This window comes from Primulina tabacum, chromosome 7 (genome assembly GCF_025594145.1).
Source record: "Primulina tabacum isolate GXHZ01 chromosome 7, ASM2559414v2, whole genome shotgun sequence".
NCBI classification, from domain to species: Eukaryota; Viridiplantae; Streptophyta; class Magnoliopsida; order Lamiales; family Gesneriaceae; genus Primulina; species Primulina tabacum.
The window spans coordinates 37,058,653-37,339,387 of record NC_134556.1 but is presented as its reverse complement, the minus strand read 5'-3'; the positions used below and the strand labels follow the sequence as shown (position 1 = coordinate 37,339,387).

Genomic DNA, 280,735 nt, shown 5'->3' with positions numbered 1-280,735 from the left:
CACATTTGAAGTATTCAAATAGCCAAATCAAATATTTGGAACCCCAAAATAAGTATTTTATCGATCAAAATAAGTACTTTTTCTAATTCAACAATGAGTGAGAAACTATGTTTTTTAAAAAATTAGATGACATGAATAATTAATCTTAATGTATTTTCAATGAAAAGACCAACAATTATTGAATTTATTGTGATAGCTCGAAGATCCAGTATTTTCTTACACATTTAGATTATTAAAATAGTCAAATCAAGCATTTGAAACTCCAAAATAGGTATTTTGTAGGTCAAAATAAATACTTAATTTTATTTCAAGATGAGTGATGACATATGTTTTTTCTAAAAAAATAAAATGACATGAATAAGTCATCCTAATGCATTTTTCATGAAAAGACTAACAATGACAGAATTTATGGTAAATGCTCGAAAATATAGTATTTTCTTATTTATTTGGAGTATTCAAAGAGCGAAATCAAGTATCTGAAACCCCATAATAGGTACTTTATATATCAAAATAAATATTTATTTTTATTCCATGATAATTGAGAAACAAATTTTTTATAAAATTATATTTTAAATGAAGAAGATTAATGTAATTTTTGTGACTAAAATAATATATTTATTTAAATAATAAAGGGTAAAAATGTAACTTTTGCTTTGTGAGGAGTTAAAACTAAAAGCATAGATTTGTCAGGTACTGATTTCTAAAAAATTATGACTAGGTACTGAATCTTAATTGAAAGATTGACAGATGTATTTTTTTGGAATTTACCGTTTATTATTTCCCAAATACAAGATCAGATATCGATTGATTCAGTTAAACAATTAAAAAATATCAGACATTATCTATTAATCCTAGATAAATTTGTTGGCAATGCACTACTCCCAATTAATTGAAGATTCATTTCAAATTTAATCGGATGAATAAAATTTAAGCATTAAAAAAAAAAGAATTCTTAAAAAAATGAACGATAACAATTAATATTTGTGAGTTTGGTCATCTATATCGTGAAAATCGAGTCTTATTAATCTTATAATTTTTAAATTTTTCGGCAATTTAATTTCTTTGTTTTGCAATTTTAACTTTTTTCCTCGTGATAGTATTAATTGTTGAATCAATTTTATTTATATGGGCTTATATATGAATAATTATGTATTGTGTATTGTCTATTAAATTAAGCCCAAAATAAATGATCAATTAAGGTCTCAAGTTATTGGACTTTAACTTTTTTCCTCGTGATAGCATATTTTTTTCCTTTTTCAATACTTGCTTATGATAGAGGTGAGTTCATTTAATTTTCAATTTTCCGCAACCAATCAAAAAGCTGGTTTTAAATTTATTTTTATTTTTAGTTTTATCACATGCTGGTTTTTACTATATTGTTTAATAGGGTAACTAATATATCTATTTAATTTTATAATATATACATATATATCACACAAATAAGCAAAGCATGTGCACTACTGGCTTCATTAATCACACATTTAATTGGCAATTTGAAGGGGAAGCTTTATGTTACATTATATTTAAATGAAATAGTTGTGAAAGATTAACTAATTTAGGTGTCATTAATTACGAATTAGTAATTAAACGTGGGAACATGTGAAGCTCCAAGATCATGATTATATAAAATTTTTTGAATTAAGCGTGTCTGAGTAATAATGAGATGAGTGAACTCCTATAAAGTTTTCGTACGTCAAGATATTGACTTTGCGCCGCTTGATCTGGTTGGTTTGGTCTGCCGTAAAAAAAAGACTCTGATCTTAACAGATTATAATGTATCTGCTGGGGACATAATCGACTGTAAGGAAAATGTAAGATTGATCTATAAGCTATATAAGTGACATAAGCATATAAACACGCACTTTCCCGGATTCATGGAAATAATAACCCAACCCATCAGCACCCAAGTAAGTACACTCTGCGTTGCCACAAATATACGAGATTGTTTTTCTATATATTTGTCTATTTGTGATTTTGGTTATATATACTGATAAAATTTCAACCTTAGTATGTCCTCTTTATTTTTTTGAGCAATTTAATCTTTTTTTCCGATTTGACATTGATGTGTCACCGTTGCAACGCTGATGTGGCACTGCGTGTGTAATACCAAACCAGCACTCCTGATAAAAAAATTAAAATTTCATAAATTGAAAGATACATTACTAATATCATATTTCGATAACATAGAATACAAAAATCGTAAAATGACAAAGATGAATAACCAAAAATGTAATTTTCTCTAAATATAATATACTCATATGCCCATATAACAAGATTCAATTCGAAGTTCATAAAACTTGCGAAATAATAAAATTTGCATGAATTTAAACCATGGTATCTTTATAAATCGGAATTTGGATTTTGGCTTAAATTGACTCCCGCAAATTACAACTCGGAGCAAGAACTATAAAACTAGCTGATCTGCCCCCATCAGAGAACATCAATAAATAAACTAAAACTCAAGGGCACAACCAAACATTCGCCAAAAAACAAGTTTATTGGGCAAGCGCAAGTCATGGATATTGTGTGAAAAACAGGACTATATATGCAAAACCGATTAATGGTAAGCATCTGACCCAAGGGTAGAAATTTGGGTTATTAATGAAAGAATTCCATTACGATTCTTAAGTTTTCACGACGAATGTGAGGCGAAAGTATGAGTCAAGTTGAGTTTTAGGAACTCGAGCACTTGAAAACTCACCCCTTAGACGATTCCGACCAGATCATAAGCATGCACATATATGTTTCGACTACTGTGAACCACGGATGTTGATGGCTCTGAAGGATAGTAAAATGAGATACAATATGTAATGACCGGAATCCTTATTTTCAATGAAGTATTAATTAAGAGATGATTAAAAGGTTGCTAATTAAACATTATTAAGGAATTGATAATTCGGGATCAATCTGTTGGGTTCCACCGAATTTAAAATGGACAACCCAACCTACTTCGGATTTCATTATCCCAAGAAGTTCAACTAGACGAATGAGATTCTGACACGTGGCAGATAAGATTGATTTGGATTTTTCTGAAAAAGTTCGGATGCAGCTATAAATGGAAGCTGAACTCTTTTGTTTCCTACACCGCTTCTTTCAGAGAGAGTTATAGCCATATACCTTAGGTTTTCTAGCCAGTTTCTAGGGCACTTTGGTGTCGGGAAGTTTCAGAGCTAGTGTCGACTCGAGGGGAGGTTGGTGAACTGGGATCGAGACATCATCAGCGGGCTGACGACGGACTCAGGTATAATCCTAAAGCCTTTAGGAAGAACTTTGAAGCATGTTTGGTAATTCATGATCTGATTTGATAGTGATTATTGTTGGTATTGTCTAAGTTCAGAGCTTTCTGTTAGATTGTTTCAATGAGGTACGTGATGTACTGACTGAGATATCCAAGCATAGTATACACACTTATATGCTGCATATCTATCTGTTGTATGATACATGTTTTACTGTTTTGGCATATTATGAATGACATATCATTTTGAGCCTGCTATCTTTTGAGATATAACTCATTTGTTGGGGCCGCCAGCCATATTCTGTATTGCGGATGATGGGGCATCGAGAGTTATATTGTCCGACGGGACCCGCGAGCTCTGATTACCTGGACATTGTAGGTCCACGTCTTGATGATGAGTATGGGAACCAAACATGCCTATGGCATATCAGAAACTACACACTCAGGCACCTCTAGACTGAGCATGAAATTTTTGACTTGATCCTTGTTATCGGATCATATTGCATTTGCATTGCATCATATCAGTTTGTATACTCGTACAAACTGTATTGGACGTTTTTCGCTCACGTCTTTGTTTTCATCTTGGACACCCCATTCCAAGGGACATGTCTTAGGTTGGACGGTTCGGACGACCAGGGCAGTGGCTAGAGCAGTTGGGTTTTCGGTGTTGATCCAATTAAGTTTTCATGTTGTTTATCATTTTCTCGTTCAAAATTATGTTTTCGATATGATTGTATTAATGTTAAGACTGTCGTTATTGTTCTGTTTTTATTTGGGTTGTAAGATGATTAAGTTATTTGATTTTCGCTTTTTAATTGTTGTTATTAAGTTTAATGTTGCATTTTTATTAGTCTGTTTAGCAGTGGCTCGGGTAAAAGCGCTACAATATACAGTGAGAGTTATCAAGAAAAGGTCAGCATTTACATACAACTCCTACAAAGACCGAGCACAAACTCTAGTTCAGGAGTCAGTTTCTTCCCTGCAGCTATTTGAACCCATGGTGACTGGTTTTAACTTAGGGCTCAATAAAATGCAGATGAACGGCTTCAGGAAAGATTAGATGGAAAAAAGGTAATGGATAGCATAAAAAACTAAAGCCCTATATCTATTAAATTATATATAAAGTTACAGCCATAAATGGACACAAATCCATTAACAGGGGCGAAAAAAGCGCAAAGATATTCATACGATACATGTTGAAATAAAATGTAGATTCTGACATCTAAACCAAACCAGTGAAAAAACCGAAGCTTGTACCAGGACACGCCTAAGCCAGATTCAAAACAGATAAATAAAAGAAACAGGTGTTTCTAATGCTCGGATTCTAGCAGCCCTTTGCTTGCATAGGTTGATTAACTACTGTCAATGCTCATTTCTTTTCGTTTTAGTTCCAATGCCATATGCTCATTCTCAAGTTTCATCCTCTCAATTTCCATCTTCATCATCTCTAATTCTCGGTCCTTTTTCCAGCAAAACCTCTGCCATTTGAACCTCTCTTTTTCCAGTTCCAACATTTGCGTTTGTATGTGTAGCCTTTGTTCTTCAAGTTGAAGGTTCCGATTATTTATCCACTCTTTCTGCGACATATTTGTTTTTGTGCCTTCAGATGGCACTTGATTCACATCAGTGTCGGTATTTTCTGCCTGAAAATTGAAACTTCTATTACAATCTAAAGAATTCTTGAGTTTAAAATCTCCATGACTCTGACATTGCTTAACCCGCTTAGCCATGTTCCATTGAACATCCTCGCATTCATCCCGATCATCAAATTCCATTTCATGATCCAAATCATCATTATCATGATGTGGATTTCGTTTCATGTCATTCTCATCATGATCATCTCTACTCCTAAGTGCTAACCGCAAAGAATGCTGCAATTCAGGATCAGGGGGAAGATGCAATCGATTCCCGTTACGGTAAGAACACATCTCTTCATAGTGCAAATGCTTTGAACTCAAAATTTTTCGAACTTCCTCTTTTGCCTTCTCAGAAATATGATCCATCACATCTAAAAGTGCTGGATTCTCAACAACCTCGCAAGAAGTTCCTTTCCCTAGAATCTCATTAAGCCTCTTGTATCGTTTGTTGAGGTCATTGAATTTATCCTCACACTGCTGAGGTGAAACAAAATGGCCCCTTTCTGCCATGACTTTTGAAACCGATTTCCACTTCCCCTTTTTTTGTAAGTTAGCACATTTTCTTCTTGAACCGCCCCCAAACTCAGTAGATGCCTCTTCACTAATGTAAGAAACAGCAGTAATTAACAGCCTTACCATAGCATCGGTCCATTTCACACGTTGCCAAGTGGAACACTTCTTTCCTTTGCTCGAATCAGCAGCATCTTCCGTAAAGCTTGGCTCATCTTCATCACTCACAGATTTCCCCCGATCCAGTTTATTAAAATCAGCCAAGGATATGGTCTGGTCACAATCTTGGGTGCTTCGAATTGTGAGAGGGAAATTTTCATGAATTGTGGGTTGAACGATTGATGATCCTTGTCTCGGATTCGAGCTTTGTTGATGATGAAGTGCAAATAAATGTTGCTGCTGAGGATTAACTCTCATGGGTCCGTGCAAATCGAAACCTCCATAGGAACCAGAACCACCTTGCATCGTATTTCCTGATGAAGAATTCCCCTCCATGATCCTTTTAAATAAACTAGAAATCACATCCACCCACCGATCAAATTCACCACAAAGTCCCTAAAATCTCCCAGCTTTGAAGATATTAATCTGCGACATCCTCAAAACCTTGTTGAAAAACCTTGAATCACAGATGTCTTTCCCGTCAACAAGGTTTCAACATCTACACCTCTTAAGAATCTCGTACATTTGTCTATCCTTATCCCTAAAGCAGAATCCAAACTTTTGTAGGGCTAAACTAAAATCTCAAATTACTTTGAACAATCTTTGCTGCAAAAAGCATAAAAATATTTAAAATATATTATTACTACACTCCTTTATTCTGCGAATTTCTACTCATGGAAAGAACCCATCAACACCAGACACCAATAATTCAAAAATAAACAAACCAATAAGTCAAAGAGATCCATTTTCACCAAAACCCATATAAAGTAACAATCTTTAATCCAAAACAAACCGGGAAAAAAATGCTTTTAGTCAAGAACTTACATGAGACAATTGAACCCCAAATCAAGATTGGACCTCGCACCAATTAAAACTGAAAGAGTCGATTCAAATTGGGTAACAGTACATCTCAAACCTCAAGATTCGAGAGAATAAAATAAATAAAACCTGTCTCTTTTTTCTTCCCAAGCGGAGTATACATTTTTTATATGTAAACAAACAGAAAAATTGGTAGAGCCAATGAGTGAGCTATCAAGGGTTGTTGGAGGTGCAATGTATGGGAAGATACTGAGGGTCCACAACGCATATTTTTTCATGTTGCACACACTAAAGACACACGCACCTCCTGCAGATAAGGCTAAAAAGCTTAAATCTTCAGCATCGAAAGTACTGTACAAAGTTTTAGTTTTGCGCAACCATCGTACAGATTTTTTGCAGCTTGGAAGGAATATGATTGGCACCTTAGTTTAAAAAACAATATCTTTTTTTGTGTGTGGAGTTGTATTTATTTTAGTTTTTATTTTTATTAATAAATATGAAAAGATAATACGAGTATAACTACACTACATCTTCATGAGACAAATATCGTAACAAAGTCCACAATCAAGATATCCTATTACAAAGCATCTACAATAGTTATGGCGCTAGAAATACGGCCAAAACTTAAGATCTTAATCTTCTTGATTATTGTTTCTACCTCCGACTTCTTATTATTACATACACAGGAAAAATGAATCGAACTAGGTGCACAAGCTAATCTGAGCGGAGTGTTAGATCAAATAGAGGGTGTGTTTTTAATAAGTTCATATTCGTGTAATTTTGTCAAATTTTTGAGTTTCTCGATCATCCTAGGGAAGAAACTAGCATTTGAATTCATGGTTGTTTTTTCAGCAAGTTGTTTTTTTTTAAGAAAAAAAGTGATATTATCGCAAGAAATATTTGTTTACTCTGAAATCACCCATGTAATTGATTATATTATTTTAATCCTGAAAACGACGGAATGCATTCAAAAAAAAAAGTAGTTTTAGGATTAATCATGAATCGACCTGATATTAATTGGTGTTGATTTATTCACATTTTAATGGATAATAAAAAAATAATGATGCCACTAATAATAATGTGAAATTGTTTAAGTGATTAAATTTAGGTATTTTGTATGTAATCTGAAAATATTGTGAATATTTTTATTTTCTGTGTAGAAAAATATTTATATATAAAAAAAGACTGTAACTTTGGTTTATATGAATGAAGTAACTAAAAATATGTATGGGTATCCATTTAAATTAAAACTACAACTTAATCCTAATATGGGATGTAATAATTATTATTTCGAAATTAATTTTTTTTAAAAAATTCATTTACTCTCACTTATATTAATATAAATTATCGAATTGATACTTATTGATATATGTCCGATATAAATGAGATTGAAAGATTGATTGTACCATTTAGCTAAAGGCAATCATTTGTATGAGACGATATCAAAGGTCGTATTTTGTGATACAGATCTCTTATTTGGGTCATCCATGAAGATTCGTAAGACCGTCTCACAAGAAACCTACTGTTAGCTAAATTATTTGGCATCATTCACCTTTTATTGATTACAAATTGGTATATGTATTTTTTTAATTAATAATTAATAAATACTTTGAAATATTACATGTAAATGAGCAATTACACAATATTTCTGAAAACCATCTACGTATTTTACATGAAAAAGTTTGTGCATTATTTCGCATACAAATTCAATTTTCTTTCTGTGCATGTATCTTTGTATTTTTTTTAAAAAAATAACGTATTTTTGTATCTTAGATATACAACTCAAAGTAAATTTATCATCACTTTCTATTATGGTACAGTTCAATGTCGTACTTGATATTTCGAGAGTCTGAGTCGAAAACAAAAGTTGGACCCCTCAAATAATAAGTCAATGTTTTTTGCTAATAAAAGTTTGTCAAAATATATCAGCATAATTTTTATCTATATAATTTTCCACTAATAAGTCCTCGATATTTTTATGAATTTTATCTCAATTATCTGGATTATCAATTTCGGAGAAAACAAAATTTCTTTATTCATATTTACATGTAATCATTTTCAATAATTTTAACATCATAATTTATCCAGTCTCTTCACATCAGAGGCTTGAGTAATCTTTTATTATTATTATTATTATCGTCCATAAATTAATCAAGTTTTTCAAAATTACTGTTTTTTTTATTTTTACATAACCTTCAAATTAAAAATTGTTTATTTTTAAGTTATTTTATTATTATTGATATCACCATAAAGATCCGGATCCTGAACGACCCAGAATATTAAATGGATAGTCCAAGTTAGAGCCAATATACCGGGTACTATCTTTATCAACCGGGCATTTATTCTCTTCTTGGGCAATCAAGAGCCCTGGCTCTCATGCAAGTTCCTGGGATTTTTCCATCCGAGCTACCTCGAGAATTGCACCACACTCGATTATATGAATATGAGCAATCTTATCTGTCAGAACAACATGAGTTTGACGTGTGAGAAAATTCATCAGAAAGTATGGGCATCCGTCTTACCATACTTAGCAGGTGGCACTGAAAACAAGGTAATGATGAGATTTACTACTATAAATACCTTACGGATTCTGGATTTTTGAACTCTCAAGCTTACACACATATTCTCACATATATTGCTTGTGTTTTTCGTCTTCTATCTGCTGACTTAAGCATCAGAGTGGCCACGCCGGACACCCTTCCGGCGCTCATTCACGAGTTTATTTTCCTTGTTTGCAGGTTTTATTTGAAGCCATTATCCTTACTCATATTTCCTAACACAAATCAACCTCAATATCCGGTGGATCGCCCACTTATATCTAGCCCGATTCACGCGGATCACATCAATGATCATAAAGTATTACTCCATATCTTCAATCTAAATTTTAGTTAATGGTTTTTTTCCCCGATAACTAAACAAACACTTTGTGTCATACCAACTATATCATATCCACAATTTTTTAAAAAATCTATTATAATTATAAGTTATTTAATTTGGAATTTGGAAATCGTTTGGAAATTAATATGTTGATATATATATTTTATTTGTATGATTTTGATATTTATTTAATATAAAAACATATAAATGGAATTAGAAGTAATCAATTCGTATTTCGTTATTTTGTACAATATAAAAAAAATTTATTTCCAAACACAGATACTAATTGTCTTATCAACACAAGCAAAAAGTGAGTAAAAATAATAATTTTTTGGGACATAATTCAGAATAACAAAGACATGCTGAAACTTATATACAAAAAGTTTCTTTAGAAATTCTAAATACAAAAATGTAATAAATGAAAATAAAATATAATTTATAAATTCAATTACTTAAATCATAGGTTATTACAAGATCAAATATAATGAGAAAAAGAAAAAAGAAAAGAAACGAACTTAGCCAGATGTCAAAATAAGATTAAATTTTTTAAAAGTATTTTTTTTATATAAATTGGGATTATATTGTAGAATAAAACTGTGTCTGACATCTGTTTAAAGCTAAAAGAATAAAATATCACACTACTATAATTTTTTTTTAAAATGGGACCCCTTAAGATATGGTGTTTGGTGTACTTTAGTCTCACGAGTCGTATTTTATGAGACATATATTTTATTCGAGTCATCCATGAAAAATTATTATTTTTATGTTAAAAATATTAATTTTTATGGTTAATATCGGTAGAGTTAATCCGTCTAACAAATAAAGATTCGTGAGACCATCTCACAAGATTACTTTTTATAAATACTAATTTGATATTAGTTTTTTTTTTTTAAAAAAAACAAGTTAATATACAATTCGACTGTTTCCGATGTTCCGGAAGATTTATTTGTCATCACTAAAAGCGAATCCATAAGCGTCAAGATTGGACAAAACGTCATCGTTTAGTATTTCATAGTCTACCTGTAAAATTTTCCGTTATTCGTTTCGGTTTTGAAGCCCTATCCCTATTTCCGATTATGTGTGTCAGATTTTAAATATAACTTAATTACTTTGCCATTTGATTAATTTTCCAGAATAATTTTCTGGTGATTGGATCAATTTTGGTGTAGATGTTCGTTCATATACAGTTGTAGTATGATATTGGACTTAAGTTCCTTATCTTGAATTTGAAACCCTAGCTGCACGCTATGGGCTCCATTTTTTAAATTTGATATCGAATAGAAATCTGATTTTCAAGTTGGAGATTGATTTTTGTAATTCGATCTGTATATATGTAAATGGCGGATCAAGAAGAGGAGGATCTGAAGATGGCATTGAGACTGAGCATGCAACAGAATGAGTCACCGGAGCCAAAGAGGAGCAAGCCGATGGAGAATACACCTGTTGGTGGCGAGGCGGCTCCTGCGGAGAAATTACCAGAGGTAAAGAATCGGAGGTTGCAGCGGGAATTGATGGCTGCTGCTGCGGAGAAGCGGATGGGAGCAGCTAAGAATGCTGCGGAGAAGCAGATGGTGGCAGCTAAGAATGCTGTGAAGAATGTGGAGAAGGTGACGGATGCGGAAATTGCGGGTTTAGAAGTGGAGAAAAAAGGAAAGGGTGTGAACTTGGAGAATGCTGAGGCAAAAAGGGGAAGTCTTGGGGTTTCATTATCAGGAGATCAGGCTAATAAGCTCTTCTCGATGATTTTTGGGAACAGCGTTAGTAAAGATGTGCTTGCGCAGTGGAGCAATCAGGGTATTAGGTAAAACCGTTTGAATAAAAGATTTAATCTTTATGTTATTAGATATTGTAGAAACCGTATATTGACTTTGAATGAGGTTTTAGAGGTTGATGGAAAACATTTATGATGCTATTATTCCCTTGCTCGTTTGAATTATTGGAAACATCACTATGGAAATATGAGGAAGTTGTCTCTCAGTGTCCTTTATTGTGTATCTTGATCAGTCAGTTGTCTCTCAGTGACATTTATTGTGTATCTTGGTCACTCAGTTGATTATGATGGGTATTATATGTTTTTTTGGGTTTATCAACAATTGGTGCCATAGTTTATTGGTTAGCATTTTGTATCTCACAACTGTATTTAAGATGGTAATGCTGGAATCCTTCTACGATTTGTCTTGAATTTGAAGGGGTAAGAGCATTTATCCGGTGAGTCATAAATAAAAACGTAGTTGGAAGCTTTTTGATTTTTTTCGATAAATGATGACATAAAAAATTGGCGTTGATGACATCCTTTTTTTTTAATCTTCCACTAGCGTTTTTGGTTTTTGCTATGTTACACAGTAGTTAATATGTTCAAAATAGAACTTTTGTGGGAAGTTCTTCTCGTAAATTTTTTTATTATGTTTTAAACAGGGTATAAGATGAGCGGAGTTGGCTTGATTCAAATTCATCGAGCTAAGGATTTTTAAGCCTCATTAGCCATTATGAAGTCAAGCTTGAATGATATTAACTTGCGAAAATGCTCTAAAAAAATTTGTAAATACAATTTGTATTCATGAGCCAACTTGTGAGCTGAGCTCTAAAGACCTCTAGCTCGAGCTCGACGAGTTCAAGGTCACTTTTTTGTAGTCAATTTCAAGCTTTTTTTTACACCCTAGTCTGAAAGATGGTATGGTAGTTTTATTATTTTGATCTGGAAAATTTTGTGAGAAGTTCTTTTCTTAAATTAATGTGGGAGACATGGTATAAATCAAAATTTTATATACTGGCAATCTAATAAAGCCATTTATTGACAAGTGTGAAATTTGTACTTTCTTAGATATCTTTCCTGTGATGATAGATTAAAATCATATAGAGGTTTGTTTACAGCTGAAGAATTGGAATTTTGAACACCTTATCCAACAATTCACATCTTTCACTTGAAAATAAAATAATGTTGCAAAATTCCTGATTTTCCTCAAGGCCATTCAGATTTTTTATTGATGTTCAGTCTTGAATCAACATTATCTTTGGAGCCATACATGATACACCATACTTAAAGCTCCAAGAAATTTTCAGAATCTAATCTAAATATATAAATATCAGGAACTTGGAAAATGTAAATGTTAGTACTACACATATAGCATATCTTTGATGGCCATGTTAGCATCATTGTCTTTCGGTATCAAATATTTTGCCAATTCAATTTCATGTGCATACCTACATTGCAATGTGTTGTTGATGAATTTTACTTATTTTTAAAGCAGAGAGTTCTCCTTGTGGAATTGACCTTAGTAATTTGATTGCTCACTCGCAAAAAAAATGAGCTTGTCCATATAATGTTTCTTATACTTTGGAGCAAAAACTTCCTCTGCAGGTTTAGTCCTGATCCAGAAACATCTATGGGGTTAGTGCAGCATGAGGGTGGGCCATGTGGCGTGTTAGCAGCTATACAAGTAACAGTGCTATTTCTAATTTGAATTTTGATATTGCTAGTAGGACTTGAACCTAGAAGGTTCTTTATGTAATTAAGTTTTAGAATTTTTTGTCAGCAAGTCTGTCCTGCCTTGTTCTTTCTTGATTTATTTGTAGATAAAAAATATAGAAAGAGGAAAAAAAAACTCTAGTATCTAAACTCTGGGGGATTTATTGTAGCTCGATGTTATATTTATTTACTTTGCTAGCTCCTTTTTTTTTATTTAATTATGTTACGACTAAAGAAGATAGCAAAATTTTATTTTATGTTAACATCTATGTGTTTCAGATGCCCATATGACATTTTAGGATCATCGACTTTACTTAGAAGTTATTCTTTTGGGTAAAACGCTCATAATTCTCTTTTCATTGGCGAGCTTTTAACCAAATTTTATTATTCATAGCTCCTCTTGATGTTATCCCTTATGGTATTTTCCTGATTGAATTTGTATACACATAGATAATTACCAGTCTTGGAAAAGCAGGAACAGAAGTGTGTGGCGGTTGTTCTACCTTAAAAAATTCCTTTTATCTTGTGGATAGCTTGAGTTTAACTTTTTGCTGGTTGATAACATATAGCATAGCAAAGCAACTTAAATTTTCCTTAGAAAAATGAAGTAACTTTCTACTTCAACTATGTTTTGTTAATTCTCAACACCTTACATTGATCAGGCTTGATAACTTGACCGGCTAAAATCCTAAAATATGTTATCGTTTTTCTTAATGAGACTTCATCTTATGAGCTTCTTAGAGTGAAATTATTATCTCTTTCATATATCGGTCAGTTTGGTCCATCTAACTTGATGTGGAAACGTAGTTTGCTCTCTTTTTCTGTACCGATGTTCCGCACCACCATTTCGTATGTCCTCAAGCAGTAACTTAAAAAATTATATATCACCTTTAGTTTAGGTTGTTCACATAACCTTCTCTTTTTTAAGTCTTTGCAATGCCATCTCTTTTGGCGTAATGGACTCATGGAAGGAATTAAGTCTCAGCCTATTAGTCGGTTAAACACATGTGAAAACCTGAAAATGTCATTTAGTATTTACGACGAGTTTTCCGAGAAATTCATAGTTTAATAAAATTTTCTTTTTCCTCTAATTTTCATTTTACCAAATATTCACAAGGAAAAGATATTATTATCCGGAATAACATATACTTGTTCTTTACCCATAGTCACGACCTTAGTTTTAGCATGAAGTCCTCTTGAAATTAAAATGTTAATTCCATTTTCTTATGTAATTTATCACAAGATGTTTCACTAAACATTATGGTGATCTCTTGCCTGGGTTCTCGCGGTTCATAATGGGTGTTAGTTCTTTTTTCACATAATTTCTTTTTTCTTTTAAGCTGTTAGTAAAAAAATTGAGTTATGTGTGAGCTACATTCCTTAGAAGTGAGTAGCAATGCTACTAGTAGTTTAAGTATTGAATATCAATGGAACTTCATTACATGGGTTGTTTATATGGAACAAATGCTGTAGAAAAATTGACTAACTAACTCTATATGGTGTCAAAAGTTAAGGTTATAGGATAGTTTTCCTTTTCTGTGTTTATGTGTGTCTAGGCCTCGGGAGTGGTGCTAAAAGTTTCTCGCAGTAAATTGATCATAAACAAAGAAAAAATGTCCATCTTTGACAAAGTGCAGTGTGTATGGGTGGAAATTGGGAAATCAGATCAAATATAATCCAAGCGTAAAGACATCAAAATCATTAGAGAGATGGATGACTGAATCACCAACATTGGTTTCTACTATCAACTCTTTATTAGTCTTTATCATTAATTGACTCACTAGTTACTGGTTTGGGTTTTAGAGTGCTTCCAATTCTTCTGAGTTTGGGATAGAAAAGTAGTGAAATTCAAATTCGGATTTTTGTTGTTGTTGTATATCAATGGTCATTACATTTGTGCCACACCTGGAAGAAAAATTCCAGTTTTTACCTGATTCAGTGCATGCTCTGCATCTCACAGTGTGATGCTCTCCTCACAATATAATCTATTTTCTCTGCAGGCTTTTGTACTCAAATATCTTCTGTTTTCTCTCGAGGAATCAGGTAATTTTCCGAACATGCATGCGGATATGTCTGTGAGAAGAGTTACACATAACGACTCTGTTGCCGCAGATATTTCCCATCGTCTCACAGAGGAAAACAGATCGAGGTAATGACCTCTAAATTATTTCTTACGGTGTTGCTTGCTGCTGCTTTATTCTCAATTGCTGAAACTATTAGATAGGAGGAAAGAAAAGATAAAGAGTTCATGAATTCATATGTCTATGCATAAAATAACCAAATAAACCGCTGGCTTCGAGAAGGTTACAAGTAGAGAATTAAGTATAGTTTTTTTTTCCCTGAAAATTAGATTATTATACTGTGTTTGGTGCATGGAACCCTGAATTCAATCTTTACATATGATACTAACCGCTAGTTGTAAAATTAAATCACCATACTCTGAAATTTTATGTAACTAATGTTTTCTTGATTGAGAAGAAGTGGGACATCTATTATTTTTATTTGGTCTTTTTTTTTTGGTAGAAACCAATGCTAATTAAATTTTGGATTTTGATTCCTTTAACTGTTTATAAATCATCGTTGTTACTTGTTAGTAAAATAAGTTTTTCTATATTTGGACAGAGCTCTGGTGAGGAGTATGAGTGAGATACTCTTTCTGTGTGGAAGTAATGAAAGAGTGGTGGTAGCATCTCTGGATGTTCTTGATGGTGATTCTATTGATTCCATCGATGTGTCTAAGGATGAGGTAAGTCCAGACTTAATTAATTTTTGTCGCACTTTTTATGCCATTTTATGGCATTAAAACCTTGTTACTGCTCCTTTATGTGAAATTTTTTATTGATTATGAAGTTGCCATTTAAGTTAATAAAGTGGTGCACTTGGTGAGAATGTTGTAGGGTATTTACCATTGAACGTGGTTTCTTTCTCTCAATTTATTTGTAACTTGCTGCACAGGTATTGGCAAAAGCACTTGAAGGTCTTTCGTTTGAATCTGGTTCTGATTTGCAGAAAGTTTTGAGAATATACAACTGCACTTCTCAGTTGAGTGCATTTCAAAAACTTGAAGCAATGCTTCCTATTTTTCGAAGTCGTATGGGAGCATTGCTCTTTTTAATAGCTGCCTTGCTCTCCAGAGGACTGGTATGCTATTCTCTCATTTTAAATCATGCTTTTTCCCAAAATCTGACAGAGGAATAGTGGTATCTCATTGATAAGTGATATATATTTCACATTAAAGATAAATAATGTGCTAGCTGAAACCTCAACTTAAGGAAGTAACTATTATTTTGCCCCTTTCTTTCTTTTTCTTTTTTCTTTTTGGGGACATTGCCCCTTGCTTTTCAATAGCTTTTCAAGTTAGAGGTAACTTTGCTAAATATTAACAACATATTGGTATATTTTGATTTGGAACCTCCATGAAATTGTATTTTTTAATCTTGATATTTCTCAGAAAGTGGGACACCACATTACTCGGTAACGACTATTAATAATAGGACATGTGCTTCTCAACATGAAGAAGACAGGTTTAGTTTACCAAGACACTTTGTACTTTGTCTTTATGTTGAACTCTATTTGGCGGCTCAAAATCATCTCCATCCGTTGGTCGTGGAAGAAATGAAGGCTTCTGATATCTTGTATACTAATCTGAACTAGGTTTCAAAATTAACACTTCACGTGCCTTAATATTTCTATCCAAATCACTGCATGTATGCGTTGTTTGCCTTGTAATTTGTTGATGGTGCAAGTTAATGTATTCAGTACCTGTTTTTTCATCAGGACAATGTTCAAGAAGATAGGGATGACCCCAGTCAACCGTTAGTCACTGCCCCATTTGGGCATGCATCTCAGGTGACCACAGATTGATAATTTCATTTCTGTTGGATGATTGTGATGGTTTGGCATGGTTACTGGAATAGTTCGCATCTAACATGTTCTTTCTCAAATAGGAAATCGTCAACCTTTTACTTTCTGGAAGTGCCGCTGCTAATGTGTTTGATGGGAAGATGGACTTAGGCAGTGGCATGTTTGTGAAAGGTATCTCAACAACTGTGGAAGTCGGGTTCCTCACCCTGCTAGAGTCCCTTAATTTTTGCAAGGTTGGCCAGTATCTGAAATGCCCCAAGTGGCCGATATGGGTCGTTGGAAGTGAATCTCACTACACAGTCTTGTTTGCTCTCGACACGAAAGTCCAGGACGAGAATGAATTCGAGCATAGAGAAACACAGATCCGGAGGGCTTTTGATGCCCAAGATCAAAGTGGAGGTGGTGGATTCATTAGTGTTGAAGGCTTTCATCGTGTCATTGAAGAAACCGGCATTAACCTTCCACCTGATAAGGTTGAGCATCTCTGTAGCACTGGTTTTATCGTATGGAGTGAATTCTGGCAGGCACTTCTAGACTTGGACAAGAGTTTAGGAGGGGTCAAGGATTCAACTGGTTTGATGGGTAAGAAAGTCTTTGATCTCTACCATTTTAATGGGATTGCAAAATCAATTGGTAATGGTTCCCTAGCATCACTTGGAAGTGAGAATCCTATTCAAAGACCAAGACTAACGAAATTGAGCGTCTCAGTTCCTCCAAGGTGGACACCAGAGGAATTCTTGGCGGATGTGCCAGTGTCCTCTGAATCAGTGAAAAATGAACCAGGTGGGGTCGAGATCTCAATTGAAGTATCCAAGCCTCAACATGCTCCCTTGGTGGATTGCATCAGAACACGTTGGAGACGTGCTGTTTGCAACTGGGACGGGGATGCGCCTAGTATTGTCTGAGCTATGTCCATTAGTTTTTATATTATGATCTCATGAATCATTGTTTATTGATCCCCACTGGCGGCTTTACATGTGAGATGCAAACTTGATTGTTTGTTCTGTGGTGTTGTAGCATTTAGGATTTGAGAAAACAGATCATGTTGAATTTATTATTTAAACTTCCAAAATGAGTGTAACATAGAGATCTTTGGTTATCGATGGCCATTAATCAGGAAGTTATTTCAAGAACTGGTGAGGACGTTGATACATATTTTAAAGGTCAGGACTTATAGTTTCCTACTTCTGCTTTTGATATTAAACTGTTTTTTTTTCCTATTCAATTTTTGTTTACTTTTGGAAAAGTTCACTTAAATGTTCTGTATTGCAGGACAATTTTCGTTCTCTTATATCTAAATGCATGTATACTTAATTTCTTATTCCAGAAAGCCCCTATCAAAATTATACGAATAACTAAGAATAGATGATAACTCATGATGCAATGAGTGGTGAATAACAGAGCAACTGCCACATGTCCATTCCCTTCCAATATTAGTATAGCATAGATAACTAAATCTCTACATTAAGAGTTCCGTGCCCGACAAATATAACATGGGCTCTGGTTTACACCAATTTTTACTTTATTTTTTTAAAAGAAAGAATTAATGGAAACATAAAATAAATAAATAGCACGACTGCCGCACGGAACCAGCACAAAGACCTCGCAAATAACTTTCATGGTCATTCTCAAAACTGCAAGCCAACCCACACTATGAACAAACTTTAATCTAATACCATATGTATCTACTGAGAACTGCAGTCCCTGCAATGAAAATAAAACGAACACCACGAATATGTTTAGAGAATGCCATCGTTTTAATTTTCTTCCGCCAAAGACGTGAAGTGATAGATAATATGCTAAAGGCATTAACGAAATGACTCACCAGCTTAAAAACACTTCCTGTGAACAACTGTGTGACCAGATTCATCATACTCCCCCTTTGAGTTCCACTCCTGCACAAAATAAAAAATATTAGCATGCACTATAACTAATATCATATCACCAACAATGCACACACGTGCATCTATACAAACTTGCCACCATCCGTGTTTTCACATTTTTGGATATCTTTGGCTGATTGAAGGCAACGCAAGTTGAAATGCTGATGGAGTACGTGAATAAGATGCGCTTTAAGAAAATAATGAAGAGTCAGCTAGCTGTTGGAATGTACCGAGGGATGCCAGGATTGATCCTCCAATCCAGACACTGTACTTCCTCTCAGGTGGTGCAACCACCTTAATCTTCATGCCTCTTGGAGAAAGTGCCGTTATTTCCTTGCTCATACGATCTGCAATACCAGGGAACATGTCGACCCACCACTGAGCACGATGTTGCCATAGAGATCCTTCTTCATATCCACATCACATTTCATGATGGAACTGTATCTTGTTTCATGAATTCCTACAGCTTCCATTCCTATCAATGATGGCTGGAACAAGACTTCTGGCCTCTGGGCAATGGAACCTCTCAGTGGCAACGGTGATAGCTTGTCCATCGGGCAGCTCATAATTCTTCTCAACAGAAGAGCAGTTTTTTGAAGTCTCCAGTTCTTGTTTGAAATCAAGTGCAACGTATGCAAGCTTCTCTTTAACATCACCAACAATTACCCGTTCGGCATTTGTGGTGAACTTATACCCTTTTTCAGTTAGAATCTTCATGAGATAGTCCGTGAGATCACGACCAGCAAGATCCAACCGCAGAATAGCATGTGGGAGTGCATACCCCTCATAAATAGGAACAGTGGCTCACCCCATCACAAGAATCAAGTATTACGCCTGTTCATGAGAAAGTAACTTTTAATATATGATCAAATTTGGCACCCTTCACGTAGTCACGTTGTTTTAAGGATCCGTTGTTGTACGGCCACTAGCATACAGTGAAAGAACAGCCTGGATTGCGGGGTGCCTCTGTGAGCAGAACAGGGTGCTCTTCAGGAGCAACACGGTAGAACGTGTGGTGACAAATCTTTTCCATGTCCAATTGCTGACTATACCATGCTCAACAGGATTCTTCACCATGCTCAATGGACACTTATGTGGGGACCCGAACCTAATTCATTTTCTTAATCATCATTCAGATCAATTGATTAATCTGGTCTAAATATTTTTTTTTTAAATACATAAGTGCGGAACATATGAAAATCAATCTGATATAAACATCCAAAGTAAAGTACAAGTCTTGCACAAATACATTTATCTCAAACTAGGGTTCAACAACTATTCATCAAGTGTTGAAAGCCAATCTACTTCGAAGTCCGGATCTCCACGTTAATCTTGATCTCTCATCCTCTTCTCGACCCTGATCCTGTCTCACTTGTTGTCATGCACACATACAAACACAACAACAGCCGGATAACTCCGGTGAGAATTATATTCCCAGTATAAACAACGTATACATGCAATCATATAACAGATATAAAAGCATGGAACAGATATCAATAACATGTATCATAATCTGAAAGACATGAATCGATATAAAACTATAACTCAAACTCTTGACTTATAATCTCTGACTCAACTCTTCTCTAATCTAAGGATCCCGGTTCCTGGACATTGGCACACTATATCGAATCTCAACAATAGAAGTCGATCTGCTCCTAAGCAACATCGATATAAATCAAACATCCAGTGTCTTGGCACATCCGCCAAAGACTTGGTACCTCAGCCCATGACTAGGCACATCAGCCCATGACTCAATACATGCTTTGCTATAAATCAATAGACTAAGCATATCAATCTCATGAATTGCAAACATCAATGCAATAAAATAAAGTACGTGGTTTTGGGAAACTCAAGTCAGATCTAACTCGAGTCGTATCTTCCCGGTTCAACATTGATTTATACATTTTTTTCGTAGATCAGTCTGATCAATGAAATCAATATCAATCTGGTTCTGATCGTTCTTCGAAGTCGTCAATACTCAATCTGGTATTGACATTATTGAGAAATACAATATCAATATACAACTCAAATCAATACTTGATATAATCAGAACTCGATCTAATTATGTTTTGACGGCATAACTGCACAATCTCGATATACCCAGTAATACAATATCAACAGATACCAATCTCAACAGTTCATAATCAATCAATAAACATCATCTGATACCAAATCTGTATATCTCAATCAAATCAAATCTGAAAATCATAACAATTTTATACGGTATTCGTTCTTCGATCTGATTTCAATTATACGATTACAACAATCTCAGGAACAGATAATATCAGTCATATCAGGATTTCTTCCATATCATATTTTCAAAGCATAATAAAACATAATAGAACTTACGTCCTTTTGAAGCTTTTGTCGATAGAAACACAATACTGAACTCGGATCGAAAATCTGTTGGACGGATCTTTCGCAAATCAAATTCTAGTATCAAGACAACTTGAAGCTTTCCCTCGGGTTTCTCGATTCTTTCCTTCAACATCTGAATGGAATTGAATAGCTTTGATATATATATCATGCATGGGAAGGCCAAGTGACTTCATGTATGTACTGCACGTCTCGCGCATATGCGCGACCTCCCTCGACGCATATGCGCGAGACCTACTGGTCTCAGCGCCTAACATTTCCTCGGTTTGCGCATATGCGCGCCCTGACCATGCGCATATGCGCGAGACCTACTGTCTCGGCATTTCTTCCTTGCACTAGCTCGCGCATATGTGCGCCTTGTTTCGCGCATATGCGCGAGGTTCTCTGCCTATCTCGCGCATATGCGCGCCTCGTGGTCGCGCATATGCACGAGGGGTTATGTCATCGCACATAAGTCATGTCTTCTTTTGTCTTTTTCGGTCTGTTCCTTTCCGTCTATAATCATACCAATTATCAATCAATCATTTCAGATTACAATAATAAAATCTCGGGCATTACAACTTCACCATGCTCAATGGGATACTTCATGGTGAGAATACCTTTAGATTGAGCTTCATCCCCAACATAAACGTCCTTTTGCCCCATACAACCATGACACCAGTGCGTCGGGGACGACCCACTATGCTAGGGAAAACAGCCCTTGGAGCATCACACCAGCAAATCCAGCCTATAAAGAAAAAATTACCAGGAGATACATCACACAACATCAATACCGTTGCTCATCCCACATAGAAAACCAGATTCTCAATAATCAACAGCTTACCTTGACCATTCCAGTACCATTATCAACAAGAAGGGGTTGAATATATGATGCGATCCGGGTTAAATGGGTGAGCCGGGTCGGATGCTCCACCGGATCAAATCAATAATTTATAGCGTTGTTTAGGAAAATGAGCAAAGTAGATGACTTCGATCGTGACCTGCACACAATAAAAGGAACTCGTGAATGGGTGCCGGAGGGGTGTCTGGCGTGGCCACTCCGATGCTTAAGTCAGCAGGTTGAAGATGAGAGAAAATGACGATATATGTGCGAATATATGTGAGTGCCAATGCTCAGGATTTTTCTCCTCCTTTTAAATGAGAAACATACCTGCTATTTATAGGAGGAAATATCATGATTACTTCGACTTGCATGTACACCTACCACTCATAACCTTTGATGTTGACTTCATGTCAAGCCACCCTACCTCTGATAGCTTCTCTGACACGCCAAACCCCTGTAGTTCTAACAGATAAGACTGCCCATACCGATACACTCGAGTATGGTGCGCTTCTCGAGGTAGCCCGAGTAGAAAGTTCCCGGGAGCTTGCATGAGAGCCCGGGCTATGATGATGGCCCGAGAAGAAATGGAATGCCCGGGAAGCTGGCTATGATCTGGGCTTCCCAATTAATAAACCGGGTTAAAGACGACCCGGATCCTTATGGGGGTATCACCACCCATCCCTAAAATAGTCGGGCTAGAGCTTGACTCGCTGTCCCGATCAGTCATACTTTGTACTTTTGTTGAAACATAATTTAGAGTGTGTAAGAGCATCGGAGGCTTCAAATGTCCCATAGATGAAATGGGGTACCGGGGTCTGATACAACCCGGGTTTTGAATGAGCGCCGAGACCTTATTTTTCATGGGCTTAATAAATGGTGCCGGGGCCTCATATTTCCCGGGCTTTGAATATAGTGTCTTTAGTATTATCGGGTAGTCCAAAGAGTGTCATTATTACTCATGCTTTAGCATTTATGCCGCCGAAAATCGTTTCGTATTCCGAGGATCCGATAAGTCTGACATATTGACATTCGTGCACGTCCTTTCATATGCCCGGTACAATTTACGAGGGACATCTTGATCGTCCACGTGAATCTAGATTAGCGACAGAGATCTCCCCTCGCCCATATATATTAGCCCTCCTCATTTTCAAAAATTAATTTCAAATTCAAATTTGCGGCGAAGCTTTTGCAAATTTTCCTCTCAACTTTCCGGCGTGTAAACTCCTCTATCTCCGGCGACCTGGTACCACTGCAACTAGTCCCTTCAAAAACTCGTAAGTTACTTTTCTCTAATCCATGTCTAATTCTACTTCTTCCACCTCAGGAGCCAATGCGCGAGGCTCATCTGGGTATGAGTCCACCGCGATGCGCTCCGATTCCCCCCCTTCTCCTCCTCGCCATCGTTTTGCTCAAACTTCTAAAAATCCTGCAGCCCACCAAACTAAACCTTCTTCTTCGGGCACTTCACGGGTCTTGAAGAAGGACAAGGGTAAGGGCAAAGCCCGTGCTTCTGATCATCCTTCTATTGAGGCCCCGGGAGTTCCTTGGTTCTCCTCAATGAGCAGCACTTTGCGCTCAGGGGTGGACGAGGAGCTCCGGGTTCTGGGGTCTATCCCTTCTGCTTTTTCCATTCTGATTCCCGGTCCTTCCGCTAGAGCCAATAACCCTCCTCCCGAGTACACCATTTTCTTTCGGGACCAAGTCAGAAGTGGTCTTCGTTTTCCCCTCCCTCCGTTTTATATCGAGGTTGCTGAATTCCTTCCGCATTATGGCCTCGGCCTATATTCTTTTCAAAATGAATAATCTCCTTATCACTCCCCTTATTCTCCACTATTTTTCCGTTTGTAGATTGGGAGATAATGCCTTCTCCCTCACTGCCTGGCTAAATGCCCGGTTCCTTGATGACATCCCTTCTTCCCAGAAGGGGTGGAAAGGAAGATTCTTTTATATTCGACTCCCGGATCCTCTCTCCTGTTTAACAGAGTTTCTTACTTCCCTTCCTCAACAACCCACCCTTCCCCGGGCCTACAAATTTGAGGATTTTTATACCCGAAGCCAAGACTTGGTAGAGGGCAAAAGATACTCCTCCTCTATCCTTATTTCCCAGGAGAATCTGGTTGCCTATGGGTTGAGTGCCAGGGCTGAAGACCCCATAGATCGGACGATTGATGAGGCGGCTGGCTCGGGCTCTCAGCCCAGTAACTCTCTTTTTCTTGTCTTGTCTTTCTTATTCTTTATTTATGTTTCTTAGGTGATACCCTTTGTTTTTTCATAAATGCAGACAAGATGCAAGAAGCTTTCGCAAAAAAGTGGGAGGCTGAGCGGCTAGCCAAGGAGAAGAAAATGGCAGCACGGAAGGCTGCTGCTGAAAAGAGGAAACAAGCAATAGAGGAGGCGGCGGCCCGGGAGAAGGAATTAGCCCGGGCAAATACTGAGCCAGAACGGGAGGTGCCTTGCTCCCCGGAGGATGAAGAAGATCATATCCCCCTTCGGCAGAGGAAACGAAAGGCTACCACAAGCCCAGAGTTGATTCTGGTTGAAGATGATCAGGCAGGAGACCAAGGTTCCTCCCGGGCAAGCCAATCCAACACCCCTTCCCTCCAACAGGCCCTTCAGGAGCCACTCCAAGAGCCCTCCCTATCCGAGCAGCCTACCCGGGCCAGCATCTTCACAGCAGGGGCTACGGCACTCGGGGTGAACCTTATTAGGCAGATGTTGATCCCTGTCGAGGAGGCTTTTCTGAAGAGCCCCGGGTCCTCGGTTCCTCGAGGGCTCAAACAGGCTTCTATCAGTAAGTTTCCTTACCCTTCTTTCCTTTTTTTTTCTTGTTTGTTTCTAACCTCTTTCTTACAAAACAGGGCATGCAAATGCTGATATCAGCCTTCGAGGAGGTAGCTGCCATAGCTACTCGGCAGGCTCCCCAAGTCCGAGCTTCCAGAGAGATCCACGATCGCCTCCAGGGAGAGATTGACCGGCTGAAAGGGCTCCATGAAGAAGAAAAGGCTGCCCTTCACGCCTCCCTGGATGTAGCCCGGGATGATTTACAAGAAAGTCTTGTCCGGGAGAAATCCCTTCAAGAACACGTCTTGTTTCTTGAAGGCAAGAATAAATCCCTGGCAGAGGGTATGACTGAGCAGACGTCCCGGGCGGATGCCACGGAGGAGGCTCTGGCTGAGGCTGAGCGAAAGAGGGAGCAACTTCAGACCTCCTTCCTCACCTCCCCCGAATTCGAGGCAGCAGTTGAGGATCGGGCTTATCCTCTTTTCAAGACTGGTTTCAACAAATGTCGCAAACAATTTGAAGAGGACGGGCTCTTGCCTAAGGATAAGTCTAACTTCCCAGACTTTAGGCTAGCCATTGCATCACTTCCAAAGGCCGGGGAGGAGGAGAAAGAAGACTCCAGGGACGAAGAAGATCAGCCAGGGTCCGCGCACCCGGACATAGAATAGGATTTGTACTTGCGTTTCTCTTTTTTTTCCTGCTCTTACTTGTAATTCCTCGGCCTTCGGGCCTTTTTTTTTTTAATGAAATCTTCATTTTCCCTCTATCATTTTTGCAGTCATATCCTGATAAATCTTCAAAGACCCGAGTAATATAATTTCTTGTGTACAAAATAGTTAGGAAATTTTCTAAGTATTGTGATTTAACCGATAACTTCAAATGAGTACCCGGGATCTTGATCCTTATAATGAATAAAATGCCTCATAATCAGTAAGTGACCCAGATGTAAGCAAACTTAAACCCGGATATTGGTGCATATAACCAAAATGGGAAAATCGGGCAAGAAAGCAAATCTCGGGATTTAGATTGGTTGAGGTTTGGTGCTCCGAGCCAGGGTGTAGTGCCCTGGGCTTTTGAATAACCAAGGTGCGGAGCCTTGGGTCAGGGAGCGTGTCCCGGGACTTGGGAGTGGTCGAGGTGCGGAGCCCCGAGCAAGGGTGTAGTGCCCTGGGCTTTTAAGAATAACCAAGGTGCGGAGTCTTGGGCCGGGGAGCATGTCCCGAGACTTGGGAGTGGTCGAGGTGCAGAGCCCCGAGCCAGGGTGTAGTGCCCTGGACTTATGAATAACCAAGGTGCGGAGCCTTGGGCCGGGGAAGATGTCCCGGGACTTGAGAGTGGTCGAGGTGCGGAGCACCGAGCCAGGGTGTAGTGCCCTGGGCTTATGAATAACCAAGGTGCGGAGCCTTGGGCCGGAGAGCATGTCCTGGGACTTGAGAGTGGTCAAGGTGCGGAGCCCCAAGCTAGGGTGTAGTGCCCTGGGCTTATGAATAACCAAGGTGCGGAGCCTTGGGCCGGGGAGCATGTCCCGGGACTTGGGAGTGGTCGAGGTGCGGGGCCCCGAGCCAGGGTGTAGTGCCCTGGGCTTTTAAGAATAACCAAGGTGCGGAGCCTTTGGCCATGGAGCATGTCCCGAGACTTGGGAGTGGTCGAGGTGCGGAGCCCCGAGCCAGGGTGTAGTGCCCTGGGCTTATGAATAACCAAGGTGCGGAGCCTTGAGCCGGGGAGCATGTCCCGGGACTTGAGAGTGGTCGAGGTGCGGAGCCCCGAGCCAGGGTGTAGTGCCCTGGGCTTATGAATAACCAAGGTGCGGAGCCTTGGGCCGGGGAGCATGTCCCGAGACTTGGGAGTGGTCGAGGTGCGGAGCCCCGAGCCAGGGTGTAGTGCCCTGGGCTTATGAATAACCAAGGTGCGGAGCCTTGGGCCGGGGAGCATGTCCCGGGACTTGAGAATGGTCGAGGTGCGGAGCCCCGAGCCAGTGTGTAGTGCCCTGGGCTTATGAATAACCAAGGTGCGGAGCCTTGGGCCGGGGAGCATGTCCCGGGACTTGAGAGTGGTCGAGGTGCGGAGCCCCGAGCCAGGGTGTAGTGCCCTGGGCTTTTGAAGCCTCCGATGCTCTTACACACTCTAAATTATGTTTCAACAAAAGTACAAAGTATGACTGATCGAGACAGCGAGTCAAGCTCTAGCCCGACTATTTTAGGGATGGGTGGTGATACCCCCATAAGGATCCGGGTCGTCTTTAACCCGGTTTATTAATTGGGAAGCCCAGATCATAGCCAGCTTCCCGGGCATTCCATTTCTTCCCGGGCCATCATCATAGCCCGGGCTCTCATGCAAGCTCCCGGGAACTTTCTACTCGGGCTACCTCGAGAAGCGCACCATACTCGAGTGTATCGGTATGGGCAGTCTTATCTGTCAGAACTACAGGGGTTTGGCGTGTCAGAGAAGCTATCAGAGGTAGGGTGGCTTGACATGAAGTCAACATCAAAGGCTATGAGTGGTAGGTGTACACGCAAGTCGAAGTAATCATGATATTTCCTCCTATAAATAGCAGTTATGTTTCTCATTTAAAAAGAGGGAAAAAATCCTGAGCATTGGCATTCACATATATTCGCACATATATCGCCATTTTCTCTCATCTTCAACCTGCTGACTTAAGCATCGGAGTTGCCACGCCGGACACCCCTCCGGTGCCTATTCACGAGTTCTTTTTATTGTGTGCAGGTCACGATCAAAGTTATCTACTTTGCTCATTTTCCTAAACAACACTATAAATTATTGATTTGATCCGGTGGAACATCCGACCCGGCTCACCCATTTAACCTGGATCACATCAATATACTCTCCATCAGCCACACTGTATTATGCTGTATGGAGCCAAGTGGAGTGAGGTGACCGAGCTTAAAAGAGAATGAAAAAAGACGAATCTTTCCTTGAGAAACTAATGCGGCACGGTTAGGAAAATAACGATATCAAAAAATTCAACTCCTCATCAACTCTGTTATGCTAATCATCAACTCTGTTATGCACAACACCATATCCAAATCATAAAAGTTCAAGTATTAAAATCTAATCACATTTTGTGAAAAGAAAAACCATGTTTATAGTATTAAAAAAATGAAAATTGTGTGACTGGATCTTATATTATATCAAAGATTATTCACAGCAGAACTCTTTATTTTTATATATCAAACCTACATGTTCTGATCAAGTACTCGATGTCCAAAAATTATTTTTTGAATTTGTAAAAACATTAATGAATTACAGTCTTATTATTAAATTTTTACATAAACAATATATTTTAATATGCAACTTTTAAAAAAAACGTTTTTATAAATAAACTTTTAATAATAAACCCCAAACTCGAGTTCGAATACGACTACTTAATCGAGTTCGAGTATTAGAATGCGTAAAGATACCATAGTTTTGTCGTAGTAATCAGAGGGTGGTCTAAAATGAGTTCAAATTTTTTATAAACCTTGGCTTATAGAGGTTATTGGCCTCGTTTTTCTTTTGTTCAAGGGAGAGATTAAGAACAACTCCATACATGTTGGTAAATGTTGACAAGCCCTCCAATAAATGATAAACTTACGGGGGTGTATTCAATCTAAACTTTTAATGACTTTTTTTAAAAGGTAGACTTTTGTGGAGTTGATGGATTTTGATTGACTTTTATAGAATCTCATGGAATTGTAAAATATATTTCATAGACTTTTATAGACTTTTTTTCAAGATTTTTATAGATTTTTGTAAACTTTTGTAAACTTTTATAATTGTGATTTATTTTTTTATTAATTTCTTTTAAATAATTATTGGACATGTATAACATATTCAATTTTAAATTTTTTTTTATTTATGAAAATGTAAATGAATTAAATTTATTTAAAGGTTAAATAAATTTAATTTGTGAAAAACGACAAATGAACTATCCAATTTATTGAAATCAAAATTTCAATTCTTTATGTCAATTCAACATATTAATGAACAATATTTTTTTAAGTTCATAATAAAATTTTATTAAAATGAAAAATCAAAATAATAAGTAGACTTTTACATAAAAAAAGCTAATCATTATTGACAATTTGATCAACATCGCTCCACATTCTATTGGCTATGATATCCCTCCATGCATTAGCTCTTGCTCGTTGTTGTTCTTGAGTATCAAATAACTGATCAAAGTTGTCATCTCCATAAACTTGTGCCGATGAAGACAATTGAGCTTCATTATCTGGTTCAATTTGAAATTCATCACACCGACACTCCTTTCGAAGAAAATTGTGTAATCCGGCACAAGCCAATACAAGCTCTGTTTGGGTCGTATATGGAAATGGAGGGGTCATCTTGAATATTTTGAACCGTGATTTAAATATACCAAATGTCTGCTCTATAACTATGCTCCTAACTCTTCTATTCCTAACAGCTGAAAAATGACGTTATCTTCCCACACTCATTGAAGCAAACAAAGAAACACTGTATAATATGTGGTAACAGGATGTAAAATAGCTTACAGTACTCCTAAATATGCCAGGAAAAGTCACTTGAAATGCATGTGAAGTACACATAATGACTATTGGGTTTTCTATATTACTTTTACGAGTAAGACATTAATAAATATTAAATACAGACTTAACATGGCATAAAAAACTGTTGGAGACAACTATGAGAAATAAGAAAAAAATTGAGACAATAAATAAATAATTCAATTATACTATTCATATTAAAGAAATCACATAAAATAATTCATCTAAATTGTATTGAAACACATATTTAATCATGTTAAAAAATAAGGTAAAGTATTTGAACGTATAAATTAAGTATATCTTGATTAAGTGTGGGTAAATTTCTTATCACATACTATCAGTTTGTACAAGAAGCCTAAAAAATATATTCATTAACTGTATCCATGTCTTCAAAATTTTATCTTATTCCAAGCCAAGTCTTATTATCCTATTATACCATTCAATTCTTTTCTAACTTAAACTTTAGCATTAGCCAACACCACTTCCTAATGTTTACGAAATCAATTTTTCACTTTCTAGCCACATCACAAAAATAATTAAAAACACTTAGCTGTTTACAACTTTCACATTTACCATGTACATAATTGCACTTATATCATTTCACTTTTCATCATTTAATTTTCTTCTTTTCCTCTCTATATCGAAAAAAATTCTAAGATTCAATTTTATTTAGAGAAGTTCAATTAAAGGACCATCTTAATTAATTTGGGAATGACAATCAAGAAAATAGAACTCTAAAATTAGATCTTACACTGAGAAAAAACTATGGCTCTTAAATCATTTACTGTATAGCATAAGAAAGAATAATATGAATGCTGAAGTACTCCTAAGTTTTTTCAATAATCATAATGATTCAAGAAAAAACACATCACATGTCGGATCATTCATCGTTTTGATGAGATGAAAGAAAATTTATGAAATACAATAATCATAATGATTCAAGAAAAAAACAACAATTCATCTATTTTTACACATAAATATTGGCAATATAATAAATTCAAGAATGACCAATCATACCTTTGAATAGAAGAAATTTTTTTGAGAGAGTGAAGAACCCTAGAGATTGCTTGAGATAGAAGAGAGATAGCGTATTTTTCAAAAAAGAAAGTCCATCAAAATCTTTGGTATAGGTGGAAGAATATTTTAGATTTTCTGCAATTGTACATAAGGCTTTAAGATTTGTACATGAATAATAAAATAAGAATCCTTGAAAATCTATGGATTTTTTGGATACCTCTTGACTTTTGGAGAGTTTTAAAAAGTCAAGTTTGAATACCACATGACTTTTTAAAACTCTACCAAAATCCATGTTGAATACCACTAAACATATATATAGTCATTAAAATTTAGATTGAATACCTCTAGATTTTAAAATTCCATAAAAGTCATTAAAAGTTTAGATTGAATACACCCCCCTTTACTTTCTGGTCATAGAATATTAATAAAGACTTATTTGAAATAATTATCACAGAAACTACTTAAACCAGAAAAACTAAGTTGGATTTGGATTTGGATTGATAGATTTTATACTGATAAAAGAATTTAATTTGGTAAAAAATTTGAATTTTTTTGAATATATTTAAAATTCACTACAATTACAATTAAACTTACAAAATGTAGATTGGAAATCCATTTGATTTATGTTCATTAAAACAAATCTAGAAATTTAAAATTTATATTCTCAAATTCATGTATCCAAACAAAACATCAATTCAAACACAAACTAAGATTGCACTTAAGATGGAATAATTTAATTGAGACAGATTCAAAATAAATTTGAAATAACATCAACCTTGTAAGTATTTTAAACTTATCATAATAACCTTTGCATTTACATAAATTATAAAATTGTGGATTTGAAATGTACACAACATGTATTCACTTAAGCAATCAAATTGATTTGAAACTGGTGACTTCAAATCCCTCCACCAAAAACACACACCCAAAATATACATATAATTAATATATTAAGTATATCGGAAGAGTTAGGCACTTAATCGAATGATTTCGGAATTTAGTTGTAGCGAACAATAGTGTCATACAAAACAAAAAGAGTTCTCCCAGAAGAAAAATAGAAAATAATCTAGAAGACCTAGAAAGCATATTATTTGTGAAGAACGCAGGAACAGCTCTCGCTCCCTATATCCGCCGCAAGACACGGGGGCTGAACTTTCTCGTCACTGTACCAAAGCGATCGACCTTGAATTAATTCATCCAAAAAGTAATCCAGCTTCTCAAGAGTGACATTGGGCATAACAATAGCGTGGGCCATATTTCCCTCGCAGGCAAGTTGCCAACGACGGACAAACTCCTCGTCTCGAGGTCGTTCAAACACGACAGTGCTGCTCAGTTCATTGAGCATTGCGCTAATGCCAGCTCCAATGAGACGGTCTTTCAAATAATGAGCGTTTCTCAGGCATTTTTGTACTTCTTTTTGGAACCCTTTGTAGCCTTTTCTGTTCAGGGAGTACCAGAGAAAGATTGGCGCATGGCCGTTTCGGCTTCCCATGATTGTTGCATCTCTTGAGGCGAGATATTCTACATTCCTTGAAAGAGCGTTTATGTGCCGAAGCCTTGTGAGCTGCACACCACAAGGCATGGGGCATCCCACAAACTTGTGGCCAGATACACTGACACTGCCAATGGGCTTCTTGAATGTAACCTTGGGTGCCTGCAATAAGACCCGAAGAACTGAGAGAAAGAAGAGTGGTAAACCAAATTCCTAAACAAACTTGAATGAAATGAACAAAATAAAGTAAAATGCTGGAGCACCCTAAAAAATTGCACCCCCATGGTACTCAGATGTGACAAGAAGTCGGCACTTAGGTTATCTCCACTCTTCTTTTACTAAAATTCGAAATTTTCAGCCGGTGATGTGCCATTTTCAGCTCCAACTCCTAGAGTTTCTTAAATTAAACACTATGTTTTAATTCTCCAATAACTATATTACAGGGCTAAATTCAATGGCAAAAATTGGTCTCAAAACACTCCTCAGAGTAGATATTTGATCCTACAGCTGCATGCTTTTGGAGGATCAATGTAGGAAATGATGAGTAACATAAACAGATAACAATGAAGCTCAGCAAGAACAGTTAGAAAACCTTTTTGACAAATGGCATCATGAGCCCAAAAAGAGCGCCATCACAATGGATATAGAATCTATCATGTGAAAACCCACAGTCTTCAAGAGTCTGTATAACCAGATCAAGGTCGTCAACAGCCCCCTTAACAGTAGTTCCTGCAATGCAGATATTGTTACCAATATAGGGATATAACTCAACAATGTACAGCCATATTTGCAGTTTAAGGAAACTCAATCTCACTCCACACAGCGGACAAACAGTAGCTAGTATCAGACTTGGAGGCAGAAAAGAGAGAGAAGAAATCACCTATGTTGACATTAATGATTGCTGGTTTGTCCTTGTTTGGAAGTAGCTTAGTTTTAAAATCATTACAGTCTATCTCCCCCGTTAACAGAGTCCCGACTTTCACAGATTCCATTCTGTACATTCTTGCTGCTTTGAACACAGAATAGTGGGACTCTTTTGATGCATAGAGAATTCCATCAGGAAACACTTCCCTCCTGTACAATGGAATAAAGAATCATTTACTTATTATGAAGTATGAACCTTAAAGGTTTCCACGCAAACACCACTTGGACACAATTGGGAAAGACCACCATGTTCAAGTTATTGCCAACATAGAAAGTCACGCTAATTTACACTAAAACAAACACTGTTGATAATGTTTTGTTCAAAACTCAAAATGAGACCAGATTCTTGAGAATAGTTGTGTAGAATTATAATCTGAATCAAACAAACTTCTATTTTAACAATTTTTTTTGTAAATTACAAAAAAAATTAATATTTACAATTAAGATTGAACCTATTGAAAGAAATGGAAAATTATTTACCTCGGATGTGAAACTAATAGCAGGGAAAAACAAACATTTTTCGTAAGCATATATTAGTTTAGCTTTTTGACCAAATTTTTTTTCTCAAAAACTTTTTCAGAATAGTGATGAAACTATTAATTAACGCAAGCATTAACATGTTGATTTAATAATATCATCCCTCATAGTGAGAACTATGGTAAAACTAGTTTCTTGATGTCTTGAACCAAGTGAATAACCAGAATGATAATTGAACCAAATCCATAGACGAACCTCTGTATTTGTAGTTAGAACCTCATAGACACAGACCAAAAGATACCTACCCTAGAAGGATGCCATGAAGATTGCCCTCAGTTCCACAATTTGTGATATATCCCCAATAATCATCCTTTTCTATCTCCCATAGACGGGCAAACCAATCCAAAACACCAATTTCGAACTGTCTTGAGTGCACACCATAGTTGCTTTCAATGAATGGATCTCCGAGGTTGTTAATAGAGAAGTGCTGCAACTGACTAAGTGCACCATAATCGAAGTCCAAATTATAAGGATACCCTGTGCGAAACAAGAAAAAAAAATTACGAAGCGATGAGAACCATGGATTATGATAATGTCTAACATATTACCAGCAGTTAAGACAAATTAAGCAGCAGGAAAAAAACATAAAACAAAAAATGTGAAAACTGTTCCATAACTCCAAGAAAAACCAAGAACCAACGTGCAATAAATCTCTCTGGTGTTTCGGTACAGTCGTCCCAAATTAGACAAGAGTCCATGCTAAATTCATTCGGTTTAATATAAGCGTCAAAACTCTCTGTCAACCACTAGTTGCAGAGGTAATTGCTTCGGCTTCTGCAATTTCAATCAAAATCTCTCCGTAGGTAACTCATGTAAAGATCCCCAAGATAGTTGCGAAAATTTCCAAAGATATGCAGGCTTCTCAAATACCTAAATGGTGCTTGGTCCTTTCGACGAGCGTTCTGCGGTATCTAGCCAATATGCTGGCCATATATGCCTCCTTATCCCCCGTCGATTCATCGTCAGCGTCTGGCTCCGTCACCTCCAAGCTCGTGGTATGCACGTTCTTCCCCAAAACTATCTCTCTCTTCTCCCAATCATCTTCGGTACTCGAATCCACCACCGGCGGCACTTGCTCTGCCACCACCGCCGATGGATCAAACGATTCCACGCCCGACAACTCCGTCAAGAGATCCGCAGATTTTTCGTGCCTGAAAGCTCCGTTAGACGCCATTGGTTCTTCAATCTCTACGCCAGTCCCAACCATGCTGCTCTAGATCAGTAAAAAATGGGGGAATACACCAAATACAGCAATTTTTCCCCTAAAAAACAAGAATAAACACACGAATGGCTATAAAAATGTATGACCTGGTAAAGACAGTTGTGGATAATTAATTACAGGAGAAACTGAAGAATCGGGCGAAATTGAAGCTGGTGAATAGGAGGAAATGTATAATTTTAATTAATATGTCTATAAAAATCTATCCAAAATATAAATATATATTTCTAAGACATTCACGAATAAAATTTAATTTTGGAATGATTTCCTAAAAAATAAAAAATTTGCTCAAAAAATATTATTAATTTTACTATTATTATTGTTAATATAACAAAAATAATAATTATTAATTCTCTGTTGATAGTCATGATAGTCATTCAATAAAATATTAATAAATTTTATTTTTTATATTAATTATATAAATATGACATAGATATTAATGAAACAACAGTTATTTTGTCATGTAATAAAATCCGGGTTCGTCGAGTCAGGAAAATACTCTTTAAATGAATAAATATCATTATCTCTGTTAAAAATAAAAGTTTACGATAAAAAATAAAATATCAAACTCACAAAATATATTAAATTACATACTTTATAAATATTTTTTTTACTCAACTGTGTTTTTCTTCACAAATTGAGAGAACTATTTATAGAATTTCTTTGAAAATAATCTAAAAATAAATATATCATTACATACATCATCACACATTAATTTTCAATATTTACAACTCTTATTTTCAACGCTCAATCTCTTATTTTATACCATCTCAACATTATTAATTCCTAAAAATTTTACTATATTTAGCTCGAATTATACTACATTTAGAATTAAATCAATCGAATATCTCGATTTATTATCTCATTAATTATTATTGTCTCATCCCACGAGTCTGATAAATAATCACACATCAAGAAGTGCATGACAAACTTGAACTGATATTTGCATAAACGTGGATGACTAATGTGTCATTATAATAAAATTAAAACATTAAAGTTTCGTGTTTGTATAATTAATCATTGAGCCAATTTTATGGGATTAGCTGTCGGATCATAAATCATACCAGCCAATTTCCAGTAATTTTATTTTTTATTATATTTTCCCAAAATAAAATAAAGAGGAGAAAAATAGAAGATAAGTTTAAAAACATACTACGTCAGGCTCATTATTACAATCCTACCCCACCACGTGGTGTTGTCCTTAGAATCAAGTGGGCCCAGAGAATCCCCATGCTGACACACGTTTCTGTTTCGGCTGGACCAGCCCATTGTTCGATCTACGTACCCATAGATATGGGCCATGTTATCTCAAGTGGGCTTTTCTAGCCCAAAATGGTGGATGGTGACGTTGTATACACCGGAAGCCCTCTCGTATCTGAACTATTCACTTTACCTTTCGTTTCAATCAAATCTTTCCTCAACAGTAATTGGAAAATATGTGCTTCCGAACAACAAAAACCATACGATTATTCTTAAAATTTTATAAACTATATTTTTTATAAAAAAAATGGTCTTTTATTGAGCTACCATATGATGTGAAGGATAATAAATTAAATTATTAAATATCTTTATTTTATTCAATATTTTGTTCAAATTCTACGAATAATTATATATAGAGTAGGTCTCTTGTTATCCGTGCGATATTCACAATAAAAATAATACTCTTAACATGAAAAGTCATCCATGATATCCGTCTTACAAAATACGACCCGTGAGATCGTATCACACAAATTTTTTTCTTATATGTATCTTAATTCAATTTCGGTTTTGAATTTGGTTGTACTCTTGATTTGATATCATACATGATTAGTTCGATTTCATCGTCACAGATCTAAAACTAATTTAATCTTTTTTCGAATTAGATTTGATAACTCGAAATGAACTTGAAATTTAATATCAAATTTAAACTTTAATATGGTATAGGCTCACACGACCTTTATTGAGGTTATCTACCAAGGACGACCCTACCTTTCGTAATTATTACATGTCCCCGGAAGCCCTATCCATTCGCACCAGTCAACTTTTTCATTATCCTCTCTCACACACAGTCGCAGGAAAACAAACGTGTAACTAAAGTACACGGTCGTGCGGGGGTCTCCAGCAAGACAAAAGACTGACAATTTTGAGGCAAAAATTTCCTCCCTGTACGGTTTTTGTGCTGGAGAAGCTGCGATTGGCACAGTAATGGCGGACCAATTAACCCCTCGGTCGTCGCATAGGGGAAAAATCCAGTGAGAAGAGTTACAGTTCCAGTGAAAGTCAACTAATTCGATCCATATACGTTTTATTTTCAAATTTTGTAATATAACTTATTCGTTGAGAAAATATACGCATTTATTTGTAATAATCTATATGGATTTCGTGGAGGAGGTGGGGGAGAGTTCATCCCCGCCGCGGACCTACAGCATCGTCGGCGGAAGTTGCGGAGGAGGACACGATGTGATCAGGAATGATGTTTTTACCCGTTTGATGGAGAATGGAAATGAGGAGGTGGTTGGAAATCCTCATTTTCGTGAACAGTTGGAAGCTCATTTCAACCGCCTTCCTCAAAGGTGCAATTTTTTTTTAATTTTTTTGTGCGCGAAGTGCGATGAAATAGGAATTCTTTGTGCGTGTTTGCGTTGAATCGTTTGAGTTTGTATGTTTTTTGTTTTGCTTTAGATTTGGAGTGCGCTTTTGCCATTGAATTGCTTGTGATTGTTTTCCTGAATTGCTTGTGTTTGAAAACGTATCGCTCTTTGTGTACGATGCTGGAATATAGTTAGCATGCATGTTATTTGTTTCGAGTCACATTCATTGGGCTTGAGATTCAATGATTCATTATTAGAATTTGATCTTTTAAACCAGAGGATAACCCGAATCTTTCCAGGAGATCTATGATTTCTTTTCGACTTGTTTTACAATATTCTTGTTTTGAATTTTTGTCTATTTGAACTTAGTATGGACCTTCGGTGCTGCCATTTAATCCATCGTGGTGTGTTTTTCAGTTATATGTTGGATATAAATATCGATAGAGTGGAAGATGTGTTGTTGCATCAAAAGCTTCTTTCTAGGGCTAAGGACCCTGCTAATCGACCCGTTTTCCATATTCGTTGTCTAGAGGTATGGATATATATTCATTGGCATTTTAGACACTTTACTGACTAGCTCAATTCAAAATTTCCCATATTTTCTAGGAATTTACCATTACTCAAAACTCTTGAATCTTTTGATTCGTTTATCTACATTTTAGTAACTTTACAGGATCTGAAGATTGTGTGTGAAAGTAGACAAAAATACAAAAGGCAGATTTTTGCTGCCAAAAATTATATGGATTTGATTCTGTTATTAATGGCAGTGTCAAAAGAATAAACTCTGTTGTTAATTTTACAGTCGTTGAGTAATCTTGATACCATTTCGAAGTTCTCTCTCATTTAGGTGATGCTATTACTGTGACTCACTAAACTTGTTTTTTCTTTATTAATCATCATAATGATTTTTTGCGAGCAAAGCATGAAAAGTATGAGAAATCCATCTTACAATCCCCATTTCAGTCGACTCCTGAGGTAAAAGGTTAATAAAGCAGACTGAATTTTGCGATTGCACCACTCTTGCTAGTGCCGTGTACATGTGATCATTCAAAGACAACTAAATATTTTTTTGATGTCCCACCCAACTCCCAAGTATTTGTAAAACCTTTCCTGGAACGGTTTAAATGATTCCCGTGTAGCAGAAAGATCTCGTTGGTCCCCCATGTACCTTCCATGTGAAATACTGGAATCAGAAGATTATTTTGCTTTACCGCTGGCTATTGCTTTTATTGTATCGGCTGTTTGTTGCAGATGGTCGTTCTGCACCCTTTTTTTTTGCGTATTATTTTTGCTGCTTACTTTATTGTACATCTCATTTTTCTTTCTATATGTGACTCATGTTTACTCTCCTGCTGTATAATTTTTCATCTGCCACAGGATATTTGCACTAGAACCAATGGCATTGATGATGAACAAGTTTCAAGTTTTCCTCCCGCCTCGAATCGATGTGGTGCTGTTGATGACAAAGAAGCCAAATCATCAAGTCGTAGGTGCTTGTGATTTTAAATGTTTAGTTGTCTAATTTATTTTTCACCACTCCAGATAACATTCTTATGCCTGCCGGGTGCTTGTTGCTGTCGTATTATGTTTTTATCTAGTTCTTACAATATTCTAGTCTGACTGTGACTTGAAACAGGAACTTTGTGGGTGGCTTCGAGACTTGTTCTAAGCTAGAGGGTCTAAATTTAGATATCAAGAAGAATTCTAATGATAAAGACAAGGAAACTCCAGCAGAATATTCTCCTAGAAGGTAATTTTTGGGCCGTTTTATATGCTTTGTGTTATTATTTATCTTATTAAGGATAACAGTGTGTTATTTAATATTTGAGGGCTAAGAAAAATCCACCTATTCTTTGCTCCCGAGTATTCATTAAAATTTCCGGCCTGTTAGGTGTTAAGATAGTCAGCTAAAAATGTCATGCCTGATAAATTCTCTGATCAAGTCCTCTTCAGTGGACTTCAGTGCCTTTTATGCTTCTCTCGAGCCATTTTACTTCCTCAACCCAGCAATTTCTGACTATCATATGGAGGGATTTTGCGTAACTTAGTAATTCTCTTTCTCATCTAGAAACTGCTGTAGATACTCTGTTCTCTTTGTTGCACCATGTCTATAGATCATCCAAGCTTGAAGCTCACTTGGCCCAAGACTCTCTCTCTCACTTGAATGCACGTGACCTGCGAACTCTTTCAATTTTTCTTCATTAGTGCTTCTTGTATAAAAATAAATTTACTATAAGCATGAATAGTGCAGGCAGGAAGCTTTGCACACACCAATTCATGAAGTAGTATTTTGTACCATTGACAAACCTAAGCTTCTTAGTCAGGTAAATTACAAAGCGTATTTTCTGCATTTTTAAATAGATATCTGGTCTTTACCATGCAAATTTTTTTGTGAACTTCTGTGCCTTGGTCATTGTTATGGAGTTAGGCTGATGATTTGTATACGTTCTCATTCAGCACCAATCAGAATATGTTATGTAAGTCACGTCACGTTTCAAAATGATGGTGCCTCATTCTTGTCCGAGAAAAATGAGAAGCTTCAATATTACCTGTCGGATATGCTCAATTGCATAGTTTCTTAAGTATCTACTAGTCTTTTGGTTTTGATTCTTCCTTTCTTTTCTCTGTTTTCCTTTTTAAATTATTCTTCCTCTCCTCTTCCATCATTTGAGGTTTCATGTTAGTGGTATTTAGATTTGACAATTGAGCATTACCGAGTTTTGTATTATTGAAGTCTTTGACTCTTATTTCTCTTATGCAGCTTTCTGCTTTGCTCTCAGACATAGGACTTAACATACGGGAAGCTCATGTATTTTCAACGATGGATGGCTACTCTTTAGATGTATTTGTTGTTGATGGATGGCTTGTTGAGGTAACTGCGGTGTAGTTTACCAAGTTCAGTATCATTCTCAATCTCAGTATCTAGTGGGGGTGGGGGGCAATCAGAGGTTGTTTTAAGTTAGGTAGAACATGAAATTCCTGCATTTCCAAATTTGAGGCAACTTTCATCACATCCAATTGTAATTTGCCGACTTGTTTCTTATCATGTTGTCCACAAACTTTCAGCTAACCATTAATTCATCCACAGTATCTTAATTGCGAAAAATAACATCATTTTAGTTCACCAGTGGAACCTTTTTATTTTGACACGCCTCTGACAAGGACTACATTTTCTTTTCATGTACATTGACTGAGACTCTCATTGGACTATTGGCGGTTCCTGTATTTCAAGATGTCTGTGCAGTAGTGTGTGAAATTTTATCTGTAGAGCATTGAAATAATTTTTAAGTCTATGATCGAGGATGTTGCTATGTCGAAATGTTGTTGACTTTTATACGTTGTGGCTAGGATAAAGAAGGTTTATATGAAGCGATGACACAAGCAATTGCTAGAAGTGAGGTAATTGACATTGATATACTTCATATTTTTTTGTGTTTATCTTTCACCTTCTTAAATTCCTTCATTTTGTTTTCATAATTCGAGAATTCGGCTAATCCGTTATTATGTATTTGATGTACTTCCAAGGATACGTTCTAATGTAAAGGAGTTTGTTTATCACACTTTATTCTGTTTGGTTAAATCTGAGTCACATCCGATAAAAAAATCTATTATTTGATTGAAAGAGCATGTATTGTTCAAAGACAAGTAAAGAAGCCATACTTCTTCATAGATAATCAAAGTGAAGAATTTACCATGGAACAATAAATCAGAAGCGCAGTCCAGTTCGATCAAGCAAAACTAGCCTTGATGACTAGTAAGGTTAAAACTATGTCATGTGTGTTTGATTCTCAGCAGATAAATAAAATATTAAATGAGCTTTAATGTAGCTCAATACTGGTGAAGTGCAAGTAGCTTGGTGTTCTTTCAGTCATCTCAAGGGCTTTTGAGTTGAGTTAGATTCCATAAGGTTACTAAAGATATCAAAGGTTTTGCATCTCAAACAACTTTATATTTTTGGTGAGGTCATTACTTGACATAATAGCTGAACCAGGCCTAGGGAAGGTCATTGGTTGAAATACTGTAATCCATTAATGAAAAAGAATTCCATGTGCTAAGCTTTTTGAAAATAATACCTCATGAATGTGGGGGACTGTGTTAGAGGCCATCATATTCAACATCTCACATATTGAACGGCTTAAAATTTGTTTAGGGATCGTGGTCTGGTTCTTTGCAGGCACGGCCAATGTTACTGGAGAAAGCTAATGCCATGCAAGCAAAATATGAAGATTGGGAAATAGATTGGAGATTATTGAAGATAGGGGATAAAATTGCTGCTGGATCTTGTGGAGATTTGTTAGTTTATAGCTTGATGATTAGTTTGTTGTTTTACTCTGTCCTGTGTTACCATTGCTAACATTTTGAGTGTTTTTTACCAGGTATCGCGGAATATATTCTGGCCAGAATGTTGCTGTCAAGGTCCTTAGATCTGAGCATTTGAATAATTCTCTGGAAGTGGAGTTTAAACAGGAAATTGCTATTTTAAGGTAACTTTCATTACAGCTTTTAGAATAGATGGTCATGCGTTTTTTTCCCGATTCTCCCTCATGTTTTTTTTTTATTCGTCTCGAAATTTTTGAAATTTTGCATTCAAAAAAGTTTGATCTTGTCACCACCAATTCCAACTCGGTTCATTGAATTTTATAATATTTACTTTGTTCAATGCAGACAGGTACAACATGAAAATGTCGTACATTTCATAGGCGCTTGCACAAAGCTGCCACATGTATGCATAGTAACAGGTATTGTGCTTACTATGAGAGTAATTGTCTTTCAACTTTTGTAATGTGCAATGCTTGGTGTGACTTAGCTACTTCTGATTTGCAACATATTATAAGTACCATGCATGCAACTTAGCTATAGGAGTATGGCTATTGTTGTTTTGAACTGTCAAACTAATTCTGTGTTCTTCCATTCTCAACCTTAAGTAAAATATTTATGTAATAGGAGAAAACTTAAAATTATCTGAAAGTCCCATAGTTGTTTCTTCTTCAGTGTTTGATTGTAACTATGTCTATAGTTTACTAATTTATTCATGTCGCTACTGATTTTGTGTTTAGAGTACATGCCTGGTGGGAGCCTGTATGAATATTTGCATAAGAATCATCTTGTCTTGAAACTCCCACAACTGCTGAAGTTTGCAATTGACATCTGCAAAGGGATGGAGTACCTTCACCAAAAGAACGTCATACACAGGGACTTGAAGACAGCAAATTTGCTTATGGATACTCACAATGTAAGTTCTTAAGAAATGATATTTTCTTGCTTGAATTTCTAGCTGGATTGCATACTTATTCTTAATATTGTATGATGCTACCTCTTGCCACCATATTGTTGGCTATGGTGTCGGCTTTCTTATTCACGAGATTCTTTATCAGTTGCTTGAGCTTGTTTTGCATCGTTTATAACTTATTGGTGCATACGTGTATTGATCAGTTCGATAATTTGTTTCAAGGTTGTTAAGGTAGCAGATTTTGGAATTGCTCGGTTCCAGAACAATGGTGGGGTGATGACGGCAGAGACTGGAACATATAGATGGATGGCACCTGAGGTGGCGTTTTAAGATTTTCTTATATTGTGACAAGTAAATTTTTCATAGAAAAAGAGGGATCCAAATTTCTTAGTTCTGCATTTAAATCTTTGTTCTGTTAGTTTGGAGTGACTTAGGTTGTAAAATGTATCTATAGCCAAAAATTCTTGATTCTGAATATCCCATCCCATGCGCTATCTAACTCGTGGTTTTTACTCATCGTCTAATTTACAGGTGATAAATCATCTACCTTATGACCAAAAGGCAGATGTGTTCAGTTTTGGTATTGTTCTATGGGAGATTATGACAGCCAAGGTGGTTCTGAAGTTTCTAATCTTTATAAATATTAGTTAGTGCTTGCAACCAAGTAATGCCAGAACCATGACATGATTATTTCTACGTTTTTTTACCTTTCAGGTTCCTTATGATACCATGACCCCAGTACAAGCTGCCCTGGGAGTGAGACAGGTTTGTGCACTTTTTGTGACATGTTAAGTTTGTTAGTTTATAGATGAAAGATGGCTGAAATTGCAGAAATGGCTACAAGACATGTTGGTTTTGCCAATTTCTGAAGGCTTATTTCGCCCCTACCAAATCTGGTATGCTATTGGGAGCGAGTGGGCCTTCTGGGATACAGTTAATCCCTATCTTAGATTGCATCTTGCACTAAGAGAACCAAACCACCAGACACACACAGCAGTCGATGAATCATATACTTTATAAATTAGTTTCTGCATCAAGTAATTTCTACGGTTTATGGAGAAGATAAGGAGATTGAGCCGATTAATTTCCTGCAAGCACATTTGGAGTTGCATATGTCCACTGTGAACAGATATGAGTGTCCAGGTGATATAACTCGAAATTTAAAAGTCTAATTCAAAATAGAACAAAAATATCATTTGCCAGGTTAGAGTATTAGTATTATCAATGCAATGTCATTGTAATAATATCTAGAACTCAGTAATCTCTTAAGCATAATAGGCACTAGTTTTTTAATTAGTGCTTCGACATCTACACTCGCACTTAAAGAGATCCTTTATTTTATAGAACTCTTGTTTTGAAAATGCTCCTTCAGTTTTTCTCGCTTGTATGATGAGCTGATATGTAACACGATTACATACTTATTGCGCTGACAATTGCTCTATGTTCCATGCCTTCTAATATTGATGTTTGAGATAATGACGTTTTGAATTAACAAGGTATAATAGCCCTAGTGCGCAAAGACAAGAACAGTATTTTGAAATAAAAACTGTAGTAATAAACGTAACGTGATGCTTGATTGGATTGACCTGTACACATCTGCTTGTCTAAGTTTGAAGGGAACAAAGTTGGAATATCAATTATGAGCATGAATGTCTAGGCTGAGATGTTAACTACTTTTGTCCAAATTCTAGGGACTTCGACCTGAACTCCCCAAAGATGCTCATCCCAAGCTGTTAGACCTAATGCAGGGATGCTGGCAAGCTCTTCCTACTGATCGACCCTCGTTCAGCAGTATTCGAGTTGAACTTGAGCAACTCCTACAAGAAGTGGAGGTAGAGAAATTCACCTTTTCTTGCAAACAACTTTCACCGTCGTTATTTATTGAAGCCACACATTAAAATACACATATTCCCAGGATACTCGAGATGTACCTAATGGCTGTTAAAAGAATAAATCACACAATCTCGGCATGTTTCTATAGCAAGTGGTGATGGGCACTGAGAGTCTTTCCAACTTATTTGGTCTTACTTGGCTCGACTCCTGATTGATATGGACCTATATAACTCAGTTATAGGAATCGTTTTGTTGGTGTATGTAGCGTCACACTATTGACACGAGGGTGTATACTTTTTTTTCGTTCGAGATAAAAACCATCCATCAAGACCTCTGTAAAAAGTCACGATATACAATAGTTGATAACCAAGATGGTAACACTCAATTAAACCACTCTAATCCAGACTCGAATTTGATGACCTTCCGAGCTAGATGGTGTGCAACTTCGTTAGCCGAGGGTCCATGCTTGTACATGGATAGGCATAAAAACCATGAGTCTGATCGTAAAAACAATTAATGCGTCAAAATGGTAATTGGTTGGTCGTCATATATTTTGTTTCATGTTTCCTCTTTTCAGAATAAAAGTGTCAATTGGTAAATTTTAGATTTTTATAAAATTAAAGAAGATATTTGAGATTTTTATTTTTATTTAATGGATAGTATTCTTTTATTTGGGCTCTTTTTGTTCGGATTTCTTGTTCGAAGAGACCAAATATAATAAATATTCAATTTGTTATATGCATGTCTTGTATATATGAAACATGACAAAAACTTGTGTGAGACGGTGTCACATGTCGTATTTTGTGATACAGATCTCTTATTTGGATCATCAATGAAAAAATATTAATTTTTATGTTAATAGTATTATTTTTTATTGTGAATATCGGGAGTATTGACATGTCTTACAGATAAAGATTCGTGAGATCGTTTCACAATAGACATAACATTTATAAATCTACTGTATAAAAAGTTCTATAAACCGGAGCCCGCAATAGGGAACACGGAGAATCTGAAAATATTTTTTTTAAAAAAAATACCTCATTATGCATATATTTTTAGCTTGAGCAAAATCATAATTTTTTTAAAAAAAATTGATTGGAGGTTAAACTTACTTTTCTGCAAATAGGATTTCGTAGCCTATGATAAAGAATATTGAAAATCATTTTGCTCTCTCAGTCATAAAAAAAATATATATGACATTTCCCCCCTCGATATAAAATAATACCTACTAATTGCTTTCACTTCAGTCAATCACACTTTGCATTATTAACAATAATCAAAATATAATTAATATAAAAATATGCTGGAAATACTCCGAGAACAAAGGTTATTTAAGAAAATTTCGAGAAATAATCTTGGTCGAATTTTATTTTTGAAAAATAACTCTCTCTAAATATATTTGAGTTATCATTTAAAAAAATTATTAAACAATATTATTTTACTAACTACTATCTTTTGTTCATGATTCAAGCGATATCATTCACATAACATGGTGGAAAACTCAAACCAGCACTCGGACTCGATCTTATATGTGAATTTATACATTAAACAACACATTTGCATGCATGCAACCACGGTTTCACGTCAATGGATTATTTATTTTATTCGCCCTTACAATATATAAATACACATAAATTTATGTTACATTTATATTATTAATATTAGTAGTCATCAGTTCCACAAATTTTCCATTAGATCAGTGTCCCGAAAAATAAAATAAAGTAAAATATATATGAGTAGGTCTCACGGTCTCACGAATCTTTATTTTTGAGACGGGTCAACCCTGCCGATATTCAAAATAAAAAGTAATATTCTTAGCATATAAAATAATATTTTTTCATGGATGACCCAAATAAGATATATGTATCACAAAATACGACCCGTGAGACCGTCTCACACAAGTTTTTGTCAATATATATTAGTTTCACATATAACTAATCACAAAGTCCTTGGCTAGCTAATCTCACAATATTCTTAGCCAACTTCACTGATTTTCAAGTAGAAGTTATATATAGATTGGAGGTGGTGTTGGAGATTGTAGTAATAGGTTGGAGGTGGCGGCGGGGGCGTAGCCAAGATTTTAAAATCGGGTGGGCTGGGCATTGAAAAATGTAAATATTATTTAATGTATTTTTAAATTTTTTTGTTATATTTTGTATAATATTAATATTAACTAGATAAATTTTAAAAATCATCTTAAAAATTTAATTTATCAAGATACATGATAAATATCATTTATAATAATGAACTTTTTAAATAAATTCATAGTAAAGTAAGTAAAAAAAATTGAATGTACATATCACATTATTCATTCAAATAATTTAGTTATACAATTTTGTACTCTAATAATTATCATTGAATTTGATTATTATTTAGTATTTATATATTTTTAGTTTATTCAATATATTTATGTGAATACATACTTATAATCAGAACAACACAAATATATATATATATATATATATATAAAGTGTAGAATTAGAATGAGTAAATATATAAAATATATATATATATATATATATATATATATAAAGTGTAGAATTAGAATGAGTAAATATATAAATTAAATAACCACATAGAATGTTAGATTATTTAAAACTCATGGAAATCCAGGTATAAAAATTTTATTCAGTGACTAAAATTTCAAAAATACATGACTATATATATATATATTAATCCCGAGATTAGGGTGGGCTTCCTAGTGAAGCTACTACGTCCATGGGTGGCGGAGTATATACTTCTTTGTAATTCGTATTAAATAAAATCAATATTATATATGTACTTTAAAATTTTATTCATACGAAGACTTTTATAGCAAATATTTGACATATAGACACTCAACGAGTATATTCGTGACTAATGTTAGATTCCGATCAGTCATATATTAATTAAATTTAATATGTATTTGTCATTAAACTAAATGTTATAATATTTAATTTTTATGTAATCTCATATGTTGGCCAAATATACAATCAGTTGAACAAGAAAAAGGAAAATATATTACAAAATTGTAGTTGATGCCGGGAAGAAAAATGTGAGGGAAAATATAAATTTTGCCAAGTAACAAGCATGTTTTTCGTTTTTTGTCATGTTATCACGTCATTTACAGTCTCGGTCCATTAATTTACACTTTATTCAATTTTATATCAAATTGCTAACGTAGAGCCGAGAAATGATGATATGTATCATTGAAAATTGACGACAAGAATTGCTAACGTGTTTGATGTCACGTCAGCACTTCGGTGAAAATAGACTAAAATCGAAAAAAATTGCAAGTTAGTGGATTAATACCATTAATTGACCGATAAAATAATTAAAAAATAAAATAAAAATGTGCAATTTACAAGATAAAAAGATATAATTTTCCCAATGACATTCTCAGCTAGCGAATAATTTTTTATTTTTTTCACAAATATTACATATGTTCATGTTTTCTTCACAAGATAGCGTAACTTCAAGTTCAACTTGAAAAATTTATGTATATCTTTAACTTCGAACAATTTTTGAATAAGTAAACACAACTTAAATTGGCTTGATAGACTCAGATTTTTTTGAATCTCAATCAAGCAAGATTTTTTTTTTAATACTTTCTTTATAATTTTTATTATTTGCAGTCGTCTTATTTGTTATTTGAATTCGATTCACACCTAGCAGCCTGAACCGAATTTTAAACATATCCACGAATTAATTTTTTAAAATTCTAAATCTCAGCTAAATGACTAATAGGCCTTTATTTATTTTTTAATCGATCTCACGAATCTTTATCTGTGAGACGGATCAACCCTACCGATATTCAAAAAAAAGTAATACTCTTAGCATAAAAAGTAATATTTTTTATGGATGAACCAAATAAGAGATATTTCTCACAAAATACGACCTATAGTGACCGTCTCACGCAAATATTTTTCTTTTTTATTTTTGAAAGAAAAAAAAAATAGTTAAAAACCAATCTCCGAAGTAGTCCTTCGATGGGCTTATTATCTTGTGATTAGTCTTCAGGATTCGAACATGCAAAGTGATAAATAATTATTGAAGATAATGACATAAAGTAGAGAGACAGTGAGATTATTTCTTGCCAGCCTTGCTAGCTAGCTATTCTATTATTTTTCAAAAAACAAAGAATGAAAATCTTGGAGGATTCGGATTTGGGCATCGATATCATCAAATTATGAGAAAGTGATTTGTGTCCAAATTAACAGGCACGATGCATACCATCTGTCTCAAGCCAAATTTATTGCGAAATCGATTGAAATATATTTAATTTATGTAATATATTTATTTTTCAAATTATAACATATATATATATATATATATATATACTATATTATTAAGTGTGAGACCCTTAGAGTAACTATCCTAGAGAACACCAAAATATTTAATTACATAATTACCCTACTAAAAACTTCCTCAAGTCACTCCATATTTTACGTAGAAAAAAATCTAAACAAAACATCACTTTTAAATCGAACAAATTTTCTAAATTGAAAATAATTTCGTGTTAATTGTTTAGTATTATTTGATCAAATTAAAAATAATAATAACACATGCAACGCATGTACATCTTTTACTAGTATATATTAAATTAGCAGCACATTTGACGATATAAAGTAACAAAAATAATGGATATAATTGTAATCTTTAGGATAATTTAGATTTAAAAAATACAAAAAAAAATTCTTTAAATTAATGGCATGTTACAACATAATTTTAGATATTTTACCTACCAATTTTGATTAATATAGATGTGCACATGATATTGTTTGGGAATATTAGCAAATTATATATTCCCCTCGATAAAATCAAATAAATTTTTTTGCAAAAGGAGACACGTAAGTTATATAAACTAGTGGATTCTATAAAAAAAATACAGAAGTTTTTAAATTTTAAAATAAAAGTTAATGATTTTTGAATTTTAAACGATATAAGATAAAATTAAATATAAAAAATATTATAATATAGTAAAATCATGTAGTTAGTTCGATATGATGAACAATATTTTAGGCAAATTCAAAATTACACACGGACTCCATATATACATATATATATATATATATATATATTTCAATATTTTAGCACCAACCAAACTTGTCGGTAATGTCATATCAAAACCCCTCGACTCTTTCAAATTTAGCTTTTTCTCTCCAAATTTAGTTTTTGTATTGGAAAATAATCCTCTTTGTATTAGTGTGTTGTTTTGCTTTTGTTTCTGCTTTTTTTTCAATCACTTTCCTTTTGGCTTGGTTTTTATTTGACTGATCAGATAAACTACAATCACTACAAAAATAAATGCTTATGGTGACATTCATAAATGTCATCATATTCAATATTTAGTGACATTTAAGTTTTAGTGACATCTCTAATAAATGTCGTCTATTCTAATGTCGTCTTAAACTTCCTGACATTTTTTAATGTCATTATAAGATGTTAATGACAACTTCATACGTGTTACTAATTATTCATATAATGACAATTTTAAATGTCAGGAAAACTAACGTTTTAAAAACATTTATACATGTCTTGTTATTATATTAATAATGACAAATTTATATGTCATTTAAAATCATTTATAATGATAACTAAAAGTGTCGTGTATGTTATTTATAGTGACAATAAAAAATGTCATTAATGATAGGTTATAAGGTTAATTTAAAATATCTCATTATGTAATCTGTAATGACACTTACAAATATCTTCTATACTAGTATATAAGGACATTGAACATTGTCATTAATAGTTATTTATAATGACTTTTTGAAATGTCTCCAAATGAGTTTTACAATGACATTTTTTATGTACATGATTTAATGTTCTATTGTGACATAAAAAATGTCATATTTTATGAAATGCCATCGATTTTTAATATTTTTTTAATATAATATTCAAGGATATAACAAATTAACATAAATACAAATACAAAATTTTAAAATAGAAATTAAATTGCTAATCAATAATTGTCATTAATTTTGCAATCATTACTGTATAAGACTGACAAATTTGTTACCTCGAAAAATATCTATACCCCAACAAATGTACCAAATGTATTTAGTTTAAGAACTAGCAAACAATTAAGTCTTGTAAAGCACAACATAAGCAAACTCGTGATGCATCTTCATTCTTCAACCATCTCATCTTAATCAAAATCCAATATTCTTGTCACCTACAATAAAAATTCATATATTTGTATGAATGAAATATAATTAAAGAAGCACAAAATAAAGAGATTAAAATTTAATTCAAACTAGTGAATATCATACCAAATGATAAACTGAAAAATTATTATTTATCCAAATGCACCTAGTAGAAATCTTTCTTATTAACTGTCAACTGCAAATATAATTGATATTGGTTTAAAAAGATAATAACATGACGGACATAACAATAAATACTAGTTAATTGAAAAGTTGAATATCATACCAAATGACAAGGCCAAACTATCATTCCTCCAAGTGTATCCTCAATCTTTTGTAAAAGATCATATGGCCTAATCAAACACTCTTCCCGTTCTAGGACAACTAGTATTTGTATTTCACACAAATTTGGTCCCAACATTTATCTTCCTACTTCGGTATTTGGATCCATGCTACGAACCACTCTTTATGCCACAATTTTCGTCGAATCAAATAGACTTTTTATCGAGACAGAACATCAATCTACGTGAAAGTGCAAAAGAGAAGGTTTTGATAAAAACAATTATAATGTACAATCATCAATAACTATTATGCTAATGAGTATGTCCAGCTAGCCAGAAAACAAAAAAGCATAAAGAAACATAATTCTAATTAGTTAACTCATGACAGCAAAAAGCAAGAGATTTTACTTAACAGTACAAACATCAGATAGAAAATTTCATTTAGAAAAATTAGTCAACATGTGCAAGTATTTAAAACTGTAAAACACAGCCCAACATCAATCAAGAATGCTTCTATCGAGATAATGGATGAGTTAAACTCATTCAAAATGAGCCAAGATTGAAATGAGCATGATCATTCAGTTTTGATCGGACAAATATTATCACAAGAACAAGTTGCAAGACATGCAAGTAAAGGTCCAAGAAAAAATAATTACAACGGTAGAAAAAGAGGGGGGAAATTAATAGAATAAGACATTCAAATCTCCTTAAAGTGATCAGAAAATAGAATTACTTCAACAATCACATCAAAAGATAAATTTGGAAAGGAATGACAGTCTGGAGGTTAAAAACATAAAGATTGGACTAATCTTCCATCATGTCTAAGCAAACACATTATAACTAGAGAGATGCAAAATATGTATACACAACTTTGAGTTTTTTGTGTAGCATTATAATGTTAAATATTAAATCATTATATCATGTCAAACAATAAATAATAAAACATCGATTATACATGTAATATATATTCTCAACCAAAATATACTATCTAAATCAATAAATGGCTAACTTGAGATAATTATAAGCTCACACAAAACATAACTTACAAAAAAGCAAACTCCAACTCATTATGCCACATCAAATAATAAATAATATCAAAATAAACAAAAGAAAAATCATTTACGCATCTAACGTATATTCTTAAACCAAAAAGCCAATGCTGAATCAATAAAGTACTAACTCAATAAACAAGAAAAAGCTAACCTTTTCCGCTAGCTGTCATGCTACCGAGTTCTCTTGCAAGACCAACTTGAACAAAGTACATAAAATTCAGACAAAATCAAAAGGTCCAATAAGAGTAATACAAAAGAAGCAAATAGATCCTTGATGTATAAAGTTACATGCTACTTCTTTTTGAACTTCGAGCTGCGTGATTGGACAATCATAATTCGAGATAGTGTATTTGCCTTATCTTGATGTTGAAAATGAGTTTTTCCAACAGTTTTACCCCCACCATCCATTCTTATCAAGAGCAAAAGCCACAACTTGCAGATAAAAAAAAAGTTAGTTATATCCTTTGATATGATAAATAAAAGATCCATAGTGAAAAATGAAATTAAAATATATAATGCCATTTAATTTCTTGAACACAAAAAACAAAAAACGAAAGAAGAATACCTATTAATGAAAATGAACAAACTTTGCTAAGTAAACATTTTAATCAAGAAAATTAGTGCATAAAAATAAAAACACTCAGCATAAAAATGAGGATAAAAGAAATGTGACTATTAATGTCATGATTAACACCTGATTTTTTTTTTTTGAAATGGATTAACACTTGATTAAATATGATTCTTTGTGAATTTATTTTAAAATTTTAATCATATTTGATATATAGCTTACATAATCATATGTATCAATACAAACCAGCTTTTACATAGAAAATTACTATTCTTTGCAGGCTAGAGTAATCTTCTATAAACTAAAAGAACCTACTTGAATTTTTGATGAAGAAGTAATGAATAATAGTTGTAAAAAAACTTTGGAATCTATGTCAAATTTTAAAGAACAAGGGCTAAATCTCCTGAAGTTCGTGTGAGTTTAAAAGAGAATCCCAATAAAAGTCATTTGAAATGCATGATGGTGTTTCCCTAAAAAAAAAAACACCCTTTAGGATGCATAATTTAATGTGTTAAAATATTTTCAGAAATTAATTAGTTACCGATAACGAATAATGTTTACCACTGCGAAAATTACGGGGATCGAAAACCACAAAGTCAGAGAGGCAAGCAGGAACACAATTCTAAAACATAGACAGCTATATAATTCCTAAATTCACATCAGAGAGGCAAGATAAGTTATCCAAAGAAGATGAGTTGTCCAATTCAACAAATTGGACAAAGTCTATGTTATAGATATTGGTGCCACAAGATGAGATCATCCAAAGAAGCTGTTTTTATTCTAAAAAGTAAAAAGACCTGAGTATATCGCAAGGATTCAAGCTACAACGTCTTCAGTCAAGTTGCAACACATTACAAGTATTAGAGCATCTGCATTCGTTGGATGTTTAAACACCCACCAACTCATCAAAAAGCATGGGGTCCACTGCCACATAATGATTATAACAACATATCTCTTTTAACCACATTCTTTTAACATTCAAACTCATTATTTATGGGTCCCACTTCCACATACTCATTATAACAATATATCTCTTTTACCCACATTCTTTTAAAGATTCAAATTCATCAATTAAATATTTAAAATAAAAAATAAAATATATACAATGGTTTACAAATAAAAATTTAAAAAATTACAAATTTATTTTTTTTAAAAAAAATCTGAAAGTCAAAATTTAAAAACAAAATTTGAATGAATTTTTTTTTAAAAAAAATCGAAATTCAAAATTTGAAAATAAAATAAAAATAATTCAAAACACGTCCGGTGTGTAAGCAAATCAGCGACGGAAACTACGCTGGAAAAACAGGGAAACTTAAATGGCTTCAAATACTACCTTAACAAATAGCAAAACTACTAAGTAATACAATCACAAGCTCACCTAATTCGGACCAAGAAGCACAAGCAGAGGAAGAAGGGTGACGGGTTCGGGGAAGAAAAGGGGTGACGTTGTCCAGAAGCTCACCTAATTCTATTCCAGCCTCTACAATCGTTGTCCAGAACTCAGCTACCTTCTACGGTGGTTGCTACTCCAATCCCGGTGACTGCACCATCATTTCTGGTGAGGGAAGAAGGGTGACGGGTTTGGGGAAGAAGGTTACCGCCGTGGGATTGAGTTGGGAAATAGGGTTCGCTTCTATCTCTTTTCTTTTTTGGCAAAAGTTAGAAGTATGAGTTTTTAACCTTTTTTTTGTTTTGGTAAAAATTAAATTATGGTTCATTTTTTTACTTCACTAAATATAAATTATAAATTGTTTTATTAATTTATTATTTCATCAAAACTAATCTGTCAAAATAAAATATTACAAAAAATTAGAAGTAAAGCCCATATTTTTTAAATTTTGAAGTAAAAACGGTATTTGGGTTGGATAAATATTAGAGGAAGGAAAATAATTGTTTCCCTCCATATAAAAAAATGACATCAATTAAAAATGTCAGGATAACTAATCTAATATGTTTTTTTATTATACATATTATTAATTTTTTGCTAATGTCATTATAAAATATTTGTAACAACATTTAATTAAAAGTGTCTACAAAAAAGTGTCATAATAACTATTATTTGTTGCCGTGAATATTTCTTTATTCAGAGCTGTTTATGACTTTTCTTAACACAATGTCAACTTGTTATGTTCAGTATTTAGGAAAAAAACCATGTTTATATATATTATATATATATATATATATATATATATATATATATAGAGTTTTGATATGATGTACACATATCGTGCACATTTATGTGAGCACCGATGAGGTGTCACTCACATAAAAAATGTGATGAAACATAAAAAAAATTGTACATTCCAATAAATGAATGACATCTCATCGATGCTCACATAAATTTATACGATTAGTTGTGTAACATATAAAAATTATATGTATAGTGACAGTATATATATATATCTGTGAGACGAGTTGATCTGATCCATACAATGAAAAGTAATATTTTGGCATAAAAAATAATACTTTTCATCGGTTTGGTCAGGTCGGTTTGGACATACAATCGAAACATCTACACACATATATAATGAAATTATATTTTATAATCATAAATCTGATCTCATTTTAATTTTTTCATTGATGATTAAATGGTTAATACTATGTTTTCCATTTATAAAATTTTAGCACTATTTAAACCATATGAATGAAATAACCCTCGTATATAGAAGACAAAGGATCAAAAAAATTGATACAAGTACATAATTATTAATAAATCTAAACAATAACTAATAATGTTTTCTAATAAACCTAATATAATTTTAACTAGGGCAAATGCTAAATGTTCCATCCGGCCCCTTTAACAATTATGACAAATATAGGAATTCTGCTTTCAAAATTAATTATTATTGACGATTGAAGTCCTTTGCCGAAAAGTCTAAATCTGTTATTTTAAAATAAAAACTTTTACAGAATATATATATATTATATATATATATTAATAATAATAATAATAAATAATATTTTTTAATCAATAAGATCGAGCTGGATATCAGTTTCGCAAAATTGATCAGTGAAACCGTCACACTTAAAATTGTGTTTCCAGTAATATTAACATTCAGTTTTTGTGTGAAGCTATTGTCGAGGAGTCCTTTCATGGAGTTGCCCGGAAAGTGATATTTATTTATGAAGCAGAATGATGAGCTTGGCCTGAATTTTTCAATTTGTGGTCTAAGTATTTCTAATAATTTTTTTTTTAAATTTTTTTCGTGTGTGTGTTTACACGTGTCACAAATAATATCGAGTAATGTTAAATTTGTTGAAAATGTTCTACAATCATTGCATGTTATGTTGTTCCAATTGATTGGTTTATTATAAGAATATATTACAAACATAATATATATATTATATTAATTAATTCGTTATGTTACGTACGTGATGTGTGTGGCTCGTCGATTGCTAGGATATGTACATAGAGCTAATAAAATCTACTACTACGCTTGTACATCAACATTATAAGTTGATTGATAATCATTAAATTTCATAAATTATGATAGATAATCAATTAATTTTTATGAACTTCACCTGCATGTATGTATGTATTTGAACAATCACGTGAAATTTTTCCAAATATTACAATAATAGTACTTTTTTAGAGTATAATAATTGTTTTTGTTAGAAAACGATCGAAACATATCGTTTGAACTGTTGTATGATTTAAAATTATGAAATATATCATTATTTATGAGTTGACGTCCATATATTGAATACGATGGCTTATATCGAAACTATATATATATATATATATTCAATAAATATATACTCAAATATTTGTTCACCGAATAAAACTTAAAGTCAAATCAATCTACATATACAAATTTTCATAGGATACTTTGACATGAGCGATGCTGGTAAATGGCTTAGAGGTATATGCGTGGCATTTGTTGAATCTACGTGTTCTCCGTCTTGCCAGATATTTGCTGTCATTGTACTCCACGGTAGCTTCGTGCCCCCAAATCGTTTAGATGGACAATATTCACACATATATGATTTTAAAAAAATTAGTGGACCTCGTGTATGTGTGGCTAAATTTGGACCCTTGATTCTATCATGAGAATAGTACCCCTACATGTAGGATGAAATCAACGGTAGTCCACGGAGGCTAACAATAAGCAAAAACATGTTACCTATTTCTGCTTCTATGTTGTTTATATTTATTGCTTCTAACACCTAATTTAACCTCCATATATCATATTTATCAATTTTATTGAAACAAAGACTATGTTATTTTATAATATTAGTGGTTTCTATTTATCAAATATATTTATATATTGGACACATTTATTTAATTTTAAACAGTAACATATATACAAAAAAATTAATTTCTGACATTTTTTTCCAGTCGTTTCAACAATTTAAAACAAATTATTTATCCAAAAACAGACGATAAAAAAAGTAAAGCAAAATTAACATTTTTTTTAAAAAAACTATCCTTAGAAATGGACAATTGATTGATAATAATAGTAATAAAAAAACATTTATTTTTTAACAACGGCATAAGATTAATAATGCTATTGAGAAAAATATGTAGAAAAAATATTATTATGTTTTAATACACAAATATAATAAATAGTGATTTTTATTCAATATTATAAGAGAAAATATAACAAATAATAACCTTGGAAGACTCATCCAATTAGGCCAATCAAACTTATGATTAATCCACAAATAATTGTCTGAAACTGAACCAGTAAAAAAGGTATTCCTAGACTGTTAGGCTTCTAGACTAGGATTGTTTATTTATTTATTTATCTTCAAAAAATGTTTACATATATTATATATTATATATTTATATAATATATATGTACTAATCCAATTATATATATATATATAAAATATGTACTAATCCAATCATCTTCTTCGAAAGTTTGATTCATGAATTTCAACAAATAAGATTATGCTATCATTATTCACATTGAAAACAAGCATGTGATAAATTTCTCATACTTCGTTCAAGATTAATGGAGCAGTGACTGTTTACTATTTCACGAGTAATAATTCAATCAAATCAGAAGAAAAAGAAAAAAAAAAGAGAGAGAGAGATAATCGAAAACCGAGCAATGTGTTGAGTGGAAGCAAAGGTATGACTCCCCTACATCACTTCACTGCTTGATACTTGTGGGGTTCTCAGGCAAGATTTCGGAATTTCTGCCGCTTCTGCTGATCATGTTTCTCTATTATTTGTCTTCGAATATGATTATGTAGTCCGTCATTTTCGCACACACGAACACCGCCTTGTTTTGTTCTCCAGTTTCCCATATTTTTATAGCTATTTTTTGTACCATCGCCGGAGTCTGTTTGGTCCGGAAACTGGTTCTTCAAGCGCTGGAAGCAGCCTTTTTTCGAAATGGGACACTGTCGATCTCGGTCTTTTTCAAGACGGGGGAGTTTTGTTTAAACATTCTTACTTCTGGGAAAAAGGAGAGAGCTTCCAGACTTGTGTTTTCGGGTTGCGTGTTACAGATCTGTGGGGGGTTAAAGGCGTGATTTTGTTGTTGTATGTGGAGGTTTTGGTGACTTGAGAGGGGAGGGAGCGGAGCTGGGTGTTGCTGTGGATGGTGGCAGTGAGCCGCTGTGATAATGAGTGTGAGAGGGTGGCGGCGGCGGTGGGGCGGAGGTGAGCGTTTCACATGGAATGGAAGATCTTGCCGACCGTGACATCGAGCGGGTATTTTATGTTACTTCAAAGTGTGATTTTTGTGGCTAATTTGTTGTCTTTTAGGAAAACAATCCATTGTTTATGTTGCTAAAATTTACATATTTTTTTCATGCCTTTTGCAAGCTCATAGTATGAGATTTTTCAGAGGTTTTAGTTTCTAGACCCCCTGGGTGATGACTACCTAATGCCATTTTTTCCCTTGCATAATTCTCTTCATTATGTTGATTTGATTAATCTATAATGTGCGAGTGTTTTGATTCGGATGGTAATTTGAGCAATCAATTGCCTTGTTAATTTAGTTTTTTATTTTTTTGCTTTGTTACCTTTAATTTACCAACTATTTTGTCAGACTCGTATGTTCAAATTCCATAAAAGAATGCTCCACTTGGCGTACATATTTCCAGCAGTGACCAATTCGAGCATTGAATGTATGAAAGATATTACAAGCATTCCATCTGCTTGAGCTGACAACAAGCGTCAAGCGTAGTAGAAGATAAGAACTAGTTGCCAGGTCATAGGAAATAACCTGTTGCAACTTTCCAATTTCGAGTGCTCTGAGGAACTTGTCTTGTGTACTGAACCGGGAAAAAAAAAATACATTTTGAATTCCATTACGGTTGCTATCGTGGAAAAGTAAATTCTTATCGATGTGAATTTTGTGATGTGTATATATTATGAAAACTGGTGCTGAGCATGATTTATCAATAACTTGAGAATAATGCGAGATTCAGTAATCATAGATTGGATTCTAACTTTGGCTATAAGCTTTAAACTCATAACATGTTTGTTTTACTTTATGCAGGCGTTGATTGCTCTGAAGAAGGGTGCTCAACTTCTGAAGTATGGCCGTAAGGGCAATCCTAAAATTTATCCATTTAGACTTTCTGATGTAAGTCCGTTAGACTTTACATGACAATGTCAGAAACATACTTCTACTATCATTTTTTGTGTACAGTTACTCATTTTCTTTTGTTTCCTTTTCTTTTCCGACTCCTTTTGTTTCTTTATGTTTTTTGGTTTATTCATATTGTTCATTTGTGACAGAAGTTATGTAATTCATCCTCTCAGAACATTTTCAGTCTCCTTGACAACTTTGTTCTTTGCGATGCTAATGGTTGTTTTAGTTTTAATATTGCAGGATGGAACATCTTTAATCTGGATATCTAGTAGTGGTGAAAAACGTTTGAAGTTAGCTTCAGTTTCAAGAATTATTTCTGGACAAAGAACTGTGAGATTTTTGAATCACTATGTTATGTTAATAATATGCTTTTTTCATGAATTGGCTCAAAATATATGTTCCCTTCAGTTTCATCATCTGCAGCGCATCTAATATCCCGAGTTCTGTTCTACTTCTAATGATTCTTTTGAACTTGTGCCAGGCTGTGTTCCAACGAAATTTGCACATCGACAAGGAAAATTTGGCCTTCTCCATCATATATAACGACGGAAAACAGTCCCTTGACCTGGTTAATGGGACCAAAAGTTTCCTTTTAACAATTTTTCTTTGTAGTTTTTGCTTCTTTATTGTTGATCCGTACCTTTTTCTTGTTTTGGTACCAGATCTGCAAGGACAAAGTTGATGCAGAAATCTGGACAGAAAGTCTTGAGACATTGATTTCATCTCAACAAGCTGGGCGTTCAAAAATTGATGGATGGGGTGATGAAGGTCTCTATTTTGATGTGAGTTTTATAATATTAATAATTATTTTTTTAATGTTGTTTTTGTTTCGGCACAACCACTGTTCTAGTAAAATAACATGCTGATGTGTACTTTAAGTTCCCGAACACTACAAATATTCAGAATGCTCTTAATTGTGAGCTCAGACATCTTTCTTCTAGTTCATCTGTCATAGAAAGGTATTTTAATGTTTTGACCTATCATCTATATTACAGGAAAACAGAGACTTGACATTAAATTGTCCGACTACTAGTTCTCTGACAAGCTATCATCCAGATAATTCATTTCGTTCAGATAGGTCATACGTAGCATTTGATGAAACAAATATGCAAGTGAAAGGATCTGGTTCAGATGTTTTGCGGGTTAGCATATCTAGTATCCCCAGCACTTCCAGTCATGGTTCGGCACCTGATGATTGTGATGCTTCAGGTGATGTATATATATGGGGTGAGGTTTTATGTGATAATGTCGTCAAGGTTGGGCCAGAGAAGAATGCTACCGCCATTAGCACAAGGGCCGATGTTCTTCTCCCGAAACCATTGGAATGTTGCATTGTTCTTGATGTTCATCATATAGCTTGTGGGGTCAGGCACGCTGCTCTGGTCACGAGGCAAGGTGAAGTCTTCAGTTGGGGTGAAGAATCTGGAGGACGGCTTGGTCATGGAGTTGGGAAAAATGTATCTCAACCTCGTCTGATTGAATCCTTATCCTTCTGCAATGTTGACTTAGTTGCATGTGGAGAGTTTCACTCGTGTGCTGTTACAATGTCAGGTGAACTTTACACATGGGGTGATGGTACACACAATGCCGGGCTCTTGGGTCTTGGCACATATATCTGTCACTGGATACCGAAAAGAATTTCAGGCCCGCTGGAGGGACTTCGAGTTGCGAAGGTTACTTGTGGTACATGGCATACAGCGTTGATCACATCTACCGGACAGCTGTTTACATTTGGGGATGGAACTTTTGGAGCTCTAGGCCATGGAAATAGAGAAAACATCTTGTATCCAAGGGAGGTCGAGTCTCTGTCAGGGTTAAGGACAATCGCTGTTGCATGTGGAGTTTGGCATACTGCTGCTGTTGTTGAGGTTATCGTAACCCAGTCTAGTGCAAGTGTTGCATCTGGGAAATTGTTCACGTGGGGTGATGGTGATAAGAATCGCCTTGGACATGGCGACAAGGAACCCAGACTGAGCCCCACTTGTGTGTCCGGGCTAATAGACTACAATCTTCACAAGATAGGCTGTGGGCATAGTCTGACTGTCGCATTGACCACAACTGGTCTTGTTTTCACAATGGGAAGTACAGTCTACGGCCAGCTCGGAAATCCTCAATCTGACGGAAAAATTCCTTGCTTGGTAGAAGACAATATTAATGGTGAATATGTTGAAGAAATCTCTTGTGGCGCTTATCATGTGGCTGTATTGACATCTAAAAATGAGGTCTTCACGTGGGGTAAAGGAGCTAATGGGAGGTTGGGCCATGGCGATGTGGAAGACAGAAAGACACCAACTGTACTCGAAGCTCTAAAAGATCGGCATGTTAAATTTATTGCCTGTGGTGCGAATTACAGTGCTGCTATATGTCTTCACAAGTGGGTTTCAGGTGCCGAGCAGTCCCAATGTTCGGCTTGTAGGCAGGCTTTTGGGTTTACAAGAAAAAGGCATAATTGCTACAATTGTGGATTAGTACACTGCCATTCTTGCAGTTCAAGAAAAGCTATACGAGCTGTATTGGCGCCTAATCCAAGCAAACCTCACCGTGTATGTGATTCTTGTTTTACAAAACTAAGTAAGTTGGAAGAATCGGGACCGAACAGCTTGAAAAATGGCATTTCCCGAGTTTCTGGTGAGAACAAGGACCGGTTGGACAAGGCTGATCTGTGGTTGACAAAGTCTTCGATGCCATCGTTGAACTTTGATTTGATTAAACAGTTGGATACAAAAGCAGCCAAACAAGGGAAGAAATCTGACACATTCTCTTTAGGTGGCTCTTCTCAAGTATCTTTATCGCAGTTGAGAGATGCTGTCATGTCCACGAACTTTGCTGTGCATCGATCAGTTCAAAAATCAATTCTTTCACCTTCCAATGTTAGTTCTAGGTCTGTGTCCCCTTTCTCGAGAAAGGCAAGCCCCCCACGATCTGCAACACCAGTTCCTACAACATCAGGTCTTTCTTTTTCGAAAAGTATCACCGAGAGCTTAAAGAAGACCAATGAACTTCTGAATCAAGAAGTGCATAGATTGCGGGCGCAGGTACATTTCTTGGCTTTACATTTTTAAAAAAATGCTCTTATTTTGTTTTTGTTTTGATCATTTCTTGATCTTGAGCTTTGACTAGGTGGAGAACCTTAGAAACCGATGTGAAAAGCAAGAATTGGAGATTCAGAATTCAGCTAGGAAGGCTCAGGAAGCGATGATATTAGCTGCCGAGGAGTCTGCCAAATGCAAAGCTGCAAAAGAAGTTATCAAGTCACTTGCTGCTCAGGTCAGGTTTAATTTCGCATATTAATGTGTGCATTTGATGTCCATTGGCTCAAGAAAGTGTTCGATCTGGTTATTTCTGTATTCATCTCACCCTCAAAATCGTTATTGTTTGTTTTATAATCGGAAAGAGACGTGATTGTGGACTCGTGATGTTTCGTTTTCCAGCTAAAAGATATGGCAGAGAGATTGCCACCTGGCACATACGACCCCGAAAGTCTCAAGCTGGTTTACCTACCGAATGGTCTACTCTATCGGGGTGCAAATGGGGAGAGAATTTCTCGATCGGGTTCAATCAACGGTTCTCACTCAGTCTCTTACCCCGGGAATGAATCGAATTTACCAAACAGCATTCTGGGATATCCGGAATTTTCGGGGAACGCCATTGAAACGAATGAAAATCATTGCTCGGCCACTCCTGGACTAGGACTCGCCACCTCCAAGGAGACAACTGACCGCTCAGAAGAATCCGGGCATTACAAGTATGGTGAAAATGGCTTGAAATCTACGAACTCAGAGACTCCTGGTAATGTTAGTCATCAAGTTGAAGCTGAATGGATCGAACAATATGAACCTGGTGTTTATACGACACTTGTAACCCTTCGAGATGGAACTAGAGATCTCAAACGTGTGCGATTCAGGTGCGTGGAGTCGTCCTTTCTTGTTTTTAAGGAACCATGTTGATGAACTTGTCTTAAAATAATTTCCTTTCAACTTTTGCTCGTCAGCCGGAGGAGATTTGGGGAACACCAAGCGGAACTGTGGTGGTCGGAGAACCGGGAAAAAGTTTACGAGCGATATAACATTCGCGTGTCATCTGATAAGTCATCGGTTTCCGGCCAGGCTGGCCAAAGAAAAGAAGGTTCTTATTCACCTTCTTCCCAGTTTTAGTGAAAGCATGTGTAGTTGTATACTGAGAAAGTTGTCCACTTTAACTTAGCGTAATTCCCAGTTTTATTTTAGTTTTTGGGGTTTTTATTTTACATCGTCTTTATTTTTAATTAGCTTTTTTTATTCTATTTTATACTGTTTTCAAACGATGTTGTATAGTGTTTACATGTCAATTGGTCATATTGTTTAATCAAATAAGTTTCAAGCCAAGAACCATATAAATTTGATCTTTCCAAATATTTCAATATCACAAAAACTCCTGTAAGCATCAATTTTGTTAAGCAAAGTTTCGATTCGACTCAATTCATGAATTTTTTTTATTTTTTTGTCAAAAATATTATTTTTTATGGCAAATGTTGATCAAATTGATCTGTCTCACAAATATATACCTAATAATACATATATTTTTAATTAAAATTAAATCTCTTCGATAACTCGCTTTTATATATTGATGAAGATATTTTTGTTAGAGTAGGTATCCGGCAAGTCTACGTATTGTATATTCAAGGACTTTATCTATGCACCTTGCATGGGTATACAGATAAAGTATAATATCATAATCAAATTTTAGTTGATTATCTGCGTCGCAACTTAATATCATTGAACTCATTAGGAAGTGTACGATATATTCTAAACATGTTCTTAGTCGAATCAGCCGCCTAAAACAAGGATAAAGGTCACTCGAGCTTGAGACTAGCATCTGTGATGTAAACATCATGTTTCATTAGCAAGGACATGAAGATGTCCATTCACACAGATTGGTGATCATATGATGATGCACTTAACAACCCTCTCTCGGACTATCCAAGTGGTTTCCACTTATCGAATAGAATAGTCCGCAGTTATGGTTGTAAACTATTAGTCGTTTTACCCGGACAACGTAAGGGCTATATGTACTAGCATGTAATTTAATCCGTTTACCGATTCCATCGAAGGTCATCAGGTGACGAGGTTGGGTGTAGTTTCGAAATACGTAGAATCAAATGCATTGTAGTAGGGGATTCGCCGTTTGCCAACGGGTAAAGATATCATATGTGGTCTGATGAGTTAATAGTGCAAGAAATCTCTAATCGGAGTAAGACATGTGCAGTTTGAAAATGTGTTTCCTCAGTTGTGCATACCATGATGCTATTACTCAAAGATAAATCACATCCTTATCGAATTTATATGCTACTCTTGATATACCAATGGTTGCAGATTCGATCGAGATATATGTGTTAAAGGGACCATACTGTATTCTAACCATGACTAAAGGTACTTGTAGACACTATCGGTGATACCTAGGTAATCATGGAGCGATGCTACTAGACGCTCTTACCATGATCCGATGAGTGTAATCAGAAATGAGTTCTGACATTTTTGATCAAGGAGTTGATGAAAAGAATTAGGTTAACTAGGGTAAACCCGAATAAGAATAAATGTTATTTTGAATCACATAGAGATCTGAATCCACGGCTAGCTGTATCCTTGAACCATTAAGGGTCAAACAAGTATCGGATTATGTGTTCCCGTTGAGATAGTCAAATTTCAAGTAGTTGAAATTTGGCGAGTATAGTTTAATAGAGATCAAACTGGATGCTTATTAAGGAGTTTATGAGCTGATTCCATAGGATGAAATAAATAAAAGTTAACATGATTGCTAAATAAGGAAGGAGAATGAAACTGTCTGTTTTGTGAAGGAATTCACTAAAACTGACAGCTGTCCAATATGATAAGTGCAAATTTTGATTTTCAAAATTTTTTATTTTCGTTATATGATTAAGACTTGTATCCTTGATACATCGACGTTCTCGAATCGTCGATCATGGTTATAATGAATTCGAAATCATTTATTTAGTGAATTTGGAATTTACTAATTAAATGTTGGTGATAATAGTGATGACTATTAACATGTACCAATTTCCATAAATGTTTTAGAAGAGTTTAGAATTAAATTAACTAAAGAGTTAATTTATAAATTAAATAATGATTATTTAATTTAATGTACATATACATGTATATATTTTATATGGTGGTATAAAATATGTGTATATGATTTTATTATATCATGTATTATTAAATGTTAATAAATACATTATATATATATTAATTATACGGGAGTTTTAGTATAATAATATATGTAGAGTCCTTGTGAGAGAGAGACTAATAATGAACTTTTGCACACAAAAGAAAATCAAACCCTTTTCTTCCTCCAACCAAACTCACGGCCATTACCCTTTTTTGAACAAGAAAGGATTCGGCAACTTGGTGTTCCATCCATGCCTCACCACCATCGTTGCTCTGTCTCTGTCTTTTGGAAATTCGGAGATTACAATCTCAACGCAAAAATTGTTTGGAATTCCTAATCCAAACAAGGAATTCATTATCTGATCGTGGATCCAATTAGACGATCAAAGGAGAAGAGTCGTTCGTATAGATTTATAAGAAGTAATATATCCACCCAAACATTCGAATAGTTTGGAGTCCAGTGTTAAAAACACAAATGTATAATTCGAAATGTCATATGAATGTTTTTGAACACACGACGTCCAAGAACAAAAATTTTAAACTTTCGCTGTGTCTTGGGTGTGAGAACACGATGTCCCAACAATTTTTATAATTATAATAATACTCTTTAACTATTCAATTTTATATCATATTTTTTTCCTATCTTTGCTTCTCGTCTATGTAAATTTAAAATATTGATAATATTCATGTCAAAATTTGAATTTTTAAGGCTTGTGAAGCATTTGAATAGTTCACCTAGTCCACATTGACACTAGGTTGAGTTTTAATCGGAAAATTAACTTAATTTTATTTCAAATTCATTATATTTATTTTATTTAAAATTAAAATAAAAGATTGGAAATTCTTTGTTTTATTAAGTATATATATTTTTTACTTCAATTGCAAATCAATTATCCTATAAAAAAAATTTAAAACCTAAAAAAATTGACAACAAAAATCACAACTCTCGGTCGTAATTTAGTGTCCAAAATTTTGTTTCGTCGATGATCCCGTCGAAATATACATTTTTTTATTGTTACTACGTGTCTTACATATAATTTCTTAATCAAATCTAACTTCATTGGAAAACTTGGATATTATGACCCAAAAATCAACTTACATATCATATTTTAATCGTAACATGAATCGAGCTTTCTTAGCTTTGTTGGAATATAAATCAAGAATAAAAAAAAGTACTCCAAAAATTAGGACTTTTTAATTAATATTAATTTTCAGGCATACACGTTACATGCTTGTAAAAAGTTTTTTGTTTTTCTTACTTTAAATTATAAAAATTGATCAAGGAAATTTTGTCAATTTTGAAATTGGCCATAAAAAAGAAGTAAAATAAAAAACAAAAAACAAATTCTATACCATCCAACCAAAGTGGACGTCGACCCCTTTCCTTTAATATATAATAGAGATAATACAACAAGTAGTTTTTTTTAAAAAAAATATGCTAAGATTATAATTTTTAGTTGATACTTCTAATTACATGGTAGAGTAAGTCTCATGTGAGTCGGTCTTACAGATCTATATCCATGAAACGAATCGACATGGTTCATACCTAAAGTGAAAAGAAATATTTTTCATATATTAGATCATATAAAAAATGTCTCACAAAATTGATTTGTTATACGATCTCATAAGCGTTTTGGTGAAGATTAAATCAACTTATCATCTGTGATCTTAAAAAAAATTAATCAATTTTGATTACTTTTTTGAAGTCTTAAACTAATCATTGAATTTAATTATTATCGGCGATTGCATGGTACAATATATAAATGTTTTTGAGTTTTTTTAATATAAAATCACTATGTACAATTTTCTAATTGGACTCACTCTTCAAGAGATTTATTTTTGAGCCCTGGGGTCGAAAAGGGCGGGGTGATTGACAATGCCATGAGGTTGCATAGTTAATGAGCGGTTCCTGACAGGCTTTTAAACGAAGGGAACATGAATGAATCGATCTTACACCGAAAAGAGAAGGATTCAAAAACTGTTCAGCTATGAGACTGTACAGTTGAGGAGAGTTTAAAAGATTTGACAGATACAGCTCATATCTAGAAGGTGCATCTTCTTTTCGGTAGCTCATCGCATAAGAACTTCAAAGTTAAGTGTGCTTCACTTGGATTAATTTTGGGATTGGTGACCTCTTGGGAAGTTTCTTAAGCACGCTGGAAAGACCTGTTTTGGTACAGTGAGAACAGTCGTCAAATTTGGGGCGTTACAATTGGTATTAGAGCCGACCTCTCATAGTACGGTGTGGTTCAGGGACGAATCAAGCAGAAGCTGGGGGGCATGTGAGGCCCGGGGCTGAAGAGGGCGATGGATGATTGTCGGTGCCATGAAGTTGCACGGATAATTATCGGCTCCTGACAAGCTTTTAGGCGAAGGGAACATAAATGAATCAATCTTACACCGGAAAGAGAGGGATTAAAAAAAATTGTTTAGGTATGAGACTGTGCAGTTGATGAGAGCTTAAAATATTTGATATGTACTACTCATATCAAGAAGGTGCATCTTTTGTCGGTAGCCCATTGCATAAGAACTCCAAAATTAAACGTGCTTGACTTGGAGTAATTCTGGGATGAGTGACCTTCCTGAGAAGTTTCTTAGGGTGCTTGTGAGTGAAGACATAAGCATGCTGGAAATACCTGTCTTGGTACATTGAGAATAGTCGTAGAATTTGGGGCGTTACATTTTTTTCTGCACTTCCTCACCATCACAATTTATTTCTTTTATCGCTATATCAATGACAATTTGATTATTCTATCTTTACTTTACTTTAAAAATCTTTTATATGCCCATTTCATGCGTTGAACAACTAATTGTTTTCCCTCAACTGGAGCAACAACGATCAAACATCGGACAACACACGTTTTTGGAGTTGTTGCACCAACAACTACAACATCAGAAACACACGCCGACAAAGAGAGTCTAAGCTCACGTTTACAATTCCTTCTGAAAAATTTTAGTTTGGGTTGTTGGTATATAATAATTGTCTCCACTAGATAGAACAATCGTATCATAATCCTCGAGCTGCTATTCGATTTAATAGATTTGAGTTGTATGGTTATCATTAACTATAGTTTATGGTAAAACAACAAGTACTCGGTCCTACAAATGATATAAGAGTCAATATTACATGTTAAATTTTTAATGTAATGAGTGCAATTATTGAGAAAGATATTATTAGAGTACAATAAATGTATATGTCGGTGATACCCCCATAAGGATCCGGGTCGTCTTTAACCCGGTTTATTAAATGGGAAGCCCAGATCATAGCCAGCTTCTCGGGCATTCCATTTCTTCCCGGGCCATCATCATAGCCCGGGCTCTCATGCAAGCTCCCGGGAACTTTCTACTCGGGCTACCTCGAGAAGCGCACCATACTCGAGTGTATCGGTATGGGCATTCTTATCTGTCAGAACTACAGGGGTTTGGCGTGTCAGAGAAGCTATCAGAGGTAGAGTGGCTTGACAGAAAGTCAACATCAAAGGCTATGAGTGGTAGGTGTACACGAAAGTCGAAGTAATCATGATATTTCCTCCTATAAATAGCAGGTATGTTTCTCATTTAAAAGGGGGGAAAATCCTGAGCATTGGCACTCACATATATTCGCACATATATCGCCATTTTCTCTCATCTTCAACCTGCTGACTTAAGCATCGGAGTGGCCACGCCGGACACCTCTCCGACGCCCATTCACGAGTTCCTTTTATTGTGTGCAGGTCACGATCGAAGTCATCTACTTTGCTCATTTTCCTAAACAACACTATAAATTATTGATTTGGTCCGTTGGAGCCCCGTACCCGGCTCACCCATTTTAACGGGATCACATCATTGGCGCCGTCTGTGGGAACTTGAGCTCAAGACGTAGATATGGTTTCCATTCAAAAGTAAGTCCGACCAACTCGACACACAGATCTTATATGTGGATTTCATATGGGCTCAAAGCTCAGCAGCTATCCCTGATTGGCATGAAGATCGTTTACTATGCACTCAGTAGCATACAGCTATATTAGTCACCTAATTTAGCTCAACCAAGAGAAGTTTCACTCTACCGGAAATGAATTCGGAGTCAATATTTCCAGGTTAGTGATTTGATTTTTAATAAAACTAGTATAGCAGGATGAGCAAAAAGGTTGAAAGTCCGGGAGACACGAGGCCCCGGCACATTATCTAAGCCCAGGGCACTACACCCTGGCTCGGGGCTCCGCACCTCGACCACTCCCAAGTCCCGGGACATGCTCCCCGGCCCAAGGCTCCGCACCTTGGTTATTCATAAGGCCAGGGCACTACACCTTGGCTCGGGGCTCCGCACCTCGACCACTCCCAAGTCCCGGGACATGCTCCCCGGCCCAAGGCTCCGCACCTTGGTTATTCATAAGCCCAGGGCACTACACCCTGGCTCGGGGCTCCGCACCTCGACCACTCCGAAGTCCCGGGACATGCTCCCCGGCCCAAGGCTCCGCACCTTGGTTATTCAAAAGCCCAGGGCACTACACCCTGGCTCGGGGCTCCGCACCTCGACCACTCCCAAGTCCCGGGACATGCTCCCCGGCCCAAGGCTCCGCACCTTGGTTATTCATAATCCCATGGCACTACACCCTGGCTCGGGGCTCCGCACCTCGACCACTCCCAAGTCCCGGGACATGCTCCCCGGCCCAAGGCTCCGCACCTTGGTTATTCAAAAGCCCAGGGCATTACACCCTGGCTCGGGGCTCCGCACCTCGACCACTCCCAAGTCCCGGGACATGCTCCCTGGCCCAAGGCTCCGCACCTTGGTTATTCATAAGCCCAGGGCACTACACCCTGGCTCGGGGCTCCGCACCTCGACCACTCCCAAGTCCCGGGACATGCTACCCGACCCAAGGCTCCGCACCTTGGTTATTCAAAAGCCCAGGGCACTACACCATGGCTCGGGGCTCCGCACCTCGACCACTCCCAAGTCCCGGGACATGCTCCCCGGCCCAAGGCTCCGCACCTTGGTTATTCAAAAGCCCAGGGCACTACACCCTGGCTCGGGGCTCCGCACCTCGACCACTCCCAAGTCCCGGGACATGCTCCCCGGCCCAAGGCTCCGCACCTTGGTTATTCATAAGCCCAGGGCATTACACCCTGGCTCGGGGCTCCGCATCTCGACCATTCTCAAGTCCCGGGACATGCTCCCCGGCCCAAGGCTCCGCACCTTGGTTATTCAAAAGCCCAGGGCACTACACCCTGGCTCGGAGCACCACACCTCGACCAATCTAAATCCCGGTATTTGCTTTCTTGCCCGATTTTCCCATTTTGGTTATATGCACCAATATCCGGGTTTAAGTTTGCTTACATCTAGGTCACTTACTGATTATGAGGCATTTTATTCATTATAAGGATCAAGATCCCGGGTACTCATTTGAAGTTATCGGTTAAATCACAACACTTAGAAAATTTCCTAATTATTTTGTACATAAGAAATTATATTACTCGGGTCTTTGAAGATTTATCAGGATATGACTGCAAAAATGATAAAGGGAAAATGAAGATTTCATTAAAAAAAAAGAAGGCCCGAAGGCCGAGGAATTACAAAAAAGAGCAGGCAAAAGAAGAGAAATGCAAGTACAAATCCTATTCTATGTCCGGGTGCGCGGACCCTGACTCATCTTCTTCGTCCTCGGAGTCTTCTTTCTCCTCCTCCCCGGCCTTTGGAAGTGATGCAATGGCTAGCCTAAAGTCTGGGAAGTTAGACTTATCCTTAGGCAAGATCCCGGCCTCTTCAAATTGTTTGCGACATTTGTTGAAACCAGTCTTGAAAAGAGGATAAGCACGATCCTCAACTGCTGCCTTGAATTCTGGGGAGGTGAGGAAGGAGGTCTGAAGTTGCTCCCTCTTTCGCTCAGCCTCAGCCAGAGCCTCCTCCGCGGCATCCGCCCGGGACGTCTGCTCAGTCATACCCTCTGCCAGGGATTTATTCTTGCCTTCAAGAAACGAGACGTGTTCTTGAAGGGATCTCTCCTGGACAAGACTTTCTTGTAAATCATCCCGGGCTACATCCAGGGAGGCGTGAAGGGCAGCCTTTTCTTCTTCATGGAGCCCTTTCAGCCGGGCAATCTCTCCCTGGAGGTGATCGTGGATCTCTCTGGAAGCCCGGACTTGGGGAGCCTGCCGAGTAGCTATGGCAGCTACCTCCTCGAAGGCTGATATCAGCATTTGCATGCCCTGTTTTGTAAGAAAGAGGTTAGAAACAAACAAGAGAAAAAAGAAGAAAGAAGGGTAAGGAAACTTACTGATAGAAGCCTGTTTGAGCCCTCGAGGAACCGAGGACCCGGGGAGGAGCTCTTCAGAAAAGCCTCCTCGGCAGGGATCAACATCTGCCTAATAAGATTCACCCCGAGTGCCGTAGCCCCTGCTGTGAAGATGCTGGCCCGGGTAGGCTGCTCGGATAGGGAGGGCTCTTGGATTGGCTCCTGAAGGGACTGTTGGAGGGAAGGGGTGTTGGATTAGCTTGCCCGAGAAGAACCTTGGTCTCCTGCCTGATCATCTTCAACCAGAATCAACTCTGGGCTTGTGGTAGCCTGTCGTTTCCTCTGCCGAAGGGGGATATGATCTTCTTCATCCTCCGGGGAGCAAGGAACCTCCCGTTCTGGCTCAGTATTTGCCCGGGCTAATTCCTTCTCCCGGGCCGCCGCCTCCTCTGGTGCTTGTTCCCTCTTTTCAGCAGCAGCCTTCCGTGCTGCCAGTTTCTTCTCCTTGGCTAGCCGCTCAGCCTCCCACTTTTTTGCGAAAGCTTCTTGCATCTTGTCTGCATTTATGAAAAACAAAGGGTATCACCTAAGAAACATAAATAAAGAATAGGAAAGACAAGACAAGGAAAAGAGAGTTACCGGGCTGAGAGCCCGAGCCAGCCGCCTCATCAATCGCCCGATCTATGGGGTCTTCAGCCCGGGCACTCAACCCGTAGGCAACAAGATTCTCCTGGGAAATAAGGATAGAGGAGGAGTATCTTTTGCCCTCTACCAAGTCTTGGCTCCGGGTATAAAAATCCTCAAATTTGTAGGCCCGGGGAAGGGTGGGTTGTTGAGGAAGGGAAGTAAGAAACTCTGTTAAACGGGAGAGAGGACCCGGGAGTCGAATATAAAAGAATCTTCCTTTCCACCCCTTCTGGGAAGAAGGAATGTCATCAAGGAACCGGGCATTTAGCCGGGCAGTGAGGGAGAAGGAATTATCTCCCAATCTACAAACGAAAAAATAGTGGAGAATAAGGGGAGTGATAAGGAGATTATTCATTTTGAAAAGAATATAGGCCGAGGCCATAATGCGGAAGGAATTCGGATGAAATTGGTTAATGGGCACGCCAAAGAATTCAGCAACCTCGATATAAAACGGAGGGAGGGGAACACGAAGACCACTTCTGACTTGGTCCCGAAAGAAAGTGGTGTACCCGGGAGGAGGGTTATTGGCTCTATCGGAAGGACCGGGAATCAGAATGGAAAAAGCAGAAGGGATAGACCCCAGAACCCGGAGCTCCTCGTCCGCCCCTGAGCGCAAAGTGCTGCTCATTGAGGAGAACCAAGGAACTCCCGGGGCCTCAATAGAAGGATGGTTAGAAGCACGGGCTTTGCCCTTACCCTTGTCCTTCTTCAGGACCCGTGAAGTGCCCGAAGAAGAAGGTTTAGTTTGGTGGGCTGCAGGCTTTTTAGAAGTTTGAGCAAAACGATGGCGAGGAGGAGAAGGGGGGAAATCGGAGCGCATCGCGATGGACTCATACCCAGATGAGCCTCGCGCATTGGCTCCTGAGGTGGAAGAAGTAGAATTAGACATGGATTATAGAAAAGTAACTTACGAGTTTTTGAAGGGACTAGTTGCAGTGGTACCAGGTCGCCGGAGATAGAGGAGTTTACACGCCGGAAAGCTGAGAGGAAAATTTGCAAGAGCTTCGCCGCAAATTTGAATTTGAAATTAATTTTTGAAAATGAGGAGGGCTAATATATATGGGCGAGGGGAGATCTCTGTCGCTAATCTAGATACACGTGGACGATCAAGATGTCCCTCGTAAATTGTACCGGGCATATGAAAGGACGTGCACGAATGTCAATATGTCAGACTTATCGGATCCTCGGAATATGAAACAATTTTCGGCGGCATAAATGCTAAAGCATGGGTAATAATGACACTCTTTGGACTACCCGATAATACTAAAGACACTATATTCAAAACCCGGGTTGTATCAGACCCCGATACCCCATTTCATCTATGGTACATTTGAAGCCTCCGATGCTCTTACACACTTTAAATTATGTTTCAACAAAAGTACAAAGTATAACTGATCGGGACAGCGAGTCAAGCTCTAGCCCGACTATTTTAGGGATGGGTGGTGATACCCCCATAAAGATCTCGGTCGTCTTTAATCCGGTTTATTAAATGGGAAGCCCAGATCATAGCCAGCTTCCCGGGCATTCCATTTCTTCCCGGGCCATTATCATAGCCCGGGCTCTCATGCAAGCTCCCGGGAACTTTCTACTCGGGCTACCTCGAGAAGCGCACCATACTCGAGTGTATCGGTATGGGCATTCTTATCTGTCAGAACTACAGGGGTTTGGCGTGTCAGAGAAGCTATCAGAGGTAGGATGGCTTGACAGAAAGTCAACATCAAAGGCTATGAGTGGTAGGTGTACACGAAAGTCGAAATAATCATGATATTTCCTCCTATAAATAGCAGGTATGTTTCTCATTTAAAAGGGGGGAAAATCCTGAGCATTGGTACTCACATATATTCGCACATATATCGCCATTTTCTCTCATCTTCAACCTGCTGACTTAAGCATCGGAGTGGCCACGCCGGACACCCCTCCGGCGCCCATTCACGAGTTCCTTTTATTGTGTGCAGGTCACGATCGAAGTCATCTACTTTGCTCATTTTCCTAAACAATACTATAAATTATTGATTTGGTCCGTTGGAGCCCCGTACCCGGCTCACCCATTATAACGGGATCACATCAGTCGGGTAGAAGGATCGAAACATGACTCTTGGGCTGATATACATTTTAAAAGATTTGAGTTGCAATATGACCATCAACTATAACTTTTAATAAAATGATAAGTAGTTGGTCCTACAGGTGTTTTTCTCTGGTAAACATAACTGTTTTTTTTTTATTTATTTTTGGATTTCATGTAAAGTTTTGTTGCGAGTAGAGTAAATTTGATGTGTTTTAGGGTAAATAATATATGAGTGATAGTATTTACACAATTACTCTCACACACACATATATATATATAAGAGTTGAGTTTTAAATAATAGATGAGTGATATCATTTACAAAAAGATGTTAAATGTTGTTTTTGTAGTTTTGACATAAAATCGTTAAATATTATGCGGATTGTGAGGTTGTAGCATAAAATCGAAAATGTGTTAGGAGTTTTCCTTGAGGGTGCTCACGGGATTGGGTTTGGAGCATTGTGCTTATTCTAAATCAAAGTCTTCTAGTGGATCATTTCGAATCCCGACGATGGAAGAAGGGGATGAAATAGGAGTTGTAAATATCCTAACATTCATAAACAAATCGTGGTGTCTTTACCTTAAATTCCGGAATAGTTTTGTAACGCCTCAGATTCGACGACTGTCCTCACTATATCAAGACGAGTCTTTCCAGCGTGCTTATGTCCTCACTCACACGCACCCTAAGAAACTTCCCAGGGGGTCACCCATCTCAAAATTGCCCCAAGTCAAGCACGCTTAACTTTAGAGTTCTTATGTGACGAGCTACCGAAAAGAAGATGCACCTTCTTTTTATGAGTAGTGCCAATCAAATCTTTTAAGCCCTCTTCAACTGTACAGTCTATTACATTGAACAGTCTCGGAATCCCTCTCATTCCGGTGTAGGATCGGTTCATTCATGTTCTCTCCACCTAGAAGCCTGTCAGGAGCCGCTCATTGTCCGTGCAACCTCATGGCACTGGCGATCATCTCCCGCCCTCTTCGGCCCCGGGCCTCATATGCCCACCAGCTTCCGCTTGGTTCGTTCCCGAACCACACCGTACTAAGAGAGGTCTCTATTAAGAATTATAATTAGATAAAGCTCTCAAAGTGCAGGCAGCTTGATTTTAAAAATTATTTAAAACGGATAAGTGAAAAACAAAAAAAAAAACCGGAAAAATTCGAATTTTTCTTCAAGGTTAGCTGAGATTTTATGGATTTCGCCTAAATTACACTCCAAAAGATAAATCGAAGCTTTTATGGAGAATTTTTCACCGGTAATCTTACAAATTTTATAGGTGATTGAGTGCGAAAATTTAAAAATTCCAACTCCTCAATAAGAAAATTTATTCCAAAATCATCTGCAATTAAAGAACTAATGATTTTTTCTATGGAACTTGTAAGATTAGAAAAAAAACTGATTTCTATATGTTACTTTTCTAAATTTAGGGGTCGATCCCTCTGTTTTTTAAGTCCAATTTTCTTATGGTTTGAGCTAGAATTCTGTTCTTTTCAAAATCAGACCACCGAGCTATTTACAAATCGGTCTAAAATTAATAATAAAACTTTTTGAAACTTTTTTGGGCGTGTCTCCGTCCTTGCGCGGTGTCATACAATCAACCAGAGCTGAGGATCGCCCGCTCAACCGGCTGTCCCGAGTGGTGCTGCGGATTAACGTGGATATGCCGACCTGGGTTGCTAGAAGCCACTCGCACAAGTGAAATTTTCTACTGCTACTGTGTACGCGTGTTTCAGGATTAGGCATCTCTGGATGAGGTGAAGTCTTCTTTCCTTGTAGGTTCCGCCGGGACAATTCACAAATTTTCGCACATAGTTTATGTACATATGTTTAGTTGGATTTAAGCTGAAAACTAAATCCACATCAGAATATATGCTGTTGGAATTTTGTCAACGGACATGGAGTGACACTCCATTTCTGGAGATGCTTTGCTTGATCTCACTTTTTTTTTCGTATGTATCGGCGGTTTTGATAGCCCAAGGATGTAAATGAAAATTTGTGAATTGAGCAGTTTAATTGGCTGCCATTTGTTATTGCCCTTTGTACCCCATCGACTATGGGATCGAAATGCAATTTTTCCCTTTCGGATCTACGGTACCACTGTTGCGTTCAGGCAGTAAGAAATTGTCTGGAAATGGTCTATTCTAAGAATTGCTCTGGCAATATCTTATCGCCTTTTATCTATCTATCTATCTATCTATTTATTTATCTGTATATTATCTATTCATGGTGGTGCTGAAGGTGTTCTGGCAAATGTTGTGGCCTTAAAACTTGTTTGATCACAAGTATATGAACTGAGGGCTTTGTTGAATACGTTCTCCTCCTCCTCCTCCGGTATCTTTATTGTTGTTCTTGGTGTTGCGGCTATTGATCGTAAACATTTAATATTCCGGTGGTAGATGATTTGGAACTAGCTTTATGGGAACTGATCGATGATGCCATAACACGCTGTCGTGATCCTGAAGGTCTGAGGGGTGATAGCATGTCGGAACTGAAGTGTGATTTTGTGACATGAAGAGTTGTGCTAAAGGAAGAGTTTGACATACCACAAGGCGAGTTTTACAACGGCCAACCATTTTTCTTACCATGTCATTTACCTATGACTGAAGTTCGCAAGTTTAAAAGCATTTTAGATTTTTGTTTCATGTCACTTACTTGAACCTGAATATTTTGAATCATTATTGAGGAACTTCATGAATGTTGTGGCTTCATTTAATCCATAGGATATGACAAGAGAAATTCTTCCCCTTCTTTTCGTAACTGATTAATTATTACAACCTTCGTTTCCAAATCCTGCGTTAAAAGGACATAAATCTCAACTCCGTGATTAGACTTTTCTGAACAAAGAATTGTACTTTTCTCATACAATAATCGTAACTGATATACAAGTCAGTGTAACCATCCCCGTGGTTTGTTGAATTTGTAGACTTTCTACGATTCTTGGTTTCCTTTGAATACAGAAACAACATTGCCGCCGCGAGCTAACTTACCCAGACTACCTACATCTCTTGACATGGCAAGGGCAAGTTTTCATTTATCAATGCTCGAGTTTTCTTGCTTTGCTTGCTTTTGGTAATTAGAATACCTACAACTCTTGATGTTGGATTAGTGCCACTATTGTTTCATGCTCACCATATTTTCCTAGTAAAACATATATCCTAAATTTTTTAGAATGATCAGATTTCATATGCATGCTGGAGGGCTGATATTTGTGTATCCCTTGCCGCCTTAAAAATTGTGTGGTTTCATTTCAAAGCAAAACATGATATATTAATGATAATTAGTGAATATAGACACAAAAAACATTTTATAAAACAGTACAGGAATAATACATCAGATCAGTATCTGAAATCCTTCCCCTCCAACATATTAGCACAGTGATTTAGTATTTACGTTGTATGTATACACATATATTTAAGAGAGTTCTCCGTCTCTACTTATTTTTCACACATATTAGATATATAATTTTATAGCTATTTCACTTTACAGCAAGAAGTAATACTGCTTTTACCGTTTAACAATATCCAGAACTATCAACTGGTACTAAAAATTGCAAATCTGATAGTTACCTCAGGAAGGCAGTATTCAAGCTCCATTTTATGTCCAGCGCAGGAAATGGATCATTACCACAGCATGGAGGGAAATCTCCGCAAAACACGCGGTGGTTTTTGCCTCTCTACTGTAGGGATCACATTCTCCATAAGCTGAAAGAAAGACAATTATTATAAGCTCAAAAAATGAGTGACTGTTGCATGTGAAGCCCAAGTGAGAGAACAAAATATCAATGTGCAAAAAGCTTACCCTACACCTTAACTTGGATTTTCCTGAGATGGCGGTAAAGCAAGATAAACTATTTAATGTAGTATTATATCACATTTAAAACATATATAACACCCACTCTGAAATTACATGTAAATACAAGAGAGTATATATCTGTTTCACTGTTTGTCGTCTAGAATAAATCCTGTGGACCTCTGTAAAAGAAATTATAAGAAAGCAATTATATCTATCTCTATCTAAGTGCTATATTTCTCTATACTATCTTAAATGGGGAGAATAAAGACAAATATGATAGGTTTGATTTGACCTTCTTTTTAACTGCATAATCACCCCTAATCCCCTATTCATATTTTTATACTTATCATTTGACCCCTTAGCAATTTTAATTGAAAGATAACTTTGTTACAAAAATGGATTGTTGCATGCGCCGAGATACTAGTATCTTATGAAATATTTACCGAAGAAAGTCGGTACCTGCTTGAGCCGCTTCTTTGTCAGCTTTTCCTGGTATAGGGAAATTCATAAACAAAAATTTCTAAATTTTACACAAAGAAATGAAAAATAAATGCCATTGACATTAAACATCCCAAGACACATAGTGCTCCAATGACAGAGCCTTACTACTTTTAAAAAACAGAGAGAGATATAAAAGGACAATCACTAATAACATGGAAATATTCAGCAGTGCGCAAAAGATTAAGGAGATGCAGAAAATAGTATGTTTAATAAGCCTTTTCTAACCAACCGATCTTAAATCCAAGTAACAGTGAACTAAAAAATAGTGAAAGGACACACCATGATTCCCTGAAAGAGCATTAAATAGAAAAGAAAACTAAAAAAAGTCAATTATCTTCAAATATTGGTTGGTAATGAATATTCATACTCCCAGGAACGTTTTGATAAGAAGCAAGTCCTTGGAGCATATTTACGCATATCAGGAAATACATTTGATCAGGAAACTTACTAGCTCTTTTAAAAAAGTCAACCGAGTACTTTAAAGAGCAAGGATGATCTTTGACACAGTACGTGGATACCAAATAAACGTGGATTGTTTTAAAATTTTAAATAAGATGAATCAGTCCACCAAGTCAGAGCCTAATATGGTTGATAGTTTCCTTCAAAATAATATTGTAGTACAACATTGTTCGAGATTGATGGTGAGTCATGCCTTTTCAGTGCCGATAGTATCACCTTTTAAGCAGCATAAATAAGAAATTCTGGCAGATACTCAAGATCCTTAGTGTCGAAGGTTGGTCCTAAAATATGGAGATGTGCAGACTAATGAACTTTGCAGCTTTAGTTTTTCAGCGACCAAATAAAAACTAAGCAAACCACGCTGGACAGTAAATACAGTAGGCAATCATAAATGCGAAGAAAATTAATTTGTTAGCCAAAAAAAAAGAGAAGAGTTACAGACACAAAATAACCATCATGATACTCCTCCAGGGGCTGGAAATTTATGCAAGAAAAGCTCGTTGAGTTACCTTTTCTATAATTAGCCGCTCATTTTCTTCCTCTAGCTTCATTTCCATTAACTCCAATTCAACTTGATACGCCTGAATATACGCAAAACCAACACTTCAAAATAATTAAAAAATAAAAACAACACAGAACCCATATCAATCAAACGAGTAGCAATCGAAAAGAAGGAAATCCCACCTGCTTCCGCTCTCTTGATCTGGCGGCACTCTCCCTATTCTTAATCATCCTTCTTTGCTTTTGCTGTGCCGCCTTTTCCAAGGGCTCCAACAAACTCAGGCTCCGTCTCCCTCTTCCGCTTCCCAACCCCCCAACATCCAATCCTACCCCAATACCTATTCCCACAACTCCAGAATTCTTGTAAGAAAAAATTCCCCCGCTCAACTTCTCCTCCTTAACGGCCACCGTATCCGCCTCCTCCTCCTCCTCCTTTGCCGCAGCTTTCACCAAAAAATCCTCCAAAGTCATCATCTCCTTCTTCGGCTGCTGCCCATTCTTTTTCCCATCCACGATCTCTCTCCAAACTTCCTCAGCTGTTTTCCTCACCAACTTCCGCTGTTCCTCTTCTCCATCGCTACTTCGAGACACAGCTCCAGCAGCATCCAAAAGAGTGATCTCTGCATTCAACAAAGTACCAGTAAAACTCTCTGCCTCACCAACAGAACGGCGACGGTCTTGATCAGAGCTCGGATTCCTTTCCCCATATGCATTTCTAAAAAACTCATCCAATGAAATTAAATTATCATGAGCATTGCTGGTGCTGTCACTTCTAAGTAGATCTATAGCAACAGAAGTAGAGGAGCACGCGGACAGCTTCCGCTTAAGATCAGATTTCCGAGAAGCCATAAGCTTCGACGACGCCATTTCAATAATCGAACAATTGGAAAATTACATATTTGAGCTTGATCCCAATGTGTTTCCCAAAATCCTCGTCAGCTTAAAATGCATGGCACAGTAGTGGATAAAATTTCTAATGATTGTGTAATTTTGCAGACAACCTAGGGCTTCGCGAATATTTGGGGATTATATGCAGTGAAGGACATCGGTTCTTTTAACTGACAGTACGAACAAGATTCTGTTCCTCTAAATTAGAGGAGAGGCTGAGCTGTTTTTTCCCGAGCCCAGCCCAGCTCAACCCATCTTATTGGTGAAGTGGGCTTTAGCTTTGGGCTCACAAATCCGATAGAAATTGAAAAGATATAAATATTGGGAACATCCTAACATTGTAATAAAAAAAATAATGCTAAAGATACAACTAAAATATCGTACAATGATATTCACAATAATTAAATCATCAGATTTTGTTATTATATAATGAGATTTTGAATTGAATTTAACATTAGATGTTGATAAATTAAATTTTTGTACATAATTTTTTCGTTGTAAGAATTATTGTACAAATTTAGGTTGTACATGTAGCATTACTCATAAAAAAAATAGGAACAAATGTCTCTGAAGAGAGTATGCGAGTTAGTAGGATATATGAGTTTTTGACTAATTTTTAAGAGTCCAATTCCTCATACTAATATTTTTTCAAACGAGACCGTCACACAAAGTTTGTCTAATGTCATTTATATGGCTAGCGTGATTTGTAGGTTACTGTGTTAGTCCCGATGATTTATCCAATATACACCGAAAATAGTGGCTGCGAGTTCCATCATAATAAAAAAAGGAAACAAATAGAATGAGTATTTTAAAAATCACATAGCAAATCTTGCTTAATGAAGTGCTTAATTTTTTTAAAAAAAATAATAATAATAGTGGTCATTTGTTGGGAAAGTCATGGCTTGCTTTATCCAACGATCTCGAGTGATTTGTTCACGGCCTCAAAAAAAGTGTGCTGCTGATGCTGCAGGTAAGGCACCGTCCCACTTGTAGCATCGAATTACGGCAAAAATCAAAGTGAAACATATCGTCGTAGTTACTAGTTGTAATTGTTACTTACATAAAATATATGATCGTGCTATGCACGGGTGAAATACTAGTTTATGTAAAAGTTCAGTTTCTTTCTTTTTAAATTTATTATTTATTTATCTTGATATATTTAAAAGCATTCGTTTTGAGTAAATTATTTGTATTTTTTCACGGTACGGTAGATTTGGTAAATTGATGTAGAAATCAATGAACACCTCTCATCTATATGTATATCAGTCTGTGCCCGTGGTTTGATACAGAAATTAAAGTGAAGAATCAAAATCCATAATATTTTTTTTAAAAAAAAAAAGTCTTAAATCTCGATATTTGAGTCACTCCATTTTCTAATTTATTTTCTCGTAATTAACTTGGAAAAAAAAAATGAGTATAACTAATTAGTTCTAAAAGTGGCTTAAAGATTTAAACTAAGCATGCATAATTTGTGAATGAATTAAAGATGAGATATGCATGGATTTTGTAATTGTTAAGCTCATCACCCCCAAAAAGAAGCCTCTACGTTAGGACAACGCTTTCGGTAGCTTGTAATAAGCGGTCGAGGGTTTCTTGAATGAAGTAATATTATATACATGTCTGGATACTAAGACTCCACGTGGAAAATAAACTTATGATAATCAAAATGCATGGCAATTATTTACGTGGGTTGTCACGGGATTTGTTGGAAGACTTTTCATGTGTTTTTGCCAAATTTTCTTAGTGATCAAGATCCTTACCCAATCCAATATCCCAGTTTGCAACTGAAGCTTCTATTGTTGATATCATCCTTTGTTATCGTACAAGGCGATCCGCTAATCGCATATTTTGGCTTATCGTCTGAGGCGTCACTAGATTATGTATATTTTTTGCCATTGTTTTTGAGCTCTTTCGTAAATGGTGACTTTCTGCAATAAACTCTAAAATAGTACAACCACTTAACTAAAGTCATGCATATATTGTGCATGAAGAGACAAGGATAGACATAAGCAGCAGCGATTATCCTAGCTAGCCAAACATCTTCCACAAGATTCTCTCTCTCTTTCAAAACTATACATAAATAGATGAGATGCAGCTTGATTTATCCAAAATAGATGACGTGAAATACAAACTTTAAACTGCCCTTTTATCTGGCTTTAAATGTTGGCTGATTTTACAGGCAACTTAGGATATATATAAATTTTGTTTCCAGATGATTATTGTTGCATGATTACGGTTCTTGGCACATATTTCACTATTTTCTTCGTTGCAATTGAAGCTGCTTCTTCATATTCTGCAACCAAGATTAATCACACAGGATGTGGCAAAGATTCCAAAACTCAGTGATCGGGATGAAAGGTCAGCTTTTCAGAGTTACATAAAGTTGATTTTTCTTCAATGCTACAAGTTAATGGAGTTCAATTTCATGATGGCAATAGTTGTTTGAATCGTCCGGATACCTGTATCTTTTTGTGTGCACCCTTCATTTTTGTCTGCTCAAGTATCTTTCCTTATTAACAAACTTCAAATATAAAAGGGAGATTTTGTGGGCTTTGATGTTTAATAATATCTCTTAAATATATATCTGATTGACAATTTATTATCATTTTTTGAAGAAAAGAAGAAAATGAAAGAATCTGGTAGAACCCTCAATGTCAACGATGAATATCTTTGTGCGGTAAGAACCAAATCCTACGCTGATTTCTTCTTAAAAGTTCAGTTGATCGTAAACAATCCATCTTCATCACCGGCTAGTATCCTCCATGGAGGGCTAACGGAAATCCTTCAACCCGGCCAAGAAACTATTACTCAAGTTCTTGAATCAGCCCTTGTTTCGACCAAATCATCATGTGATCTTAAATCCATTCTGTTAAATTACTTTGATACAAGTGCCCAAGCCTCAAAATTCTGCAGCCAACTTCTCGAAATCTTGAGCGAAATTCGAGCTGATTATAGATTCATCAATCAAGTTATGGATTCAATTATCCACTACTCCTCCGAGCAGTTGAGCTTCATTGTATCCGAGCTGCATTCTTGTGCTATTCTAAAAAACCCCTTCTCCTATATGAGCAAACAAGATTTTAACCTCATTCATGAGAAACATTCTTCTGTTGCACAACATTTGAAGTCTAAGAGGAAAAGGGTAGCAAGAAAAATCAAACTGATTAAATTTTTCAACAAGGCTTCGGGGGTTTGTGCAACAGTAGCCTGTGGCTTAGTCGCTGCAGCATCCATGTTTTTAGTAATACACACTCTCACAGCATTACTAATGGGGCCTGCTCTCTTGAGCTTGCCTATAAAACCGCTGAAGAAAAAGATCGTAAATTTCCGGTTCTTGAAGTATGGATCTTTGAGAAGAACTTTGGGGCTGCTTGACGTAGCAGCAAAGGGTGCATACATCCTGAACCGGGATTTCGACACGATGAGTCGACTCGTCGGTCGACTTCAAGATGAGATCGAACACAAAAAGAGAATGATTCACTTCTGTTTAGAGAAGAGGGGAGACAGGCTTTCTTCAGAAGTGTTGAAGGAGCTTAAAAAAAATGAATTAGGATTCAAGAAACAGGTGGAGGAGCTTGAAGAGCACGTGTACCTCTGCCTTGTTACGATCAATCGGGCTAGAGCATTGGTGATCAAGGAAATTTGTCAAGATCATTCAGAAAGTTGATGCCATAGGCATGTATATTGAAAAGCCTTCCAAAATCAATTCTTTAATTAATTTTTTTTCATATTTGTAAATATATATAGTTTATTCTTTAGTTTCTTTAGGATTATTCTTTAATATTTACAGATGTGAAAAAATGCGATTACTTTTCTACCTTGCTAGGAAATTTATTGTTTGTTACGTTGACTTTGGATGTGTATAATAATTATAATTCAGTAAATAGTATTTTTGATACACAGATTATTAATAAATTGGCAAATTGATACATAAACTATTGTAAATAATTTAATTGATACATGATTCAACTAAAAAAATCAATTTTGCATTTAATTTTAAATTACTTTTAAGTACAATTATTGCTATTAAATTCAATTAGATATACATTTTATTTTTCACTATTATTTTATTGATTAAGATTATAAAAAAATTTAAAATTATATTATGTTAAATAAGGATCATACTCTGTATACAAAATGTTATAATTATTAACTATTCAATTATAATATTTTTCAAAATATTATAAATATATAATAAACTGATATTTTTTTTTCTCAATCTATATTAATATTGTGATTATATATCAATAAAAGTAAAACTCGATAAATAAATCATATATACAACTAAAAACATTTTATTATATTGATAAAATAAAATTAAATACAATAAAATAAGTATATTTTTTTATATTTGAATTAAAGTACAAGTCGAATAACTGAGAAACTTACACAAAATTCTTAAATCAAATATTAACCCTTTTGATAGTTGAAATCACAATATCTCCATTCTCCAACAATATATTTATTTTATTATATTTCATCAGTATACATGGTTTATTATTGGGTTATAATTTTATTAATATATAACTATTATGTTATAATATTGATAAATAAAAAAATAATATTTTATTATATATTTATAAATATGTTATTTATATGTATCGAAATTTTCGATTATCATTATAAAATTTGTTTTTACCGTAATTATCGGTACAATGTACTACTATATATAATCCCTCTGAGTATGTTTCTTGTAAAACGATCTGACGAATCTTTATCTGTGAGACGAATCAATCCCTATCGATATTCACAATAAAAATTAATGTTCTTAGCATAAAAAGTAATATTTTTTCATGGATGACCCAATTAAAATATCCGTCTTGCAACATATTATCCGTGAGATTGTCTAACATAAGCTTTTATCAATCTGTTATATACATCCACCTTTCCATATTTATTGTAATCCACGTGGATATGTGATAGGATGGCTAGTTGAAGTCAGTACTCCTAAATAACACAAGAAAAGAAGAAGAAGAAATAAGAAAAGAGGAGACGGCAATCAAGAGAATTCATTGTATATGGCTTACTTCTGTCTTTTTAGTTTGGGGATGGAGAGCTTTGTTTCATTTAGACAAATATTGTGAGATTTATGAATAATCAAATGAAGCATATAAATTGCAAGTGTTTAGCTTGCATGTTGTGTCTGTAAAATCTTCCTTTTTGTTTATGACCGAAAGAAAAATGACAAGGCAGGAAATTATTAATAACAATATATATAGTGAATGATGAGAGAGTTGTTGTTACTTTTATTCGAATTTCGGTGCGTGGCAGCGCCTATTGGGATCGTGGGGCTTGTCGTCTGCAGAAACCCACACCTCTCCTCCACCGGCACACCCTAAGGCCTCTGTATTTCGAAGTTGTCTTCTGTTAGCGGCACATTTTTGAACCCATGCGTTGGATCACCGCCGCACAGCGTTAAAGAACTCGTGAATAAGATGAGTTACTACCACGTTTCCATAGGAAATTTCATTTTTTTTTATGTAAAAAGTAGAACTTTTGAAGACACTAAATTTTTGTGTAATTTAAATGAATAATGAGAAATGGTCTGTAAAGATATGAAATTTATGTGTGTGAAATATATATACTAGAATATATATATTATAATAGGGCTGGTACAGAGAATTGTTGCAAAGCACCGATATTCTTCCATCGAATCGTCGAATGTATAATGCGTCCGGCACTACTCCGTCAGCTTAGTATCGGCGGGCTGGGCCTCACCGCAATTGCATATGTGGCCATAGATTACCTACGCCACCTATCGCCGCCCTGGCACGAGCGGCTGCAGCCCGTTCTTTGGGCCGCGTTTGCTATTGCCGCCGTTATGCGCGTCGTGGTTTACAAGCACTGGTCTTTGGAGCTACGCGCCGCCATTCCCTTTATCCTCTCGATGATTTTTATGCTCTCAGCTCTTCTCTTTGAAGCCATTTCTGTTCGATCTGTTACAGCTGTTCTTGGGCTCGAATGGCATAAGTATGTATACCAAAAGAAGATTGTAAATTTGAGTTTCTCTGTGGAAAGCCCTAGGGCTTCAGCTATTTTTCTTGCCATTTTCTATGTTTTGGGAAAAGGCTTTTGAATTTTATGGATTATTTGGTTGCTGCATACTGTTGCGACTTTCTTACCATGACTGTGATCTGTGTGATTTTTTTTAAAAAAGTTTAAAATTTTACCTTTAGGCTTTTGATTGAGGTTAGGGATCTTAAAATGTAAGCGACGTGAATGGAACAATTTTAATTGTGTGTCTTCATATTACCTTTTTATTCTAGATGTGGGTGTAGTTATTGTTTTCAAAAGTGGTTTGTTGTATATCGTTAGTGGTTTATGTCTGCACTGAGATCCCACAGTTAGATTTTGAGAGTGCATTAAATGTAAAACTTCCATTTTTCAGCTCGAAGTTTTTAATGTTGCTTGAAAAAAAACCTTCTTTTCTATGGCTTTTTATCTTGGATTTGTGGTTTCATTAGTTTATATTAAGTTCTGGAGAATATTGTTTGACCGTGGGAAGCAATATATCCCCTAATCAAGACTCTACATTTTAGATCACACATAAAATGGGTAAACTATGTCTCCTTAAACTTTATTCAAATATCGCACGAAATGATTATGAAAATTGATTGTATAATTGGCTACCTAATTTTGGATAGTGCTACGGCACCTCTTCCTGATGTCGGCCAGTGGTTGCTTCTTGCATTGAATGACAAACTGCCGCCAATGTTGGTTGATATTTTGAGAGCTCGTATCATTGGATTGCACCATTTCTTGATGTTGTTTATAATGCTTGCATTCTCGGTATTATTTAACTCCATCGAAGCGCCTGGTCTAGGCCTAGGTGCAAGATACATGTTCACCATGGGTATTGGGCGGCTTCTTCGGGCGATAGCTTTTGTGTCTACAATATTGCCTTCACCGCGCCCGTGGTGTGCCTCTGCTAGGTTTAAAGTCCCTCCACAACCTCATCGGTGGGCTGAGAAGTATTATGTTCCATATGCTACAGATTCTAATGCTATACGACACATCATTCAACATGATTTCGCTTATGGTATCTCATCTTTATTATTCTCTTCAGGATCATATGTACTCTACTGTTTCGGAAACTTGTTTATACGTCTTGAATCTTTAGTTCATCCAGTCTACGGTCCACCATCCTAGGTGCCCTACAACTTGGTCTTCTTCTCGTTCTTTTGTGTCGTTTGGAGTGACAGCAAGTATGGTTTCGTTTGCATATTGATCATTTCAGTCCCTAAGTATATTGAATGAACCAAGTTCACCCTCATGAGAGTGAGGTTTAGAATAATTTGTTCTTAATTGGAATGTTTAGTGACAGTTTCGTAGTTTGTATGACATTTTTCTGGTTTGTTAATAAGAAATTTTTTAAGTGTTTTGCATTACATGATTTGGTTTTAAGGATGGAGCATCTACTAGAAAAATAGGTCAGTAGTGTAGGAATGAGAGTCTGCCATTGTAGATAAAATGATATCTAATGGTGTACGTTATTCAAAAATTTCAACACTTGGTGGAAATCTCGATAATTCTATCCATCCTACTTCAAGCTGTTGCAGGAGAGCAGCATGGCCAGGATTTCCAACCTCAGTGGGGGTCGATGAACTTTCTTGCTGATTTTCTACGCCCTACAGTTTCTGAGGCATCTTCGTCATGGCTCAATCTTTTGAAAAAAGCTGGAGGTGGATGCAACGACCTACTATACAGTGGCCATATGCTTGTTGCAGTCTTGACAGCTATGGCCTGGACAGTACGTATACAAACCGATAGTTTTCACTGAAAAACCCCAGAATTTGTGTGAACTTCCAGTATTGATCAATCCCCTTCGCCTCGTTTTTTGAAAAATTATCGCAGGAAGCTTATGGGGGGTTCAGCTCAACACTTATCTGGATCCTCGTGTTACATAGCGCCCAACGAGAAATCTGGGAGCGCCACCATTACAGTGTGGATTGTATTGTAGCCATCTACATGGGCATATTTTTGTGGAAAATGACCAGTTTTTTCTGGCCGACGAAGAACACTGCTAGTGATAGGAAGCTAAACAAACTCGCGAAAATACAGAACAGATTGCTACAAGCGGCCAAAGACTCGGATATGGATGAAGTGAGGGAACTTCTTAAAGAGGTAGAGTTGAGCAGCCAAGTTAGCCGGAAACCGAAAAGCAAGGCTATGTGGCTGTTTTCGGGTGCAACCATTTTCTTCACGCTTCTAATAGTATTTCTTGCCTTCACATTGACAAGTGATGGCTGATTTAGTTTGTCCATTCGATTTTCCAAGAGACGAGAGGTTTCCGGTTTGTATGTCATTTTCTACTATTTCCTTGAAATCCCAATTTTTTTTTTAACTAAAACACAAATTTATTTTTTCAGTTCTCGGATAAAAATTTCATCCTTACCAGCAAATTTCAAGTTTTATCCATTTGCGAATCTGTTTCTTTTCCTGTTTTTTTATCAACACATATTTATTACTTTAATTTAATCTAGGATACAGGTGTAAACTGACAGTGCCTTGCCTTAACGGAGCACTCCAGGTTTGGTTGCTTCACAAGGCTGATTGCTTTCCCGTTTTGAAGTTGAAGCTTTGTTTGTCTACATTTGAAAAATATATATTCTCTCTACTTTTCGAATTAATACTCCATTTTTCCTAAAAAATTGTTTTTGTTGAAAAATATATTTAAAATGTGAGTATTGAATATTTGAATGTTGAATATTTGAATGTTGAAAATAAGAGTTGTAAATATTGAAAATTAGTGTGTGATGATGTAGGTAATGATGTATTTTATTTTTGGATTATTTGTAAAGATTTCCTATAAATAGATCTCTCATTTGTGAAGAAAATCACAATTGAGTAGAGAGAAAAATATTATAAAGTGTGTAGTTTGGTAAATTTTGAGAGTTTGAGATTTTTACTTTTTACCATAAATTTTTACTTTTTCACAACACGTTATCAGCACGAAGCTCTAAAAGTCCTACATACTTTTCCAAGCTCCAAACAGAAGAAAAAGGTAACAAAAATAATTATATTTATTTTACTGTTATTTATTTATTGTGTATTTATTTAATATACAATATAATGTTATTATTAGAAATAATAAAAATAAATTTTTCATAAACTTGTTATAAATCCTGGGAGGATGTTAAGACGACATCCCACACTCCCGGTAAGGGATACGACAAGTATAAAAGCCTATAAGGTTTTTAAACAAAATAAATTATGACACTCATTATAATATTATGATATGATATACATAATTATTTAAACATGTCTAATATTATATATATCATATTATTATCATAAAATTATACAAATACATACCTTTATTTTTTTTTGTACCCCAACGGTCATAAATGGTAAACAACGGCTATTTTTTGCCCTATAAATATGATCTCACAAACACATTCCATCACTCCAACTTTCTCTTCTTCTCTAAAAATTATTCATCATCAAATTTTTCGAAGAAAAAAGAAGATGGCTTTCTCAAGGTTATTTTTAATTATTTTGGTTATCATACTCACGAGTCTTTTATTTATCGGAGAATATCCTCCTCGTGTGTTTTCTTTATTTTTACAAATACTTGTACTTGTTGTTTATCCGTTACTTTGTATTGCAATAATTATTAACTAATAAAATGCATCGTAATTTTTTAGTACCACCATGTCAAATTTAACAAAGCTCGAATTTGTTGCGCTCGACATCACGGGAAAGAATTATATGCCATGGACTCTAGATGTAGAAATGCATCTTGAGTCATTGGGTCTAAGCGAGACCATTAAAGAAAATGGCATATGCACGTCACAAGAAAAGGCAAGAGCCATGATATTTTTGCGTCGACATCTCGACGATGGATTGAAATGTGAATATCTGACTGAAAAAAATCCCATGGCTTTGTGGAAGGGATTAAAAGAAAGATTCGAACATATAAGAGAAGTTATACTTCCGACCGCCCGGGATGAATGGAATACATTGAGATTCCAAGACTTTAAAAAAGTCAGTGATTACAATTCGGCGATGTATAGAATAATCTCGCAATTAAAATTTTGTGGACATGAGGTCACAGAATCTGAGATGCTTGAAAAAACATTTTCCACGTTTCATGCATCAAATATTACTCTACAGCAACAATATAGAGTACGTGGATTCGCGAGATATTCTGAACTCATCGCCTGTTTTCTTGTGGCGGAAAAAAAACAACGAGCTATTAATGAGAAATCATCAGTCCCGACCCACTGGATCAACAGCATTTCCAGAAGTAAATGCTGTAAGTAAAAATGAATTTAAACCTGGAAACCAAAATCAAATTCAAAGACAAGGTTTTGGTCGAGGTCGAGGTCGAGGTCGTGGACGTGGAATTGGCCGTGGTCGTGGTCAAGGCCGTGGTTTTGAAAATAATCGAGATAGTTATTTTTATAACTCATCTCAAAAGAACGTCCCAAATCATCCACAGAAAAGGCATCATGAGAATACAAGTGTTAATGAGAAGCACTCAAAAAGATATGAAAGTTCTTGTTACAGATGTGGTACTCCAGGACATTGGTCCAAAGTTTGTCGAGCCCCTGAGCACCTTTGTAAACTTTATAAAGAATCATTAAAGGGGAAAGAAAAGGAGACCAACTTCACTGAACGCAGTGACCGTTTGAGTGATGCAACTCATTTTGATGCTGGTGATTTTATGAATGATTTCTCTGGAAATGATCAATATGTTGGTGAGATAGAAATGAACAATATTGATGCTGCAGATTTTCTCAACGATTTCTCTGAAAATGAACAATATAATGGTAGAATATAAATGTACAATAATCTATTTTTCATGTATTCATAGAATAATGTTTTATTGTATAATTATGATTTGTGTTATATTTAAATATATATTGCAAGTAATTTATTTCATTGCATATTTTTTTGAAGTTCAAATATGGAAAATGCTATGAGCAAAGCTGAAGTTTGCATACCCGATAGTGGTACAACGCACACTATCCTCCGAGATAAAAGATATTTCTTGGAACTAAAACCAACAAAAACAACGGTGAATACAATATCAGATCCTGTAGACTTGATTAAAGGATGTGGTAAAGCACAATTTTTGTTACCTAATGGTACAAAATTTTTGATCAATGATGCTTTATATTCACCACAATCGAAAAGAAATTTGTTGAGTTTTAATGATATATATTCCCATGGGTATGATACTCAAACAATGAATGAAGGGAATGAGAAATATATGTGTCTTATCACATATAAATCAGGAAAGAAATATGTGATTGAAAAACTACCAATGCTCCCTACTGGATTGCATTATACACATATAAGTCCCATTGAATCAAACATGGTAGTTGATAATTCTTCGATATTAACCAATTGGCATGATCGATTGGGACATCCTGGTTCAACAATGATGCGAAGAATTATAGAAAATACACATGGTCATCCACTGAAAGACCAGAAGATCTTTCAGAATAATAAGTTTCAATGTAAAGCATGTTCTCTTGGAAAACTTATTATAAGACCATCACCAGTCAAAATCCAAACTGAATCACCAATGTTTCTTGAACGTATTCAGGGTGATATTTGTGGACCAATCCATCCACCATGTGGACCATTCAGATACTTTATGGTATTGATTGATGCCTCCAGCAGATGGTCACATGTAGTTTATTATCAACTCGAAATGTTGCATTTGCAAGATTACTTGCTCAAATAATAAAATTGAGGAATCAATTTCCCGATTATACAATCAAGAAAATTAGACTTGATAATGCTGGTGAATTTACTTCCCAAACTTTCAATGATTATTGTATGTCTATGGGAATCATTGTTGAGCATCCTGTTGCTCATGTACATACACAGAATGGATTGGCTGAATCATTGATTAAACGTCTGCAAATGATTGCTAGACCAATGATAATGAAAACAAAGCTCCCTATTTCTATATGGGGACATGCAATTTTACACGCTGCTTCATTAATTCGCATCAGACCAAGTGCATATCATAAATACTCCCCATTGCATCTTGCATTTGGTAAAGAACCAGACATTTCTCATCTGAGAATTTTTGGATGTATGGTGTATGTGCCTATTGCACCACCGCAACGAAAGAAAATGGGACCTCAAAGAAAGGTTGGAATTTATATCGGTTATGATAGTCCATCAATCATTCGATATATTGAACCTCAGACAGGCGACGTGTTCACAGCACGTTTTGCTGATTGTCATTTTAATGAGGAAATCTTCCCAATGTTAGGGGGAGAACAGAAACATACCGAAAAAGAAATTACATGGTATGTATCATCATTGTTACATCTGGATCCAAGAACAAAACAATGTGAAAAAGATGTACAACAAATTGTACACTTGCAAAGAATAGCAAATCAAATACCAGATGCATTTGCAGACACAAAAGGGGTAACTAAATCATATATACATGCTGCAAATGCCCCTGCTCGAATTGAAATTCCAAAGAAACAAATGGAAGATACTCATGATGTCATTAAACGCCTGAAGCGTGGAAGGCCAGTCGGTTCCAAGGATAAAAATCCTCGAAAAAGAAAATTCATAGAGAAACACGATGATCACAAAATAAAGAATGACGTTTCTGAAGAAACACATGATGATCACAAAATAGAGAATGGTGTTCCTGAAGAAACACATGATGATGAAAATGTTCTGTCAGAACCACAAACTGACGAGAATCATGAAATCTCTATCAATTATATTAATACTGGAAAAATATGGAACCGAAAAGATATAGATGAAATTGATGATATATTTTCTTATAATGTGGCAATCGACATCATAAATGATAACGAAGATCATGAACCAAAATCTTTTGGTGAATGTAAAAATCGGCAGGATTGGATAAAATGGAAAGATGCCATCCAGGTTGAATTAAATTCGCTAAATAAACGTAATGTTTTTGGACCTATAGTCCTTACACCTGAAGGTGTAAAACCTGTTGGATACAAATGGGTTTTTATTCGAAAGCGAAATGAGAAAAATGAAATAGTAAGATATAAAGCTCGACTTGTTGCACAAGGTTTTTCTCAAAGGCCTGGAATTGATTATGAAGAAACGTATTCTCCTGTGATGGATGCAATTACGTTTCGGTATTTGATTAGCTTGGCGGTATCTGAAAATTTAGAAATGCGTCTTATGGATGTTGTTACAGCTTACTTATATGGATCACTTGATAGTAATATATATATGAAAATCCCTGAAGGATTTAAGATGCCTGAAGCACAAAGTTCAAAACCCAGGGAATGTTATTCTGTGAAATTACAAAGATCATTATATGGGTTAAAGCAATCAGGTCGAATGTGGTATAATCGACTAAGTGATCACTTGATGAAAAAGGGATATGTAAATAATTCAATATGCCCTTGTGTTTTCATTAAGAAAACAACATCCGGATGCGTAATTATTGCTGTATATGTTGATGATTTAAACATCATTGGAACGAATAAAGAAATTCAAGAAGTTGTGTCATACTTGAAGGAAGAATTTGAAATGAAGGATCTTGGAAAAACCAAGTATTGTCTGGGTTTACAAATTGAACAAAAAGAATGTGGAATGTTTGTTCACCAGACAAATTATACAGAAAAGATCCTTAAACGTTTTAATATGGATAAAGCAAATCCTTTAAGTACTCCAATGGTTGTTAGATCATTAAACATAGAAAAGGATCCATTCCGTCCATGTGAAGATGATGAAGATATTCTTGGTCCAGAAGTACCATATCTAAGTGCCATCGGTGCCCTTATGTACCTTACAAATTGTACAAGGCCTGATATATCTTTTGCCGTGAATCTGTTGGCAAGATTTAGCACATATCCAACAAAGAGACACTGGAACGGAATTAAACATATATTCCGTTATCTACGAGGAACGACAGACTTGGGACTTTTGTATTCAAAAGATGCTAATCCAAGTATAATTGGTTATGCTGATGCTGGATACTTATCTGATCCACACAAGGCACGTTCCCAAACTGGATATGTATTTACTCGTGGAGGCACTGCAATATCTTGGCGTTCTCAGAAACAAACGCTCGTAACAACTTCATCAAATCATGCCGAGATTATTGCACTACATGAAGCAAGTCGTGAATGTGTGTGGTTAAAATCAATGACCCAACATATCCAAATTTCATGCGGATTATCATCTGATGAGAAGCCTGTGATACTATATGAAGATAATGCTGCATGTGTTGCTCAAATGAAAGAAGGATACATAAAAAGCGACAGAACTAAACATATTCCTCCTAAGTTCTTCGCATTCACCAAGGAGCTTGAGAAGAATAGATGTATTGATGTTCGTCACATTCAATCAAGTGAAAATTCATCAGATCTCTTCACAAAGGCACTTCCTACGTCAATATTCAGAAAGCATATATATAATATTGGGATGCGCAATCTACGAAATTTGTGAAGAATTGTTCGTGTCAACATGAGGGGGAGTTTACGTGACTGCACTCTTTTTCCCTTACTATGGTTTTTATCCCAATGGGTTTTTCCTAGTAAGGTTTTTAACGAGGCAGTATAAAAACACGTAATGAAGACAATCATTATGATCATCATCACAAGGGGGAGTGTTGAAAAATATATTTAAAATGTGAGTATTGAATATTTGAATGTTGAATATTTGAATGTTGAAAATAAGAGTTGTAAATATTGAAAATTAGTGTGTGATGATGTAGGTAATGATGTATTTTATTTTTGGATTATTTGTAAAGATTTCCTATAAATAGATCTCTCATTTGTGAAGAAAATCACAATTGAGTAGAGAGAAAAATATTATAAAGTGTGTAGTTTGGTAAATTTTGAGAATTTGAGATTTTTACTTTTTACCATAAATTTTTACTTTTTCACAACAGTTTTTACTTCTTCTCGCGGAATCACCACTTTTATTCGAACTTTTAAGCTTCCCAGAAATATTTAGTAATCATATCTTGAATTAGCTTAATACAATATATCTTTAAAAAATTATAAATATCTAATACAATTTTTTTAAAAGATATATTTAGAAATGTATTCAACTTTTTAGTATATTTATTTTTCGTAATTATTAAAGCACCAAGTTTGTTCCATCCCAGTATCCCAATTCCCACACGCCAAAGTCGTATTCCCCTCTATATATTTCGAATTCACACGCTTTTCATTTTTAAGTCCTCTTTCTCAGTGATACCGAAATCGCAATTTAGCTCTCCCGACTCGACTCTTCATATATATTTCCATAGAGGAGCGCCGGAGATGGCCGTTTCAGTCTCGCCCGCAGTTACCAGAACCGCGGTTAAATCGCCGCAGTATGCTACATCGGCGAATGTGAAGCTACCGCTATTCTCTTCTCTTCAATTTCCAAAGGAGCTCCGTATGTCGAATGCTCGGAGCAAGCCCCTGAAATATGAATCTAGAACCCGAAGCCTCACGCTGGTAAATGTTAAAGAACAAATTTTGGACCTTTTTTTTTTGTTTAATTTGCTTTGGGTTTTGGTTAGAAATTCATTTGAAGGTCTTTTGGAATTTATTTTTATTATGGGCTGATGGCACCTTTCATTTTCTTTCTTTGCTTTTATGTGATGGATTCTTAGTTCGAAAAAAACTTTATGTTGTACGAATGGAATTGCGCTGTGCGTGATGTTAGGTGAAATTCTTTCTTATGTTGTTCGTGTTGTTCCTTGATTTCCCTGAAATTGAGAACGTTGTGATTTTCCTGGAGACGAGAGCCATTTTTATTTCTTGATATTTCTGTTAAAGAGATTCTGAAAATGCAAAATGTTGAGTTCTTTTTTTTAAAAAAAAATTGTATTTCTTATGATGCAGTTGGATTAAATTAGGTTGATTTTTCTCTCAACATCGTTGTAGATAATGTTGAATTATAATGCTAATACTTCATATTCTTTCGAGTCAAGTTAAAAGTAAAGTAGCTGATTGATTCACAAGTCATAAAGGTCGAGAAAAACAATAAAGAGGAACATTACACTTTGTTGTAGTTTACAAGGATAAGGCTTGTACTTCTATTCATAGGAAATTGTGGGCATGAAGCATTTTAAAGCAGTCTTTATTTTTCATCCAAAAGAAAGGAAACCTGAAGATAATCCGGGAAAAATAAAGTTCTGTACACGAATAGTTGACGGTAACTAGGTTGTTTATCTTTGTCATTTCTTTGAGTTATCCGAGCTTCATTTGTCTCCATACTTCGATGTAGAAAAGGTTGGATTTAAAAATCTTGGATGTTTAACAGTTTTGAGTGTTATTGCATCAGGTTGCATCAAAGGAGATATTTGCTTCTTTTGATGAGTTGTTGGAAAAATCTGATAAACCAGTGTTCGTCGATTTCTATGCAACTTGGTATGTCTCTTTCGCTTCTTTCATCTCTTGTAGTTTCTCTATCAGACAGCCATTGTCCCGATTACCTGTTTTGGTTTTTATGGTTGTTCATTATGATAGCAAAACGACCAAGTTTCAACCACAAATCACAATGCTAGAATACTAGGAATACTGTGCTCAACTCGTGTAGTTAGTACGGATGCTGACTGCTGTCAATTTTTTACTTAAATTTGTATCGAGCTTGATTCAGTTTTTGATCTTTCTAGGTGTGGTCCTTGCCAGTTCATGGTTCCTGTTCTGGAAGAAGTGAGCTCTTTAATGAAAGATAAGATCCAAGTGGTGAAAATCGATACCGAAAAGTATCCCACAATTGCAAACGAGTACAAAATTGAGGCTTTACCAACTTTCATTTTGTTTATGGATGGGAAACCATGTGATCGATTTGTAAGTGTTATTTTCATTTCATTGAACTTCTTGAATGCTTGCTTAGCATCTACATAGTTGGTGCTATCTTTGAATATTATCTACTGCGCTTGAGAAAACCTGAGTTGCGAAATAGTGTGAGATGGCTAGAAACAAGAAACATATGCTGTTCACATTAATGATTTAATATCTGATACCTTTTTTAGGAACTGTTTTCAATTAAATCCGTTCTTATAAAATATATTTATATATGTCAAATTTCAGGAGGGTGCGATGGCTGCGCAGAAGCTCATTGAACGCATCGAGACTTCCCTCCAAGTCAAGCAGTAGTGGCAAAGGTGAGATCTAGTGCATATAAATAGTAGTCAAACAAACAAACACACACACAAAAGAAAATGGTATGGTTTCAAGTGAGTTACCTCTACTGCTATGGATATGGTTTTATTTTGCAACTCAATTACAGGAGTATTTTCCTTATTGTTAGATCGGCTGAGGGACGACCACCAAAATTTGTTGCAACAGCATTACAAATTCATTGCTGTGTCAAATTTTTAGTTACTTTCTTTCTTCCTCTCTGGTTATGTAATGGTGTTTGTGTGTGTATTTGTACACAGAAACTTTTTATATCCATAAGAAAACCATCAGAGATTCCAAGTTATTTTCTTCATTCCTTACACATGACTTATCAGAAATCCGGAAAATTGTATTGATGTGATTTCAGCTACAGATTTTATATAATTTATTAAAGTCGGAACGTACAAATAAAACTTATCATTAATCACAATAAATACTGAATTGCTTTTTCCCCTTTAACATTTTTCCCTGATACATTTGTCTGGGCTTTTATTGGGGATTTTGGTTTTTGGTGGCAAAATAGCCTATATGTTTTTTTTTATATAAAAAAATTACACCTAAGCAAATTAAAAAATCTAAATCAACGTGATCTTAAAAATAAAATGAATAAAGATATCTACACTTAGCAAGCAAAGTTTGAAATTTTGCTTCTTCTCGATGGACTTTGATTTTTCCTTTTTAATTTTGTTTGCTTAGTTGGAATTAAAAAAAAAAAAACTACATAGACTAATTTCCCACCAAAACCCACAAATCCATTTCCAATTCAGTCTTTTAGGATGTGTTTGGTTTATGAGATTAGGTGGATTTAATAATATTAAACCTATCTAATCAAGCGTTTGGTACGATTTTTATTTAACCAACTCAATCCCTCCTATAAATGATTAGGTTATATTAGGTAAGTTAAAATAATATCTTCTCACCCCCTATTATTATTTATTCCACTCTTAATCCATCTTATTTTTTCAATTTTACCCTTCTCCTAAATCCAAATTCACCACCACTTCCTTCCACCGACCGCCCACCGCCAACCCCTGCCGCCGGCCGACCGCCGCCGCCTCCTCCATCCGACCGCCGCCACTTCCGGCCAACCGCCGCCGCCTCCTCCGTCCGACCGCCGCCACTTCCGGCCAACCGCCGCCGCCTCCTCCGTCCGACCGCCGTCACTTTCGGTCGATCACCCCCACCTCCGGCCTACCGCCGCCGTCACTTCCGGCCTACCGCCAACGTCGCTTCCGGCCTACCGCCACCCCCTGCCGACACATAAATAGAACGGCAATTTTGTCAATTCATCAAAAAATTATTAATTATCACATTCTTATCTATCATACCAAACATAATATTATTTTATCGTTATATATTAATTTTCTACTTCAATCATTCTTTTTATCATTTCTCTCGTAATCATTTCATTATCCTATCCTCCAAATCAAACGCAGCCTTACAATACATCATAAGTTTTTTAAAAAAACTAACATATTTATCTTATTTGTAAGGATTTTTATACCTAATTTTAAAACATTGTCTTTAAATATCCATTGATTTTAGGGTTTTTTTATTTCACGGGGTTGTGATGTAATTTGCTCTTATTTCAAAAGTTTAAGCTCATGAAAAATGTCAAGATAAATAAATTTTAAACTTTTTTTAGGAAATGCAGTGATCGATTACAAATTGAAATTTAAATATTAAAGCAATGTGTGTTCTTTGTTCCTAAAACGGATTTTTTTTTTCTAATACAAAATCAAATATCATTTACCTCAATAATTTTGCCATGTTTTCCTGAAATACATTTACATCAATTTCTATACTTCATAGCATAATCATTATATTTAATTCGAATTTTCGTTATTTTAAAAGTACTCTATATTTTAATCTAATACGTTATATTTTAGAATATCTAACTTCAATTATCACCGCAAACACTATAAAATTTATTAAACAAAATCCAAAATACTAAAACCATTTCTCTGAGCATTTGTTCAAAATATATCGCCAAATCACAAAATTCATTTCGCAAGTTCTTGGGACTTAGCTTGTGAACTTAAAGATATCAGTTTCCTCATTTATGTTGCTTACAAATATTTGTACAAAACCATAATTTGTAGCATATATAATTTCCTTAAAATATAATTTTATCACAAAAATTATATGAAAAGATTTTACGAGTCAATTTTGCTTTCGTTAAGAAGTGGAGAGGTTACGAGGGAATAGATGCTAAAGGGAAAATTGTGGCTGGTCCACACATCAAGAATGCATTTGTAATCATCAATGCTGATGAGATTGGAAGAGTGAGTTTCTTACATACATATAAGTATCATATTTCCCTTACTTTTTTTGGTTGGTTTGTGCTTAAACGTGCAGATTTTCCAGGTTACAGCCTACAGGCCTTCTTAGTTTGAAACCTTTTGGTTTTCGAGCTTTAATATAATAGGGATTTCTTGTTTGTGCTTTAAGTTGCTGACTTTCTTGATTTGTTTTTTGTTTACTCCCATCATCCTTGTAAACTTTTCAAATTCCAGGGTCTTTCCAACTTCCAAAATCTTCTTTCTTACATTATAGTACCTGCATACCTTAACTATACTTTTGCATCTGTCATGTGATATCAAACTTTATGCCAATTAATTATGATTTAACTGTTTTAATGGCAGGTGACATCCGAGCCGGTGTTTACCGAACAAATTTGTCAATTTGTGGAGATGACATTGAGCTTAGTGTAATTGGGGAGACTTTCGTTGCCTGTAATGAATGTGCATTCCCTGTTTGTAAGCCTTGCTATGAATATGAAAGAAAAAAGGGAAATCATGTCTGTCCACAGTGCAAAACCAGATATAGGCGATCAAAAGGTAATCTATTCTTATGCCTTTCATATCAATGGTGCAACAAGATTTTTCATCTGGAGAAACTCGATCTTGAAAGCTTTAGCTGCTGAAAAATTTATATTTCCGTGCATAAAAAATATATAACCTGTTGAGAAATTCATGAGGGAGTGGATGATGGCATTTGAAGACCCTCCTCTGTCAGAAACTTCCGCTTTTCATTATGGTGTAATTAATAGGCCTGTTGACATTCAGGGAGTAGTAGAGTTGATGGAGATGAAGATGAATTTGATGATTTCGAGAATGAATTTGATTATTACAGCGATGAAAGGAGGCATCATCACAAGGTTTCTGAAGAAGATCTGGCTACTCGAGTGGTATGGGATCACTCTTTTCTTAGTCCGGAAATTCCTCTCCTTGCTTGTGGCCAAGAGGTAGATGTTACCTCAACGTGTCTCAATGTTGTCATTTACGGACATTTGATTACATTTTTTTTTAAAAAATGTGGATCTTGATTAAGAATGAAGCAATTTCGGGGGACAAGAACAGTCTCATAATCCTCTCCTTCATGAGTCATGGAAAGAAATTCCATCCTACACGCTGTATCGATTCCTCCATGGATGGTAAGTGTTTCGGAATTGAGCATTTGAATGTTGGATTATTTTCTTGATTGAAAGTTCAATTTCCTGCAGAAACTGCTGTGCCATCACGGCCGATGGATCCTAAGAAAGACTTAGCTGTATATTGCCATGGTACGATTGCATGGAAGGATAGAATGGACGGAGGAAGAAAAAGCAGAACCACAGACTTCAAGTAGTTAAATGTGAAGGAGATAATAGTGGTGACAAAGACGAAGAGCTGGATGGTCTTGGTTTACCCACGTAGGAATCGACTAAGTTAAAATCTTGTTTTTTTATCATAATTTACAGGATGGATGAAAGTAGACAGCCACTGTCTAGGAAGCTAAATATACCTTCAACCAGGATAAACCCGTATAGAATGGTTATTCTACTTCGAACGGCTATCCTTTGTTTGTTTGTTCATTATAGAATTCTACATTCTGTCAATGATGCATATGAATTGTGGCTAACATCAGTTATACGAGAGATATGGTTTGGTTTCTCATGGATATTTGATCAGCTTCCGAAGTGGTTCCCAGTTGAGCGAGAAACTTACCTAGATAGACTTTCATGAAGGTATAGATTTTCGCATTTTCTCTGTATGTTTGACTTGTTGTCTTGTTCTTTTTGTTTCTTAGCATCTGCATACTGACTTCTTCATCAGGTATGAGAAAGAAGGAAAGCCTTCTGAGCTGCTGCCTGTGGATGTATTTGTTAGTACAGTGGATCCCATGATAGAACCTCCCCTCATTACTGCCAACACAGTTCTTTCTATACTTGCTGTAGATTACCCGACAGATAAGGTTGTGTGCTATGTCTTGGATGATGGAGCTGCAATGCTTACTTTTGAAGCTCTTTCTGAGACGTCCGAGTTTTCCACGAAATGGTTTCCATTCTGCAAGAAATTCAGCATAGAACCTCGAGCGCCTGAGTGGTATTTTGCCAAGAGGGTCGATTATTTGAGAGACAAGGTAGAACCAACATTTGTGAGGGAACGCCGTGCAATGAAGGTGTTGTTTGTATTCCTTTGTCTTCTTTGTTTGTTATTAACTTGCTATATTGTTTCCATTTGAAAGAGGTCAAGAACTCAAATTTGATCCCTGAAACTCGTTATACATTATTAACTGTTTTGACAGAGAGACTACGAAGAGTTCAAAGTTCGAATTAATGGATTGGTTGCCATGGCGCAGAAGGTTCCTGAGGAAGGTTGGACCATGCAGGATGGAACTCCATGGCCAGGGAATAATGCCCGGGATCACCCTGGCATGATCCAGGTAGAGCATTCTGTGATTGTATTCTACGTATTGGCAGAATGGTACCGATTAGAAGGATACGAGAACGAATTTAGTTTTCTTGACAGATATTCCATGGTCAAAATGGGGTTCGAGATGTTAAAGGGGATGAGTTGCCTCGTCTTATATACGTTTCTCGTGAGAATAGGCTAGAAATCTATCATATCATTTACACGAGGATCTTCAAAGGGCCTTAGGATCAGTTAATATTTTTTTCAGCATGCATTGCCCTATTTGGTATGGATATGGATGTGGCCTGAAAATACTCGAAAGATTTTCGTACATAAACTCGATTTTCTATCCCTTGTCGTCACTTTTCTTGATTTATTATTGCACCTTGCCAACAATTTGCCTTCTTACGGGAAAATTCATAGTCTCTGAGGTATAAGACAGCTAATCAACCCAGTACCATTTGCCATTCTTGATATGTTCTCATTGATATTTTAAATTCCCATTCATTTTAAGCGTATTAGGCATTTTTTTGACAGAGTTTTCTTCTACAATCCGCAGATCAGTAACTATGGAAGTATAATCTTCACAGGCCTATTTCTATCGATGGCTGCCACTAATATCTTTGAGATACAGAGTTTTGGGTGCTCGGGTGCGTTTCGTCCCATTTTTTTTGCTCTCATTCAAGGTCTCCTTAAGGTCATGACCGGCGTAAACATGAACTTCACTGTTATATCTGGAAGTGCTGATGTTGGAGAATTTTCTGAACTTTACATCTTCAAATGGACATATTTGTTGATTCTTCCTATGACTTTGTTGATCATCAACATCATTGGAATTATAGTTGGGATTTCAGACACTACCATGAACGGGTAGAAATCGTGGGAACCTTTTTTTGGCAGACTTTTATTTGCATTATGGGTGATTGTTCATTTATATCCATTTCTCAAAGGTTGCATTGCATTGGGAAAAAAGAAAATCTTCCCACCATTATTCTTGTATGGTCGATACTTCTGGCTTCTATTTTAACGTTAATGCGGGTACGTATAAACCCGTTGTTGTCGAGAAACGGGATCCTACTAGATTATTGAGGGTTGAGTTGTGATTAGGTTGGGAGACGACGATTACAAATTTTAGTCGCTTCTAGCTCGACGTGTGTGTGTGTGTGTGTTTATTCTAATTTTAATTTCAGTTTTTAATAATCTTTTTAAAATATAATTATATCAAAGTTAAAAAAATATCACTTCTCACGATTAGATTGTCTTTAAGATCTTAATGTAAAATAACAATTTAATTGTCGTGTGATCAAATAAAATATTTATCTGAATTAAGAACAAGAAAATACGATAATGTTATGTATGTGTGCATATTGTATCTCCTGTGAACTTTAAAGAAAAAGATAGTTAATTTTCATTTCGGCAACAATAAAAAATGAAAAAACATGGATATAAATGTAAATTGATCTAGAAATAAACAAGAGACAACTAGCGCAACAGATACCCAATCATCCAAGTCTGATATCTAATGGGCCAGAAAAAATGCCACCCAAACATTAGATAACCAAAAATAACAATCATCCAAGCCCTAAACAGACTCTAAAAGTTCACGGAGAGTTTAAAAGTGATATGTTCTTAAATATTGGCATGAGGTATGCAAACACAGACAGTATAATATCCACTCGGTTATCCTCATCTTACAGCAGAAAAACACAGAACTAGCACAGCAAAATCACCAAAAGCAAGAATCGAAAGACTAATGCCAAAGAAAACCACTATTTCCATATAACATCCTGCAAGGCCCGTCTTTTCGTTGGTCTAACTGTTGTATAATCACCAATCTGTGATCTTTTAGTATTAGGTGCATTCTCCTTCATGTTGTCTGCCAGGAAAAGCTTATTAGGCGTTCCATGTATCAAAATGGTTCTAGCATTCTTCTTCGCAGCAGAACGGTCATCTTTGATATCGAGCTCCTTCCGTCCTCCCAAAGTCTCATTCGTAGCTGTGTCTAATAGACAAACATTGAAGCTTTTGTAAATCAGCGTGCAATCAAAACAGATTTAGACTGTAATACTAACAAAAAGATGTTTTAATTAATACCTTCGTCGGGTTCCACAAATGGTATTGATTCATCTGGTTCTTCACTTTCTTCACCGATTGATGGTTTATCATTTTTATCATCAAAGCAAGCAACTCTTTCATTAGTAACCCTTTGAGACTCGTCTAAATTATTGTGAAGGTTGGCACCAGAGTCATTGAGAACTGCTACAGAATATTCAGATTCAAGGCACTCTTTTATGCTATTGGCCAGATGACTACACTCATAGGCAGATGAATCTGAGAAAGTTGGGATATCAGTTTTGAGGTCTTCTATCGGATGAAATTCAGACGTGGAAAATTGTTGCGGAACCCCTCCACCATCAACCTCCTGATTGTATTTCATATTGAAATTTGAGGTTTCCACATTGGTTATTTCGGTATTGCTGCATTCACTCTCTTCAACAAATATATGTGTTGCTAAACTCTGAAGCATATCAGGTTTGTCACCCCAGAAAGTGGATACATGTTCTATGACAAAGAAAACTAAAGTCGTTAAGTTATATCTGAGTTGCTGTTAAATGCAGGTTATGATAAATGAGAACAGAATAAAAAGCCTTAAAAATCGTTGGCGGAAACAATACACAAGGAAACTTGTTTAACCTGCAGTGGTAACCGTGTTATGTACACTATGATGGTGCAAGGCTCTCTCCTCGCATGTCTTCTGAATCCCGTCAATGGTTGAAAGCATATTATTATCGAGAGTGTAACCAATATAATGGCTTTTCGATGAGGCCATTTCCATATCTTCTTTTTCTGTAACTTTGTCATTTTCATGGGAGGCCTTCGACAAAATGCAGGGAGGAGAATCTACAAAAAGGGAAAAAAACCATGATTGTCTAAAGAAAGGAAACAAGCTAGGGAATTGCGTTGATTACCATACTAACCATAAATCAATTGAACGTTTACCATCAACCACAAAACCTCATATACTCATTTTATAGACTTGTGAGCCTCCAAGAAAAAAAATTCTAACTGCTTCCTATACTTGGTCGGATTTCTTGTCATCCCTGTTTGATTAATAAGTCACTAAACTATGATATCTGCTTTGTTTTTTTCTTGGAACATATTATTCCCTAAGCCCATGTTAAGTCAATATCATCATGATTTTGTATTTTATTGGTGAACGTATCACATTATACATTTATATAAATACACAAACAAAAAAAAAAGGAAAGGAAGAAGAAGATATCAATATGGTAAGGTGGAAAAATACCACCCCTCGTATGGATAACTTCAAAATTAATTCAGCCATAATGAACAACTCAAATTACCTTTATGTATCTCCAGATCTGTCTCACCGTTGAAGGTGCGCATATTTGCTACTTTGGGGTTCAGATTTTTCTCAAAACTACCCTCCATATCATTACCCTGTTTAACATCATTGTCAGTTATGCCAGGTAAATCTCCACTGCTTGGTGTTATTTCACCTTCATATTTAACATAATCTGTATCCCCATAACGGTGGTTCTCTACCAGATTGAAATCTAATAACAGTTCAGCACTTCCTTTGCCTGCACGTAAATTCTTCAAGCTCAGGCTAATAATATTTTCCTCACTTGATTTACTGTCGTTCTCTGTTGCTTCCTCATCTAAAAGGGATTGTCCCAAAGAAACCATATTTTCTTCCCTATGTTTTTCAGTTGCAGAATTAGATTTTTTTATGCTCTCACACGTGTTTTCTGCACACTGCTCTTCGCAGCCATCAAATTTAGCCTCAGAAAAAACAGCGCTGGAGAAGATATTTTCCACGTCAAAACTCTCAATCTCATTTACATCTTCATTCCTGATATTTTCCTCGATGTCTTCAGTTACAGAGTTAGATTTTTTCATGTGCTCACCTTCGTTATCAATCCAGTGCTTTTCTTTGTAATCCAATGTAGCTTCAGAAAGAACTATACTGGAGAGATTATTTTCCATCTCAGCCTCATTTACTCTTTCAACCCCGATCTCTTCTTCATTTTTTTCAGGTATAGAGTTAGATTCTTTCATGCACTCACTCGTATTTTCAGTCCTCTCCTCTTCATTCCCATCATATTTAGCCTCAGAAAAGATAATACCGGAGTATGTTTTTGCAACCTTAGAGCCCATATCCTCATTTACTTCTTCATTCTCGATATCTATTACATTTTCTTTTGTTAGAGAGTTAGATTCTCTCATTTTCTCACCTGTATTGTCAGTCCAAGACTCTTTATTGGCATCATATATAGTCTTGGAAACAACTGCATATGAGCAGGTATTTTCCACTTCAACATCATTTATCTCTGGAATCTTGATATCTTTTTCATTTGCTAGCATTAAATTTCCAAGGCCTAAGTAGTTCTCCAGTTCATTTCCAGAAACTTCCACCTTTACATCAGAGTTGGTTTTAGTCACCTCATTTTTCTTTGTTGTGCCAAAGCACTCCTCAAACGAAAAATCAGCTCTTTCTGCATTTTTTTCACAAACCGAGATTTCATCAACCTTGCAAGGAGCCGCAAAATTGATTGGTGTTGCAAAGAGAATCTGGAGTTGATATCCTGTATATATGATCAAATGATAAAAATTCCTCAAGAGTGATTAGACATCAAAATGAAATTACAAAACCAATCAATTTACCTTCTTTGCCTGCATAAGAGCCAGTATCATATTCCTGTTTATTGGTAGTTGGACAAGACAAACTTTTATCCGTGGGTATATGATCTCCCCATTCACTTACCTCCTCCATCTCTTGGTTCTTGGATTTAGTCAAAGACGTCATATTTGTTTTGTCAGTTCCATGAGTCAAAGCTTCCTTCGGTCCACTAGGAGTAACCCTATCCACTGGTGACCCCGAGAGACAGTTGAGATCCATTTCTACAAAAAAATTAATCAGAATTAATATCTTAAGAACAAATTACAAAATCTGCATGAGAAAATAGACAATATTATGCCACATCAGTAATCTCATCTAGGTTTGACAATTCATGTGCTAATAGGTTTGAATTTAGATTTTTAATTTCATTTATATATTTGAATTTCCACTCACCCGGGTTTTGAAAATTCACTTGGTTGGTAGCTCCACCAATAGACATTGTTTGTGCATCAGCAAACTCAACTTTTTCTTTTTTGCTCTCAGCACCATTGGCTGCAATAAAAACAAAGTTTTGAGCTTTTCAGGAGGAAATATATAAAAACAGCCAACACAGTGAAAAATGCAAAAGTTCCAACTGAATTACCATTCTCATCAACTAGCTGATTTGAAACTCCAGACTGACTATCAATCTTGAATAAGGGCATTGTGTGTCTTACTGTTTCACTTACACTGCTCAAAGCAGCTTCCTGGGTGTTTGGGGTCGCAATAGGTTCTGCCAGAGGACTATTTAGTTGCTCTGAAGCAAAATAATGGTGAACAAATCAATATTATTCTAGCAAACATCAGTCTTGAGAAGCTGTTGACGGTTTCTCTTAAGAAGCTATAGAGGGTTCTAAAAGTACCTGGATCATATTTGGCTTCACTGAAACTTTCAAAGGCTTGATCAAACATTTTATGTTCTCCCTTGTTAATTTGATCAATCAAGGAGTTTTGATCTCTGTTCATTTCATTTCCAGATCTATTAGCTTCTTTCCCTTCAGTAGTGTTAGAAACACCAGCTTCTGCTTCAATAATTTCACGTTTGGCAAAAATTGTAGCGTGTGAACCTGAAAATTACTTTCTGATAAGATATCACTCCCTAATTATGTGTAGCTACAGAGTGTAAATAATTCATTGAGTATAAACTGAGCCAAATCAACCAGAACACCTAAGTAAAATGCTGCAGTTATATGAGAAATAATTAACCTAGAAATTAGGTTTCACCTTCAGATTTAGAAGTTTCTGATCTTGACCAATTAACTTCCTGTAAACCTGAACTTCCTGTGGTAAATTTACTATGCATACAATTTGATGGCACGACCGTAGAGGCTGCATCTTGGGAGTCGTGAAATGTTCCTTGCCCACCAAATTCCTCGATAGAACATTCACCAGAACAGCTTACACGATCTTGTGACGTGATACAAGTACCTCTTTGACAATCAAACTGTACAGATGCGCTCAATCTATCTTCGCCTGTAACCCTCACGTAAGCCTTTGAGCATCTGCCCTCTTTAGTTTCAGCTAACTTACGAACACTGGTTCTGTATCCCTCACCAACTTGACAAACCTCAGTGCTTCTACCTCTCTCATTTCCAATAGGGTTTGCTGACATGCTGGCAGAGACCTCCACTGGGGGATCGTGAAATATTCCATCCTTATCAGAATCATTAATGAAATATTCAGAACACATTTCACTATCCTGCGAATTGGTCCTAGCACTCCTTTCACCATCAAATGGAATAGATAGTCCAAATTCCATATTTTCGTCACTTGTGAGCTTGAGATCCTTTATGTTCCTAGATTCACCAGCTTCAGATTCAGAATGTGTATCTTTAGTGACAAGAAAATTGGCTCCTTCAGTCATATTATCAGACTCGTGACTGATTCTTAGCTTGCCTGATGAAGGCTTCTTAATTTCCAATGCACTCGTCGAGTCTGTAAAATTAATGAAATATTCATAACACATTTCATTGTCCTGTGAATTGGTCCTGGCATTTCTTTCACCATCACATGGAATAGATACTCCAAATTCCATATTTTCATCACTTGTGAGCTTGAGGTCCTTTATCTTCCTTGATTCACCAGATTCATCTGATTCAGAATGTGTATCATTAATAACAAGAAAGTTGGTTTCATCAGTCATATTAACAGACTCGTGACTGATTCTTAGATTTCCTGATGAAGACATCTTCATTTCCAATGCACTCGTTGAGTCTGTAAAATTAATCAGTCCCTCTGCCAAAGTAAATATGTGAACAGGTATTAAATGGAAAGTAATCTAAACGATTCTCTTACTCAAAGAGTACTTACCACCACAAGGCTCAAAACCACCAGCTTCTCCCATTTTTTGGTCCATATCCGCATTATTGGATACTTCAAGGCAACCAGTCAGCAAATTTGTCTCATTGATGATTTCAAAATTTTCCAGATTCTCTTCAGAAGAAATATCTTTCATTTGACAATGATCGAGAACAGGGGAATTCAGTTGAACTTTATCGTCTGCTTTAGCCTCCTCGGTCACTTCCAGATCAGCTGAAAATTGATCATTAAAATAATAAAGTTGGACAAGTTTAATAATATATCAAAGCTAGGAACACTCCTGAAAATCAGTTGATTACCAAGTTCAAGGCAATCAGAAAAGCTGGTGTCCAGAACCAAATTTCCAGGAATATTAGAGGCTTCTAGGATTTGTAGATTACCTGCGATGATTACATTGTCAAAAGTCTCTGGTTGGCCAAAAACCTGAAGCACAGGCTTGCTGTTATAATCATCTGACATGGTTTCTCGAACAATTTCATGTTCAGAAACTCTCAGCGATAAGGGAACTGCTACTGCATCCATCAACTTGCTGGCAGACATTCCAATTTGACTTTGTGAAAAATCTGTCTGCGAATCTGATATTTCAGATGCTGGATCTTCTGCCATGTAGATTGATTCACTAACATCCATTGATTTCATACTGACCCCAACTGCAGCAGAAGTTTCTTTGTCCTTTCTGTGACGCTTTCTGATAGATGCCAGTCTCTTGTTACAAATCAAATTTTTGGTATTTGTATCATTGGAGCCTTCGGCAGCATCTAGAATGGACAGCTGAGCTTCCACACGTAATGATTCTCCAATTGTTATCCAATCCTTATCTGATGAATCTTCCAATGAATTTGGTTCCGTCAAGTTATTTGATAGCTTAGTTTGGTCAGCGAAGTTGTCTAATACACCTACAGACACAGTTTTCTCATTTCCAACAGTCTTCCTTTTTGACCGTGTTAGAGGTCTTGCGTCATTGTTGGGCTTCACGAAACTTTCCCCTGTAATGTGACCCCTTATTCGCTTTCTTGCTTGATTCTTTTGTTGTATTACATCAGCTTCGCCCAAAACATTGATTACTTCTAGAGATTTATTCTTAAAAGTATTCTCACGTGTTGCCTCAGCAAGAAATTTTCCATTGGTAGAAACTGCTTTCTGATTCAAATTTGCTTCTCTTGACCTTGTCCTTACCCCAGCAGGTTGGATAACCTTCTCAACATTCTCAGAAACTCCACTAGTTTCCGAGTGCAATACTGAAGTTTTCGATGGATACTTATCATTTGCAACTGTAAAATTATGCTTTCCCCACTCATCATTCAACGATATCTCCACCCTTCTCCTGCTACTTCTTCTCAATTCCATTTTCTTAGGCTCATCAACGGGAAAATCTGCTTCAATTTTTCCATGGACGTCAACTTTTGCTCCATTATTTTTCGCTTCAGCTTCCAAACCTTCAACCGCCAATGACTTCGTTATGTTTCTCAAACACATACTTGAATCATTCTCGTGTTTCTCTATATCATGTTTACGGACTTCAGAATAATCAACAATCTTATAATTCTTATTAGGTCGCCTCGATATCAGATTTTCTTCTGCTGTTACCTTTTCCTTCCTTTTCACGTTATTCTTCACCATTACACTGAAATCCCTACACAATTTCCCTTCGTCAGCAACCCCTCTGTTCCTAAGAGACTTTCTTGTTCCCACTGCAACTATGTTATCTTCACCTCTACTCTTCTCCCTCACCAAAATTTCCACCAACTTCTTCCCTCTAGACCTGGTAACCCTCCCAGGGCCATCTAAAATATTCTCTGACATCCTCTCAATGCCCACGCTGTCAACAACTTCTTCATCTCTATCATTGTTGCCGTTGATCTTGTTTCTACCTCTCTTGTTTCCATTTAAAAGATCATTTGCTGATAATTTTTCTCTTAGCCTAGTTACCCTGACAGAACAGTCTGCCTTCCCGTTCTTCCAAGCGGCTTTATCCAGATTTTCGGCAGATAAACTGTTATCACCTAAAGCATAAGCCCTTTTGCTTCTTCTCTTCTTTTCTCTAGATCTAGTGAACTCTATCATTTCATCTTCCGGACTAAACCTCACTTTCTTAGCCTCCCTAGGCAAGACCACATTAGATTCAGTTCCACTCTTATTGTCATTTTGCCACTTTATCCACCCTCGAGAAGAAGGTTTTTCCTTTTCCTAAATCCAAGTACAGGGATTATCACATTCCAGACAACCAAAAATAAATAAAGAATGAAAGCGAAAAAAATAATTCACACACTCAGTTTGGATAAGAAAATTTCCTTTCACCACCTAGAAAAACAACCACGCAAGAGAAATTCGATTAAATTACCTGGAAAAGTTCAGTAAGCTTGCTTGCCATCTCCAGATTTGACAAATTGGCTGGAATCTTATTCTTCTTACAGAGAACCTGCAGTTCTCTGCGCGTCATACTTCGAAAATCCATCTCAAAAAATCTGATGGAGCACAAATCAAGTTAAGATTTGCTACGTTAGGAAAAAAATTAACATAATCTAAAAACTACGCAAAATAAAAACCGTGAAGGACAAACTGCATGGTTTCAGACTTGAATTTGTTTGCTGTTCCTTTTACCTGCTGGTATCTTCTTGGTTATATAATGCTGAATGGTTTTGAATTTTTGAAACAACGGTTTTCCCGCCTTTTACGGGTGTTTTAGATTGCAGTGATGCGTGATCTGTACTCGCGTTCTTTTTCTAGAGACGTGGCTGTAAGATATGGAGAGTGAACAGTATTGGCGCGTAGGTTTCCAAAGGAGCCTAATTGAAAATCTAAAAGCAAAAGAGAAATAAAGGGCGGATATGGAATTGGATAAGTTAATGTCCTCTTCAGAAAACCGTTTGGGTCGGGTTTGGATATATAGGATCCATTATCATTTTTAATTTATATTAGCACTGAGAGGACACGTGTTGCATCTCACACAATTTTATACTTCAAATATCGGGTTTAATTAAAAAAATATAGAAAAAAAACACCGTATCAATTTAAATAAAATTTATTATAAGTTATTATAAAACAAAATCAATGTGAATATTGATAAATATGACAATTCAAATGATACCATAAAATAGTTGAATTGAAAAGAGATTGAGGAGATTGTGAGAGAAATTGTGTTATGTTTGAAATTTATAAAAAAGACTAAAAAATCAAATTACAAAAATTTGTCTGAGTATCATGGTGTTGGACGAGAATTTTGTTTATTTATTTTTAATATAAATTTATTAAAACCGTATAAATTTAAGCAACAAGGACCAAACAAAATAGAGTAGGTTTCTAGTGAGACGGTCTCACGAATCTTTATCTGTGAGATGGCTCAACCATGTCGACATTCACAATGAAAAATAATACTCTTAGCATAAAAAGTAATATTTTTTCATGGATGACCCAAATAAGAAATATGTCTCACAAAATACGATCTGTCAGATCGTCTTGTACAAATTTTCGCCAACAAATATGTCTATGAAAAGAGTATGGCACAAGTTGGAGTATGTGCAAACTCGATCACATGGTTTGGTAAATGTGTGTGTTGCGTCTTCTAAAAGGCGATGGTATTATTTTCTCCCGGGCATTTTCTTGGTTGTGCTTTTATGTCTAAAATGTGGGCTCTAAAGCCTCTAATTCCATTTGTACTTGGGCCGTCTCTCCTTGTACTAATCCTTTGACAATTCATTCCTTAAATTTCTGGCCCATTTAACTTGAATCCATTTCAATGGAGAGATGTTGTTTATCAGACCTTTTGGATTGTCGTTACAGAAAATACTTAAATCCGGCATTTTTTACAAGTAAAATAGCATTTTTTTGGAAAATTTATTTAACTATTTTTTTTAAAAAAAAAGTCTAATATTTTTAAAATTCTATTGTCCTTTTGTTGAAAATCTAAAGTAGTAATTGTTTTTCAAAGGATAAATATCGAAAAAGAATTTATAAATTTATTATTATTGAAATTAGAAATTAGATATTCACGACAAATGCGACTTTTCGTGGTTTTTTTCTGAAACGCATCTTGCCTAGACATGGAATAGTAAACAGTGGAAGATAACTGTCTTAACCACCGCAAATCTTTCTACAACAAGCCAATCACTGCACCGCCGCCTTAAATGGACGCCCTATTGCCGAAACATTGTTCTTCATTCCCTATCGCATCCAAACACGCCTTTAAATTCTCTTCGATTCCCCGAACCAAAGCCCTCCATTTTCCTCTACTGTTCAACCTGGAGAAATCACGTAATTGCTCCAACGCCGTCCGCCGAAACGAACCCACTTTCAACGAGGAGGCGTACGAGGCGGAGAGGCTGAGCCTGGACGCCGCCGCACGGAAGCTAATGGCGGAAAGTTCCGAAAAGGAGGCACAAGATCCAGAAGATCCGAAGGCGTGGAAATGGATCATTAGGAAACGGATATGGGACTTGATGGAGGCACGGAACATTGCCCAGTTCCCCAGGCCAGTTCATAATCGGATTCCCAATTTCGTTGGATCCCACATTGCCGCTGGAAAAGTAACTTATTATTTACTGAAGTTCAAATTATTGAGTTTGAAAATTTTGTACGATTTTGTGATTTTTGTTCAAAGAGGCGTGGCAGTTAAGTGAACTGGAGGTGTTTAAGGAGGCTACATGCGTAAAAGTTAATCCAGATACACCACAAAAGCAAGTGAGATTCCTTGCACTTGATGGTTAGTCCTTGTCACTGATAATTTTTATTCATTTATAGTTTAGCTGGAGTTGAGTTAAAATCGCAACTAATTCATTTGTTGTACCATATGTATCCGGCAATGGCTGATCCAATAGCGGTGGAGGGAGTCCAGCAGAAAAAGAATTAATTTTTATGCAGACCTTTTGTCTAATTTCAAGTTTCGCATTTATAAGTCAATTGAGGAGTCCTTTTTCAGTCTTGCCCCCTCCTCGGGCTCTTTTGACATCTTAGTTCCGATGCTGTTCCACTTGGTTTCGTCGTAATATTTTGTGTGAACATATAGATCATGTTCATTCTATGCGCGTGCTTGAGTGAGATCAAGGGCAGCGAACTGAAGTTGTATCAGCAATTTAGTGTATTTACTAGGGAAAACATACATTTTAAGGAAAAATTACAGATGGGTTTCAAGCTATTCTTCTCCTTGGATCCACTAGATCGTCCCCTGTTGTACACAAATGATATATCAGTAAAGGCATTATTACGCACAAGAATGTACATTTTCAAAGAGATATTATGAAGCAATTGAACCCTGTCGTGGTTGGCTACTGGCCATCGTGCTGAAGTTCTGATGCTTGCAATGTTCAACCAGGTGGGAAGAAGCTGTTAACACCACAGCCACGTCTGCGGACTGGGTTTTTCTCCATTCTTGAACACTCCGTGTTAAGCCCAAGCACCATCAAGGAGGCATGTACATCGGTGGGAGTAGCTAAATATGGAAAACCAATTGGTCTGGAGGAGAAGATAAAAGTAGACTTGATTGTCATTGGTTCTGTTGCTGTTGATCCGAAGACCGGTGCAAGACTTGGGAAGGGTGAGGTTGTAGCATATTCCTTTCTTCTATTGATAAAGTCAACAATCTGGCTTTTAATTCTTCAAGTTGGAAACACTACAGTAGAATGTTCATGGTAAAAAAAATATGGATGCAGGGATTTGCAGAGCTTGAATATGGCATGCTACGATACATGGATGCGATAGATGACTCGACACCGGTGATCACATCTTGTAAGATTTTCTTGAATCTGATAGTTTTTTTTTTTTTTTTTTTTTTACCGAATCTCTGAAAAAATGTTTAAAGCACGTATTATTACATGATGTATGCGTTTACAGTGCATGACGAACAACTAGTTGATGACATACCAATTGACAAACTGTTGGTTCACGACGTCCCTGTCGACATTATATGCACTCCAAGCCAAGTGATTTTTACTAACACATCAATTCCCAAACCTCAAGGTCAGTTTTTGGAACTTGTACTGGTTGTCAACTTTACGGTGTCCTTGTTCTTATCATGGCACTCATCAAAAGCTAATAATTCACAGGAATTTACTGGGACAAATTATCTCCAGAAAAGCTTGGTCAAATAAGAATACTTAGACAACTGAAGAGTAAAATTGAGCGAGAATCAGGGCAAAAGCTTCCATGTGGCCCCTCGGAAACACTACCCCCGACAGCTCGAAGGACAAGTTGAATTGTTTAATTCTATAAATTGTTTCAGCTCATGTAACAACCTTTTTTAATTCACTTGGGTCAATTAAGTTTTCGCTCCAAATAATTATGTATTTGTATCAGTACATCGAGTCAGCAAGAACAAAATAACACAAAACAAGATTGAATTTTTGAACGTCAGCCGTCATGCTAATTCTGTGTAATTATTAACTTTGCTTTTTTTTTTTTTTTGCCGAACTTCTTGATGTAATTATCCCTTAGATATAAGTCCAATATTTAGAATCTCTTTTATATGGGTTGTTTACCACTTCCGTTATATAAACACAAAAATTTTGGTGAGAATGACTGGTCAATTCTGTGAGATGAATCGCTGACTCAGCTCAAATCGTTAAAAAATATTATTTTTTATACCACAATTATTATTTTTTTGATAATATATATGAATCAAATTGGTTTGTTTCGCAAATATAGATACGTGAGACAATATTACTGGACCAACTAAATATAAAATTAATAGACAACTCCAAAAATCAAGTATTATCAAGTAAAATATTCATTCGAACGAGTGTATAACCCGATTAAGCCCCATGCACGTTTTATTCGTATTAGGTAACTCGAAAAGGCCCAACAATCCGAATCGGGCCAATTTTTTTCCTCCAGTCCAGTTGGATTAGAAAAAGTTTATTTATTTTTTGGGTTGGATTACATTTTCATTTGGAGTTCCCGAGTCCAACTCGTTCGATCCGTTAAGTTTAATAATTTACTTCAAAACGAAATTTGACAGACGAGACCTCATTGGTCTAGGTCCTTGGATTGCAGGCCTTGCAAGACAGTCCTATTTCTGGAGTCGAACTATGTCCGTGTGGGCTAATCCACTTATGTTTCTGAAATTAAAGATTTATTACGTTTCTGCCCAGCCCATATTTCAGGACAATACTTGGACAGCATGAAATAGAATTTTTTTATTTATTTATTTGAGATCAAAATGAGGTTTGAATCTGAACCATTTGTAGATGTTGTCCTGATGTTTAAATCAGATTATCAATATTCGGGTTGAATTTATACTTGCATAAGAGTAATACGCTAATATAAAATCCAAAGGTCCAAAATTGATTTGAATATGCGAATCCATACAAATATATAGATCTCGCATAGTCAAATTAAAATTAGACTACTGATTATAATACGAGAGTATTATCCTTATGCTTACATCTCGTCGACTAATACTCGATCAAAACTAACAAATGAAATTTAAAAAACGTGATTTGAGTCATCTAGGTATAACCCACTCCACAAAAGACCTTGCCTCGTACTTTCCCAGTCTATAAAATATATTACAACCTTTTTTATTGAAATCAATTGACATATTCTTGTTACTTTAATGCCTTGTATTTGTACACGTTTTTTTTTGTCCTGAAGTCGGCAGACCTTCCCTTTTGTCACATGAGGCTTTCGGCGGTGCATCTTTCCTTTACGAATCAAACCAACCCCACCCCCCCTCCCCCCCCAACTCGATCAATATAAAGTTTAAAAACAATAATGTGTCAAAATTTGAGGAGTGTCAGAATTGGTAAAGGAAACATTAAAATTTTAGCCATGTATTTCTGTGTTTTTGTAATTCTTATTTTTAAAATCTGTATCCATCAACTTTAGTTTTTTTTTCCTAGGAAGTGACGACGATGCGATATCGCGCACGTGAGTATCACGTCAATATCATATTAACGTTATTTTTTTAAACATAATAAAATTGAAAAATTATAAGAATGCAAAAACAATATGTTAAAATTGAAATATGATAACTAAACTATTAAAATAATATAAAAAAATAAATACAGCGGACAAAAAGATTTATTCCCATTAATTAACGTTGCTATCAGATCCCAAAAACTATGACCAGACAACTTAGTATTATATATATATTTTTATTATTTCTAAAGTACACTGCAAGTGGAATGTTTTTGAGTTAACAATTATGATCTTATGCTAAATTAATCTTTAATCACGCGTGGTTAATTAATAGATTATTGTTCGATGAACCTGGTGCTAACTTTTGAGACCGGACATCACACTTTGTTTTGTCCACATTATTAAAGTCTTATCACAAATTTATAGGTTATTTTATTAATTATTATTTCATTTTTAATTAGATTCAAAAATTTGCTTTACCATTTTAACTTTTAAGTAAAATTACACTTTAAATAGGTATGAAAATTCATGCGAGGGTTAAATTGAATGAAGCCTATACTGTAATTTTTTTCCCCTTGGTAATTGTTTCTTCGTAAAACCTGGAACCCGCCCGCTAAAAAAAACTAGACCCGCGATCCAGTCAACCCGAACCGGCCTTAAACTCGAAGCTCGCCAAACATAAAAAAATCACCTAAATAATTATGCATATACATTATATATATGGGTCAGGTCGGGTCAGTTCAGGTCGAATTTTTGCAAACTCGAGACCTGTACCAAACCCAATTTCCAGACCCGTTGATCCGATCTAAACTCATCGCGTACGGAGTGCGGTTTTACGTGGAGTTGAGTTTAGATATGAACTATTGTCATCTTTGAGTTTATAAATTAATTTTTATTAGTTTTAATACATTCAGTTGCAAATTGGCAATGCTTATGTTTAATAAATTGTAATTGAGATTTGTTTTTATTAATTAATTTGACATATTTCTTTTTATGGAGTAACACCTCAACATTAGGGATACAAACGAATCGAACCAAGCTGAATAATACTTAAAATTAAAGGTCGAGTTCAGATCGAATTAAATATATTCGAGTTTTGCTCGAAATTTGAAATTTTCAAACATTTTGGTCGATCTCAGCTCGAAATATTAGACTATATTACATATATACATGATTATATCATTAAATTTTATAAAATTATTTCTTATATATATAATTGATATTATTTTTTGTGCTAGTTATGATCAAATTATTTCTACATCTTAAAAAAAATACTTTTTAAAAAAAATCATTAAATTTATTTTTAAAAATAATAAAATGGCATACCCTTGATTTAAAGTATATGAAATCAGGTCATTCTTTTGTCCCTATATAGACCTGTCTGAAACCTATGGTTCTTTAATAAAACCCACCTAGCTTTCACCAAATGAATCCACGTGTGATTTAATCTCTACCAATCTCGTCCATATCGTTTCTTAATCCAGACAAAATCCACCGAACTATTATTGTTGAGATGAAAGGTGTCCGAGTTGTATTCGTTTCATCAATGTCAGGGAGTTCAATTTTTTTTTTTATCAGTATTTTTTCGAATAAATTTGTCGTATAAAAATGATTTAATATCATATATCAAACTACGTGATTTTTAAGCTATAGCGTTTTAAAAAAAAAAAAAAGCATTCCTCTTAACTATATTTGGTAAAAATTTGTGTGAAACGATTTCATGGATCGTATTTTGTGAAACAGTTATCTTATTTAGGTCATCCATGAAAAAGTATTACTTTTTATGCTATGATTATTACTTTCTATTGTGAATATCGGTATAGTTGACTCATATCACAGATAAAGATTCGTGAGACCATCAACTCATTATATTTTATGGCAAAACTTGGGTGAGACGGTCTCACGGGTCCTATTTGTGAGACGGATATCTTGTTTGGGTTATCCATGAAAAAATATTATTTTTTATACTAATAGTATTATTTTTTATTTTGAATATCGGCAGGGTTGACCCGTCTCACCGATTAAGATCCGTGAGATGGTCTCACATGAGACCCACTCATATTTTATATAATGATATCAATCTGAGTTAAAGTAATGATAATTAAGTGTGTATAATATTTTGAGTTATTTGTGTTCAAAAAACTCGGGTATATATATATAAATAAATTTATAAATATATATATATATAAATTTGCTCGAGTAGCTTGCAAGGTACTCTAGCGGACTAAATGAAATAGTCGAGCTACTCGAATCATTTTCATCCCTACTCTCGACATGCAACTCATAAAGAAAAATATCATACAAATTTATGTATAGTGGAATGAGGGCGGATTATTTAGTTTGAATTTAATGTTTTTCGAGATATCACATGTTTAATTTGTTGGGTGAGATGACGTAAGATGTATATTATAGATATAATAATCAATATATAAAAATAACATTTTTATAAAATTGGAGACAGACATTGAATGAAAAAAATGTGTAATAAATTAATTTGTGGTATGCACACAAAACCATAAAATACTCAATTTTTGTATAATAAAACATTATTTATTAAAATATAGAATTTAATCCTATATATTTTGTATTTATATGACTTATGAATTATTCAAGCCTCCCATTCAATGCCCTTTAATTTTCCTTGTCTAATTATTAGATTATAAATTATTGTTATCGTCCAAAATTCAAATAGGAAACGTGCTTTGACCAAATCGCAATATTATTTTTTTAAAAAATATATATATGAATTTTGAAAAATAATATTCTATATTTAAGGACATCCTTGTAAAATTTATATAAATCTTTCGTGCAAAAGAGTGGAGAAGCGAAAAGCCATTTATATTTATGCGTCCTCTATTATTATTTATTTATCAATAAAGTATAGAAAAATAAAATTACAAAGCCTGAGATTTGGTCAACCTTATTTGTTTTAAATTTTTGACATATATATTAAAATTTAAATACCATTAAACCCGATTACTCAAATCACAACTTTTTCTTTACGATAATAACAATAAGTTGAATTATTTAAATAGGTTATTTTAGATGTCACTACAAATTTTAAAATCAAATTAAAATATGTCAACTCCAAGTTGTTTAAAAAAACAAAAAAGATTTCAATATTTTACTGCCAATTCTTCCCATTGCTTTCTTACTTAAATTAAATTAAATCAAGTAAAATATATTACCACGGGTTTAGTACTTGCTTTAGAATCACATTGGGTTTTGGTGTAAGATAGATATCCTACTTATAGATATATGAAAAAATATTGTTTTATACTCTAAATATGATAATTTGATCCGTAATATCGTCTTAAAAAAAACTTAATATTCTTGAGAGACTTGTGTCATTCAAAATCATAAAATTTGGTTGAACTTTTTCATGAAATTAGCCCTCTTAGTAACATTGGAGTACCGAACCTGAACCCGAGCCCGAACGATTGAATATCGGAACGACATTATATTCTCTTGTTCATCGATTTTAATTCAGAAAACTCGAATTCAGAATCTTATTTCGAAAAAACTAATTATATAAACCAATTATAATGAGGTTATAACTGTTAAGATTGGAACTTGATTCTAACTCAACCCCAAAATCTAGTTCAAGAGGGGAGGATTGTCAAAGCATATATATATAACTCTCATGTTATTTATTCAACCGATGTGAGACAATTAACACACCCTCTCACGCCCATAAATAAACATCTGGAGCGTGGAGTTTACAGATGACCCAATTATTGACAGAATAGGTGGCCTAATTATAGACAGTACAACACATAACGGTGGAACACGGGCTCTGATACCATGTTAAGATTGAAACATGGAACTAACTCAACCACAAAAACTAGCTCAAGGGGAGGATTGTTCAAGTCCATATATATAACTCCCAAATTATTTATCTAACCGACGTTGGACAATTAACAATAACCTCTTGATCTTGCATGTTTCCGTCTCCAACTTGGTTTGGTATGGGTAAGTGGTGCCGCGAATGACTACACATGCACAATTAAGCTTACTTGCACACCAAGAAGTCCAGCACCGACAAGATTCTCGGGTCTTCGAACAGGCAGCTTAATAAACCGGTCAAATTGATGATGGGAACGCATATAATTTATAGTCGGCTAAAAACACATTAAAAAAACCCAACGAAAAAGCGAATTCGAGACATTATTTCTATTGTGATATGTTGAAAAACATTTAAGCAGAGGGAGAGGTGCACTTTTACTGTTCCATTGAGTGCTTGAAACGATATCCCTTTTTGTTTCTTCTTATATTAATTGATTTTAGTTCTAAGAGAGGGTCGTCTTCGTTGATCAAGTCTCTCAATATATATTTGCATGCGCTTGTTCTTCAAAAGGCGGCTGCGGAAGTTTCGTGGACGGCGCGTAATTAAAGGCATCACCGAAAGTTGATTTTGTGGTTTGGTTTTTCTGTTTTATTGGGGTGAGATTTTGGACATATTGTCAGAAGGGTCTGCTTGATTTTTATCAGAAAATTGTTTGGGTTATCGGGAGATTGTGTTGATTCTTGCTGCTTGGAGTTGAGTTGGGTAGTAAAGGTGGCGAACAGACGAGACATCAGCGAGTTCGACATATTTCAGGCAACAGAAGATGTTGAGAACACAACCACCAGCTCCGCCGCGGTGCCGTACTTCCCCATGCAACAACAGGAGCAGCCAGATTACCTATTGTCTGCAGTGGTGGCACCGTCTACTCTTTCCGGATATAGAATCGTGTCAGGACAGAGGCAAGGTGACGAGATGGGGTTAAAGTCCGAACAAACTAGCAGCATCGTTACTACCACTGCTATTGAAACTTTTTCCCCTGTTTATTCGTCTTCGAGCTCTGGCTCGTGGGTGGCGGGCCAGAAGAGGAGACGTGATCAAGAAGGAAGCGCCGCTCAGATATCGGAGCAAGTTCAGATGATTTATTCAGGGTTTGAAGAGCCGTCTTCCTCGGTTAAACCTCCAGGTGGGTTTTTTTTATTGATATTATATTAGGTTTTTTTTATTTTTCAATATTCTTTGGATTGTGGCATCTCCATCCTCACGCCATGTTTGGTTTGATTGCTTCAAAGTTCTTTTCTTTCTTTCCTTTTTTGTTAAATAATATACAATCAGTCCGAAGATTTTATTATTCTAGTGTTTTGACCTGAATCTTATCCTTTATAATAAGTATTTGAGTTATCCTACAAATTCTGAGTTACTAGTATTTTTTTTCATATTTTTGTTAATGAATTTTTGTGCTTATCCAATTCATTGTCAACCCTTTTACCAAATTTGTCCTATTGTTAATTTTTTTTTTCCTTTCAGATGCAGAGAGAAGCTCAAGTGTGACACCAGCTACTACCGCCACGGCACCACCGCCACCCATTCCCTCCTCGGCTTCAACCGCCACCGCAGCAGAACAAACTACGCAATCCGAATCCTCGACCACGACTTCACAAGAAGAGACGGGAGAAAGAAAAAGGTACAGAGGTGTACGGCAGAGACCCTGGGGGAAATGGGCGGCAGAAATACGTGACCCACACAAAGCGGCCAGAGTTTGGTTAGGCACCTTCGACACGGCGGAAGCCGCGGCCAGAGCATACGACGAGGCCGCCCTGCGTTTCAGAGGCAACAGAGCCAAACTCAACTTTCCTGAAAACGTGAGCCTAATGCCACCTCCTCCATCTACACAACCCACCATGTTAGCTCCTACTCAGGCATCCGCTGCCGTGGCTCCCACTCTACCTCCGGCGTTCTTCCAATCCTCCGCCAGAGACTACTGGGAATATTCGCAGTTACTTCAAAACACCGCCGATTTCCAGCCTCAGCAACCCACGAATATTTTTGAGCAAATGCTGTATAATCCATCATTAGCTGGTTTATACTCAGATGCATCGGATTCTTCATCTTCTTCGCAGCCTTCCTTCATATCTCAATCGGTTTCCACCTCTTCCTCTTCTTCTTCGTATCCCCTGCAGTTCTCTAGTGGCCAAACTGCAAGTTTCCGTCCACCAGGGAGCGATCAACAATATCAAAGGAGCGACCAGAATTTTCCCGCGCCGCCGTGGACCACACAGCAATATCCTCCTCCATCTTCTTCTTGATTTGATTTTCAGCTGATATATTAGTGTTTTTTTTATAATATATTTATTTTGGATTTTCGAAAATTACATTCGCAGTTTTTTATAATTTTTAAAAGTTACTTTCTTCAATATGATATTAAAATTTATATTTTATATTGATAATATAACAATATAATTGCATTAAATTTTAATCTTTAGCAATATATATTAAAAAATTTAAAAGTCTTGCATTTTCTTGTTTAAAATTATATATAGGGTCGACATCATGATAAAAAAAATAAAAAATTATTTTTTGAATATTATATTAAGGGTTATTAAATGTTACCTGGTCAGCATTCATGAAATATTTTGAAATCATAAAACAATAATTTTCAAAAAAAAAATTTAATGATTTGAGTTGATATGCTTTAACATAAATATCAAGTCAATTTTTAATAAATATATCTATTTAAATATAAATATATATATAACATAAATATTTTCATTATTCTCGAATATTTTTTAAAATATATTTTTAAATATAATGAAAACCAATAAAAATTAATCAATATCATCGTCGATATCTTATATTTTATTAGACATCAAGTTTTAAAATTTAACACAAGGTCGTGTCCCATTTGAAAAAAAAAAAAAACCCAATATCACTAATTCAGGTTTATCCAAAATGACAATGAATAGATCTGTCTTATAAAATACGATCGGTAAAACCATTTCATACAATTTTTTTTCAATGGAAAAATGTCGGGGCATAAGTCTATGGTTTGTGTGGTTTATGCATTACGCATATGTACGTTCTGTCATATATTTTTTTTAGTTTTAATTTAAATATTATGAATTATGCATTAATTAGAGAGATGACGTATTTTTGAATTTTTTGGTAAAAAATTATTGAAGTATGATTTTATGTGCTTCATATTCTAAATAATTATGGTAACATAACACTTGAAAAACAATGTTTTTTCTTTTATTTTTAAAATTTTTGCTTAGAAGTACCCGGATAGTCTGCAGAAAAAGGAAACGATAGAGAATTTTACATATCAAATATATTTAATTAATAGCGTGGAAAATATGGATAGATGTAAAACAATTGATCTAATTTTTGTCAAAAAAAAAAAAAAAAACAGTTAATTGCTCTCACACACATATATATGTAACCATCCAACCGTTATGTCATCTCCATTATCCATTGAACTTGTCCTAAATAACCTTCTTTTTGCCACATTATTCTCGATATATATTGTTACACGAACTATTGATAAACGAAAAAAGAAAAAAACGTATGTGAGACGATCTAATGAGTCATATTTTGTGAGACGAATATCTTATTTGTATGCTAAGGCTGCGTTTGGTTGCAGGATAAAATAAACTAATGATTAATATGTAAATGATAAAGAAAATGATTGTCGTAGATATGTAATATATGGTAGCATGTTTGGTAAGATTTTTAAGTGTAGAATAATTTTGAAATTTTTGATGAAAGGACAAAATTGCCCTTCATCTTTTTTTTTCTTCTTCCACTCCGGCGGCGGCGGATCCGGCGGCCGACGTGGCGGCGACGGCGTCGGTCCGACGACGGCGGTCCGATGGCGTTCCGGCGAAGGTCCGACGACGGCTGTCCGGCGGCGGCGGCGGTCCGGCAGCCGAGGTGGTTCAATAGCGGTGAAGGAAGAAGGGTAAAATTGGAAAGAGAGTAGGGATAGAGGAGGGATTAATAATCCTACGGAGGAAGGAGGTATTATTTTATCACACGTATACCACCTAATCACTCATAGGAAGGATTGAGCTGGTTAAATAAAAATCGTACCAAACGCAGAACTAGGTGTGATAAAATAATCTATCACACCTAATCCGTCCAACCAAACGAAGCGTAAGAGTATTATTTTTTATTGTGAATATCGGTAGGGTTGACCTGTCTCACAGATAAATATTCGTGAGATCGTCTCACAATATATTGACACATGAATTTTTATCTGTGATACGGGTCAATCCTACCGATATTCACAATAAAAAGTAATACACTTAGCATAAAAATTAATATTTTTCATAGATGACCCAAATAAGAGATCTGTCTCACAAAATACGACCCGTGAGACCAACTCACACAAGTTTTTGCCAATTCATTTTACCCTTTAACATGAATTACTTTTAAATTCAATTCTTTTTATTAAATTCAATTAGATATACTTTTATATTTTAAAAATTATTTTATTTTTGGATTATTTTTTAAAAACTTTATTATGATAAAAATAATCGTAATATTTGTATTAAAATATTTAACTTATTAATTAATATATCTCAACAAATAAAATATGGTAGCATGTTTAAGAAGATTTTTAAGTGTAGGATAATTTTGAAATTTTTGATGAAAGGACAAAATTGCCCTTCCTCTTTTTTTTTTCTTCTTTCACTCCGGCGGCGGCGGTCCGGCAATCCGGCGGTGGTCCGGCAGCCGACGTGGCGACGACGGCGTCGGTCCGACGGTGGCGATGGCGTTCCGACGAAGGTCCGGCGGCGGCTGTCCGGCGGCGGCGTCGGTGGCGTTCCGGCGAGGGCGGCGACGGCGGTCCGGCAGCCGAGGTGGTTCAATAACGGTGAAGGAAGAAGGATAAAATTGGAAAGAGAGTAGGGATAGAGGAGGGATTAATAATCCTACGGAGGAATGATGTATTATTTTATCACACGTAATATCACCTAATCACTCATAGGAAGGATTGAGCTGGTTAAATAAAAATCGTACCAAACGCAGAATTAGGTGTGATAAAATAATCTATCACACCTAATCCGTCCAACCAAACGCAGCGTAAGAGTATTATTTTTTATTGTGAATATCGGTAGGGTTGACCTGTCTCACAGATAAATATTCGTGAGATCGTCTCACAAGATATTGACTCATGAAAAAATTGGTACGCGAACTATTGTAATAGTGTAATTGATATATGATCCAATTAAAATTCATTTGAGTAGGTATCTTGTAAGACGATCTCATTAATTTTTATCTGTGATACGGGTCAATCCTACCGATATTCACAATAAAAAGTAATACACTTAGCATAAAAATTAATATTTTTCATAGATGACCCAAATAAGAGATCCGTCTCACAAAATACGATCCGTGAGTCCAACTCATACAAGTTTTTGCCAATTCATTTTACCCTTTAACATGAATTACTTTTAAATTCAATTCTTTTTATTAAATTCAATTAGATATACTTTTATATTTTAAAAATTAGTTTATTTTTGGATTATTTTTTAAAAACTTTATTATGATAAAAATAATCGTAATATTTGTATTAAAATATTTAACTTATTAATTAATATATCTCAACAAATAAAATATACTCAGATAATTATGTTTTAAATATTTTGTAAATATATAACAAAATGATATTTTTTATTATATATTAATAAAATTACAATTCAATAAATAAATCAAGTATACAATTAAATATATTTTAAAATACTGATAAAATATAATGCAATAAATATTTGTTCTTGGAATCCGGAGGTACCGTTGTCAGACGATCGAAACAACCTTAATCACCATTTCAGTTTTTGGAAAACTGATATTAATTAATCTTTTAAAAATTCAAATAAAGTATTCAAAATGAAAGTAAAACATGAAAAAACAAATCTCCAAAAAAAAGTCGCGTAGCACTGACACGTGGACATAAAATCTACGGTTGAAATATTATCGTCACCCTAACATCTCATTAATCAGCAGTGGATTGAGATGAGATTAGCATGAATCAACATTTTTTTCTTATATATTTATTACCCATGTACATTTTTCAATATAAAAATTACATAATTTTGTTTGGATTGATGAATTTGATTCGAACAAATATATTTGTTTAGGATTGAGTATTTGTTTTTGTTTATTTAACCAAAAGTTATAGTTGGTGGTAATGATGCAACACAAATATTTTAAAGATTATATCAGCATAAGTACTACGGTTCGATCATTCTTCCAGCAGAGATAATTATTGTACTCCAACAATTTTTCTCAAAATAAATGCACTCATTGCAATGAATGAAGATCGAACATATGACATTGAATCTTATATCAATTGTAGGTTTCAGCACTTGTCACTCTACCAAAAGATATAGTTGATATAGTTGATGATAAATATGCAACTCAAATATTTTAAACTATATAGCAACCCAAATATCATTGTTTGATCGTTCTACCAACATTGATGATAATCATCGCACCCTAATTAACAATTTGATAAATGTATTTCAAATGGAGCTTATGCTTGATATTTTTTAAATTCAACACAATTACTATTAAAATCACTTAACTTTGTATTGAAATTCATTTATTCAAACAAGTCAAAAGATATAAATCATTTCAACACTTGAATTTAATTCATCCAAACAAATCAAAAGACGAAAATTATTTCAAATTAATCAATCTACACACAACCCACGGAGATTTTGTTACGATAAACATGAAAAGAAATTATGATCAAATTTTATATTGATTTATCGACTTCCATCCGTAAATTTTTTTTTGTCATGTAATCATGCCTTTTAATTTTACTTACGTGTCATGGCGTGACGATGCCTCATTTCCGGTAGATGGATCGGAAAGAACGAACAAAAAAGTCCCACTACGTATGAAAACGAGTCTTCGAGATATTTTCTGAAGTGACGTTCCGAAGAATACAACGTTAAATGTTTTCGCTAAGAAACCATTTACAACGATTTCTTCTTCTTTTCTTTTTTCCTGTCATTTATCTACATTTAAAGGTGGCTTCTCTGTGATGCACGTTGACCCATTCTTTGTTACAAAGCGTGAAGGAATTAAATTGAGTTGTCTTCGTTTATTCCATCTCGTGATACAACGTATTCTCTCTCACATGAAAAATCATATTTCATCGATCGTGTAATACATAGTTCGTTTTCTATATTTAAAAGCTTTTTTTTTTTTTTTTTTTACACGACTATGCTCTTACTAACTAACTACTGGAAAATATACGACTATTTTTTGAATGAATGAAATAAAGATAAAATAGAAACGTGTCTTTGTGAACTTTGTTTTTGTAAGTTTTTTCTTAATAAATGTAAATTACAAAAACAAACAAGTCTACGTCTAAAACGAAGTTAACGTTAGGACAATGTAAGACCATTTGTCTAGTCGTCGTCAATCGTAAGATTTTATCCTCGGAATCGTGAAACTGGGAAATTTCTTTCTTCCGTGCACCAAAATTGCACGAAGTTTGTGTTAAAATTGGGTTCTAGGATAAAGAAAGAAAAGGAGTCACTCTATGCTTTAATTAGGAGATGAATAGAAAAAAAAAAGTACGAGTAGGTCTCTTGTGAGACGTGTTGGAATTATTTTGTGGGCTCATATAATTTAATTAATTGTACATTGTCAAGCTATCTAATAAAGGACTCAATAAAGTGATCTAATTAATTATGAGTTTTCAAAGTATTAAATAAATTGATATGGTCCATCTTATGTGTAGAAACCCAGCCCAATTAGGTCTTCTATGATGGGCTGAAGACTTTGGTTATATAAGGTTATGGTTCCCAAGGCACAGAGAATACAACACAGAACATATACGGCGCTCTTATTCTAGATCTCTCTCCTTCTCCCATCAAAGGCAAGAATAAGGTGGTCGAATCAATACAATCCAACTCTCTGGAAGTTTTCTTTCATTTATGTTTCTCCAAATACCCCTACTGATATTTCACAAAATAAATATAAAAGGAAAATACAATTTATGTACTCCAAAATAATTATAAGATTTTTTTATAAAATTATTGTATAAAACTTAAATGAATAGGTAATAGTCCATCTATTCTTTGCTGTAGTATCGAATCTCTGCATTTGAGGATGTATTTACTTTTCCACGTGAATATTTTTTTAGGTTTTATTATTATATTTATGTATTATATTACGCAAAGCCAACGCAAGTACATGATGACTAATATACATGATTTTATATATTCGTGATTTATATAAATATATATATAAAATATGGCATCTGTCAACTGAATCCCAATGGGTAAATAATCCATTTCTTAAACCCAATAATTTATGATTAATTAGAAGTTTATTTAAATCTTTATAAAAGATAATTTTTGATATTTTATTATTAAATATTGTGCTTTCATGTTTGGACTTATTCAATTGTGAAGAAATCATTAAAAATCAATTTAAATTTGAACATATTTACGCTTTGTAGAATTTTTAAAAGTTAAAGTAGAATATCATTTAATTTTTAAAAACTTCAGGAAAGTTTATTTTGAATATCACTAAATTGTTATAAAATGAATAAAAATTTAGATTGAATATCTCATACTAATAATAAAATTTGAAAGAAACAAAAATAAGAAAGTATCAAGAAATCGGTGGGACGATTATTGAAATTCTTTATGCAATTTGTGATTCATCCTTCACCTAGAACTAGAAGAGAGACACTAACCAACAACCTAGTTTATCCATATATATATATACCTACTAACTCTACACACACAACATTTTCTCTGTTTTATATTCTCCGAGGAAGAAGTTTCCGGCTCTTTTTAACATTCTTGTTTGTGTTTTCAGATTTCGAAGGTCCGATCCGAGCTCCCTAAGTGAAGATCCGACCTCCCAGCTACCATCCCAGATTTCAGCAACTTCAAGGACTAAAACCAGATTTGCTGAAATTGTAGCCTCTGCAAACATAGTAACTTCGTATAACAATAAAAACAATATTGACTACAATTACTATCTAACGTCAGGGAAATCCACAATGAAAAATATGAGCATCAATGAAACTGCTCTATATATGAGCGAGTGTAACCTGCAAATAAGGCATGCTAGCAATGCAGCTTCTTCTGGGCTTTTGACATTGTGAATGCACCAATTTGTTATCTGCTCAATGGGATCAATACCTAGAACTCTTCCAGCCGCAACAGCATTAGAGTTGTGCTCAACAACCCTTTCCTTTTGGAATTTGTTCTGGCAATATGTGCAGTACAATTTGGCAAGAGGAATATACTCAACAAGGAGGCACATTCTGCATCACAAGATAAAAATCTCTATGAACATTGCAAATCTCTACATGTACAACACATCAAGAGAATTTCAAACGAAAGCGCAGAATCATTTCAAGAAAAAGTGGCATCAACTAAGTATATAAAAGAACAAGGTTCATAAAGTTTTCCCTCAAAGTGTCGCATAAAGACCTCCGGTTGATGTTCACGCATTAAGTTCACCTATCATCGAGCCACATAGGATTAACATGAACGGACATCGAAGAAGGGTTGTGTTAATTTGACAAACATACAGTTTGAGTCTACAGGATGTACCATGCAACCCCAGAGATACAAGCACATTCAGCAAACAGAGATTAAAAAATTAAATAGAACTAAAAATTTCTACACATTGAAGAGTAGCTTAAAAACTTACTCTTAATATAGAATTAAGAAAACTATCGCATGCCATCCAAAGCTAGCACGTAAATATAAACATATATGTTCGAAAAATATGACCCGCGAAATTTTCAAATCACAGGAAAAGGCGTGATTCTTCAGGTAAATGTGAAGAAAAATCAACATCATATGCACATCATAAATCTTAACTTCACCTTCGTGGATGGCCCTGGGACACCCATCAGAAAGCACAAGTTTCCCACCATCGCAGATAACTTGTGCCCTTTCAACATGGAGACAGAGAATTCATGGAGGGACACCCCGTTAGAAGTGTAGATATACATATAGCTACAGAAAAACTAGGATGCATAAGCAAATTAAATGGAAACAACTAAATGTTCATTCGGAAAGCTGACACTGCATAGAAAAATAATCGGAAACCACATACGGTTTCTGGCGGGAGGCACGACCAGCATGAGCTTCAAACTGAGATGGACTAACCTGCTCAAAGTAGATAAAAAGAAATAGTAAATCTGGTAAAATATGGAGCATTTCAAACACAACATTAACACAATTACCAGAGTCCTGCAGCAGCGACACATTATACCCCATCCCATTTTATAGCCATCACGCAGTTTCTACAAACAGACAGGCAGTGATTCCAATGCTAAAATAAACTAAACAAATATATAAATGCATTCCACACATAACGTGGGTGCCGGTGTAAGCAAATAACAAATAAATAATCTATCTGAATTACCTTGCCATTAGAATAATAAGCAACTTCGGTTCCATTTGGTAATCCACCATCTTCAGAGACCATCCTTTGCATTTTCTGATATCTATGAAGACCCATGAACATTTTCTAATATGGCATGTAGACGAAGTATAAATAAGACAATCAGGTTTCTATAAGATTCAGATAACAACACAGCAAAAAGTACAGGCTTTTTAGTAATTTTTTATTGTGACGAACTCTTTGATTTCACGGATATGTGTGCAGATCCACTTTTTAAGTGCTTGGAGAGTGACGTATTTGAAAACCTATACACCACAATGGAAGAGTTGAATAGATTATTTAGTACTACAAATCAAGACATGCAAAGAATAGTAATAAACACCAACTTCTTTAAGTTCTTTCTCGTATTGATGTTCCTCACGGTTCAACAGTCCAAAAATCATCAGAGTCAGGCAACATGTTATCAGCCAACGGGAAAGAGTTTGAGTAAAGACATAATCGTCGGCGGAGAAAAAATATTCGGCCGAGGAATTGAAATCTTCAATTTGAAATCTCATTATTAAAGTCACATCTAAAAGCTTAACAGTTCTATAAACTTTCACTTCTGGACTCAATACAAGTTCATGTGAGCATTCATGCATCTCAGTCAAATCCAGTTTCCATGAGTTGGACTAGCATGTCAAATGCTCATCAGCTCTTTTCTTCATAAAACCTTGTGAGAAAACAACCATGTAAGAATAATTTTCATCACATTTTTCATAACATTGATGCTGTGCAAGTGAACAGAGCAACAGATGACAAAGACAGAATTCAGGAAGCGACCCACGTCAGAATTCGAGCAGAGTAGCATGCATCGAAGAGGTAAAAGGATTCAAATCAAGATAAAAGATCAAAGGCGTGAGTGAGTGAGAATCATTAAAACCTGCTACATTGCGGGTTCCATTTCCTGCTACGGACTCTTTGGTAACATATAACCCGTCGAACTACGTATAACTTGCATTTAAATTTTAATATTTTATTAATATATATCTATATCTATATAAATATATAAATGTGAATTCTGAATTTACATAAATATCCTTACCTTCATTTAATAATAATCATTAATACATGTTTTCTTTTTCATATATTCTTTTAATAATAATCATTAATACATTTTTATTTTTAAATTTAAAATTTACCTTTTTCATATATTCTTTTAATAATATTCTATATCTATATATCTATTATCTTTACCTTCGTTTAATATTAATCATTAATACATATTTTCTTTTTCATATATTCTTTTTATATAAATATATGAATGTGAATTGTGAATTTACATAGATATCCTTACCTTCATTTAATAATAATCATTAATACATGTTTTCTTTTTCATATATTCTTTTAATAATAATCATTAATACATTTTTATTTTTAAATTTAAAATTTACCTTTTTCATATATTCTTTTAATAATATTCTATATCTATATCTCTATTATCCTTACCTTCATTTAATAATAATCATTAATACATATTTTCTTTTTCATATATTCTTTTAATAATAATCATTAATACATTTTTATTTTTAAATTTAAAATTTACATAAATTAATACATGTTTTCTTTTTGATATATTCTTTTAATAATAATCTATATCTATATAAATATATGAATGTGAATTGTGAATCTAAATATATCTACAATTCACATTCGAGATCAAATTCACAGAAAATCACTATCATAATGTTATAAATTGTTAGTATTACGAACATTAAGGTAATAATGAGAAGACGAATAGATATGAGCGTGATTAAATAAAATTAAATTATTAATAAATATTAAGGTCATATAACACATTTTTTTTCCCATTTAGAATGTAGATATATTTAGATTACTTATGTATCAACAAAAATACGTGATTGATAGAAAATATTTGTATGTAAGTGATTTCATTGCAAACATTTAAGTTATTTAATCAATTTTCAATATATGATGATAAATACATATTACTAAATAATATATTATCTATTAATCTATTAAATATATGACTTTCATTTGTGAGCTTACTATTATATTATTTTTTTTTGTTTTACAATTTGTCATGTTAATGGTGTTATTTAAGTCATTTTTTATCTTAGTTTAATAAGATCATTAATAGTGTATTTAACTCAATCAAACTAATTATTATTTTAATTTACTTTTAAATTTAATTTTAATTACTTAAATTTATACATTGCCGTCAAATAATAATAGAAAGACAAAGGGAGATGAGTCGGATTGAATAAAAATAAATTATTAATAAATATTTAGTCAATTTTTTTATAAATGATGCTAAATAAATATTACTAAATAATATGCTCCATTTGACCATTTTGTATTCTTGCAATGAGAGGAGTTTTTTTACCCTAGCGTTAACATGTTTGATTGTTATATGTCATTTGTATTGATCATGTAATTGTGTTTGGATTGTTTATGTGATTTGTTTGTTTGCACAAAGAAAAGAGAGAACAAAATCAAATATCCAACAAAAATGGTTATTTTTCAATTTTTTATTGTTGAGATATTTTGTTAATTTTTAAACACATAATGCATGTTTTCTGTTTGCTTAGATTACTTGGTTTGAAGTGACTTAGAAAATATTAAAAAATTGAAATATTTCTTCGTTTTTACCTTATGTATCAGAATATCAAGAGATAATATTTTTTATTTATTGGGGCAATTGCAATTAGAGGAGTTTTTTTACCCTAACGTTAACATGTTTGATTGTTATATGTCATTTGTATTGATCATGTAATTGTGTTTGGATTGTTTATGTGATTTGTTTGTTTGCACAGAGAAAAGAGAAAACAAAATCAAATATCCAACAAAAATGGTTATTTTTCAGTTTTTTATTGTTGAGATATTTTGTTAATTTTTAAACACATAATGTATGTTTTCTGTTTGCTTAGATTACCTGGTTTGAAGTGACTTAGAAAATATTAAAAAAATTAAAATATTTCTTCGTTTTTACCTTATGCCTCAGAATATCAAGAGATAATATTTTTTATTTATTGGGGCAAATGTATTTCCAAACTTCTGTCTATAAATCAATATTTAAAATTTTTACGACATTATTATATTCTCTAATCAATTTGTTTTACTTAGATTGATAGAAGGCATTTTAGTTTGAGTTTTTATGTATTTGCTTATATTATTTTTGTAATATTATTTATTATGAAAATAATAGGTGAACTACAAAATTTGGTAGGTCTAAGAGTCCTCTGGTGAACGACAAATATGGATAAATTATTAAAATATATAATATCCATTAGATTTTTGGCATGCGATTTTGTTCTAATTCAATGATTATGCATGATTCTAAATTTTTATTATATCACAAGTTAACACATGCCTAATATTTTTCTATGGTTTAAGAAAAATTGTGTGACTTCCTCCAATATTATCTCGATATATTTCGAGGTGACAACAAGATTGTTTTGTCTCTTTTTTTAGTCAAAGTGTCTAACCAGCTAATTCATAACATATATGATGATAGCATAGAAAACCCCTCGTCAAATAAATTCACTTAGCCAAATATTGAAATTCAAATAAAATTCTACAATATTTCATCAAATTAATTTTGACTATCATAAAATGTTCATGAAATTTAAATGGTTATATTATTAGATGAGAATCATGAGATATTGAATGAGACAAATACTTTGACATATATTTGAATGATATCTCATATGCATATCTTAATTACATTATTCGTATCTCTTCTCAAGATTTTTAAAATACAATAATTAATTTTATATATCGTTCCACAAGATATAAAATATTATAAAACAAAATATAAACTCGATAGAAGAAAATTTGTTTAGTTTCAATGAATAATATAATATTATGTTCTAAACGCAACAAATGAGATTGAAACTATATCATCCTCATGACATGATGCACGCAATCATTATTTCAAAGCTTCCAAAAAATGACGATCAAGATGACTTTCTTCAATTGCGTCAAATTAAATGAGGACACAATTCTAAGATATAGTCATTTGAAGAGATTTCAAGTATTTTTCTCACAGTGATTGAGAAAAAGTTGTTAAAAATTTATTAACCTTATAGCTATATGTTGATAATATTGATACTAAATATATAAAAATGATATCACAAATATCATAATATTTGAAGAAGGTGCAACATCATTCATTGGTTATGTTGTTGAAAAATATATAGGTTATACATATTTTTAGTCACAAGTGAAAACTTATCACGAGAAAAAGCATTTTTTCTTAAGAGTTATAGTTGATGATTGTCAAAAGCGGAAAAATCATTTAACAATAAAAAAATAGTCGGGAAAATAAGATTATCAGATAAAAACAATGTAGAAAACAGAACAAATGGCGTGATAAAGAAGCAAACTACGAACATGTCAGATCCCCGATAAAGATTGTAAATAACATAATAGATGTTAAAGACGATCAGATACTTGCTGAACATACCAAAATAGTTATATGCATATTATAACAAACTACGACAAAGAGTTTTTGAGTTGTCAAAATCAACCAAGAAGCATATTGAAAAGTGTGTCAAGTGGATAAGATAATTTATCTGATTCATATACCGTCTATGGTCATGATTTTTTATTTTTTATGGCTTAGTTTGTTTCAGTTGATAAATGTCATTAACCATGTTTTAATTCATTTAAATATTATCAAAATTTCGTACATATATTTTCAACAGTTTAGATTTTTACGTGCAACGCACGTACATTTTTCTAGTTTATTAAAACGGACAATGACACCAAAATTAGTTATTCTAAATGTCTCAAACTTAATAAAATAGTATAGATAAAATAGCATAGCTATATGATATACAAAGAAAGCGGTTTATAAATATAAATAAATATATATTTTTTATCAAATAAAATTTTTAATAATATAAAATTTTCATTCAAAAAACTTCGATAAAGTTATAAAAAAATTCAAATCGTACATATTGTATGTGAATTAAATATATTGTTTTTTTATAAAATGATATTTTTATTAGTTTTGAAAAAAAAAAATATTTTGTTTTGATAACTCAAATCTCATGAAATCTCATAAAATCATTTCATTTTTGTTAAGATTTCATTTAATTATATCAAATTCCACGAAATCACACCAAATATCAATTTCGTTTTAAAATTATACCAACACTCAAAATGAGATTTTAATTTCAAATCTCAACAGATTTATGAAATCTATATATATAATGTAACCAAACACACCGATTGTATTTGTCTTATAATTTTTTAACAATTTAATATGTAACAATGAATAAATTAGGTATCATTATCTTATTTTCCATTTTTCATATGATTGTTGCAGACCACCTTTTTCCCTATCCAATGTATCAAATCAATTTTCCATTCTAAACAGCACCGAAACATATATTAGATATATATAAATAAACGGTGTATGTAAAATAAGTTTTAGATTTGTAAAAAATCACGACCTAATTGTTTCCATCCTCACTAAAAACCATGTTACTAATGTGACCAAAAATTTAAATCAATCTGTATTTTTAGTAAATATTTTATGGGTCTTTGAATGGAAAATAATAAAGTATTCAATGAAAGGCATTGTCCTGTGTGTTAATATATGTACAAATGAGGATGTCTCTTGTGAGACGGTCACATGAATATTTATCTGTGAGACGGGTCAACCGTACTGATATCCATAATAAAAAGTAATACTCTTAGCATAAAAAATAATATTTTTTCATGGATGACCCAAATAAGAGATCCGTCTCACAAAATATGATCCGTAAGACTGTCTCACACAAGTTTTTGGCAATGCAAATAGTGCACATACATCCCCACAACCAATAATCACTTGAAATGGGCATTCATGATTTCAAGCGTGAGCGGCGAAAAGCACCAAAATGCTACGCAAAAGTGGAATACTTTAGGAAAAAGTTGTCAAACAAGTAACGCAATTTTTGGCTTTTGAACCCCTCTTTATTCGGATATAAACTATGTGAAAATACAAGTCATCCCTTCCCAAGAATCGAATGCAAGACTGGAAGATCATGGAGAAGAGCAGATCCTATCCCCAATACACATCCCAGTTCGAGTTTTCAGGTCGATCCAATTACACGTACACGTTCAATGGGCCGACAGCGAATAACGAAAAATCCTTTGCAACATCAACTGATCCAGACATGAAGAGGAAGAAGAGGATTGCTTCTTACAATACGTTCACCACGCAAGGTAAAGTCAAAACATCTGTTTTAGAAAGTTTCAAGTGGATCAAGTCTAAACTCAATGATATTAGACACAGTTAATTGACAATGTGTAATAATATCTGTGTTTTAATTGTTATCCTTGTCCATAGACTCTCTTATCATTCCTGTTTGATTTCCATGTAAGATTTAATTATCACTGTATAATGTTTAAGGTTGTTGAATAGTATCTTAATGTTTGATCCAAGGTTATTCTGTAGCTAATGGGTCGGTCGTATTTAGGTTTTAAGAATAGAGGATAAATTTACATGTAATATATATTCTAGGCCATTCGGCCGAGGATAAAACTAAACCTAAAAGTCTAAAAGATTAGCTCGTATACTTACTTCTCGAGCTAGTTCGGGACGTGGAATCCCTAACCCTTTGAGAAGCCTCATGCCAGTTTTTTACTCATGCACCTTAATCCGACATATAATATCAACACGAGTCAAATAGTCGACATCGATGCCACGAGAGCTTATTTATGCACCCCTTGCTCTACTTTGAATTTCAACATATATAGCATCAGTATTGTTAGATTTGTTATTAATTACGATTGAATCTTTCAGAGAGGAAAAAAGCGGCAATAGGCCAAATCGCGTGTATACTTACATTGCATACACTTTCAAAGTTATGAGACGAACCGTTTCAAACTCTTAACACTTCCGTGTGTTTGGTGATTAATCCAATTATATATATAACAGAAAGTTACCATTATTAATCATGTCGAAAGCTATATATATAGTATAGATAGTAAAGAATTAGCAACTAGAATAATACAATAACTATAAATTCAAGAAAATGCACCACCCCTCTACCGTTTCCATGCTCCTGGGCATCATTGAGGCCTGTTTTTGTTCTCCAAACTTCGAAAATCCCTAGTAGATGCAGACCTTTGCACCGTGCCCAATCTGTAGGAACTATCATGATCCAAGATATAGTTGACTGTACGTCTATTATCTGTGGGTAACGGGGGCCGGTTCCTGATATTCCTGGTACCATTAGGATGAGCTTCTGTTCTTGGAACGACATGGGAAGGAAATAAAAGAGCAGGGATCTCCCCATTTTCTGGTGGCTTTGTGTTTGTGGAGGAAGAGCTTGATTTGCTGCTTCCAGGCTCTGTGCTAAAGACGGATGTTTCTGTACTTTTCGGCAGTTCCTGCACATAAGGATTGTCAAAATGTTTGATCAGTGGCAGACTTGTAGTGACTGATATTGTGTAAAAAAGGTATAACAGAAAAATGATCTTGATTAAAAGGATGGTCCTTTCAAAAGGTTTGATCAACCTTAGGGGGGTTTAAACCAATGGATCCAGTTCGCGAGCTTTTCGAGTCAACTCGAAAAATATTTGATCGTACTCGAAATTGTCGTATTTTAGCCGAACATAAAGATATTCGAACTTTTTTAAAACCGAACTCGAACCCAAATTACTTTTTTCCATAGTTCGCGAGTCGTTCACGAACTTTAATATTTCATAAATATAATATAATTATAAATTAAATAAATATATTCGAGTAGCCCATAATATTTATTTCGAGTAGCGCACGAATATTTTGAACTAAATTCGAACTTGAACATTGATTTGAACCGAATTCGAGCAAAAATATTAACATTTTCGAGCTTCGAATCGAAATCGAGCTCCACTATATCTACAATTTTTTTCGTATTCAGCTCTATTGAGTTCTTTTACACCACTTATCAGTTGTATTGAGTGAAAAATTGTGAACAAAAAAGTTCAACAAAAGAATGATCTTGAGCCCACATTCAAGACGAGTTTGCCTCTTGTAGTATATGGATTTGTCGGGGTAATAATCATCCATGTTGTTCGGTGCGGTTGCTTATCCGGTGAAGTGGTCGATGCATGATACTAGAGCTATTGTTCAGAGCCCCGTAAGTTGTAAAAAAATTATGGAGAAAGAATTATTGGGAAGATTATCGATATGATATTGCAATCAAAACATGATTGGCTAATGTAAGATTTTAAAATTTTAGTGACACTTCTAGCATCGGGGATAACTTGTATGAAGCCCAAAAACAACCAACTTGTGAAGTCACGAATAACTTACATCTTTAGCTCCTTCAGCAACTTGTTTAGGTTCTTCAGAAGCTAGACCCTTTTTCCTTTGCTCTCTCTGTGATTGAGAACGACGCCTAGCTTTATTGGTCCTGTGTCTGCATACAAGAGAATATATCAACTGTTCACTTAGAACTGGGATATGATGCCAGTTAGTAATGTGGATATAATAAATAACTTACCTTCTCTTCTCATTTATCAAAGCTTCGTCATCATCTTCAACATGTATTATAGGCAAACCAGACACTTCACAAGCTAGAGGACTTGTTACAAAGAACTGCAATTATAATTGATGTCACATTGAATCGTGTATAAATAAAATCTGTCAAGGACCCAAGAATCATGGTAAAATACTCTTTATAGCGTGCTAGCTCATTGCAAGAAAGGATTAGTACTTAATATATTTCTGTCTCACTAACCTCGTTCTGGAGAGCGGAACCTGCAGTTCCCCGATATGCAGGATCCAGAGCAAGAAGAATGCTCAAAAGGCCGACGGAGGAAGATGGGAAGTTCCTAAAATTTTCCCAAAGGCTGGACTTGTACGACTGTGAAGGTTTAAGAGCGGTGGAGAGCTTCAGCCGTTTATAGAACTCGTCTGGAGGCGTGCCACACAGTTTGAAAATCCTATGCAGCTGTTCAACCTGAATATGCGTAATGTAACTCATGGCATTAAAAACCAAAAAGAAATGCATATTTACATAAAATTTACTGCACTACCTCTGTTCTGCCGGGTAAGATGGGCCTGCCAGCAAACATCTCAGCCATGAGGCAACCGGCACTCCACAAATCGATTCCTACCCCATAATCTGTGGAACCTAGAAGCAATTCAGGTGCTCGGTACCAGAGGGTGACAACTCGACTAGTTAGAGGACGCCTTTTTTCTCTGTTGAAGAAACTCGCAAGCCCCAAGTCTGCAATTTTCAGCATCCCATTTCTGTCAATGAGTAAATTAGATCCCTTTATATCTCGGTGCAGTATACCCCGGTCATGGCAATGCTGAAGGCCTGAAAGTAGTTGTTGCATGTAACACTTAATCTGCATAAAATATCAAATTATAACATCAATATCTGAAATAATTCAAGCAAACCGCTCGTAGAAATTAAAGCATCAGCAGCGATAATTAAACCTGTGGTTCTGTGAGCCTCTCCTCTGGCCGTGATAGGATTCTGGATAAGTCAGAATGCATACAATCAAAAACCAAGTACAGGCTATACTGCATTCTTGAGATGGCTAATCCTTCAAGCTTCACAATATTGGGATGGTCCAGTTTCTGTAAAATCATGATCTCCCGCGCCATAAATTTCACACTCTCAGGTTCTGATGTGTCGAACCGAACTTTCTTCAAGGCTACAATCTTTCCAGATTCCTTATCTCTAGCTTTATAAACATTGCTGTAAGTTCCCTGACCTACCTGCATGATAAAACTAAGTTCATTTAATCAATTCTCGTGCAAAAATCAGAATGTACGATATCAATGAGACCTAACAATAATTAAAAAGCTGGAGATTGGATTTGCTAGCATTGAACACCGAAAATAAGTCTAACATCTCAGGAGAAGCATGGTACCCATACATGCACTGAAAACAGCAACCTAGCTTGAACTATTAGGATAATTATTTAACTCAGCCACCCGGATCTTGTTTTACATTTCTTGACACATCTACTGTAAAAATTAGTCTTGTACACAAAATATACACAGGAAATGCATCTGCAACAAGAAAGAGTCATTTTGACTGCACTCCGACACGATTTTCCTTACGTTAAAATTTTCGCAGATGCCTTCTTGAAACTTACTTGATCGAGGAACTATTCTCCATCAATCAATCAATAAGCCACATGTTTTCAAGAATCTCGTTTTCTATAAATTATCATGCTCAGCTACATATTTTGAACTCCAAAATACTAAAAAGTAAGTGAAAGGAGAAAAACCTTGTCAATCTTGACATAAGAATCAGCACTTTTCGGAACAATATTCTTCAAAACTTCTGCTGGAATGTTATAAGCCAGCCACTTAGGCCAACCATCAACCAACTCATCTCCTTCATCTTTCTTATTCAACTCAATTCTCTTAGAAACATTCCCATTACTCCCCCCGTAGCCGTTACTGCCACTACTCTTTTTCCCTTCATCGACACCCCTCGTATTCCCTTCCTTAACGTCCCTTTTGTCCCCAAAATACACCTTCCCGTTCACAGCTCCATTGCCGTTCTCTGGCCTCAAAATTCGGCCGGACTCATGCCTTGAAAACCTCTGCCCGGTCGACCTCCTCGCCGCTACATACCCTCCTTTTACATACCCATTTTCCATCTTCGACTTCTCAAGCTTCGGTGGATGAGACTTCATTGAAGGCCTAGTGCTCTGCGCACTCCCCATTTTCTTAAAAAGTAGACACTTCGAATGCAACAATATTGCTAATGTCCTTTGATCAACCAGTTGTGCTTGGCTTTTGAACCATTACTACTGAATAAAACAAGAATTCTACAAGAACAAGGGAATCGGGGAAATACGACATGTGGGAGAAGGGGAGATAACAAGTGTTTTGTCAATGATTAAAAAAAAAGAAAAAAGCAACGAGAAAGTAAAAAGACAAGATTTTGAATAAGGGAATGATCCGACAAAAACTTGGCCGGCAGCAGGGGGCGGCAGCTTAGAATATTTACGGTTTCAGGATCATATTTTGGGCCTATAACTTAGCTTCTTCCGCTGAATATAATCATCGTAATTACTGAGGGCCGCTACTGGATTTTCAAAATCGACATTAACTGCATTTAAATTAAATTAATTTACCACATAAAACAACGGATATAATCACATTTGAAAATCAATCATGCAACATAAGGCAAGTTTACTGGGATGATCATTTTTAATATTTCTTGTATAGAATTTGAGAGTGGTAGTTAAAATTAGAGTGATGTACATGATACATCTAACTTGTAGACATAAAAAATCAATATAAAAGTTTAATTTATCAAAATATCATCATATATTGTAAATCTCGTAATATAATAGTTATAAATATCTTTGTAACGAATAAGATAGGATAGGATACGAGCGTTCATCTATATAATTTTTACGTCGTCAAAAAAGATTTAATTTTTTTTAATATCTAAGCTGTGAACTTTCTATAAAGCTAATTGAAGCACATAGGGTACCAAAACGCAACCCACTTTAACTTGCTTGAAAAAAGTAGACAAAAATATGGTTTAGCAAAATATTTTCAGAGTAAATTGTTCTAGATGAACTTTAAGCTCTAAAAAATAGCAAGTTATTTTAGAGCTTATAAGTTTTAAATTTTGTTTAAAAATAACTTATAAACTATTAAAAAAATGTTTTTTATAAGTTATTTTATAAAGTTGGATACTCACAAATTATATTTTAAGATTTTATTTGACTCTATTTTAAAAATCAAATTGTCATAATATATTTTGAGTAGGTCTCTTGTAAGACGGATCTCACGAATCTTTATCTGTGAGACAGATCAATCATATCGATATTCACAATAAAAAATAATACTCTTAGCATATAAAGTAATGCTTTTTCATGGATGACCCAAATAAGAGATCGGTCTCACAAAATACGACCTGTGAGACCATCTCACACAAGTTTTTGTCATATATTTTATAATATCTCAAATATACCCTCTTATGATATAATCAGTGTTATAAAAATCCCCGTCTATGACCGCCTAGGCGGCGCCTAGGCGCTGGGCGGTCCAAAACCGCCCCGATTTTAGGCTAGTCGAGACTTCTAGACGCCACCATATTAATCGGCCGTCTAGGCGACGCCTGGACCAGCGGTTCGGGCGCCGCCTGGCGCGAAAACCGTCCAGACAATTTTACAATTAAAAATCCGCATAGGCGGTTTAGACTTAAAAAAAACAAATTATGATATTCCTAATTATAGTATATATGCATATCAACAGAGATGGTAGATTTGGAAGAGCATTGGCTATGGCAGGATGCACAAAAAATGATGAGAAATATGATCCAAGTAAGAACAATTTTTTTAAAAAAAATTATTGTATTTTGTTTGATAATTTTTATTGTTTCATTTGTTTATTTAGTTGGATGTTGTCATCTTTATGGAAATGGTGTACCTAAATTGCAAAAAATGGCAAAAAGAATTCTTTTTTTGACTACAAGTTCTTCCGGTTGTGAGAGAAATTGGAGTACTTTTGAGGGAGTAAGTACTTAATTGATTATTCTATACTTATTATTATATATTTTTATATATGTATTCAATATTAATATTTTTTTAATGTAGATCCATACTAAGAAAAGAAATAGACTAAATACCGGAAGGTTGAACAATTTAGTTTATGTTCAATTCAATGCCAATATCATCAACAAGAAGAGAAGGCAAGAAGAAAAAGGAGTGGATGTTCTACTTGCTAGTGAAGCAACTATGGCACAAGGATGGATGTTGATGATGAAGATGAAGATGTTGAGACAAATGTTGAAGATGTAAGAGAACTTCACGAAGAAGAATTTGTATCGGATGAAGAGGAGGAAGAAAGCATGTATTTTGAGTTTGAATCCGATACAGAAGAAGTATTGAAAAATTATGGAGATGAACTAGAAGAGTTAGATATTTATGTTTAATATCAATATATTATGTTGGAAAAAATGTTGAACAAATTTAATTTTCATTGTACAACGATTGTAATATAGTAGTAAACTTGATGTGGATGATTCATATATAAAAATTTATTAATATATATTTATTATTACAATTTTAAATTTTATAATAATATATATTTTATATACAAACATAATACTCATGAACCACTTAATGAATTTAAGCTTTAAAAAAAATCGCCTAGACAACCGCCTATGCCCCGTCTAGTCGCCCAGTCGCTAGGCGGTAGATAACCACCCGCCTACCGTTTTTTAGAACACTGGATATAATATAAAAATTGATTCGCCGAGTGCTCTTCCCTCTTCAATGAAAGATGAATCGCCCACTCTTCTCAAATCCACGAGCGAGGGTGAAGAAGCATATCGCTGTCCCATAATAATAACAATAATAAAATAATATTTAATGTTATTTTTTTAAAATATAAATTCTATTAAAATTAGTAATAATAAAATTTCTATTTCAACAACACTAATAATTAATGATCGTATGTACATGATAATTAACATTAATATTATATTACAATTATTTTATTTATTATAATAAAAAATTATTATATGTCATGTACTATACTGTATGTACATGTTAAAAATAATTATGTTCATCAATTTTATAAAGTTGTGCGCTTTTGGTAACTTCTTTATCTTATTTTATCCAAATATTTTAATAACATATTTTTAAAATAGATCATACATCTTCATAAACTCATAAATCAGCTTAAAAGAAATAAAAATTTATGAGTTGTTTCAACAAATTTAGTCAGACCACCTCCAAGTATTTTTCATGTACCAATTTGGCCGAGATCAAAGACACAAGTATTCAAGAACAGGAAAATACAAATTACAATATGATTTCAAACAGAAAGCTAATAAATTTCAAGAAAATTAGAATTATAATTCATCCCAGATCAAGAATTCCGAAATTGGAGAGGAGGATTTTGAGTTGATCCACGAAGTCTGAGCCAGGTTGCATACTCTGTTAACATTCCCACAGCAAAACCAAACATTGCCCATCTGTTCAAACAATCCAATATCATTATCATCATCATCATCCAGTAAATCAAGAAACAAGATTATAACAGCTAATCTACATCACAATTTTACACACGACATACTAACATCTGATTCTTAGTCTTGCTTTCGAGTAAACTTAGACCAGATTCGAGCGAAAACTTTTCTTTTTGTTATGTTTATTGAAGTTAAAGAAGAAAGAAAGAAAAGGTAACTACAGTCAACTTGGCACATTAATCACTTTCAGATCAGAGTAAAAAATAATTCCAGCTTGCCCGCGTGGCTAATAATCATTGGATTTTCTGGTAAAAACTAGCTTGTAGTTACAACTCTCTCGTGTTAGATTATGAGCCTAGAAATGAAGTATAGAACCAAAAGATTATTAGGCGAGATAGTTGAAAGGGTGAGTCAATCTTATGAATCACTCCTAATTATTTGTAAAACCCACAGAGCAATCATAGGATTGTCAACCCCCTGAGAGGCTAACACCCGCAGCAGCCACACTTCATATATTTTATTCACCTCGTATCTTAACACAGCCTACAGTGGACCACTGACCCGATTGTGGCCATTTGTCCAGCTCGCTTGTTTCACAGACTCGGTTCTTAACAAAAGTATCAATATTAAGCGGTAAGCACAAAAGAGGGAGGGGGTGCAGCCCAAAATATAGTCTATTGATGGAAAGTCACTTCAAGCTTTGTAGCCACTCAAACTTATTTCTTCATAACACCTAGTGTGCACACACCCCAGTCTGGTAAAATCTCATTTTCAACCACTGCGTAAAATGACTGGCCACATTCATTGAGGAGTTTATGTGATATATAGCCAGATGATTGATTTACCTTCGAACGGTGACATCTTTGCATTGAGAAACAGAGAGTTGTTAAGGGTGAAATTGGTGACAATCCAAGAGGGAAACATAGAAAATGCAGGAGTGAAATTAGCCTTGTATTCTCCTCTTTTTTTATCCATCTACCTTGGAGTATCAATAGTACATATATGATGTGTACATAGTACACGTCCCATGATTCCTTTCATTGTGTTTAGTTGAGCTAGGCTCATTCCAGTATATCTTAATCCTACTGTCCTACATAAGCCGTGCCAACAACTAAGCTGCGTTTAGCTCTGAAACTAATGAAAAGGGGTGGTCCAGATTAGTTTGGTATCCTTATGCTATTATATGCATGAAAGATTGACTTTCCTCTTTCAATCCACGGAATTTGATACACCAAGGAAAAAAATTGACACAAATAGTACCAATCCAATACGAGAAAATTTCAAACACCACCGAAATCTAAAGCAAACGTACGAAAATGGTTTCCCAATAACTCCATCATTACCTGCCATTGGAGATCTCATTCTTGCCAATGAAACCGAAGAAGGGACCTTGATTATCATCCTCAAGCTTCTTCTGCTTGAAATATTCTTGAAGCTCTTTGGCCTTCTGTCTCTGAAACTCCAGGGTAATCACATTCTTGTCTACCCCAGCAGCCGCACCCACCGGCTTGGGAGGAGCACTCGGCGTCGGAGAAGCCGGAGGCACAGGCTTTACAGGTGTAGTAGCCACTGGTCTTCTTATTGGACCCTCAGCTTGAGAGCTTCTAATGGTGAATTTGAGGGTGGGAGACGAAGAAGATGCCGAGTACGAAGTGTAATTGTGTAGTTTGATGCATGGGATCAAAGAAGATGACGCTATTGACATTGTTCTGAATCTTTTCGTTTGGATTTCTTGCTGTACTTGGTGTGGACAGATTTGCGTACATTGCCGATCAGTGGTGGCTTCGACGTGGGGCGTTTGTGGATGAAATGGAGCCAAGTTTACGCATAATACAGTCAAATGGAGTGTGCTTTCCAAATTTGCATTTTCAATCAAATTTTATAAATAAAAATTGTTTTTTTTTTCAAAAAAAATAATTTTTAATGATTATGCGATAAATTTATTTGTATTTAACAAACAAATCCATTCATTTGTTATTACGAATTAAAATCTTTGGCTCAAAATCCATTGATCCAATGAATTATATATATATATATATATATATATATATATTATGTATAACAAGTTACACAGTTATATATTTCTAGACAAAAACTTGTGTGAGACGGTCTCACAGGTCGTATTTTGTGATACGGATCTCTTATTTGGATCATCAATGAAAAATATTACTTTTTATGCTAAGAGTATTACTTTTTATTGTGAATATCGGTAGGGTTGACCCGTCTCACAGATAAAGATTCGTAAGATTGTCTCACAAAAGACCTACTCATATTCTTATAGAAATTATAAAATTACCCCGATATATAATTTTGAAATTAAAATATATTTATGACAATTTTCAAAAGTAATTTATAACCATGTTTGTAACTATCATTGTACATATAACTAAACTTATATAAACTGAAATTGTATCATATTAAATATCAAATTTATGCCAAATAGATCGAGCATTGTATTGTTAATGGTTTAGGAAAGTATGCAATAATGTCCACTAAATGGGCCATGATTTTTCTGGGGCCAATGCTCTGGACCATAATAATATACACTCACCGACGAAAGTCCAATTAAATTTGTATTAGATATGAATATTAGTGGATATACAATTTTTCTAAGATTTAACATAAATTCGTTGAATCGAATGAAATAATATATTGATGATCTTTTTAATTAAAAAATGAATTCAATGTTTTTTCGGTTATTTATTATATTTTCTTCATGCATGATGTTTAATGCATATAATTTTTAATAAATTGTGCAAACGAAGCTTGTTTAAGTAAAATATAACACGGTTTGGAGTAACAAATGTAGCGGAAGATTTCATCACCATACATGTTAGAGTAAATTTGTCCATCTAAAAAATTCCCAAAAAATTAGCATTACTAACACCCTGCTAGCTTATGATAAATATTTCTTTGTTTATGATTGCATAATGTTGATAAATTTTTTTAATATATATTAAAAAAAAACTAATCCCTCTCGGTGTATTTTAAATACATTCGAGGGACAATATTTTTTTTCAAAAACTTATTTTTTCAAAATTTTCATATGAGCACCGAACAAATTGCATCTCATCATTTAATTTTTCAAAGCCTTAATCAAGACCATAGCTACGCAACTGTACGATATATTTGAATTTTCTGCCTTTGTTATTAATTTGAAAGAGAGCCAACTGATAATATATTATTTAAGACGTCCAATTATCTATAATTTATAAATTATAATACATAATTTATCGGTATTATATATTTATTTATAGGGTTGCATAGGTAATAGAGACATGCGATCCATTTAACATGTCAAATGACTTTACATCAGGAGATTCCTCGCAAAAAAGACAAGATTTAGAGCATATTTCCACGGATCGCATCTTCTATAAGAGTACAAGTCTCAATGACATTCATCAGTAACAATTTGATTCAATATAATCTACCAATTTGTACGTTTTCCCGTGATAATGGATGTAGAAATCATCGCCAAAGAGATGATAAAACCATCTTCTCCCACACCAAATCACCTCAGAAACTATAAACTATGCCTTCTAGACCAGTTGATTCCCGCTGCATATGCTCCTATTGTACTCTTCTATCCAAACCAAGATGCTGCAATTCATCTTAAGGTTCTTGAAAGGATAGATTTGCTCAAGAAATCGCTGGCAGAAATCCTGGCCAGTTTTTACCCGCTCGCTGGTGCGATCAGTGACGATATTTCCATTGATTGTGACGATCGAGGGGCTTGTTTCACCACAGTCAAGGTCAACCGCGGCCTTTGCGAATTCCTCGAAAACCCTGATATTAAAGTTATCTCCCACTTTCTCAGCTGTGACGAATCTTACGTGACGAACATCCAGGCCAGTGTGTTTGAATGCGGCGGAATCGCCATTGGATTATGCATTTCACATAGGATTCTTGATGGGACTGCTTTAAGCACGTTCCTGAAAGCTTGGACTGATGTTGCCGCGGCAAGTTCGTCCAAAGAAAGGTCTGTGAATATTTATCCCGATAATTCGGCATCTTCTCTTTTCCCCGCTAATGATTCACGGCTCAAACAAGCATCAATGGCGATGTGGGGTTGTCTATTCAAGAAAGGACACTTTATTACCAAGAGATTTACCTTCGACCGGTTAGCAATAACAGCACTCAAAGAAATGGCAGCCGGTGAAGACGGGAAATGTGCCACCAGCGTCGAGGCAGTTTCAGGTTTCATATGGAAATATGCAATGGCGGCTTCTGAAGAATTAAGATCTGGTACCAAGAAACCTTCTCTCCTAACACATGTAGTGAACCTACGCAAAAGGGCTTCTCCAAATTTGTCCGAAAATTCTTTAGGGAACCTGATCTGGATGGCAATGCATACATGTACATCCGATCATAATGACAAAAAGCTTGGATTCTCTTGCTTGGTGGATGGTGTAAGGAATTCTATATCAATGATCGATAGCGTTTACGTCGATAAAATTCGAGGCAAAGATGGGTTTATCTTAATGCATAAGTATTTAAAAGAGATTGAGGAATTCGGGTCGAAAGATGTTGATTATTATGGGTTTACGAGTTGGCGCAAATTAGGGTTCTATGATGTCGATTTTGGGTGGGGGAAGCCTGTTTGGGTTAGTAGCATTGATTCAAGTGGTTCTTTTTTCATGAATCTTATTATTTTGATGGATACAAGATGTGGCTCTGGGATTGAAGCATGGATGACTTTGGATAAACAAGAAATGGATACATTGGAACGTAATAAAAAGTTCAGAGATTTTTGCTCGGTTGATCAGAGTCCTTTAAAATTTGGGAAGGATCAGCACAAAAATTGATCATTATGGAGATTTTTTTATGCTGTTTTTGCAGAAAAAGTTTCCCGTACAATCGTGTGATCTACATATATTTTTCACCCTTAAATTATATATCACACTTATTTCATTTAGCTACACTATTTTTTTTTGCCCGAGTATTATAGCTTATCTATACTACTAATAAAACAAGCTAAGAGGGTCGAATAGTAACCATGTTTGATGAAATATTTTCACAATTTCAAAAATGCTCTCATCACACATTTAACTCTAGAGCTCTGTGAGTCGAGCCGATTCGGTTTATACATGTAATACAAAACAATATTTTGACATAAAAAATAATATTTTTTCACGCGTCAGATCAAATCGGAATTTCGTCTCACAAAATTGACTTGTAAGGTGGTTTCATATAAGTTTTTGTGTTAACTTTAATACATATTTAATTTTGTAAAATATGCTTAAAATTTCATATTTTATGATTGTAAAAAAAAATCATCTTACTATATCTTGTCTCATATTTAATTTTTAGTTATAGAGACTGATAAATTAAAACTTTCAAATATATATATATATATATATATATATATATATATATATGTGCGCGCGCAAGCGATTTCTACTATATTTGATTTGTTGCTAGTACCCATGCATGTAAACACGAGACAAAATTTATATATAAATTGGAACTGATATCCAAAATGTGTGCGTGCAATTACTTGCAAAAACTAACTCAAGTTATATCATCTAATCAAATAATTAGTCGAAATAATGATTTGTCCATTCCTCAGTATATATATATTTTTTATCATACACCAATCAAATCATTACATATAAAATTACATAATTATCCTTAATACATAATTTTATTTAAATTAATTAATTAAGTATCTTTTTAATTAATTATTAAAAAGATAAATTGTAATTCACCATATTTATGTTAAAATCAGTCAATCAATCAATCAAAAAAATATTATTATTTATATTACTTTTCATATTCAACTTAAACATTTCATAATCATACAAATTTTTTTATCACATCTAATCTCCATCCATCCCAATCATATGAAATTATATATGGAACATTAATTTTTTATTTTTTTTTTACCTAACATTGGAAGAATAATAAATGGAGGCAACGTTGTTTTATGCGAAGGGTCCAAACACGTAATGGAATTAGGTGAACAATGAGTGGAGAAAAGATTTTTTATTTAGCTAAATTTAGAGCATAGTTGGGACTTGTGGGCAAGAATAATGGCATATATTTGAAACAGAGATGGCTGTATATTCAATACATTTGGAATTCAAGGAAACAATTCAATTTTGTTTTTATAAATTACTATTTTTCTTTTTATCAATCTTCGAATTGTGGAATTATAGTATGAACAAAATTTAATTGGATTTCTTGTATAAAAATCTCAAATTCATAGCTGTCTTTAAAATATTATAATGAAAAAGCTAATTGAAGATATTAAAGTTAAATATGTTATTAGTTCGGGCCAACAAAATTATTAAAATTTTATTTTTTTCACTTAGTGGAACAATCAAATAAACACAAAAAATTCTTGTAAAACAGTCTCAAAGTTAATTTCGTAAAAATGATATTCAACCTGTCACAACTAATGGAAAATTTTTATTCTCGTGATATTTATGGATCTTTTTAACTCATCATAAATATAAATTCATGAGAGCGTCTCCTGAGGGAGGCTTATTTTCAAATAACATAAGCAAGACTTGTTTGCTCGAGTTGGTGAAATAGAGTCAATGTTTGATCAATTGTAGGAAGATCGGTTTATTCTATAAACAATTTTTCGGATAAGTCTGTCATATAAAATTTATCTATTTCGATTTATCAGACTGATTAATTAGCAAATTATCTGAGATTTACATGATGCACAACAAGCTATCATCATCAAAAATACAAATATACCGGCCGAACCGATTCGTTACTCATTTTGTTTCAAAATTTCAAATTTAAAATAAAATGTTGAAATCGATTCCAAATAGTAACAAAGTCAACCAAGTTTTTTTTTTAAAAGCAATCAAATCAAACAATAAAGAAAAATTCATTAGTTAATCATCAAGTCTCAACCGTGAGCCGTACGATCCATCACCCGACAGCGGCAGAAAGAAAAAATGGAAAAACGAAAATCCTGAAGAAAACAGGGTACCTTGGTTGAATCAACGACTTCGTCTCATATAATCGCCAACAACTGCCGCACAATCGCAAGTGGAATCTCGAAAAATCTTTAAGCGATGAAATGACAAGGCGGCATAGTTCTTGTGTTCTTCGCTTAAATCGACACATTTAAATGGGATTTTTCGATCCCTTTTCAAATCCTTCGCCTTTTCTGGTTCTCGCGTCATTTGTTTTGTGTGCCAATCATTTCTCGATTGCTGCTTATGGAAGATCGAATAGCACAGAAATCACCCCCATCAATGGAGATCTCTACCATACGAGGTAATTGTGCATATACCCTTTTGCGTGTTCCTAATATATACCTTCGGTTCTAGATTTTTGTAATATGATTCTTGTTGGTTAACGAGACATTTCTTGAGTTAGAATCAATGTTAGAAAGGAATTTGAGTTTTGATAATATCGATTTGACAGTCTATTAGTAGTCTGGATCCAATCTGTTTTTCTCGTCATTTGGTTATTTAATTGCTTGCAAATTGTCTCCTAATTTTCTCTTATTGCATATCATATAAAGCTGCTCGAAGCTACATTATCATGTATATTTTTATATAGGTACTGAGTTTATGTTAACCTCAATCTTTTTGCGGATTAGATAGTTCGTCTACCCTTTATCATCTCCCTTTATTTAGCTCAAGTTCGCCGGTATCACTCGTCGGGGAACATGTTACACTGTATTATTGCTATGTATTGCCATCAATGTTAGCATTGTACTGATGTCTCAAAGTAAAAAAACTTGCGGAATTTCTAATTAAATTCTTTACAGAGGAGCTTTATTGGAGGAAATAGAATCATTGGTCTATCGTCATCCTGACAAGCTTTCAGTGGGTATCATGCTCTTTTTTTGTCCAAATTTATGTTTAGGAAAGGTACAGCTCTCTTTTTAATGATCTTTTATTTTAACAGATTGAGAAAATTTCAAGTAAGAATAAAGGCTATGAGACACAAATGACTATAGTTACTTATTGCCGTAATCAGAAAAGTTGTGATGACAAGGGAAAGCTTAGAATCCTTCTCGTAAGTGTTCAAGCACCAAATTTTTTTAGCTTCGTGTTTATTGGAACATGTATTGAAATCTATTTTTGCTTCTTCTTCTTCTTTTTTGGAATAAGAAAAAATGTCAATAGATATATCTAATCTCTGACCTTTGCTGAAATGCGGTTATGATATGGGTGTTCTCATGAGATGGAATAGTGTTTAAAAATTCTCAGATTGATTATTGCTGGTGTTCTTGACAGATAATTCCTTGTATTCCAGAGTTTTGGACAGCATGCTAGGGAGCTTATTACTACTGAGCTAGGGCTGCGGATCATTTCCATTCTCAGTGAAGAGGAGTTTTTACCCAATGTTGACCGAGTTACATTAAATAAAACTCTTGATAAGCTTGTTATAAAGGTGGTTATCATTATCTATTTGTGTGCATCATATGTAGTTAATTAAGGACATAATTTTGTATTCCAACTTTCAAACTTCAAGCACCTACATAATGATTATTCAAAGTTTTAAAGCTGCATCGGATTGCTCAATGGTGTATCTTTTGTTTCTTTATAGAAGGACAAGAATGTATCTTCTTTTCAAAAACTTTGAGATCTAATGTTCTCTTGCATTGCTTCTGCACACATCTGGCAGGTTGTACCGATGGAAAATGTAAACGGCCGCAAACTTGTTGAAGATGGAGAGCTCTGTGAGAGAAGGAATGGTATAGTTGCTGATTTCACTGTATTTATTGTAAAATGCCGTATCAGTTTCGGTGCATTTGTGAAAATTTGTGATTTGAGCTTTTTCCAGGAAGAGGAGTTGATCTCAACAGGAACTGGAGTGTGGATTGGGGAAAAAAGGAGAAGGTATGTGAATAGTCTCTTCGTCATGAAGAAGATATGCTCATAACAACAGGGTTTATCTCTGTCAAATATGATGTACTTTCTGAGCATATTTTTTGCCTTTCCCCTTTTTCTTAACTCATCAACATATATGTTTGTGGTAAATTTATCATAATAATGTTTTTTATGTTCTTTGTGACTGCAATGTGCTAAGTTCTCTCTCATTCTCAGGATTATGATCCATATGAAGAAAATCCCGGGACTGCTCCATTTAGCGAGCCCGAGACACAAATTTTGCGAAAACTAGCTCTCACATTTGAACCACATGTATGGGTTAATGTGCACTCTGGTATGGAGGTAAGTCCTGGCAGTTCCGATATTACCCATATCTGTTTTCTCTTCCAATTGCTTGAGCCACGTGTATGGGTTAATGGGCACTCAATTGCGTGAAGATAAGCCATTGGTTGTCGCCTTTTTGTCATTCAGATTCTTTTGTAACTTTACCTTTTTAATTTAAACCTAGATCATCGCTAAAATTAATGCATTTCAGCCAGTCGTTGATTTGGCATTTTGTTTGCTAACTAATGTGTGTCTTATATGACCTTAATTTGTTTTTCATTGATATTCGAATGACTAAAGGCTAGTGTGAGAATGTTCTATATCTTCTGTGCCTCATTCGAAATTAGTATATTCTCGGAGTCAACAATTTTGCTTATGGATTTTTTTTCTGTGGTTTAGGCTTTGTTCATGCCTTATGATCACAAAAATACAACTCCAGATGGAATACCGTCGCAGATTATGAAATCATTGCTTAAAGAGTTGAATCATTACCACCTGAAGGACCATTGTTTAATTGGATCTGGTGGAGGCTCTGTCGGGTATTTATAAGATATTAACAATTTTAGCTTTCATTTGTTTCTTAAAGTTATTATTTGCATTTTCAGATGGGGCAAGTTTATTTCTAAGCCTGGAAAAACTTTTTGAAACCATCTTGGCTGCCATGCCTATCTCATATCCAGTGGAATCCTACAGATGACCTGAAAGTCATTCTGCTTCGATTCTGTAAATTGAATATTGATCACATGTTAGAGGGGCAAGATTTTCAGAAGCATCATGCTCGTCTTTTCTTGGTTAGATATAGCTCACCAGATAAATCAAAATCAGTTATTTGGCGTCATTTATATAATCCGCTTCTGTCCTGAACTTTATGACATGTGTTTAATGTCAAGCTATTTTTTAATGCAAAAACTGCTACCCTGTGTCATAACTGAATAACTGAAGCTAGGGCCACGGATTGTATATTCACATTAAAGGTGTCAGACCACCATGACAAAAATTCAGAGTTAAACTCCTAGGTGCTGTAATTTGCTCAACTCTATTCCAAATACGACTTAATGGGAGTCTTGCTTGTCTCGGCCAAATTAGATTTGCCAAATGCATCATGATCAGCAGAATCGCCTACTTCTGGCAATTTAATTGTTCCAGAGCATGCCAATCCAACTCTATTGTCCAGTATAATACCTGAGCAGAACCATCTTGTGAAATATTTTCACTTATACCATCTACTATTTTTACCTCTGCTATTGATATCTTTGTCATGTATGTACAGGTATCTGGCCCATGGTACGGCAACAGATTATATGTATGATATTGCCAGGGTACCAATGGCTTTTACATTCGAGGTGTGTGAATGCCTTATTGTGAACTGTGATATACTCCCACCATGTTTTGCTACCTAATATCCTATGTGCTAACCCCTTTGGCAGATCTATGGAGATCTTAAAGCCCCATCAAAAGACTGTTTTAGAATGTTCAATCCCATTGATCTCACCTCCTTCAATGTACGTAACACATATTTAAATTACCTTTTTTTTCCTTATTTTGAGATATTAATTTCATTGCTATTCCCAAACAAACTTCGAGGGGTGTATTCAATATAGGAGATTTATTGACTTTTAATTACTTTTGTAGATTTTAAAAGTCTAGGTGTATTCAATTAAGACTTTTACATACTCTGTAGAAGTCTAGTGATATTCAAAATAGACTTTCATAAAGTTTTAAAAAATCAAGTGGTATTAAACATTGACTTTTAAAAACTCTTTAAAAGGCTATAGGTATTCAAAATTTTCATAGACTTTTAATAACTTCATGGAATTCATTAACATACAAACATTAAAGCCTAAGGTACAACTATAAATTGTAGAAAATTGTATTTGGTTCAACCCAAAGATTTGGATGGATTTTTAAAACTTCTAACTCATATACAAGCTATTTATTTTTTCTCTCTCGCTTCACATCACATCTCTTCTTATCTTTTCTCCTCTCATCTATTTCTATCACTCTCTCAAATTTTCGAAGTGCATCTCTATATATATTTTCATCTTTTCTTTTCAAATTTTTCATTTTTCGGCTGATTGTTCATTTAATAATTTTTTATTTTAATATCACTTGAAATTTTGAATTCTAGAATTGATTTTGTGATTTTTAATATTCAATAATAATAAAAGATGATCCAAAAAATTTTTGCTTAATTCTTAATAATTGAATAGTCTCGGAACAACTATGATTTTTTAAATTCATTTTAGCATTTCCAATTAATATGTAAGCTATGATATTTTTATACAAAATTATATTCACACAATACTAAATAATATTCTTTTCACATGTATATTATCAATTTAAAAATAAGGTTACATGTTAATCAATTTATGTATTTTAAAAAATTTACAAACATGCATACAATCACACATATATAAACATGTAAAGATTAAATGATTTAACTTTTAAATAAGTAAATTTATTTATTAATATAAATATTAAAAATAATTTCAAACTAAATATGTTATATATGTCAATTAATTATTGGTTCAAAAAAATAATAAAATAATAATATGTTATAATTAAGTATAAAATTTATAAAATTCTATAAAAAAAATTCACAAAAGTCTATAAAAATCTTGCAAAAAAGTCTAAATGAATCCACATAAATCTGTTTATAAATCTGTGAAATTCTGTAAAAGTCAATAAAAATCTATCAAATCCATAAAAGTCTGTCATTTAAAAAAGGCATTAAAAGTCATCAAAACTCTGAATTGAATACACCTCACTTCGTTTAGTCTCCACAATCACTCAACATGTTTCTATTGTTCGACTTCCAGAGAGTTCTCAACGACTGGTCGGCTGCAATCTTCAAGATGTTCATCATAGGCGTACAGCAGATGGATGAACTTCAGTCTAAGGCAGTTGCCTCTAGTTTCGACCAGTGGGTATCTATAGACGACTATCTGAATGGGTATCTAATGCAGAGGAAAAGCAGATATGGGAAAAAGCTCGAGGTGCTTGACCTCGGGATGCAAGAAATCAGAACATATTTCAGGTTGTTCTTATTGTCTTCTGTGCTCCTGATGTTCATGTTTTGTTCAAGAATATCAAAGAGCACCCGTCCTATCGTCTCAGCTATTTCTTTCTGATCATGTAGCTATCGTTAGATTCGAGAGTTATATTTTTCTATTTTCATCTCTTTATATAACTTGCAAGGGAGAGGGTATTTTTTCCACATGTATATTTTGCACTTTGTTGAACCGATGTATTCCTTTTCTGTACATACGATCTTCAAAACAGCTGCTAATAATAGCAGAAACCTGCCTTTGGTAAGCCCAGAAATCATTCATTGGTATGAGATTTGTGTGCTATGTTAATGTGGTACGATGTGTTTGATTGATTTGACAATTGGAGTTTGTGATAGCTGATTCTTGTTTCTGAGCCGAGTTTTGTAAAGTTGCTGCAAGAATGCAAGATCACACTAGTTTCATATTTTGCGATTGGTCAAAGTTTCGGTCAAATCTACGATACAGATAATTTTATGCTTTGTACTCATATTTAAATTTTTTATACATATTTTACGTTTAGCAGAAACACTCCCTTAAATTTGTTATATTTTATGATTGAAATGAGTTATAAGCTTGTGGAATATGGATTGGATAATTGATTCGGACTTGGGTTTGGTCATTTGTGTCCTATTTAAATTTTATTTTTAATTAAATTGAATGTCTAGAAAAACACGAGAAGAAAATCACAGTTTTTTTAAATATAATTCAGGAAGTAATTCTATTAAAAATATATGAAAAATTTAAAATTGGAAGAGATACATCGAAAAGGAAAAAGATATTTTTTAAAATTTGATGTAAAATATTCTGAATATTAGCATTGGCACCCTCGAATTAGAGTATTTTTCTAATTTTGCCACATTATATCCTCAGATATTATGTTTCTGACATCAATTTTACATTGAAATTAAAAAATATCCACATTTTCTTTTCTTTTCTTTTTTCTGTTTGCAAAAATAAAAAATAAAAATAATATCTGCTTGATAAACCGTAAATGGAATGGGCATCAGTGGCGTTTGGACATAATGAACACGCTGTTACTTCCAACGCCACCGCTTTACCTCGGCTCCCGCACTCGCCACTTCCTTCCTCCACCACCCTTCTTCCGCCAGCGCCACCACCTTATCTCCTCCGCTACCTCTCAACAGTTCAATCTACCCATCACCGAAGAACAAGAGCATGACCCGTACGACATCGCTTTGCTCCCCAACCGCTACTACGACTTCACCTCGCTCATCGACTTTCTCTCCTCTAACCAGGACCCGGCTCACCTCTCTCAGCCGGAACCGGAACCGGAACCGCCAACTCAGCTCGACCTTGCGGAGTTCCGCCTTGTGCAGGCATACCGGGCCGTTCCCGCCCCTCTATGGCATTCGCTCATAAAAGACCTTTCTTCCTCACCTTCGTCCATTTACACGGCTTACTCATTGGTCACTTGGCTACAAAGGCACAATCTTTGTTTCTCTTATGAGCTTCTGTACTCTGTCTTGATTCACGCTTTGGGGAAGAATGAAAAACTCTATGAAGCTTTTCTTTTGTCCCAGCGTCAGAGTTTGACTCCATTAACTTATAATGCTCTTATTGGAGCGTGTGCGAGGAATGATGATCTTGAAAAAGCGTTAAATTTGATGGAAAGAATGCGGCGTGACGGCTATCAATCTGATGTTGTTAACTATAGTTTGATTATTCAGTCTTTGATGAGGAATAATAATGTGGACGCTGGGATATTGGAGAAGTTGTGTGTAGAAATGGATACTGATAGAATTGATTTGGATGGACAATTGTTGAATGATATAGTTGTTGGATTTGCTAAAGCTGGGGATATTGATAGAAGCTTGTATTTTTTAGGGGTGATGCAGGGTAACGGGTTGAGTGCAAAAACTAGCTCACTAGTAGCTGTTGTGAATGAGCTGGGTAACACGGGGAGGATCGAGGAAGCAGAGGTAGTTTTCGAGGAACTGAAGGAGGGTAGGCTAAAGCCCAGGACGAGGGCTTATAATGCCCTTTTGAAAGGGTATGTAAAGGCTGGATCTTTGAGGGATGCCGAGTATGTTGTGTCGGAGATGGAGAGGAATGGGGTTTTACCTGATGAACACACTTACAGTTTGTTGATTGATGCATATGGGAATGCCGGTAGGTGGGAAAGTGCGCGAATTGTGCTGAAAGAGATGGAAGAAAATGGTGTGAAGCCAAATTCTTACGTGTTTAGTAGAATATTGGCAAGTTATAGGGATAGGGGAGAGTGGCAAAGATCATTTCAAGTGCTCAAGGAGATGAAAAATTGTGGGGTAAATCCCGATAGACAGTTCTATAATGTGTTGATCGATACTTTTGGGAAGTATAATTGCCTTGAGCATATGAAGGCGGTGTTTGAGAGAATGGAAGTGGAGGGTATTGAACCGGACAACGTGACATGGAACACGCTTATAGATTGTCATTGTAAGCAAGGGCATCATAATAAAGCGGAGCAACTGTTTCAAGAAATGCAGGAAAATGGGTGTTCGCCTTGCACCACAACTTATAACATTATGATCAATTCTTTTGGTGCGCAGGAGAGGTGGGATGATGTGAAGGAATTGTTGGGGAAGATGCAGCGTCAGGGATTATTGCCTAATGTTGTCACATATACTACACTAGTTGATATTTATGGACAGTCTGGTAGATTTAATGATGCAGTTGAGTGCTTAGAGGCTATGAAGTCTGCTGGATTGAAACCATCTTCCACAATGTATAATGCTCTCATCAACGCCTATGCACAGAGGGTATTTTCTGAACTTCCATTTTTATTCTTTACAGCATATGTATTGTCAACCCTTGTACACATGGAGGTAGACTAATCCATGATTCAAAAAAATCCCTAATCTCCTAGGCTGCTTACGGATGGAGTTACTATAGTAATGTTCTGTTTTGTCTCCGATGTATTTGAATGTGTGTTTTTTGGAAATGTGTTTACTGAATGGTTTTATCCTGATGTGTGTAATGGAAGAATGCGTTTGCTTAATAATGTGACATCATATGTATATACTTACAGATCCAGTAATTCCTGTTTCCATCTTTTTCTTGCGTGCTTTTTGCAACACGACGACTCTTATCTTCTCCAAATTACTTCAAGGGGTGCAATCCCCACATTCTCCATCCGCCCTTTGAAAGTTATCTTACTATTTTTCATAAGAATGTAGATTTTCTGATTGAAATCATGTCTATTTTATATATCGACAGGGATTATCTGAGCAAGCTGTAAATGCGTTCAGGGTCATGAGAGGAGATGGTCTGAAACCCAGGCTATTAGCTCTTAATTCATTGATAAATGCTTTTGGGGAAGACAGGCGGGACGCCGAAGCCTTTTCTGTGTTGCAATTCATGAAAGATAATGTGAATGAATATATCTAACTGTTTTATATTATTATTCCTCTTCTGGTGCATTTACGTTCAGCTTAATTTCCATGTGATTCCCTTAAACTGCAGAATTTCAAGCCTGATGTTGTTACTTACACCACACTCATGAAAGCCTTGATTCGTGTGGAGAAATTTGAAAGGGTAAGCCTCACTTTTACTGCTCTTTCTAGTACAGATCATTTAGCAATTTAGAGTGTAAGCTGTACTAGTTTTTTTTCCTCAAGAAAGAAATTGATGGTTGGTTAGCTTTTACTTGAAAAAGGGTTCTGATTTCTGCTCGAACTTCTCTTTTGAAAATAAAAACGTTTTTTTTTACCGATTGTATATTCAAACATAAAGTTTGTTCTTTACTTTTTCCCTCAAGAGCTCTTTAAAAAAAGCCCTCCTTTGTAGATATTTTTCGTGAGCAAGTGCTTATTTTTATATACAGACACGTTTTTGAAGAAGAAAGAACTTTCAGATTTGAGATGATATTAGCTATTGAAAACTAGCGTAAAACTAATGAAATTTTCCTGAAACTATGTTGGAGTTCAGGTACCGGCAGTTTTCGAGGAAATGCTTCTCTCTGGATGTACCCCAGATAGAAAAGCCAGAGCAATGTTAAGATCCGCTCTCAGATACATGAAGTCTACCCTTAACTTATAGCTTATTCATTCATCATCTGGCAAAACTCAGCCATGCAATCAATGATACCCGCCGTTTAACCTTTCATTAAGGTCAGGTTTTACATGCATTTCAAACTCAAACTTTACTTGATCATCCCAACATCATACCTATTCGTTTTTGCTAAATCTGTGCTGGGGTCGTCATTTGCAGGTCGATTCGAACTGGGTCGGAACCTAATGAATGGTATCTTATAACACAAGTTTGTTGATCGGAAGGTCAAAGCAGCAGAGGACCAGTCAGTTCCTTGTACAATTCCTCGCAAATGCTCAAAAGTTTTTTTTTTTTTTTTTGGGAATGTTACAATAGATTATTTTTTAAAAATTCAATGTATACCAAGTGTGAATTTGGGAGAAAAAAGTGATTTTGTTTATTTATTCAGTATTGGTTGGTTGGTGTTACCAGAAAATAAGTTTGAGTGATAATAAAATGAAAGATGTGATAATTAATATGATATATTATTTTAATATAAATTTTTTAATATTTTTTGTATTTTGGACAATTATACCTTTGTGAAATAACAAAAGTTTCTTGTTGTTTTGTTTATAAATACACATCATATACATTTTTCTACGTTGTTGAAAATATGAATGAAAGAAATGAGGATAATATTTAAATCATATTAGTGATTGATGAATTTGAGATCCAATTCACATCAAGTAATGCAATTTCGATATGGCAAAAACTTGTATGAGACAGTCTCACGGGTCGTATTTTGTGAGATATATATTTTATTTGAGTCATCAATGAAAAAGTATTATTTTTTATGCTAAAAGTATTACTTTTTATTGTGAATATTGGTAGGGTTGACTTGTCTTACAAATAAATATTCGTGAGACCATCTTACAAGAGACCTACTCGTTCGATATTAATTATGATGAATTTCAAATAATACATCTATCGAGTCCATTCTGACCTCTATATTTTTTTTTCCAAATCAAATGAATTTATCAAAACACAAATTTATTTATGTTTGTTACATATTTACATGTGGACCTGTGCTTATTTTATATAAAATATTGGGCTAGATTTATTTTGTTGCAAACTTAAAGCCCATATAAAAGAGCATTTAATGATAAAATAAAAAAAATCCAGTCCATTAAAATGAAAATGGACTATCCACTTCTCACTTCTGTGTTGCAATCTACTATTTTGACTTCGTTTACCCTTTCCTCTTGTTCATCGATTATTTCCTCCAACTCTTTCCTCACTCATGTTGTTCGAAGTTTATCTGATATTTCTTAGTTTATGATTTATTTTTTTAAAAAAAGAATTATTAGACGAGGGTGCCGATAGTAGATTCTGGAGGGATTTTTTGTTTGTTCTTTGTTATCCGGAGGCAAGAGGTGATTGTGGAGTAATTTCGTCTTATTTTCTGTATGATTTTCAGATTTATGATATTTTTGAGATCAATAGGTAGTGGAAAAAAGAGGAGGTTGTGGAGGAAACCATAGGCTGGAATGAAATGAAAATGAACGAGCCTGGTGGTTGAGATGTGCCTTGTTGAGCTTGGAAATTATTTTCTTATTTTTTTTTTCCAGACGCTGATTTTATCTTTCATTTTTGTTCCTCTGGTTCGTTTAGCTCGAGGAGTGCCGGAATCGGTGTATTCTGGTTCATCAAGAAACTCAACACCCAGTGAAAGTTCCAATGAACATTGCAAAATGGTGGTCGTATGAGATAATCTAATGCTTTCATTCTACAAGGAGCCCTAGACAATGCAGAGATTCCCGTGAGTAAACTTAAATTCACTTGCAAATAATGTACTTCGCGTTTGTAAGTATGCGTCTTTTCATTTTATTTTGTATTGTTATCAACTTTTTTTCATCAAACAGGTTGAGGGTCCCTTGGAAATCAATAGCAAATTCGTTGTCGGGATTGAGAGCACCTGAAATTGTAGGTGCCTTTATAATTTAACCTTTTGCTTGCGTAGGCTTGAAAATTTTGTTAAACAAGGCGCTGCTACTAGAGGTACTGACTTAATACTGGTTTTGGACGGAAGTTTCTGAGTTGGTATGAGGAACCTAAGTTTGACATTGTCAATCTGTTCAACCCCTTCCAATTCTAAAAATGCAAACTTAAAGTTCTTATCGGTGCCTGTTAATAAAATTGTTGGATTATATGAATCCTTATTAGTTTTTTTGTTTTACGTGGAATTTTTAGAAATTTGTTATCCCAACACTTCGAGTGGAGCATTCGTTGTTGAGTCATGCTTAACTTGCAAAATTTTTTGATAGGGTCGTAAGAATGGAGTTGGCTTTATGGAGACATGGAAATTTTATGGAAGTTCTGAAGGTAAGTGTTCCTTACTCTAAAAATTTTATATATGCATGTATTGCACGTGGTTTTTATTTTTCATCTGTAAGAATCAGTATATGTGCGTGATTATCACTGTGAAAAATGTGCAGCTGATACTATTTGGAAATAAACTAGAATTATATTAATGAGTAGAAACTAACACTATCAGATAACACTGCAAACTCGTAGAAATCTGTAATAATATTTCAGAAGCATCTAACATGACATAAATTTATTGAAGAAAAAGTTCCCATTGTCTAAAAGACTTGTTCAATGAAAATGCTTCTAATTATATAAATACACTACAAATATATTTTCGAAAACTGAATAATATGGAGCTTACTCGAATAACTTGAAGGGAATCTGATTGACGAAGACCTTATGAACAATTTTATGAACGAGTTAGCGTTTCTTGCTGGTTATCGCTTAACTTGATGCAAATAATTATCAAGCGAGGACTAATGTTTCTTCCGTTATTGAAGCATTGTGATCTCTTGGAGCTTCCAATGGTAACTGTCACTTGCACAACAAAAGATGCATGTGCCCCATCTATTCTCCCGTGTGTGCCTGCACTAACATAAAAAACATTTGGCTCTAATTTTGCATAGGGTATATTTTAATTCTCAGTATATAAAAATAATTACAATAATTACTGACGAGGTAATGGTTTTTTAAGGATATCGGAATGCTGAATCAGTTTCGCGACCAATACAGGGGGAAATTGTTGATGCACTATACTCAGGAGATAGAAATAGAGCTTCCCATCTCTTGTCAGAGCTTGGGGGTAGAAGCCATGCATTGCAAGCCCAGGATTTTATTTTAATACTTCAATACTGTGCTAAAAATCCTGACCCATTGGTAGGCTTTCTCCAGATTCCCTTTTTGGTGTATATCTTCCTGAATATTGCATTGTGATGTGCTTTGTCACTTTTCACAATTACATTACTTGATTAAGTACCAAATCCTGATGTCAGAGTAATCGTTGAAATTGTTTTTGTTTTTTAGGCTAGGGGGTTGCTACAGTCATTGGACATATTAATTAATGAAGATTCTTATGCTTTCTACAGTTTGTGATGGAAACTTGGAAACTTATGGAGGAAAAGGATGTTGAATTTAGTGGTAGATGTTATTTTCTCACCATTCGAGCTCTCTGTAAAGGTGGTTATTTAGAAGAGGTAATTAGATACTCTACACTCTGTCTTTAATCTCATGTCGATGCTTGGGTTGCACATTGGCTCATATAATATAACTGTGTTTAGGGGATTGTTTATCTCATTGGTATTGCATGACATATAATTATATTGTTCCCCGCATGTGTGTACCTCTAAGTGTGACAATTGATTAGGTACTTGGAACCTAGAAAAGAACTTATAAAATACCTAAATATGTGATTGTTTTAAATTTCAATCAAGCTTACTAGTTGTAAACCGTATAATTCTTCAAAGTTGTAATGGACAACATTGAAATCCGTGATCTTAATTCACACCTTTAATCCTTAGTACTCCCTCAAATCGAACATTGATTGGACTTATAAACATTGAGCCTAAAGTCAAAAGTTTTCTTCAATAATTTTGGAAACAATCTGTTTACATGTTGCGATTTGCATTCAGACCATAGTAGGGTATGGAGTGGGTATCAAGCTATCATAACATGAACATGGAAGTAAAACATGCTCTATCAACATACTTTGATCACGAAAATTTGGAGTAACTGAATGAATCAAATTAAAGAATACCTTGTTTAAAAATTTTAGTATACTGAAGCAAAATTAAAGAGAAAATGAGAAGATATAGCGTGATGCGGCCATTTTTGTTACATGCATAGGAAATTTGCCCAAAGAGGTATATATATCATCATTAAGTCCAATCATCACTTTTATGAAATGTATGATGGATTGGATCATTCAAATTAAATCATGAAAATAATTTCATAAATGGTGTAAATTGACCATGATTATAATTGATTCTGTCGTCTTATCCTAGTCCAGCGATTTAGTTTTTACATGGCATCTTGTAACTCCTACTATTCAAAATTTCATATTTGCTGCAAAATAATCTCATTACTTTCCTCGTTGAAATGGATCTTCTGGGGGTACTTTCATCAGGCATTAAACGTTGTAAGCTTTCTAGAAGAGAATTCAGATGAAAAAGCAACACTACCAATGTACAACAATTTGTTGAAGGCCTGTATTCAAACGGATAGCTTAAATTATGCTAATGAATGCTTGCATTTGATGGAGCGCCAAGGGTTGGGTAAAAATGAGATAACTTATGCTCTTCTTCTCAAGGTATGCCAGATGTTCCTTTATACACATGATTGTTGTTTGAGATTCCTCAAAAAATGTTACTGTACATGACGAAACGTCCATTGAGGAGTTACTGTTTCAAATTTAATTTGTTTTTTTCCATTTAATTGAAGAGTTATTTGTATTGTGTTTGTTCAGCATACGCTGTTTGATCATAGGTAAACGCTTACATTAACCAGGGAAATCAGTTTTGTCAATAGGTTTTGAACACAAACATGATGTTTTTCCAGAGTTTTCCGGAGTGTCTCAAATGAAGTTATTCACTTGTAATTTTTCTTTTTCTTGGGATGACCTTGTTCTCTTGGTATTTATGAGTCCCAGTGAATTTTCTATGGCATTGTGTTTTTTCCTTCTGTTTTGTGTAATTATCAGCCAGCTACATCCTCTTTTTCCTATATTGCCCATCTTACTTTTTTTGTTCGTCTTCCCTTGTTCTTTGTGTTGTTTCAATCTTGTGTTATACTGCATAGTGTCGTGGACTATTATTTTACTTGTTAATTGACACAAAACTACGATCTGAATAATTTTTCAGCTTGCAGTCTTGCAGGAGGACTTCACCTCTGTTAAATTTTTTTTGAAGGAGTGTGTCAACTTCTATTCTCTGAGCATTTTAACCCTTCGAAGGTTTATATGGACCTTCACAAGGTTGAGAGATTTGGAATCTGCTTGTGCAGCCTTACAGCAAATGGTTGCCGTTGCTTTTCAGGATTATCCCATCATCACTAAAACTGCTGAAGGAAAGTTGTATAATTCAAGATTGGATATTCCTATGCCTTTCTGTGACAAGTTGATTTTGAGTAGACGTAGCCATAATAATAATATTGTTCCGCCTTCTGATGCTGAAAATTGCGAGGAAGAGGACTCCAGTAAGACTGAATGGTGGGCTAAAATTGGCGTGGATGCTGAAGAAGTCAGAGATGGTGGACCAAGTGTTTTGCAGAAGCCTATTTCTAAACAAGTTATGAAGTTGTTGAGGTGGTCCTTCAATAACATTATTGCAACTTGTGCTAGCATGCAAAATCTCATGTTGGCTGAGAAATTGATGTCACAGGTATGGCAAATTTGTCATTTCTAATCTATGGCTCTTTTGTATCCTTGATTCGGTAAAGCGTTTCCTAAGAAAGAAAGTGGGAGGAAAGAAATTATTAACTTCCGCATGCCGATAGCTACTTTAGTGCTGATTTAATTTCCTCGAATGAGTGATTTCTTAAATTTCTTTTCGCTGAAAGTTTTGATGATGCCAGTGGTGAAAGAACTAGCATGTACTCACAAACACATGGAAAAATGAGACAACAGCTTGTGGCTGTTTCAGATCTTGTAATGAGTTTGCCTGAGCCATTTGTTGATCATGGATCTATTCCCTGTGTACTGTGTAGTATGAGGTACTGACTTCTTAAGACAAAAGTTGTTGCAGTGATCAAGATGTGACTATCATAACCCTGATGCTTGGGGAGAAACAAAAATAATAGAAGAGTTCTGTGCGAGGGAACAAAATGAACGACGATATATAAATTACATAAATTCTTGGTGTCCTTTTGACAGATGCAAATTCTTGGCTTGGAACCGTCATGCAATACCTATGATGGCTTCATCAGAGCTTTGGTTTCTGTGAAAGGTTTTCGTGATGGCATGGAAGTGGTAATATATGACCTCCATTTTGTAGATATTTCCAGAGCACTTTTCTTTGAATTTATAATGATAATTCCCTGCATCGCTCATCTGTTTGCAGCTAAAAGTCATGCAACAGAAAAATATGAGGCCTTATGATTCAACTCTTGCAGCCATATCAACAAGCTGTAGTAGGGGTTTAGAACTGGATTTGGCTGAGATGTTTTTGAATCAAATGTCACAATGCCCTTCTACTTATCCTTATAATGCTTTCCTTGAAGCATGTGATACTCTAGTAAGTAAGCAATAACTCTTTATATGAATCAGTTATAAACGATTCATTCACTGTTTAGTTGAAGTTATTCCACATTTTCCCTGCATGTTAGCATTGATAGTCAGTTGGAATGTTTTTGAATATTGAGGAATCTTGGGAGCTGAATTTGACCTTTGAGAGATTATCGGAAATCATTTTTATTATTTTTCTCAAGATGCACATTAATATCTTATATCTATATTTCAGTTGCATCTCATTTACATCTTATGCTTATTCATATTGACATCTCATGCTTATTGTTTGGGTGCATATGCTATGGAATTAACTAAAATGAAATGTGAATGCCTCATACTGCATGTTCTTAATAATGTTGTAGGACCAACCGGAACGTGCTCTTCAAGTAATTGCTAAAATGAGAAGATTGAATATTCTGCCTGATATCAAGACCTATGAACTGCTGTTTTCATTATTTGGCAACGTCAACGCACCTTACGAAGACGGAAATATGTTGTCACAAGTTGCTGTTGCTAAAAGAATATATGCCATTGAAATGGATATGATAAGGCATGGCATCCCGCACAATCTTCTATCAATGCAAAACCTTGTAAGTCTACAGCAGTAGCAGTCAACTCAGATCTATTTCAAACCTGACATCTGAAACAGGGGTGCGAGTTTTGTCCTCGTTGATAGTTTGCATGTGATTTTTAAAATAGACGCATAACCCAATAAACTTACAGATGAATTCCTGTATTTGACCTGACCGCACACTATTCTCCTGCTAGTTCACCTGTTTCTTAAATCTTAAATATTGATGGTCCAGTGATGAATGGCTCTGAACGCTTTTCTTGGTTAACCATGTTCATTTAGTTTTCAATTATGAATTAATAACTCAGAGCAAAAAAACAAACATTTCATCAAGTGAATTATTGCATTGGAATCTAAAGGATAGCTTTTGATCTGAATTGCACAAATTGAATTGCATGCCATTTACTCCTCAGTCCTTCCTGGTTTTTGGCAGCTGAAAGCACTTGGAACTGAGGGAATGATGAAGGAGCTTATTCAATACTTACATGTTGCTGAAAACCAGTTTTCTCATGGAAGCACTTACGTAGGGATACCCATTTATAACACTGTTTTGCATGGACTTGTTGAGGCTAAAGAAGTAAGTAGCTTTTAGTATATGCTGACCTTATTTTAAAACTAGTTATGCATTCTCACATGACCGATAATTGACAATAAATTTGTGTTCTGTTAAGAGTGGTGTTGCAATTGAGATATTCAGGAGTATGATTTCATGTGGATACTCAGTGGATGCAGCCACTTACGATATCATGATCGATTGCTGTAGTAATATAAGATGTTACAAATCGGCTTGTGGCCTGGTTTCTATGATGATCCGTGGTGGGTTCTGTCCAAATGCAGTTACTTATACTGCTCTTATAAAGGTATTCTCTTAGGCTCCCATTCTTTTTGCTAAGTTTAATTCACTTTGTGATTTGGAAAAAAGTTCATTTTGTTGCAAAAGATTAGACTCGTGGATTCTAAGTATGATTTGACGCAACATCGATTAAATACGAAACAATTCTCTGTGCTGTCTCCCACACATTTTGACTTTCATAATAAGTGGTTTCAACATGGTATTTGTACTATAGGTTAGAGGTTCAAGACTACCCTATATATTTTATGAAGTTGGTCTTGAGTTGTGTTTTTTGTGCTGAACTCCCAGCCTACTTATACGTGTATGTTTTCGATATTAGTTTGAGGAATTATATTCCTTGATCTCTGGCTTACTTGGTAAAGTGTAAAACTAGTGACTGATGTCCCCAATGAGCTCGAACATTTGGGAAAACGGTTTTAGTGGAATTCCTGATCATTGTTTTGTTGGAATAATCTGTAGATAGGTAGGTTTCTTCCACTACTGTTTTCTTGTTGTCAAAAGTTGGGTATATTTTAACAATCACACATCCAGGCCTCTCAGAGTGACAGTAACTCTAGTTTCAACTCTTTGTTTTTATTTTGATTTTAACTACATGCTGGCTCACCTTTAAGCAACAGATTCTGTCATGGACACTTGATGACCAATTCGGTTAATTTTGCAGTTATATTCAGTAATCCAACATCTGGCATCCTTCTACTAGACTTTCCTATTGTTCCACCATTACATGTCTCTGAGTAGCAACAGAATTATGTCAGATGACAATTTTTATTAAATTATCATTTTTTTTTCAGAACTTGTTGAAATTTGATCGCTTCGATGAGGTGATTAAATTACTAGAACAGTGCAGCTCAGACGGGATTCAACCTGATCTAGTGTTGTATAACACCATTCTTCATGGAGCAAGTGATAAGGTAATGAAGTGTTTGAGATATTATAGGCATTCACGAGTTGTAAAACTCTAAATATATAGTGTTGGAAGTAGAGCTTTGAGGGGTTCTGTAAGTTGTGAGCTGGAGTTGGATATCTTGTACCTTGCTAGTGAACAAGTCAGACTTCATCATGGATTTCAAACCATGCTAGCTCGAAAATTTTCTTTTTATTTTATATTTTACTGACTGAATGTTCCATGTGTGAATGAAATATTCAGGGACGACTTGATGTCATCGAGTTCATCGTTGAAAGAATGCATCAAGAGAAGATCCAACCTGATCCATCAACCTGTACTCATGTTTTCTCTGCATATGTAGACAAAGGCTTCTGTATCACTGCCATGGAAGCATTACAAGTTTTAAGTTTGAGAATGATATCTTTAGAGGATGATATTCTTGAAGAGAACAGGCTTGAGTATGAGGATCTAATTTTTAGTGAGGACTTGGAGGCCGAGTCACAGATTATTGAGATTTTCAAAGATTCTACAAATCTTGCTGTTGCCTTACTGTACTTGAGATGGTGTGCCATTTCTTCATTTCCAATAGCTTGGCTACCAAGTCAAAGTCCCTGGGCAACAAGGCTTTCGACTGATAATGCTTTTAGATGGAGTGGCTAATGCTACCAATGTGTGTATGTGTATACCTCAAGAAAAACACTGTGACCCGGCTAGAATCTGTATATCCCCTTAAGTTCTAGCCACGCAAATCAACCCACTCCACAGTTCCTCCATCCGCCACGAAAATCTGCAATCCATGGAAGAGACCAGTTGCACCGAGTATTTAGAGCTTGATTCATTCTATCATTTGATCAGATTCAAGAGATCTCCAATGAGAGGAAAAATCCAACGAGGATTTTAAGGCTCATTGATGTTCATACGGACTTGGGTTTCATCAGTTTGTTTGCTAGATGACATTACTAGGGTGAAGTATCCAAGTTTCAAATGAGAAACATCTTCAAATTTTTGTTTTGTGATTTTTGAGACGAAGCTTTACTTTTTAACATGTAGTAAAACTGAACAAGTGTCGAGCAACAGCCATGAGCCACAACATTTGAAATTTATAACTTTGTTATTTGTTTACGTTTAGCTAAATTTTCAAATTCAATAATCATGTAATCTACTACGTGTTTTTTATACACAACACGATATTTAACGACGACAATACGATATAATATAAAACTCCAACTGGTATCTTGAAACTCGATGCAAATCTGTTTGACTCGGGCCGGCATGTGAAATCTTTGTTAAAGATGACGTGACAACTCCGAGGGGATTGTCGCAAATCTCATCTCGTTCAATCGATGTCGTCCGAATATGTAAATAATAATTCGAGATAATAATTACATTATAATAAAAATACAAAATAGTACTATTTCAAAACCTTCCACCCATCATCGGTAATAATTTATCTTCTCTACATATTAATCAAAGCTCCTAAATTAGTCTACAAATATAAAATGGTTACCACCATGCAATTAAATAAGGGATCGGTTGTTGAAGAGTTCGTAGCCCATGTCAGAACGCAGCGTGAATAAAGAAAGGTATAATATAATCCACACATGCATACGTACAGACGTATGGTTAATCATCGAGTGCATGTGTCTTACGTATCTTTTACGTAGGATCCACACATATTTTATATATATATATATATATATATATATATATATAATTGTACTCATTGTTTTATTTATTTTAATACTTTTTTTTTTCTCTCAATTACGTTCATTTTTTTGAACTTATTATTTTTTGAGAGATAATTTATAGATAAAAAAACTAATAATAAACAGTGTTCTAAATTGAGTCGTCTAGATGATGTCTAGGTGTCCCTGATTTTTAGAACTGCTTAGGAGGCCGCTTAATTTAATATATACATTTTTTTTAAATTTTAATTTTTTAAGAAAAAATTGTTTGAGATATTTTTTAATTAATTTGTATCGAATAAAAATGAGTAATATGCAATTGATTTTGAGTTTGAATATGATATATATGAATTATTAAAAAAATACAAAAATTTGTGTGAGACCGTATCACGAGTTGTATTTTGTGAGACGAATATCTTATTTGGGTCATCCGTGAAAAAACATTAATTTTTATGTTAAAAATGTTACTTTTTATTGTGAATATCGGTAGAATTGACCCGTCTCACAGATAAAGATTCGTGAGAGCATCTCACAGTAGACTTACTTTAAAAAAAATATGTAGATGAACAAGAAGAATTAGATATTTAGATTTTAAAAAAAAAACGTTTAAATACCGTCTAAACAGCCGCCTAAGCAATTTACTAAAGATATTATCAGATAAACTTTTCTCCAGATGTTATTGCTTGCTAGGCTACATCGTGTTAAAAACATTTGGTTGGGATTTGAATAGTTTAATCTTCAATGATGCACAAAAAATAAAATTAAATCTTTAATGAATATAAAAACAATGCATGTTTCCTAAAAAAAATAAAATAATGCATGTTTTGCCGACACGAAATAAGATAAGTAACATGAAATTGAATTATTTAATTTTATTTTTTCAAAAAAAAAGTAAAAGTAAAAGATTCCTATAATATCTATAATATATATAATTTATATCCCATCAAAAAAACAAAGTCGAAGTCAAAAAATAAAAAAAGGGGAAAAAACAAGAATATGGTTCATTACTTGATTGATCTTCAAAGTCCTATCCAATCCCAAACAAAGCCCTAACATTCATTTATGCGCAAATCACTCGAATTGAATCTCGTTAAATCCTCAAGATCTTACTGGAGATGCTTCCTGTGAATTCCCAATTGTCGATGTAAATAATGAATTACCATCCCAGCTTCCCCAATCCTCTGTCCTCTTTTGTAAAGTAATTCAAAATTTGAAGTTAAAAAAATCAATTTTGTTCCCTGTGTTCGCCCCCTGAACCACAACATTTCTCTCCTTTTTCTGGGTTGTTATCCGTTCCCTACCGGTCGCCGTCCGCTGTTATACATGGCCATTCCTCGGCGGCGCCACCAGTTCCGCCGCCGCATGATCCCGGCCATCTGTGCCATTTCCGCTGCTTTGCTTATCCTATTTGGTTTCCTCTCTTTTCTCACTCCCTCTCCTACCGGCGATGATCACCTCCGCCGCACGATGGTATCCATTTTTTTCCCAAAAGGATTGTTTTTGTTGATTAGATAATACTGCTGTTGAATTGGTGGTGTCATTTGTTTGCTGTTTTAGATGGATGTTGAGATTGGCGATGGAAATAGAGCAACGCCAGAGTTTGGTGTCCTGGTAAGGGTTTTATTTGCGCTTTAGAATATGGCTGGGATCAAGAGTTTTTATACTGAATGTGATTTGTGTTGGGTAATGAAATCTAGAACAGTGTAGGAGTGCATGATCGTGATATTTGGAGCTCTAAAAATGCGAGGTTTTACCATGGGTGCAGCACTGCCAGCAACAGATTTGCAAGTGTGTAAATTCGTGCAGCATATTCATTTTATGTGACTTCCTTTTGATATGTTTGTATTATTTATTGATTTAGAATTTGTTTCTGATTCCTGCGTTTCATGTTGCTATTTTTGCTGAACATTGCTTAAACATCATGGTTTAATTAACAGAAGCAGCTGCTGTTACAAAACCCAATCGATACTTGGCAATTGCAACAAGTGGTGGTCTAAACCAGCAAAGAACTGGGGTATTAAATGCATGAATTCTCACTTTTTTTTTCTTTTTGTAATGGATCGTGAAGGAATTTTCTTTGTAATTATTGGTCAACCTTTTATGAAGAACGAGTTATTATTTTCACCCTTTACTTGTGTCAATTAATGGAAGAGAAGTATTAAGAATTGTGTTCATATAAAACCCATGCTTCTTTCTAACTGAAATACATGTAATTTTTTGTGACGTAGAGAATATGAATCACATTCTCTCTCTATCTCTCTGAACTTACGGTTTTATAATCTAATAATAATTTGAAAACATAATTTATGTTATGCCAGTTCCCTCTGTCCTAATTTAATGGTTAATCACTTGTAAACATTAAGTTCAATTGAGAAAGATGGTGACATGCATGGTGGTAAAAGCTTAATTAGCTTTGCATGATGGATTTACAACTTGCCTTTAGGATCTGAAGTTTGTCCTTATTGTGAATTCTTTGCAGATAACTGATGCTGTTGTTGCTGCTCGCATCTTGAACGCGACCCTCGTCGTCCCAAAATTGGACAAAAAGTCTTTCTGGAAGGACGATAGGTATTTCTTTTAAAGTGCATTTGAGTAGCTCTTACACTTTTGTTGCTTCCTTCTAGGTTTTCAATGTTACTCTCTTATGCAGCAACTTTTCAGATATCTTCAACGTTGATTGGTTTATATCATATCTAGCAAAAGATGTAAAAATCATAAAAGAGCTCCCCAGAAGAAAGCGTGTTCAGAATCCATATACAATGCGTGTTCCAAGAAAATGCAATGAACGTTGCTATGTTAACCGTTTATTACCAGTACTTGTAAAGAAACATGTGAGTTGTTACTCGTGAAAAGTGTTATCCTTACATTGTAGAACTTTTCTCTATCGTATAGTTCTTTCGACAGATGGAGACAATAAATTTGTTACTCTGTGGAATCATATTATTAGTTGCAATTTGCAGTTTGTCTTGCATATGTTTTTCTTGATTTGGTTAGAGTTCAAGTATCAATTCAGCCAAGCATGCCAAGATGAACACTTACCCTTTTTAAATGTTGTCTGATAGCTTTTAGGATACATGAAATATATGACCTATAGAACTTGATCAATTTCTTCATACTTTGACTGGTCCTAGTTCTGCATGCAATGATTTACTGAAACACTCGAAAACAAATCGTGGCTGCTTGTTGGGTTGTGTTTAGCCTCATGTTTTCTCAAGCCAGTAACGATGATGCCATTCTCCACTTTTTTCTATTTAGCTTGCTGTTACCCAGAAAATTAATTAATGGAATTTTTTTGTTACAGGCTGTCCAGCTGACCAAATTCGACTATAGACTTTCAAATAGGTTGGATGTGGACCTACAAAAGCTTAGGTGCAGAGTCAACTATCATGCTCTGAAGTTCACAGACCCCATTATTGGTATGGGTGCTAAATTGGTGCAGAGAATGAGAGTGAGGAGCAAGCACTACGTAGCTCTTCATCTAAGGTGCCTAAATGATGTTTGGGTGAATGGCTTTTCGATTTTGAACTTATTCCTTTACTTCCCTTTCAGATCTTTCATCAGCATGGTATTTTGATTACCTATAATATAATATATTTCTTTAGATACCTCACTTGATCTTTTTGTAATTACAATTATACCTCTTGATTTTTGGGTTTTCTACTTTTGCATTCAGGTCATGTTTGGTATGGTTGAATGAAATAAGATAGGAATTGAATAAATTTTGGAATGGAATGAAAATAGAAATGGAATAGTATATCTATTTAATGCCTATGATTGACATAAGAAAAAATGGAATGGAATACAATTATTTTTAATAATTAAATCATATTATATAAAAAAATAGTTAAATAATAATTATTCTATATTATTTCATATCACTTATCATCATCATTATTTATTTTTATTAAATAACTATTATTAACATTTTATTTGGTATATCATTATTGTATTTTTATTCTAAATATTAATTATTATTATTAATATTGTATTCTTACTATCATTATCTATGATTATATTAATATATGTTTTTATTATTGTTGAATTAATTATTAATCATATTTAATTTATTATTATCATTGTTTTACCATGCTAGTATTAAATGGTAATTAGTATTATTTTATTTATTTATATATTATTATTTATAATTATTAAATATAATTATTTTATTTATTGTAATTTAAAATTTATATTAATTTAATACTATTTTTATTATTTATTTATAATAAAATTATAAATTTTTATTTATTTTATTAATTATTATTATTAATATTTATATCAAAATATTTCAAAAATAAAATGATATATATATATATATATATATATATATATAAAGTTGAGAAAATGGGAATGTGTAAACCCAACCAACATGGTAAGACCATTGGAATGACATTCCAAAAGCTATACCAAACAAAAAAACGGAATGAAATTGTCCATTCCCACCTCATTCCATCCTACCAAGTATGTCCTTAGTGTTTGTACTTTTCATTTAATCTACTTTTGGCTTTTGAAGAACCAGTCGATTTATTCTGATATGGCAAGTTAGGATTATTTTTTATGCAGGTTTTGCTTTCTTTTACAGGTTTGAACCTGATATGCTTGCATTCTCGGGATGTTATTATGGTGGAGGAGACAAAGAAAGAAAGGAATTGGGTAAAATACGGCGGAGGTGGAAAACTTTACATGTAAGTTTTCATATTTCAGCATTTCGTGTTTAATTTTTTTAAGGACATATTTTTTACCCTCATCCTTCGAAGTATTGAGGGTTTCTTGATTAATTCCTGAACTCAATATGTGCCATTTTACTCTATAAACCTTGAAGTATATGCCAACTTGGAAGTTTCATTTAAATCTGGAAACCAACCACAGAAGGAATTAACAGTTTGTGTAGATCTGGTTTTATGCGTTATAAAATTATAAAAAAAATACGTGAAAATGCGCGGTGATATCTTCATTGGCATTTTAAGTAAGATCTTTCACTACAAAAAAGTCTTAGAATATGCATTTTGCCCCCTCTCCCCCATAACTTTAATCAATTTTGACATTAGGTTGGTTTTAGATTTGAATGAAAAGGTGTGAAATGGGTCCCATTTTCAAATTTTAGAGGGGGAAATTGGACTAGATAGTTATGTGGTTTACTATGCTACCATTTAACATGGGAAAGATTGCTTGCCTTTTTTGTAAATCTTAATGAGGATGGCAAAACAATGAGACACGGTTGAATAACAATAATTGGTTGGTAATTACCTTCCAGAACCAGGTAGTTTTTTTCCTTCTCTTTTGGGGTGGGAAGTTGGTGGTGGTTGGTCTATTAGTTGACTGTTTTGAAATGTCCAACTTATATATATGGAGAGTTTTCATCGAGATATGTTTAGTTAGATTTTAACTTGAAGGATGTATTGTTGATGTTCTAAACCAATTCCAGTGAGTTTTTGATATACTGAGTTTCTGGCTCATTTGCTTCGTGTGTCCTTAGTGCACAAAGGATCAAACTCCTTTTCTACTTTCTGGAAATAGTTTAATAGGCAACATGAATCAAAATTGAGTATCATGGATTAATTTTCAGATTGGTGATCCAGAGAGAGGGAGACGGCAAGGGAAATGCCCCCTTACTCCTGAGGAAGTTGGTCTTGTGCTAAGAGCCCTTGGGTATGACACAGATACTCATATTTATGTAGCGTCTGGAGAAGTATATGGTGGGGAAGAGACATTGGCCCCCTTAAAGGCTCTTTTCCCCAATTTCTATTCGAAAGATACCATAGCAAAGAAGGAAGAGTTGCAGCCTTTTTCTCAGTATTCCTCTCGAATGGCTGCACTTGATTTTATAGTTTGCGATGAAAGTGATGTGTTTGTTACAAATAACAACGGAAACATGGCCAAAATTTTAGCAGGGCGAAGGTTTGCTTTCCTTTCCCTCTGTTTTTTTGTTTCTACTTTTTTCTGTAACTTCTAATTATTCTCATCGCCAAATTCTAATGCATTTATAGCTCTCGCTTTCAGGAGATATTTTGGACACAAACCAACAATTCGTCCAAATGCTAAGAAACTGTACAGACTGTTCTTGAACCGAAATAACATGACCTGGGAAGAGTTTGCCTCAAAAGTTCGTGTGCATCAGAGAGGTTTCATGGGAGAGCCGAAGGTGAGGCCCGGGAGGGGTGTTTTTCATGAAAACCCAGCTTCCTGCATTTGTGAAGACTCTGAAGCCAAAAAGACCATGGATCCGATCCCAAAACATAAGAAAGACACAGATGTAGCAGTTGAAGATCAAAACCCTGATGATGAACCAGAATGGTCTGATCCTGAAGATGAAGATGATCAGATGAATCAGCTGGGCAAGTTTCCCCGCAATGAAACTTCCTCAGACTATGACACAGTACCCGATGAGCCTGAGTTGGAGGAGTTCCTTTCTGATTGAATGCTGAAAGTCGTCGGTGTATATAAGCTTTCCTGTTCAATCAATCTGCTGCTTCAAGTGACTAGTTCGCTCATGGTCTTGAGAGTCGGGAGGGCTGAAAATAACATGCTGCATGGACAGCAGACAATTTTTTCTTAAATCCGGAGTGGGTATACTAAAGTAGAACACGGAAACATTACTTTGCCAATTAACTTGGCAACAAATTTGAGGAAATTTATTTAGATATCGATTCAAAACATGTATATAAATTTGAATTTTTGCTTTCAACATTCTGTAAATAATTGTTGTATCATAAAACTTGAGGGAGGGTAGGGAAATGGATGGCTCTGGGGATTTTGTAAATTTTCTTGTTTATTTCTGTATTAAAAAAAAAAAAACACCTCAAATCTTCCTGAGGTATTCTACTAATTGAAATTTGTTGATGTATCTTTTCTATATAGATGTTGCCTCGTTTTTCATTTCTTAAAATGATCCTTCGAACTCCAAAGATAAATTAAATATTTGTGTGGTCGTTCAGACTTGGTATCCAGTATGTATGGAGATTTGTCTCGGTTCGAGCTTGGAAAGATGATAGATTCGAAGGAGGAACTGACAAGTTTTGGGCCTCTGCCATTTTTCATTCGACTGTGTAATTTGTACACATAAAAACGTAAAATAAATTTGCTAACTCCTGGAACAACACTCAAATAATAATTATATTTTTGGAAACCAAATGACAATACCACTCACCATAAGTACAATGGATGTATGATTAATTTCGATTTAGTTAGTTACTTTGTTGTTTGATATTTGAGTTGTTTATTTCCTGGTGTGCCCATTGTACTTATATAATTACTTTATTATCTTATTAATAAATGTAATTTTCATTTTAAAAAAAACAAAACAAAGCGTCTAATTAAGCTTATCAACATACTCTGAAACTCATATTAGGTGCTATTTTGTTCGGTGACGTGAGTTACTACCACTGGTCTGTTATGACCAAGCCAATGAGTCTAATGGAGGAAATGAAACAAAAAACTTCCATTTACTAAGTGGGAATTTTGAAACTAGAGCGTCGTTATAATTTGTACACGCGGAGGTAGTTTTGGGAAGTTTTGGAGAGATTTTGCTTATTTTAAACTGATTATTCTACGGAGATTATTTTGAAATTGGTGAAAAGCTAAAGTAAAAAGTGTTTGAAAATAGAAATCTAAAGTTAATACAAACTAAAATTTTAATTGAGTGTGTGGATAATAATTGTTTCAAAACTTAATTTTTATTTAAACGAAAACTATACCCTTGAAAAAATATATAAGATTAATAAAAATATATATAAAAAAGGACAAAATCTGTATAAATACAAAAAATATGTAAAAATAATAATTTTGGAAATGCAAATTATATAAATTGATTATTTAAAAATAAATATAATATGAAAAATATTTTAACAATACAAATGTCAACTTGTAATTTTAAATTTTAAACAAAAAAACAAAAGCAAAAAAAAATATAGTACTCTTACAGTCTTACTTCTATTTTTTGGATAAATGTTACCGAAGTTGAAGTTTAACATTCACAAATATTCAAAAGCACTTTCATGTCGCCAGAATCTAAGAAGTGCTTCTCAGAGCTCTATCAAACATTACTTTAACGTCTCTCTTTTTACTTGAACTCTGAAATTTAACGTTGCTTTGGATGGATTGAACTTAATTTGAATGAAGATATTTGATTTGAAGAAGAATATAGAATATGGATTTCAAATGGAATCCATTTTGAGAGTTTTTTTTTAAAGCATCACAATTATTATTGAAATTGTTTTGATTTTATATTAGCCAAATTTGAAAATCACTTAAATTTCTTAAGTTCAAATATGTTGCATTGCGTTTGGACCGGATACTTTGGATTTAAAGAAGTATTTTTTAAAAAATGATTTGAAATAATTTCATATTGAGATAAATTTGAAATCAATTATAATAATTAAAAAAATAACCATCTAAAATGAATTTACCCAAACAAAAGTTAGATTCGGATTCGAGAAAAAAGATTTGACAATGATTTCAAATCTCTGTGTTTCGTGAGAATTTGGGATTCATCGTTACTTAATATAGATTCCAGATCCAGATCCAGATCCAGAATTGGGCCTTATCGAAAATTTTAACAATTGGCCCAATCCAACGTTTCAACTGCAGATGTAGCCCACAGTCCAGCAAAATGTATACGAGGTTCCACACATCGCTCAGGTATATTTTGGCAATTTTTTCCTGAATCGTGGAGTTGCTGTACAATGCAAGGAGGATCAACCGGCGTTGGATATGGACTCAAATACCAGGTCAATTCTAGATCTCCTGAATCTACTAAACATAACTTGGTGAAAAGATTTGAAACCTGGATGGAATTTTAATTTCTTTAGGCGAGGTGCATTTCCGATGTGAAAGCAGATGTAGATCACACCAGTTTCTTAACAGGAACTCTTAGCCTTAAAGAAGAAAACGAAGTATGTGTTGATCTTTACTCGAGCTCAGTTAGCGCCGTTTTAGTTTGGATTTCGGTAGATGTTGACCAAAATAATCTGTGAATTTGCAGGTACATTTGATAAGGCTTTCTTCTGGTGGCACAGAATTGATCTGCGAGGGTTTGTTCTCGCATCCGACTGAAATATGGGATCTCGCATCCTGTCCTTTCGATCAACGCATATTTTCTACTGTTTTCTCTTCTGGTAGTTGTTTACACTCACTTTCAGATTATTACAGAGCTTCATTAACCTAGCTTATGCAATTATTAGATTTTTTCTGTAAAATCTGGTTATGACTGAAAATTAAGCAAGTTTTTGGGATCCCCATCGTTTAAATTTATTGGAGCTTGAATTGTTAATGTAGCCTAGTCTTAACTGCATTTAAGCTCTTAATTTGAAACACTTGCTGGACTCTAGAAGCTAAGAAATTGTAGAATGTTGATATAATTAGCAGGCTACTTGAGTTTGATTAGTTTTTGCCTTTTATCTTGAAATTGGTTTCAGTTAGTAACAAAAATAGGATATTTCCCAATTCCTAATGTTGTGCTGTTCACCTCCACCTGATTCGTTTGCTCTTGTTTATGTGTTGTCATTATTTTTTTATTGTGTGAACTTTTAGTTCATAGGCAGGAGAAAGTCACATTGACTAAATCTATCACATTGTTCACGAACAGTTTCTTAAACGTAGATTCTTTAACAGCTGAATTCACTTTAAAAAAAAGTACAAGACTGTTTCATATGGTTTAATCTTGATTACAGTCTTAGCTGATGTTTGCTTTGTGTTTTTTAAGGGGAAACATATGAGGCAGTGGTGTGGCAAATTCCTGAGTTATACGGCCAGCTGAGTTCCCCTCAATTGGAACACATTGCTTCTCTGGATTCTCATACTTGCAAGATTAGAAGGTAATCTTTCTTTGTGGATCAGCAATAGAATTGAGCTGGTCCAGGATTTGTGACAATTATTAGCCTTTTGCCTAATTTCTCATTTCTTCTCCTCATATAATGTGAATATGACACTCTTGTGATTGAAAGTTTGTGTTGAGTACTTGAAATGCCTGCATATAATGAAGCTACTTATCTAAAGAAAGCTAAAATATTATATTTCCCACGAATTGCTGATATATTTACTTTTCAGATTTTAGAAGCTTCCCGATGGTGACACCTGCGTTTCAATTTCTTCAGGTGGTGTAAAATATCACTTTGGGAAAAAAACTTTAGGTTCGTGGTAGCTGACTTTGGTGAGCTAATGAAAGTAGATATGGGTTTTACACTCTGTATCGATCCACAAATGGTATCATCAATTGATACAATTTAGATTAAGTTTCATGGTTTGGTAGAACATCCTGGTTGGCAGTCTGTTTCTACATGGCCTATTAATTTCGAATCACAGATACTGCAAATGACGACTATGTCCCATGATTGAATGGAAGGACCATAAAGGAGAATGTCTTCCTTTTTAAACATTGAGTACACTTATAGATTGTGAAATCACTAGATTTTGGCTTCTATGAAAGTGAGTTCCTTAGGACTTACTGCATTATTAACCTCAGCTTTTTCCTCTTTGATGCTTTTTGGGCTCACGCTGTAATTTGGACAATACGGATCCTTTATTTTGCTGGAATTCCTCTGATCTAGCAATTCAATTCTACTTTATATACTGAAAGATATTGCTGCTATTTGCAGTGTACTTTGGTGGCCCACTGGAAGGCATGACAAGTTGGTTAGTATTGACGAGGAGAATCTCTTCTTGTGGAGCTTAGATATTTCGAAGAAGACTGCTCAGGTATGCATAACTCATCATTACAATTGACAGAGATGCTTTAGAATTGATTATTATAGACTACATAATATGGAATTAGCACTGTTTTTTTTACTTCACTGCCCCTACTTTTGAAAAATGGTTGACTTTATGTATGGTCCTTCTAGTTTGTTGGAAAATCTTATTTTAGACTATCCCACTTATATTTGGGCCCCTCTCACATCTTCCCTAATGAAAGTTGAAGCTGCTAAGGGAAAAATAGCCTCGTTGAAAGAATTAGTAATGACAAGGGTTGAAATACTGCCTGAAGTGATTTCACTGTTTCTCGAGCAACATGATCTAAATTCTCTGCAGAAGGTTCCGCATTTTGAAAATGCATTGGTGCTATAGGCAAAGATATCAATATAATTATGGTTCCAGACCCAATTGTATGGCCATTTTATGATTTTATGATGACCTATGCAAATTCAATTTGGTTGGTGATTCCTTAGTTTTGCTTTGTGAACAAAATAAAGCGAAGAAATATTTAATTTATTTGAATCATCTCTCCATGCCGCAACTAGCGAAAATGTGCTATGATGATGATGATTTGAATAATCTCCTCTCAATATGTCATGTTTTGTGCTTATTGGTCCACATGAAGATGGTTTAATTTCTTTTTCGTAATTGTCAAAAATGGTTTTTTTTTTCTATTTGTAGTCGTCCTTTGTGTCATCTGTACAATTGATGCCTTCAGGTTATATGCTTCTGGATAAATAATGGCTGTGAATGCTTAGGTGAAATGTGTTTAAAACTTGTTTATGAATATTATCCTTAGGACTTGATTTTATGAGCATAGCTTTGGTCTGAGTTTTTTTGTTTAGTCTACTGTTTTGCAATGCTCTCTCTTTAAGAGTCATTATCTTTTCATAATGAAATGTGAGTTGGAATGGATTTTTGGAGTTTTCTTAATCAACTGTTTTCATGACTCTCACTCTTTCATAGTCATTATCTCTTCATAATAAAATGTGATTTGTACACATTTTAATGTATGGAATATCTATGTGAGATGCAAATGTGAATTTATTGTTGCCGATAATTTTTATTGAATTTTTCATTCTCAATTTTGAAAATTCTAATGTTCATTCAATCTTTATATTGACCTACCTTGGTTTCACTTATCACTATTTTTCTCACTAAAAAGTTAATTTATTTTTTATATGTTCATCTCAGTTTCTGTTTAACTTGGTTTAAGTTCAATTATTGCTACACTTCTTGCAATCAAATAGATTGCGATGCTAGTTTTATTTGATCACTTGTTCTCCATTTTGATTTGTTCAGAAAATTTAGTTACGAGTTACCATAAGTTCTTTATCAACATCGATTTGTTTCCATGTTGCATCATGATGTGTTTCAACGTGCATTTGGTCGCAAAAATAGGAATCTTGAACCACTTAATAACCCCTTTATGTTCTGGATAATTCTCATCCATTGTCTATTGTGTAATCTAGGTACAATCACAAGAATCTGTGGGCATGCTTCATTATCTATCTGGTGGTGCCTGGGATCCTCATGACTTCAATTCTGTTTCATTGACAAGTGAATCATCGGTACAACTGTGGGATTTGAGGACGATGAAGTATGTTAACTTTGATTCAACTTTTTTGCATATTTCTAAGAAATAAATTAATGGGAACCATATTTTAGCTTAATATTCAAGTTATGCAGTGTGTGGATTGTTTGATTATTAATTTGGTTTCATGATTCTTTTATGCGTATAGTTACAGTTTGGTTTTATTCAGTGTTGTAATGCATAGTACAACCCTCTTTTTTCTTGCCTTGTTGCGGTTTTGTCATTTGCAATGAGAATCTACTTTGGTACTTCCTGCTGATTCGAGTTTACCATGAATGATAGAAGTAAAATTTCAGTCCTGCCGCTACCACTTACTAATATTTGATATAGTAAATTTATTAACTGTTTAATTAGTTGACAACTTATTTTGAAAACAAACATTTTGATTGTGACCATTATTTATGATTCTCGTGCAAGCAGGAAGACGGATTCCATTGAGCATTCTCATGTCCGCAATGTAGACTACAACATGAAAAAGAGGTACATGCTTGTAAGTACCATGAAAACTTCACGAGTGCATTTCCATCCCATAGGTTGTCCTTGTCCAAGTCTCAAGTAGGTCCTTCGGCATAGTATACCGATGTCTAATATGTTCACGAGATTACATTAAACTGCCACTGCTCATCTTTTTCCTTAAATCTCATTTGATCATTTCAGCTGCGACAATTTTCTAATAAATTTTACTTGATCTTTTACTTCAGATGATTTTGTATTTCACGGTAAAAAGGGAATAGTTAACTTTTAGACTCATCTAAACTTGAACCTACATTGCAATATTTAAACTCTTCGCTGTTTGACAAATCAGTCTTGTGTGGCATGCTCACGTTTTTCTCTTTCGAAGCACACACTTCCCATCATAGTTTTTTTGATTCTGTCTTTTGAGCCACGCCTAGAAATTATCGTTTGGTTGTAGAAATATCAGGGTTTGGTGATGAATGAAGCAGTCCCATTCTAGACTACTTTTAAGTGTTGCAATATGATAAGTGGAAAAACATACACGTTGTCCATCTCTTACCCCATAAGACCCTTTTAATTTCACAGGTAACTGCAGAAGATGAGTCTGGCATACATATTTGGGACCTCAGGAAGCTGAAATTCCCAGTTTCAGAGCTCCCTGGACATTCGCACTGGTAAATTTTTTGCAGCATCAAATGTTGGTTTAGCTTATATTTTTAACATTTATGTGAGAGTTTCAAACATATATCTTCTTTGGATACCTTTACTTCTGTTTATTTTAGTTATTTTTAGTTGTTTGTTCTTTAAAAATGATATATTTTCTTTCTTTCTTTTGCATTTGTTTACTAATTGTATACCAGTACCTTTGTCATTTGAATAAGATTGTTTAATCATTTGCTATTTTCTCATAATCGATTTTAATGGTGATATTCGAAATTTTTTCACAGGACCTGGACAGTAAAATGTAACCCTGAGTATCAAGGCCTAATTCTGGTACCTTATTGCTCCTTATTTGTCTACAAATCCTTCACACCCACTCTCTTCATGCACGCAGGATGTTATACAGTCTTTGCCCCTGTGAAAATGCTTTTGACGGAGTTTTTATCACCATATCATAAGATTAAGCAAATCCATTTTTCCATATGAAATTGGGTTCCAGATCAGATGTGAGTTTCTCTTTTTATATACTGATGTTTTACTGATGATGCAAAGGCTTTTGTAGAGTGCTGGAACTGACTCGGCTGTCAATCTGTGGTTTGCCTCTCCTCCAAGCAGTGATGAGCTGACATCAGATAGGTCTGTGATCCATTTAATTACCAGGACTTGTTCCCATAACAGCGCTTATTAGTGTTGCTCATAGGTAATGTCATTTTCTGGCAGCTTGGTGGGGCCGCCAAAGCGGAGTACAGATCCATTGCTCAATTCATACAGTGATTATGAAGACAGTGTCTATGGTAACTTTGCAAACTTGATTTGCTTTTGGCTTTAGTTCTGAATCTAATGGGCAGCTCATTTTAATTCAGGTCTTGCTTGGAGTTCTCGAGAACCTTGGATATTTGCGTCTCTGTCTTATGATGGGAGGGTAAGATTGCTGATTTATACGCTCGAAGTTTTTTTCCCTTATTTGACGCATCGCTGTATCTACTTTGACTAATATGTGTGATTTTTTTGCTAATGGTTATACAATTTTCACGAGTTTCTTCTTGAGTGTTGGTTACTGTAATTTTGTTCTCTCTTTGCAGGTGGTCGTGGAATCCATTAAACCTCATCTTCCTAAAATATGAAGTGAACGCTATAGTGGGCGCGACATACGTGATCCAGTTGCTGATTTTCATTTTGTATCGGATATCAGCTATTCATTTGTTAAATCTAATCTTACCGAGGTTTCTGCGAAGTTCTGCTATTATTGACGACCATGAAATGTGTCGCATCGGTCCCATCTGTCATATTGTAAACGTGGTTTGGATAAGTTTTGAATTTTATTATAGTGAGGAGCCATTGATTTTATCCATTGAATTTATGGACTAGCGAAATTTGTTTTGGTTGGATTGGAAAGCTAGGGATATGCAAAAGTTTCCGATCTTTTTTTGTTTCTTTTCCCTTTTATTTCTAGACAAGCATTTTAAATACGTTACTTTAAGGAGCAACTCATGTACTTTTCATGGCTAGGATCAAATTGTGGTGCCAGACCAGTCAAAAAAAACCAGAGGAAAAACCTAGAGAAACCGTTTAGCATCATTGGAAATTTTCTCTCTTTGTTTCTCCAAATGGATCGGGCGATTTGAAAAAATATATAGTGACGTAAAGCTTATCCTAATTCCCCGTAAATGACGAGTCATTGTCGTCTCCTCGGCATGTGTCCTTTCATTTCTAGACAAGCTTTTAAAATACGTTACTTTAAGGAGCAACTCATATAATTTTCATGGTTATGATCAAATTGTGGTGCCAGCATATTCGAAGACCAGAGGTGAAAACAAGATAAACTGTCAGCGTCGTCGGAAATTTTGTTATTTGGATTGGACGACTTGCAAAAATATATAGTGTGCGTAAATCTTATCCAAATTCCCTCTAAATGATGAGTCATTGCCGTGTCATTAGCATGTGTCACTCTTTTCCACCAGGAAACTCATCCTCCGAGCGAGCACGTAAGTAGACACGACTTTTAATCTTATCCATTACCCTTTTCAACATTTTATTTGGTTCTGACACGTGGAATACAAGTAATGATTAAGACGGAAGACAATAGGATCTCCGCTATCATTATCTCAAATAAGTGACTAGAAATCTGGAATCTAATTCTAAAAGCCCGTCTTGTCGGAGGCCCACTTGGCTCCCGGTAGCCCGCCAAGAAATATTTTTGTGGTCGAGGATGACAAAAAAAAATGGATATCATTTTGTTAAGGCTTGCGTGAGGAGGGTGGGTATCTTTCTCGTGCGGAGAATTTAAAGTCAGATTTTGTATTAGATCTTTCGACGGGGATATGATGGGGATTCCGAGAGCACAAAGATTCACGTATTTGGAGGGTGATATATATATATATATATATATATTGAGGTTATTAGTTTATTCTTTTATCTTGGCAAAATGGTTGGAACCGAAAACCCGACACACATAATTAAAAAAGTTGCCACTTAAAAACAAAGCTACGACATACAACTTGAATCCGGTTCAGATCTCCTCCTACAAACTATGCTACACTTGGTGTTAGATATATTAAATTTGTAAAAATGCAAAAAACGAAAAACTTCTTGCCTAATATTAATTTAATTTAAAATCTTATGTTTTTGAAAATCAAGCATAAAATCACTTAAAATGATGTAAATATGTTGATTTTTTTAATACATGAGGTTAAATGTCCTTGCCTTTTGAAAAATGGATAAATTATCAGTCTTTATTTTTATGAAATCTTATTTATTTTAGATTTTTCATAGGATAAGATGCTGTTAGCTCACTCATACACGCATATTCATGTATAAGTAGCATTAGGTTTTCTATGCAACTGTTTCATGGACGTATATATGTGAAATTGTTTTTATCAATCAATACTTAATGTGAAAAATAAATTTTTTAACATAAAAATAATAAATATTTTACGTATCAAATTGATCAAAGATATATATCGTAAAATTGATTCGTAAGACAAATTCACATAATTTTTGTTATTTATTACGATATATCTGTTACTATATATTAAACTTGAGGCAATTATAATAATCGATTTGGTTCGTCAATGTGACATTAACATCAATTACATATTGACAAAAACTTGCGTGAGACAGTATCACGGATCGTATTTTGTGAGAGAGATCACTTATTTGGGTCATCCATGGAAAAGTATTACTTTTTATGCTAAGAGTATTATTTTTTTATTGTGAATATCGGTAGGGCTGACCCGTCTCACAGGTAAAGATTCATGACACCGTCTCATAAGAGACCTACTCTTACATATTTAGTCTAAAAAAAACACATTCATTTTCTTTGTTCAAAGACAAAGCTTTCAAAATCATAATTCTTTAATCTAATTTTTTAAAATCCATTTAAATTTTGTATTTACCAAATTCGTTAATTTCAACTCACTAAAATACTTTAAAAATAAAATTACATAAACTTAACCCATAATGATACCCCCAGATTGAAGATGGGTCCAACCTACTCTCGGTAGCCCAGATAATTAGTGGCCCAGCGTTCAGGTCGACCTCCCAAAACACCCATAATCAAGGCAGAAAAGACAGGGCCGAGCTCCTACGAGTTTCCGAGCCGACCTCTCCTATGGTGTTATCGCACTGATATGACATATTCTGGCCGACCTCTTGAGCCGAGCTCCAACAAGGTCCAGAATATGGACGGGCTCTTGCCTAAAAGAGCTTATATTCAGACATTAACGGGTAGCCCACGGAAATAAGGCCCAAGAGAGTCAAGCCCAATAAGATCTAACCAAATCTGGTACAAGATATACCCAAATCTTTCAAGATTATGAGGATCTAAACCTACAAAATCAGGACTCTATCGCTCTCCTATAAATATCAGGTTTCGTTCATTGTTTATCAATTCATATTCTCTCAGCACACACATTACTCTCTCAGTTTTCTATACTTTGACTTACGTCGGAACAACTTTCCGGCCCCCTTCTAACGTCCTTGTTTGTGCCTCCAGATTCCGAAGTTTCGATCCGAGCTCCCAAATCGAAGATCTGACCTCCCATCTACTTTTCAAAAGTCTGATCCGAGTTCTCCAAGTGAAAATCCGACCTCTCAAATATCATCTCGGATTTCAGCAACATCACATAATATTAATTTAAACACACATAATATGTGTGTAACGGTAGCTAAGTAACGTATAATGAGCAGAGTCGAACTTACCTTTTCCCTAGCCAGGGTAATGGTCCAGCCAGTAGAACTCGAGGTCACAATAACGAGTAAAATTATGACAGGTGGCTTATCAATTGCGGTGCTCAAGGGACCCACTTTCCCCTCGTGGATTCGCAGCCCTCTCTGTTGCCGGATCTAACACCACCAATTCGTTCATTAATTTATCATTTTACTGACCAAATTCAATCCGATTTCCGTACTTAACCCTATGCCAATTCAAATCACTCCCCGCTGCTGTTGGAATATATATAAGTATACCGCAGATCAAGAAAAACGCAGCAGTCCGATTCTATCCGGTTATCTTTGCACCAATGCCTGCGTTTCTCTTCCTTTCCCCGCCTCTCTCTCTCTCCATAAACCCAATTCTCAGGAATTGTGTGTGTTTCTAGGTTAAACAATCTGCATTTGATAAACCCTCTTTTTTTTTTTCGGCAGCGAGGAGGATTGATCCTTCTCTAGCCAGATTTTGTTGCTGCTTAACGGCATTGATGTAAAATTTTGAAAGGCGGGCATGGCGGCTGCAAGGGGGTTTGCGACGCCGTTAAACGTGAGGTTATTGAGTAGAACTGACGTGGCGCTCGTCAATGGTAAGAATGGAGTGGTTCTGGAGGTGCAGGGGAAGAAGAGGAGGTCTCTGGCGGAGGGAATTGTCAAGTGCTGCTGTTCGGAGATTCGGAGGGTTAGTGGGTCGGGTAAGAGCGTGGAGAAGTTCGAGGACCGCCGGTTTGACCCGAATAAGAGCTCAAATTATCGTGGTATGGCCCCAGCCATGCCCTTTGCTTCTTCTCAGTAAGCCTTTTTCACTCGGCCTTTTCTTTTTTCAGTGCATAAATGACAAGAAAAAGGTTCCATCTTTCTTTCTGCATAGAGTTGTGACTCTCATTGTTTTGAATTTTTGGGCGTAAAAAGGCTGCTTAATATTTTCTTTGATTGATTTAATTCTGACAGTTTACAATTTGATTTGATGTGATTTGTTTGTTAGAATATAGCTTGAGGCTTTTAGGAAAATGAGATCAACCTGAGAATTGCCTTTTATGAATTCTACGTAGACTAGCGATGTCTTTGGTAGTCTAAGAAGTCGAAAACTTTTTGATTTGGATCGTTGATTCATTTGGTATGTTCTTTCCGTCAGAGTAACAAGTGGATGTCTAAGAATAAGATAGGCTCTGCATAGACGTGCTTATTTAAAATTTCTGGAAATGTAGGATGCGTGAGAGATGCCCAACCGGTGATTATCTAGTATATGACAATAACTAGAAAATTAAATATCAGCTTTTCTCTTCCGAGCGTTATAATAATTATAGCATAGTTCAGCAAAATCACGCATATTTGATCATGATGATGGTTTTAAATATTAGCATAGATTAGAATAACTATGATAGCATTAGTGTATATCTTTCACAGTTGGGTAAATTAAACATCCTCCTTCTCCAATTACGTGATGAAGGATAGATGTATTTGATTATTTGAAGTAAAAGTTATGTATCTTGGTTTGTTGTAGATCTCGGTTTGTTTCAAAACAAGAGAAGTTCTTCTTCCGATGCACGCCAAGAAATTCAGGTCCTCAGTCCCGAGATTCTCCCCCCAAACGAGGTAAAACATTTGTAATTTCTAACTCTGGTTTCGATAACAACTGTTAAATCGGAAGTGTCAAAGAATCTCGATCAACTGTCAACGCATATTTGATTACAGTGTTCGATTCTTTATGAACTGGCTTCATTTATCGTGAGTAATACTCTTTCTGCTGTAGATACTGGAATCGCAAATGAGAAAGACTGGGGTATAAGTTTGTTAAATGAAAATGTCAATGAATCTGGAACCAATGAAGACGGTAGTACTTGGTTCCGTGAAAGTGGAGAAGATCTTGGAGACAATGGATACAGATGTAGATGGACACGGATGGGAGGTCAAAGCCATGATGGCACCTCAGAATGGAAAGAAACGGTATATTGAATGCTGTAAATGTTATTTTAATGCCTTGAACTATTGAATTTGATTATGTGAATTTTCTGTGTGAATTGAACCATGGAACATTGCTCCACTGTAATTCTTGTTTTTCTCTACAGAATTTTGTTTTTATATTCCAGTCAAATCAAAACAAAGCCGTATTACTCAGAAAATGGGTCTTCTCCGCAGTCTGAAGATTTGTGGCTTTTATTGGTGAACATTTGTACACTTCATCTCATGAAAACTCCTTTGCGGTGTTATAATGCCATTTGACAATCAAATTGAAAATATTATCCAGAATCAAGTTTGTGCTGCTGAAACCATAATATTCTAATCTAAAGTTTTCAGGATTCAGAATGACCAAATTATATTAAGGTTATGCATTATAAGAGTATCTAATTCACAAAAGTAAGGTGAAGAGCACAACTGTAGCTGACTGACTACATATCAATCTATGATTAACCCTGAGCTTGTCAGAACCACAATTTTTCAGCATATCTTCACAATTTGTCGTTCGTATAATGTTTTTGAACAGTATTTGCTATTGGCTATCATGTTAACTGGATTTGGGGAACAGTTAAAACTGTGGTTTCAAATATTTTATCCTGGAAAACAACAGAAGTTTGACTGTATGATAGACTGGTTATAAAGCATATCAACTATTCAATCACCTAACCAGGTAGCACTGTTGTTCCTCAGGGGCGAACATGACAACCACTAAATTATTAAGCATTCTCAAAACTTTTCTTGATGTGAACACTCTATGTTTCAATGTCTCCTGAAATTTTTGAATGAATTCATGTGTTTAACTTCTGAGTTGTATTCTTGAACTTCGAAGTAACTGAAAACTTTGTCAGTTCCTAATATTACCAGGTGCAAGATAGTCACATGCAAATATGCCTCTTTTTTTATGACCTTATTAAGTATCATCCCAGGTGGATGCATTTAATTGGATTTGTTGATCTCCTTGACAGTGGTGGGAGAAAAGTGATTGGACCGGATACAAAGAGCTAGGTATTGGCACTTGGTTCTTTATGAACTTTTTTCAACTGAACACGGATTGTTTTGGTTATTCAATAAAAAGATATTCTTTGTTAGGTTTGTTTCCCTCTGGATCTGATGCATCTTGAAGTGCTTATTTTCAGTTGATCTGATACAGGTGTTGAGAAATCAGGAAGAAATGGAGAAGGAGACTCTTGGTGGGAAACCTGGCGAGAAGTTCTTCACCAAGATGAATGGAGGTTTGACTTTGAATTCACCTATGCAAATTCATATTTTAAAAACTATAAAAGAAGACATTTTTGCGGACTCTATGTACTTTTACCATCCTCACAGATACCAATTTATTTTACTGCAGTAATCTAGCTAGGATAGAACGGAGTGCACAGAAACAAGCGAAATCAGGGACTGAAAATGCTGGATGGTATGAAAATTGGTGAGATAAGTTATATCCAATTCTACTAATATCATTAACTAATTTGCATTTGATAATCAATTCTACATGAAATTTAATTACTGTCCTATGCAGGTGGGAAAAGTATGATGCCAAAGGCTGGACTGAGAAAGGTGCCCAAAAATATGGTAGATTAAATGAACAATCATGGTGGGAGAAGTGGGGGGAGCATTATGATGGAAGGGGATCAGTCCTGAAATGGTATTTCTCCACCCTTTTCTTTTTCCTTCCTTAGGCCTGGCGTCTCTTTGCCTTGGATCATTCAAGGTTTTGATAACTTCCTAGGTGTCTACAGTTGCACAGTTTTATGCGACAATCTCATTGCTGAATTATTTTTCAAGAAAGAAAAGCTCTCTTGTTAGGCTTCATCAGTTTAGTATCTGTTCATCTATTGTCTATTGTTAGTAGGAGTGCATGAAAATTTAAATCGGATTGAAACGGTATACCATGGGATGTGTCATCTCCAGGACTGACAAGTGGGCAGAGACTGAACTCGGAACCAAATGGGGAGACAAGTGGGAAGAAAAATTTTTCGCCAGCATAGGTTCACGTCAAGGAGAGACATGGCACGTATCACCTAGTGCTGAAAGTACGTCATCCACTCTTTTATGTATGGCAAAATAGAGTCTAAACAAACATTTGCTTGGTCATTTGTGTGCTGGAGTGTAGTCCCTTTAATTACCCAAGTTTTTGTCATATTTATATAACGAATGATTATTTAACTCGCTAGTTTCATGGATCACGATGCTACGTAAATGTGGAAAGATGAACACAATTATCTTGTGATTCATTTCGAGTAATCAAATAAAACAGAGTATTAATTATCCGAACCCTGGTTCTGCACATAAGTTCACCATCCTGGAACCAAGAACATGTTTTTGATACCCATATGATTAATTAATTGTACAAATCCTTTCTTAAAGTTCCATTAAATGAATTAATCTAATCATGACTTAGTATGCCAGAAAAATCGATTTACTTTTTGATCAAGTGGACTTGCTCGGTGATGTTCTTTTTCCTTGTTTATTGATTTCTGTCCAAATTATAGGGTGGTCAAGGACATGGGGAGAAGAGCACTTTGGGAACGGGTAAGTGGTACACAACCAATCTTCTCTGCTAGTTAACTTTGCTTCCTTTACGATAATTATCAAGAATCCTTTGTTTGAAGATGTTTCTAATGAAACTTTCTTGCAACAATTCTGCTCGTAGCCAATTACACCTCCATTGTCTCCTTTGTATCATATACTACGAGAGTTTAGAACAATTGGAGCAGCAAAGATGCAATATTACTCCTGAACATAGAAATTAACAATATATAATTTCTTTTGCAGCAAAGTGCACAAGTATGGCAAAAGTACAACCGGAGAAAGCTGGGATATAGTTGTAGATGAAGAAACATACTACGAGTATGTCTTGTTCCCTATCATATTTAACTCTTCCATCTTCTATACTTGATGTCTCTTGTGCTTCCTCGTGCATAAACTGACGTGTTTTTACTTGTAATCGAAGGGCCGAACCACATTATGGATGGGCTGATGTTGTGGGTGATTCAACACAGTTACTGTCCATCCAACCTCGAGAGAGACCTCCAGGAGTCTTTCCAAATATCGACTTTGGTACGGCTCCCCCGCCTGCAGAAGAGCCACCCGAGTCATCTTTTTCACAGTGATGAAATGGCACAAAGTCAAAATGAGTTGTGTGGTTTGGAAGTTCACTAAATCTATGTGTAAGGAGTTGTTTAAAACTTGATGTGTTGCAGAATATTTCTCCATTCATTCTCCATTCTATTCATTCTTTCAAATATTGCTGCCTGCATGTCATCAATGATTAGGATATTTTGGGCATATTTGGTTGAACGAGTTTTGGAGGTATATTGGTTTCAGACTTTATTACATTTGTGGAGTTTTAAAGTCTAGAGATATTTAATCTAGATTTTTATATATTCTATAAAAGTTTAGTGATATACCATGTATGTATATATTAATTAATTCATTATTTTCTTTTCATATTAAAAATTCATATATATTTTTACATAAAATTTTACTTAAAATGAATGAAATTATTATAATTTTGATTATTTATTGATATTGAAAATTATTGTTATGTATTTTTTAAAAAATATCAATTAATTAAATAAACATGTTTAGCTGATTTGAATATATAGTTTAATATGAACAAATTTAGTAATAATTTATTTATTATTTTTTGTCGATAAGTAAAAAATATTTATATTGATAGATAATATTTTAAATAAATGAAAGTTATTCATGTTTAGTTGTTACTTTAAATACATTAAAAAATCGAAATAGTAAGTTGTAAAATTCACAAAGCTTATGAAAAAATTTACGAATATAAATAAAATTTTACAAAATAAATTTACAAGATTTTAAGAAAATTTTATTTTAATCTGAAAAAATATATGAACTCCACAAAAATGGGATGTTTAAAAAATTAATAAATCTCTGTAATAAATACATCTTTTAAGGTATTCTATTAAATTGTCGATATCATCGTTTTCAAATGGATTTTCATGTTTAATTTACATATACGATAAGGCTCTCTTTTCGGATTTGTAGGACAGAAAATGAGGTTGGGCGGCGGGTTTCGATGTAATAGTTAGATGTACGTGTACAAATCTAATTAAAATGGGAGAAAATATATTCAAAATTTGTTACTTTGGTAAATATTTGGTTTCCTTGGGTTGCATTTGGATTATTTTGAACTAAAGATTTTGAATTGATTATCATTGTTAAACAATTTAAATAAAAAAAACCTCAAATCTATCACTTATTGATTTACATTAAAATTATCTTAATGACAACATATTTTAATATTTTAAAGATTTTGGAAATTGTATTTTTGTTATTGATTTACATTATAATTATCCAAATTACAACATATTTTAATATTTTAAAGATTCGAGAAAATTATATTTTTGATCTTGTGTATTTGCCTATTTGTGATTTTGATATTGTATATTGTCAAATTTCAATTTTAATATAAAATTATTGTTTTTTTTTTCAATTTTAGTCTTTTCCAACGTGAAAATGATGTGATATCAATGACACATCGATATGGCACCAACGTGTGTGGTGATATTAGCACTTTTAATGAAAAATTAAAATTACAAAAATTGGAACATACATGAATATGACTGAAATTTGACAATATAAATTGTGACGCAAGGTGCCAATGAGGGTAGGGGGTGATCACCGGCGATAAGATGTTGCACAGACAATGAATTGCTCCCTGACGGACTTATAGACGAAGAGAACATGAATGAATCGATCCCACACTGGAATGACAGAGATTCCAAAATTGTTCAGGCATGAGAATGTGTAGTTGATGATTGCTTAAAAAATTTGATAGGTACTACTCATATCAAGAAGGTGCTTATTCTTTTCGAGAGTTAATCACATAAGAACATCAAAATTAAACGTGCTCGACTTGAAGCAATTTTGGGATGAGTGATACCATGAGCAATTTATTAGGGTGTGTGTGAGTGATGACATAAACACGTTAGAAAGACTCGTCTTGGTATAGTTAGGATATTCATCGAATCTAAGGCGTTACAGTTGGTATCGAATTCAACCTCTTTTAGTACAGTGTGGTTCGAGGACGAATGGTGGGCATGTGGGGCACGGGACCGAAGAGGGGGGTGACTGCCGGTACCAGGAGCTTGTACGGACAATGAGCGGCTCTTGGCAATCTTCTAGGCGAATTAAACATAAATGAACCGATCTCACGCCGAAATGATAGAGATTCCAAAACTGTTCAATCATGAGATTGTGCAGTTGATGAGTGTTTAAAAAGATTTGATAGGTACTACTCATATCAAGAAAGTACGTCTTCTTCTCGAGAGCTTATCAAATAAGAACTTTAAAATTAAGGATGCTTAACTTGGAGAAATTTTAGGATGAGTGACTATCTAAGAAATTCCTAGGATGCATGTGAGTGAGGACATAAGTACGCTGAAAAAACTCGACTTGGTACAATGAGGACAATCATTGAATTTGGACTGTTATATAAGTACTAAACTTGCAAACAGACAAACATATCAGATTAAAAATACAATTTTTATGATAGTATAATTATAATTAAGGATGTCAACGAACTCTACCCCATATTAAACTCCTTTGTTCGAGATGGGTTACACCCAGTAAAACGGGTCAACAAGCAGATCCCAAATTAAGTGAACTCGTCCCATTATATACTTATATGCATTATTAATAATATAATAATATTTTTTCTTAATTGTGGTAATTTATTTTGTTATTAAATATTATTAATATAAAATTGAAAATAAATTTAATTTTTTTAAATTTTTTTCTTTTTTAATTTATATCGAATAACATAGGAAAGTAATATAGTTTTGGTGGATTTAATGGATTCGAACGGTTAAGTTCATGAGACGGTTCTAAAATGAGACGGAGTGGGTCTTGAGTTTGGTCAAACATGTCCCAAATCCACCCTTTGTAATCCCTAATTATAATGTAAATAGGTGGAAACGAACTTGGGTTTTTTTTTTTCTTTCTATAAGTTATTTGAAGATTGAAATGCATTTAAAATATTTGAATTTCAAATAATTCAACCCAAATACATCTTTACGGTATTCTTATATTGATTAAGATATATGTCTCATAAAACTAAATCGTAAGATAATTTTACAAGAATTTTTGTGCTCTTATTTATATCTTGTGAAAGTTAGTTTTTATAAGATAAAAAACTGTGATTATTTGTGATCAAAACATGAATATATTTAATAAAAGATATTATTAGAAACTTGACAGAAAATTAAAATAAATGCACTCGTTCTAGCCAATTTTTTTTAAAACGAAATATAATCTGTTTTAATATTTCAACTTTAACAATAAAAAAAATCCCTTTTCAGATGGAAATCGAAAATTCACACCTTTTCTTGTGGAATCTATATTAAATGATTTTATAAATAGAATCTAATTATGTTATATGTTTAATACAAAATCGAACTATAATTTTGGAAATATATATTCTGTTTAGCTATTTAAATCGAGAAGTGGACATAAATATATTAATTTTATGAATTATTAAAAATAAAATAAAACTTATATAAAAAGAAACAGAAAGTGAACTGGAATGTTGTTTGATCTCCCTATTTTACTAATCGTGTTATTTTTATTTTGTTATTTTTAACTCTTAAAATAATATTAACCTAAACCTTTTTTAAAAAAAATATATTCTTCGACTCTATTTTGACAAAAAATATTTATATGAAAATTCTAAAAATATTCATAGATAGATTGGTCATTCAAAAAATAAATTTGAAATTAACCTGAAAGATTATTATTTGACGTTATTATTCAAATCAAAAGGTTTCAATAACAAAACATTGAGCACAAATTAAAATGAAATTATACTTGATCCATCCTAGCTAGAGGGTAAAAATATATGTGAGACAGTCTTTCAGACAGTATTTTATGACACAGATCTTTTAGTTAGGTCATCCATGAAAAAATATAACTTTTTATGCTAAGAGTATTATTTTTTATTGTGAATATCAATATAATTGACGCATTTTACAGATAAAGATTCGTGAGACCGTCTCACAAAAAACATAATTGTAGTTATACAAGCCACGTTGATGTAGGGCCCAGATTATGCCGCTCCCACATGCGGCGTCTAATGCATTCAACCGCCCATTTCACCACACGGGCCCCATTCCCAAATTTTTCTATTCCAAGATCTCGAGAATCTTCTTGGCCACTAATATCGTGCCACGTGGAGAATCTGAACTTTGAGCCACCGCCCTTCTGCAGTCCTTTTCTTATTTAGCCGACAACTTGTACAACTCACAACGTACAACCCACGCGGCGCTTTGTCACGTGGCCGTATATGATTGGCTGGTGCTTTCTATGGTGGACTTCTTGCCTGTCCTCTCCATATTTCTCCTTTCTTCTTTTCCATAATTGATGTGCTACTGTCTCACTCACAGATGGCCTTTTATGAATGGTGTTCTTTTCTTTTTCTTTTTCTTTTTTAATTTAATGTAATTTTTTTTTTTACTTTTTTTTCTGAATAAACTTCCATTATGCATTGGGCAATTCCATCTGTGCAATATGTTTAAAAAATAATAGTTCCAATCGATATAATTCAACGATATGTCCAATTTCGACAATCGAATCAAATTCAAAATAAAAACATGATTTGGTTCGAATCGTTTTAAATGGTTCTGCACCAAATCGAACATCTCTGAATCCACCTCAACGATAATCGCGATAATTTTTCATTAACCATACATTTTTTTGATTTCCCAAAGGCCAAAAAAAAACATGGTAACCGAAAAATTAAGGTAAGTTTTGGCAAAAAGAAAAAAAAAGAAAGAAAAAGGAGGATTGAATCGAATAACCTTCAAATTATTTTAATACACCTCATGGCTCATATAACATAATTGTCCAATTGACAAGTATACGATGAGTCATCACTTTATTATTTAATTATTTATTTATATTATCTAGCATCTTTCGATAAGCTTAATTTATTTTAATATACGTGCCAGATATACTTAATTATATATATTGATATTATTAAATAACAAAAATTTAAAATAAAATTAGCTTTCCAGATGGAGCAGTTGATTTAGCTGGGGCCCACACTTTAAAACAAAAATTTTATTGCAAAAATTGGTTTGAGACGATCTCACGTGTCTTATTTTATGAGACATGTTTATTATTTGGGTCAACCATGAAAAAATATTATTTTTTATAACAAGAGTATTATTTTTTATTGCGAATATAGATAGGTTAATCTGTCTCACATATGAAGATTCGTTGAGATCTGCTCAGATTTTATATATCAAAATTAAATCTTAATCGTGTCAATTCCGCGTCATAATTCTCCTATATAAACCACGCCAGCTGCTTCTCTTAGTACATGCGAAATCAAAGCTTCCACTTTTACAGAGACTCAATACTGATCTCGATCATCATACATCTGTGATAGATTTAATTTTCTGGGTTTTTTTGTTAAGGAGATTCAAGAATGGCCGATTACCAACATCATGAGCTGAAGAGCGAGGAGCCATACGCCCCCCACCCCGTTAAGATTGAGGAAATTGATCAGCCGGTGGAGGCCTCCGATCGTGGGCTGTTTGATTTTATCGGGAAGAAAAAGGATGAGGAGGAAGAGAAGAAGTGTGATGAGGATAAGATTGCATCTGAATTTGACGACAAAGTTCAGATTTGTGACGAGAAAAAGGAAGAGCCCAAATTTGAGGTTTATGAAGATCCTAAACTTGAGGTTTCTGAAGAGCCAAAGGAGGAGGAAAAGAAGCACGAAAGCCTGCTCGAAAAGCTACACCGAAGCGGCAGCTCCAGCAGTTCTGTAAGTGTTTAATTATGAGATTCGTATATTTTTGAATAAAAAAATGGTTGATTTAATTGTGTTTTTTGAGGCCAACAGTTTTGCATGTCAGGATGAAAGATACTCTAGTTGGTTGAAGTAGCGAACCAATTAGCTAGGCAAGATCAGATCAAACGCCAAAAACATATACGATACCTTGCAAAAATTGATTTTGAAAAATCTAATTGATGTCGGATCGGATCACCGATCACCGATCACGATCAACATGTACCGATTAAATCTCCTCTTGAGCTGGTAATTAATAGTTTTGCATTTTCTTGGTTAAAATGCAGTCTAGCGATGAAGAAGAAGTAGTGGAAGGAGGTGAAAAGAAGAAGAAAAAGAAGGGCTTAAAAGAAAAGGTCAAGGAAAAAATAACCGGTGACAAGAAAGAAGAAGCAGCAGAAACCAAGTGTGAAGAAACATCTGTACCAGTTGAGAAGTACGATGAAATTCATACCCCCGAGCCGGAGGAGAAGAAAGGGTTCTTAGATAAGATCAAGGAGAAGCTACCCGGCGGCAAGAAGACCGAGGAACCGTCGGCACCGAAGGAGGAGGTGTCGGAATACTCCACCGCGCCGGAGGCTGAGGGCAAGGAAAAGAAAGGTTTCTTGGATAAGATCAAGGAGAAGCTTCCAGGCTACCATCCCAAGGGTGAGGAAGAAAAGGAGAGAGAAAAAAGAGAGGAAGGATGCCATTGAGGATCCAATTACCTTTATTTTATTCGTGGCTTTCTTCTTTATATTATAATAATACATATTATCATACAATGTTTATTATTTTGTAATTTGAAGTATTCATGATTGTGTGTTGTTTGGGTGGCCCTTTTGATTTCTTTGCTTTATATTTTTATTTCATTCTGGGGGATGTATTTATCTTGGCTTGAAGTTTCTATGTATTGAATTTTTTAATTAAAGTGCTTTTGTGTATGTGAAATATATATAATTTGGTTTTAACATTGAATTTGCTTTCTTCTTTTACATTTGTTCGAGTAGTAGAGAGAGACCTCATGTTTCATTTACCCATCTTTATTTTTGCCTGATTGCTCTAGTCGATATAACTCATTATGTTCATGCATATCATATATTTTTGTCTGAATTATCATTCGAACCAAAGTTTAACATGAACAATGATGGAATATGATAAGAGTGATGTGCGTCTAAAACATGAGGGAAATCGAACCGTAGGGAGGAGTAAGCTAATCTGAATAATGAAATCATGAGCTACAAGTTCGGTCTAATCTTCTAATGAAATAAGTATAAAAGATAAACAAGTTGTTAGTTCATTAAAATCTACAAATGTCCTAACATTATTCAAGATAACTTCGAGAAATGCTGATGGTGGTGACATTGTTTATGGTACTGATTTTTTGTGAAAACGATAAAGCTACTACTTTGTTATCGAAGATGACGTGGCGCATGTTTTTTTAAAATGATAGATGATGAAACCTCAACCACTCTTGTTTAAATTTTATTTTAAAAAAGTAAACAAGACATAATGCTATAGCACACAAATTTTAATTGATTGGGCGAAGCCCCTATTGCAAGACGGAAATTCTCATACAATTGCATAATTAAAGGTTTCCTTGACCATTAACCAAAGAAAAATGAACCAAGGAAAAATAGGCAATAGCACTACAATTATAATGGGAAATAAAGACTTTTAGGAAAAAAAATTTCTTTATATACACTAGAAATAAAATCAGAGGAGAATGTCAATACTATTGTATGCAATGAAATGAATATACATAATGGGGAATGGGAGTAAAATTTCTAAAAATGGGTCATTTGTGATACGATTTTATGAATTTATATCCGTGTCGGATTGAACACTTGTTGTTTTACCAAAATTTATAACCGATGATAACAGTACAAAGGAAATTTTTTAAATCTTATAGTAGTAGTCTAAGCGTCATGGTTCAAACGCTCTCCTACTATAGACAATTATTACTTCCCAAAAATCTCTCCTCAATAATTTCACTCATTCCAATTAATGAGAATCGAATCGTTACTTTGTCTGTGATACCAATTGTAAGACCAAACGCTTGTTGTTTTACTAAAAACTATAGGCGATGATAACATTGTAACTCAATTCTTTTAAATCATGTAGCGGTCCAAGCGTCACAGTTTTTAACGTTTTCCCAACAAAAACAATTCTTGCACCTCAAAAATCAGTGAGATGGGTCGATCTGATCCATATCTATAATGAAAAGTAATGCTTTGACGTAGTATTTTTCATAGATCGAATAGATATTTACAAGAGCTTTTGTTAAATTTTAAAGTTTCAAATAGTTGCATCAATTTATTATTGAATGTGACATATTGAACTTGATGTATTCTTCATCCTAATCTAGTAGGCCATTCACACTCATCCACGAAGGTCCAAAATATTTCAAGTTTACACTTTAATATGGATAAATATGATACATCCGGTCATATTATATTCACCAGTTTGGTCTGGATGGATGAATTTAAAAAATTCTTTGCTTACACTAGAAATAAAATAAGAGGAGAATATTTTTTCGATTCTCCCAAATATATAATCTAATTTCTATATTTACCTGAATATATAATTTAGCTTTTACATTTAATAACCTTACTTGCTACTTTTATTAGCTAAATTTTGGAAAACGTAAAATTAGAAGTTTGTAAATTTTTTTTTAAAATAAATAAATTTATATATTTGAGCCATATGAATTAATACTTATTTTCAGATGAGAGACTGAGACTTTTCAGGTTCCCGAGTTTATTCTACAAAAATTCACAATATTTTCCCCTCGTCTCGCTGCTATTATTTCATTAATTCATTATCCTTTTTTTTTCCTGAAAAATTAATTCATTATTTCTATTCAACTACAAAAATATATAATTGATAGAAGAAAGAAAAATTCAGCCGGAGGAGCTGCAACTCTGACCACAAGAAGAGACAAAAGTAATCTTCCTTATCGGAGCATCCTAGGCATATTTTCTTGTGCCAACTAAGAATATCACTGATTCCACCTCAAAATCATGACAAGAAACACTAAACCTTTTGTGTGTATATATATATAGTTCTCCATGATTTTACATGGTAAGATGCATGTATAGTTGAAATAGTGGCAAAATGTATGGCCATTCCAGACCTCGATATTCATTCATCTCCATACGCTTGTTCCTAGTTTACTCCTTATTGCTAGTTGCAGCCCATGCAGAGTACTTCATAGGATTGGGGAGTTATGACATGACCGGCCCGGCAGCCGGAGTAAACATGATGGGATATGCTAACATGGAACAGGTGACCGGAGGCATACATTTTCGACTAAGGGCTCGAGCGTTTATCGTTGCCGAAGAAGATACACAGGGAAATAGGATTGCTTTTGTTAATCTTGATGCAGGAATGGCTTCTCAACTTGTCACTATTAAGGTGATGGAGAGACTAAAATCAAGGTACAATAATCGTTATTAATGATGCACTTTGTTCAAATATTTTCAGCTGTCTTACAATCAAAAACCCAACATTGAATGAGTGAGCCTAAGTCCTAACATGCATCAATAATTTCAATTGATGTTCATATACTCAGTTTTAGCTTATATGTAATATTTTGTTGGGTATGTAATGTGAATGTTGTAATTTGAAGGTATGGAAATCTTTACAACGAAAATAACGTTGCAATAAGTGGAACTCACACACATGCTGGTCCAGGGGGATATCTACAGTATATAACATACTCTGTTACTTCTCTTGGATTCGTTCCACAATCTTTCGACGCCATTGTTACTGCTATCGAGCTTAGCATAGTCCAAGCTCATGAAAATCTAAGGCCTGGTTCCATTTTTATTAACACAGGTTAAATAAAGACAACGACCATTTAATTACCATATTTCATATGTACAAAAGATTTTATATTAATGGGTGAGTTATGGCTTGTAGGAGATGTAGAAAATGCTGGAATAAACAGGAGTCCAAGCGCGTATCTGTTAAACCCGCTTGAGGAAAGGGCCAAGTATCCAAGAAACGTGGATACAATAATGACCCTTTTGAAATTTGTTGATAAAAACAGTGGGAAAAGCATTGGTGCTTTCAGTTGGTTTGCAACACATGGAACTTCCATGAGCAGAGACAACAAGCTTGTAAGTGGCGACAACAAAGGAGCTGCTGCCCGGTTTTTCGAAGACTGGTTCACTTCCACGAGTAAAAATTCCTCTGTTTCTTCCTGGAGGAATGGAAGAGTTTCAAGTAAGTTTATTGTTAAAAAATTTGAAATGTCGAATCAGTATGATAGAGTTATTGTATGGTTGGTTTCTAAATGATGATACTGGAAAGGTGCATTGATGAAGGAAGCTTCAAGAATCAATGCGACAGGGGGGCAACCGTGCCAGAAAACGACTAGCCAAAGCTCGAAAGTGAGGAAACAGGATGGATCACGGTTTGTAGGAGCGTTTTGCCAATCAAATGTTGGAGATGTAAGCCCGAATGTGCTGGGAGCATTCTGCTTAGACAGTGGAAAGCCCTGTGATTTCAACCACTCATCATGCCACGGCAACGATCAGCTTTGTGTAGGCCGCGGACCAGGGTAATTATCTTGGTTCAAATTTAGTTAATATGAACATCCAAATTAAGATATTTGATTTATTTATGAACAAATTTTTGTTATAGATATCCTGATGAGATTTTGAGCACTAAAATCATAGGGGAGAGGCAATTTCGAAAGGCTGTAGACTTATTTTCGGCTGCTAAAGAGGAAATCAATGGAAAGATCGATTACAGATTAGTATTTCTGAATTTCACTAATATTGAAGTTGTGTTAGATGGAAACCAGGTGGTGAAAACTTGCCCTGCTGCACTCGGACCTGGCTTTGCCGCAGGGACTACTGATGGACCCGGTGTTTTTGGTTTTCAGCAAGGGGATAGCGAGGCAAGTACATTTTCATAATCGACTATATTTGCGATTTTGTTATCGTTATGTTTCTGTCTGAATTTTTTGAATTCACTAGATTAATGAGTTCTGGAAGATGGTGAGAGATATCATCAAAGAACCAAGCCAATATCAAATTGACTGTCAAAAACCGAAGACTGTTCTGCTCGACACCGGAGAAATGTTTCGGCCTTATGCTTGGGCGGTACCATAGTTTGATTACCTTAAGAAGCATATTGTTTCCAAGAAAACGTGTATACAAAAAAAAAAAGATGGCCTTCAGTTCCTGCCATTTATTTCATTTTGCTTTCATAATCTTGCAGCCAGCAATTCTGCCAATTCAAATGCTGAGGTTGGGGCAACTGATCATTCTATCCGTACCAGGAGGTCTGTAAACTATTCAAATTTTAACAGTAAAACCAAATGAAATCCGGAGCTAAGAAGCAACTTTCTTGTAATGGCGAATCCACAGAATTTACGACAATGGCTGGAAGAAGACTAAGGGAGGCAGTGAAAGAAACACTGATAAGTTCTGGAAATGGAGAATTTAGCAATGATACCTACGTAGTCATAGCAGGCCTAACAAACACGTACTCTCAGTATATAGCCACTTCTGAAGAATATGAGCAGCAAAGGTATGAGGTAAGAAATACCCAAAAAGACCACATGCTTCCTGTAAAGGCATCCCATTTGAAAAGCACCCTTCTACCGAAATGTGATGTGTTATTGTAAAATGATTGTGCAGGGTGCATCGACACTCTACGGCCCATACACGTTAGCAGCGTATATCCAAGAATTTAAGAACCTTGCACAAGCAATGGCGAAAGGAGATAAAAACAATGGAACCGGTTTAATCCCTCCCGATCTCTCATCTGTTCAAATTAGTCTTCTGCAAGATCCATCCGGGGATGCTCCTCCAACGGGGATAAAGTTCGGAGATATAAAACTGGACGTGAATGGGGACTCTTTCGAAAAGGGAGAAAAGATAAACGCGACGTTCTGGAGCGCAAATCCGAGGTATGACTTGCTGACAGAAGGGACATTCGCCGTGGTTGAAATGCTTCAAGGGGGACGATGGGTGCCTGCTTATGATGACGACGATTTCAGCCTATACTTCAAGTGGGACGGCCCGTTTTTGGGTCCCTCTCCCTATGGCCTCGCAACGATTGAGTGGCAAGTGCCACAAGAGGTCAGTCCTGGAGTGTATCGTTTGAGACACTACGGATCGTTTAAGACATCCAAAGAATCATCAATTAACTATTTCACGGGGGCGTCAAGTGGATTCACAGTGTCTTAGAGGGGTTGGTTTAGCCTTAAAATCATCTTCGTTTAGCAGAAACCAAATGGACAACTCAAGCAAATGTAGTGCATCTGTCTGTCATGAATAATGGCAGATCCAAATAAAGTTAATCGACATACCATTTGGGTTTTTATCTGATCATTAGACTCACCAAGTTAGAAGACTTCATTGCTTAAGTTGGTTGTTTTTCTTTAAGCACCGTGATTGTGCTATCTTTGGCCTGTGTTAAAACCCATGCCTCTTATTCGATAGAGATGAAATACCTATCTTGGAGTAGATAAGCCACACAAATGTCGAGTCGATCCAGTACTTGGGGGTGAAAGAAGACTAAAAGTGCAAAAGAAGACAAATTAATGAATTAATTAAGACCTTTTTTTAACCAAATAGAAGGCCAAAATCTAATTTAGGCCAACATAAAATATGGATTTTTTTTTCTTTCCTCTCGAAAATCATTGTATTTTCTCTTAAAAAAATATCTCCTTTGAACATTTTGTTTGCTCACAGACGAACAAAAAGAATCCAAACACGATCCTCCGCGATAATGTGGATTTTCTCCCACTGAGGCGGGAGGGTGTACCGAATATGTGTTCTAATTCTACATGTGCTCCGATCCTTCATTTAGAAGCAGATACTCTCCGGGATCGTAATGGTAAACACAACATTCACATATTTCCCCCCCTAAAAATCCCATCTTTTCTGCGGTTGTTTGGCGAGAATAATAGATATATATAGCTCATAAACTGATATGCCTGTAAAACCATTGTGATGTGCTGCGCTAATTGCAACATCCGCCGCACAATTCTGTGTTCTAATTAGTAATATATTCCAATCCTTCCTATCTGTTACTTGCAAAAAACTTGAAATAAAATTATGTTGATTTCTAAATATATAAGCATATATTCCAAGTGCTACCTTGTCTATCCATTTACGGACAAAATCTGCCATGCCAACCTTATTGGTAATCATAAATTTGAATCTTTGTGTCGTAAATGCCAAAGGAAACCAACCATTCTTGCGTTTATCAATCCTCATAGATTACGAATAGGTGCAAAATCAATATGAAAGAATACTTTATTATTGTACAAATGGGAAAAATACATATATTTTAAGCCCACAAAAAGCTCTTTACGTGAATACATCGATCAAAATACATTTCAATCTTATAAAGATGAATGACATAGCTACGTTTACTGTTTTTTTATTTATTTATCTTATTTTAATTGCTAATTATATTATAGTTCCAACCTTCCCGCTAACTACAATCGACATTATATTATGTATTGCCATTGAACAACCTATGTGAAGAAGCATGTATACATTGTACTGAAGGTAAGATATATTTGAATAATTAATATTAATAAATGCAGTCAGAACATGGTGGAATGAATCCCATTAAAGATCGGGGGGCAAGGAGACAACAAGGAATTATAATATAATCCATGATCAATATTCAATGCATTACACACAAACACATCAATGATTGCAGATTTGATGTTGGAAAATGAGACATTTACATTTAAAAGGTTAAGTGTACCCATATTGCAATCACATGCAATGCAAATCCCACGTAGAGCCATTGTCTCACTATATATATACAATCACCAAACAAACAAGCAATTTCAAGCTGATGATAGGAACAAACCAGAAAAGAAATAATTAAGTCCAAAAATGGAGGTTTCGGTGCAAGTTCCCTTTAGGTCCATTAGCTTGCCTTCGAGGCTACAACCTGTTCATGCCACGAAGTTTGAATCCGAGTCAAGAAAGCTTAAATCTTGTTTTTCAAAAAATGTTCACGTTACCTCAGAATGTCATTCAATCTGGTCTATTGGGCTTAGCAGACTTGTATAATTCTGTTGAGGAACTAACACGTTTCCATGCTGCTCGACATGCACTTATCCGTCTATGGCAACAGGATGAATCAATCATGGGCTCGGTCGAGTTGCTGGATTCTTGCAACACTATAAAAGAGCTCGTTCGAATGATCAAAGAAAACGTTCGATCCCTTCAGTCAGCTCTGCGCCGAAAGGGCATGGAGAACTCCAGCATCCAACAAGATGTAGCCAGATATTTTTGTTGCAGAGAGAAAATGAAGAAAGATATTGCTAGAACCCTAAAAACACTAAAGAATCTGGAGAACAAGAATGGAGAAGGAAGCTTTGTCAGTGCTTTCGAAGAAGTGAATGGGATCGCTATTGACATTTTCAAGTGTCTCCTAATGTTCTTGTCTTGGCCAATGGCTAAGCATGGGGGTTGGAATTTGGTTGCAAAGTTGATGACCACAAAAACAGCGGGCTCTAGCAGAGATTTTAACATGATCAGTGAAGTGGGCAGTGTGGATATCGCACTAAATTCCCTGCAAGGAAGAATTGGAAATGGTGGGGATAGTGTCCTTGATCATTTACAAATAATGCATAGATTAAAAAATCTCGATTCTTGCCTTGAAGGGATTGAGGGAGGATTAGAAAGATTGTTTAGGCAATTGCTTACAAGTAGAGTCACACTTCTAAACATTCTTACCGATCGGTAAAGTAAAAGATCAAACTTTGGTGTTTAAGAACTACCAATTCTTGTAGCATGTGATTTTATTCGAGGAGATATGATCATATCGATCGGTACTATTTCATTGTTTCTCGCGAATATCACTGACAATTTGTATATACAATGATGAATATAACCCCTGGTCGGAGATCACGAATTCAATGCCCGAAAGTAAAACCCCAAGTCACAACACAATTTAATATAACATTCTCGATATAATATAAACTAACCAGATCACTACATAATTTTGTGTTGAATTTTGCGAAGAAACGTAACAGACCACAAAAATAGGAAGAATAACAACTGACTTCTGATAACGGGGAAATACCATAAGAATAGGAAAGAATACAACAACTAATTCACAACAAACTTTTGTTATGTCGCATCCAAAAATATTAAGGACATAACTCTATAAATTCAACATGTACTTATTATACCATGCGGATTTGTTGAGGTTTTTACTACTTGTACGGTCACATAATGGTACTAATATGCCATCATTCTTGAATCCACCTTCATGAGGGAGACAAAACCAACAGACAGTATTTCTTGAGTCGGGGGATAAGACAGACATGATTCATTTGATTGTTTTTAATTGTGATTAAGAGAATATTATAAAATTAATCATTCCAGCTCATGTACTCCACCCTCTGCGTAAAATGACAAATTTAAAAAAGAAAGATATTACAGAATGTGATGACAAAAATTTAATAATCCCCCACCAAACATATACCATTTCATCATAAATTTAATTACAAAATTATATTAACAACTTTGTACCAAACACAAATTTATCTTCAATTATTATGTACTTCAAGTTTTACTACCTATATTAAATTATTAATTTTGATCATCTAAGGTAAAAACTTGTGTGAGACAGTTTCACGAGTCGTATTTTGTGAAGCAGATATCTTATTTGGGTCATTCATGAAAAATTATTACTTTTTATGCTAAGAGTATTACTTTTTATTATGTATATAGGTAGGATTAATCCGTTTCATAGATAAAAATTCGTGAAACTATCTCACAAATCCAAATACGCCGTTTGTTACATGCAGATATTGAAAAGACACTGATCCTCGGGGAAAAGAATAAATAAAAGAAAAGCAACAGGGCTCGATATCAAACCAGTCCAAATTAATTTGGGCTGATTATAAATGTACTTTTACAAATTGATCTTAGTATTGAGGCCCACAATTTTCCCCGTTTCACCCCAATTTCTTACCCAAGTCGACAGAGGAGTGGATTCGTATCAGTTCAGTCATGGCATCGTCGGCGGCCGACAGCGGAGTTGGACCAAACCCTAGCGAGCGCAGGAAGCCCCTAGGGTTTTTCAAGTCCGCCATGGAGAGAAAGCAAAGCTTCATTCAATTCTTCGTGATGACAGGAATACTTCTGCTAAGCGCCAAGTCTCTAACCCAAAAGTATCGCATTCACGAACTCACGGAGCATATCGCCTCTCTAGAAGAAGAACAAAAGGGCCTCAAATCCCGTATGAATCATATCAAGCAAAGCCTCCTCTCTGAAGCCGCTCTCGAGCCCACCGGCGCTTTCGCCGCGAGGCTTCGCCTCCTGTTCGGGGATTAAAGTAACTGATGTAATTTTCATAATGAATTTTTTAGTACTACTGTCTTATTCACTCAAAATGCGTGACTTTCTTGGATGAGAAATTGAGCCCTGAATTACATTTTATTGAGCTGGGGCAGGTCATTGCTGCAGCTGTGGTTTCAGGTTTAATCTTGTTTGTAATTTCACGGTTTATTCGTCAGATTGGTGCTCAATTAACAACTTCGATATAGCAATGAGATTGGATATTTTTTCTTTTGAGAGAAAAAGAGATTGGATTTTTGATAATTTGATTGTGGGATTTCTTCGACGGAGATGGCTTAGAAATGGTGGTCATAAGTTCATTTGAACTATGGCAATTTTGCATTTTGCGCATAGTTTTGGGAAGCTTGAGTGACAAATACTTATTAATCTGCTGATTAAAGTAAATGCTGACGATCTTGTATCTTTTCTTGCATCTACTGTTCATAAACTTAAGGTGCATTTAAGAAATATCTCCAGCTTTTAATGTCATGAAAGTATTGAATTTTATATGTTTAATATACGCCGGTTCTTTATTGAAGCTATTCATTCCATGTCCTTGCTTTCTTTATGGTGTATTGCTTGTGCATTCAGTGTCCTAGGCTATTATGGGCTAAGTCACGGGTTGGGGGACATCCTCGACCATTCCGATCGAATAAAATTTCATGGATCGATCTCGTGTTTCATTTGGCTGTGAGCCATGTTTCTCCTTTGTAGTCAAGAAGTTTGAGTGGGCGACAATGATCCCATCCAAGAACAACTAGGAAAAAGGTTTTCGAATGTGGAATTTGCTTCCCCTTGGACGAGATTAGCAAAACCTTCTTGTTTCTGGAAGCCTTTCTTGATGTTTATCATTATTATGTTTTATTGCAATGCCTGAGCGTTAGTTGGATCGACGCGTTGTGAAGTGTTAATATAAACTTTATTAAAAAATGACAACAATAAAGTGGTACATGGACTGGCAGTTATTGCATCATTCAAGGATCTGTAATCACGGCACATGCACTCCCAAATTTACAAAATTATGATATTGATTGGGGAGTGGTATTGGGAACATTTTTGCCAAAAATTCACGTTTGTACAAATTCAAGTGGATTACGGCGCTTTCTCCCGGTGGATTTGAACCTTTCATTGGGCATGGAGCTCAAACACCCAATGAAAGTTGGATGCTACACCAAGTGAAATCATCAGGTGTAGCATAGATTTTGTCCAACCGGATATGTATGGTAGTGGTTTTGAATAGGATGATTTGATTTCGATGCAGAGATTTGATTTGACAAAAGATTTTTGAGAGTACAAGTTGAACCAATTTCCTCCCCAAACTGGTCGATCCATTGAACTAATTTTATTCCCTCCCTCCATATTAACATTTTTCCTCGGACCCAATAGCCTCCCACTACTTTCTACAAATCACTCTGTAAAAGAAGAGAGGATCCACATAAGTTTTGGGGAATTGAATAAAAATAGATCAGGAGATCGACTAACTTGAGGGAAAAATGGCTTCAAATAGACTAATTAGAATCCATCAATCGTTTGAGATATTTCTATGATACATTAGGAGTGTTGCTCATGATTAGAATGTTGGCTGAGCGTAGACTAGTATGTTAGCCTCTAATGATGTAGTGAAATTTTAACCATTAGATTGTCAACACATGATATCAATTTTTATTAAAATATAAAGGATCTCCATGATCTAAGTTGCGGGGAGAATTAATTACACGGGTGGATGATAGTTAGAGAGTAGGGATTTTTTTTTAAAATATTATAAATTAATAAAATCATTGTAAAAATGTGGCAAATTGTGAAAGTTTGTAAAACTAGTACAATCCGGTACTTACTGTCCCAGATTCATATTTTTTATTTTTATTTTTTAAAAAAAAAAGAAAAAGAAAGTTTAGAATCCGTGCCCAATCCGTGTGTCCAGATTTTAACTTTTTTAATTTTTTTTAAAAAATAAAAATAAAAGGGAGATCGGCGACTGTTTGTGCAAAACCGTCGCTATTGGCGATGGTTTAACCAAAAACCGTCACTAAGGCAAATCCGTGAAAGACTGTCACAAATTCTAAGAATGTCTACTCCGTGTGTTTTCTTCCTTTAATAGAAATGCGGGTATTCTTTCCATCATCGCCGAAAATAATTGTTTCTCATATTCATTCTCGCAACTTATTTCTTTCATCCGATTTATATGCGCAAAATTCATCTTTTCTACTTCGATCATATATTAATATTACTTGTTGATTTTATCGTCCATTTCATTTGAAGAAATACGAAGAGGTAATGTTTAATTTCGTTGATAATATTATAATTATATATTAAGAATTAATTTTTTTGTGTAATTTTTTTTATAATACTTGTCATTTATTTCAGATATTAGCATCGTTCGTTGATATTATTATAAGTTTCGTATAATTACGTCTGTGAAGGTAATTTAATTAATTTTTTTAATATTTTGTTTGTATTATTTATATTATATTAATGTAATTATAATTTGTTCACTAACATTATATGATTAAGTATAATTTAGTTAAATAGTATATTTTTAATATTAATCGCGATATTAAAAAATAGTTTGAATGTTAAAAAAATAATAAATATGATTTTTTTATTTTTGAAAATATTTCAAGGTTAGTATTTTTAATATAAATAATTTAATTTAATATAAGAATGAGTTAATATTAGTGTACTTAATAATAATGAAATTATAAAGTATTTTGTTACGTTTTTAAAGTATATTGAGAATAAGTTTTAAAATTTCACGTAATTTTAACCTCCGTAATTTATAATACAATTAATATTATAATTATACATATATTATACATAAAATTTCATGTAAATATAAAGTCCGTAATTTATATACATATTCTAATTCCAATAAAATAATTAATATTATAATTATTGTAATTAAATTAAATATAGTTATTATTATTATTACTTAAAACTACTAGGATTAAATTAAGTATAGTTTTTATTATTATATCAAGTAAATATATAGTAATTATTCTAATTATTGTAGATATTATATTATATCAAGTAAATATAATTATTGTAATTAAATTAAGTATAGTTATTATTGTAATTATTGTAATTATTGTAATATTATACCAGGTATGACATAATCCCTACCAATAACAAAATTATATCTGTTATCCCACATTTCTAAAAAATCTTTGTGATATGTCGCCCAATCAATGTTGTTCCGGCTTTGTCGCGTTAGTTTATGAAAATTGTCGAAGATAGTAGCAGGTGGCGGAATACCCTGACACATTCCAAACTGTCGGAGACACCGCTCTGATCTATGAATCTCAACTATGTGAAAATTGATCAATGCGAATGCTGACCGACATAGATGAATTCTATTTCCGTCAAGAATTCCACCAACCTCCGGGGACTCCATATCATAAACTGTCCATAGAAACTGAAGCAAATAAAATGAAAAAAAGATTATCAAGTCGATAATATATAATTCAGACTGAATTTGTAAAAAATTTCAAACTCTAAACAACTAATTTATATATCCACATGCCCTTCTACCATCCTGTCAAGTATATATCTCATTATACGGACCGAATGATGGGCCGTGTGTCCAAGAGAATCCGCGTCTCCACTTGCAATTTATAAAAGTACACAATAGTTTCATTAAAACTAAATAACAAAATAATAATAATAATAATAATAAATGTTAATTATTTCTTATTAGTACCGTGCGCCGTATGGTGGGAATGGTAGACCCTGAAGCACATCTGCAGCCTGCTCTTGTCAAATAGATACCTGTTGCGCTCTATCAGGGCAAAGAAGAGTAATTCTAGACCACACCCAAATCTGCAATAACATATAACAGAAATAGTCAAATCATAAGAAAAATTAAGTACAACAAATATAATGACCGTAGAAGTGTAAAAATACCTGCAATATCTGAACAGGGCCACACAAATCGACCTTTAATCTCATTGATGTGTCGCACAACTCTCTATAAAGATATGCCAACACAGCAGAACCCCAGCTATACGTATTCACTAATTCTATGTCCTCAAGAAACTGCAAACACAGAAGTTTCACAGCTGCACCTTCCGAATTCGGAAACATACATCCACCAATGATCATTAATGCAACACAACGGGAATATTGTGACACGTCCTCTTCAGTGCTTTCATCATTAATCATATTATTTAGGCAATGGTTTAGCAACGCGGTCAGATAAAGATGTGCACCTTTAATCTGAGAAGATGTAGGCGTAAAACCCAACCAAGTAGCGCATCGCTGTTGTAAGGTATGTTTGTTGTACGCGGTATCTAAACCAGTGATGAGAATGCCATCAATATTCAACCCCCAAATAAGGGCAACGTCATGCAGGGTGATTGTTGCCTCGCCCATGGTAAGGTGAAATGTGCGTGTCTCACGATGTCATCTCTCATCAATGGCTGTAAGCAAATGATTATCATAATATTTAATAGAACCACACTGAATGACACCATAGAAGCCTATGCGTGCAAGACATAGGCGGACACGGAGGTGAATCCCAACATTAAGCAATCTCCAAAGACATTTGTCAGACCGGCGTGGCGGAATTATTGCATCCATGTTTTCAGCGTTGATATTAGTTGATATGTGTCTATCCCGCAAATACAACACATTCTCCGTATTTTCAGTTATCTTGCAAACAAAAAATCATTAGTTAACAAATATTATATTTTATATCAACAAAATTTAATTACATATTTTATAGTAAACGAAATTTATTTGCAATTTCCGGTTAAAAAAAAACGTATATATTGATGAAAAATTGGTAATAAAACTAATTACTGTAAATTAAAAAAATTCTCTTAAAAATCATTAATACTTCATAAAACGTAACAAGTAATTATAAAAAATATATTAGTAATAGTTATTATTAATTATAGTAATAATTATAAAACGTATACATTAGTAATATTAATTTATTATAACATGTCATTATAATAGTTACAAAATAGTTATTTATTGTAACATGTAATTATTAAGTATAGTAATAGTTATAAAATGTTTACAATAGTAAAAGTTATTTATTAGTAATAGTTATTTATTATAAAAAGTATAATATATAATTACAATAAATACATTAGTAATAGTTATTATAACATATTTATTAGTACGTATATATTTATTGTAATTAAATTAAGTATAGTTATTATTATACAATTAATATTATAATTATTTCAATAATACAATTATTATTATAAATATTAAGTGATGCGTTCATTATTATACAATTAATATTAGAATTAATCCAATAATACAATTATAATTATAAATATTACGTGATGTGTTTATTATTATACAATTAATATTATAATTATGCCTATAATACAATTTATATTACAACTAATTCCCATAATAAACGAACAATATAAAATATACTAAACAAAAAAAATATTGTTACCTCTTAATATTCTGAAAAATGCAGAAGACTTACGCTAATAATTAAATGGAAAAGTGAAGACCGGTGCTGGAAAGAATGTTCGATGATCGGTGATCGAAAGAAATAATTTTGCTCCTAAGTTGCTCGGCTTCGGTGATAAAATGAAGAGCATCACCGCATTTAAATATATTTTTATCGTTTAAAGAAGTAAGAATATAAATTTCAAATTTACTTATTATATTTTTATATAGTATTTCATGTTGAATATGATGGATTTCAAGTTTACCCAGTAATGATGTTATTTGGAATATAAATATACTTTATATAACTAAAGTGTACATAAGTAATGTGCAGATTTATTTGATTTATTGTTTCATTATAAACAATAAAATTATAATCAAAATCCATATATTTAAAATCCATTTTCCCAAAAATACCCTAAAACTTCTGGAGAATGTCTCTTGTGAGACGGGTCAACTCTACCAATATTCACAATAAAAAGTAATACTCTTAGCATAAAAAGCAATATTCTTTCATGATGACACAAATAAAAGATCTGTCTCACAAAATACGACTCGTAAGACCGTCTCACAGAAGTTTTTGTTAAACTTCTGTCATTCTTCCACCAGATTAGCCATATCATTTTGTCCTCTTGGACACATTCTGGAGTAAAATTTTACATAAATAGGAAATCTAATGTTAAGAAAATTGTTAATAAACGGAGGTGCAAATTCGAATTTCATACCAAAAATTAGTCTCGCCAAAGATTTTTTCGTACAGTGACAAAGACGAAATATTACAATCTTAGTTATGTTTAATTAAAGCTTAAGTATAAAATATATATTTAGTTTTTCGTATAATTTTAATTATCTCAGACAAAATAGATGATAAAATAATTATATAGAAACATAATCAATTCAAGAATAATGTAGAATTTTATGATGGGGTGGCGGGATGAATATTCCAAGATTTTTTCAGATGAAGACTTTCAGATTGTTTCAAAACAATCTAAAAGTTTAATATGTCATTTTATTAAAAATTATTAAAACTTTATAATATTAACACTGAAACTAAAAGCTGTCAGTTTTTTGCATATTAATTAAATGCACAGTAAGGTCAATCATAATTTTGAACTTTTTTTTCCATGTTTTGATTAAATTTTCATTGTAATCTGAACTTCTCTCTTGATCTCTTGATTAACTACTGACAAAAACTTGTGTGAGACGGTCTCACGGATCGTATTTTGTGAGACGGATATCTTATTTGGGTCATCCATGAAAAATATTATTTTTTATGCTAAGAGTATTACTTTTTATTGTGAATATCGGTAGGGTTGACCCGTCTCACCGATAAATATTCGTGAGACCGTCTCATAAGAGACCTACTCTTAACTACCGTTTCATTTTGTTTTTAGAGTACTGTCTTAAATTGTACAAGTTCCACACAACTTAAGATCCATGGATTTTAACCATTGATTTCAAACGTATTCAAATATGTTTTTGTATTTTTAGATAAGCAAGATCATAAATTTTAAAATCTAGACGTCGTATGTTTATATAATGTTTCATGTTAATTATGATAAATAACATAGACATTTAAAATTCATTTTACTCTCTGTAACTAATGTAGAATAAGTAAAATATTGATTTAAAATTACATTTTTATTTCATCGTTAACAATAAAATACAATCGAAATCCGTCCAAATACAACCTAAAAAAATTCATATCAGCACACCTACAACCCACTCATCCACAACAAATGACCCAACGATATCACATCCAAATTCGATCGGCATCTGCTCGGCTCCAAACTTGTCAATTCCCACCTTCATTTTTCATGCGAGAATTCTATACTAGCATCGGGATAATGTCACAACACTTGATCAAATGACTGTAAAGAGGCACGCGTATTTTTTCATGTGATGCAATGCATGATCTCACATAAATCTTGAAAGATAACATGTAGTTTTACTGGTTTTTTCATTAAATCCGATTTACCCCCAAGTTTGTAAAAGTTTGGCTAGGACACTCTTAATTTATAAGCCGCTACACATGTATGTGGACCGCACTTTAGTTCAACATGTCATATCCCATCTTCAACTTTCCTCATTTGTATATTAAACACCAATCCAACAAGTAACAAACCACCTACAATACACTCTTCTTTCCATTTGCTTCTTCAACTATCTGCAGCACAAATCTCTGCAGAAACCAAGAAATATAATGCAGCTGAGATTAGCTCTCTTATCTCTTATTTTCGCCACTGTTGCTGCAGAAAACCCCTACAGATTCTTCACATGGAATGTCACTTACGGCACCATTTATCCCCTTGGCGTCCCCCAACAGGTTCGCACTTTATCTTGCTTTATATGCATTGGATTCTTGAAGTGTTTGCATCATGATGTCGATGTGTTCTTCGTGGGATTTCGATTTTTGTGTAGGCTATATTGATCAATGGGAAATTCCCAGGTCCTGAGATTTTCTGCGTCACCAATGATAATATCATTGTCAACGTGTTCAACAGTTTAGACGAGCCTTTTCTCATCCACTGGTATGAACTTTCTTTCCTGTTCTCTAATAATTTCTTTTCCCTTTTTTCTTTAATAATTTTGAAAATTCAACCAGTTGATATTGTAGAGTTTAGAGAACTTCTTGTTTCAAAACCAACTATATCGTCATTGAATGAGACATCAACCTCCCACATATTCAATAAACGAAGATATGATTCAAGTTGTAGTGTAAATTTCACTGATACACGCATAAAAAAAGTGAAAATAATAAACTTTGAAATCTTATATATATATATATAAAATTGTGTAAATCTTCTAATAATATGCCAACGGGCCTTGCTCCATGTTTTTTTTTTCCCCGTTAAAACGCACTTGATGTAACTTTATGCAATAAATAAGTCCAAATGGTGAGTAGCAAAAATTGACGCTCAATAAAACTCCTGAATCTGATGTATGTATGTATATATATATATATATAAATTCTTGTTGTAATAAATTAAAGTATTTTATTGTGCCTGTAACTTATAGGAGATGATAAAGAGAGAAGGACAACCAAATTAAAAACTTGTGGCGGTGGGAAGTGAATTCACGTACTTGAAATAAATAAAGAAGCCACACATGGGTTGTTACATCATAAAGTTTGTCAACTAACTCCACAGCCTTCTCTTCTATTACGTAAACATCACTTGTGCATTGCGAGAAATATGAGTCAAATTTTTTGGATTTATCCTTAAGACATTTTGGTAAAATAATTATTAACCTGAATTTGTCGATCATATTACAGTATATTGAAATGTATAATGTGTATTCCTCGAGAAGGGAAAATATAAAACATTAACGTTGTCGAATTTTGTGCGATGATCAAACAAATCGATGAATCAAAATCGTCCGTAAAGTTAAATCTGAGAACTGGAGTGTTTTGCCGGAATCCTTTTGAATCTTATAGCATAAATTTACATTATCACCTAACAAATCACTTTGCACGTTGTCTAAAAGATTTTTTTTGGTAAAAAATTCAGGAATGGGATCCAAAATAGGAGGAATTCATTCGAAGATGGAGTGTATGGAACAACTTGCCCAATTCCTCCGGGAAAGAACTTCACATACATTCTTCAAATGAAAGACCAAATCGGGAGTTTCTTTTACTTCCCATCTCTAGCATTTCACAAGGCAGCCGGCGGATTCGGAGCCATTCGGATTATAAGCCGGCCTTTGATCCCCGTTCCTTTCGACCCTCCTGCCGATGATTACACTCTACTCATCGGAGATTGGTACAAGGCCAATCACACGGTAACTATAAACTCTATCAACCAAGTTTTTAAAAAATCAGCTACATTTTGGCCATGATTCATAAAAATTGTATGCCTATTTTTTTCAAAAATATTATTACTTTTTGTTTGTTTACATTCAAAGTAGCTCCGATCCATTCCTTTTTTATGTCAAAATTCCTGCTTGTAGTGCATGTGCTCAGCAGTATTAATTGTTTTGATTAATAATTGGTCAGTGGTGGTGTGGGGGGTTGTACTAATTGTGTATTGGCCTATTGGGGTGATGGACTTTTCAGTTAATTGAAGGGATTACTTGCCATAGGAAAGTTTAATGATCGATTGTTTTTGTATCAAAAAATGCCATCATGGTATGCATTTTCATCTTTTACAATTCGTTTGCACAGGCATTGAAGGCAGTTCTTGACAAGGGCAAAAAACTACCTTTTCCGGATGGAATTCTTATCAATGGCCGTGGCCCAAATGAGACCTCTTTTACTGTTCAAGAGGGTACATGAACTTATGACAAACAATACAATGTGAAATTTATTTGTATTTCTTGATCTAACAACGATTATAAACCTCGAACCATCCCAGGGAAGACATACCGTCTTAGGTTATGCAACGTTGGGTTGCAAAACTCGCTCAATTTCCGGATTCAAGGACACAAGATGAAGGTGGTCGAGGTAGAAGGAACACACACAATGCAAATTAGCTACTCCTCCCTTGATATTCATGTGGGACAATGCATGTCTGTTCTCGTCACGGCTGATCAGCCACCTCAGGTATACTACATAGTCGCCTCGTCTCGTTTCACCACTCCTATCCTCGTTACAACCGGATTTCTCCAATACCCAAGCTCGAATCGTCCTGCTTCTGGATCATTACCTGGTGGACCAACCACGGAGATCGATTGGTCCCTCAACCAGGCGCGTACCATCAGGTATGCTAAACTTTTCTTTTATCCCTGGACGTTGTTGTGTATCTCGTTTCTTTTTTTGGGGATGCCTGGAAATATAGTCTACAACACAAGCATCAATCATCATATGATCCTATCAAACATTTATCACAAGCTAGCCAAGATTGTCTGTTGACAGGCAACCTTGCACTTGAGAATTTACGTTGTCATGGAAAGAAGTCGTGGCATTTGGGACATTACATGTCTTTTTTTAAGGATGAAACTCAAATCTTATAATTGTTTATGCAGGACTAATCTTACAGCGAGTGGACCAAGACCGAATCCACAAGGCTCGTATCATTACGGCATGATACCTGTGGTGAGAACCATCAGGCTTGCAAGCTCTGCAGGCCAGGTGAATGGCAAGCAAAGATATGCAATCAACAGTGTGTCCTTCCTGCCGGCTGACACTCCTCTAAAACTGGCCGACTACTACCAAATAAGTGGAGTTTATCGAGTGGGGAGCATATCTGATGCACCCAATGGTGCAGGAATATATCTCGATACGTCTGTGTTGAACACAGACTATCGGTCATTCGTTGAAATCGTTTTTGAAAACTACGAAGATATCTTGCAGAGCTATCACCTCAATGGCTACTCCTTCTTTGTAGTTGGGTGAGCGCCTTAATATTGAGTGGACACGCGCGCATTCTTTTTATGATACTGTCTTAGTATATATATGGTCACACTGATTTGATCTAAAAAACGACCAGAATGGATGGAGGGAAATGGAGCTCAGCTAGTAGAAACCAGTACAATCTCCATGATGCAGTCTCTCGTTGCACCATTCAGGTAAGAAGAAAATTCGGAGCCGGACTCAGGAAGTCGAGAGAGCCAACATCTAGATTTCTATGCAGTTCTAGAATTACTATATTTGAGATTTCTTTCTTCGGTTTTTTGTTTTGAAGGGGTCCATTTGGGTCCAAAAACATATCCTAAACTTGGTTTAATTTGGGCTGTTGCAGGTATATCCTAACTCGTGGACGGCCATTTACGTGGCACTGGACAATGTCGGAATGTGGAATCTGAGATCGGAGGTCTGGGCTCGGCAGTACTTGGGGCAACAGTTTTATCTTAGAGTCTACACCACGTCCACGTCGTTGAGAGATGAGTACCCGATCCCAAAGAATGCACTTCTTTGTGGCAGGGCTAGCGGCCGGAAAACACGCCCCCTTACTATATATACCTAGTCCATATACCATTTTAAAGAACGAAAAATTTCCAGCCCGAGGTTTCATTTGCAACATGGATATTATAGAAGACAGAAGAAGTAGAGGCATTTTCTTGGAAAATTGAAGCTATGGAAATGACATTTGTACAATTTATGTTAATAACCTCAACTTAAGGTCACACTACTCAAGGTCACATTCTTCTTGTTCATTGCCAAGGGATGATGTTATATAATCAAAGGTTGTGAGTTTGCATTCAAGGTTTTTCATGAAATCTCCAGTGTTGTTTGTGTTGATGGAAATAGAGTATTCGAGTTTATGGAATAAATTATCATAAAATCAAATATTCACGAGTTCAATTTCTCCTACAATTTTTTTTTTCAGGACTTAACTTACATGATTTGTCGTTGTTGGAGTTCATCTAATATACGTCTAAAAGGTAGTAATGGCGCCGTCACAAATAAAAATAAAAAAATTTTTAAAAATACAACAAAAATATTGTACAATGATATTTACAATAATTAAATTATGAGCTTTAGCTATTAAATTATGAGATTTGGTACTGAATTTATTATAAAATTTTGATAAATAAAATTTTTGTATTGATTTTTTTATATCATCGAATATTATAAAATTTGATTATATAAATAGCATCACTCATTTTTTTATTTTATTTTTAAAAAAAAAAAAGTCGGCGGCCGCTTACATTGACGAAGCAAAAATATGAAACGGACACGCGACTGGAAGAAGTAAACATTATCCATGGAACTGAGCTTTAATCTAGCCCATAACTTACCCGTAATTACTTTTCCTGGCCCCTTCCGCTTCTTCTATTTCTAGCATAAAGTTTCGACTTTCATTGCATAAGCAACCTCTGAAATCCCATCATGGCTGAAAATTCAGGGTTCGATCCTCAGCGCATCATTTCTCACGAGTTTCCCCAGGTAATTGTTCCTAACTTATCCCCGTAAATTTTGGTCCGATATTGCTGTGGCTCTGATGTTTAATTAATCTTTTCGTTGCTGCGCTGAATTGCGATCCTCAGACTACATTCACTTATACTGAAAGGTAAGAGTAAAAGATCAATAGTGTTGATTTTGTCGTTGTCCTAATTCGTCGGTAAGGTGAATTGATTGTTAGTTTTGAATTGAAGGGATGCTGCGCTGTATGCACTTGGTGTTGGGGCATGTTCGAAAGATGCTGTGGATGATAAAGAACTCAAATATGTTTATCATCAAGATGGACAGCAAGTCATTGAGGTAAAGTATTACTTTGGACTGATGAACTTGAACCAAATCTTTCGATTTGCTGATTTTCTTCAACTTACTTTCAGTGTTCAGGCTTTTTATGTTTGTTTAGTTTTAGTGGTGGTATTCAAAAGTTTGGTATTGTAAATTTATTTGATTATAAATTGATCTCTTTTGAACTAAGAAAAGAGAGGAATTATGTTTCAACTTGCACTCGTATTTGAAGTATGTTACAAGTTGATCTCGACACCCGCCTGAATCTGAAATTTGAATCCTGAAAAAGCAATGATATTTATGCAGTAAATTGGTCGGCTAAAACTGTCATTGATGCTAATGGCTTTACCTCTCATTAAGAAGAAATTAGATAAGTTGTAAATATTGGAAAGGAAAACATCTGAAGCTCCACATAAAACCGTGTTATGGATGCTAAGGTGAGAAATTGATGATTTATTCTTTTTGTACTCCCATAGGTTTTACCAACATTTTCGACTCTATTTGCTTTCGGAATTCAGTCACAGATAGCTCAAATACCAGGTTTACAGTGAGTACTATTGCTTTCTGAGCATGTCTGCGTATTGAAAATGTAAACAAGCACTTGTATGAAATATTCTTTGTTGTGAATTTGTCTGTCTTCGTTGGCTTGTTCTTCAGATTTGATCAACGTCTTCTTTTGCATGGACAACAATACATAGAAATTTACAAACCTCTCCCATCTCATGGCTGTGTAAGTTTTTCAATTTTCGATTGTTATCTTGGTTCTCCATTACTCCGTTAATTTGTTTTTTTCGTTTGCTAAGCTCATTAATTTGAGATGAATTTTGTTGATGCAGCTACTAAATAAGGTATCTGTCACTGGGTTGCACGATAAAGGTCTGCTTCTGATATTGGCCAGCTGTATCGATTGTCTATGACTGTAGTATGATCAAGAATAATTTTTTCAAAGTAAATGCAGATAATACAAAAATAAATAATTTTCCTTTTCATTCCTATCCTGTCGTAAAATAGGCTTCGATTTGTTAATATAAGTCATAAACTTAGGATTTGTGTACTACTGAAACTTAAGCTATACTTAAATGTTAGGTTATAGCATTTTGCTGATTGGAATTCAGTTTTTGTGGATGGATGCGATTTTCATGTAGCAAGGTTTTTTTTTTCTTTCTTGTAGGTAAAGCAGCAATCCTGGAGATGGAAATTTTGAGTTATGAAAAGGAGTCCAGCGAGTTGCTATGCATGAATCGGTATGAATCTCATCTACGCGAACTCAGAGATCTGTCATTGACGTGTCTCCTTTTCTTTTGCTCTCTCTTTTCTTTCATTCAGTAGATAAGTCCATATATCACCCAACAGGATGGCAATCTATCTAAGAGGTGCTGGAGGCTTCTCTAAGTCATCCCAACCTTACTCCTTCATCAAGTACCCGTCCAGCCAGAACTTGGCTTATCAAATTCCCAAAACTAAACCATTTGCTGTATTTGAAGAATGTACACAACCATCACAGGTATTTTAATTTGTTTTTTCATGAAATTAAGTATGATTTCCTCCTTCTCAATCCAAAAAATCACATTCTCCTCGTGCTTTAAATTCACATAACATGAAACAAAAAAATCCATATTTTTCGCTTGTCTTCTCGGCTTCCATAAATGAAAAAGTAATAGTACTAGGGGACTAATTTATATCAACTATATGTTATGATAACCGATGAATTTGGAACTGTTACTTGTTTAGTTTCCTTCTCGAAAATTGCATCTAAAGTTAACTTTTCCTTGAATGCTACTAATTCTTAATCTTCTTGATTACTTATTAGGTTACATAGTTTAAGCTGTACATAATTCGACCGTCCTTTATTGAATTTAACTTCTTCTGAGAGCATACCGTTTCTTTTTTCTTTAATTCGTACTTCCACAATGCAGGCTTTGCTTTACAGACTATCTGGTGACTATAATCCATTGCACTCAGATCCTATGGTCGCAGAAATTGCAGGGTAATGTGTCTTCTAACTGATAAATCTTGATTTAGCCTCGAAATCTTTTCTAGTATTCTTGAACATTTGCGTCAGGTATTTATTCGAATTTGGGAAGAGAGGCAATTTCAGGTCTGCCTTGTGACTCCAGAAAAGAACAGCAGGACTTGGGCAAAATTTTTTATGCCTTCTATTATTTCAGTAAGCCATGTATAAGGTCATAACTTTTGACAACTAAAAGTGTGCGCCGGATATAGCTGGGTTCATAACAATCTCCTACTTTTTCGAGACTGGCAATTTTTTGGGTAGGATTTTTAATATAGGACACTGTTCATTAGCGAATGTATATTCAACTTTATCATGGTAAGGGACACCTTTGATGGTTCTTACAACCAAATAGTAAATGCTAGATGCAGGAGAAATATTTTTGTCAAAATTAATGCATAAAACAGAACCATGCAAGCATTAATTCGTGTTTATTTTTCTACTCCTTCGATACTGTGAAAGACCCTTCCACTTTTTTCTAATTCCTTTATATGTAATGCGTCCTATAGATTCTCTCGTCCAATATTGCATGGACTTTGCTCTCTTGGGTTCGCAGTCAGAGCCATCATCAAATGTATTTGTCGAGGTGATCAAAATATGATTAAGAACATATCAGGAAAATTTCTTCTGCACGTCTATCCTGGCGAAACTTTGATAACAGAAATGTGGCTTGATGGCTTGAGGTAACATTTAATCGAATCTTTTCTTTTCAACAACCTGATCTCCTATTATTTATTTCCTTGATTGTGTACCATAAAAGCTGAAAATGTTTGTGAACTTTGCAGAGTTCTATATCAAGTGAATGTTAGAGAACGAAACAAGACCGTGCTTTCTGGTGCAGTAAGTCTCACTCATCTGAGTTCATCTCTTTGATTCCCCGTACCACCTGTTAGAGATTCCCGTTCAGCAAATGGCCCTGTAAGAATTTAAAAAATGACCATTTTATTGATGCATACACGAATTTTCTCTTTCTTTCTTTCTTTTTCCTTTGTAATGTTGAATTGTGGTGGCGATGTAAAAGCTTGTCGAGTTTTGTGAAGGCTTTTCATTTGTAGGAATAATGTTTCGGTTCTACCCCAAGAATTACACAAGGAAATGAGGAAATAACAGAATAGTTTATGTTATAGGGTTTATATTGCACCTTCGAGTCACCGTTTCTTTAGAGTCAATGGTAACATTTTTCTTTAGAGTCAATGGTAACATTAAAATACTCAAATATAATTGAGTTGTTACTTGTGAAAAACAATGCAATTTCAAATACAGTATTCTTAGTTTATTCTATTTGTAATGCGTATAAATTAAGAATAATGTTTTTTTTCTTTAAAAAAATAAATTTTAATAATTAAAAATTACCTATTTAGGCAATGAAAAAAATTGAAAGTGAGACCTCTGCTCCTCGTTTAATTTTTCACTTTATTATAATTTTAAATTTTCCACTTTTTTTATGTTTTGGTAATAATTTTTTTGTATTATTTAATTAAAAAAACAAAGAGTGATGATGTCTTTTAATTATTATTATTTTCAAGGATCATATTCTATCTAGGCAAAAACAAAACGGCATTGTGCTTGAATTTACATTAATTACCACACGGCCGAACTGGGCCTCACCAAACTGAAAAGCTCGGACTAGGCCCAAAGTCATATCTAAGCGATGGACCTCATGGAATAGGTAGATATAGTCCAGTCCAAACTGGGGGCCCTGTATGTCGATAATCTGGGATGGTCACTCTCCAGCCCAAAATCCATCTTGGGACAATACTCTTCTTCCTTCTCTTCATCGTATTCGTACACAAATTCGGGCATCTCCAGTTTGTCCCATCTTACGCTGTTTCTCAAGAGATTCAACTTCTTCACGTATCTCAGCTTACCATAAAACCTGTCATCAATTCAACAACTTGGAAACTAAATTATGGGTAATTTTAATAATCAAATCAACTATAAGTAAATGAAAGAGAGAGAACAAACCCCGATGCTTGTAAATGAAAGTGCTTTTTTCCCATGAATTTGTAAGTGGAAACTGATTAATCATGGTAATTACCCGGCGGCGGCTGCGCCAGAGAAGAGGATACGGCCAAAAGTGGCAAGAAAGAGGCGGCATTGAAGAGATGGGTGCAGGAAATAAACAGCTTCCACGTTCTGCCCAAATTCAGCAGGAACAGCATCAAATATGGATTTCATAGCCAAAATCCCAGGGGAATTTTCGCTTCTGTTAACTCCAGAGTGCACATACACAACCGAGAATCGCCTTCCTTTCAAACTGGGGAATATCTCAGCTTCCAAGAATTTCTTCAACGCCTCCACACCAACCAACTTCCCTATATATAATAATAACAATACCCAAAATCATTACACACACACACACAAACAAGATCTTGTAAAAATCAAAGATGGGTGTTGTATTTGTATTGCAAACTTTACCAGGGAAGAGTTTCCCTACGATGCGGAGGATGGGGAGTCTTCGTTTGTCTGTGCCTTGAATCTTGAATACGTCCAGTTTCTTTATGAGCTTTTGTTGTTCGGATTGGGAGAGAAGAGAAGAGGAACCATTAGTGTTTGAAGGGGTCATTTTCACAGAGTGAATTTTGCTTATGCTTCAAGTTCTTGACAAGATCATAGGGCACTGAGTGCCAATGTGATAGATATATAAAAGCCGAACCTCAAACATATCCCATAGTGTCGAGAATAGGCTAGGCTGTTTTCTCGTATGGGAGTGTTATCTATCCGGGGAGGGATTGGGATTGGGAACCAGGATAGAATATTCCCAGCATCTTCCCTTCGGCCCCTCTTGCTACCACTTTGGGGGGAAACTTTATTTTTGTCCCTTTCGGCAGAGCAAGAGGTGGGCCGTCAGTTGTGGCCACACAAAACACCCTTCTATTAGTTATTGTTAGATAGAGGATTAGGCAGCCACCAAATATAAAATATAGAGAACATCAGCCTGGTATCAAGGAAGGACTATTGGATCGTTGATCTAATGTTACGCTTATACGTGAATAATCATATCATAACCTACCAAATAAGCTTAAGTTCAAACTCCTTTGATATGTCGTCATCAGAGAGAGAACATAAATCAAGCTAAAGGAATATCCATAGAAAATATCAAGATTTGGAAGAGAAACCGGTAAATTTAGAAGACTAATACATGACTTCAAAGAATTATCAATTACTATCGATTCAGGTATGCTTCCGTTGATCATTTCCTGGTGATCCCACATCAATGTTCCTGCACTTTGGGGGATGGTTTTCACCAAGAGGAAATTTTCTAACAAAAGGGACTCAACAAACTGGCTGAGGTATCTTTAGGTATTATCGAACAACCCCATGTTCGGATTACGGAAAAAGTCCGCAACATAAGAGGAGCTAAGATCTCAACACTTTAACTTGGGAATACTACAGATAAGTAAGTGTTGGCAAATGTTACATCATCTTAAAATCAAAACACAAAGAAGCTTTTATCATCTGCAAACATCATGGTGCAATTTTTATTTTTTTAAACACATAAATGCTGCAATATACAATATCATATGTTTCAATCAAAAATATGTGAGATTAAAAATGAAAAACCTGAGAATTGTTCCTTACGCCATAATCCTCCAAGTGCAGAATCGTCGTTAAGTAACTTTTCGTTGTGGTGCAAAAGGCAAAAGTTTCCCACACATGTTTCCTGTCAATCCAAAGAATGATCTTTGAATTTCTAAACTGATCAATTACGGGATTTCTAACAAATCAACAGAGTGATGGCGGAGCATGAATTCATTCAAGATGGTTCCTGCGGTAGTTGAAACATACCAAGAAATGTGACGATGACCCATTCCTGATTCCTCCATATCATTCACTTTTTTCTTAATCGCAAGTTTCAAGTCTTTCACAGTGGGAGAATTCATAACCGCTACATCTTCAAACCCAAACAGAACAACAAAGAGCAATTCTCCATATGTGTTTGTCAAAATGTCAACTTGACCAAAATCAAAAGTTGGCATACCTATATTAGTGCCGTCCAATTTACGGACAGAGATCCGCTGGCGCTGCCGAGCTCCAAGTTGATGAGAGTGTCCACGTCGGATAAAGTAGGCTTCTTCGAGGAAGTCGGCGAGTACGGGATCATTGAGAAATGCTGCAAGCGTTGATTGTATTTTGGCTTTCCTGGGGCTGATGCTATTGTACTCGGGAGTTGCATTCATGGCGCTGGTTCTGGACGTGTCTGCTTTCGTTTCCTCCATTAATTTTGCACGACAAAAAATTGAAATTAGAGTCACTCAACTATGATCTTACTGTCACCGCGGTGTCGCCTGTGTGCCTGCAATGAATAATAGTCGTCTTTTATGTGATAAAATTTATTCAAATTTACGTTTGACAAACGAGTTTCATATTATTGATGTGAATAATGTGCACAGAAAAAATTTATTCAAATTAACGTTTGACAAACGAGTTTCATATTATTGATGTGAATAATGTGCAGAGAATCAAACACGATTAATGAACATTATATCAAAATTGTTTATACATGTATTCATGTATGAGAATATTTCTTGTGAAACACATGAGAGATGTCGATATTTGGGTTCTAGTCGATGCTACCTATAGGACAGTGCCCCACTAAGATCTGGGCCGTTGATTTTAAAAAATTTGATGGACCTCGCATATAAATTGGTGGACCCCGCATATATGTGGTTAAATTTGGGCCTTTGATCTTCTTATGGGGCAGTACCCCATGAGGATAGGGTGAAATATTCCCGATATTAGGGTGGTCGCAAAGCTCGGTTTTGAAAACTTGAAACGTTGGATTTTCAAAAGTCTAACACGATGAACCCAAGCTTTTCAAAAGCCAACACCATCCAGTTCAAACATATTTTTCCTCGCAAGCGAGTCCTATGCTTACTTTAGCTTTTTAAATTTTATTTTTTTCCCGAACTCAAAAAAAATTTGTGTTTTTACTTTTTTTTCTACTTTTGTTTTCAACATATTTTTTAAGAAAGTTTTTTTTTTAATTTAATTAATTTTCAATAATATTTTGATCAAATAATTTTTTCGTATGCTACATATTAAGTAAAATTATAATTAAAAACAATAATTGTATTTTAATTATTAAATTTAAATATATTATGAATTTATTAATAAAACTAATATATATTATTAATAGATTAATTAAAATGAATATAAAAATATATATATTTGTACTACTATATAAACGAAAATTATAAATAAACATATTAAAAAATATAGAATTATGTATTAATTGGTGGGCCTGACAAAAAAAAAAATTGTGGGTTTATGATTGTGGGAAGATTTTTTTTAGAAATTGATATTTCTTAACTTTTGATATAACAGTAATGTTAGGATCGAGTTATAGTTCATATGAGTGTAGAATAAATTCTTTAACAGCGATTAAAAGAGCTGCAATAGCTCTTTTTAAATATTCAAAAAATAACCAAGCATTGAGAAATTAAATCGAGTTTGGTTCTAAAACAAACGGAAAAAGCTCCAAATAATCTCTTTAAAAACCGATTAAGCATTTAAAAATGTATTTAAAAAGTATACAAGTTAAAATAATAAGAATGCTTTGGGTGAATTATTTTTTCAAATATTTTGTATGAAATATTTTGGTATTTGAAAAACACATAAAATGCTTCAACTATGCCAACCGAAAACAACAGCAAAATTAAGTAAATGCGATAAATAAATATACACGAATTTTTTTATGGATGTTTGGAGATTAACAACTTTTACAAACTCATTTCGACTTACAACTTATCTCGTCCCATCGAAAATCCTAGCACACTCTCACTTATGGCCACGACCTTACAATTTGCATGATGTTTAACGTCTTTTATATCAAGACTACAAACACAATTTTTTGTTACTTAGTGTGAAGAATATTACTCCATTAATATTTGAAGCTCATCTCTCAGGTATATGTGAGTGCTTGTATGTGAGAAAATTAATCCATTACATTATATATACTCTCAAACTTATCCTCGCATACAAGGAGAAAAGCTCTCATTAAGCTAATATCTCTATTTAGATTCTTCTTCTTGGGCTTGCTTTCATTTTAGCTAATTTTTTTATGTTGGTTTTTCATACTTTGAATTCTCTTCAAAAACTTGTATTTGATGTTCAAGATATTGTTTATATACCTTGCAAGAGTGATATATAATTTCATTTAAATTCCAGTTTGTCAAATCTCTTAACTTGACATATCACAACTAAACAATTGAATAACTATGTTAGAAATGTAACAAGTTTTGTTCTCTTTAAAATTAAGATTGTTGGTGTTTTTATAACTCAGATAGATGTGAAGTAAGATGATACGTAATAAAGTTGGGTTTACGAGTACCCTTGTGTCAAATCATTCTTCCACGTTTACATATATTTTTTTAAATTTTACGAGTATCCTTGTCAAACCATTGTTCCACGTTTACATATCTTTTTTTTAATTAAAAAAAAAAACAAATAAAAGATATTTAAAAAACCTGTGAAATGAACAGACGGGCCGGGCCGGGCCGGGCCGGGCCGATCACGGCTACATATTCGGCGCGGTGAACCAGATCAGATCAACGGGTAAACGGCCCATTGACCCTATTACGGCTTCGGGTCGGATTTGGTTAAAATTAAATCTGGGTCATACTGGGTATGTACAAATGCTATATTTTGGATGGCTGATATATGTTTTTTTTTAAATATTAATCTATAAACAAAATTTATATTTCCAAGAAAATAGAATTGAACAAAAAACTTTAAGGACAGCTCTGACAAATTTTTTCGATAAAAAAAACCTTCACAAAAGAAACATAAAACATATGAAAACGTTGAATTTTGACTTAGTTTATGAGGCCATATATCTATTTTCCTTTGTATAAAACAAAATATTAAAATAAAACTTTATCTCATTTTAGACTATGATATAGAATTGAAGAGATGGATGAAATTAAAATAATTAAAACTCTGCATGTACATATATAATTCGATGACACTTCTGCATAAGCTAATACTGTATTATCAAGAAACTGAAGGTTTCTGGATACACCTTTATATGATTATATTTCCATCTGTTTCAGTATAGTTTATCCACCGCAAACAACTGAGCTCATGTAGTACAAACAGCCCAATTTGATGGAAGCCTAGCCGAACTCAAAGGCGGCATGTTCCGTACATTCACATCGAGAGGCAGCATCCGGTATTCGATATCGAGCTCTCGGAAGATTTTGATCATCTCCTCAACAAGAAGTGCTCTTCTTGCCCATCTCTCCCCCATGTCTTGATGATTCATCTTGTGAGAAAGCCATACCGACCACTTCAATCGGTTCAAGTCCTCTATGTCTCGAATGACTACTGATGGCGCAGGGTTCCAGTGGTCGCTCTTGTTCTCAATGTACCTGAAAATGTCCAGTCGTCATGTATAGAGAACAATACATACATGTATTTTTCAGGTGGTGTCTGTGATCAAATTGAGTGACGGATGTTGAATTTCTATAAAAAGTTCAAGATACCTCATATGTTTTCTCCTCTATATTTCATTGAGTTTTACTTCACTGTTTTTTACGGGTCTCTTTTGAACAAATCCGACCAACTTATGTTTATGTTTATGCTTGTAATATGAATTTTGGGACACACTTTCACATAGGCTCGTAAATCGTAATAAAAACATAAAGCTGTTGTTGATCACCTTTCTTAATCTCAAGATTTTGGAAAAACATATAATCTATATTCGCACCTTATGATTCTCTCCTTCATTGTCGCAATCTTCTCCACAGGGGTCGAGATATGTATACAGAAGTCAATTGCGTCGCCCATATCCGGGCTGCGGTAGTAGTTGTTGATCGGCTTTGTGGATAAGATACTGTTTGGGTAATAGATCTTGAGGCTATCATATCTTAGAAAGACAGTCGTCAATATGTTCATCTCTTCGACTATCATCTGAAAATAACAGTTGAAATCAAATATGCATTGAATATGATGGAAACTTGCATGTTACGTTGAAAACAACTAGCATACCTGAACTCCATCAACTTCAACACGGTCACCCACATCAAAAGGGTGCATCACAAATAAAAAGATGATTGCCTCAAATGTTGTCTTGCAAGTATTTCCGAACATAAACACAACTAAAAGAAGTTGGGAGCTTAAGAAGATAAAGAAATGTGTAGTCGCGACTTTGAGTATGAGGAGCCAGATTACGATGACTATAACCCCAACAAGGGCGTCCATCATTTGATGTAGTTTGTTGACGGCAGTTTTTGTGTCGTTTAGGGATAAAGCAAGAGCCCTCCGTTCCCTAAACGCATTGACCTATGGCATAAAAGATTCTTAGTTTATACTTTATATCACATACAAATACATGGTATCGAAAAAAAAACAAGTTTCTTTTACATATTACTCACCAACCAATTTTTTAGATCACGCTTGCTGATTCCCTTTTGTTCACATCCTCCTTCAAAGAGACGCATTGCCTTTAAAGCTTCATCTTCTCGAAGAAAGCGCATTAAATCCTCCTGGAAAATGCGTCTGCACACGAAAAGGACATCCTAGCAAGTAAGGGTTTTTACATAACCCATAAAATTCAAAAAATATGCTGATATAAATTTGGTGCTTAGATTTTTCCATAAGCTGACTATAGGCTTCTTTTGGTTGCCACTCTCAAACGAGAAGTTTTAATCTAACAGCAAAGGCAGATCCAGATACATAGAGAATTTAATGCAATTGTTGAAGGAAATAACACAACTCGAGTCATTTGAAATGAAAATTATAGTGTAATCGGCTAGGTACTAGTCAATGATAGAAACACGTAAATATCATAAATTAAAAAACAAGTAGAAAATTACTTAGCTCCTGGCCTGGCCACATTGATAAAAATCTTTTTGGCGGCAGCTTTGGCCTGATTTTCACTCGTGATCTGCACCACCGATTCATCTTCAGCAGTCGAGCCCTGTATGCGCTCATCCAGAGTTGAGATCACCCCTTTCCTCACAATGTTCATCAACCTCTTCATATTCCAAGCCGATATATTCTTCTGATTCAGCCTATGCAAATGATCGACCGTAATACCATTCCGTTCTTCCTTCTTCGACATCATTTTCGAAAGCCTAGGACTTTTAGCATCCATGGAAACAGTACTCCTCCTTGGAGTCCCGATCATTCTTCCACTTTTTGGGAAAACATTGGCCTTAAGGTCAGCAGGAATAGTCGCCCCCGCACTCTGAAGCTTCTGAACCTCAACCATCACCCTCTCCTCGTCTTCCTGCACCAGTTGAATCTCGATCAGTGGCGGCCCGGAAAGAGTCTCGATCACATACTGAGTGAACAACGCCTCCTGAATCCGATCAAAAAACGTGCTAACATGAAATGATGAAGCTAAAACCTTAACAATCAAAGTTTTTAGCAGCCAAATCAAAGTTCCCACCAAAAGGCAAACCCAAATCTTGGTCACATAAGGTAAAATCTTCCCATCTGTCACCCTCTCAACCCTCTTGTCGAAAATGCATTGCCAAGCTATCAGAACCAGAGTCAGCCACACACAGTTCTGCACTGCTTTTCGCAATCCGTACACGAAATACAGAACCCTTTTCCGTAAGAGAAAATTCCTTTCGATGAAGAAAACCACAATCCGAATTACCCAACCGGAAACCAATCTCCCAGAAATCAATACCAGAACCATTAACACCCATTTCCAAAGATCTAATTCAAACAGGGTTCTTTTTCTGAAGAAGTTAATAGTTAAACTACAAACTAAAGCACCAACGATCAAAATTAGACCCAGTAATTGCATTACTGAGAGAGCACTACACTTCATTTTCTTGTAATCCTCGGGAAAATCTTCGTCAAGGAAAGGGTCGTCTTCGTCAAAATCACTGGCCCCTTTTCCTAAAACTTGGGATTTGAGCATTCTCTGCGTCTGGGATTTCTGATTATTCTCCTCCGGTGGGTCCAGTAATCTCGACTTAGTTTTCGTTCTCAGTAAACTAGATCTTCTCCGAAAAGAATTGTTGGAGCTGCAAACTACAACTTCAGCAGGTTCAGCATTTGACACGCTGTTCGCCGATGGCGGTTCAGCCGTATTCTTGTGAAATGAAACGCGGACCTCTCTCGGTGTCAGCTGCCCGTAGTTGTTATCGCTGGGGCTCTCGGATATTTTAGGTAAAGGTGATCTCGGGGCCACCGGAGATTCCGTCACTAAATCGAAGTCCTGCGATGCCGCGGCGGCTCTCATGACGGCGTCGTTTGAGAAATCATAACTGGAGTCCCTCCACATTCTGCTGGCGTTGCTCTCATTCATGCCAGCACTACTGACACTGTCTCCATTGGGTGAATCTTGGACGTTACTCTTCGTTCTGACGTTCTTGGGCGGTGGAGGCGAAGGGGAGGACGTGTCGAAGGAGGAGGGAGATGACGTCATGCTCGCGGGGTGGGACGTGGAGTTTTTGCACTGGGTTAAGAGAATATGACCTTCTTCTTGCAATTGTGAGGATTTCAAGGATTTGCGGAAAGTTTCCATGTGAGGTGGTGAAGTAAAAGTTGAATTTCAAAAAACAAAACGGGATTTTTCAACTCAAAAAGAAAACAAAACCCATTTAAAATCACAACATTGGTCAGATGATTCGGGAAAAAAAGAGTATTTAATGTTGAATTGAGATTTATATAATCAGAGAGCGATGAGGTGTCGGGTGTAGATTTCAGCAAATACGAAAAGGTGGTTTGGTTGCATGAAGAAACTGTTTCGTAATGTGTGAATTTTTAAACTGAAAGGACTGAAAGGAAGTGTAAGAGTGGTTGCAAGACACGTGGTGGAGATATACCGCGTAATGAAAGTTAATCGGTTTCGTAATTTTTTGTTTGAGACAGTCTTGATGAATGGTATTTTGTGAGACATATATTTTATTTTGGTCATTTATAAAAAATATTATTTTTATGCTAAGATTATTATTTTTTATTGTGAATATCGGTATGATTGATCATCTCACAGATAAAGATTCGTGAGACCGTCTCACAAAAAACCTACACGAAAAAAAAATAATGCAAACAAATTTTGTAGTTTTATTTATATTTGATTCATTTTAACTTATTTACTCTTATGGAACCTAACACACGAGCAATGCATGTTTTTTCCAAAAAATAAAACAAAAATATTAGTTTTTTTTATTTATTTTATAATTCATCATGCTCACTTATGTTTATGTATTATGATCGGTAAGATAACACTCATTTATTTATTTTTATAATTTTGATATATTTCATCATATCTAATAAGTGAGTCACATCTCAAACATTGACATGGTGGATATAAACGTAAAATATATTACTTTTTAATAACATGTAAACTTGTTAAAATAAAACGTGAAATCATATTGTTTTATTAGAATTTCAATTCATAATTGGAATATTTTTTTATCTCTTTCGTTGGTTAAATATCTCGATTTTTATAATGAAAAATTCCAAAGTTACAATAAATATATGATACGGTGATATTATTAATAATTATATCGTAAAATTTTACTATTATATCCTGAGATTTTGTATTGAATTGATAACGAGATTTTGATAAATGAAATTTTTGTATTGAATTTTTTGTGTTATAAGAATTGTTGTACAAATTTGGTTGTCATACAATTAAAAAATCTGAAAATGAAAATAATTTAACAATCACATTTAATTTCTGTAATTCTATTTGTAATATTATGATTTGGATTTTGTACATAATAACATAATATTGAAATATAATCACAACTTTCAAATGTAATATGTGACGGACCATGCTATGAATTATGATTTTCTTCAAATCTTTAAATATACATCTAAACAATTAAAAGCAAATATTTTGTTAGATGTTTTCACGAAACTTTATTTGTGAGACGGTTCAACTCTGCTCATATTTATAATAAAAAATAATATTTTTTCATGAATGATCCATATAGAATATCAGTATCGTAAAATTGATATGTGAGATCGTTTTACATGATTTCATGTGAACACTTAAATCACCGAATAAAATATTAGAAGTTGCGTTTCAGAATCTTCATAAACATTAATGCGGGGTGGCTTGGCCCTTGGAGTTTTGTTTTTACTGAAAGGATGTTCAATTAAATCACGCGTGTTTCCGATTTAGCAGTTAATAGATATGGGCACCAATTTCAGTTTTTTATGCTGCCATGGATTTTTCTTCCTAACTTATTAGTATATTTTACGCAAATTCAAATGATAATAATTAATAATGTCCAAATATATTTGTACTAAAATCGAATAATATGGCTAAAATATAATAAAACAATCTCTGAAACACTACCGATTTAATCTTTCTTAGAATAAAATTGGTCAGAGATGGGTCTCAGACAACTTCAACTCGATTTTTCTTTTGGACATACGTTTAGTATGTATTTTTATATATTAATAATGAAATTAATTTGATTCAATTTAGTTTTATCTAAAATTTGAGAAATCAATTTTAGAGTGTTTTTACTGTCTGCAATTGCCATTTACACTCCACTCCTCGTTTCTTACCAGGCCAGACCCGTGTGGTATCATTCTATTTTTATGCGAAATTTCATCGTACAAAACGTAGGTGGATTCAGCTTGATTCCGAAAATGCTGTACATTTGTTTGACACGAATGAATGATGTTCATTTCTCTGTGCCATCCCAACAAGTCAGATCTCTTGATCATCCAGCCATTTCAGCCTAATTCACTAATAAGTCGTATAGTGATGATAATGGTCAAAGCAACAAATCTCGCACTTCCTAGGCATTCATGAGCTGACATGATTCTCCCAGATTTCTTTTCTTGCTAGCCCTCTCTTCATCGGAAACCTGTTTTGGACGATCTATCATGCTTGAATCAAGAAACTCGTAAACGAAAGACAGGAAAAGCCCCGGCAGACATCGCTGCATAGAGCTTACCTTTTCGGCCATGAATTGCAAAATTCCTATCAGTTCAGAGAACTCAGGTCTTAAAGATGGTTCCTGCTGCCAACACTTTTCAAGCAATTCAACTATCAGGGGATGAGTGTGCCTTGGTATTGTTGGTCTCAAGCCCTGAAAACATTTTCATATTAGGAAAACCCGAATGTCTCTTTTAAGACCATTCGGCGAAGAGACGATATGGTAGTTGATATGTGGTGTACCTTCTGGACGACGCCAACTGCTGCCTGTAACGGAGTCAAGTTTGCATATGGTAACTGGTTTCAAGTTAAATGAAGTGATTATTTCATCTACAGAAGTTCAAGAGATTGAAATAACTAAATGATACAAACCTTTCCGGTTAGAAGTTCCCAAAGCACAATTCCAAAGCTGAAAACATCAGCTTTATGATTGTATGGCTTGTGTTCAATAACCTTTCAACATGAAAAAATACGCATGTGAAGCATGTCTAGCCCTCATTTCGATGTAACCGTGGTTCAGTTGAAAAATAGACATGCATAGACAGAGCAATTTCTCCTAAAGTTCAAACTCCTTGGAGATATGTTATAATAGGTTTATAATTGAAAAATTAGTGGTACCCTTGTAAAATGCAAATCCAGAATCAAGATTACCCGAGAAATGTATTTATAAATTAATTTACACTCGTGCGCAGTAAATGAAAAAATTAATGAACCTCTGGAGCCATCCAGCGATATGTTCCCGTCTCGGCAGTCATGACCCCGGACTGAAGTTGCACTCGAGCAACACCAAAATCAGCAATTTTAACCACCTGCGTATCATCAATGATTGTTGATGTGGGGCACACATGCTCCAATAAATGTTTATGAATGCTACAAACAAATAAATGTTTTTTTGGAGATCTATTAGCTTCTTACATCATTTTCATCCATCAAGAGATTGGCCGCCTTTAAGTCCCTGTGAATTATGTCATTATGATGCAAGTAGCTCATTCCTTTAGACACGTCAATCGCGACCTTTAATAAGGCAGGAAGCTTGAAAACGCCCTTTTGTTTGTGCAGGAAGTCATATACACTTCCACCAGGCATGAATTCTGAATAGAGAATCATAGGTTCAAAAGAAGAAGATGCACACGTCTTGACGCACCCGTTGAAATCACAAAGATGGTAGGTTGTATTACCAGTGACAACACACAAGAGTGGAGGTCTCGTACATGCTCCAATAAATTGAATGACATTTTTGTGCCGGACTTTCCTGAATTAGAAAGATATCAAAAGCTTTAGTTGGTAATATAAATGAAACAATGCATTTTATTTATCAAAAAAAATCCCAGTACATCAGAGGAGAAGCTACTTCTTTTTCTAGTCTAGCCTTCCTAGATTTGGCAGATTAAAAAAAAGACCAAATTTACCAAAATTCAATCAACAGCTACGGTTTGAATTAGATTATGTAACACAAAAGAAGTGCCTTGATAGCAAAGACAGGCTCTAGAACTCCCAAGCAAAAAAAAAAAAAAAAAGTAGAATTTATATGCAGGCGGGTGATGGATGTAGAGAAAATTCTTTCAAAATTATAATTCAATGCTGAGTCTTTGATATATGTTAAGCTTTTGCTTCTGTAAAATAACACACAGATAATGAAAAAATTATGTGCAACAGTTTCCTTACATGAATTGGTATTGATCTAGTTCATCGACATTTTATTCTGCGACTGGGGTTACCTCAATATATAGACTTCTTGGGAAAATTCCCGTTTTATGTCTCCATTAATGAACTCAGTCTTGAAAACTTTGATCGCCACATCTTGACTTCGAAACGACCCTTTGTATCTGTGTTGATTTCCACAGTTATATATATTGGTCTAAATAAAATTGCCAACTCCATGACAGCTAGAGAGGTTAAACTCACAAGTCTCCGTTCGACCCTGAGGCAATCTTGTATTCAAAATCCAGTAATTTAGTGTTGATTTCCCAGACATCACTGCCATCAAAAGGAATTTCCACATTATTCGGTGGAAATGTATTACTTCTCTGCCCTTGTCCTCCAGCAGGAGACACCAGCTCTTGTTTAACACCCACCGATTGCTTCTGCGATATGTTTTGTAATCAAATCCAAATAAACGACAATAGCTTGGGAATGATTTCATGTCTTATCGTACCTCAATATTTGGAATTTCTTTCACTAAAGTGTTTCTGAGATGCTCAATTCCCTAAGAATTTGAAGTAGGCATCAATCAATTGCAGCATACTGGATGAGTGAGGATAAAAAAAAATGCAGCCAAAGTCCGACACGCTTAAACATAAAATACATTGAATTCAATCAATTCATTAAGATGTGCCCTAATTTATATATCATTTGTTTTAAACTAAAATGCCATTCTTAAGGCTCCCAGCCTTCCAAGAATGACAAGATGCTGATGCTTACGGTGATCTAAATTTACGAAATAAAAAAGGTACCTTGTGTTCCCAACCATCAACAACAAAGACGTCCAAAGAATAACCGTCTATCGTGCAAAAGGCATGTGCTTCTTGAATGTTCAGCCCAATCTCAGACATCAGGGAAGTCAACTGAAAGTTTCAATCAAACGAGGACCTCAGTTATCATCAAAGGAAAGTATATATTAACACCACAATCATCATCAAAAGAAACTATACATTAGGACCTCGGTTATCACAACAACAAAACTTTACATGACTGCATAAGATACATAAAAAGAACTCAAAAGGAAGAATCCCCCAGTTCGCTCTTTTACAGAACTAGTTCGAAGAGCTGAACCGCTTATGAAATAACAAAATGACAAATACATATCATATGCAAATATACATCGAGATTACAGAATGATTGGATTAATCTAACCAGTCATCTCATCAAATTCATATTCATTTTTCTTGAGAAAAACGAAATAGGCAACCAAGTCTATAATTTAAGGCTCACAATATTTCTATGTTTTACATGCGGCATGGTAATGAAAAACATGGGAAAGAAATTCTCAAGAAGTGTTTCATTAACTTGACAAAATGCAGAGGCATTACCCCACTGAGGAGCTTTGGCTTGTCTTTTGTGGAAATTGTGATTTCATGGAGTGGCCTGATAGAACCAGCACGATACCACGTCAGTTTGAATATGTATGTCTTATTACTCATTGATATTACACCAAAAATCCCCATGCCCAGAACAACATTCTCACTCCCGAAAAAGAAAACAAAAGCTCATTCTCGCTCAAACCTTTTAGAATATTACCACAATGGGAGTGATTTCATACTCATAGAGTCATCCCGATTAGTAGCATCAGATTCATTGGCAACAAATGCATGTTCGTGATTTGATGACAACCCAAATGCGGGTGGTGGATGAGAACTTAAAAGAAACAAATAAAATACTTCAATTACTGACTAAAATTCCATTTTTAATGCAAATTGTATGCACGAAGTATCTAACTCCTTTACCCGTCGAACCCAAAGGCATTCCCCCCTTTAAAGAAGCTTGAATGAACAGCATCCTCCAGGAGAACCTGAGTAATAAAGGAAACAAACATTTCTTTACCAACTGAAGCTATAAGATAACAGGAAACATTTACTAAAGAATCAATTAACCCAGAAGAAGTTATTCAAGAAAGATGCTTGATATGAAGCAAGTAAAAGCTATCTTGAAAGAACCAAATTTAGCAGAAGCGGTGTCTCTAGTCCAAAACAATGAAATATAATAGAGACGCTGCTATACCTGCACAAGACGGACATCAACTGCCGGTCTAGTGAGAGGATCGCGCGCCAAACTCAACAATTTCTTGTGCCTGAGGACATCCTCTGCCCTTTCGGTGTTTACATCCAACGTATAACTACAATATGAATGAAGGGTACTCAATGGTACATCAATCATTTCAAACAAAATAATCTCACAGCAGGATGTACTTATCCAGACCAAAACCAGCACCAAATGTCAAAAGAAAATATTCTCTCGTGAAAATTAAAAGCAAAATGTCATCCTACGAGTTGAATTAGTCAAACACACAAACTTTTAACTGCAAGAAACAGAAGAGGACATGTTTCCCCTTCCTTTAGGCTCCACCAACTTATTGATCACACACCACCATCTTTCTTTCCAAATTAAAATCCAAAGCTTTAAACTTGAACTTTCTTTCCCATCTTTTCCTTTCTCAAAATCTTGGCTTAGATCACATATAAAAGGAAAAAAAAACGCATACGCACTAAACTCAAATTCTCACCCACCTTCAACAAATACCCCACTTTCCAAGACAACTAAAAAACATGGGCCTGAGCCTAAGACATGATTCTTCAAAAAAAAGGTGGAAAAAACAAAAATTACCGATCAGGAAGCATGCTAAAATGAGCCCACAACTCATCTTCAAAACCATGTTCAGCAGCCTCTTCAACATCCAATTGTTTTAATCTTTCCAAAACTTCGTTAAAAACCGCAGCTTTCTGCCTTCTATTCCTACCTTGAACCGGCGACCACTCAGATTGCCGGCTACTACAGCTCTCACTATCCCCCATTAAATTATATTTTATTCCACAACACACACACAAAAAAACCCACACAGAACTCAAGGAATATGCAGTATGATTCAGATTCCAATCATTTACGCACAAAAACAACAGACTGAAAGAAGGAAAAATAAAAAAGAAGAGTTGGTGGGGCGTGATGTAAGTATCTGTTCTTTCTTGCAAATTGCATGAAATGAAGTTAAAAACCAGAGGATAACACATAAAATAAAACAAAAAATAAAAAAGGCACCGTTTTGTAATGTGTGTTGACGTGGATTCAAACGAGGCTGGCCAACATCGCCTGTCCATCACCCACCTCTGCAGTTGATGATTCTTTTATTCATTAATGACGAAATCTTTTGGATTAAATCGATGTTCTTTCTATTACATATATATATATATATTATTCCAAAGAAGCCTCTCGATTATTATAATTATTTATTCACATATATATATATTATTCCAAATTATTTATTCACATATATATATATTATTCCAAAGAAGCCTCTCGATTATTATAATTATTTATTCACATATTATAAACATATATATATATATATCAGTTAAATATCACAGTAAAATTTAATTTTTAACAATGTCGATTATTTTTCTCTTTTCAAAAGAGTTATGATTGATAATAACGATGTATATCAAACTGAAAACGCATGTTTGTTTGTCTTTTTATACTCTCCTAGCAAACAATTAATCTAAAATATGTAATGCACAATGTTCATCAAAATTATTAAGTTAGATAAACTTGGAATCATCTCAATAAATGGTCAAACAATATGATCTTTAAAAAAGTGCTTTTTAAATTTAAAAACAAAATGATTATATATATATATATATATATATGAATTTAATAGATGTGGCCCACTCTCAAGCTTATCCAACCAGATTCTTGGATATTGTCATGGGCCACACTTTCAAGCCAAGCAATTCATGTAATATTATAATTTTGTTTACAGAAACAGAGAAATTTTGTTCTACTTTTTTTGTTTAAAAATATACAAATCACTATTTTTAAATAAAAATATATATATATATATATATAATGGAATGCTTGTAAATAATGTGCGGTCAACACTGTCGCAGACGGTATGGGGTTGTGTGGCGTATATCACAACACTCCATATGGTTGGGGGAAAGATTCCTCAGCCAACCTATAACATTTATTTCTTTTCACAAATATTTTATCCAAAGTATATGAAGGTGTCAAATATGTTGAAATTTAAGTCAAAAACAAAGTATAAAAAGTAATTTCAAAAAATCGAAACATGTAATATATATATATATATATATATATATATTTTTTTTTAAACATTATATTTTTGTTCAATTGTAATTTAATTATAAGCTCAATAGTACTTTAATTTATACTTCAGGAAAAATATTACTTTATTGCATATTTTTTATGAAACAAGTTAAATTTCAATTTTAAATTTTGAAAAATCAACATCTTAATCACATCTGCAAAAAAGTAAATTTAAAGATGACAACGACCGGACCGTGTTAAAACCAGGTCAAACGAAATTTCGAAATGGGACGGGTCCGAGTCAATGGATCAATGCGAGTCTAAGGTAGGTCTCGGGTTTGGATGAACCAGCCCCGTATATATATGTATATTGTATATGCATACTATAATATATTACACATATGTTGCATACTACACACACACATACTATATACACACGTACAGTGTATATGTTTTTATATATAATTAATATTAATCTATTTAAGTTGTTTTTAATCAAATGTTCGGGTAAAGACAATTATTAATCTCCAACAGCTTTTATTTGTAGTGTTGGAAAAATAGGCCAATTCATTATACAAAGGTTAATCACGAGTATCTTCTTTACATCAATGACCAAGTAGGGATGCTAAACTCAAGGTAGAACAAATTATTTTTTAATTATCAAGTGGCAGGAATAATTTAATTTATATTTTGTTACGCCTCGATTATTTATGAGTGATGTCAATATCTTCGTTTTTGCAAAATCTTTGGAGTACCGAAACATGACATTTATTAAGGTAAATGAATCGAGTCGGTTCGTGAGTTTTTTTGAGTTAGCTCGAAAAATATTTTATTCGTATTTGAGCTTGTCGAATTTGAGTCGAACTTGATTTTTTCGAGCTGAACTCGAGCTCAAATTATTTTGTTCGATAAGTCACGAGCCGCTTACGAACCTCGAACTCGAATATAACTAATTCGAGTCGAATTTGAGCCTTCGAATTTTCATCATATTATTCGAGTTTTTTACACCCCTAATGACAATATAACCTTGCTCTCGATTGTTCCAAAAAAATTTATTTTAAAAAAATCTTACCAAACTATAGGGATAAAGTTTTGTCTTCTAATTGTATTATATCTAGGCAAAAATTTGTGTGAGACGGTCTCACGGATCGTATTTTGTGAGACAGATCTCTTATTTGGGTCACCCATGAAAAAATATTACTTTTATGATAAGAGTATTATTTTTTATTATGAATATCGGTATAGTTGACCCGTTTCACAAATAAAGATTCGTGAGACCATCTCACAAGAGACCTACTCGTCTTACAGATTAATTTTTTGAAACAAATTTCATATCCGATTCGACTCACAAGAAGCCTACTCATATAAAAAAAAATTGGGAATTTCAAACCCAATTTACCAAACTAAAAACCAAAATATGTCAACGTCCGTCGAAACGTGAAAGGAAAAATAAGTACCGATATGATGCTTGTCCTAAAATAAACTATAGAACTTAAGTGTAATCATGGTGCTTTATCAATTAAAAGCTCGACTTGTGGTTCCGGTTCGTCAATCCATTTGATTTAAAATATTTTTAAAATACCAATTAACAAAAATATCCCATACATGCAGGCCCACCGAGTTATCAAACTAATCTTCTTTTTTTTTTTTTTTTTTTTTACTTAAATGATATCTTTGATGACTCGAATTTGATTATTTGGAATAAAATTAAGTAAAACTCAGAGAAAAAATCAGCAAACGATATAGATTTCGAATTAGATTACTGGTCCCACGTCCGTACATGATTCGATTTGGTGCATAATAAACACGTCAGACAAGAGAAATTCTCCTCCTCGAATTAGCTAAAGAAATCAGTAAACTTGATAGGCAAACACTTGAATTTGATCAACTTTCAATCACCGAGTCATGCTTCACATCTCGAACGAACTTCGGATGAACTTTGTACCCACAGTCTACACAATGGTACCCCATCCGAACCCTTGCTCGTCGCAGTCACAACATATAAATGAGCCACCTCATTTTCCATCCGACACCAAATTTAACTCATGGCCGTGCCTCAAATTGTACCTCAGTTTCTTGAAAATTTTCAACCCCTTCGTAGTTTTTCATCTAGAGCGATCTTATTCTGACTTGGGTGAAAGGATATGCATTTCTTGATCCAGGTTGATGAGGTTCCGACCTTGTTTTGTGACGGTTTTCCCATCCGGACTTTGTATTACCAAGCTTGGAATGCTTTGAAAGTGGAAATACTCGATGAGATTTTTTATCGTTGGATCCAAAAATGGCAGTGCAAGCCATGGCATGGTGTAGAAATGTGATTCGAAGGATGATTCGTCCTTGGCACACTTCATACGAAGACTTTTTAAAAGGAATCATTGTTGCCATTAATGGTGGATTCTTGATTGATGTTATGGTAAGTTGAGGCTAACTCGGGGGGAGTTTCGCCCCGGGGATATAATAATCATGGAATGAGAGAAAAGAGGAGAGAAAAACTCTCCGAATCTTCTACTATTTATTAAAGCGGAGTAGTAACTAACTAAATTGGTCTATTTTTTAAAATACCTAAAATACCCTTCACCACCACCACCACCACCACCACCACATCACTCCACGTTCTTAAACGCATCCCTCAGATTTTCTCATCTTCAACTTCCCAACCAGAGTGACGATCTTCTCTGCTCTGAAAATTTTCGCTTCTCAGAATTTCGCCGCGCTTGCTCCCGCTTCAAACACATCAAATTTTTGAAGGTTTGATTTTTATCTCTTTCTCTATTCTGTAATATATTTTAACACCTTATTATCGTTTTCCACTTTTTTTAATTTATCGTCTGAATTCTAGAATCTCGAAAAAGGATGAACGTCTTGAATGTTAGCTTGAATTTCCCCCTCTTATGAATGTTAATTTAGGTTTTCCCCTTATGAATGTTCTCCAATTTTTTCTTCTAAATCAAGGTTTTATATTTTCCAATGGATGATGAATCACCGTGAAAGATGAATTTTCGATTCCTACGTCTTCTGGTTTTAAAATTTTTCCAATTCTTTGTGCTGGATTTGGGATTATATATGACTGGTTGAAGGGCGTGGTGTGCGCGTGATTTTATATAATAGATTAATTGAGATGCAAGGATGATGCATTTCACTGGGGAAGATGAATTTCAATTGCTACGTCTTCTGGTTTTATATTTTGTCCAATTCTATATTCTCTCAAATTTTTTTCATCTTGGTTATTCGGTATTCTTACACTCATTTGTTATTAGCACTGTAAATTTACTATCATACAATAAGATGCATTTCACGCCGCTCAAAACTTGGACCGATCTTCAACCACGCCTCAAACCCATCACAATTTTGAAGTTTTATTTTTTTCTTTTTTCCTCTGTTCTGCTATGGTTTTTTTCCCATTAGGATTTTTTTCTACTTTTCTTTATTTATTGTTTAATTGTATCTTTGACATTGGTTTCATTATTTTATGGTTTGGGTTCTATATTTTTTACATTTGATGTTGTTCATTTTATCTGCGAAAATCACCTCCTCAATAACCCTGTAGATTAATATACTTCTTCAAAATCCCATATGAGTTCTTCATTTACTTCAACCCGTATGCTACAGAATTTTTATGCGTAGTTGTAGACTAAGCAATTGAACAACTGAAATGTGCTAGAATGAGTTATCTTTCCATAAAAAATAGAGGAAGAAAAATTTGGTGAGTTTTGGTCAAGTTATGAGAAAAAATCTGAAGGCGTGTAATATGAATTTTTTTTAATAGTTATAGACTAAGCAATTAGGCAAAATTTTGATATTGACAAGGTATCAAGGGAAAAATACAAAAGTTTTGGTCCAAAGGTTTGAGGTCAAAGTCCAGCCAAAATTTCAAATCATAAATCTTAATTCAACATAAACATTTAAATGATTAGCATAAAATACAGAAAAAAATATGCTTCAAAAGTTCCAGAAGAGTCAACAAAATTATGTTATATTAATGATGGTTCAAAAAATACAACACAATGCAGAGCTCCAATTGGTTTGGATCATAAGGTCTTCACGACTTAAATACCCAGCAATATCACCATCTTTGTTGGATTTTCGTAATCCTAAAGCATATCCTTCATCCTGGTATGCATACTACAGTTTGTCGAATAAAAATCTCAACCTATAGGTGTTGATAATGTCATGAAGGGAACAGTACATTTTGCTAATTAGTGACCATATTTTCATATTACATTCTTTTAAATAATATATATAAAAAACTACTATTACATATTTTTTAAGTTGTCAACGCTAGAGTAACTAAACGATGTCTTGGTGAACCACTTCACTCCACCATATTTATACAAAGGTTTTATTGATATCCATTTCTCTTCTCAGTAATGTTTTTATCCCTTATGAGCTACTTGGTTTGCCTACGAATTCAATTTAATTCAAAAAATAAAAAATTCTCAAAATGCATTTCGAATTCTTTTATGCGGTGATAATAGACCTTTACAGTACGAGTGTACCTTACATATTTCTTTATTATGTAATTTCTTCAATAAATAACATTTCAAACTACAATTTCATATCTTATTCCTCATATTCAGTGTATAAAAATTATTAAACTTTTATATCCTAGGGCTATGTCGAGCTCTACAAGATAACTGGTTGTGTTGCTCGAGGAATATTAATTGTTATTTGAGGCACTTAGAATAACTAACTTTGGTGTCATGGTCTGTTTTAATAATCAGAATATCTTCTTCTCTCCCAAATCTTTTACTATTTATTAAAGTTCAAGCCCATATAAAAACTGTATAGTGTCTTGGTCTGTTTTTTGCTTACCCAAAAATACCCATGCATCACCTTTTATTTTCTCCCACGTTACTTTCTTCTTCACTCAAATCCAACGCAAATAAGAATTTCTGAAATCCCCACGTCTTCTTCCCTCAAATCCAACTCAGAAAACAAAATATTTCAGAAACAGAAAATCGATTTTATGGCTCAAAACACCCGCAAATCTATCATGGTTGTTGCTTTCTCCTCCACTTCCTCAACAAACCAAACCCACGCTGCTTTGTTTATTTTCTCCCACTACTTAAAGTGGCACACAACAAGACAATGACTTCCACAACCAATCATCTACACCCAATCGTCGCATAACTTCAAGCCGCAACCAGTTCCAAATTCCTTTGAAGAATAACCCACACGAACTATCATGTAAGAAACTCTTTCACAACACCATGTTCTCACGATGTTCATATTTCTGTTTTGTTTTGATTTGTTTAACGTTAATGGAAAGAAGTAACATATATCAAAATTAATTTCTAATGATTGTTTTTTCAATATTTTTCTCACACATTTTTTCATACCAAAATTTCTGAAAACATCCGATTCATCGTGTTCTGAGAAGAATTATTAATGAATTAACATATCCAAATACATATTCTGGAATTTGGGTTTCGAGAAATTCAATTATTTTGGGTTTCAAAAACCAAATTTGTTACGAGAAATTCAAATTTGGTTTGGTAAATTCATTTGTTTTGGGTTTTGGGTTTTGGGAAATTCAATTGTTCGGAAAATTCAATTGCTTTGGAAAATTCCATTTGAGTTCTTACATGCTTTAATTCTCTGTTTGTGTTTGCTTTTGAATCGGTAATTACATTTGAAAATGGAAGGTCTCCACACCGAATGATACCCGTCATTAGATCTGGTGGCTTATTTTTGGAAGCATGTGATGGTTTTAATTTAGATTTGAGGTATATTTGATTGAATTTATTTGTTTTGGTTGTGTTTTTAGTTTTATTTACCGTCAAAGTCAATTATATGATAGTCAATGGCCGATGAAAATGTTGTTTGGAATTCATATATATCAATGGAATATCATTTGTATGATTATTTTTTATTCCTTCTTGATTTAGATGATCCATCTCTCGAATTTTCCATTGAATAATTTAGAGCAATAGTCATTTTCCTCCAGAGCTTGCAAGACAAACCACCCAGGCGGAATGACATGGTTTATGCCAATTGATTTAGTAACATGAAAGCATCATTCGGCTCTACTTCTCTGTGGATCCAAGCTTGCTAGCTGCAAAGGAAGCGATTTACTTTAGAAATATAAGCATCTGGGTGGAAACTGTGGTACCCAGTTATTTTTATTATTCCCTTCCATGCTTATATTTGATCCTAGAAGCTACAATCTCTATGCTAGCTGCCACTTTCATCTCCTATTTTATGATTTTGTTTAAAGCCATTTTGATTCATGTATCATATGATTTTTATGTCATTTGTTCCGGTCTTTTTGTTGGTGATTTGTTCAGACGTATGCATTGGGACACGGGTCTTTAAATTGCCATCGGTCTACACAATGTTAAATTTCATAGAAATTTCTCTGTGCTAAGCAACATCGTCTTGGTATTTGTTATTCCGATGAAGAATTGATTGTGTTTTGAAATTTTGAATTATTAATTGATTCAACATATTTAATAATTAATTAGCAACATTTGTTTTTTTTCTTTCGTTTATTATTCAATTTGCTACTTTGCATGAGAGTGTGTTCTCACACTGCATGATTTATTTTACTTCCATTTAACAACATGCATATTATAGTTTGAAATTAATGAAAAATAATTATTTGAAACTGAATTCTTATGATTTTATTTTGATGAAATAAGTTTTAGCAAAAAGTTAAGTTGCTTCACAATTTATTATAGTCTGAATGTTGCCTCATTCAGAATTAACCTAACGTTTTGTCTAATAATATTTCTTCACAACTTCCAATAAATTTATCATATTTAGTGTCAGATTATGCTTTAGGTTGAATTTGATGTAATGAGAATATAGTATCTCTTGCAGATACCTAAACATTGAAAAATGAAAGCCACGAGTTCGGGATATCATATATCAGACAACAATGTCAATAACATGCTTTCTATCCAAAATGACGTCGCAAATCAACAACAAAGGTCTTCACAGGTATGCTATTTTTTCATACCAAATCTTTTACTATTTATTAAAGTTAAGCATGTTAGAGTAACTGTTTTGGTATGTTTTTTAAACTCCCTAAAATACCCTCAATCTACCTCTCCACGTTTTTCACCGTTCCAACCTAATTAGAATATCTTCTTCTCTCCCAAATCCCAAACGAAGAGAGCGCCTAAAACTCCATTCCCTTTTCTTCATTTTTTAGATCTAGGTTAAATCTGATTCTCAAACATAAAAATTCTACTAACATTTATGGAAGGACAAAAACAATTGTAGTGCAGAGAATAACAAATACAGCAGCCTGTTGAATACATTCCTCAATCTCTCCCATTGTTGTCGGTTTTGATTTACGAATTATTTTACAGTCCAGATCGGGAAATAGGTGGTTGTAAATTTTTGTTTCTCTTCTTCTTCTTGGAACCAAATTGAATTAGAAAGAACACAAATTGAGTTTTTGACAAGTCGAATTTGCTTTTGTAATTTTTTTTTTCAAAAAATCATCTATATCATTCATGGACGTTCATGCTTTTAATTTAGCAACGGGAAATATTTGTTAGATATTTTGTGCATTCGTTTCTCGATACTGTTCTGTTTTTTTCTCCTGATTTACTTATTTAAATTTATTTTACTTGTGATTTTGATATGAATGTCAAGATAAATTTTGCATCGAGAAGTTGTTCGTTTCCTTCTTTCTGTCAACCAAAAACATGGCTTGATAAAGGTCCTGGATATTGACTCAATTTCCCTCAAACTGTTTGAAATAATGTCTCATTGAAAATCATTTGGAGAATGGTTGTTATAAATTATATTTTTACCACAGGCCGCTCCAAAATCTGACATTTTCCTTACCGTTGGTTGTCGTAACTTCTTCAATTCTCCGTGTTCAACTTTTATGGAGCTTCAAAATTTTCAAAAACAGTAGTTTTGACATTTGAATATTGGTTAGAGTCTAATGCTTCGAGTTTGTTGATTAATCTATGAAAAGAATATAATATTACACTTTGTCGTATGCTGCACTTAGAAATATCAAGAGCATTACTTCCTGATTGATGCTAAAAATTGGACCAATTCTTGGCTTCCATTCTTTATTTTGATTGACGCGTCAGTCTCATTGGTGTTATTGTCGGTTTTGTGAGTTCACTGACCACTCAAAAATTTGCACGTTTGGGGTGGAAGTCTTGGAAGAAGAGATGGTTTATTCTTACATGCACCTCTCTGGTTTTCTTCAAGAATGACCCTGTTAGTACATGAACATCTCTGTTTCCCTTCTCTTTAATGTGCCTGTAAAATCGATTTAGTAAACTCATTGTTTTATCTGCACAATGGATTTGCTGGAGCAGTTTCATATATTTAAAGTTCGTTATTCTGTCATATGATATTGAAATGACTGAATATGACCAACTTCTCCTCCATTTAGACTGCACTTCCACAGCGTGGTGGTGAAGTGAATTTGACTTTGAGCGGCATCAATGTCAATAATTCAGGAAGGTAAATGGTCTCTCTTTTCATGATGTTATGTCTATTTTTCTCTTGCAGCTTTCTAATTCACAGATTTCTTGAGATTATATCATAAATCTATCAGCATCAATCTCACTGAAACTCCACATTCTAATTGAAATCTGGTGTTTCTCGAATTCATCTAGGGAATTGAAACGTGGATTCTGAGACGACTGAAATCAAAGATTTTTTTCATTTAAGGATTTTAGAAACGTTTATTTAAGGATTTTAGAAACGTTTATTTATTTACCGTGTGTTTAGCGAAAACTTTGCGGTAGTTTACATTTTGTTCTATCATTACTTTTTGTTCTGTCATTGCATATTTTAGAAACTTTTGTTCTGTTTCTGGACCCTTACCACCTGGTCAACCTCCCCAAATGGAGTGGTCTATTGCCCAAGCCAGAACTTACAGGTACTCCAAGATTTTATTCATGAGTTTGAAAGAAACCAGCAAATGAATATGCAATGCATCAAATATTTATCAATAACTACACTTGAAACGGTGTTCACGGGTGGAACGTGACATCAAATGCAGCTTGGCCACCCTTCGGGTTCTTTCCATTACGGGAAAATAAACGTTTCTAAAATGTTTATTTATTTACAATGTATTTAGCGAAATCTTTGCAGTGGTTTACATTTTGTTCTGTCATATGGATTTTTTATAGCACGTTTTAATAGATTGTTTTATTTTTTTGTATGTTTATGTTGTACTTGGGTATGATTCGATAACATGAATATTTATTTTATTAATACGCTATAACATAGATGGTTTAACTTATGCATACATTGTCTAAAGATAAATATAATTTTAATTGTTTTTGTTCAATTTATTAACTGAATTTAGGAGACAAATTTTATGTTTTTATATATTCAATAAATTTTAGTTCAACGATATTATGATATTTTTTGGAAAATCATTTGACTATTTGTTTACTTCTTTTACGTTGAAATTTATCATTATTTCACATGAGATGACACAGCGGCTTCAAAAGAAATAATATTTTTTGAGATCAAAACCTATATCATGTAAGGTAACAAATTGAGTTTGGCAGATTTATTTAAGTTTTGGAATCCATTGCCTTTCATGATTCACGTACAAAATGCTTCGGTGTCATGATGTTGTAATTTCATGAATGTTTAATATATTAGCTCAATATATTCATGACACACGCAACGCGTGTGCCTCGGTGGCTAGTATTCAGAAAATTACGGGCATGAAGCTCCATACAAAGTGCTTATATACTAGAAAAAATAATCAGAAATTTATGTTAACCGCTTTAAACTACCGTATAACTAATTGACTTTACAAACTTGATGAAGTAATTATAAAACTCCCCCTCAAGGTGGAGGGTGGATATCCTTAACGTTCATCTTAGACAGCAAAGACGAGAATGGAGCAATGGGTAGTGGTTTAGTAAATAAATCCGAGAGTTAATGTTCAGACGAGACAAACATGAGTTTGAGAAATCAAATGCCTTTTCTCGGACGAAGTGGCCATCAATATCTATGTGTTTACTGCTTTCGTGAAACATCGAGTTAGAGGCGACGTGCAACGCAGCTTGGTTGTCACAGAATAACCAAGTAGGGGCAGTTAGTCGTAAGAAGAAACCCATTAATAGTCAATGAATCTAGACCATTTCACAAATAGTCATTTTCTTAGCACGATACTCAGCTTTTGGAGAAGAACGGGATACCATATTATGTTTCTTAGCCTTCCACGAGGCCATAACATCACTGTGATGCTTCCGATTTGACGATTGTCATCACTGAACCAAGATGAGTCTTTCCAGAGTGCTTATGTCCTCACCTACATGCAGCCTAGGAAACTTTCCAGGAGTCAACCATCCCAAAATTGACCCAAGTATAGCACGTAGTGTTTATGTGATTAGCTACCGAATAGAAGATGCGCATTCTTTATATGAGTAGTATCAAATTTTTCAAGCCCTTCTCAACTGCATAGTCTCATACCTGAACAGTTTTCGAATCCCTATTTTTCCAGTGTAAGATTGGTTCATTAATGTTCCCTTCGCTTAGAAGCCTGATGGGAGCCGCTCATTGTCCGTGCAATCTCATGGTACCGGTGATCACCCCCCGCCCTCTTCGGCCCCGGGCCTCACAATCACGAAGAAATATCAGAAGCCAGTGGTGGACTTTCGGGAATGAGTACACGAGCCCCAGTCAGCATCAGAGAAGGTGGGGAAGTAGTAGGAAAGAACATCCCTTCACCTGGAGTCTGCTTGAGATAGCGACGTAGATGGTGGATTGCCTTAAGATGAGGAAAACACATGAGCAATTGACTTAGTTTTTGAACAACAGAAGATATGTCCGGACGAGTGATAATATTTGTATTATAATAATATGCATATATGTATATTCCTTGAAATTGATCCATCCATCCGTAAAATGTAACATAACATCAAATTATCGATTAAAATAACCTGGATAGCTTTGGTAACTTTGTTATTTCTTAGCTGCCAATTCTAAAGGTTGACATGATCCTACTCTTTGCCAAACACATCCTTAAAAATCTAACTACCTTTTCAAGAAAATGGGATCAGTTTGTCCAGGTCCAAAATAACGGTCACCCGGTCCGACCGATTAAACCCATCCAGAGTATATACCTGAACCGGGCTTTAAATTAGGGAAAGATAACAGAAAACAGTCGGGCCGTAACGAAGAAACTCAGCCGGAGAATAGGGCTTTCCCTTCTTGGAGCGTAGTATCATTATCCTTTCGCGCACGAACCCCAAACGTAAATCTTCGATTGCTATTGAATTTTACTTCATTTAGTCCGTAAAATTGCATGAATTTATCTGTATCCAGATATACATCTCCTTTTTGTTATTTATAACTAATTAACGAGGTATTCTTTTAGTTTTTCTTCTTTTTTTCCTGTTAGGTGGAATTTATTTCCTGCTTTCTATTTATTTCTGATTTTATTCTGATTATCCTGTGATTCTTTGTTTTTTTTTTTGGCAGAGCATGGATCGGTACCAGAAGGTGGAGAAGCCGAAAGCGGAGACACCAATTGATGAAAACGAGATTAGGATTACAAGCCAAGGCAGGATGCGAAGCTACATCACTTATGCCATGAATTTGTTTCAGGTACACATGCGTTTGCAAATTTTACTAGCTGAAGTGTAGCAGTTGTTTGTTTGTAAAGTTTGAAAGACGAACTTTTGTTCTTGTTGGATGCTTACGGGATTTTTCACTTACTTTTTGGGATGATTGTTTTGTTTACTGTTGATTTTGATATTGGCTGGCTTGTTTTTATTGTTATCCTGCTGCTTTTTTTAATTATATGATTATTTAATCATTTAATGGGCTGAATGTCAATTGTTTGGTTTGGAGATTCTGTTGCAGACACTTTTTTCGCACTTCTACCATTACAGGGACTTTATTCGGGGAATTTTCTTAAAGAAAAAATTTTGAACTTCTGATTAAGATGTTCACGTTGAACTTCGCATCGGTAAGGATTTGTGCAGTGCAAATGTTTTTCTACGTTGGTTGGATGCTCCTTGATGTATATAGTGTTAGTAAGGGGGTGTGCTTATGTTGTGTAAAATATTTGCTGTTTTTTGATTGATGCTTCCACTGTGTTGAAATTTCTCACATCATGGACAATCATTCTGTGACTACATGATTGACTTACTGTTGAGCTGTTAGTATATAATTGTTGTAAGGTGAAGCTTTATATATATATATATATTGTTCACTCGATAACGATATTTTCATGCATTCTGCTTTATATAACTTCTTCTATTTTAATTAAATTGAAATGTCATCTCTTCCATGAACGATTTTTGAGAACATTCCTCTGAATATCCGTCATATCTCCGACTCACATTCGCAACACAATGTAGGAAAAGGATCGAGATGAAATAGTGTTCAAAGCAATGGGTAGAGCTATCAATAAAACTGTAACGACGGTGGAACTAGTGAAGGTTCTGCTTTTCTTATAGTTATTTTCTGTGAGTATCAATTTTTTTTCCAAATTTCCGAGTGCTATCTTAATATCTTTGTTATTGCATAATTCAGAGGAGAATTGTCGATCTTCACCAAATTACAGCAATTCAGTCCATCGACATTACTGACACCTGGGAACCCCTCGAGGAAGGCCTCCAAATGTAAGGGTTTTCCAAATTGTGAGGGAATCATTGTTGACATTTTGAATTTAATAATTTTTCTGCTGGAAAATTTCTTGAATGTGACTACGTAACTGGTCTTCACGTTTGGTCATTGGTGCAGCCTTGAAACCACAAGGAAAGTGTCTATGATCACAATTACTCTCTCAAAGAAGGAATTGGATCAGACAAATCTTGGGTGAGTTGTTTCCAACATTCCTCTGTAATGCTTGCTTGTTCTTTTATGTTTGCAATTCCATGTAGAGCTAATGACAATCATACCATTTACTCTTTTATTGCACTTTCCATTCTTGAAGAAAATTTGTATTCAACATGAGTTGGTGTCTCAATTACTTGGGGAAAATACATTATGATCATCTTCTCAAAATATCTGAAGTATGTCACTTTGCGGACTGTATTCAGTTTCTGAACCATAGATATCTCCGTCTCTTGCTAAATTTTGGCTGGTTTGTGAATTAGGTACCAACCTCCAATACCAGCTGACCAGGTGAAGTTGTATACAGAGCTCAACTATGATGGAGGTGGTATTGTGTTTTTTTTCATGTGCTCGATCTTCTTTTGCTAAGGAGAAGCATATATTTTGATATGTTTAACTGTGTACAGAGGGTTCACCTTCAGGACGAGGACGGGGAAGAGGAAGATTTGGTAGAGGAAGGGGGAGGCCCAGAGGTCCATCTAATATAAATATAGTTGTATCTTTTGTTAAAATAAGTTAGGCTTATCTGAAGTGTTGGGATTCTGACTGTCACTGCAGTAGTATGATCTTTTAGTGGAAGTTGAGCAGTGGCTTTTTTGGGTTTACAACTTATATGTTTTATGCCAGTTGCAGGAAATGGCTTTGCTTCTGCTGAATATGAAGATGAAGGCTATGAACGGAATCGCAATTATACCAGGGGTGCGGGACGAGGAAGAGGTCTCAATTTTCGTGACCGTTTTAGGGGAGGTTACAATAATCCTTCAATGGAGCCTCAGAATGATACTGAAGGCTATAATCAAGAAGCACCACGAGGTATGGCTCTTTATGAAATGTTTGAACTAAATACTCTAGATATCGGCCCCAGCACTTGTTACCCACAATTTTGACCATGTTACTCATTTTAATTCTGCGATGCAAATTTCTTTACCAATGCCCAACTAAATATTAGACAAATTTTGATTGCAAAAATTCAAATTGTGTGAATCTCTTTATGGAGAGTAGTTGAAACGAAAATTGTGTTGATCTCTGCATATTGGTGAACGTACTCAGCATTTCAATTTGGACAAGGGAATATCTTTAACGTTACAAAAGCATTTGATATGTAAAAGAGGGACAAATTTTCTGCCTCTATTAATCTGTATAATAGATTTTTTGGTTAGGAACAGACGCACGAAGGATTGGAGACAAAATGATCCATACCCCTTAAATTTCTACTGACCATCTTTTTTCATCATCTTGATTCCAGTTTCCTTTACTAGCAACATTAAGTATAGTGATTCACTATGTCCGATGGAGTTTCCTTTTCTGCAGGTCGTGGAAGGGGGAGAGGGAGGGGCTCTCGTGGCAGGGGTCGAGGATTCAGATCTAATGGACCGGTCCATGCTGTTGCTGGAGTGGATTAGTTTTCCAACCATGGTGGCTATCTGTGGACAGAGTGATAGTCAACGGCCTCATGCAATCTGCCCCAATTCCATGTTTCTTGTTCGCTTTCTTTGTCATTATGTTTTTTCAGGTAGCAGTTATCTTACGATGTTGTGTAATAACTAACTTGAGCCATATACGTGATTGCAGCATTTTTGTTTCAAATATTTGTTTTATTACACGTGTTACAGTACGCTTGAGAAAATTTAATAAAAATGTTATTGACATATGATAATGGAATACAAAATGATACACAGAAAATGAGACCAACATCGTCTGCTGTTTGTTTTCTTATTCTGTGATCACCTCTTTTTCCTTCTTGGCCTCTATGTTTTGACACTATCTATGTAATCAGTCTCATTTGTCGGCCTTTCCCGTGTTAGGTACATATACAGGCAATGTTTGGTAAGGGTGATATCCGATAGATAATAATTTGTGCCATGTCTTCCTTGTTTTTTAATCGGCCCACAAATTCCATTGATTGTGAGGAAAAATGGAACTGGTGTGAAAATAGATCCCTCGCCTCCCGTCGGTCACTATTTCTACTGTAGCAATGAATTACCCTCGTTATTTTTGTTTTCTAAAACAAAACAATTTTTTTAAACATGTAATCCACCGTGAAGCACTTGTTATTTTTTTAAAAAAACATTTAAGAAATCGAATATTAACGTTTAAGCAGATGCATATAAATTCATATACACGAGATTATATTTTTATTAAATTATAATATTCATGAACGGATGATGCCAGCGGTTTTGTGCTTTTTAGTTATTTTTAATTAATTTTAACGTTGGAAGTTAATAAATTGATATACAAATCATTGAAAACTTTTGTTAAAATTAGAAATTTTTGGTGGTAAACTTTCTTGATATTATTTATAATGAGTTGAAATTAATTATTTAGTTGGATTATTTGGATATTTGAAAATCCGATACATCATTAAAAAATATTAGTTATTCTACATATACCCCTTACTCTCTATGATATATATAATATAAAATAGTATAGAAATTATAGATTATAAGATCGATACTAAAGATATATTATGTATACAACAGTAATCTTAAAATAATATAAATTGTTTCGTGTAATACTTACAATCTTACATCATAACATGATGGCTTTTTTTAAAAAAAAGTACATAATGATTCACTAAGATGATGAAAATGAAAATGTTATTTCATTAAATATTATTTTGTCCATTACAATAATGTAATAATAATTATTATTATTTTAGTCAAAGAAAAAGGGGCTATCACTTTAATATCACTACGGAGTTGGACAAACATTTCTATAAAAAAAAATTAAATAAATAGGACAAACATGATTCATGCTCAAACTTGACCAGCTCCAATAACTATTACGTTTACCGATTTTCAATAAGATTTTAAATCTGTCTGCAACTTGATGGTGATAAATGTTTCATTATTATAAAAAAATATATATATAATAAATAATTTTAAAAATTATTTGGAATGATCATGTGTATATATATTCTATTTATGATACAAAGAACTTTTTAATTTAGCACTCTATTTTTATGTTCATGTGCCTCTCCAAGAAAATCATAGGATATCATAGCTAGCAAGATTTGTATATAAATGTGTGCATGGATTATGTGTATCAATTTACAGAATTTAATCTAAATAAATTACAAATCAAAAATTTCAACAACGTGCATGCTTATATTATAACATTAGCAAGATTTTAACTGATTATTATTTATAAAGGTGAAAAGAAAGAATTGAAATTATGGGGAGAACAAATGGTCCAAATATAGGTAGTCCAACACATAATAGTGAAACCGAATTCTGATACTATGTTAAGATCGAGACTTTGACCTAACTTAACCTTTAAAACTAACACAGTGAGGGAGGATTGTACAAGTCCATGTACAGAATTTCCAGATATTTTATCCAACCGATATAGAATAACTAACCGACTTTATCGAACCAATTATTTAACAACAAAGTGCTGGGTCTTAATAAAATGGTAATAAGAGAGAATATATTAATTTGAGGAGTTTCACAGTAATTTATCAAGAATTCTCCCCTGGCGGCTCAGCATAACATTTTGGTATTCAAACGGCGGCCATGTTTTCTGAGTCAAAGCATGAATGCTTACACCAAATTGTTTTCCTCAACTCTGTCACAAAAAATTCATAAAATTAGTTAAAATATTCTTCCCATATATTTCCATAAATCAAACAGTGTGGAAAATAAGGTGCTACATACATATTTGATGCGCTACAAATTCTCAAGAACAGGAGCTTAACTTCTACGAACTCTATAAATTTAGCTACTAATTAATATATTCGAACCAATTACTTCATCTTCCAATTCCGCCAGCCCACTGTCTGAAAGATATCTCCCAGGAAACATTTCGGACAAGATCAATCTAATGGACCCGGCGATATGTGAAGATATTGTTGTTGTTGGAGCTGGCATTGCTGGGCTGGCCACGGCCTTGGGACTTCACAGGTATCTGCATATATTCAAATTCGAATGGCTAATATTTAGTTGCCACTGTTTTTTTTTTTTTTTTTTTTTTTGTACTAATGAAATGGTTTTCAAAGATTGGGTATACGGAGCCTGGTGTTAGAATCATCGGAGAATTTAAGGATTACGGGGTTTGCGCTGACGATATGGACAAATGCTTGGAGGGCGCTGGATGCACTTGGGATTGGAGATTTGCTGAGAAGCAGATCTCTGCAAATTCAGGGGTCTGTCTCCAAATACAGTCTCTAAAATACTGATAGAATATAAAACAAATAAATTGTTATTTTGATTTCGATGCAGATATCAACTTGCTTCTGCGAATACCAACCAGACTACTTCTCAGGGATCCTCTGAGGCAAATGTCAAATTGTGAGATTTCACAGCTATTAAGTTGTTTCAGAATAACAGGATCATTTTAGTGGTTGATTTCGATGTTTGTCTTTGTTGCGTCGGGAATTTGTCCTCGAATGCACGCTTTCTCATTATTATTACCTTCATAGGGAAGTTTATGTCGCTAAACAACGTTGTTTTGTTGGATATTACAGGAGACATTAAGACCAAACTTGTACATACATAGCTTAGTCGCTATGGTAACGTAAAATAAACGTAGAATCCAAATATGTTTTTTACAATTTTTAAACATAATTAGTCCATCAACATGGTTGGTCCACAAAGCGAAATCTTGTTCATCTTGGTCGTAAATTAAATTTACGAATAGAATCTAGATATATATTTTGGAATTTATTTTCAAATAACCATTTATTTTACAGCAATTTTGAAAACCGATGTGTGAGAAGGAAAGATTTATTAGAAACCTTGGCGGGTGAATTGCCAGAGGGAACCATCCGATTCTCTTCAAAAGTTGCTTTGATCGAAGAATCTGGGAAATTCAAACTAGTGCATCTTGCCGACGGATCGGTTATAAAAACTAAGGTATCTTCGAGATGTCCTCACAAATCATGTCATTCGTGTGAGCACACAAATTTTTTTTTGGCAAAAATCAAGAATTCTTGCTGTTTTCATCCTGAACTCAGGTGTTGATTGGGTGTGATGGAGTGCATTCTATTGTAGCAAAGTGGTTGGGGCTTCAAAATGCTGTTAGCTGTGGGAGATCATCAATAAGAGGCTTCGTAAACTACCCGAATCCACACGGGTACGAGCCAAAAGTCCACGTGCATTTGGAGGGAGGCGTGCGATATGGCCTTATTCCTTGTAGTGACAAGAGTGTGTATTGGGCATGCACTTTCGATCCAACCATCTTCAAACGTGCGTAAACATGTTTTCTTATACATACTTTCCTGCCATTTCTACTCCAAAGATTAGATTTTGACATAACTAGGATTTTGTGTTTGTCGACAACAGATGAAGGGGACGAACCAACCCCCTCGGAAATGAAGCAATTCGTGGTGGCTAATGTTCGAAGTGCACCGATGCAAGTATCCGATGTAGTAGGGAGGACCGAGCTAGACTTCATGAACTATGCTCCTCTGAAATTCAGACTACCTTGGAACATTTTACTAGGAAATATTCTGAAAAACAACGTTTGTGTAGCCGGGGACGCGTTCCATCCTCTGACACCGGATTTAGGGCAAGGCGGTTGCTGCGCTGTGGAAGGGAGCGTAATTCTTGCTAGGTGTCTCGGTGAGGCTTTGTTAACAAAAACAGAAGGACATGAGCAAGCAAAAGATGATGAATTTGTGAGAATTGAAAAGGGGTTGGAGAAGTATGTCAAAGAAAGGAGGTGGAGATGTTTTAGTCTCATTAGTATTGGTTACTTGTTTGGTTTGATTCAACAAAATGAAGGGAAGATTATTAGCTACTTGAGGAAGAAGTTTTTGAGTAAATATTTTGCGGTGACTATGGTGAAGTTGGCTGATTTTGACTGTGGGGAGTTGAGTGTTCCGATTCCTTGAAGTCAGATTAGTGCTTTTAAAATTTTAAAATATTTCACGGGCTGTGTGTGAGTCTCGAGGAACAATGAGTTGATGTGGTAAAATCAATCTTTATATTTTTTTTTTATTTTGATGGGAAAGTGATTGTCGAAATAATGAAAATAGTTTCCCTTTTTTTTTCCCGGATGGATTGAAATTAACTTGTAACAATGTACTTGGTGTAGTCCTTCGTCCCATGTATGCCAATAAAAAAATAGTGTTTTGGAGATGAAGATTCATGAATGAATGAGGAGTAGGTCTTTTGTGAGACGGTCCTATCGATATTCAAGTAATACTTTAGCATAAAAAATGATATTTTTTAATCGATGACCCAAATAAGATATATGTCTAACAAAATACGACTCGTGAGACCGTCTCACACAAGTTTTTGTCATGAATGAATATTCACATCATAGTTTTAAGTCAAAAAAAAAATAATCCGTCTCACACAAGTTTTTGTCATAAATGAATATTCACATCATAGTTTTAAGTCAAAAAAAAAAAATCCAACTTGAATCGAAATCGAAATGCTTGACTTAGATTTATATTTCAGTTATTGATAATTTGGTGATTGTCCTCCCAAGATGGATGGATCCTCTTTTGTTCTTGTTCTCTTACCCACTATGCACAACGGATAAGTTAATATCCCAAATCAACACCCTGACTTGTGGTGCAAAAAAATTTATTTTTGGGCTAAAACATTAAATATAATTTCAGATCATGTTCATATTACCAATAATATACGCACAAAATAAATGCTGAGAGTGACTTGATAGTTGAAAAAATAATTGAATACCGGTTAGACTTTAATTATAATGAGAGCTTCACCATCAAAGCATCGCGCACTTTGTCAATTAAAGAAATTAATATGGAAATTTTGCTTCGTTTTTTTTGTAATATATATTGTATTACTGAGTATTTACCGCTTTACCAAAAGCTATAGTTAGTGGTAGTACTACTCAAATCTTTTAAGTCGCACAGCAGCTCAAGCACCACGTTCGATTGCTCTACCAAGGAGGGACAATTATTGTACCCAACAATCTCCCTCCCAATAATTGCACTCCTTGCCATCAATGAGAATCGAACTCGTGACCTTGGCTTTGATACAAATTGTAGGACCGAGTGCTTGCCGCTTTACCAAAAGCTATAACTGGTGGTAATTGTTCAACTCAAATCTTTTAAACCGCACAGCAGCTCAAACACCACGATTCGATCGCTCTACCGAGCAGGGACAATTATTGCACCTAACATATATCTATCTATTAGATTAATGGTTCATATATGTTCTTTAAAAATTTCTTGAATTTTTTGATTGGAGATAGTAAACCATGGTCTATGGGAGAGAAAAGCTTGAAAATGTTATGTTATCAGATACATGATTGATACTAAATGATTGAGTTCAAACCTTGAGGATGCAGCGAGATCCTTCATGACTCAAGATACATATAAAAGAAGTTGCAATTACCAGTAGATAAAACAAGTGTGAATGATTTGAGAATACAGAAAGTTACAACTAGTTCACATGATAAGCCATGGTATTCTCTAAAGGTTCGAAGATTCGCCAGCGATATCGATCACGAAACGATACTTGACATCATTATTGGCGAGGCGATCCAACGCTTCATTGATTTTTTGGGTGGTGACAACCTCAATGTCACATGTTATGTTGTGCATCCCACATAAATCCATCATCTCTTGTGTTTCTTTAATGCTTCCTATCATACTCCCTTTCACCACTCTTTTCCCTGCGAATAATTTTTAACGAGGAAAAAAGAATATAAAAAGTATTTATACAAGTCAAGGTTGAGGAATAATAATTTGTTTGGGAAGCTTAATTACCAAAAATCAATGGGAAAGATGGAAGATCGATGGGCTTATCCGGTGCACCAACAATCACCAGAGTCCCGTTCACTTTCAATAACTCCAAGATTGGTCCAAGGGAGTGTTTGGCTGATACTGTGTCCAAAATAATATCTAGGGTCCTTTTCTTGGACTGCCCACATAATAAGTAGCATTGAATTATATTAGTTGTTAGAAAGTAGGAATCCATCATTGTTATAATTTTCGAAGTAAAGAAAGCGTGGGCCGAGTCTTCCTTAAGCTATCCTATCCCCTGTACTAATGGAACTTACTTTTTTGGTGCTTAATAAGTGTAAGCAAACAAATTTTTAGCAGAGGGAATCTAGCTTACTCCCGTAAAGGCTTTAAACCAACTATGCCAGATTATTTTTACCGCGAAATTGATCTTTTAACCATCAAACAGAATAAAATAGGCGATTATACTGCTAAAAATCGAAGATTTCCATACATGGAATTTATCTAACTAATCATATTTTGTGTTCTATGCTTTTCTACACGATTCGTTTAATTTATGCACGTAAAAATAGAGTACGGGGAACGAACCAGCATTTGTTTAGGATTGGTGCTGAGAATGAAATCATCGGCACCTAGTCTCTCTTTGGCTTCTGTCTCTTTGGAGGGAGATGTGCTAATGACAGTTACATGATGGCCAAAAGCCTTTGCAAATTTGACAGCAACATGGCCTAGGCCTCCAAGTCCAACTATGCCTACACTTTTCCCACTCGAGTCCACCAAGTTGTTGTCTTTCAAAGGACAAAACACAGTGATTCCAGCACACAAAAGAGGTGCCGCGGCATCCATCGGCAAGCTCTCCGGCACTCGTACGACGTATCTTCGTCACAAGCCACAATGTGAATATATGGTTTTCTCCGAAAGCATTTGTGTCAAAAGTTTTAAAAGTCCGTAAGCACTCCAAAAAAAACCGTAGATCTCACATAGCTAAATTAAAATCAAATCGTTATTCTAGTATCTTCTTAACCGAGTTAAGTTAGGACTGATTAGCGTCAATGATCTGCGAGAAGAAATTTCGGAGTAAACTCAATCAGAAATTACCTATGATCTGCGACAAGAAAATCGGAGTAGCCTCCATAAGTGATGGAGCCATCCCAGAAGATACCATTGTATGTGAACTGAACTTGGTCGCAGTAGTTCTCTTGTTCTTCCTTGCAACACTCGCAATCCAGGCACGTAGCAGCCAAGCATCCCACTCCCGCCCGATCTCCCACATTGAACTTGGTCACATTGCTCCCCACTTTCGTTATAATCCCAGTAATTTCATGCCTGATTTAACCAACCATATGCCGTTATATTAGCACACATTAGATAAAAAAACGTTATTTTCACGAGTCGAAGAGTTCCAAAAAAAAAAAAGAATTACCCGGGAACAACAGGGTACATGGTAATTCCCCAGTCGTTCTTGATATGGTGGATATCTGTGTGACACACCCCACAATAAAGAATCTTGATGGTGACGTCATTGATCCCATTTTCTCTAAGCAAATTATATAAAAAGAAACACAGTAAAATTAACATGGAGACAGTTTCAGGTGGTCATTTAAATGCATTAACTAATTACGCTGTTGTTTCCAATCGATACGGTAAAGATCATTTCCCAGATTAGACTAATTATACAACAATGCTAGCTTGTCCAATTCTCATGAAATGGTCTGTATATCAAGCTTAACTCCGACTGCATATTTTTCGATACAAGATCTCAAGAAAGAAGCTGTTAGTTTATCAAGAAGCGAAGAATCATGAATATTGGCTTCATCAGCGAGACAGATACCTGCGTTTGAAGGTGTAAGGAACTACGTTGCCGGAGGAATCATGAGCAGCCCAGCCGGAGACAGTCTGCGTGTGATTTGGAGTTGTTTGGGCCATAAAAAATGCACGAGAAATCAGAGATTTCGATAATGGGAGTCGAAGCTCTGAGTTTTGGATAAATGATGGAGAATAAACTGGGAAGCTAACACCCTTTTTATAAAAGAGTGTTGTGTGGGGAAGCTTACGTTTGTTTTAATAATGTGTGAGCAATACAAAAAATACTAACTTATTTGTTCACAAATTAAAAAAATTATAAAAAAATCATATTTTTACTTCATTTAATTATTTAAACATTATAAATAATTTTCAAAGACTTAGTCAACATATATTTGTAAAATGAATATACTTAAAAATTTAATTATATATTTGAAATAATCGATATATATATATATATATGAGTAGTTCTTTTGTGAGACAGTCTCACGAATCTTTATCTGTGAGACGAGTCAAACTTACCGATATTTACAATAAAAAATAATACTCTTAGCATAAAAAGTAATATTTTTATGGATGACTCAAATAAGAGATCCGTTTCACAAAATACGATACGTGATATCACAATAAAAAATAATACTCTTAGCATAAAAAATAATATTTTTATGGATAACCTAAATAAGATATATGTCTTATAAAATAACATCCGTGAAATTACAGGTTTTTGTTTCCGTATTATTCACGGTACAAGTCCATTGGTTAGTGTCTGGCCCCATCTCTTTAATGGCAAAGAGAAAATAAATTGTATTCAAATGTGGTGGGTGATAGAGTCTCTGACAGTGCTTTTAGTCAATGCTTAGTTTAGCGGTGTGGCAGACATTTTGTATGACGTAAAATATTCTTCTTTTTTACCTTACTAAAAATTAAAAGGGTACTTAATTTTTTATCATAGATTGGTGTCAAAAATTTAATATTTTGTTAAAAGAGGTATTAAGCTACACGTGATTTATATGTTGTTTATTTATTCACTTCCTAAGTAGAAATTTAAGATTGATTTAAACCAAACATAATCTTTTTCACAAAAACTTATACGGTCTCATGAGTCAATTTTATGATACAAATATTTTATTTTGATCACCTATAAAAAATATTATGATACAAATATTTTATTTTGATCATCCATAAAAAAATATTATTTTTATTGTAGATACAGAGGCAATTTTTTTTTTTCACGTGAACAATATTATGAGTCGTATAATAATTAAATCAAACTATTAAATTGTTTCCAACTATCAACCTAACCGGGCTAGCACGTGAATGTTCCATAAATAAGTAACTCTGCCAATTATTATATGTACATACATCGGATCCGAAATGGAATCGCGTCTCCCTTGTGACTCATATAAAATACATCCATATCATTAGTAACATTTATATTATATTATTAAATTTAAAAACACTTAAAATAATTAATTTTTACGGTCATGATTTGTTTTACTAATTATATATATTAAAAAAATATTTAAAATTTAATTCAAGTAACATGTAGCTCAATGGATAGAATTTTTGATTTCTACACATCAAGTTGTAGGTTCAATTTCTATTTGAGTCTTTTTTCATTTCTTTTTTCTATTTAATTTTTTTAATTTATATATAAAAATTACAGTGTAGTCACTCACTATTTCTTATAATTATATTTTGATCCTCGTTTAAATATAATCCAGATGAATTATAAAAAATATTGTACAAGCATGCAATGCATGCGTCGGTGCACTAGTTACCCACAATTAGCCGATCAAGTCTTAACTTTTTGGGTAAAAACACAATCTTTTTCAAATTCACTCGTCACAGTTATATGGACTTCATTTTTCCGGTTATAACAAAAATATATAGCTAAATTTATATATGTATTAACATTTTTTCTTGTTTTTAAATTAATTTATCCTTATTAGCTAGCTTTTGGATAATGTGCGACAGTTTTTTGAATAAATGAATATGGATAAAATAGAAACAAAAACATTAATTAAGAAAATCTCTCTCTCGGTTCAATATATATAGACTCATTTGTGTCTTCGCATTGATTAAGAAAATTAATCCGTCGGTCCAATTTTGACATTAATTAAGAAATTTACTAGAAAAAAAATTAATAACAAAATATTTCCTTTTGTCCTTGATGAATTTTTTGATATGATACACAAAAATTGATGGAAATAGCTAAAAATATTTAATTAAAATATGGTATAAATGGTAAAATAATGAAGAAATAATATTAATTATAGGCACTACGTTCAAAAACCAAAACCAAACCAAACAGTTTGATTTAGGTCAATTTTTCGGTCAATCACGGTCTGAATTGATTTTAAAATCAACTAAAAATAATAATTTGTTCAAGTTTTAGATAAAAATAAACCGAACCAAACCCGTTACATTAATATGAAAAATTATGAAATAAGTTTTTTCAATTTATTGTGATTTTTCTTGGATATAAAAATATTTTATTTGATTTTTATTTTGTATGAATTTTGTAAGCAATTCAATTATATTAATAATTTATTTATCGCATATTTTAATCCACATAGAACATAACCACAACTCAACAAGTCCACAATCCTAAAAATATAGTTTTTTATGAGTTCCAAAAAAATTACGTAACTAGCATATTATTTCAGTTTATGGTGTTTAATTTATAATTATTTTATTTCACAATCAAATAAAATGTTTTTTTTTTAAATTTCCATCAAATATTAATTGCTGCTTTTACAAAATCATGTATTAATTTACTGTGAAATTTAAAACTTAAAATTAATCATCTAAATCAGACTTAACTGAAATTCATGGTTTGGTTTTGTTTGAAATTTATTAAATCGATTAAATCAGTTTTAGCTCGAATTTGTATCTAAACTCGAATCAAACCGTAATTGAACGCTCTCGATTAGTCAATTTGGACTTATGAAAAAAAATGTAATTTTTTATATTTTAGATGTTGAGAGTATATTAGTTTTTGAAGTAGGTGATGACGTGAGACGATTTGTACATTTCTTCGTAATTATTATAAACCATATATTGTTTGCCATTTTTGCAAAAATTAATGTTATAGATAAAACTTTAAAATAATTATTCTCATACTGATATAATTAATTATACAAGAGTTTAATTAATAATTATTTTAATATATCAAAAAAGTTCCATTGCCGGGAATCGAACCCGGGTCTCCTGGGTGAAAGCCAGATATCCTAACCGCTGGACGACAATGGATTTGATGCACATTTTACAGTTCAGTAATATATATAACATATTATAAGTGCCTCACATTTAATCGAGAATAAGAAACTGGACTGCTATTTTTGATAAGGATTTGAAACATATGCCATATATACGCTGTACTAATTTTTAACTCTTTATAATCCACTTGTATGAAAAATCAAACAGCAAAATTCAAAAATTACATTTTCGGATACATGTCGATTCAATAGATTTTGTTGTCACCTTTCACGAAATAGATTTCAAATAAAGATGAAAATTTCTTCCGAATCCGTTGAAAGATCTGATATTCGACTTAAATGGAGGGTGATATTGAAAGATCTGATATTCGACTTAAATGGAGGATGATACAGAAAGATTTATTGGATCCGATTAAATAAAAATGTTCGGGGATTTTTCAGATTTGGAGATGGAGAAGAATCTAATGTCATTATACTCACACCGACTCAAATATTTGATTAAATTACAATATATATATATATATATCAAAAATGTTATATATATATCAAAAATGTATATATGTATGTATGTATATATATATATATATTAAAAAGAGTACTGGAATGCCCACATATATCATTCACAATTAATTTATTTCATCACATTCAAATTTTGTTTTCCAGAGGAAAAAAAATCCTCAAAATTCGGGATTTGTGTTGCATGTAGAATTTTGTGTATATAATTCACACTGCCATTTTGAATACCATAAATGCAATCATGTTCCTTAAAACCATTATTATATGTGCAATGTATGTATTTATTTAATTGTATAAATTATATTTAAAGACTATTTGTAATTTTTAATATATATAAATCGTTTTGTCAAAGACTCCAAGTTCCATATCCATCGTCCTAAATTCATTATTAAAATTGTATTTGAATAATATTTTTGGGACAAAAAATTTTAGTTAATCGCGAAAAAAATCGTTAGAAGGGGGACAGGAAGGTGTCCGGCGTATTTCATCCGACGCTCTTGTCAGAGACTGGGGATATAAATGGAGAGCAGCTAAAAGTGCTGCTGAAAAATAATATAGTAAATGAGTTAGACACTCAAAATATGGTATTTACAGGAGAATACATGAGCATGAAGATGGACCTTCTACCTTGGCTAAAGATGGGTCGAGGTCTATGATCCGGTGTGAATTCGATTCAGATGATCTCATCCCTGGGACATCAGGTATAATTTATAACCATTATCAAATGTTTGTTACCTACTTCGTCCACTTTTACACACACATATACGGCTAAAAAGCTGACTTTCTTTTGTTTGTTCACATAATTTTTCCGGCCAGAATTCAACTCTTGAAATTTATGCCCCTTTTATCGAAATATTCTTTAAAGAGCTATTCACTGATACATGACATATGAATCAAAAGATCTTTAGAGATGCTAAAAGTAGTTGTGATCATGTTGGGAGGTGTGAAAATAGATTTTTACAAAATAAGATAAGATAATAATATAATAATGATGATTTTATTCTTAAAATATAGGTGTCTGCCATATGCCCTAAACACCCAAATTGTATAGCCAAAATAATACATCACCAATCGCAGCAAAATGATACGAATGGATATGTCATGAATCAAGAATAAACTGAAAATCGGTCACAGGGACCAACTTGATCGGAGCATTAAAGCGGAAAATTGAGTAGATTCATCCATCAGATACATCAGAGCTGGCTGTAATTTAAATCTTTTGCCAAAGTTTAAGTTCAAAAATGTCTCAACCTGGAAATGATCCCAACTTTTCCGGCCTTGTAGCGACCCTCCCAAAGTCAAGCCCCACCCGAATTCATCTTCAGGGGTATCACACATTGTCACTGCCCATTGGAAATATCTGGGATCTGAGTTTTTGGTCTCGATCCAGCCTCCAATTCTTGTGTTCTCATCCAGTTCTGAGTTGACCATCAAAGCAATAGATCCATCTGAGAGATGTCCTTCCTGGCTTGTAGGACTATCTCCCACTGCGGATATCTCTGAAATTCGATTCCGTTTGAATGCACTGATCGGGAGAGCCAATGCACCAAGACTAATCCTTTGACTCGATGACCTAGACACTTGGTGCATGCCCAGAAGGGAGAGCTTTGTGCTTCTAGAGAGTTGCCAAACAACTCGACCAAAAGTGCTAAAAGAAAGTGTAATTCCCGCAGGATGAACTTGTGTTTGTAGACCAGAAACAAACTGAGCCAATGAGGCAACAACATTTGATTTTCTCACCGTTATACCAATGGCACTGTCACTATGTTTATTCAGAAGAGGAGGACCAAATTCAGAATAATCGGTAAGGGCCCTTTCCTGCATAAGAAAAATAACTTCAAAAATGTCACTCAGTGATCACCAATTTATTATATTCTGCATAACATGAAAATGAGTGATATATGGCAATTGTTATAGGATGCCAAGTTAAAAATCTTTACCTGATGAGAATCTGTTGCAACTTCAACATCTCTGCATCGTGCACCCATTGGAATTGCAACTGCAGAGAACCAATTTCTAAAATGTGCTCCATAGAAAACTTTTGTAAGTGAAAGTGGCCCACCGAAAGAATCACCTTGCCCTTTTTCACTGGCCGTAAACTCTGCCAGAAATATATCTTTTTCCCTAACAGCAGTTTCAAACGTGAATTTTGCATCAACACCCGTCCTAAACCCTGATCTTTGTAATACATTACATTTATGTACGTCAACCCCATCCATGATGAAGAATCCGCCCAGCACATCCACCTTTCCTCTCACATGAGTACTCGCTTCCTGAAATGCATTTCCCTTGGAAGATTTATCGAAAGTGATGACCCGTTCCACCTTGTCTTGCCTGTCCCTGAGCTTCATGATATCTGAAAAAGCTTCTCGTTGCAACCGCTTCAAGATTTCAATCTGTAAATCATATCATTTGAACGTCTGTAAGGCCCCATCATATAGCTTGTTTCTACCTACGGAAACAATATACCCGTCAACCCATAAGCTCCGTGTGTTGAAACAAGGAGTGCAAAATTGCATCATCTAGACTGACTTGCCATATTCACTCATGAATCAAAACCTGAATGGTTTCAGCGTTGGAAATATTCACGATGAATAAGTTTGCTAGTACACTTGAGATATACTTTTCACATCAAACTCATTTCTAGGATTAAATGATATGACAGATGCATTTAAGCTCCATTATTACAGTTGTTCAATTATCACTGAAGTTAAAAAAAAAAAAAAAAAACAGACCCAGCAAAAAACTGATTTGATCCTTCCATACACAATTCAAATTTCTCATAGGAAAATCCATGTAATTATCATTGAGAATACAGAAGAACACGTCTGCGTAATTTAGAGAAAAATCAATTATACAGGCCCATGAGCAACGAAAAACCAGTTTCTAATTAAGACACAATAAATGAACTCCCGAAAACTCATCAAGCACACCGTATCACACACACACAGCTACAAACAAGTGAAATTTCAGAAATTAGATCACATAAACCATCATGTGAACAATAAATCAAAATATACAGGGGAAAAAAGTATTACCGGACTTCGGTGGTCAGAATCCTTTCGCCTACTCAGGAGATTATGCAAAAAATATTGCGTAGATTTCATAAATTCTTCCAGCTTACCAACCACTATGGCAACTGGGCCCATTTTCGCTTTCCAAATCCTTCGCCAAGTTTACATCTGAATCACAATTGCAGTATATACGAGCTTTTCCACAACTAGCTCTGAACTTCCCAAATGGTTGCATTGAAACCTAAATTTTTCCCATTTTTTTATTTTGTTAAAGAGATAAAGATTTTTCCTTTTTTATTATTTCATATAACCACTATTCTTCACTAAAAAATTATTTTATATGATTAATATAAAAACAAATTTGGGATTTTAGTTTTAATAAGGAATACGACATAAATCAACGTGTTTCTCGAAGTATGAGAACAAATATTCATATGATTTCATATAAACGAGAAAATAAGAATCACGAATCCAGTGCAAAATCAAGATTCTACAATTTGAGAGCTCAAATAAGTATGAATCGTAAATTTTTTAAGAGAAAATATCTAACAATAAAACATTAACATATTGAATTATGCGATAAATTTTACACAAATGAACGAGTCGAATGAATAAGAGTAACGACAACCATCATCCTCTCTAATATAACGATAATCGACATCTAGGACCAAGTTCTAATAACAACTCTAACCATGGAATGAACTTTCCTTTACTTCAATTCTTTTATATCGAGAAGCAAAAAATGTATCAATATTTTGTTGAGATCTAATAATTACATTTGTTTGACCATCATTTGCGAGATATGAAAAAACGCCAACTTCAATCGAGTGAGATATGCTAATAATATTTAGAGGTGATCAATTTTTTTTTATTAACCGCCCGAATCATCCGAACCGAATTGTACCGCGCCATTTTTCATAATATGTTATAAAAATCGTGATTAAAAATATTAATCATAAACCGCACCGCATACGCGATTCGGTTATTTTTTATGTCAAGAACCTCACCAATCATTCATTATATCTCAACTCTCTTCAAAGTTATTATTCTTACAAATAAAACTTATCTTTTTCTTAATTATTCTTCATATTAGTCTTTTGTTAAAGTATTTATTGCTTTCGCTACAATATTTTGTTTGAAGTTTCAAAGTAAAAAAATAAAATAAAATAGGGTAAAGGTCATTTTTGTTGTGAAAGTGTCTTGTTGTTAAATTATTATTTATTAACTTTGTTTTTAATCTTGATTTTTTTTTATCTATTTTGATCTTTATATGCTTTGAATTATATTTTATATTTGAAGACAATATATTGTAGTTGTTTTCAAATAAATTAGAATATATGTTCTAATATTTTTCATTAAAAAAACCGTAAACCGACTGCAACCGTTTGAAACGGTTTAAAATCGTAAGGCTAATTTTTCATGTAAAACCGCAATTAATTTTTCAAAATACTAACCGACCGCAAATGGTAATTCGGTTTGAATTTTTATTAAAAAAACCGCAAAAACATACCGTGATCACCCCGAATAATATTAATGAAACACAGCCAACAAACCTTGGTCTTAATTGCATCACATGGAAATGAAATAAAAATGTCCACCAATATTGATTACGACGAATTTTTATCCGAGAGACAAATCAATACTACTGTTATTCACAACAAAAAGTAATAATATTATCATAAAAAAGTAATATTTTTGCATGAATGACCCAAATAAGAGATATGTCTCACAAAATACGACCCATGAGACCATCTCACACAAGTTCTTGCCTACAACGAAAACACAAAGTTTGTATTTGAAATGATATATTTGATTTTTATATTTGAATTCGACGTGAATATATATTTTAAATTACATTTATTTGAAAGTACGTCTCAAGTCGGCTAGATTAAGTTATTGAGAGTTATATATATGGACTTGGACAATTATTTTTTTGAATTAATTTTTAAGATTGAATTAAATCAAAATCTCAATACTTAACAGATTTGAATTCACTTCAATATTATTGATCTCAATAAATTTAAAATCAATTAATTTCAAATTCATATATTAAATTTATCGATCCGACTTAAAAATTATTTTCATCAATAAGTTTTTTCAAACTGTATTTCTGGGCCTAACCCGGCGGTAACTAACCCACAAACCCAACGGGCCCAACTATAAAAGAGAAAATCGCGTTCTATCTACGCTTATTAATATGACCCTAACCCTACTTTTAACCGCCATTCGAGTGAAATTTTCGTCCCGCCTCCGGAAGAGATATTTCGTTTGTTGGCAGATTTCGTATTTTCTGATTCTCGTTCGCACAATTAATCAAGGAATTTCTTTCCTGGATCTAAAACCGATCCGTTATTCAGCCCTAAAATAGTAGAATTTTTGTATTTTCTTCAAATCCAAGATTCGATCTCGTATCGTAGGTATGTCTCGGTGCTTTCCCTACCCGCCACCAGGGTATACACTGAGCAGATCCAGCGAAGATGCCTTGATCGAATCGATTAAGGTTTGTTGAATGGAGAGCCCTGATTGATTTATGCATGAGCATGATCGATTTTAATGTTCACGGGTCTCTATGTACTTTATGTATGGGGTTATGAGGTCAATGTGGGTATTTCAAAGAAAAAGATACTGGTGTCGAACGTGTACTGATTGATATCTGGGTTTTGTTAACTACAAATTTTTTTTAAAATCTAGAATCTGAGATTCTTTAATAAATTCAGACTTAAAACCATTAATCGATCCTATACATGACTATGATTCCGTGATGTGATTTTTTGAGAACTTCATTTATCTTACGTTAAGGATTATGAGAGAGGGTTTCGAATCAGGAATTTCCGTTGAAGAATTGGTTTTGGCGATGGATTTCTTTGAGATTCTTGTTGTTAATAAGAACTTTATTAAGCTATTTTCTGAGCTTTTGGAGGCGGATTTGGGCTTATCATAGCATCGCTTCTGATTGGGCTTTTGAGTAATTGAGACGATGAGATTTCTTGGAGAGTTCTATTTTAGTGGTTTTCATTGCGGAGGAAGCTCGTGATTGAAATGGGAAGATCGAATTAGGTTCAAGGAGAGCACTAAGGCACACGTGTCCTGGGGCCTAAGCAAAATCATTGAGCTGTGCAAAACAAATGTTCATTTGCTTTCAAATAAACCTATATTAACTTTTGATTTCACTTAAAATTCATAGTCATTTCGTCAGGCACGTGCTTAAATGTGACTTGATCTATTGTTTTTGGATATGCGGAAAATTACGACATTGGAGGATAGACAAACTGCCAAGATATGCGCATAATTGTCAAGGTGTGCCCCTCATTGAAGGGCTGCCTGCACCTTGGCAAACCCCTAGGCAACACAAGAGCTATGTCTTGTGCCATGAGCTTATGTGTGTCCGTGTATTGCCATGTTGCTTTTTTGAGTGGGGCTATATCTGTATTTTTATTTATGGCTTTTGTCAAGAAAATCCATATGATGAACAAGGATTCTTGGACATTACAGTAGCACCAAGAATGTTCACAATGTTCGGAAGGATATTAGTACCTGGAAAGTTTTCGTTAGTGCTGCAAAGCTTGTGCTTTGTTCATCATGTGTTCTTTGGTGTGAGATTCCGTGAGTTGTGCTATAATTGATAGTGTTTCTCCAAATTGTTCATATATATTTAAAGTTTGTATTTTGAAGAGTAATTTGGTATAAGATTTGAAGGGTTCAATAATCAGTAGTAATTTTTCTTCTCACACCTAATTGATAAATTTGTTTTTTGTTGTTTACTGTGTAAATAAGTAGGTTCATAAATTACATTTGCGATCATTTTTTTATTTTATATAGCAAATACGGTTATTATGAAACGATACAAATGATGTCATTGAGAGGTTTGTTTGTTTTGGATAAACATAGTGCAATCCCAGCTTAGAGCTATTGACCATCCCACTAAGATGCTTATCTGGGTGCTAGGCTTAATTATGAATGATCTATGTTTGGAGTGCACTATTCATGCTCTGAGGTGACTGTTCATTTAACTCTAAAACTGCTATCTTGGTGCTCTAAAGCTCCAAAAAGAAAATAAGCAAGCCAAGGAACAAAGGAAGGAGAGGAGAAAAGAGAAAAAAGAGAGAAGAAAAGAGAAGGCCGAGAGAAGGAAAGAGAGGGAGGAGAAGACAAATCATAACTCAGATAAGTATGATATCTCAAAGGAACAACACGGCAAGAATTTTTGGGCAAATATCGATCATTTGGAAAAAAGTGGTCTCACTGAGGAGCATGAGCAGCCTATTTGTTTGCGCATTCCTAGCACTTCCTCGGAAAGCACCGAAAATAGCACCAAAAGGAAGAGAGACTTCTCCCCCTTTGATGGCAAGTGTGGCCATGGTAAGTTCTTTTTTCTCCACTTAACTATTTCCATACCTTTCTGTCATTGGTTATCATTCATTACCTTTTGTTTAGTTCTTAGTTTTGCCTCATTGACATGAAACAGGCAATATTATCAGAATACGGGTGGCCTCAAAGAAACAGAATTTGTCCAATTCGTCAATTGATGAACATCTCTGCTCTACGTCTGGGAGGACCGACATACCTACCCAAAATAAAGATGAAAATGGTCATAAAAGCAAGCAAGAAGCCATTTACATCCCGACCAAGGGGACCAGAAAATTTGATCAGGGACTTACTGCTGGAACTGAAAAGGAGCCTATCTGTTTAATTTCTAAGAATGATACTGGTGTTCCTGGCATAACTGGAACCTCACCTGTGCCTGATGCGGTTAGGTCCTCTATCCAAAAACTGGGATTAAAGTATAACAAGTTAATTGAGACATGGCTACCGCCACAGCTCGAGGATACATGTCTTGACACGGATGATATAGATTGGCTCTTCAGTGGCAACAATCAAGGCATCCGGGCCGAGAAAAGGCTGAAATCGGAATGCGATAGCGTACCCTGCTCGAGCAGCTCAACATTGTGGCAACCTCATGCACGCTTTTTACCTGAGGTTGATGTTCATGCCTTGCCTTTTACGGTTCCATTTGCCTGAGTATATTTTGTCTCCTCTCGTAAATCATTGGAGTTAGATTGTTTACTTAGTGTGAGCTAGGAGCAGATAACATGTTGGAAGAATGGTGTCGGTGAAATTGAATCAGTTTATGACCTGAGGGCACGTTGCTTATTCTTTATATATATCCGTTTGAGTGGTCGGGTTGTTATTTTATTTGATATCGAGTTATTTGTGGGCTCTAACTTATGAACATCGATAAAGCATAAAAATATTGATCAAACCAAAAATTAACCTGCAACTTGTAAAAGATGTGTGTATTTCAAGTACTTGATTGATTTTAAAAGAAATTTCAAGTCGCTTGTCTGCGTAGAAGGTTGCGAGAATTTTGCTTTTGAAGTATTCTGAGTTCAAATTGAGCATCGAACTGTTAAATCAGTCTTCCCTACGCCCTTCGGCTCACATTTTAGCTGGTCAACCGCTTTGCAATTCTGCAGCACAGTGATCAGATCGGCATTTCGAATGGTGGAAAGCCTGTGTGCTACCAGAATCGTCGTCCTTCCACTCATAAGCTTGTCAATTGCATCTTTATTTTGCATTTCTGATTCTGTATCCAGAGCACTAGTTGCTTCATCCAGAAGAATGGCCGGATCCTTGAGAATCGCCCTCGCAATTGCTACCCTTTGCTTTTGTCACCAACTTGAGGGTGGTATTCTTCTGGCATTTGGCTGATGAATCCATGTGCATTTGCCACTACTGCAGCATTCTTTATCTCGATTACTGATCATTCCGGTTTCCATACTTGGTATTTTCATAAATGGTTGTGGAGAATAATACTGGCTCTTGCTGCACTAGACCTCTCTTACCCGCGAAGATTTAAGGTGCCATTACATTTACAATCATACAAATATAAAATTTAATCTATTGAAAACTATAAATTGAGAATTTTCACTCATCAAAATCTCAACAAAACCACGATCAAATAATTTATGAAATGAAAACTCATCATAATATAAATTGCTTTCCATCTATATTCATAAACCATTGACCATTGCTAACTATTCAAACTCATAAATTTGGAACATTTACATCATATATTGGTCACTACTAAACACATCAATCGATTGGAGGTTGGACGTATCCACTAACCAACATCGAAAACCAGCCAAATACGTCATCTTCTATCTAGTACATCAATAATAAGTCAAACAAGATATATCCTCCACCTGATTGACAACATTCACATCTAATCACAATATAATCAACTTCAAATATTCAGAAACACAAATATTCACATAACAAATCATCATTTTCCATTATACAACTTTAATAAACCTGATTACGGTAAATAATTTTATATATTTTCATAAAAAAATGAACCTACATAATAAGTTAAAATTAAAGAAGACGGTCTAAATGGGCCAAGCCCAACGAGATGGGTGTCACGATATATTTTTTTAAAAAATAAATTTTTATTTTTTCAATACTTTTTTCGTAAAAATACTTATTTTTTAAGTTTTTCTAGAAATTTAAAATTAATATTGATTTTTTCAATATCTTACATTTTTATTTTTGTATAATTAAATTTCTATTTATGCTATTTGATACCCCATGGATAGGTCCATACCATTCGTGGAAGGCCCATCAGGGCACATGTATTCTCTTATAAATATCAGGTTTGAGCGTATGATTCATGGATTCACTATATTATTTTCAGCAGCACCCTTAACTGCTCTCACCTTATATCCTCAGTCTCTGACTTGAGCGTCGGAGGGGCTACGCCAGGACACCCTCCTGGCCCCCTTCTAACGGTCTTATTCATGATTTCAGGCTCAGGGTAATTTCGAAAACCTGCGTCTGGACTAGTAACACTTGCTGGAATCGGACCATAAATTTCCCGTAAGTATCACTTGGCGTCGTCTGTGGGAAGTTTGAGCTGAGACGTAGAGATGACAGGTAGGTGAGGGAGCAGAAGAACTAACACAGCATTATTACGTTTTCAAATGGGGGACCCGAACAATCTTATGTTGAGATGAGACAGAAACAACCACGTCTTGAGACGAGGCAGGAAGAACTTCGTCAAGAGACAAGAGCCGAACAACCTCGTCAAGAGACAAGATCCGAACAGCCTTATCACGAGACCGAGGCCGAGCAACCCCCTCCCAATGAGAACGTGGGGAACTTGACCCTGGAACAATTGGGCCGATTCATTACCCAGACAGTAGACGAGGCCATGAGAAAGAACCAAGAGTCTATGTTTGCTGAATAACAGGCCACTCGTCAGGAGGAAGAAGAAAATGCTGAGGGCCTCCAGAGCAGGGTTGAAGAGACATAACCCCTCCCAAGTGGGGAGAATATTGAGATGGGAGAGATGTGGAAGGAAATACAGATGTTGAGGCAGCAGTTGGGAAGCAGAGCGCTGACACCTAAGAGAGGGAGTCCTTTATCATTTGCCATTTTAGAAGAAGAGCTTCCTCAAAATTTTCGACAGTCGAATATGGGAGAATACGACGGACATACTGACCCCGAGGAGCACTTGAGGAGATTTGATAATGCGGCCTTGTTACATCAATATTCAGATGAGGTCAGGTGCAGGGTGTTCCTGGGCACGCTGGTGAGGTCAGCCCAACAATAGTTTAATACCTTGCAGCCCAACTCCATACAGTCTTTTGAATATTTTTCTACGACTTTCTTGCGCCGATTCGCTAGCAGCAAGAAGCACCAGAAAAATTATTTGAGCATGTTCGTGATGAAACAACAAGAGGCTGAAACGTTACGAGAATTTGTCCAGCATTTCAACAGTGCAGCGATGGAAATACCAGCGGCTATCCCTGACATCATGATAAGTGCCTTCACACAAGGATTGAAGGGAGGAGAGTTTTTCAAATCGCTGGTCAAGAAGCCTTCGTCGAGCTATGATGATCTGTTAGCTCGGGCGGAAAAGTATGTAAATTTAGAAGATGCCAGCGGCATAGGAGGATGGAGCAGCGGCCTGGGGGAAGTATAGTTGAGGGAGCGGAAAGAGGAGGTCGAAAGAGAGGTGCGGGGGAGAGGATGATGATAAAGCTAGGATCGGAGGACAATTCTCATCCCATGTTCCTCTGGATAGGAGTCGTGATAAGGTGATGGAGGTGAGGGAGCCCAAGAGGAGGTGGGAGAAGTCGCAAAGGACTGAGAGCAGTGCTAGATTGCCTTCGTGGGACAGACGAGAAGGATCCTCATCAGGTAGTCGACAGAGGTCTCGCCCGTCCCCTAGGCATGGTCAAGGCCCTCCATGGATGAATCGGAGGGTCGGGGAGCAGAGAGTGGAAGGTCGAGGTCAAGATGTCCCTCAGAAGCCCGTTGAACCGAGTAGAGGAATGAATGAGGATAAGCACCCTACGAGATGAATGATTCATATGATCTCGTGAACGTCTTGCTCAAAAGCACGTTGGATCAAATGAAGGTGGAAGGATTTGAGTTCGAGCCGATCTCCACCCCGCTGTATGGGTTTGCAGGACACGCCATCTCGCCTTTGGGTCAGATTGTTCTTCCCCTATCCTTGGGGACTGATCCTCGGTGGGTAACAAAAATGATAGACTTCACCGTGGTGGATACCTCGTCAGCGTATAATGGAATTCTAGGATGACCAGCTCAGAAGGATTTTAGAGCCGTAGCTTCCACTTATCATCAATAGGTTAAATTTGCTGTGGGAAAAGGAGTTGGAGTCTTGTGCGGGGAACAAAAGGCACCGCGTTAGTGTTATGAAGGGGTAGTGAGGGAGGAGGGAAAAAGGGCGCATGTGGAGG

At 34.8% G+C, this 280,735-nt stretch overlaps 35 protein-coding genes, 4 long non-coding RNA genes, 1 other non-coding gene and 2 pseudogenes across 70 annotated transcripts; 27 read left to right on the top strand and 15 right to left on the bottom strand.

The window, feature by feature from the left end:
* Nucleotides 1–4,314: 4,314 nt before the first annotated feature.
* Nucleotides 4,315–6,749, bottom strand: LOC142551668 (uncharacterized). 3 transcript variants are annotated; one of them, XM_075661026.1, is made up of 2 exons: nt 6,363–6,749; nt 4,315–6,142 (listed from the first exon to the last, which is right to left on the bottom strand). In XM_075661026.1, exon 2 carries the CDS (start codon nt 5,875–5,877, stop codon nt 4,588–4,590), a length of 1,290 nt encoding a protein of 429 aa, XP_075517141.1. In that variant the 5' UTR covers nt 5,878–6,142; nt 6,363–6,749; the 3' UTR covers nt 4,315–4,587. The 3 variants fall into 3 exon arrangements, with proteins under 3 accessions (XP_075517141.1, XP_075517142.1, XP_075517143.1); XM_075661027.1 differs by having other exon boundaries at nt 4,315–6,147; nt 6,367–6,749; XM_075661028.1 differs by having other exon boundaries at nt 4,315–6,082; nt 6,367–6,749.
* Nucleotides 6,750–10,182: 3,433 nt separating this feature from the next.
* LOC142551666 (uncharacterized) lies at nt 10,183–17,720 on the top strand. The gene is made up of 7 exons (XM_075661025.1): nt 10,183–11,038; nt 12,596–12,674; nt 14,704–14,852; nt 15,326–15,449; nt 15,659–15,844; nt 16,481–16,552; nt 16,651–17,720. Exons 1-7 carry the CDS (start codon nt 10,575–10,577, stop codon nt 17,470–17,472), a joined length of 1,896 nt encoding a protein of 631 aa, XP_075517140.1. The 5' UTR covers nt 10,183–10,574; the 3' UTR covers nt 17,473–17,720.
* A 280-nt stretch (nt 17,721–18,000) lies between these two features.
* On the bottom strand, nt 18,001–21,694 carry LOC142550947 (actin-7-like; annotated as a pseudogene).
* Nucleotides 21,695–30,943: 9,249 nt separating this feature from the next.
* Nucleotides 30,944–34,362, bottom strand: LOC142551665 (serine decarboxylase-like). 2 transcript variants are annotated; one of them, XM_075661023.1, is made up of 6 exons: nt 34,229–34,362; nt 33,791–34,128; nt 33,166–33,397; nt 32,340–32,533; nt 32,052–32,188; nt 30,944–31,621 (listed from the first exon to the last, which is right to left on the bottom strand). In XM_075661023.1, the coding sequence occupies exons 2-6, from the start codon at nt 34,125–34,127 to the stop codon at nt 31,055–31,057; spliced, it is 1,467 nt and encodes a 488-aa protein (XP_075517138.1). In that variant the 5' UTR covers nt 34,128; nt 34,229–34,362; the 3' UTR covers nt 30,944–31,054. The 2 variants fall into 2 exon arrangements, with proteins under 2 accessions (XP_075517138.1, XP_075517139.1); XM_075661024.1 differs by having other exon boundaries at nt 33,791–34,133; nt 34,229–34,334.
* Nucleotides 34,363–36,131: 1,769 nt separating this feature from the next.
* Nucleotides 36,132–44,142, top strand: LOC142551664 (serine/threonine-protein kinase STY17-like). Its single transcript, XM_075661022.1, has 16 exons — nt 36,132–36,691; nt 37,127–37,241; nt 38,087–38,199; nt 38,346–38,459; nt 38,961–39,033; nt 39,471–39,581; nt 40,058–40,108; nt 40,860–41,002; nt 41,086–41,193; nt 41,375–41,448; nt 41,767–41,942; nt 42,162–42,257; nt 42,471–42,551; nt 42,654–42,704; nt 43,631–43,771; nt 43,855–44,142. Exons 1-16 carry the CDS (start codon nt 36,492–36,494, stop codon nt 43,882–43,884), a joined length of 1,677 nt encoding a protein of 558 aa, XP_075517137.1. The 5' UTR covers nt 36,132–36,491; the 3' UTR covers nt 43,885–44,142.
* Nucleotides 44,143–49,704: 5,562 nt separating this feature from the next.
* Nucleotides 49,705–51,376, bottom strand: LOC142550946 (uncharacterized). The gene is made up of 3 exons (XR_012821451.1): nt 50,187–51,376; nt 50,027–50,096; nt 49,705–49,929 (listed from the first exon to the last, which is right to left on the bottom strand). It is a non-coding gene; the product is annotated as an uncharacterized LOC142550946 (long non-coding RNA).
* Nucleotides 51,377–56,667: 5,291 nt separating this feature from the next.
* LOC142551663 (PH, RCC1 and FYVE domains-containing protein 1-like) lies at nt 56,668–62,711 on the top strand. 2 transcript variants are annotated; one of them, XM_075661020.1, is made up of 9 exons: nt 56,668–57,466; nt 58,260–58,346; nt 58,596–58,685; nt 58,837–58,923; nt 59,018–59,137; nt 59,351–61,390; nt 61,476–61,622; nt 61,787–62,259; nt 62,347–62,711. In XM_075661020.1, the coding sequence occupies exons 1-9, from the start codon at nt 57,434–57,436 to the stop codon at nt 62,507–62,509; spliced, it is 3,240 nt and encodes a 1,079-aa protein (XP_075517135.1). In that variant the 5' UTR covers nt 56,668–57,433; the 3' UTR covers nt 62,510–62,711. The 2 variants fall into 2 exon arrangements, with proteins under 2 accessions (XP_075517135.1, XP_075517136.1); XM_075661021.1 differs by lacking the exons at nt 58,260–58,346; nt 58,596–58,685.
* Nucleotides 62,712–74,678: 11,967 nt separating this feature from the next.
* LOC142551662 (uncharacterized) lies at nt 74,679–77,009 on the top strand. The gene is made up of 2 exons (XR_012821604.1): nt 74,679–76,024; nt 76,399–77,009. It is a non-coding gene; the product is annotated as an uncharacterized LOC142551662 (long non-coding RNA).
* On the bottom strand, nt 76,774–79,800 carry LOC142551661 (G-box-binding factor 4-like). Its single transcript, XM_075661019.1, has 4 exons — nt 78,912–79,800; nt 78,737–78,808; nt 77,727–77,756; nt 76,774–77,176 (listed from the first exon to the last, which is right to left on the bottom strand). The coding sequence occupies exons 1-4, from the start codon at nt 79,593–79,595 to the stop codon at nt 77,096–77,098; spliced, it is 867 nt and encodes a 288-aa protein (XP_075517134.1). The 5' UTR covers nt 79,596–79,800; the 3' UTR covers nt 76,774–77,095.
* A 1,316-nt stretch (nt 79,801–81,116) lies between these two features.
* LOC142550945 (UPF0496 protein At1g20180-like) lies at nt 81,117–83,403 on the top strand. Its single transcript, XM_075659994.1, has 2 exons — nt 81,117–81,974; nt 82,232–83,403. The coding sequence occupies exons 1-2, from the start codon at nt 81,935–81,937 to the stop codon at nt 83,281–83,283; spliced, it is 1,092 nt and encodes a 363-aa protein (XP_075516109.1). The 5' UTR covers nt 81,117–81,934; the 3' UTR covers nt 83,284–83,403.
* A 1,483-nt stretch (nt 83,404–84,886) lies between these two features.
* Nucleotides 84,887–88,004, top strand: LOC142551658 (protein PHLOEM UNLOADING MODULATOR-like). Of its 2 annotated transcripts, XM_075661014.1 has the most exons (5): nt 84,887–85,055; nt 85,224–85,586; nt 86,261–86,655; nt 87,167–87,366; nt 87,471–88,004. In XM_075661014.1, the coding sequence occupies exons 2-5, from the start codon at nt 85,285–85,287 to the stop codon at nt 87,864–87,866; spliced, it is 1,293 nt and encodes a 430-aa protein (XP_075517129.1). In that variant the 5' UTR covers nt 84,887–85,055; nt 85,224–85,284; the 3' UTR covers nt 87,867–88,004. The 2 variants fall into 2 exon arrangements, with proteins under 2 accessions (XP_075517129.1, XP_075517128.1); XM_075661013.1 differs by having other exon boundaries at nt 84,887–85,586.
* Nucleotides 88,005–94,710: 6,706 nt separating this feature from the next.
* On the top strand, nt 94,711–97,016 carry LOC142551660 (uncharacterized). Of its 3 annotated transcripts, none has more exons than XM_075661017.1 (5): nt 94,711–95,038; nt 95,871–95,956; nt 96,202–96,379; nt 96,623–96,696; nt 96,843–97,016. In XM_075661017.1, the coding sequence occupies exons 1-4, from the start codon at nt 94,859–94,861 to the stop codon at nt 96,686–96,688; spliced, it is 510 nt and encodes a 169-aa protein (XP_075517132.1). In that variant the 5' UTR covers nt 94,711–94,858; the 3' UTR covers nt 96,689–96,696; nt 96,843–97,016. The 3 variants fall into 3 exon arrangements, with proteins under 3 accessions (XP_075517132.1, XP_075517131.1, XP_075517130.1); XM_075661016.1 differs by having other exon boundaries at nt 96,822–97,016; XM_075661015.1 differs by having other exon boundaries at nt 96,623–97,016.
* LOC142550741 (cellulose synthase A catalytic subunit 2 [UDP-forming]-like) lies at nt 96,754–102,511 on the top strand (annotated as a pseudogene).
* A 302-nt stretch (nt 102,512–102,813) lies between these two features.
* Nucleotides 102,814–110,956, bottom strand: LOC142551657 (uncharacterized). The gene is made up of 13 exons (XM_075661012.1): nt 110,938–110,956; nt 110,733–110,856; nt 108,772–110,578; nt 108,383–108,604; nt 107,297–108,307; nt 106,936–107,139; nt 106,677–106,829; nt 106,487–106,585; nt 106,078–106,314; nt 104,754–105,998; nt 104,083–104,289; nt 103,483–103,950; nt 102,814–103,390 (listed from the first exon to the last, which is right to left on the bottom strand). Exons 2-13 carry the CDS (start codon nt 110,844–110,846, stop codon nt 103,158–103,160), a joined length of 6,000 nt encoding a protein of 1,999 aa, XP_075517127.1. The 5' UTR covers nt 110,847–110,856; nt 110,938–110,956; the 3' UTR covers nt 102,814–103,157.
* A 1,461-nt stretch (nt 110,957–112,417) lies between these two features.
* On the top strand, nt 112,418–114,771 carry LOC142551656 (5-formyltetrahydrofolate cyclo-ligase-like protein COG0212). The gene is made up of 6 exons (XM_075661011.1): nt 112,418–112,914; nt 113,000–113,090; nt 113,700–113,926; nt 114,037–114,112; nt 114,218–114,343; nt 114,430–114,771. Exons 1-6 carry the CDS (start codon nt 112,516–112,518, stop codon nt 114,576–114,578), a joined length of 1,068 nt encoding a protein of 355 aa, XP_075517126.1. The 5' UTR covers nt 112,418–112,515; the 3' UTR covers nt 114,579–114,771.
* A 5,638-nt stretch (nt 114,772–120,409) lies between these two features.
* Nucleotides 120,410–122,429, top strand: LOC142551655 (uncharacterized). The gene is made up of 2 exons (XM_075661010.1): nt 120,410–121,212; nt 121,554–122,429. Exons 1-2 carry the CDS (start codon nt 120,900–120,902, stop codon nt 122,330–122,332), a joined length of 1,092 nt encoding a protein of 363 aa, XP_075517125.1. The 5' UTR covers nt 120,410–120,899; the 3' UTR covers nt 122,333–122,429.
* A 14,287-nt stretch (nt 122,430–136,716) lies between these two features.
* On the bottom strand, nt 136,717–141,438 carry LOC142551654 (putative serine/threonine-protein kinase At1g54610). The gene is made up of 7 exons (XM_075661009.1): nt 140,652–141,438; nt 139,849–140,133; nt 139,440–139,757; nt 139,142–139,363; nt 138,905–138,999; nt 138,715–138,820; nt 136,717–137,807 (listed from the first exon to the last, which is right to left on the bottom strand). Exons 1-7 carry the CDS (start codon nt 141,093–141,095, stop codon nt 137,487–137,489), a joined length of 1,791 nt encoding a protein of 596 aa, XP_075517124.1. The 5' UTR covers nt 141,096–141,438; the 3' UTR covers nt 136,717–137,486.
* Nucleotides 141,439–144,119: 2,681 nt separating this feature from the next.
* Nucleotides 144,120–146,208, bottom strand: LOC142550944 (light-harvesting complex-like protein OHP2, chloroplastic). Its single transcript, XM_075659993.1, is given in 3 exon segments — nt 144,120–144,320; nt 144,322–144,370; nt 145,708–146,208. Coding segments are annotated over 3 exon segments (477 nt in total). The 5' UTR covers nt 146,070–146,208; the 3' UTR covers nt 144,120–144,254.
* Nucleotides 146,209–147,801: 1,593 nt separating this feature from the next.
* LOC142550943 (limonoid 7-O-acetyltransferse) lies at nt 147,802–149,181 on the top strand. The gene has a single exon (XM_075659992.1). It carries the CDS (start codon nt 147,820–147,822, stop codon nt 149,167–149,169), a length of 1,350 nt encoding a protein of 449 aa, XP_075516107.1. The 5' UTR covers nt 147,802–147,819; the 3' UTR covers nt 149,170–149,181.
* Nucleotides 149,182–151,208: 2,027 nt separating this feature from the next.
* LOC142551653 (uncharacterized) lies at nt 151,209–156,885 on the top strand. 2 transcript variants are annotated; one of them, XM_075661007.1, is made up of 11 exons: nt 151,209–151,603; nt 152,103–152,160; nt 152,243–152,353; nt 152,594–152,731; nt 152,966–153,035; nt 153,125–153,180; nt 153,388–153,513; nt 153,895–154,034; nt 154,766–154,838; nt 154,923–154,997; nt 156,315–156,885. In XM_075661007.1, exons 1-11 carry the CDS (start codon nt 151,455–151,457, stop codon nt 156,624–156,626), a joined length of 1,308 nt encoding a protein of 435 aa, XP_075517122.1. In that variant the 5' UTR covers nt 151,209–151,454; the 3' UTR covers nt 156,627–156,885. The 2 variants fall into 2 exon arrangements, with proteins under 2 accessions (XP_075517122.1, XP_075517123.1); XM_075661008.1 differs by having other exon boundaries at nt 151,444–151,603; nt 152,103–152,164.
* Nucleotides 156,886–157,531: 646 nt separating this feature from the next.
* LOC142551652 (uncharacterized) lies at nt 157,532–161,023 on the top strand. The gene is made up of 5 exons (XM_075661006.1): nt 157,532–159,304; nt 159,762–159,914; nt 160,008–160,079; nt 160,473–160,654; nt 160,755–161,023. The coding sequence occupies exons 1-4, from the start codon at nt 157,568–157,570 to the stop codon at nt 160,581–160,583; spliced, it is 2,073 nt and encodes a 690-aa protein (XP_075517121.1). The 5' UTR covers nt 157,532–157,567; the 3' UTR covers nt 160,584–160,654; nt 160,755–161,023.
* Nucleotides 161,024–161,720: 697 nt separating this feature from the next.
* On the top strand, nt 161,721–170,177 carry LOC142551651 (pentatricopeptide repeat-containing protein At1g76280). 7 transcript variants are annotated; one of them, XM_075661002.1, is made up of 16 exons: nt 161,723–161,947; nt 162,018–162,085; nt 162,186–162,333; nt 162,437–162,497; nt 162,839–162,896; nt 163,576–163,757; nt 163,967–164,074; nt 165,004–165,186; nt 165,737–166,255; nt 166,747–166,842; nt 166,934–167,107; nt 167,463–167,690; nt 168,105–168,248; nt 168,343–168,531; nt 169,316–169,435; nt 169,672–170,177. In XM_075661002.1, exons 3-16 carry the CDS (start codon nt 162,320–162,322, stop codon nt 170,068–170,070), a joined length of 2,475 nt encoding a protein of 824 aa, XP_075517117.1. In that variant the 5' UTR covers nt 161,723–161,947; nt 162,018–162,085; nt 162,186–162,319; the 3' UTR covers nt 170,071–170,177. The 7 variants fall into 7 exon arrangements, with proteins under 7 accessions (XP_075517120.1, XP_075517114.1, XP_075517118.1 ...); XM_075660999.1 differs by having other exon boundaries at nt 161,722–162,085; XM_075661000.1 differs by lacking the exon at nt 162,018–162,085.
* Nucleotides 170,178–172,096: 1,919 nt separating this feature from the next.
* LOC142551650 (O-fucosyltransferase 16-like) lies at nt 172,097–177,904 on the top strand. Its single transcript, XM_075660997.1, has 10 exons — nt 172,097–172,565; nt 172,653–172,706; nt 172,793–172,883; nt 173,033–173,109; nt 173,575–173,663; nt 173,746–173,926; nt 174,397–174,578; nt 175,675–175,777; nt 176,659–176,990; nt 177,093–177,904. Exons 1-10 carry the CDS (start codon nt 172,419–172,421, stop codon nt 177,508–177,510), a joined length of 1,674 nt encoding a protein of 557 aa, XP_075517112.1. The 5' UTR covers nt 172,097–172,418; the 3' UTR covers nt 177,511–177,904.
* Nucleotides 177,905–179,663: 1,759 nt separating this feature from the next.
* Nucleotides 179,664–186,652, top strand: LOC142551648 (WD repeat-containing protein DWA2-like). Of its 2 annotated transcripts, XR_012821602.1 has the most exons (14): nt 179,664–179,818; nt 179,900–179,983; nt 180,073–180,205; nt 180,793–180,904; nt 181,685–181,784; nt 183,251–183,378; nt 183,793–183,862; nt 184,414–184,502; nt 184,776–184,821; nt 185,051–185,124; nt 185,209–185,282; nt 185,352–185,410; nt 185,571–185,778; nt 185,998–186,652. XR_012821602.1 is itself a non-coding variant. In XM_075660996.1 (13 exons), the coding sequence occupies exons 1-13, from the start codon at nt 179,774–179,776 to the stop codon at nt 185,610–185,612; spliced, it is 1,056 nt and encodes a 351-aa protein (XP_075517111.1). In that variant the 5' UTR covers nt 179,664–179,773; the 3' UTR covers nt 185,613–185,835. The 2 variants fall into 2 exon arrangements, 1 of the variants encoding a protein (XP_075517111.1); XM_075660996.1 differs by lacking the exon at nt 185,998–186,652 and having other exon boundaries at nt 185,571–185,835.
* Nucleotides 186,653–188,863: 2,211 nt separating this feature from the next.
* On the top strand, nt 188,864–193,985 carry LOC142551645 (protein EARLY STARVATION 1, chloroplastic-like). Its single transcript, XM_075660993.1, has 11 exons — nt 188,864–189,486; nt 190,199–190,290; nt 190,448–190,641; nt 191,619–191,658; nt 191,804–191,885; nt 192,002–192,079; nt 192,173–192,298; nt 192,565–192,686; nt 193,146–193,185; nt 193,429–193,503; nt 193,607–193,985. Exons 1-11 carry the CDS (start codon nt 189,209–189,211, stop codon nt 193,764–193,766), a joined length of 1,287 nt encoding a protein of 428 aa, XP_075517108.1. The 5' UTR covers nt 188,864–189,208; the 3' UTR covers nt 193,767–193,985.
* Nucleotides 193,986–198,999: 5,014 nt separating this feature from the next.
* On the top strand, nt 199,000–200,437 carry LOC142551644 (uncharacterized). The gene is made up of 2 exons (XM_075660992.1): nt 199,000–199,456; nt 199,768–200,437. The coding sequence occupies exons 1-2, from the start codon at nt 199,115–199,117 to the stop codon at nt 200,173–200,175; spliced, it is 750 nt and encodes a 249-aa protein (XP_075517107.1). The 5' UTR covers nt 199,000–199,114; the 3' UTR covers nt 200,176–200,437.
* A 1,949-nt stretch (nt 200,438–202,386) lies between these two features.
* On the top strand, nt 202,387–205,798 carry LOC142550942 (neutral ceramidase 2-like). Its single transcript, XM_075659991.1, has 9 exons — nt 202,387–202,899; nt 203,091–203,299; nt 203,384–203,689; nt 203,777–204,026; nt 204,110–204,368; nt 204,448–204,573; nt 204,692–204,755; nt 204,841–205,010; nt 205,114–205,798. Exons 1-9 carry the CDS (start codon nt 202,577–202,579, stop codon nt 205,663–205,665), a joined length of 2,259 nt encoding a protein of 752 aa, XP_075516106.1. The 5' UTR covers nt 202,387–202,576; the 3' UTR covers nt 205,666–205,798.
* Nucleotides 205,799–207,073: 1,275 nt separating this feature from the next.
* On the top strand, nt 207,074–208,393 carry LOC142550941 (uncharacterized). Its single transcript, XM_075659990.1, has one exon. It carries the CDS (start codon nt 207,401–207,403, stop codon nt 208,193–208,195), a length of 795 nt encoding a protein of 264 aa, XP_075516105.1. The 5' UTR covers nt 207,074–207,400; the 3' UTR covers nt 208,196–208,393.
* Nucleotides 208,394–209,331: 938 nt separating this feature from the next.
* Nucleotides 209,332–209,898, top strand: LOC142550940 (uncharacterized). Its single transcript, XM_075659988.1, has one exon. It carries the CDS (start codon nt 209,470–209,472, stop codon nt 209,791–209,793), a length of 324 nt encoding a protein of 107 aa, XP_075516103.1. The 5' UTR covers nt 209,332–209,469; the 3' UTR covers nt 209,794–209,898.
* A 3,264-nt stretch (nt 209,899–213,162) lies between these two features.
* On the bottom strand, nt 213,163–214,151 carry LOC142551643 (uncharacterized). Its single transcript, XR_012821601.1, has 3 exons — nt 213,697–214,151; nt 213,494–213,612; nt 213,163–213,208 (listed from the first exon to the last, which is right to left on the bottom strand). It is a non-coding gene; the product is annotated as an uncharacterized LOC142551643 (long non-coding RNA).
* A 3,132-nt stretch (nt 214,152–217,283) lies between these two features.
* On the top strand, nt 217,284–221,392 carry LOC142551642 (L-ascorbate oxidase homolog). The gene is made up of 8 exons (XM_075660991.1): nt 217,284–217,534; nt 217,630–217,739; nt 218,718–218,988; nt 219,371–219,473; nt 219,561–219,906; nt 220,171–220,536; nt 220,635–220,713; nt 220,887–221,392. Exons 1-8 carry the CDS (start codon nt 217,412–217,414, stop codon nt 221,109–221,111), a joined length of 1,623 nt encoding a protein of 540 aa, XP_075517106.1. The 5' UTR covers nt 217,284–217,411; the 3' UTR covers nt 221,112–221,392.
* A 447-nt stretch (nt 221,393–221,839) lies between these two features.
* On the top strand, nt 221,840–225,475 carry LOC142551646 (enoyl-CoA hydratase 2, peroxisomal-like). Its single transcript, XM_075660994.1, has 11 exons — nt 221,840–222,034; nt 222,136–222,158; nt 222,244–222,349; nt 222,808–222,878; nt 222,989–223,061; nt 223,168–223,207; nt 223,503–223,575; nt 223,685–223,835; nt 224,248–224,318; nt 224,852–225,025; nt 225,128–225,475. The coding sequence occupies exons 1-11, from the start codon at nt 221,978–221,980 to the stop codon at nt 225,213–225,215; spliced, it is 927 nt and encodes a 308-aa protein (XP_075517109.1). The 5' UTR covers nt 221,840–221,977; the 3' UTR covers nt 225,216–225,475.
* A 345-nt stretch (nt 225,476–225,820) lies between these two features.
* Nucleotides 225,821–227,199, bottom strand: LOC142551647 (uncharacterized). Its single transcript, XM_075660995.1, has 3 exons — nt 226,761–227,199; nt 226,381–226,657; nt 225,821–226,218 (listed from the first exon to the last, which is right to left on the bottom strand). Exons 1-3 carry the CDS (start codon nt 226,906–226,908, stop codon nt 225,987–225,989), a joined length of 657 nt encoding a protein of 218 aa, XP_075517110.1. The 5' UTR covers nt 226,909–227,199; the 3' UTR covers nt 225,821–225,986.
* Nucleotides 227,200–231,257: 4,058 nt separating this feature from the next.
* LOC142551640 (mechanosensitive ion channel protein 8-like) lies at nt 231,258–235,031 on the bottom strand. The gene is made up of 5 exons (XM_075660984.1): nt 233,162–235,031; nt 232,721–232,844; nt 232,335–232,628; nt 232,054–232,256; nt 231,258–231,715 (listed from the first exon to the last, which is right to left on the bottom strand). The coding sequence occupies exons 1-5, from the start codon at nt 234,829–234,831 to the stop codon at nt 231,427–231,429; spliced, it is 2,580 nt and encodes an 859-aa protein (XP_075517099.1). The 5' UTR covers nt 234,832–235,031; the 3' UTR covers nt 231,258–231,426.
* A 1,756-nt stretch (nt 235,032–236,787) lies between these two features.
* LOC142551641 (serine/threonine-protein kinase STY46-like) lies at nt 236,788–242,094 on the bottom strand. 5 transcript variants are annotated; one of them, XM_075660987.1, is made up of 16 exons: nt 241,528–241,926; nt 240,925–241,039; nt 240,651–240,715; nt 240,445–240,561; nt 240,237–240,291; nt 239,661–239,771; nt 239,363–239,413; nt 239,113–239,291; nt 238,926–239,033; nt 238,386–238,459; nt 238,123–238,298; nt 237,921–238,016; nt 237,580–237,660; nt 237,451–237,474; nt 237,227–237,361; nt 236,788–237,136 (listed from the first exon to the last, which is right to left on the bottom strand). In XM_075660987.1, the coding sequence occupies exons 1-16, from the start codon at nt 241,713–241,715 to the stop codon at nt 237,068–237,070; spliced, it is 1,644 nt and encodes a 547-aa protein (XP_075517102.1). In that variant the 5' UTR covers nt 241,716–241,926; the 3' UTR covers nt 236,788–237,067. The 5 variants fall into 5 exon arrangements, with proteins under 5 accessions (XP_075517102.1, XP_075517101.1, XP_075517104.1 ...); XM_075660986.1 differs by having other exon boundaries at nt 236,789–237,136; nt 237,451–237,504; nt 239,113–239,288; XM_075660989.1 differs by lacking the exon at nt 241,528–241,926 and adding an exon at nt 241,957–242,094 and having other exon boundaries at nt 236,790–237,136; nt 237,451–237,504.
* An 8,129-nt stretch (nt 242,095–250,223) lies between these two features.
* Nucleotides 250,224–252,071, top strand: LOC142551639 (uncharacterized). 2 transcript variants are annotated; one of them, XR_012821600.1, is made up of 3 exons: nt 250,224–251,151; nt 251,330–251,400; nt 251,556–252,071. It is a non-coding gene; the product is annotated as an uncharacterized LOC142551639 (long non-coding RNA). The 2 variants fall into 2 exon arrangements; XR_012821599.1 differs by having other exon boundaries at nt 250,224–251,400.
* Nucleotides 252,072–253,940: 1,869 nt separating this feature from the next.
* Nucleotides 253,941–257,401, top strand: LOC142551637 (uncharacterized). Of its 6 annotated transcripts, XM_075660980.1 has the most exons (10): nt 254,088–254,161; nt 254,389–254,514; nt 254,773–254,878; nt 255,273–255,353; nt 255,448–255,536; nt 255,658–255,732; nt 256,014–256,075; nt 256,158–256,223; nt 256,378–256,563; nt 257,062–257,401. In XM_075660980.1, exons 3-10 carry the CDS (start codon nt 254,855–254,857, stop codon nt 257,151–257,153), a joined length of 675 nt encoding a protein of 224 aa, XP_075517095.1. In that variant the 5' UTR covers nt 254,088–254,161; nt 254,389–254,514; nt 254,773–254,854; the 3' UTR covers nt 257,154–257,401. The 6 variants fall into 6 exon arrangements, with proteins under 6 accessions (XP_075517094.1, XP_075517092.1, XP_075517098.1 ...); XM_075660979.1 differs by lacking the exon at nt 254,773–254,878 and having other exon boundaries at nt 253,941–254,161; nt 256,384–256,563; XM_075660977.1 differs by lacking the exon at nt 254,773–254,878 and having other exon boundaries at nt 253,941–254,161.
* A 1,852-nt stretch (nt 257,402–259,253) lies between these two features.
* Nucleotides 259,254–261,715, top strand: LOC142551636 (monooxygenase 2-like). Its single transcript, XM_075660976.1, has 6 exons — nt 259,254–259,652; nt 259,748–259,894; nt 259,971–260,039; nt 260,441–260,603; nt 260,705–260,936; nt 261,033–261,715. Exons 1-6 carry the CDS (start codon nt 259,573–259,575, stop codon nt 261,581–261,583), a joined length of 1,242 nt encoding a protein of 413 aa, XP_075517091.1. The 5' UTR covers nt 259,254–259,572; the 3' UTR covers nt 261,584–261,715.
* Nucleotides 261,716–263,024: 1,309 nt separating this feature from the next.
* On the bottom strand, nt 263,025–265,480 carry LOC142551635 (putative cinnamyl alcohol dehydrogenase 6). Its single transcript, XM_075660975.1, has 6 exons — nt 265,248–265,480; nt 264,840–264,953; nt 264,515–264,742; nt 264,005–264,293; nt 263,441–263,594; nt 263,025–263,346 (listed from the first exon to the last, which is right to left on the bottom strand). Exons 1-6 carry the CDS (start codon nt 265,340–265,342, stop codon nt 263,144–263,146), a joined length of 1,083 nt encoding a protein of 360 aa, XP_075517090.1. The 5' UTR covers nt 265,343–265,480; the 3' UTR covers nt 263,025–263,143.
* Nucleotides 265,481–268,402: 2,922 nt separating this feature from the next.
* TRNAE-UUC (transfer RNA glutamic acid (anticodon UUC)) lies at nt 268,403–268,474 on the bottom strand. Its single transcript has one exon. It is a non-coding gene; the product is annotated as a tRNA-Glu (tRNA).
* Nucleotides 268,475–269,934: 1,460 nt separating this feature from the next.
* LOC142551634 (uncharacterized) lies at nt 269,935–272,257 on the bottom strand. Of its 3 annotated transcripts, none has more exons than XM_075660972.1 (3): nt 271,995–272,257; nt 270,897–271,352; nt 269,935–270,774 (listed from the first exon to the last, which is right to left on the bottom strand). In XM_075660972.1, the coding sequence occupies exons 1-3, from the start codon at nt 272,103–272,105 to the stop codon at nt 270,085–270,087; spliced, it is 1,257 nt and encodes a 418-aa protein (XP_075517087.1). In that variant the 5' UTR covers nt 272,106–272,257; the 3' UTR covers nt 269,935–270,084. The 3 variants fall into 3 exon arrangements, with proteins under 3 accessions (XP_075517087.1, XP_075517089.1, XP_075517088.1); XM_075660974.1 differs by having other exon boundaries at nt 270,897–271,404; nt 271,995–272,256; XM_075660973.1 differs by having other exon boundaries at nt 270,897–271,408; nt 271,995–272,255.
* Nucleotides 272,258–274,169: 1,912 nt separating this feature from the next.
* LOC142551633 (uncharacterized) lies at nt 274,170–277,166 on the top strand. 4 transcript variants are annotated; one of them, XR_012821597.1, is made up of 3 exons: nt 274,170–275,097; nt 275,155–276,329; nt 276,436–277,166. XR_012821597.1 is itself a non-coding variant. In XM_075660971.1 (3 exons), exons 1-3 carry the CDS (start codon nt 274,390–274,392, stop codon nt 276,987–276,989), a joined length of 954 nt encoding a protein of 317 aa, XP_075517086.1. In that variant the 5' UTR covers nt 274,175–274,389; the 3' UTR covers nt 276,990–277,166. The 4 variants fall into 4 exon arrangements, 1 of the variants encoding a protein (XP_075517086.1); XR_012821596.1 differs by having other exon boundaries at nt 274,172–275,351; nt 275,597–276,329; XR_012821598.1 differs by having other exon boundaries at nt 274,174–274,470; nt 275,916–276,329.
* Nucleotides 277,167–280,735: the final 3,569 nt, after the last annotated feature.

Bases quoted from the DNA above. Each gene is read 5' to 3' on its own strand.
- LOC142551668 (XM_075661026.1), bottom strand. From the start codon at position 5,877: ATGGAGGGGAATTCTTCATCAGGAAATACGATGCAAGGTGGTTCTGGT.
- LOC142551666 (XM_075661025.1), top strand. From the start codon at position 10,575: ATGGCGGATCAAGAAGAGGAGGATCTGAAGATGGCATTGAGACTGAGC. The intron at 12,675-14,703 runs GTAACAGTGCTA...TTTTCTCTGCAG, and splicing joins GCGTGTTAGCAGCTATACAA to GCTTTTGTACTCAAATATCT. The intron at 15,450-15,658 runs GTAAGTCCAGAC...CTTGCTGCACAG, and splicing joins TCGATGTGTCTAAGGATGAG to GTATTGGCAAAAGCACTTGA.
- LOC142551665 (XM_075661023.1), bottom strand. From the start codon at position 34,127: ATGGTTGGGACTGGCGTAGAGATTGAAGAACCAATGGCGTCTAACGGA. The intron at 32,534-33,165 runs GTAGGTATCTTT...TCCATTGTACAG, and splicing joins CTTCATGGCATCCTTCTAGG to GAGGGAAGTGTTTCCTGATG. The intron at 31,622-32,051 runs GTTTTCTAACTG...GTCTTATTGCAG, and splicing joins TGATGCCATTTGTCAAAAAG to GCACCCAAGGTTACATTCAA.
- LOC142551664 (XM_075661022.1), top strand. From the start codon at position 36,492: ATGGATTTCGTGGAGGAGGTGGGGGAGAGTTCATCCCCGCCGCGGACC. The intron at 38,200-38,345 runs GTGCTTGTGATT...GACTTGAAACAG, and splicing joins GCCAAATCATCAAGTCGTAG to GAACTTTGTGGGTGGCTTCG. The intron at 42,258-42,470 runs GTGGCGTTTTAA...TCTAATTTACAG, and splicing joins ATAGATGGATGGCACCTGAG to GTGATAAATCATCTACCTTA.
- LOC142551663 (XM_075661020.1), top strand. From the start codon at position 57,434: ATGGAAGATCTTGCCGACCGTGACATCGAGCGG. The intron at 58,686-58,836 runs GTGAGATTTTTG...AACTTGTGCCAG, and splicing joins TTATTTCTGGACAAAGAACT to GCTGTGTTCCAACGAAATTT. The intron at 58,924-59,017 runs GTTAATGGGACC...TTTTGGTACCAG, and splicing joins GAAAACAGTCCCTTGACCTG to ATCTGCAAGGACAAAGTTGA.
- LOC142551661 (XM_075661019.1), bottom strand. From the start codon at position 79,595: ATGGCGTCGTCGAAGCTTATGGCTTCTCGGAAATCTGATCTTAAGCGG. The intron at 77,757-78,736 runs GTAACTCAACGA...TCCCTATACCAG, and splicing joins AGCGGCTAATTATAGAAAAG to GAAAAGCTGACAAAGAAGCG. The intron at 77,177-77,726 runs GTACCGACTTTC...TCTTTCTTTCAG, and splicing joins CAAAGAAGCGGCTCAAGCAG to CTTATGGAGAATGTGATCCC.
- LOC142550945 (XM_075659994.1), top strand. From the start codon at position 81,935: ATGTGGCAAAGATTCCAAAACTCAGTGATCGGGATGAAAG. The intron at 81,975-82,231 runs GTCAGCTTTTCA...CATTTTTTGAAG, and splicing joins CTCAGTGATCGGGATGAAAG to AAAAGAAGAAAATGAAAGAA.
- LOC142551658 (XM_075661014.1), top strand. From the start codon at position 85,285: ATGCGTCCGGCACTACTCCGTCAGCTTAGTATCGGCGGGCTGGGCCTC. The intron at 86,656-87,166 runs GTATCTCATCTT...TCCTACTTCAAG, and splicing joins TCAACATGATTTCGCTTATG to CTGTTGCAGGAGAGCAGCAT. The intron at 87,367-87,470 runs GTACGTATACAA...AAATTATCGCAG, and splicing joins TGACAGCTATGGCCTGGACA to GAAGCTTATGGGGGGTTCAG.
- LOC142551660 (XM_075661017.1), top strand. From the start codon at position 94,859: ATGGCCGTTTCAGTCTCGCCCGCAGTTACCAGAACCGCGGTTAAATCG. The intron at 95,039-95,870 runs GTAAATGTTAAA...TTATTGCATCAG, and splicing joins GAACCCGAAGCCTCACGCTG to GTTGCATCAAAGGAGATATT. The intron at 96,380-96,622 runs GTAAGTGTTATT...GTCAAATTTCAG, and splicing joins GGAAACCATGTGATCGATTT to GAGGGTGCGATGGCTGCGCA.
- LOC142551657 (XM_075661012.1), bottom strand. From the start codon at position 110,846: ATGGATTTTCGAAGTATGACGCGCAGAGAACTGCAGGTTCTCTGTAAG. The intron at 108,308-108,382 runs GTAAGTACTCTT...TTACTTTGGCAG, and splicing joins TGGTTTTGAGCCTTGTGGTG to AGGGACTGATTAATTTTACA. The intron at 106,830-106,935 runs GTACTTTTAGAA...ATTTTGCTTCAG, and splicing joins TGAAGCCAAATATGATCCAG to AGCAACTAAATAGTCCTCTG.
- LOC142551656 (XM_075661011.1), top strand. From the start codon at position 112,516: ATGGACGCCCTATTGCCGAAACATTGTTCTTCATTCCCTATCGCATCC. The intron at 113,091-113,699 runs GTTAGTCCTTGT...ATGTTCAACCAG, and splicing joins GAGATTCCTTGCACTTGATG to GTGGGAAGAAGCTGTTAACA. The intron at 113,927-114,036 runs GTTGTAGCATAT...ATATGGATGCAG, and splicing joins CAAGACTTGGGAAGGGTGAG to GGATTTGCAGAGCTTGAATA.
- LOC142551655 (XM_075661010.1), top strand. From the start codon at position 120,900: ATGCAACAACAGGAGCAGCCAGATTACCTATTGTCTGCAGTGGTGGCA. The intron at 121,213-121,553 runs GTGGGTTTTTTT...TTTTCCTTTCAG, and splicing joins TTCCTCGGTTAAACCTCCAG to ATGCAGAGAGAAGCTCAAGT.
- LOC142551654 (XM_075661009.1), bottom strand. From the start codon at position 141,095: ATGGGGAGTGCGCAGAGCACTAGGCCTTCAATGAAGTCTCATCCACCG. The intron at 139,758-139,848 runs GTTTAATTATCG...TATTTTATGCAG, and splicing joins AGAGGCTCACAGAACCACAG to ATTAAGTGTTACATGCAACA. The intron at 139,000-139,141 runs GTTAGTGAGACA...TTATAATTGCAG, and splicing joins GTTCCGCTCTCCAGAACGAG to TTCTTTGTAACAAGTCCTCT.
- LOC142550943 (XM_075659992.1), top strand. From the start codon at position 147,820: ATGGATGTAGAAATCATCGCCAAAGAGATGATAAAACCATCTTCTCCC.
- LOC142551653 (XM_075661007.1), top strand. From the start codon at position 151,455: ATGGGATTTTTCGATCCCTTTTCAAATCCTTCGCCTTTTCTGGTTCTC. The intron at 151,604-152,102 runs GTAATTGTGCAT...AATTCTTTACAG, and splicing joins GGAGATCTCTACCATACGAG to AGGAGCTTTATTGGAGGAAA. The intron at 152,161-152,242 runs GTGGGTATCATG...TTATTTTAACAG, and splicing joins GTCATCCTGACAAGCTTTCA to ATTGAGAAAATTTCAAGTAA.
- LOC142551652 (XM_075661006.1), top strand. From the start codon at position 157,568: ATGAACACGCTGTTACTTCCAACGCCACCGCTTTACCTCGGCTCCCGC. The intron at 159,305-159,761 runs GTATTTTCTGAA...ATATATCGACAG, and splicing joins TCAACGCCTATGCACAGAGG to GGATTATCTGAGCAAGCTGT. The intron at 159,915-160,007 runs GTGAATGAATAT...CTTAAACTGCAG, and splicing joins TGCAATTCATGAAAGATAAT to AATTTCAAGCCTGATGTTGT.
- LOC142551651 (XM_075660999.1), top strand. The intron at 162,498-162,838 runs GTAGGTGCCTTT...ATTTTTTGATAG, and splicing joins GATTGAGAGCACCTGAAATT to GGTCGTAAGAATGGAGTTGG. The intron at 165,187-165,736 runs GTATGCCAGATG...ATAATTTTTCAG, and splicing joins CTTATGCTCTTCTTCTCAAG to CTTGCAGTCTTGCAGGAGGA.
- LOC142551650 (XM_075660997.1), top strand. From the start codon at position 172,419: ATGGCCATTCCTCGGCGGCGCCACCAGTTCCGCCGCCGCATGATCCCG. The intron at 174,579-175,674 runs GTGCCTAAATGA...TTTCTTTTACAG, and splicing joins TACGTAGCTCTTCATCTAAG to GTTTGAACCTGATATGCTTG. The intron at 175,778-176,658 runs GTAAGTTTTCAT...ATTAATTTTCAG, and splicing joins GGAGGTGGAAAACTTTACAT to ATTGGTGATCCAGAGAGAGG.
- LOC142551648 (XM_075660996.1), top strand. From the start codon at position 179,774: ATGCAAGGAGGATCAACCGGCGTTGGATATGGACTCAAATACCAG. The intron at 180,905-181,684 runs GTAATCTTTCTT...TGCTATTTGCAG, and splicing joins CATACTTGCAAGATTAGAAG to TGTACTTTGGTGGCCCACTG. The intron at 183,863-184,413 runs GTAAGTACCATG...TTAATTTCACAG, and splicing joins TGAAAAAGAGGTACATGCTT to GTAACTGCAGAAGATGAGTC.
- LOC142551645 (XM_075660993.1), top strand. From the start codon at position 189,209: ATGGCGGCTGCAAGGGGGTTTGCGACGCCGTTAAACGTGAGGTTATTG. The intron at 191,886-192,001 runs GTTTGACTTTGA...ATTTTACTGCAG, and splicing joins CTTCACCAAGATGAATGGAG to TAATCTAGCTAGGATAGAAC. The intron at 192,080-192,172 runs GTGAGATAAGTT...TGTCCTATGCAG, and splicing joins GCTGGATGGTATGAAAATTG to GTGGGAAAAGTATGATGCCA.
- LOC142551644 (XM_075660992.1), top strand. From the start codon at position 199,115: ATGGCCGATTACCAACATCATGAGCTGAAGAGCGAGGAGCCATACGCC. The intron at 199,457-199,767 runs GTAAGTGTTTAA...GTTAAAATGCAG, and splicing joins GCGGCAGCTCCAGCAGTTCT to TCTAGCGATGAAGAAGAAGT.
- LOC142550942 (XM_075659991.1), top strand. From the start codon at position 202,577: ATGTATGGCCATTCCAGACCTCGATATTCATTCATCTCCATACGCTTG. The intron at 203,690-203,776 runs GTAAGTTTATTG...GATACTGGAAAG, and splicing joins GAGGAATGGAAGAGTTTCAA to GTGCATTGATGAAGGAAGCT. The intron at 204,027-204,109 runs GTAATTATCTTG...TTTTTGTTATAG, and splicing joins TGTGTAGGCCGCGGACCAGG to ATATCCTGATGAGATTTTGA.
- LOC142550941 (XM_075659990.1), top strand. From the start codon at position 207,401: ATGCCACGAAGTTTGAATCCGAGTCAAGAAAGCTTAAATCTTGTTTTT.
- LOC142550940 (XM_075659988.1), top strand. From the start codon at position 209,470: ATGGCATCGTCGGCGGCCGACAGCGGAGTTGGACCAAACCCTAGCGAG.
- LOC142551642 (XM_075660991.1), top strand. From the start codon at position 217,412: ATGCAGCTGAGATTAGCTCTCTTATCTCTTATTTTCGCCACTGTTGCT. The intron at 220,537-220,634 runs GTGAGCGCCTTA...AAAAACGACCAG, and splicing joins TACTCCTTCTTTGTAGTTGG to AATGGATGGAGGGAAATGGA. The intron at 220,714-220,886 runs GTAAGAAGAAAA...GGGCTGTTGCAG, and splicing joins TCTCTCGTTGCACCATTCAG to GTATATCCTAACTCGTGGAC.
- LOC142551646 (XM_075660994.1), top strand. From the start codon at position 221,978: ATGGCTGAAAATTCAGGGTTCGATCCTCAGCGCATCATTTCTCACGAG. The intron at 222,159-222,243 runs GTAAGAGTAAAA...TTTGAATTGAAG, and splicing joins ACATTCACTTATACTGAAAG to GGATGCTGCGCTGTATGCAC. The intron at 223,576-223,684 runs GTATGAATCTCA...ATCACCCAACAG, and splicing joins GAGTTGCTATGCATGAATCG to GATGGCAATCTATCTAAGAG.
- LOC142551647 (XM_075660995.1), bottom strand. From the start codon at position 226,908: ATGACCCCTTCAAACACTAATGGTTCCTCTTCTCTTCTCTCCCAATCC. The intron at 226,658-226,760 runs GTAAAGTTTGCA...TATTATATATAG, and splicing joins CGTAGGGAAACTCTTCCCTG to GGAAGTTGGTTGGTGTGGAG. The intron at 226,219-226,380 runs GTAATTACCATG...AATTGATGACAG, and splicing joins TCTGGCGCAGCCGCCGCCGG to GTTTTATGGTAAGCTGAGAT.
- LOC142551640 (XM_075660984.1), bottom strand. From the start codon at position 234,831: ATGGAAACTTTCCGCAAATCCTTGAAATCCTCACAATTGCAAGAAGAA. The intron at 232,629-232,720 runs GTGAGTAATATG...TTTATGCCATAG, and splicing joins GTGATCTAAAAAATTGGTTG to GTCAATGCGTTTAGGGAACG. The intron at 232,257-232,334 runs GTATGCTAGTTG...TGTTATTTTCAG, and splicing joins TTGAAGTTGATGGAGTTCAG to ATGATAGTCGAAGAGATGAA.
- LOC142551641 (XM_075660985.1), bottom strand. From the start codon at position 241,715: ATGGGGGATAGTGAGAGCTGTAGTAGCCGGCAATCTGAGTGGTCGCCG. The intron at 240,562-240,650 runs GTAAAGGAGTTA...GTTTCTTTTAAG, and splicing joins AATGCCTTTGGGTTCGACGG to TTCTCATCCACCACCCGCAT. The intron at 239,414-239,660 runs GTACCTTTTTTA...TCAAATTCTTAG, and splicing joins TTGATGGTTGGGAACACAAG to GGAATTGAGCATCTCAGAAA.
- LOC142551637 (XM_075660977.1), top strand. From the start codon at position 254,392: ATGGATCGGTACCAGAAGGTGGAGAAGCCGAAAGCGGAGACACCAATT. The intron at 255,733-256,013 runs GTGAGTTGTTTC...TTTGTGAATTAG, and splicing joins TTGGATCAGACAAATCTTGG to GTACCAACCTCCAATACCAG. The intron at 256,564-257,061 runs GTATGGCTCTTT...CCTTTTCTGCAG, and splicing joins TAATCAAGAAGCACCACGAG to GTCGTGGAAGGGGGAGAGGG.
- LOC142551636 (XM_075660976.1), top strand. From the start codon at position 259,573: ATGGACCCGGCGATATGTGAAGATATTGTTGTTGTTGGAGCTGGCATT. The intron at 260,604-260,704 runs GTATCTTCGAGA...TCCTGAACTCAG, and splicing joins GATCGGTTATAAAAACTAAG to GTGTTGATTGGGTGTGATGG. The intron at 260,937-261,032 runs GTGCGTAAACAT...TGTCGACAACAG, and splicing joins CGATCCAACCATCTTCAAAC to ATGAAGGGGACGAACCAACC.
- LOC142551635 (XM_075660975.1), bottom strand. From the start codon at position 265,342: ATGGCCCAAACAACTCCAAATCACACGCAGACTGTCTCCGGCTGGGCT. The intron at 264,743-264,839 runs GTAATTCTTTTT...TGGTTAAATCAG, and splicing joins ATGTACCCTGTTGTTCCCGG to GCATGAAATTACTGGGATTA. The intron at 264,294-264,514 runs GTAATTTCTGAT...CTTGTGACGAAG, and splicing joins TTTCTTGTCGCAGATCATAG to ATACGTCGTACGAGTGCCGG.
- LOC142551634 (XM_075660972.1), bottom strand. From the start codon at position 272,105: ATGGGCCCAGTTGCCATAGTGGTTGGTAAGCTGGAAGAATTTATGAAA. The intron at 271,353-271,994 runs GTAATACTTTTT...TATGATTTACAG, and splicing joins ATTCTGACCACCGAAGTCCG to ATTGAAATCTTGAAGCGGTT. The intron at 270,775-270,896 runs GTAAAGATTTTT...TTTCTTATGCAG, and splicing joins TTGCAACAGATTCTCATCAG to GAAAGGGCCCTTACCGATTA.
- LOC142551633 (XM_075660971.1), top strand. From the start codon at position 274,390: ATGTCTCGGTGCTTTCCCTACCCGCCACCAGGGTATACACTGAGCAGA. The intron at 274,471-276,010 runs GTTTGTTGAATG...GGTGCTCTAAAG, and splicing joins CCTTGATCGAATCGATTAAG to CTCCAAAAAGAAAATAAGCA. The intron at 276,330-276,435 runs GTAAGTTCTTTT...GACATGAAACAG, and splicing joins TGATGGCAAGTGTGGCCATG to GCAATATTATCAGAATACGG.